The sequence below is a fragment of the Musca domestica genome, unplaced genomic scaffold (genome assembly GCF_030504385.1).
Source record: "Musca domestica strain aabys unplaced genomic scaffold, Musca_domestica.polishedcontigs.V.1.1 15, whole genome shotgun sequence".
Classification (NCBI taxonomy): domain Eukaryota; kingdom Metazoa; phylum Arthropoda; class Insecta; order Diptera; family Muscidae; genus Musca; species Musca domestica.
Genome location: NW_026712207.1, coordinates 9,877,730 through 10,166,087, shown reverse-complemented (window position 1 = coordinate 10,166,087; position 288,358 = coordinate 9,877,730). Strand labels below are relative to the sequence as shown.

The window sequence follows — 288,358 nt, the reverse complement described above, 5'->3', positions numbered from 1 at the left end:
GTCTTAGGTTGTAGTATCCGTTATGAACTTCAAACACCAAATTTGAAATAATTCCGGTGAATAATGTCGCTAAAATCATCAAAGTGCCGAATACCGGGAGGTACCGTTGCGTGGGGGCTATATGAAGACGTGGACTTGCACGGACAATTTTCTGTCATAGGCTGTAGCATCCGTTACGAACTTCAAATACCAATTTTGAAACCATTCCGGTGAATAATGTAGCTAAAATCATCATAAAACCGAATATCGGGAGGTATCGTTTTATGGGGGCTATACCAAAACGAGGACCTACATGGCCCATTTTCAATACCAAAAGTCCTGCAGACATAATACACATTTGAGGAAAATTTTATCTATCTACTTCCATTCGTTCGGAAGCTAGGGTGATTTCCACAGAGGGATAGACGGACGGACATCGCTAAATCGACATAGAATTTTATGCTGATTAAGAACTTTGTAGGGTCTAAAATTTCGAGGTATTGCAAACGGAATAACAAACTTAATATACCCTCCATACTATGGTGGATGACCAGCAATCATCATTTTCCGCCACAGCCGCAGCAGCAACGTCGTTGTCATTCCATCATCATCTGACTTACTGGTGGCCGTCGTCTCCACTAATTGCATGTTCTATCTCTATTATTACGTTTTTCCTTTCCACTTCCATTCTTTGTTTAGTTTATCCAGCCATCCATCCATTTCCATTCAAATCTATCAAAATGGATGGAATGTCGCAAATCCATTCAAAATAAAGTTAAAAGCTTAGGAGGCACTACAATTAGTGTTAGTTGGCGACAACGATGATGACGATAAAGATCATAAGGAGGAGGGGGAGGGGGAGGAGCAAAATGAGGATGACAAAGCCATATGATGTTCTAAGGCTGATGATAATGGGACGACAACGACGATGCTGCTGCTGTTTCGCCTCATGAATGAATAAATGAATGAGGGAATGAATGAATGGACGAATGACTGAATGAATGCTGAAGATGAAATAAATTTGCATTAAAATTAAAATGTAGGCATTTCAATCAAACCAAATTGTTTCGAGTTTCTTTTCTTTGCCTTGCCTTGCTTTGTCTTTTATTCAGTTGTTTTTTTCTCTTGTCTTTGGCTTTTGAATATTTGTTGTCAAACGAAATTCAATGCAATTTAGGTTTCTAAGAAAAACACGCGAGAGTATCTGACGACGAAATGGGATTCAGCAGCAGGTTAAATTTTTTGAAGTAAAATTTTAAATACCGATCTTAGTTGAGGTTGGAGAATAAAAAATCCACAACATTTGTTACAACAACACCAACAAGCATTGCAGAGCTTAAAATTCGCACAAAAGTTTAATCCCTTCTTACTAATGGCTATTATAAAGGGTAATGTTTAGGAAAGTTGGTTTCCTGTTTTTTTGTAATTTCAAAATCCATTAATTTAATTATGCCTTTGTTTTTCTCCTCGTTTTCTTTGAATTGGGAAATATGATATTCCCTAAAATAAAATTTCAAAGAAATTTAGTTTAGGCTTGCATTTCACAAGAAAGGTATTGTTTTAATAAATTAGTTCGAATGCACAAAACACCTTCAATTAAATTAAATTAAAAACAAAAAAAAACAACACCAAAAACAAATTTTGTATCCTAGAATAGATTTCATCTTTTGTTTTTTTAATTCCTTTTATAAATTGTATTAATTTGAATGACTAATGACTAAAATAAATTTAAGAAAATTAAATTTTTTCAAAATTCAAATTTCAAAATAAAAAAAAAACAAGTAAAAAAGCTGTAAGTTAGGCCGGGCCGAACTTTGAGTACCCTCCACCACCTGGTACAAATTTAGCAATTTTTAAAAAAGTTAAATCCGTTAAAAATTCTGTTAAAATCTTAAAAATCCTAAATGTCTGAATGGCACTATAAGACGACGTGGACCTGCATAGGCAACTTTTGTGATAAGTCATTACAATATTCAAATGCGAAGCTTGAAAAAAAAAACTGTTTATAATGTAGCTAAAATCATCAAAATACCGAATATAGGAAGGTATCATGGGTGTTATAAAACGTGGACCTGCACAGACAATTTTCTGGCATATATATACGAAGACGTGGACCTATTTGGCCCATTTTCTGTCTTATGCTGTAGTATTCATTACGAACTGCAAATACCAAATTTGAAACAATTCCGGTAAATAATGCCGCTAAAATCATCAAAATACCGAATATCGGGGGGTACCGTTATATGGGGGGTTATACGAAGATGTGGACCTCCATGGCCCATTTTCTGTCTTATGCTGTAGTGTCCATTACAAACTTCAAATATCTAATTTGAAACAATTCAGGTAAATAATGTCGCTAAAATCATCAAAAAACCCGAATATCGGGAGGTACCGTTACAAGGGGCTATACCAAAATGTGGACCTACATGGCCCATTTATACCAAATACCAAAACTCCTGCAGACATAATACACATTTGAGTAAATTTTTATCAACCTACTTCATTTAGTTCGAAAGCTAGAGTCATTTCCACAGACGGACGGACATTGCTAAATCGACATAGAATTTTATGCTGATCTGACGAACTTAATATACCCTCCATACTATGGTGGAGGGTATAAAAAAAAACATCTATCTGGCTGGAACTTCCCATACCCTAATATTTATTTCAAAGTTAGTTTAGGCATGAAAATGAACAATGGATCGGCAATTCTCTCAAGGTGTTCGATTATTTACATTTTGACTTCTGTTGAGATTATTCAAATTCAATTTATGGAGTAGGTTCTTTAGCCGTTTGAAAGCAAACAAAATTATCGTGTTCACATGCCAAAGAGGTCAGCTGAAAATGTGCACCTTCGGTTGGTAATCAGAACTCAAGCGCCGGCCATGGTGATGGTGTAGGCCAACATAACAGCCGATGGTCGCTCTTCACTCGTATTAATCAACTGTGACACCAGAATAAATGCTAATATTCGGCATCGCAAAAATATTCTGGAGGGTGTATTAAAGCCTTTGGCACGCAAACATTTTGGCCGCAGACCTTTGACATTCTAGCAGAACTCACCACCATCGCATTCAGCACGAACCACCCCAGAATGGTTACAAAATGAGATTCCTGGCTTCTTTTCCAGCGCACATTGGCCACGAAAATCTCCGGATGCCAATCCGTGAGACTTTTGTGTCTGGAGTAATTTGGAATGCAAGGTTGGCACTAAAAAATACCAAAGTGTCGATCACCTCAAGCAAGCGCTTCGCCGGGAATGGGCCAAAATACCGCAGAGCAACATTCGGGCAGCGTGTGACGCCGGTTTCATTGGCCGTTTGAAGGTCATAATTCGTGCCAAAGGTGACCAATTCGAATAAATTTAAACTTATTCTAAAATTTGATGCTATTTCCGAAATTTTTGCTTTCATTCAATAAAAGTAAAAAAAAAATTAAAACATATGGCGTTCGACTTTGTTGCAGTTTTTTTAATCTCAATCTGTATTGTGACGTACCAGGGTACCAGAAGAAATGCACCGATTTTAACCATCTTAATAACATATCTTGTGTTGATAGAAATATTGAGATGTGCCGAATCTGAATGAAATCGGATGTTAATTTCGCGTTTTATTAGCCTCATGGATATTCAAAATTTTGATCCTTTGTTGGAGAGGTATCATAAAGAATGGGCCGATATATTCCATCTTCATACCATCTTAATTTAAAGACGATCGGACTCTTACATCGCATTTTATATGAGTGATAAATGTTCAAAATGTTGACCCTCTGTGAGGGAGGTACTACAAGGAGTGGATCGATATTGTCCATATTCTCACCTGACCTAGCACTGAGGCAAACATTAGGATTTGCAAAGTTAAAAGAAATGTTTTTTTTTTGAAAATTTTGACCTTTTGTGGGGGAAGGATCTCCGAACTCGATCAAGTTTGATAATAATATTACGGTGTACCAAGTTTGGACCAAATCGGATACTCCCTTCGAGAGTTATCTTGCGCACCAGCCAGACAAACAGATGGACGGACATCGTTGGATCAACTCCGAATGACCTGAAACGGATTTTGTCCAAAGAGACCCAGGATGTAAAACTATTATTTCGATGAGGCACATTTTGGCCATTTCAAATGATATATATCCTCTACAGTCATATGACTGAGGGTATAAAAATCGATTTGTCTAGAAGTGATTTTTTTAAAAATATTTATTCGGTCTTCTTAAGGACTTTCATAAATCGAGCATAGTCTTTCCTGACCAAAAATGATGGATTTTGATTTCATGGAATTAAAAAAATCCATAAGGCCCTGTCGACCAGAAAATGTGGATATTTGAGAAATTTTCTTTAAGGACCTTGATGGATATTTTGACCACAATTTTGGGGTTTTCAAAAAAAGTCGTTAAGAACCTCCTCAACAAAAATCTTGGTCTTCCTGCACCAAAATCCTGGGCTTTAAAGAATAATTTTACAAAGTATTCCTCGATAAAAACTAGATTTTTTTGCAAATGAGCTTTAATGCCTCCGATACCCCCTTTAAAAAATCTATATTTACCCACCCATTAAATATGAATAAAAAACACAAACTGTTTACAACCCCCCAAAAAATAAAAAATTTTTATAAAATGCCCTTGTTGTAGATTAGCTAGAAATTGAGAGATTATTTAAAATGATTGAATGCTGTGCTATTTTTAGCTAACGATTCAGCCAGACCGTACGCATCAGATGGACAATCGCCAAACCAAAGCGTAATCGTGGATGGGATTCATTGAAATTATTTTACAACAACAAACACAAGTAGTCTTGCTCACACGTGCTCTGGAGATTTTTAATAAAGAAATTTTGATTTGAACAATATTTTGATTTTAACAGAAATACCACATTCCATGGACGAGGCGCCGGGGATTGCCGCCTGTTTTTAAATCAAAATTTTTTTTGTGTTAAATTTAATTATCACATGATTCGAAATAACACCGTTCGGGGTGTGTCTATTTTTTGAATTTGAATTCACTTCGAAAGTGTGCCAAGTATTTTTGAGTTTCAATTATTTTTGCGCATGCGTGGCTTGTTTTTTAATATATGTTAATTTTTTTCCATTATTTCGATTTTGTTGGGGTAGTCCCAAAAAATATGTGATTGATAAGTGAAATAATGAAAGGTTTTCTTATAAATGTGGTCTTATAGAATACAAAAAAGTATATTTACAGAAGAGTTGGAGGTCTTCTCATAGAAGAGTTGGAGATCTTCTCATAGAAGAGCTGGAGGTCTTCTCCATAGAAGAGCTGCAGGTCTTCTCCATAGAAGAGCTGGAGGTCTTCTCCATAGAAGAGCTGGAGGTCTTCTCCATAGAAGAGCTGGAGGTCTTCTCCATAGAAGAGCTGGAGGTCTTCTCCATAGAAGAGCTGGAGGTCTTCTCCATAGAAGAGCTGGAGGTCTTCTCCATAGAAGAGCTGGAGGTCTTCTCCATAGAAGAGCTGGAGGTCTTCTCCATAGAAGAGCTGGAGGTCTTCTCCATAGAAGAGCTGGAGGTCTTCTCCATAGAAGAGCTGGAGGTCTTCTCCATAGAAGAGCTGGAGGTCTTCTCCATAGAAGAGCTGGAGGTCTTCTCCATAGAAGAGCTGGAGGTCTTCTCCATAGAAGAGCTGGAGGTCTTCTCCATAGAAGAGCTGGAGGTCTTCTCCATAGAAGAGCTGGAGGTCTTCTCCATAGAAGAGCTGGAGGTCTTCTCCATAGAAGAGCTGGAGGTCTTCTCCATAGAAGAGCTGGAGGTCTTCTCCATAGAAGAGCTGGAGGTCTTCTCCATAGAAGAGCTGGAGGTCTTCTCCATAGAAGAGCTGGAGGTCTCTCCATAGAAGAGCTGGAGGTCTTCTCCATAGAAGAGCTGGAGGTCTTCTCCATAGAAGAGCTGGAGGTCTTCTCCATAGAAGAGCTGGAGGTCTTCTCCATAGAAGAGAAGAGCTGGAGGTCTTCTCCATAGAAGAGCTGGAGGTCTTCTCCCTAGAAGAGCTGGAGGTCTTCTCATAGAAGAGCTGGAGGTCTTCTCCATAGAAGAGCTTGGAGGTCTTCTCCATAGAAGAGCTGGAGGTCTTCTCCATAGAAGAGCTGGAGGTCTTCTCCATAGAAGAGCTGGAGGTCTTCTCCATAGAAGAGTGGAGGTCTTCTCCATAGAAAAGCTGGAGGTCTTCTCCATAGAAGAGCTGGAGGTCTCTCCATAGAAGAGCTGGAGGTCTTCTCCATAGAAGAGCTGGAGGTCTTCTCCATAGAAGAGCTGGAGGTCTTCTCCATAGAAGAGCTGGAGGTCTTCTCCATAGAAGAGCTGGATGTCTTCTCCATAAAAGAGCCGGAGGTCTTCTCATAGAAGAGAAGGTCTTCTCCATAGAAGAGCTGGAGGTCTTCTCCATAGAAGAGCTGGAGGTCTTCTCCATAGAAGAGCTGGAGGTCTTCTCCATAGAAGAGCTGGAGGTCTTCTCCATAGAAGAGCTGGAGGTCTTCTCCATAGAAGAGCTGGAGGTCTTCTCCATAGAAGAGCTGGAGGTCTTCTCCATAGAAGAGCTGGAGGTCTTCTCCATAGAAGAGCTGGAGGTCTTCTCCATAGAAGAGCTGGAGGTCTTCTCCATAGAAGAGCTGGAGGTCTTCTCCATAGAAGAGCTGGAGGTCTTCTCCATAGAAGAGCTGGAGGTCTTCTCCATAGAAGAGCTGGATGTCTTCTCCATAGAAGAGCTGGATGTCTTCTCCATAGAAGAGCTGGATGTCTTCTCCATAAAAGAGCCGGAGGTCTTCTCATAGAAGAGAAGGTCTTCTCCATAGAAGAGCCGGAGGTCTTCTCCATAGAAGAGCCGGAGGTCTTCTCATAGAAGAGAAGGTCTTCTCATAGAAGAGCCGAAGGTCTTCTCATAAAAGGCCTGAAGGTCTTCTCATAGAAGGCCTGAAGGTCTTCTCATAGAAGGCCTGAAGGTCTTCTCATAGAAGGCCTGAAGGTCTTCTCATAGAAGGCCTGAAGGTCTTCTCATAGAAGGCCTGAAGGTCTTCTCATAGAAGGCCTGAAGGTCTTCTCATAGAAGGCCTGAAGGTCTTCTCATAGAAGGCCTGAAGGTCTTCTCATAGAAGGCCTGAAGGTCTTCTCATAGATGACCTAGGTCTTCTCATAGATGACCTGGAGGTCTTCTCATAGATGACCTGGAGGTCTTCTCGTAGAACATCTGGAGGTTTTCTCATAGAAGGCCAAAAGGTCTCCTTATAGAAGAGAAGGTCAGAAGGTCTTCTCATAGAAGGCCAGAAGGTCTTCTCATAGAAGAGCTGGAGGTCTTCTCATAGAAGAGCTGGAGGTCTTCTCATAGAAGAGCTGGAGGTCTTCTCATAGAAGAGCTGGAGGTCTTCTCATAGAAGAGCTGGAGGTCTTCTCATAGAAGAGCTGGAGGTCTTCTCATAGAAGAGCTGGAGGTCTTCTCATAGAAGAGCTGGAGGTCTTCTCATAGAAGAGCTGGAGGTCTTCTCATAGAAGAGCTGGAGGTCTTCTCATAGAAGAGCAGGAGGTCTTCTCATAGAAGAGCTGGAGGTCTTCTCATAGAAGAGCTGGAGGTCTTCTCATAGAAGAGCTGGAGGTCTTCTCATAGAAGAGCTGGAGGTCTTCTCATAGAAGAGCTGGAGGTCTTCTCATAGAAGAGCTGGAGGTCTTCTCATAGAAGAGCTGGAGGTCTTCTCATAGAATGCCAGAAGGTCTTCTCATAGAATGCCAGAAGGTCTTCTCATAGAAGGCCAGAAGGTCTTCTCATAGATGAGAAGGTCAGTAGAGAAGGCCAGATGGTCTTCTCATAGAAGAGAAGGCCAGAAGGTCTTCTCATAGATGAGAAGGTCTTCCCATTGGAGAGAAGACAAGAAGGTCATCTCATAGAAGAAGATACCTGAAGGTCTTTTATAGGTATTACCCCATATTTTTCGTCATATTTTATAATTTTTTCTCATTTTTCCCACTATCGTCCTCCGTCTTGGCGCTGACTGTTCGCCGTGTTATGCTAAACGACGCTTATTAAAAAAATGTTTGAATGCTCCCCTTTGATGGAAATTAATTAGGCGATACTAATTTATGAAATTAGAGCCATATGCCGTCAGCCATAATGTGAAGCGCGGTGAGCGGCCAGGCCCGCCTGCCAGACATGTAAACGAGAGAAGTAATTGAGCTATGGTTCGTAGAGAAAAAGTAGACAGTGGAAGAATGATAAGACAGAATAGGGTACAAAATTTGGAAAAAGTGGAAGAATGATAAGACAGAATAGGGTACAAAATTTGGAAAAAGTGGAAGAATGATAAGACAGAATAGGGTACAAAATTTGGTATTATATTAGATACGAATGGAGTACGAAAGTAAGTACCATTTTGTACTTTTTGGTACCACGTTTTGTCCGAATTGGTAGTTCATTTCGCTGCTATTTTATATAATAAAAATTGTTTACCTTTTTGAAAATTTTACAGCAATCCTGTCAAAAAATTGATAGTTTTTAGAACAAATGTTGTAATTTTTGGGAGATACTTGGAGAATCTGATGAGGATTCCATCTTGACCTCTACAAGAATTTAGCAGCAAATTCCGTTCACACTCCAAAAATATATTAAATATTCACATTCATTTATAAATGTTACATATTGCATTATAGCCGTTCTCCACTGTACATGTCTATTGAGTGCTCACCTTAGACGGCCAAATAGTTCCCATGCCCCACTTTGGCTCTGAGTCAGGTTGTAGCTCTTGTTATTAAATTAACTCATTGACTTCTAATGTGGGATACTCTGTTTTTATTTGTCTCTGTCATAATTACAGGCCACTAATCCAATTAGATGGAAGGGTCTGCCTCCTGCCCCCCATGGCCCATCGGCGGCCCACACTCAATTTACTATCAGAAAATTAAGTAGAGGAGCCGAGCAGCGACAGCAACAAAAAGAAGAGCCCCCAAACAAATTTTAAATGGTCGTGCGTCAATCACTTTGGCGTTTTTTTTTTGCTATATGTGGTCCAGCAGCGGCAGCAGCCGAAGGCCCGGCAACAGTAGTCAAGGTGGGTATGTGGGGAGAGAGGGGGTGTTGGATATTGCTTTTTTTGCGTTATAAAACAAAAACACACAACATAAATATAAATAATTGAAGAAAAACGTGAGTTTTTTCCTCCACATTGTTGTTGTTTATTACCCCTCTAACAGCTGTGTGTGTGTGTGTGAAAATAAATATAAAAAAGTGCCAATGTGTGTGTGACTATAGGAATTTTTCAATTTGTTATAAATCAAAAAATTTATGTTATGTACGAAACCGAAACAAAAACACACAAGAGCAGAACGTTATAAACAAAAGTTATTGCCAATATTGGAAGTGCATAAAAAATGGTAATGGATACATATGCATGTGTATGTGTGTGTGAGTGTGTGTGTTTCAAATAACCATACATCTTTATTACAGCGTTAATAATTGAAAAGTTATGTTTAGGCCACGTTTTCTTTGACAGCCCAAACAAAAAAGATATTGACATTTGTTCTAAGAGAGGGAGGTGGATTGGGAATGGGGAAGCTGTTGGCCAAAGAAAAGGGAGCGATAAAAGAGGGGAGATGGTCAAAGACTAAAATGTTGTGCGTAATATTTTCTTTTTTAGAACTTTTTTTATTGACCACCAAAAAATTTAATCATTTTTATGGTTTATATCAGTTCGTGACGATTTGACAGTAAAGTTATGCGGTACTTCATTATTAGAAGTCATACGACGTAATCAAATGGATACAAAAACCTACAACCATTTTCGACATTGGACATATACATATTATCGATGGTTGATAAAACGGTGGAAAAATATTGTCAACGGTGGATAAATATTATCCACTTTGGATAAATATTATCCACGGTGGGTAAATATTATCCACGTATCTACTTTTAACCACGGTGGATAACTTTTATCCAGAGGTGGATAACTTTTATCCACAGTGGATAAATATTATCCACGATGGATAAAAATTATCACCGATGGATAACTATTATCCACGTTGGACAATTTTATTATCCACGGTGGATAAATATTATCCACGTTGGATAAATATTATCCACGTTGGATAAATATTATCCATGTTGGATAAATATTATCCACGTTGGATAAATATTATCCACGTTGGATAAATATTATCCACTTTGGATAAATATTATCCACGTTGGATAAATATTATCCACTTTGGATAAATATTATCCACGTACCCACTTTTATCCAGAGGTGGATAACTTTTATCCACAGTGGATAAATATTATCCACGATGGATAAAAATTATCACCGATGGATAACTATTATCCACGTTGGACAATTTTAATATCCATGGTGGATAAATATTATCCACGTTGGATAAATATTATCCACGTTGGATAAATATTATCCACGTATCCACTTTTATCCACGGTGGATAACTTTTATCCAAGCTGGATAACTTTTATCCACAGTGGATAAATATTATCCACGATGGATAAAAATTATCACCGATGGATAACTATTATCCACGTTGGACAATTTTATTATCCACGTTGGATAAATATTATCCACGTTGGATAAATATTATCCACGTTGGATAAATATTATCCACGTTGGATAAATATTATCCACGTTGGATAAATATTATCCACGTTGGATAAATATTATCCACGTTGGATAAATATTATCCACGTTGGATAAATATTATCCACGTTGGATAAATATTATCCACGTTGGATAAATATTATCCACTTTGGATAAATATTATCCACGTATCCACTTTTATCCAGAGGTGGATAACTTTTATCCACAGTGGATAAATATTATCCACGATGGATAAAAATTATCACCGATGGATAACTATTATCCACGTTGGACAATTTTATTATCCATGGTGGATAAATATTATCCACGTTGGACAATTTTATTATCCATGGTGGATAAATATTATCCACGTTGGATAAATATTATCCACGTTGGATAAATATTATCCACGTATCCACTTTTATCCACGGTGGATAACTTTTATCCAAGCTGGATAACTTTTATCCACATTGGATAAATATTATCCACGATGGATAAAAATTATCACCGATGGATAACTATTATCCACGTTGGACAATTTTATTATCCATGGTGGATAAATATTATCCACGTTGGATAAATATTATCCTTGTTGGATAAATATTATGCATAATGGATAAAAATTATCCACGGTGGATAAATAGTATCCACATTGGATAAATGTTATCCACAGTGGATAAATATTATCCACAGTGGATAAATATTATCCATGTTGGATAAATATTATCCACGTTGGATAAATATTATCCACGTTGGATAAATATTACCCACGTTGGATAAATATTATCCACGTTGGATAAATATTATCCACGTTGGATATATATTATCCACCGTGGATAAATATTATCCACGTTGGATAAATATTATCAACGTTGTGTCAATATTATCCACGGTGAGTAACTTTTATCCACGGTGGATAACTTTTATCCAAGCTGGATAACTTTTATCCACGGTGGATAAATATTATCCACGTTTGATAAATATTATCCACGGTGGATAAATATTATCCACATTGGATAAATATTATCCACGTTTGATAAATATTATTCACATTGGATAAATATTAACCACCGTGGATAAATATTATCCACGTTGGATAAATATTATCCACGTTGGATAAATATCATCCACGTTGGATAAATATTATCCATCGCAGTGGCCGAAAAATCCCATTCGGCAAATATGGAAAAATGAGCTCGGGGTAATGCCATTGAAATTCCAAAAAGTGTAAGAACTTACACCGCAACAGAAAGAAAATAGACTCAAAAGAGCTAAAGAGTTGCTTCGCTTGGCCGAAAGTGGAGAAGTGCCGAATTTGGTTTTCCCCGTCTCCGATGAGAAAACATTCCAACGAATGCCATCGTGTTTACTTGCCAAAGCCACCAGAATTCAAGCGCCAGCTATGGTGATGGTGTGGGCCGCTATGACAGCCGATGGTCGCTCTCCGCTCCGCTATTAATCGACCGTGGCATCAGAATACATGCCGAATATTAAAGCGAAAATATTCTGAAGAGTGTATTTAAGCCTTGGGCATGCCAGTATTTTGGCCGTAGACCTGGGACATTCCACCAGGACTCAGCCATTCATCGCACTCAGCACGCGCAACCCAAGAATGGTTAAAAAATGAGGTTCCTCGCTTCATTTCCTGCGCCCAATGGTCACCAAAATCTCCGGATACCAATCCGTTGCACCATTGTGTCTGGAGTGTTTTAGAAAGCAAGGTTAGCACCTAAAAATACCATAGTGTCGATCACCTCAAGCAAGTGCTTCCCCGGGAATTTGATAAAAGACCGCAGAGCAATATTCGGGCAGCGTGTGACGCCGGTTTCATTGGCCGTTTGAAGGCCATAATTGGTGCCAAAGGTGACCAATTCGAACAAATCTATGCTTATTTTAAAATTTGATTCTATTTCCGACATTTTTTGGTTTCATTCAATAAAATTAAAAAAAAAAATAACAAAACATTTAACTTAATTTAAAAATAATGGCGTTTGACTTTTTTATTATCCACGACGAATAAATTATCTGTTTTGCCAAAAATAGCCTAGGCGAATTAATTTTTTTTTTTTTTTTTTTTTTTTTTTGTATTAAATTTCAATTTTTTATTTTAAAATTTCAGAATCTTCCTCAATATATTTCTTTAAAATTAAATAAGTTTTAACAAGTTCAAGGTCTGCTAATTCCCCAAATTGTATTCGATTGTATTTTTAGACCAAAGTGACCAAGGCGTCTGTCAGTTCTCACAAACTTCCTTTGGACCCCCACCCCTTAAAAAACTGCTAAGAAAACAACGTCACTCCTTAAAATGCCAAGGCAATTCCTGACTAAGTTTCGCCAGGAAATTTAATGCCAGCGACGAGAATTGTGGATTTTGAACTTTGTAATAATTTCTGTTTTTTTTTTTGTTTTTTGAAATGGAAATATTTATTACCTCCACTGCATGTTGAGATATAAAAAAACAACAACAACACCAACAACAATGATTTTGAGCCAGTAATATCGATGATGGCTATGGCAATGATGCCACAGTCATTCCACTGGAAATAATATCCTCAATGGTAGTTGGAAACCAGAGGGGTAGCAGCAGGAGAGAGGTGGGCAGGAGCAACAGCAGGAATTCCAATCATGCGGTGAAACTTTTGACTTGTCAAAGCCCAGGCTGTGCTTCAGGGGACAGCGTTTGCATACAAAACAGCCCCACAGTCAGTTAGGCAGGCAGTCGTCTCCGTCATAAAGTTCAAATGATGACAAACGGAACTCTCATAAATACTCAATGGACTTGGTTAAGTAGATTCGTTGGCCGGGTCCCCAAACGACTGCAAATGTATTCGCCACACCGCTTTATGACACTTTGCGGCAAATTTATGTGAATGTAAATCATAAATAAAAGGAGGAAGGCAGCGAGGGAGGAGGAAGGAAGCAAGGGAGGGGGAAGAGGACACAATGTGTGGGTTTGGAATCCATACTTCTGGATGCTACAATGGATGCTCTGGGCTCTCTCTCTCTTCCTCTCTCTCCCCACCCATCCTCTCTCAGTTCCTCTCTGAAATCCTCCTGGGAAGTTAGTCATTACTCGTATTTGTGGCATTTGAACATTTGTTGCTCGCATAAAATCCACAAAAAAAAAAAATACAACAACATAAAATTACAATATTTCTTTGCAATTTAATATCGCAATCAGGCTGATAGGACCACTAATTCCACCTGAACAGGGCATCCAGCCATTGCGAATTGTTGGAGAGGTAGGGGGTCATGATTTTAATCAACAATTCAAATAAGGCCAAAAAATCCTCCAAAATCAAGCCGAGATGGCGATAAACAAGGAGTTCACCAAAATGAGATTAGGTTGGACCAACAGCCAGAAGAGGTGGGGATCACGATCTTTTGTTTATGGCCCACAACAAGGAACATGAATTGAATTTATGACTCCCCCTCTCCACAGCCAACATTTGCTTCATGCCATCCCTCCTCTCAAATAAAGGAATGTCATTACAATTCGTTTTATTCCAATTTTTAGCACCGCCAATGGGTTTCGACAGGTAAACAAAAAATATTTCAGTTCACTTTTTTATTGTCTTTTTTCATTTTCATCTACAGTTTTTCATGAAAAATGGAAATTGAGCACGTTTTACAAATGATGATGATGAGGATGTTGATGGCATTCCCAATTGGGAATGAATGTTGTCAAATGACAGTTAAATCAACAGGACGACAATAAAATTTATTTTAATAGCGAAAAAAAAAACAAATCTGTTCATTTAAATATTTGGAAAATACACATTTGAAAAAAAAAAACATAAAATCCAATTGTTAAAAACAAAAAAACTTTTAATTTAAAAAACATGCAGAAAATAGCTGCCAACAATTCGACACGTGCAACAGTCGATTCTAAACTGCTTTGGGGGAGAGGAAAATAACAAAAATATTCGAATAGTTTATTGCAACTATGTACACACATACATATGTATGCATACATGTGTGTAGGTGTTGTGAATTGCCGAAAAAACGCTTGCGGAACTCTAAATGTGAAAACTATTTAAATGGAAATTTTTTTCCGAAGGAAGAAAAAACTTAATTTTGGTATATCGTTCCTCATATATTGTGGTTCTCTCTAGGACCTTTGTATGTTGTGGGCAAAAAAGGAGACATGCCGGATAAATAGTAAAAATTTTAAAAATAAAAAAAAGCAAAACAAAATTACGTTCGGTCGGGTCGAACCTTTAATACCCTCCACCTTTGGGTAAAGGAAACATTTTTATATAAAAGTATCTGAATTGAAACGTGTTCCACTTTAAACTACAAATACCAGTAAGAACGTTTGGATAAGGCGGTTAAACTTTTCAAAAAACCATAAAGAGGGTGAGGACGTTATATGGGGGCCATTCCAAAACTGAAACCTCCATTGACAATTTTATACTTCAAGGATTGTCATCTACCAAAGATGACTAGAATTATCAAAATACCGAATATCGGTGTGTATCGTTATATGTGCGCTATAAGAAATGTGGACCTAAATATTCAATGTGCTGCCAACGGAGCTAAAACCTATTATGAACTATAAATACCGATTTTCATATCGTTTCAAATCATAAAAAACGACTATCGGGAGGTATCGTTATCTGAGAGCTATACCAAAACGTGGACCTACATATACACTGTTCCGTTGCAGCATCTAGAACCCATTACGAACTACAAGTACCAATTTTTAGACAGGTACTATTATGGGTGGCCTATACGAAAACGTGGACTTATATATAATGTTCCGCCACAGGAGCTAGATCCCATTACAAATACCAATTTTTAAACAAATCCGTGCAAAAAATGTGGCACAAATCATAAAAAAACCGACTATCGGGAAGTACCGTTATCTGGGGGCTATACCAAAACTTGGACCTATATACACTGTTTCGCCACAGCAGCTAGATAGAACCCATTACGAACTACAAATATCAATTTTAGATAAATCAATGAAAAAAATGTGGCAAAAATCATCAAAATACTGAGGTACTATTATGGGTGCCTATATGAAAACGTGGTCCTATAAATACCCTGTTCCGCCACCGGAGCTAGAACCCATTTCGAACAAAAAATACAAATTTTTAGATAAATCCGTGGAAAAATGTGGCAAAAATAATCAAAACACCAACTATCGGGAGGTACCGTTATCTGGGGACTATACCAAAACGTGAACCTACATATACCCTGTTCCGCCACCGGAGCTAGAACCCATTTCTAACTAAAAATACCAATTTTTAGACAAATCCATGAAAAAAAAAATTAGCAAAAATTGTCAAAATACTGAGGTTCTATTATGGGTGGCCTATATGAAAACGTGGTCCTATATTTTCCCCGTTCCGCCGCAGCAGCTAGAACCCATTACGAACTACAAATACCAATTTTTAGACAAATCGATGAAAAAATGTGGCAAAAATCATCAAAAAAACCCGACTATCGGGAGGTACCGTTATCAGAGGGCTATACCAAAACGTGGACCTACATATACCCTGTTCCGCCACCGGAGATAGAACTCAATACGAACTACAAATACCTATTTTTAGATAAATTTATGAAAAAAAAATGTGGCAAAAATCATCAAAATACTGAGGTACTATTATGGGGGGCCCATATGAAAACGTGGTCCTATATATGCCATGTTTCGCCACCGGAGCTAGAACCCATTACGAACTACAAATACACATTTCTGAACAAATCCGTGCGAAAATGCGGCAAAAATCATCAAAACACCGACTGTTGGTAGGCACCATTATTTGGGAGCTATACCAAAATGTGGACATATATACACCCTGTACTGCCGCAGCACCTAGAACCCATTACGAACTACAAATACCAATTTTTACACAAATCCGTGGAAAAATGTGGCAAAAATCCTTAAAATACCGACTATCGGGAGATACCGTTATCTGGGTGCTATACAAAAATGTGAACCTACCTACCATGTTCCGCCACCGGAGCTAGAACCCATTCCGAACTAAAAATACCAATCTTTAGACAAATCCGTGAAAAAATGTACCAAAAATCATCAAAACAGTGACTATGGGGAGGTACCGTTATCTAGGAGCTATACCAAAACGTGGACCTAGATATATACCATATTCCGCCACCGGAGCTAGAACCCATTTCGATTTAAAAATACCAATTTTTAGACAAATCCGTTAAAAATCTGGCGAAAATAATAAAAAAAATTAATATCGGGAGCCATATGACGGCTATTCCAAAATGTGAACCGATATATCTCATTTGCAATACCAACCATCCTACAAATTGTTCCGCCAAATTTTTAAGCTCAATGTCAAATAATGTGCACTGCATCGTAATTTCAACAGGACTTCGTTAAATTGACTTAGAATTTTATGCTGATTATGTATATACAGGGTAAGATGAAAAAACTTCAGACTGCTGTCATTTCTAAGCCACTCGTCCGACAACTGTTAAAATTATTCCACTGACAGCCCATTATATTGTTTAAGAGCGTACCGAAGCATTTTGGTGAGAATTTTCCAGAAAAAAAGTTATTCGGGATGGAATTCAAGCGCGATAGTGTGATTTCTTTATATTTGGCTGGAAAACCATAAGTGGCTATCGTTAGAGCACTCCAGCATTTAAGCGATACTGGTAGCGTAGCCCGACATATGTCAAGGAAGTGGACGGAAGAAAACAGCAACATCAGCAGAAAAGATTTGACGGTTCGAAATGTAAAGAAGCGACTTGATCGAAACCCGTGTCGCATTGGCCAAAATATGGCACGTGAGCTCTACATATCGCAATATTCTATTCGGCAAATATTGAAAAATGAGATCGGGGTAAAGCCATTGAAATTCCAAAAAGTGCAAGAACTTACACCGCAACGAAAAGAAAATAGAACTGCCTATGAGAAAACATTCGTTGTCCAGCCGTTTGTAAATAAACAAAATGATCCCGTTTACTTGCCAAAGAGGTCAGCTGAAAATGTGCCCCTTGGGTTGGCCACCAGAAATCAAGCGGCGGCCATGGTGATGGTGTGGGCCTCCATAAGAGCCGATGGTCGCTCTCCGCTCGTACTAATCGACCATGGGATCAGAATAAATTCCGAATATTATCGCGAAAACATTAAAGCCTTGGGCACGCAAAATATTTTGGCCGCAGACCTTGGACATTCTAACAGGTCTCAGAACGCGCCACCCAAGAATGATTACACAATGAGGTTCCTCGCTTCATTTCCACCAGCGCACAATGGCCCCCAAAATCTTAGGATACCAATCCGTTGGACTATTGTGTCTGGAGTATTTTGGAAAGTAAGGTTGGAACTAAAAAATACCAAAGTGTCGATCACTTCAAGCAAGCGCTTCGCCGGGAATGGGCCAAAATATAGCAGAGAAAAAGTGTTGCAGTTTTTTCATACCCTGTATATACCTAAAATTCACGTATTCCAAGGAATCTTAATTCAAAAAAATTTAGAAGATGGTCGAATATATTGCATTACTGTTTATCGAAGCTCTCCCGTAAGATAAAAAAATATCGTAGCACAGAAGATACATTTCCATCTTTTGTTTTTTTTTTTTAATCTCGATCTTATTTTGGTAAAATATTACCGTATGCCGCGATTGGACCGAATTGGATACTCCTTTCGTGTCCACCAATCATATAGACGGGTTCCATCAAAATAGATATATGGTCTATTTCCATTGCATGCATTTCGTAAATTTTGACCGTATTAAATGCCTTGGTAGTAGTTAATAAAAAAACGAGCAATTTATCATAGATCCATTTGTTATAGGAACCGCGCGATTCTAAGTATTTGGAAAGTTTCATTCAACAATAAAACAGAAGCTGTAATTTGGTACTTCACGATCTCCCGCAAAATTTGATAATTTGGGGTTCTAAAACGATTTCTTAGAAAATAATACTCCGCTTTCGTAAAATTATTATTACTAAAAATTTGAAAAATTTAATATACCTTTTGATTTTCAAAATATTCCACGTCCAGCAGTATTGTCATAATTTCACGATGACACATATATAACCCTTCAATACACAAATCCACATTCTCAAATTTCACCAACACAATTCATCCATTAGCCAAAAACATGGTGGTGTTAAAGTTTTTAACCCAAAAATATTGAATTAACATTATTTTATGGATTTTCAAAGTCCCGAGTGTCAAATGTCGATATTTTGGACGTGATTTTCGTTTGATAACATCAGCTGTTTTCGATTCCAATGTTCAATTCGAAAAAATATTTAATAAATTGTATCACACCTGTGCCATTATTTTAGCGAATAAAACTGTTGCTCGCTCGTCCATCTTGCCCTAATAGGCGCCCATTACACATTCTCCATTTCGGCCCCTGCAATTTCCAAAGCACTTGGGAGTAAATAATGAGCCGCCCAATAGCACAATTTTGGTTTAAATAGTTTCCATTTGCTTTAAATGGAATATTTTCACGTAATAGCTGAATTCGTTCGCTTGTAAGTTGCTTGGATGGTTGTTTCGAATATTTAAGCAAATATTTAGTTTTACTTCGGGTGTGTGCGTCTCCCGACCCGTCCCGCTGCCCGAAACTGAAACTGAAGATAATTACAGCTTTTTTGTTTGTGGTTACTTTTGTTGTTATTGCTACGGCAATGAATCCATTCAAAACGTGACTTTATTAAATGCAAACATAAGGATTTTCAAGCTATCGAATCTATCCCGCAACGAAAACTAAATTCAAGCGAAAACTAATACGAAACCACAAACGCAAAATTAGAGGGGCGACGATAAAGCAGTAGTTGAAGAAGACGAAGACGACGACAACGAATAAGACATAAACAAAACAAAGGCGAGTAAATATCGCCAATTAGTTTTAAACAATAGATGTGGTGGCCCATAAAACACTGGGAGAAATAGAAGAAGGTGGGGAGGGAAAAATTGTGCAGCTTAATTTTTTTGATACTTTTGAAATGAGGATTTTTGAAATATATGCGAATTGAAGAAAAAGGTAAAACAAGGATATTTAAGTTTTGCATAAGTGGTACTATAGGCGCAAAGGTGTCATAGAGGACACGTATTTAAACAAAATCTTCCTAGAAGAGTGGGAAACATTCAAAAAAAGTATTGAATTCTACTTAATATGTTATTAAGCGCGCCATCTATATATGGATATTGGGCAAACGGGAAAAGGGCTTACATGTAGGCAGAAAAAGACAGTAAATAATACCAGAGTAACTATTTTTACAAAATTGAAGGAAGTGTACGCTTATTTTAGTGAAATCATGAAATATGGTATGTTGTTGGATAAATGCTTAACATACAAAAGCTGGGTACGGAAAAGTAAACACCGAAAACCCGGCAGAACCTATAGTATTTCATATATTTCATGGGTGTCATTATTGGCGAGAAAATCAGAGATATCCCCAAAAGGTTCATAAATATTGTGCTATATATAAAATATACAACCAACGCCATCTATATTCAAATTTGTAAAATACAAAATTATCAAGCATACTTTGAGGCGATATGTCTGCAACTAGAACCAACATTTATTATTGAAACAAAAAATCAAACTTGGAAAAGTTTTGTAAAGTTTTGTGATGTTATAGTTAATGGCTTAAGCAAATAAATGTATTTTTATCGAATTATTGGATTCTACTTTAAATTATTTACCTCCGAGAGCTTTATCCAGAATAACAGAAACTTTTCAAATCTCTGATATATTTAATAATTTCTGAAATTCGCAAGAGTATACAGTTAATTTTGTAAACAAAAAATGTAATTCAAATTACACAACATCAAAATATCGTCATAAAGTTCGGTTGAGGGATATGTTACTTGACTTTGGATAAATCGACTGATTGACTTTTGGTATTGAAAAATTGAAAAGTTTTCAAAAATTCAAATTTTCTATCAAAAAACTGATTCATGTTATCTCTTGGCAAACATACTCTACAAAAAATGTATATCGACTTTGATTTGAGAGGCAAATAATCGAACATCGATTTTCAACGATAAAGAGGTCGACTTTTTAGGCAAAGGGAGGAGGTAGAGCTCTAAAATATTAATCCTTTTTACAACATCGCCATCTATATGTCATTATGTTTTATTGGCTTCTTTTGTGAACATTGCATACTTTTAGGATCGAACAAATAACAAACCAGATGGGTCTTAGAATAATTACCATTTTTGGGTTTAAAGGTCAGTAATTAAAACATTTTTAGACATGCACTTCATTGAGAGATTCTTGCTAGATTGGAAGCGTTAAATAAAGAAATTAGACTTATTTAGCACCTGTCTTCCGAATCTATATATTGATATTAATTTCTTACAACGACGACGTATATGTATCACTAAAAATGCCGGCTACTTTGTCAGCGAAAAGTCCACCTTAAAAATTTAGATTCGCGTTTTTTAGGACTCAAAAACTTCTTCTTCTTTAACCACATTATTTAATCAAAATTCTATTCAAAGAACTAAATTTTCAGAAATTCAAGGTTCTATATATTATTCAAGTTTTTACTTTTTCTTAAAGAATAAGAGAAAAATGCTTATCTTATACACCAAAAAGTCTTCAAAATCGTTGACTTTGAAGTTCATCGAGGAGAGTATTAGGAAAACGATTGCTTAATGGACCCATATCCAATTTTTCTGACGAAAACTATATCAGCGTCTCCATATGCAAACCCTAAAAACCAACAGAGATCTCAATATCAAACCAAAACAAATTTAGTACAATTTTAGTACACATATCCAAAACCAGATCCTTCTTTCAACCATAGACATAAACAGTGGGGCAAGCATATAAAGTTTCTGGATTCCAGCTCTGTACCATCACTCAAAACTAACATTAGTACCACTTAGTACTTTTGGCACAAATATAGGACGCATTTCCAAACCAGCGCCAAATTTGAAAACCTGGAAAACCACAGGTGGCTATCGTTAGAGCACTCCAGCATTTTAATGTGAATAAATCTCGTCTCTGTGTGTCCCGTACCATCGGTCGTTACCGTGGTACTGGTAGCGTAGCCCGACATATGCCAATGAAGTGGACGAAAGAAAACAGCAACATCAGCAGAAATGGTTCGAAAAGTAAAGAAACCCGCCGAATTTGGTTTTCTCCGTCTCCGATGAGAAAACATTCGTTGTCCAGCAGTTTGTAAACAAACAGAACAAAATGATCGTGTTTACTTGCCAAAGAGGTCAGCTGAAAATGTGCACTTTCGGTTGGCCACCAGAACTCAAGCGCCGGTCATGGTGTGGGCCGCCATAACAGCCGATGGTCGCTCTCCGCTCGTATAAATCGACCGTGGCATCAGAATAAATGTCGAATATTATCGCGAAAATATGCTGGAGGGTGTATTAAAGCCTTGGGCACGCAGACATTTTTACTGCAGACCTTGGACATTCCAACAGGACTCAGCACCATCGCACTCAGCACGCGCCACCCACAAAATGGTTACAAAATGAAGTTCCTCGCTTCATTTTCAGAGCACAATGGCCACCAAAATCTCCGGATAACAATCCGTTAGACTATTGTGTCTGGAGTATTTTGAAAAGCAAGGTGGGCACAAAAAAATACTAAAGTGTCAGGCAAGCGATTTGTCCGGAATAGGCCAAAAGAACGCAGAGCAACATTCGGACAGCGTGTGACGGCGGTTTTATTGGCCGTTTAAAGGCCATAATTCGTACCAAAGGTGACCATTTCGAACAAATCTAAACTCATTCTAAAATTTGATGTTATTTCCGGCATTTTTTGCTTTCATTGAATAAAATGTAAAAAAAAATGTAAAAACTTTGTCGTTTGACTTTGTTGAAGTTTTTTTTTTTATCTCACCCTATATAAAGGGTGTCCCAACTAGAATGCAATCGCGAAAATCGGAAATCGGTATCGTGAAATGAAAACCAGTTTTTTCTTGCCTAGAATTGAAGATATGAATGTGGAGGGCATGTGGTTCCACAACAAGAGGGCGCCACATATCACACAGCGAGAGAAAAAATTCAATTATTGTATCCACCATTTCCAGGTCGTATTTGGTGACAAGAATTGGTTTTGGTGGCCAGAATTGACCGGCCAGATCGTATGATTATTTTTTTTAGTTTTTTTTTTTTTCTTTGTTTTTTTTTTTTTTTTAAGTCGGTGGTTTACGCGACTGAGCCGACGACGACTTAAGCCTTAAAGGAGGAAATTGGACGTTGTATTAAAGAAATACCGCAGCATTTATGCAACGCGGTCATTGAAATTTTAAAAATTTATAATTTAAAAGTTCGCGTCTGTTCCACCAAAGTAACGGCGGCCATCTGCACATTTTCTTGTTCCATAAATAACCATTCTCCCGATTTTAGGATGTAATAAAAATTCACGATTTTTATACCCTCCACCTTGGAAAGGAGGGTATATTAACTTTGTCATTCCGTTTGTAACATCCTTAAATATTCGTATTTGACCCCATAAAGTATATATATTCATGATCCGCATAAAATTCTAAGTCGATTTAACGATGTCCGTCTGTCTGTCTGTCCGTCTGTCTGTCTGTTGAAATCACGATACAGCCCACATTATTTGACGTAGAGCGCCAAAATTTAGCAGAGCTATTTGCATTGTGTCTAGGATGGTTGGTATTGAAAATGAGATATATCGGTCCACGTTCTGGTATAGTCCCCATATAACGGTACCTCCCGATATTCGGTATTTTGATGATTTATGCCACATTTTTTCACGGATTTGTCTGGAAATTGGTATTTGGAAGTCATAACGGGTCCCTGAGCGTGTGGCAAAACATTGCATGTATAGGTCCACGTTGTGGTATAGCCCCCATATAAAGGTACCTCCCGATATTCGGTATTTTGATGATTTATGCCACATTTTTTCACGGATTTGTCTGGAAATTGGTATTTGTGGGTCATAATGGGTCCTAGTTCGTGTGGCGAAACATTGTAATAATAGGTCCACGTTTTGGTATAGCCCCCATATAACGGTACCTCGCGATATTCGGTAATTTGATGATTTTTGCCACATTTTTTCACGGATTTGTCTGAAAATTGGTATTTGTTGGTCATAAAGGGTTCCAGCTTCGGTGGCGAAACATTGCATGTATGGGTCCATGATTTGATATAGCCCCCATATAACGGTACCTCCCGATATTCGGCATTTTTATGGTTTTTGCCACATTTCTTCTAATGTTTCTTTTACCCTAAGGTGGAGGGTATTAAAAGTTTGGCCCGGCCGAACTTAATGTTTTTTACTTGTTTTATAATTTTTTTGTAAAAATCGCATTCTAGTTGGGACCTCCTTTAGTGGTACGTCTTATCATTTATATATGAAATGTTTTATTTACCTTTTCGTGCCCACGCGCCTAAAAGTATGCTGCTATTTTTATTTAATAGAGAAAGAAGGTGAGATGTCCCTTAACAATAGATGGCGTTCGCTAGAATTCAATTCCAAGAACATTGTTGAATCTTTTAAATCCTTCTAAGACGAATTCCTGGGAAATTTCTCTCCTACTCCAAGATCTGGGCCTTTGAGAATTTTCCAAGTGTAATAAATTCTACATATGCATACTTTTACACCTCGCCAAAGCGAAAAAAAATAACCACACCTATTAAGTGTCATCTATAGTTTCTTCTTCTTGGCTGCGCAGCTAAATAATTTGTTATTTAATCTTTTGTGTATTTGAATGGCCAGTCTGTCTGTCTGTCTGTCCGCCACCCGTCATTTTGGCTGGGTTTTTGTTTTATTTGTAACCTAAACCTTTACATTTGTTTGTTTTTTTATTCGTTCGCTGGCATTCACTTGTCGCAAAAATTCTTAACGATTTGTATACAAACGAAGAAGAGGAGGAAAAACTAACAATAACAAAAAAAAAAACAACAAGCGAAAACTATTTGAATCTGGAGGAGGAAGCGCTGAAGACAACAATGTGAACGACAAACAAATACCTCCAGCACGCTGCCAAATTGGAGGAAACCAGAAGCAAATAAGAATAAACAAGTAAAAAAGCTGTAAATTCGGCCGGGCCGAACTTTGAATACCCTCCACCATTTGGTACAAATTTGGTACAATTTTCAAAAAAAAAAAATCCGTTAAAAATTCTGTTAAAATCTTAAAAATACCGAATGTAGCCGTATAATAGGGTCTATACGACGACGTGGACCTGCATAGGCAACTTTTGTCACAAGCTATTACAATATTCAAATGCGAAACTTAAAAAAAAAATCTGTTTATAATGTAGCAAAAATCATCAAAATACGGAATATATGGAGGTACCATGGGGGTTATAAAACGTGGACCTACACAGACAATTTTCTGGCATAGGCTGAAGCATCCATTACGAACTCCAAATACCAAATTTGAAATAGTTCCGGCAAATAATGTCTCTAAAATCATCCAAATACCGAATATCGGGAGGTACCGTTATATGGGAGCTATACGATGACGTGGACCTGCACAGACAATTTTCTGTCATAGGCTGTAGTATCCATTACGAACTTCAAATGCCAAATTTCAAACAATTCCGGTAAATTATTTCGCTAAAATCGTCAAAATACCGAATATCGGGAGGTACCGTTATAAGGGGGCTATACGAAGACGTGGACCTGTACAGGCATATTTCTGTTATAGGGTGTAGTATCCATTACGAACTTAAAATGCCAAATTTTAAACAATTCCGGTAAATAATGTCGCTAAAATCATTAAAACACCGAGTATCAGGGGGTACCGTTATATGGGGGCTATACGAAGACGTGGACCTACATGGCCCATTTTCTGTCTTATGCTGTAGTATCTTGTACGAACTTTAAATGCCAAATTTCAAACTATTCCGGTGAATAATGTCGCTAAAATCATCAAAATATCGAATATCGAGATGTACCGTTATATGAAGCCTATACGAAGACGTGGACCTACATGGCCCATTTTCTGTCTTAAGTTGTAGTATCCATTACGAACTTCAATTGCCAAATATCAAACAATTCCGGTAAATAATGTCGCTAAAATTATCAAAATACCTAATATCGGGGGGTCCCGTTATATGGGAGCTATACAAAGACGTGGACCTACACAGACAATTTTCTGTCATAGGATGTAGTATCCATTACGAACTTCAAATGCCAAATTTCAAACAATTCCGGTGAATAATGTCGCTAAAATCATCAAAATACCGAATATCGGGGGGTTCCGTTATATGGGGCTACACGAAGACGTGGACCTACATGGCCCATTTTCTGTCTTATGCTGTAGTATCTATTACGAACTTCAAATGCCAAATTTCAAACAATTCCGGTGAATAATGTCGCTAAAATCATCAAAATACCGAATATCGGGGGGTTCCGTTATATGGGGCTATACGAAGACGTGGACCTACATGGCCCATTTTCTGTCTTATGCTGTAGTATCTATTACGAACTTCAAATGCCAAATTTCAAACAATTCCGGTGAATAATGTCGCTAAAATCATCAAAATACCGAATATCAGGGAGTACCGTTATGTGGGGGCTATACGAAGAGGTGGACCTACATGGTCCATTTTCTGTCTTATGCTGTAGTATCTTTTACGAACTTCAAATGCGAAATTTGAAAAAAATTCCGGTAAATAATGTCGCTAAAATCATCAAAATACCGAATATCGGGAGGTACCGTTATAAGGGTGCTATACGAAAACCTGGACCTACATGGCCGCTTTTTCTTTCATAGGCTGTAGTATCCATTACGAACTTCAAATATCAATTTTTAAACAATTCCGGTTTCAAAATCATCAAAATACCGAATATCGGTAGGTACCGTTTATGGGGGCTATACGAAGACGTGGACCTACATGGTCCATTTTCAATACCAAAAGTCTTGAAGACATAATACATATTTGAGTAGATTTTTATAAACTTACTTCATTTGGTTGGGAAGCTAGAGTGATTTCCACAGACGGACATTGCTAAATCGACATAGAATTCTATGCTGATCAAGAATATATAGACTTTGTGGGGTCTAAAATGTATATTTCGAGGTGTTACAAACGGAATGACAAACTTAATACACCCTCCATACTATGGTGGAGGGTATAAAAATATGCAAAATATGCCCAAAACAAAGGTAATTTAAACACTTAAATTCAATGTTCAGCTGGTCTTCACATTGAAAAAATGGAAAAAAAAAGAGGAAAAAATACAACAGCGAAATCAAACGGAATAGACACTCATTCAGTTAGACGCGGTATTCAGTCAGTCAGACACTCAGTTATTGCCTTGCTCTTGGTTTTCTGTCTATTTTTGTTGTTGTTTTTGTTGTCACTTTTTCATGTCTAAGTTAATTCAAAATTCTGTCTTGTGGGTTAAACCAGAACATTGAACAGAGACACTTGGAATAAATATCACCTACATTTAAATGAACCGCACACACAGGCACACACATATACATACACACACACAAACACATGTATATACATAGTGTATGTAAAATACTATTTTTGTACATAGAAACCAATCCGTTTGTCGTCATGTACCTCCATGATATATGTCTGTCGGCCTGTCTGTCCGTCTCTATGTGCGTACATATGTCTCAAAATAAATGGCCTGGAAACCCAGGTAAAAGATAAATGTCAGATCTGTGTTGACACTTTGCAATGGCAAAATATGCTTGGCTTTGCAAAACGAAAAGAAAAAACTGAAACTGAACTGAACTGAAACAAAAAAAAAACGCTGCATCAGAATTGAGCTAATGTCTCGACGTTCATGACTTGAGATTGGCACAAAAAAAGTGAGAAGTCATTTAAAAATGGAAATAGTTTCCAATTTGTGAGACAGATGAGATTGTCTCAGCCAATATCCCGCTGGGTTATTGTGACACGCTCTGAATGTTTCCTAGATGGCATGGAAGTGGAGGAAAAATATGAAGTGTTTGTGAAAATAAAGGCATAAAGCAGACAATTTTGGAAGAAAAGTTCAAATCAGACCAACTCCTGGATGCCAAAAGAAAATTAATATTAAAGAACGCCATCTATATTTGAAATTGTAATATCTTTAAATAGCCCCATGATGTTTGATCTTTATCGAATTTAACTTTCCGTTTGTAACCTCTCAATTTTCGTCTGTCTATCTGTTGAGTTTAACAGCCTGTTCCACGATGTCGAAAGAACACGTTCGCACAACTTTTACACGACAAACAGCTGATTTCCGTTCCACTAAAATCCATCAGAACGAAAATTTGCACGAAAATCAAAGCGAACGAAAACGTAAGCGTTTCAGTGTAATTTTGCGTTCCACTATCTTTTTTCTTTCGTACGCATGCGAACACAAATGTCAAAATCAGTCACTTGTGTGTTTGCTGTCGAATGATAAAAATTAAGGAAAATTGTTTTAACATAAACATTCCTTGATTGAAAATGGAAAGAAAAATGTAAGTAAAAATAATAAATGCAATTTAATCTGTGAACAACAAATATACATTTTTTTATTTTCTCAATTCCAGCACGAAAAAACTACACAGCTGCGGGCACTAGTTGAGTATATGGGGGAGAATCCTAAGTTCGGCAGAGGAGTGCCAATTTTTGGAAGCAGCAGGCAATCCCATGAAGACCACTGGAAGACACAAACCTAGAAAAAATCATTTTTTTATTATTTCAAAAATGTAAAAATACAATCATACTTACTGGTTGTTAGGTACTTCAAATAAATTCGAAGCATCTCTTAAATGCCTCCGTGGCACAATTTGAACCTCCTCCTCATCATCCATAAAAAATAGGGCTACAGAAATATACATTTTTTTCTTTTTTAAGAACACAAATAATCTGAACACAATCACTAGAAATTTTATTTTGTTTGTTTATTTACAATTTGTTTGTTTACAACTGAACTGTCAGTTGAGACAGAGCCACTGCTGCTTTTTCGCGTTTAAATTAGACATTTGGCGCTTTTTTTGCCTTATTTCGCGATTAATTTTGCCAAAAAATATTTTGCAACACTGAATCACGTAAGGCTATGCGAAAGAAAGAACGAAAGTTAGTGGAACGCATTCTTATGCGAAAGTGAGTGAGTAGCCTTCGTTCGCACAAATTTTCTTTCGAGATCGTGGAACAGGCTGTAAGTCTGTCTATCTGTTGAGATCCATACAGCCCAAATTATTTATAACAGAGCTTTGAAATTTGACACAATATTGTGTCAAGGATGTTTGATATCGAAAACAAGTTAAACCAGTCGGTATTGCCGGCAGCTTCATACATTGAGCCAATGTTCGGTTATTTAAATATATTTTGACTTGCGTTATGATTTTTCAAACTGTTTACCCTTCATAGGAAAGTTTCCGAAAGAGTGGGCCATTATTTTAAATTTCCTATCTGACATAAGTCTGATGAAAATATTAATAATAAAACGTATCACATTTGGATATTATATCGACTACTTCCTTCACTTTATATCAGACATTTGATAATTTTTCGAAAAGTTTGAGTTCTATGAGAGTTATAATTATTTAAAAGGTTGACCCGTTCGGGGGGAGGTACCAGAAGGAGTAGTCCGATATTGTCCATCTTCACAACAGGTCCTGTGTTGAAAGAAGTATTGGAATGTGTCGAATTTGAAAGTAATTGGATGCTCATTTCAAATTTTGACCCGTTGTGTGGTAGGTACTAGAAGAAATGGTCCGGTCAATCAGACCTTGTGTTGGTAGAAATTTTCACGTTTGCGAAACTTGAGGATAATCTAGTATTGGGATAAGAGGAAATTTGAATTTGCGTTTCACGACCTTCGTGGTCATACAAAATTTTGACTAATTGTGGGAGAGGTACCAAAAGGAGTAGTCCGTTATATCCCATCTTCACAGCAGATCTTTTGTTAACAAAAATATTGGAATGTGTGAAATTTGAAGACAATCGGACTCTTATTTTGCATTTTATAAGAATTATAATTATTCCAAATTTAGACCCTTTGTGGGGGAGGTGCTTGGTAGAGTGGCATCTGACTTAGCGCTGCAAAAATATGGGTATGTGCAAAGTTTGCACAAAATGGAATAATACTCTTTCTATGAAGTAAATTATTTTCTTTAAACAAATATCGACCATTTGTGGGGGAGGTACCTGAAAGAGTGGACCAAGTTTGCTCAAAATCGGATACTCCCTTCGATAGGACGGACGGACATCTCTAGATCGACTCCAAATATCCTGAAACGGATTTGGTCCAAGAGACCTAGGGTCTAAAATCATTATTTCTATGAGGCACGTTTTGGCCATATCCATATGGCTGAGGGTAAAATGAGTTATATCACTCCACGTTTTCCTATCGCGCCTATATAATCGGGTATCTCACGATATTCGGAATTTCGATTAGTTTAGTCACATATTTCTAGGGAAATATTTCAAATTAGGTATGAAGAGCTTGTAATGGGTCCTACCTCTGGTGGCAGAACCTTAGGCCATATAGCGGTACCCACCGATCTCTGGTATTTTGATTATCCTAGTCACCTTTTTCTATTAAAATGGAATATGTCGTCGGTCCACTCATTCTGGTACTTCGACATCGACATTTTCAATCGACATTTTCAATATCCATGAAGCTCATAAAACATGAAACTAACATCCGGTTTCATTCAGCCCTGGCACCTCTCAATATTTCTATCAAGATCTCTTACAAAAATGGTAGAGATCAGGACATTTCTTCTGGTACCTCCCCACTAAGGGTTAAAGTTTTGAAAAACCAAAACGATTTTAAATTCGAAATAAGCATCCGATTGTCTTCGTATTTCACACATCCCATTATTTCAATTAATACAAGATCTGCTGTGAAGATGAAATATAGCGGTACACTCCTACTGGTACCTCCTACCTCTATAAAGCCATTCAGACTTGGTAGATCTCAATATTTCCACTAACACAAGATCTGTTTTAAAGATGTTAGAGACCGGAGCATTCCGTTCGGTACCTGCCCCACCTAGGGTTCAAGATTTTGAAAAACAAACCCCTCAAAGAAAGCCAAATAAGCATGCGACTCTCTTCAAATTTCATACATATAAACATTTTTCCTAACGCAGAATCTGTTGTGAAGATGATATTTATCTGTGAACCCCTTCTGGTGCCTCACCCATAAAGGGACAAAATTATCAGTACTTATATCTGTCGGTAATAGGGAAACATTTCAGCGCTTTTTTAAAAAAAAAAATATGCATCTAAATATTTCTTTCAACCAGAGACCTGAGATGAATATGGGATTTATGATTTCGCATAAAATATGGATATAAATATTCGATTTTCTTGTAATTTTGCCCATACCAATATTTGTATCTGTATTAGATGAAGTATGAAAATGGTCAATTATATCTGGTACCTCACGCACATTTTAACATTTTCTAAAAATAATCACATATCTCATACTAAAAGTGAAGAAAGAAGTCGATATAGCTCAAACCTGACGCGTCGTAATATTTATATCATATTTATTTAGGCCATATCCGACCTGAACAATATTGGGCCATTCCTTCGGAACCTACTCCATAGAGGTCTTTTTCAATAATTCTAACACAAGTCATAATATATTTAAATATTCGAACATTGGCTGGGGGCATACATGTGTCGGCTAAAGCGACTGATACCTTTTAACTTGTTTTTAGAGTTTTTAAGACCATTTTGTCCTACAAGGTATTGGCGCCATCTACATGTCAAATTTTTAACAAATAAATGTTCTCTTTTTGCGTGTGGAATTAATTAAGAATAATTTTGTTAAGGTTACTTTTTTATTCCAAATAACATATTTTTCAATTATTTTTTTCGAAACACTGTGCCGTAGCGTAACAGGTATTCTTTTTTTATATTTTGTGGGTAATTAATTAACTTTTTGTATTTTGAGATTTTTTTTATTTATGTTTTTTTTTTGTTATTTTTATTGCCTCCAAGCTTATTTTTATTTTCTACTATCTCTTGGGATCATTCATTGGTGGTGGTAACAGCCTTTCGTGGTGGTAGTAGTAGTTTCAGAATTATTGTTTATTTATTTGAATAGATTTTTTTTAGCTTCGTACCTCAATTCATTGAACACAAAAATAATAACAACAACAACACCTATAACGTATCTACAACTCAAGCCGCTGCTGCTACTACTACTCCTCGAAAGACCTTTATCATTAGAAATGTTTATTTTATTACTTTTTACAAATAAGAAAAAAAATAGGCGGGGAATAGAGGTTATTGAGGCTTCTCTAAACACAGAAAAAAAATGAAAATACAAAAAAAAAACAACAACACAACAAAAATAAAAAAACTAATAACTTTTTTCAATTATCAATAAATCACAGAGGGTGGGGGGTAGGGTTGTTTCAGAGAAAAAATCAATAACTAATTAACTACCGCTTCAAAAAAAATGTTGTAGTTGAAGTTCGAGTAGCTCTCGTTTAGGCTGTTGACAACGGCACATTCCTTTGAAAGTGCCGTGAATCATAGAGGGCTTTTTGTTGTTGAAATAGCAAAGGCCATTCATCACCATCTCACCATAGCCATCTCAATGTCTCATAGCTCCTCTCATTGGGTCTGGGGTCTTAATCACTTTCTAAGAATGCGACAGCGAGCGACTGTAATCACCTAGGGTTATCTTTATTGCCCCTCCTTGCCAGCTCCGCCGCTATGACACGTCTATTTGCTGTCTCGTATTGACACAAGTGTGAAGAAAAGTTAAACAAATCATAGCCCGCTCACTGATAAGGCGGAAGTGGCAATAAAACTTAAATTTGTGTCTAAATCCTTTAATAAATAAATTATATTTTTGGAAAGCGTTTTTATGGCCATTAAGGCCAATAAAACTAATTATTTGTTTTAAGATTAATTTTTAAAGAATAATTTAATTTTAATTCAGTTTCAAAGAGGAATAGATGATTTAAATGAAAACCTGAATAATTGGGCGCCACTAATATTTGATTAGTGAATCTGTACTTCGTATTTGTTTTAAGTTTTAATTTTTAAGGACTTATTTAATTTTAATTAATGCAAAAATAGTTTAGAAGACGATTGGGTAATTTTAATGAAATTTTGAATGATTGGGCGCCACTAACGTTTGGTTAGGGAATCTTTACTTCGTATTTGTTTTAAGATTTATTTGTTTAAGACTCATTTCATTTTATCTCATGCGACAAAAATTTGAAAGAGTAATAAGTGATTTTAATAAAAACCTGAATGATTGGGCGCCACTAATGTTTGATAGGTGAATCCGTACTTCATACTGGAAAAGGTGTAAAACTCTATATGAAGGTGTTTTAAAATTAGCTGCCATTGAATATATTATTTAAATTTTACATAGAACCGAATGAAGTTTACAAAACCTCTGAATGCAAGGAGGCTATGAAAAATATATTGTATTATAAGTAATAAAAACCGCCATCTATACTTAAATTGTATCAAGTGTTTAATAAATAACTGCAATTGTTTATTTGACATTCTTTTATAGAAAAAAACCCTTTAAGGAAGGACCTAACATACAAATGTGTGTTTTTTAAGTGACGAACTTTCTTTTCCTATTTCAGTGGACAGTTTTCAAAATTACTAATTAATCAAGCATAGATGGCGTTCTACATTGAAAACAATATCTGTAATGCTTTTGAAAGACTTATGGGTCATAGAATGACATATTTACAATTGAAAAACTAGAGCAGATTTTTAAGATTCAAAATCGAAGCTCGACTACTTTTAGATAGCAATCTGCTGTCATGAGGTCCTTAAAAACTTCTCACAAAAAAAATCCACGATTTTTGGTCAGGAGGTCAGTGACAAAATATTCATATAAATCCACTATTCCTTGATTTTTTTTTTTTTTTTTTTTTTTTGTCTACGATTTTAGGCCAGAATGTCCTTAAAAATATTCTTAAAAATCTACAATTTCTATGAAGAGAAAAAAATATTCTTTAAAACAATTTCAATTTTTGACCCACCTGGTCTTGAAAAAAAATATTTTTTTTAAATCCACTATTTTTTGTTACGAGGTCCCTAAACAAAAATATGACTTTGTTTGGGAAGTACTTGAAACATATACTTCAGAATATTACTTTAAAATTTTGAGTTAGGAAGTTCTTTAAAACATATTCTTTAAAAGTATTAAAGAGGAGCTTGAAAACTATTCTTATAGTATAATATATAATATATATATATAATATATAAACCTGAAAATTCTCAATGTTTAGCCAGGACATTCTTAAAAAATCCATGTTTTTTTAGTAAGAAGGACCTCAAAAACTACTCTCAAAAAATCAACTTTACTTGGCAAGGATATTCGAAATTTTGACCCTTTGTGGGGGAGGTGCCGGAAGGAGTGGACCATATCGGTCCAATCTTCACAGCAGAGTTAGTGTTATTAGAAATAATGGTATGTGTGAAATTTGAAGATGGATGCTTATTTCAGATTTTATAATCGTTTTGGTTATTCAAAACTTTGTGGGAGGTACCAGAACAAATGGTCCGATATCTTCCATATTTATAACAAATCTTGTGTTGATGGAAATATTTAAATGTACCAAGTCTGAATGGAATCGGACGTTAATTTGGCATTTTGTAAGCTTCGTGGATATTCGAAATTTTTACCCTTACCCTTTGTGGGTACCAGAAGGAGTGGAATGATATATTCTATCTTCACAGCAGAATTACTGTTAGTAGAAATAATGGCATGTGTGAAATTTGAAGAGAACGGGATTCTTATTACGGGTTTTTAATCGTTTTGGTTATTCGAAATTTTGACCCTTTGTGTGGGAGGTACCAGAAGAAATTGTCCGATCTCTACCATCTTTTTAACACATCTTGTGTTGATGGAAATATTGAGATGTGCGAAGTCTGAATGGAATCGGATGTTAATTTCGCATTTTATGTGCTTCATGGATATTCAAAATTTTGACCCTTTGTGAGGGAAGTAGCAGAAGGAGTGGACCGATATATTCCATCTTCACATCACACCTTGGACTATTAAAAATATTGTGATTTGTGTAATTTGAAGAGAACAGGATGCTTATTTCGGATTTTATATTCGTTGAAAATCGGACTCCTACATAACATTTTATACGAGTTATAATTATTAAAAAAAATTTGACCCTTTGTGGGGGAGTTACTTGATGGAGTGGACCGATATTGTCCATTTTCATACCTGACCTAGTACTGACGCAAATATTAGGATTTGCAAAGTCTGAACAAAATCGAATGATCCTTTGTCTTTCTGTGCAGGAAATTATTTTCTTTGAAAATTTTGACATTTTGTGTTGGAGGTACCAGAAAGAGTAGACCCATATTACCCATCACAGAACTCAATCTAAGTTTGATAATAATGTTCCGATGTACCAAGTTTGGATCAAATCGGATACTCCCTTTGACAGTTATAGTGCGCACAAACCAGACAGACAAACGGGCGGACATCGCTAGATCAACATCGGCTAGATCCTGAAACGGATTTGGTACAAAGAGGCCTAGGGTCTTTCGATGAGGCACGTTTTGGCCGTATCAAATGATATTATACCCCCTCTAGCCATATGGCTGGGGTTATAAAAAGTAAGTAAAGCCAAGGAAGCAGCTAGGCGGGAACAATCATGTGTTTTCCACCATTGATTGTGGTTTTGAATTTTTGGGAGAGCAAAATCCAATGATAAATATTTGCACATGGTAGTTTTGCCATGACCCTGTCTCAGTTCCTTTAGTTCTTATATCGCATCTCGCTTTTTACGTCCCTCTAGTTCTATTAAAACTACACTATCTTTGACGATGTTTGTGAGACCCATTGTTTTGAGTAACTCTCTCTCTCTCTCCCTATAACTGATTGTGTGTGTTCTCTCACAAAGTAGCCACGAGCGCTGTACCACATTCTATTTGGAAAAAAATGGGAGATATGAAAGAATTTCTCTTCTTCCAACTTATTCCAAAAAAAATATCTCAAACTCTCCAAATATTCTTTCGAATTTTTTATAAACAATTTTCATGTAACCAATTAAAATTCTGCACAACTTTAATTTAATTTTCAAAAAAAAAATTGGTATTCACTTGTAGTTGAATTCATATTTACATTTGAATTCAAACAACAAAAAATAGATATAGAATAAATTCCCCTTTTTTGTTTTAATATTAGTTTTTAAATTGTCTATCTTGTTTAGGTTTTTTTTGAGAACTGAGAATAACAAACACACGCACACACACTCACATATTGTTACATGTAGGAATAAATCACTTTGGGTATGGAACAATGCCACAGCAGATATGATAGCCTGTGGAGATACTCAGAAAAATTTAAATTTTAATTATTAAAATATAAAAGCTACTTGTTTGTTGATTTAGTTATCGATGCGTTGTAGTTGTTGTTGGTATTTTCAATACGCAATAGAAGGCACAGTGTTGCGAACACAAAAAAAATTAAAAAAAAAAAAACTCAACTAAAATAAAATAAAGGGGTTGGATATTATTAATGACTTCTAGTCGGAGAGAAAAAACGTCGGATTTCAATGTTTTTAAGTAAGTTTCCAAAGCTGCAGAAATTGTGTAAAACGAGTGCCATCTATACTTCAGTCTAATTTTTAAATATCTAAATCGACATCTAAAACTGCCCTATGGAATGCCTAAAAGCCTCAGAGTCTATATCAACTTGTACTATTCTTCTAGGCAGTGATAATTTATACCCTAGGTCTCTTTGAACCAAATCCGTTTCAGGACATTTGGAGTCGATCTAGATATGTCAGTCCGTCCGTCTGTCTGTCTTTTTTGCCGGCTGGTATTTAAAACAACTCTCGAAGGGAGTATCCGATTTGGTCCAACCTTGGTACATCGTAATATTTTTGTCAAACTTAGATAGAATTAGTAGATGGACAATATCGGTCCACTCCTTCTGCAACCTCTCCCACAAAAGGTCGGAATTTTCAAAAAAAAAATTTACTGCAGAGAATGAAAAATGATGATCCGATTTTGCCCCAACTTTGCAAATACCAATATTTCCATCAGAGCTTTGTCAGGTACGAAAATTGACAATATCGATCCACTCCATAAAGTACCTCCGCCAAAAATTTAAATATTCATAAGGCTCATAAAACGCGAAATTAACAACCGATTCCATTCAGATTTGACACATCTCAATTTTTCCATCAACACTATATCTGTTATAAAGATGAAATATATCGGTCCACACCTTCTGGTATCAACCTCAAAAAGGTCCAAAGTCCTGAGTACCAAAACGATCATAAAATCCGAAATAACCCATTCTGTCTACTAACACAAGATCTGCTGCGAAGATGAAATATATATGGGTTCACTCCTTGTGGTACCTCCACCACAAAGAGCCAATTTTTTTAAATATTCGCAAGGCTTATAAAAAGCAAAATTAACATCCGATTCCGTTTAGACTTGGCACATCTCAATATTCCTATCAGCACAAGATATGTTGTAAAGATGGTAGATATCGTACCATTCCTTCTGGTACCTCTCCCACAAAGGGTCAAAGTTTTGAAAAACCAAAAAGATTGTAAAATCCAAAATAAGAATCCGGTTCTCTTCAAATTTCACATATCCCATTATTTTTACTAACACAAAGTCTGCTGTGAAGATGGGATTTATAGGTACACCACTTCTGGTAGATCCCCCACAAAGTGTCACCATTTGAATATCAATGAAGCTTATAAAACGCGAAATTAACATCCGATTCCATTCAGATTTGTCACATCTTCATATTTCTATCAGCACAACATTTGCTGTAAATATGGTAGAGATCGGACAATTTCTTCTAGTACCTCCCCCACAAAGGGTCAAAGTTTTGAATAACCAAAACGATTACAAAATCCGAAATAAGCATCCGGTTCACTTCAAATTTCACACATCCCATTATTTATATTAACACAAGATCTGCTGTGAAGATGGGATATATGGGTCCACTCCTTCTGGTACCTTTCCTACAAAAGGGTCAAATATTTGAATATCCATGAAGCTCATAAAACACGAAATTAACATCCAATTCCATTCAGACTTGGTACATCTCAATATTTCTATTAGCACAAGATCTGTTATAAAGATCTGTTATAGAGATCGGACTTCTTCCTGTACCTCCCCCACGTTGGGTTCAAGATTTTGAAAAACCAAAACGATTATAAAACGCGATATAAGCATCCGGTTCACTTCAAATTTCACACATTTCAATATTTCTTCTAGCACAAGATCTTCTGTTAAGATGGGATATATTGGTCCTCTCCTTCTGGTACCTCCCCCACAATGGGTCAAAATTTGAAATATCAGCGGCTCTCAAAAAACGCGAAATTAACAAACGATTCCATTGAGCAGTGGCACATCTCAAAATTTCTATCAGGACAAAATCTGTCCTGATCGAACAGATCGAACCATTTCTTCCCGTACCTCCCACAAGGGTTAAAATTTTGAATAATCAGAACGATTATAAAACGCGATATAAGCATCCGGTTATCTTCATATTTTACACATGCCATTATTTCTATGAATACAAGATCTGATGTGAAGATGAAGACATATCAATCCACTCCTTCTGGTGCCTCCTCCCCAGAACGTCAAAATTTCGAATATCCATGAAGCTCATAAAACGCCAAATTACCATCCAATTCAGTTCAGACTTGGAACATCTCAATATTTGATTTCGCATTACATTGGATATAAATATTCGATTTTTTTGTATTTTCCCCATACCTACATTTTCATCTTTATTAGATGTGGTACGAAAATGGAACACCTCGGTCGACTATATCTCGTACCTCACCCACAGTTTGACATTTTCTAAAAATTAACAAATTTTTTATATAAATTGAAGGAAGTAATTGATGTAGTCCAAACCTGGCACGTCTCAATATTTTTATCATATTTATTTTGGTCCGATACGAATTGGTCAAAATTGGTCCATTCCTTCGGGACCTACTCCATAGAGGGTCAACAATTTGAATAATCATAACAGAAGTCGAAATACATTTAAATAATCGAACATTAGCTGTGTGTATACGTCTGTCGGCATAACCGACTGATACTTTTTCATTTGTTTAACTCACATTTATCTATTTTACCCCAAAGGTAATTCTCAAACAGAAGCCCATTATTAAATATTAGCAATTTTATTCCTAATGCAAAAATCATGCATATTTCTATGAAACATCTATGAAATTAATAATTGAAAACATACAAACTGACACACATTATCATTTAAACAAAAATAAACTCATCTCAACTCAAAACTCCGCCAGATTACAAAAGATCAAAAACATAAGACATCAAAATAAGAGACAAGCACAAAAAAAACGTGCCCCACTCAATGTGAGGTCTATTAAATATGCCAATGGAAATTTAAATAATTTCTTCCTTTCCACCCTGCCTCAGACTTCTCTTTATCTTTGGCCACAAAAAAAACGAATTTGCATTTTTTTATTTTCTCGAAACAATATTTATATGAGTTTCACACTTTGGCACAAAAAATTGAAACCTCTGTAGAGGGAATATTTTATGCGGCATCACAGCTTAGACGAATCGGCAGAACGTCATAAAATTGTAAGCGTTTCGAGAGCGAGTTGAAGAATAAATAAAAATTATTTTTAATGGGAATTTTGGGAATGGGGAATTTGAATATGAAATGTTGTTCGGGTTTAAGTCCAGGCATGTCTTCTTGAGACAGGTTTGAGGAGGAATCACCATTAAAAATATATACATTGTAATCCCTTTAAACGGAATTGAGAATTTTGGGAATATCGAGTAACTACTAATGAGTCAACAAGTCATTGAAGATGGCTTGAGTTTTTATGTTACGAATTTTCGAAATTTTGAAACATGTCATTGTAATTCTGTAAGATGACCGAATTTCAGGTAAATTGTTTTCAAAAGAATGCTCAAAACTTTGAAATTTGTAAAATGTTGAGATTTTTTTTAAGAAGCTCTATTGCAAAATATTGCATATTGCAATTATTGCATCGGAAAAGATATATAAGATTATGGCATTAAGGCTCTAACAAAAATATTTTTATATAATAAAATGTTTATGTTTTAAAAAAAATCCCAATTTTCTTCTAAATTAAATTAAATTAAATTTTATAATTTGTAAAATATAAATAATTCACAAATTTGGAACATAAAATTTATTTGGTAGGACGTTTCAAAAAAAAAAAAATAAATAAATAAAAATTGTAGGAGTCAAAAGAATATTATTCAGATATCAATGACTTCTATCAGAAGGACCTTTAAATCAATATTCTTAGGAAATCCATCCATTAACCTGGAGGACCTTTAAAAATTCCACGAAAAAAATCATTGAAGAAAATCCACAACTTTTGGGGGCAAAAATTCGGCTAGAAAAAAATATTCTTAAAATAATCCACGAAATCTCCACGATCCACGAAAATTAAAAAAAAAATATTCGTAAAAATCCACTACAAAAAACCAATTCTCAAAAACCCCGCATTTTGTCCCTGAGGACATTGAAAAATATTTCTAATAATCGACGAGTATATCCGGCAGATTTTTTTTCAAAATATTTGTTCGGGAGGGCCCACCGACATGGCTTTGAAAAATATATTCTTAAAAAATGCACGGCTATTGTCCACGAAGGCCCTAAAGCTCCCCAAAAAAAACTTTTGGCCCAGTGTGAATTAATGAAAACTTTAAAATGGCCATAACTCCTTAAATATTGAGTTTTCGGCGTTTTTAGCAATTATTTGAAAAAATATTTTTGAACGACTCAACGACTTTTATTATTTTTTATTGAAATAATATTGTCTAAAAATCTTGAATTTTATATAGAAAGAACTTTAAAATTTCTATTCGAAAAATCAGAGGCTTTTTTGGGAGGATCTTTAAAAAATATTCTTAGAAAATCCAGACTTTTATCCTGTGGAGGACCTTGAAAAATATTCAGAAAAATGTTCAAAAAAATCACGACATTTGTAAGTATTTTTAAAAAAATCTACAACTTGTGGACGTTGAACTGTTATTCAAAAAACAATTCTTAAAAAAGTCCCAAAAGGCTTTTCCTAAAAAATCACGATTTTAGACCAGAAGGAACTCGAAAAAATATTCATAAAAAATCGACAATATTTATCCAGAATTTCTTTGTAAAAAGTAATCTTAGAACCTCCACCACTTTTGTTGGGGAGGACTGACTGTAAAAAATGTTCTTAAAAAATATTAAAAAAAAATATAGTTAGAAAAAATTCCGAGTTATTCCTAATAAAAATTACGATCCTTGAAAAAAAATATATTAGAAAAATGCACGATTTTTATCAGGAAGTTACATGAAAAGGACTTTTTTGCCGACAAAATTGATTTGAATATAACCTCTACCATGAGGTAAAGAAAACCTTTTAAAAAGAAGTATCGAGATTCCATTCCTGCCAGTGAAATCGATCGGTTGGTAAAAAGTCATCGTTCCTGCTACAAATATTGGTGATATCAGAAATCATGGACCTATTCCAGCTGTTTTCTGCCACATAAAACAGAACCCATTTCTGCATCATAATTTTAAACGATTCCGTTAGAAAATGTGGTTAAAGTAGTCAAAAAACCGAATACCGGGACGTCTGTTGATCCTTGAAAATATATTCTTTAAAAATCCACGTTTATTGATCTATTGATCCTTGAAAAAAATTTTTTTAAAAAGGTTTTTTTTTGGCCTGTTGATCCTTGAAAAAGATATTCTTTATAAATCCAAGTTCTATTGGCCTGTTGATCCTTGAAAAAATATTCTTTATAAATCCACGTTCTATTGGCCTGTTGATCCTTGAAAAAAATATTCTTTAAAAGTCCACGTTTAATTGGTCTGTTGATCCTTGAAAAAATATTCTTTAAAAATCCACGCTTTATTGGTCTGTTGATCCTTGAAAATATATTCTTTAAACATCCACGTTTTGTTGGTATGTTGGTCCACGGTCGGTCCTTAAAAATATTCTTTAAAACTTTACGTTTATTGCAATGTTGGTCCTTGAAAAATATTCTTCACAAATCCATGGTCGGTACTTAATAAAATATTCTTTACAAATCCACGTTTATTGATCTAATATGGAGGCTATACGGAAACGTGGATCTATATCGACAATGTTCTGCCGCAACTCTTAATACCAAATTTTAAACTACGCCGTTAAGAAGTGGGCCTTAAATGTAACAAAATATCGAATATGGGGAGATACAATTATATCGTTGACCGTTGACCGATATAGCCCATCTATTCAAAATCTTAGCTTCCTATCACATGCCATTTGGATTATATCGTGATTACAACACACGGACAGAGGGACGAACAAAGCTATATCGACTCAAAAATTTAATCTGATCTAGAATATATATCCTTTGTTGGGTCTAAAATGATTATTTCAATGAATTATAAATATAGAAATTACTAACTCAAATAAAGGATTTAGGATTCCTGGTCAAGAGGTCCCAAAAAAATATATAAAAACAGCAAACCTTGACTTTAAAAAATATTTTAAAAAATCCAGGGTTATTTTGCAAATAAATTTCGACACTTGGCCCAGTCATTAACAGCAAAACTTTCAAAAATGTACGATTCATAAAAAGAATTTTTTTAATGAATACCGAATTCATGGTCCTTAAAAAATATTTTTAAAAAATCCCAATTCGGGCCCTTAAAAGGTTTAAAAAATCCACAGCTTCGGAAAAAAATCCACTATACTTGGCAACGAAAGAATTTAAAAAATATTTGAAAGATCTTCAATTCTTGGCCAGGAACTTCTTAACAACATAAAAAAAAAAGTTTTTTTTGAAAAACATTTTTAAAAATGTAGGATTCATAGTCAAGACTTCCTTAAAAAAATTATTTATTTATATGGGGGGCTATACGACCCCCATATAAGTGTTTTCATTTGATATTTATTTTTCTGCGAATTTTTTTTAATATTTTCCGAATCGAAATTTAGGTCTGTTTGTACTTCGGTAACCGATTTTCCATTTATGATATCGAAAAAATTGCAAAACTATTGGATTCTTGCAGGTTATGGAACAGAGCATTTGATAGATTTCCAAAGCCGATTTAATCCATCAAACGAAAGTCGACTTACATATCCCTAAGGCAAATTTTTCTAAATTTGCTCTGTTCCAGAAGCTGCAAGAATTATTTGCGGGTTCTGGAACAAAGAAATTGTCTATCTTTAAAATCGGATTAAATTTGGCAGATGTCAAAAGTCGATTAAACGATCAAACGAAAGTCGACTTACATATCCCTAACGCACGGCTTTCCAAAATCTTGTATGCTTTCCATATTTTCTTTTCAACTTCTATTCCATAATTTTTTCGAGCTCTATTCAATCCTTCGGATATTTAGATATATCTTCCAAACAGTCAGCCTTTTTTTCAAGCACTCGAAAGCTATTAACATTTCACTGTTTTGTTTTCCTTCATTCCAAAAACTTGTTCTCCCCTTTGGTGTACAAAGTCCTGCTGCCATTGCTTGGAAAATCTAAACACGTACCATGGACTTAAGCTAATGGAGTTAATCTCTTTACAAAATGACTCATCAGCCGCTTCGTCAGCAGTTGACGCGCAATGTAAAACAAGTTTTTACAATTCTCATTAAATTCTTTGACGAGGGTATTTAAATTCCAGCGCCAGGCAAACGCCAACAAAAACTCCAACAAATTTAAATGAAAATTCCAATTTTGTTCATTCTAAACTTACCTCTTGGTTGTTGCTTTTTTAAACTGGCTTCAACTTTTTTGTTGTTGTTATTTTTGTTACTTCACTCTTCAATTGAGAGGGGGCTTGGGGCTTGCAGAGTTGTTGTTCTTTTTGTTTTGTGGTTAAATTGTCAAAGAACAATGTTGTCGAACAAGTATCCGCTGGATTGCCTGAGCAGCATAAAAAGATCAATTCGTTAAACACCGACCAAACGACCAACCGACCGGCCGCCAAGAAAATACAACAAGAATACCCGAATGCGGCGAGACAAGAAATGAAACAAAAAGAAAAAAGAATGGAGATTGGATTTTGGAAAATTTAGAAACAAAAAGCAATATTCAAAAAATAAATTCAAATCAATTGAAGTTTAACACATTTTTTTGTAATCAACAACAAAATTTTCAAATTGAAATTTGTACCGAAAATAAACACCAAAAAAAAAAAAATTTCACTCAACATTAGATATTTTTTGTTGTTGTTTTCTCCTTCTTTTTTGTTTTTGTTTGCTTTCTTGGAGATGTTTTTATTTTTTTTTTTTCTTGTTTCGTTTTGTTGATTTTAATTGCAAACCGAACACCAGGTCACCAGCGCTTCTTTTTTGGCGTTGAAACAAAGGAATTTCACAAACACGTGAGCGCACAATTCGCAATGAAAGTATTTCAAAAATAACAACAAGTACCACAGAAAAAAGGCCTATACTTTTTTGCGGAATTAGTTTCCTTTGGCATTTTTTTTTTTTTCTATTAAAAACACATTTAATTTTACCACTTTAGCAATCTTTTTTCAAGATCGCGTCTTGTCACTTTGAACCACAGCAATAGAACGGAGGAAAAAAAATAAAACACAAACGTTTCGAAATTCCAAAATACTGCGGTGATTCTTAGTTTTTATTTCTTAAGAAAACCGAACCGTACTCAATAAGAGCCCAAATTAGACTGATGTGGACCCGGTTCGTTTGTTGAAAAAAATAAACCAACGACGGCAATGTTCATCATGATGATGTTGTTGACGATGACGACGACGATGATCGTGCCTACAGCAATTCCAATTCACAACAATTCCAAAGGCATTCATTCTCTCTTTCCATTCAATATCACTCACCGTGGCGCCCAATGTGGTGTTTACTCGGCACAGTCAAAAGCGCGAGAGAGAGAGAGCAAAGGAGAGAAAACCAAACAACACCACATGGAACGAAAGTATTATTCGTATAGAGTTGGTCGGGTCGGCTTGTTTAACTAAAGGCGCAGCAGACAAAAACAACCACACTGAAATGATCTTGCAAACAATAATGGAAAGAGTCACACAGTCAGACAACAAGTCTGCCAGTCATACAGTCAGACAGCCAGCCGGTCGTTCAAGCAACAAGCAAACGAACTTAGTACGGCAACAATAAACACAAAAAAAAGGGAAGCCAAGCTATTTCTTTTGTTTTCTTTCAACTACAAACACAAATGCCGGCAAACCAAGACATGGAGAGACTCTTGAAAAAGTAACAACCACAAAACAACTCTTTTATTCTCACACTCCCCACACAGTGGTGTCTGGCATAATTCTCAGCTACTCTTTAAGGGAATTTCCTTAACAAACCAAAAAGAGAGAGAAAGAAGAAGAGCACTGTCATTAAGAGATACTTACATTAAAAATATAAAAAAGCGTTGCCATTTTTTGGGGGGATTTAAAGTAATGAGGGGAAAAAATATTTAAAAATTGGTCGCCACGAGTTGTTCTAGTTGCTCCTACTGGTATGCCTTTTCTAATTAATCTGCGGAAAGATTTTGTTGGGTAGTATCTATCATAGATGGAGAAAATAATGAGAATGGCATCTTTAAGAGAATTTTGAAATAGCTTTCCTACGTTGAATTTTAACTCATTTAATAATTTATCAAAATATCAATCGAAAACTCAAAGCTCAAAAATTATTTTATACAATTAAAAAAATATCAGTCGGTTTTGCCGGAAGATGTATACCCTCAGCCAATGTTAGAACATTTTAAATATGTTTTGATTTCTGTTATGATTACTCAAATTGTTGACCCTCTATGGTGTAGGTTCGGAAGGAATGGGTAAATTTTACCATTTCGGACCCACATGAATATGATATAAATATTGCGACGTGCCAGGTTTAGAATATATGGACAACTTCCTAAACTTTATATGAGATATGTCACAATTCTTAGAAAATGTTAAAATGTGAGTGAGGTACCAGATATAGTCGACCGAAGTACCAATTTCATACTCGTACTTGATCTGATACAGATAAAAATATTGGTAAATCGAAGATTTATATTCAATTTTATGCGAAATCATAAATTCCATATTCATCTCAGGTTTCTGGTTGTGAGTAATATTTAGATATAACAAATTGTAAAGAATCGCTGACTTGTTTCGCAATTTATGACAGATAAAATTATTGGAAATTGTGACTCTTTGTGGGTGAGGTACTAAAACGGCAGATGTATATTATCCTCACAACAGATCTTGTGTTAGCAAAAATGTTTGTATGTAGGAAATTTGAGGAGATGGATGGATAGATTTGGATGCTTATTTCGCTTTCTTTGAGAATTTTTTTTTTTTCAAAATTTTGAACCCTATGTGGGGGAGGTACCAGAAGAAATGGTGCGATCTCTACCATCTTTATAAAAGATCTTGTGTTGATGGAAATATTGAGATTTATCAAGTCAGAATGGAATCGGACTTTATTTTCACGGTTGACCCTTCGTGGTGGAGGTACCAGAAGGAGTGGACCGATATATCCCATCTTCACACCAAACTTTGAGTTAATAAAAACACTGCGATGTGTGTAATTTAAAGAGCACCGGATGCTTATTTCGGATTTTATGATCGTTTCGATTATTCAAAACTTTGACCCTTTGTGGGGGAGGTATCAGAAGGAAAGGTCCTATCTCTACCATCCTTATAACACATCTTGTGTCGATAGAAATATTTAGATGTACCAAGTCTAAATGGAATCGGATGTTAATTTCGCGTTTTATGAGCTTCATGGATATTCAAAATTTAACCCTTTGTGGGGGAGGTACCATAAGGAGTAGACCGATACAGGGTGAGATAAAAAAAAACAGCAACAAAGTCAAACGCCATAACTTTTACACTTTTTTTAAATGTCATTGAATGAAAGCAAAATATGTCGGAAATAGCATCAAATATTAGAATAAGTTTAGATTTGTTCGAATTGGTAACCTTTGGCACGAATTATGGCCTTCAAACAGCCAATGAAACCACCGTCACACGTTGCCCGAATGTTGCTCTGCGTTATTTTGTCAAGTAAACGCGATCATTTTGTTTGTTTACAAACTGCTGGACAACGAATGGTTTCTCATCGGAGACGGAGAAAACCAAATTCGGCAGTTTACCACTTTCGGGCAAGCGAAGCTACTCTTTAGCCCTTTTGAGTCTATTTTTATACCCTCCACCTTGGAAAGGAGGGTATATTAACTTTGTCATTCCGTTTGTAACATCCTTAAATATTCGTCGTAGACCCCATAAAGTATATATATTCATAATCAGCATAAAATTCTAAGTCGATTTAACGATGTCCGTCTGTCTGTCTGTCCGTCTGTCTGTCTGTCTGTTGAAATCACGATACAGCCCACATTATTTGACGTAGAGCGCCAAAATTTAGCAGATTTTGCTAAATGGTATTGTGTCTAGGATGGTTGGTATTGAAAATGAGATATATCGGTCCACGTTCTGGTATAGTCCCCATATAACGGTACCTCCCGATATTCGGTATTTTGATGATTTATGCCACATTATTTAACGGATTTGTCTGAAAATTGGTATTTGTAGGTCATAACGGGTCCCTATACGTGTGGCGAAACATTGTATGTATAGGTCCACGTTTTGGTATAGTCCCCATATAACGGTACCTCCCAATATCGGTATTTTGATGATTTTTGACTGATTTTTTCACGAATTTCACTGAAAATTTGGTAGTTGTAGATCATAATGGGTCCCAGTTCGTGTGGCGAGTCATTGTAATTATAGGTCCACGTTTTGGTATAGCCCCCATATAACGGTACCTCCCGATATTCGGTAATTTGATGATTTTTGCCACATTTTTTTCACGTATTTGTCTGAAAATTGGTATTTAAAGGTCATAATGGGTTCTAGCTCCGTTGGCGGAACCTTGCATGTGTAGGTCCACGATTTGGTAGAGCCCCCATATAACGGTACCTCCCGATATTCGGCATTTTAATGGTTTTTGCCACATTTCTTCTAATGTTTCCTTTACCCTAAGGTGGAGGGTACTAAAAGTTTGGCCCGGCCGAACTTAATGTTTTTTTACTTGTCTTTCTGTTGCGGTGTAAGTTCTTGAACTCATTTTTCAATATTTGCCGAATGGAATATTGCGATATGTTCAGCTCACGAGCCATTTTTCGGTCACTGCAATCAGTGACCATCCACTTCCTTGACGTCGGGCTACGCTAACAGTATCACGGTAACGAGCGATGGTACGAGACATAAAAGATTTATTCACATTTAAATGCTGGAGTCCCCTTACGATATCCACTTGTGGTTTTCCAGCCAAATATAAAGAAATCACACCATCACCCTTGAATTCCATTACGAATAACTTTTTTTCCGGAAAATTTTCACCAAAATACTTTTGTACGCTTGTAAACAATATAATGAGCTGTCACTGCAATAATTTTAACAGCTATCGAACGGTTGGCTTAGAAATGACAGCAGTCTGAAGTTGTTTGCAGTTTTTTCATCTCACCCTGTACAAGACGAAAATATATATATTTTTTTAATTCCAATGCTTCTTCCAGGGCAGAGGGAGAATGCGTCTTCTGATTGAAGAACACTGAAAACCAATGGGTTTTCTTATGGAGACCAACTTAGACTTCCTATAGAAGATTAATGGGTCTTCTCCAAAATGACCAATGGGCCGTCGTATGGAAGACCAAGATTTTCTTCTATAAAAGTTGTAGGTATTTTAATAGAAGATCAATTGGTTATTTTATAGAACATCTTTGATTCTTCTTGTAAAACGCTCAATGGGGCTTCTTTCAGATGATTAAATGGTACCCTTATAGATATATTTTAAGGAGCCCGATTGGACTTACTATCCAAGAACAATGGCTCTTGGCATAGGACACAAACGTGTCACGTAATAAGAGACCAATGGATTTTCTCATAACCCACCAAATAATTTTTTTATATCAGACCAATGGGTCTTCATAACCCATTCATAACCCATGGGCTTTCCTATAGAACAACAAAAAACTTCCTATGGAACAGCAATTTGTCTTTTTGTTTCTAATTTTTTCCTATTGACCCTACACCTCTTGAACGAAATCACCAGCTCCCTAAAACGAAACACACTACTTTCATAAGGTTCCCATGCATTTATGATTCATTCCGAGCATATTTGCAGCTTCTATGAATCGTTTAATTACAGAAAAAAAAATAAATAAACCAGAAAAAACAACAAACTGCATTTTTACATTTTGAATGCACCAAAAATGGAGGAAACCCCATTTGGATTCAGGGGAAAAAATTAAATTCTAAAAATAGTTATATTTTAAACTTAACTAGCAATCTCAAAAACTATGCAAATTAGACTGTGCGATTGGGGACGGGAGGTGTGTGTGTGTTTGTCATTCGTTTACATTTACTCTTATTTCCAGCATCATCATCATTATCATATGAGGCATTTTCAGGGAAATGGGAAAAATTCTGGTCTGGAATATTCTCCCTAGAAGTTATTTTAAAAATAACTCCTATGATAACCCCCGTGGTAAACATTAACATCGTTCTCCACTAATAAACAAACTTTGTTTTTATAAAAAAAAATAATAATGGGATTTAGCCTGACTATTTTGCAACAACAAACTACTATGGTATCACGAACAAACATGGCAACACTGTTCTAAATTGTCGTTCTCTAAGCCGAAAATAGGCCATCCTACCAGGGTTTCTTTCTAAAATTATGATAAGAAAACACACTCCTTACAATCTTCGGTTCAAATATGAGCAGATTTCGGATCGGTAATAGAAAATTTATCCAATTTTATCCTGGAGGTCTTATCCTGGAGGTCTTCTCAAAGAAGACCTGGAGGTCTTCTCAAAGAAGACCTTCTCATAGAAGACCTGGAGGTCTTCTCATAGAAGACCTGGAGGTCTTCTCATAGAAGACCTGGAGGTCTTCTCAAAGAAGGCCTGGAGATCTTCTCATAGAAGACCTGGAGGTCTTCTAATAGAAGAAATGTATTTGGACAGTAACAAAAGTGGAAGAACATAAATGTTTAACTCTCTGTCCGGCCCTGTTATAGCTTCCATGTTATTTACCTTAATTTACCCCATTTGTTTATTCAAAAATGTCTCTGGAATGACCCACATCGCTATGTGTACGAACTAAGCAGACATAATTTACTTTTAAGCTCTACTCACAGGTGGCTTGTTAATTGATGCATGGAACGAACTCACGTTCGGAAGAAAGCGAAGGGGAAATTAATTTGCATAGAAGAGTGCCAAAGCACACACACACACGCATACATATACTAAGTCATACACATCCCTATTTACATACACATACCTACGATAGTGTGAGTGTTAGAAAGCCAGCTGCCACTGCATGTGCTTTTAACACCCATAATCTCCGGAAGGATATGAGTTAAACAAACCTTTTTAAACGTGATTTCCCTTTTTCGCCAGTGTTTACACGTAGAGGAGATAAGCAAATAACCACCTCCCTCTCCTCGTAATGGTGGCATGCAACGTAAATAGAAAATGTTAATAATTGCGTTTAGTCTTTTAATTAAAAAAAAAACAGCTCAGGGTGGATATGGATGTTAAAACAAACAAAAAGGAAAACACTTGAAATTCTCACCAAAATATGTTGTTAAATTGAAGGGGAATTTAAAAGAGAGAGGAGAACCAAGACCTGTTGGTCTTCTATTAGAATACATATAAGCCTTATAGCAGATCAATATGCCTTCTTATAGAGGAGGATCAAATGTTCTCCTTATAGAAACAAAAATGTCTTCCTATAGAAGACCACTACATCTTCTCATGGAAGACCTGTAGGTCTTTTCATAGAAGAGCAGAAGGTCTTCGCCATAGAAGAGCAGAAGGTCTTCGCCATAGAAGAGCAGAAGGTCTTCTCCATAGAATGCCAGTAGAAGGTCTTCTCCATAGAAGACCAGTAGAAGGTCTTCTCCATAGAAAACCAGTAGAAGGTCTTCTCCATAGAAGACCAGTAGAAGGTCTTCTCCATAGAAGACCAGTAGAAGGTCTTCTCCATAGAAGACCAGTAGAAGGTCTTCTCCATAGAAAACCAGTAGAAGGTCTTCTCCATAGAAGACCAGTAGAAGGTCTTCTCATAGAAACCAGTAAAGTCTTCTCATAGAAGACCAGTAGAAGTTCTTCTCATTGAAGACCATAGGGTCTGCTCATAGGAGACCAGAGGGTCTTCTCATAGAAGACCAGAGGGTCTTCTCATAGAAGACCAGAGGGTCTTCTCATAGAAGACCAGAGGGTCTTCTCATAGAAGACCAGAGGGTCCTGACTTAGAGGTCTTCTCACAGAAGACCTGGATGTCTTCTCAAAGAAGACCTGGAGGTCTTCTTACAGAAGACCAGGAGGTCTTCTTACAGAAGACCAGGAGGTCTTCTCACAGAAGACCAGGAGGTCTTCTCACAGAAGACCTGGAGGTCTTCTCACAGAGGACCTGGAGGTCTTCTAACAGAGGACCTGGAGGTCATCTCACAGAAGACCTGGAGGTCATCTCACAGAAGACCTGGAGGTCTTCTTATAGAAGACCTGGAGGTCATCTCACAGAAGACCTGGAGGTCTTCTTATAGAAGACCTGGAGGTCATCTCACAGAAGACCTGGAGGTCTTCTCACAGAAGACCTGGAGGTCTTCTTATAGAAGACCTGGAGGTCTTCTCACAGAAGACCTGGAGGTCTTCTCACAGAAGACCTGGAGGTCTTCTCACAGAAGACCTGGAGGTCTTCTCACAGAGGACCTGGAGGTCTTCTCACAGAGGACCTGGAGGTCATCTCACAGAGGACCTGGAGGTCTTCTCACAGAGGACCTAGAGGTCATCTCACAGAAGACCTGGAGGTCTTCTCACAGAAGACCTGGAGGTCTTCTCACAGAAGACCTAGAGGTCTTCTCACAGAAGACCTAGAGGTCTTCTCACAGAAGACCTGGTGGTCTTCTCACAAAAGACCTGGAAGTCTTCTCGCAGAAGACCTGGAAGTCTTCTCGCAGAAGACCTGGAAGTCTTCTCACAGAAGACCTGGAAGTCTTCTCACAGAATACCTGGAGGTCTTCTCACAGAAGATATGGAGGTCTTCTCACAGAAGAGATGGAGGTCTTGTCATAGAAGACCTGGATGGCTTCTCATAGGAGATCTGGCGGACTTCTCATAGGAGATCTGGAGGACTTCTCACAGAATATCTGGAGGACTTCTCAAATGGGTCTCCTTATAGAAGAAGATCTATTGGTCTTCTCTAAGAGGACCTTTTGGTATTCCTTATGACAAACATATTCGAATTCTACTGCCATTCACAACTTGCAAATATTTTCACTCAGCTTCTTTGCATTTATTATTAAATGTACCACAATTCCACACACACTCAAATATTTATGAATAATTCTTCTAGGTTTGTGATTTCTCCTCCCTCCTCAAACGAATAGAAAACCCATTTAAGGAAGACTATAACACAAAACAACAACAACAAAATAAAAAACACTAAATATTCAAGTGTAAACATAAATCCGAATATGTGACATAAAATCATTGTGAAAGATGAATAAATATGTACATATGTTTGTGATATTATGTGTGGGTGTATGTGGGTGTGTGTCTGTGCGACAACTCCTATGAAAATATGTAAATTGATATTTCTTTTCAACATAAAACTGTGCAAATGTTAAGAGATGTGAACTGAAAAAAAAAACATTTATTCATATTTACCAAGGAGCATCAAACGCTTGTTTCCCATGAACTGCCATATCGAGGACATGGTCGAGGACACGAGACTTAAAATGCAAAAACATTTTGGATTTGCAATCGTCGGGTTTTTTGTAAGAATATATTTAAGGAATTTCAAAGGATAAAGGACATTCAGAGCTATTAACCTGGATTTCTTAGGGATTTTTTTTAAGAACCTTTAGTAGATTTTTTAAGAATATTTTTCAGAGGAGCAAGTCTTGAGTTTTTGGGAATAATTTTTCAATGGACCCAACACGGATTTTTAAGGATATTTTTGAAAGGACCAAACGTGGATATTTAATGTAATTTTTTTAAGAACCGCTGGTGGATTTTTAAGAATACTTTTCATAAGAAGTATTGAATTTTTGGGAATATTTTTAAGGACCAAACATGAACTTTAAAAATATTTTTCAAAGGACCAGATTAAAATATTTAAGTATATTTTCCTAAGGACCACTGCTGGATTTTGCGCAATATTTTTCCGAGAACCATTGGTGGATTTTGTCTGAAAATTTTGACAAGAACCCTACGTGGAATTTTAATGATATTTTCCGAAGAAACCAAAGGTGTATTTTTAGAAAAATTTTAAAGAATAGTGGTTTTTAAGATTTTTTTTTTCAAAGGACCAAACTTGAATTTTTAGTAGTAATTTTTCAAGGACAAAACATTGATTTTTAAGACCAGACTTTAAGTTAGAATGATGTTAAACTAAGGACCACTGGTAGACTTTAAGGACCAAATGTGGATTCAAAGGACCCAAGAACCAGGATATTTTCCAAAGGACCACTGGGTAATTTTTTAAGAATAATTTTCAAAGGATCAAACGTGGTTTTCGAAGGATATTCTTCAAAGAACCAAACGTGGGTTTTGAAGAATATTTTTCAAAGAATCAAATGTGGATATTTACCAATTTTTCCAAAGGACCACTGGTGGATTCTTAGGTATAGTTTGCAGAAGACCAAACGTGGTTTTTGAAGGATATTTTTCAAAGAATCAAACGTGGAGTTTTAGGAATATTCTTTAAAGGATTTTTAAGAATATTTTTCAAAGGACAATACCTGGATTTTTAAGGTTATTTAACTATGAACCACCTGTGGGCTTTTAAGAATATTTTTCAAAGGACCAAACATGGATTTTTGAGGATATTTTTCGAGGAGCCAAACGTAGATTTTTAAGAATATTTTTCCAAGACCACTGATGGTCTAAAGACCACTGATGGATTTTTCACAAAACTATTACAAAGGACCAAACATGGAGTTTTAAGAAAATATTTCAAAGATCCCAACCTGGATATATAAGAATATTTGTCCAATTCCGGATTTTTACAGAAAATTATTCCAAAGATCATTCCTGGTTTTTTAAAAATATTTTTCCAAAGACCATTTGAGCTATAGCCCTGGATTTTTTTAAGAATACTTTTCCAAGGACCATTTGAGCTATACTTCTAGATTTTTAAAGAACATTTTTTTCAATGGCGATTTGTGGGTACTTAAGAATAATTTTCCAAGGGTTTTAAAAAAATAAGAACCATTTGAGTTATAATCCTTGATTTTTCCAAAGGATATTCAAGCTATAAAAGTAGATTTTTAATAATATTTTGAGAGGACCAAACATGGATTTTTAGGAATATTTTCCAAGGACCAATTTTTTCCAAGGACTGATTGAGTTATACTCCTGGATTTTTAAAAAATATTTTTCTAAGGACGTTTTTGGATACCAAGGATTAAAACAATCAAGGACTATTTGGGCTATACTCCTTGATTTTTAGAAAATATTTTTTCGAGAAGCATTCGTGGGTTTTGAAGAAAAAAATTTCAAGGACTTTTGGTGGATTTTTAAGCATATATTTTCAAAGAACATTTGAGCTATAAACGTGGATGTTTAAGGATATTTTTTCAAGGACTAAATGTTGATATTAAAGAAAATTTTCCAACGGCCATTTGGGCTATAGTCCTTGATTTTTTTAAGAATATTTTTCCCAGAACCTATTGAGCTTTACTTCTGGACTTTTAGAGAATATCTATGTAAGGACGTTTTGTGAATATTCGGGAATTTAAAAAAAAAAAAACATTTTGTAACGACCATTGTCGGATTTTTTTCACACTTTCCTAAAGGTCGTTTGAGCTATAAAAGTGAATTTTTAAAGAATTTTTTCAAGGACCATTTAGCTACAAAAGTGGATTTTTTAAGAATATTTTTGAAAGGATCACACGTAGATTTTTAAGAATGTTTTCCTAAGACTATTTGGTCCTGTATTTTTAAAGAATATTTTTTCGAGGAGTATGGGGGGATTTGTTGTAAAAGTTGATTTTTAAGAATATTTTTCAAAGGTTCAAACGTGTGTAAGAAAATTTTGCAATGACCATTTGTTTTATTATTATTTTTAAGGACCATTCGTAGATTTTTTTAGAGAATATTTTTTCAAGGACGTTTTGTGGATATTTAATCTCCCAAGGATTTTTAAAAATATTTTTAATGTCCATTTGATCTATAATCCTTGATTTTTAGAGAATATTTTTCCAAGGAGCAGTCATGGATTTCTAAGAAAAATATTGCAAGGACCGTTGGTGATTCTTAGGCACATTTTTCCAAAGGACGTTTGAGCTATAAAAGTGGATGTTTAAGGATATTTTATAAAGAAGTAAATGTGGATTTTTAAGAAAATTTTCCAATGACTATAGTCCCTAATTTGTTAAAGATTATTGTTCCCAGGACCGATTGAGCTTTACTCCTAGACTTTAAAAGAATATTTTTTACAAGGACGTTTTGTGGATAATTATGATTTTTGGATACCATGGATTTTTCAAAGGACCATTTGAGCTACAATCCTTGATTTTCGAGGAGGATTCATGGTTTAAAAAAAAATATCAAGTACCATTGGTGAATTTTTAATTTTTCAGAGAACCAAACGTGAATTTTTAAGAATATTTTTCCAGGGGGCAAACGTGGATTTTTAAAAACATTTTCTAAGAATTTTTCCAAGGACCATTTGAGCTATAACCCTTGATTTTTAAAGATTTTTTAAGGACTATTGGTGAATTTTTAATTACATTTTTCCAAAGGACATTCTAGCTATAAAAGTTGATTTTAAGATTTTTTCCCAAGGATCATTCGTGGATTTTTATTGAGTATTTTTCAAGGACCATTTAGGCTATAGTACTGGATTTATTAAAGAATATTTTTGCCATGACCGATTGAGCTTTATTCCTAGACTTTAAGAGAATATTTTTCCGAGGACGTTTTGTGGTTAATTATAAGTTTTGAATACCAAAATATTTAAAATTTTTTTTTTTCAATGACCATTTGGGTTATAATCCTTGATTTTTAAAGAATATTTTTTTTCGAGAAGTATTCGTTGGTTCTTAAGGAAAACATTCAAGGGCTATAGGTGGATTTCTATGCACCTTTTTCCAAAGGACATTCGAGCTATAAAAGTGAATGTTTAAGGATATTTTTTTTAAGGGAGTAAAATTTGCATTTTTAATGAATTTTTGCAAGGACCAATTGGGGTATAGTCCTGGATTTTTTAAAAATTATTGATTGTGCTTGAGAATATTTTTTCGAGAAACATTCGTGGTTTTTTTCATTTAATCTTCCAAGGATTTTTGAAAACATTTTTTCAAAGACCATTTGTCATAAAAATCCTTGATTTTTAGAGAATATTTTTCCAAGGAGCATTCGTGGGTTTTTAAGAGAAATGGAATGGTGGATTTTTAGGCACATTTTTCCAAAAGACGTTTGAGCTATAAAAGTGATTGCTTAAGGATATTTTCAAAGGACTAAATATGGATTTTTAAGAACATTGACCATTTGGGCTATATTCCAGTATTTGTTATAGAATATTTTCCCAGGGCCAACTGAGCTTTACTCCTAGACTTTAAGAGAATATTTTTTACAAGGACGTTTTGTGGATTAATATGATTTTTGGATACCAAGGGTTTTTAAAATTTCAATTTTGTCAAGGGCCATTTGAGCTACAATTCTTGATTTTTAAATAATATTTTTTCGAGGAGGATTCATAGATTAAAAAAAATCAAGGACCATTGGTGAATTTTTAATTTTTCAGAGGACCAAATGCGCATTTTTAAGAATATTTTTCTAGGGACCAAACGTGGATTTTTAAAAACATTTTCTAAATATTTTTCCATGGACCATTTGAGCTATAACTCTTGATTTCAAGAGATTTTTTCAAGGACTATTGATGAATTTTAAGTACATTTTTCCAAAGGACATTCCAGCTATAAAAGTTCATTTTTAAGAATTTTATCCAAGGACCATTGGTGGATTTTTAAAGAGTATTTTTTAAGGACCATTTGGATAAAGTCCTGAATTTTTTAAAGAATATTTTTGTCATGACCGATCGAGCTTTTTCTTCTGGACTTTTAGAGAATATTTTTCCAAGGATGTTTTGTAGATTCGTAATAATAATATTCCAAGGATTTTTAACAATATTTTCTTAAATACCATTTGAGCTATAATTCTTGATTTTTAAAAAATATTTTTCCAAGAAGCATTCGTGGATTTTTAAGAAAACATTTTGAAGGACCATTGGTAGATTTGTATGCGCACTTTCCCAAAGGACATTCGAGCCATAAAAGTGGGTTTTAAAGAAATTTTTTTCAATGGCTGTTTAAAGAATATTTTTACAAGGACCATTTGGGGTAAAATCCTGGAATTTTAAGATTATTTTTTTCAAGGACCACTCATAGATTTTTAAGAACGATTTCCCAAAGGACATTCGAGCTATAAAAGTTAATTTTTTGAAATTCTTTTCCAATGACCGTAAAAACTTTGATTTTTAAAAATATTTTTGTAAGGGCTATTCTAGCTATAAAAATGGATTTTCAATGAATATCAAAAGCTTTAAGCTCCAACTCGTCCATGAATGTGTCATCTTTAAAATGAAAAAAAAACTGCAACTCTCATTATGGTATTTTCTTTGTTAACTTATTTTTTACTTTCATACCCCCACATACATCTACATACATACATACATATATGTCTCCATAGATTTGAGTCAGTCCGTATATACCTATTTGTCGATTTAACAAATCAAGATGCAGTAGCCATCCATACCCCACCAAATGGACAACAAGAAGCAAAATCCTATTCAAAATTCAAAAACATGCAACTGACAGGACACTCCAGTTGTGACGGCAGCAACAACTGACAAAGTCCAAAGCATCTCTACAATTGACTACACATTGTTCTATGTCCATTTTGGGAAATAACCAGTTCAGGTTGACAACAACAACAACAGCAACAACAACCATCAATTGGTCTTTATTAATAACAACAACAAGAACAACAACATGAAATCATTGCACATTTCTGTTAGCAACAAAAGAATGGCAAATGTGAATCCAAGAGGAGCCGTATGTCATCGGCCAGAGAGACAACGAGAGCCATTTATGGTTTTGTTTTAGTCATTCATTTAATCATTAATTGGAATTCAAAATTGAAAAAAAGAAGAGAAAGAGGGAGGAGAAGAAGAACTTGCATTTATCATGGCCATTAATTTTTGTGTAATGCTATTTTGGGTAGAAGATTTGTTGGGGAACTTTTGCAAAGGACCTTCACAACTAGACTTTTAACGAAAAAGTATTTTTCGAAGACAATGGGAGGCACAAATGTGGATTTTTAAGAATATGTTTCAAGGACCTAATGTGGAATTTTTATAATAAATTTTCAAAAACAAAATATGGAATTTTAAGGAAAATGTTTTCAAGGACCAAATGTGGATTTTTTATCAAAAAATTTTAGGAGGAAAACTTGATTTTTATCTAAAATATTTTTTTTTAAGGATCAAACGTATACTATTTCGAATATTGTTTTGGGGACCAAAGGTAGAGTTTTAAGTTCTTTTTTTAATTTCAAAACAAATGTTAACCTTTACAGGGTGAGATGAAAAAACTTCAACCAACTTCAGACTGCTGTCATTTCTAAACCACTCGCCCGACAGCTGTTAAAATTATTTCCAGCATTTAAATGTGAATAAAACGTTTGTGTCTCGTACCATCGCTCGTTACCGATTACGTGATACTGGTAGCGTAGCCCGACATATGTCAAGGAAGTGGACGGAAGAAAACAGCAACATCAGCAGAAATGGTTCGAAGAGTAAAGAAGCGACTTCGCAATCAAAACCTGCGTCGCAGTGGCCAAAAAATGGCTCGTGAACTGAACATATCGCCATATTCCATTCGGCAAATATTGAAAAATGGGCTCGGGGTAAAGCCATTGAAATGCGAAGAAGTGCAAGAACTTACACCGCAACGGAAATGAAATAGACTCAAAAGAGCTGAAGAGTTCGCTTGGCCGAAAGTGGTGAACTGCCGATTTTCGTTTTCTCCGATGAGAAAATATTCGTTGTCCAGCAGTTTGTAAACAAACAAAATGATCGTGTTTACTTGCCAAAGAAGTCAGCTGAAAATGTGCACCTTCGGTTGGCGGGTGACCAGAACTCAAACGCCGTCCATGGTGATGGTGTGGGCTGCCATAACAGCCAATGGCCCCTCTCCGCTCGTATTAATCGACCTTGGCATCAGAATAAATGCCGAACATTATCGCGAAAATATTCTGGAGGGTGTATTAAAGCCTTGGGCACGCAAACATTTTGGCCGCAGACCTTGGACTCAGCACCATCGCACTCAGCACGCCCCACCCACAAAATGGTTACAAAATTAGGTTCCTCGCTTCATTTCCAGCGCCACTAAAATCTCCGGATGCCAATCCGTTAGACTCTTGTGTCTGGATTATTTTGGAAAACAAGGTTGACACTAAAAAATACCAAAGTGTCGATCACCTCAAGCAAGCGCTTCACCGGGAATGGGTCAAAATACCGTGGAGCCACATTCGGACAGCGTGTGACGCCGGTTTCATTGGCCGTTTGAAGGCCATTATTCGTGCCAAAGTTGACCAATTCGGACAAGTCTAAAATTATTCTAAAATTTGATGCTATTTCCGATATTTTTTGATTTTATTCAATAAAATTAAAAAAATGTAAAAATTCTGGCGTTTGACTTTGTTGCAGTTTTTTTATCTCACCCTGTATCTGCGAGAAGTACTAAATTTGGCATTCGGTTAATAGATAGGGCGGGATTCCTGAAATTTGATATAGATGTCTCTGTTGGTATCTAGAGTTGCGATATGGAGGTGCTTTTGGAGTTGTGTACTGTAATTTACTATATTTGTAAAAAAGCATTAAGTGGTACTAAATTGGGTATTGGGTGAAGGGGTATAGCTGAAATACTGAAATTTGATATGGACGTCACTGTTGGTATCTGTGGTCAAGGTGTAGAGGTGGTTTCAGAAATATGTACTATTTTTTGTACGAAAAGTACTAAATAGTACTAAACTTGTTGTTGGGTGAAGGGGTATAGCTGGAATTCAGAAATTTGATGTTGAGGTCACTGCTGGTATATGGGATCGAGATATGGAGGGGGATTTGGAAACCTGACTATTATTGTACGAAAAGTACTAAATTAGGTTGGAATCCTCAAATTTGATATTGAGATCTCTGGAATTGAGATATGGAGGTTGTTTTTTTTTTGGAAATGTGTACTATAATTGTACGAAAAGTACTATTTGGTACTATATTAGGTATAGGATGAAGGGATTGGGCTGGAATCATCAAATTTAATATTGGTATCTGGAATTGAGATATGGAGGTGGTTTTGAAAATCTGACCGTTATTGTACGAAAAGTACTAAATAGTACCAAATTAGGTATTGGGTGAGAGGATAGGTCTGGAATCCTGAAATTTGATATGGATGTCACTGTTGGTGTCTGTGGTTGAGAGAAGGAGCTGGTTTTGGATATGCGTACTATACAATTATAAGTGCTGCCAAATTTTATTCAAATATACCTATTTAACCTTAGAGCCCAGTGGAAAGCCAAATTTCAGTGTTTTTTAATAAAAAAATTCTTTCTCCAAAACCTGGATCCTCTAGGGTCCATATTAATATTTCCTCATTAATTCTTAATGCTTTTGGTTCCAAAAACTCTATAACTTATCTTTATATTATCGAGTTTTTATTGGAAATCCTTCAAATCTCATTTGCTTCGGTATTAAAGCAAAGCACCCACCTCCCAAAAAAAAAAAAAAAATTAAAACCACATCCATAAAATCAGAAAAAAAATCTGCACGTGCTGCTGCTCCTCTTCGCTGCGTAATCATGTCTAAACGTATTAATTTATTACATTTTCCGCTTAAACAAATATTTTACAAATCCTAGTAAAACCCATCCCCTGATGCGGGCGGCATGTAGTTTCGCCCCAGCCGCCTTTGCCAGTGGCTTTTACACGAAATATTTCAAATTAAAGCAAATACCGCTTTATTGCGGTTCAGTTTTTTTGGTCATGTAATAATAAAATAAAATTGTCTTCATTACGCACAGAATTTAGTGTGGTTTTAGACGAAGGTTTGGAATTTCCAGGAACAATGAAATTTGCGGAAAAAATTTTGAGTTAAATTGCGTTTTATTTGATATTAAAGACCTTAAACAAGTTTTCTTTGAAGGTCAACATTTGTTGCGACAAATTAAAAAAAAATGCTTAAAACTCTCCTTTTCGTACCTAAAACAATAAGTACAGGGTGAGATAAAAAAACTGCCGTAAAGTCAAACGCCATAATTTTTAATTGTTTTTTTTTAATTTTAGAATAAGTCTAGATTTGTTTGAATTGGTCACATTTGGCACGAATTATGGCCTTCAAACGGCCAATGAAACCGTCACACGCTGTCCGAATGTTGCTCCACGGTATTTTGGCCCATTCCCGGTGAAGCGCTTGCTTGAGGTGATCGACAAAAGATTTATTTACATTTAAATGCTGGAGTGCTCTAACGATAGCCACTTGTGGTTTTCCAGCCAAATATAAAGAAATCACACTATCACGCTTCCAATTCCATCAGGAATAACTTTTTTTCTCGAAAATTCTCACCAAAATGATTTTGTACGCTTGTAAACAATATAAGAAGCTGTCACTGGAATAATTTTAACAGCTGTCGGACGAGTGGCTTAAAAATGACAGCAGTCTAAAGTTGCTGGCAGTTTTTTCATACATTATATAGAATAGTTTATTATATATAATATTTTGAATTCTGTAACAATACCTGGAAAAACACATTTACATTTTTCTTAAAAACAACTGCCGACCACGGATTTTCCTTACTTTCTTTATATCCTAAATTTGTGAAACTCCTCCCTTTAAACTGTGATATTTGACAGTGACATCTCTGCCATTTATGCGGAAATGTCATGAAAACAAAGCCAAAAGCAAAACCAAAGAAAATATCAACTTCCGCTTTTCCTAACCTATATATAACCTAGAGACATATATTTTTAGTCGATGGTGTCTTCTCTCACACTCCATTCTAACCTCCCCTCCCCCACTCTATGCTCCATATTTCACATATTTTACGAAAATTTCCAATTTGACAAGGAAGGAAAATGAAGACAAGCAGACAACGACATCACTTTCGATAGTCAAGTTTCTTTTGACGCTGCTGCTGCTGCTGCCGTTGCTGTTGCGGTTAATTTGTATCTCTGGATGGTGTCATTTTACAAAAAAGCGGTTTTAGTCACTTCATTCCCAAGTGTGAGGGCGGAGAATGGGGATGGAGTCTGGCCCCCAATGAATAAGCTGAGCTATGATGCTACACTGAAAATGAATTTATTGGTTTTGTCATAACACAAATGGCGAAAATATGCTAAATTCTTAATTGGCAATTTTTAAGTGATACTCAATATTGCCTAGCGGATTTGAAACTTAGGCAACTTTTTTGAATGGCAAAGATTTGTTAAATTGAAAATATTAAAAAAAAAAAAAACAAGTAAAATAGTATCTGTTGGTTTTACCGACAGATGTATACCCCCAGCCGTGAGTTATGATTATTCAAAGTGTTGACCCTTTATGGGGGGAGGTTCCGAAGCATTGATAACCCCTGAAAAACCCAGGTGGGTCTTTAGAAAAATATTCATAAAAATTTTGCGAGAGGATTCCATGTTCTCGTCTGTTTTCCAAAAAAAATTTCTAAAAAACACACATTTATAGTTTAGTTGATCCTTGAAAAATATTCTTAAAGAATCTACGTCTGTTGGTCCTTGAAAAATATTCCTAAAAAAACACGTTTGGCCCTTGACAAAATATCCTTAAAAATCCACGTCTGTTGATCCTTGAAAATATTCAAAAAATCCAAAAATTCTCTTTTGGTCCTCGGAAAAATATTTTTATGAATCTACGTTTTTTGATCCTTGAAAAATATTCTAAAAAAATTATCTTTTGATCCTTGGAAAAATATTTTTAAAATTCCACATTTGATCCTTGAAAATTCACGTTCGACCCTTGGAAAAAAATTCATAAGAATCCACATTTATTTATTAGAAAAATATTTTTAAAGATTCTTGGAAAAAAGTTCGTGTTTTAAAAAAATATTCCAAAATTTGGTCCTTGGAAAAATATTCTTAAAATTCCCAATTTATCCTCCCCCGAAAATTATTCATAAAAATCCACGTTTGACTCTTGGAAAAAAATTTCATAAAAATCCACGTTAGACTCTTGAAAAAAAATTTCATAAAAATCCACGTTTGACTCTTGGAAAAAAATTTCATAAAAATCCACGTTTGACTCTTGGAAAAAATTTCATAAAAATCCAGGTTTGACTGTTGGAAAAAAATTTCACAAAAATCCACGTTTGACTCTTGGAAAAAAGTTCATGAAAATCTACGTTTGAATCTTGGAAAAAATTTCATAAAAATCCACGTTTGACTCTTGGAAAAAAATTTCATAAAAATCCACGTTTGACTCTTGGAAAAAATTTCATAAAAATCCAGGTTTGACTGTTGGAAAAAAATTTCACAAAAATCCACGTTTGACTCTTGGAAAAAAGTTCATGAAAATCTACGTTTGAATCTTGGAAAAAATTTCATAAAAATCCACGTTTGACTCTTGGAAAAAACAACGACATCACTTTCGATAGTTAAGTTTCTTTTGTCGCTGCTGCTGCTGCTGCCGTTGCTGTTGCGGTTAATTTGTATCTCTGGATGGTGTCATTTTACAAAAAAGCGGTTTTAGTCACTTCATTCCCAAGTGTGAGGGCGGAGAATGGGGATGGAGTCTGGCCCCCAATGAATAAGCTGAGCTATGATGCTACACTGAAAATGAATTTATTGGTTTTGTCATAACACAAATGGCGAAAATATGCTAAATTCTTAATTGGCAATTTTTAAGTGATACTCAATATTGCCTAGCGGATTTGAAACTTAGGCAACTTTTTTGAATGGCAAAGATTTGTTAAATTGAAAATATTAAAAAAAAAAACAAGTAAAATAGTATCTGTTGGTTTTACCGACAGATGTATACCCCCAGCCGTGAGTTATGATTATTCAAAGTGTTGACCCTTTATGGGGGGAGGTTCCGAAGCATTGATAACCCCTGAAAAACCCAGGTGGGTCTTTAGAAAAATATTCATAAAAATTTTGCGAGAGGATTCCATGTTCTCGTCTGTTTTCCAAAAAAAAATTTCTAAAAAACACACATTTATAGTTTAGTTGATCCTTGAAAAATATTCTTAAAGAATCTACGTCTGTTGGTCCTTGAAAAATATTCCTAAAAAAACACGTTTGGCCATTGACAAAATATCCTTAAAAATCCACGTCTGTTGATCCTTGAAAATATTCAAAAAATCCAAAAATTCTCTTTTGGTCCTCGGAAAAATATTTTTATGAATCTACGTTTTTTGATCCTTGAAAAATATTCTAAAAAATTATCTTTTGATCCTTGGAAAAATATTTTTAAAATTCCACATTTGATCCTTGAAAATTCACGTTCGACCCTTGGAAAAAAATTCATAAGAATCCACATTTATTTATTAGAAAAATATTTTTAAAGATTCTTGGAAAAAAGTTCGTGTTTTAAAAAAATATTCCAAAATTTGGTCCTTGGAAAAATATTCTTAAAATTCCCAATTTATCCTCCCCCGAAAATTATTCATAAAAATCCACGTTTGACTCTTGGAAAAAATTTCATAAAAATCCACGTTAGACTCTTGAAAAAAAATTTCATAAAAATCCACGTTTGACTCTTGGAAAAAAATTTCATAAAAATCCACGTTTGACTCTTGGAAAAAATTTCATAAAAATCCAGGTTTGACTGTTGGAAAAGAATTTCACAAAAATCCACGTTTGACTCTTGGAAAAAAGTTCATGAAAATCTACGTTTGAATCTTGGAAAAAATTTCATAAAAATCCAGGTTTGACTCTTGGAAAAAAATTCATTAAAAATCCACGCTTGACTCTTGGAAAAAAATTCATAAAAAACACGTTTGACTCTTGGAAAAAAATTCATAAAAAATCTAAGTTTGACTCTTGGAAAAAAATTCATAAAAATCCACTTTTGGTCCTTGGCAAAATATTCCTAAGAATGCACGTTTGATCCTTGATAAAAATATTCATACAAGTCTGCATTTGATCTATGAAAAAATTTTCATAAAAATCGGTTTTTAGTCCCTGGAAAAATATTCCTCAAAATCCACTTTTGGTCCTTGGAAAAATATTCTTTAAAATCCAAGTTTTGTCCTTGGAAAAAATATTAAAATATTAATTAATAAGAAATGTAGTTGTTGGAAAAATACTCTTAAAAATTACTGAAAAATCCTGTTTGGTCCTTGAAAAAATATTCATAAAAATTTACGGGAGGATACCACGTTCCTCTGTTCTCCTAAAAATATCTTAAAAAAAAATTAAAATATCAAAAATCTTTAAAAATATTCTTAAAATACATGTTTATAAAACTTGAAAATCCAACATGATCCTTGATAAAAGATTTTTAAAAAATACACGTTGGAACTTGACAAAATATTCTTTAAATCCACGTTTGACTCTTGGAAAAAATTTCATAAAAATCCATGTTTGACTCTTGGAAAAATTTCATAAAAATCCACGTTTGACTCTTGAAATGCATTTCATAAAAATCCACGTTTGACACTTGGAAAAAATTTCATAAAAAACCCCCGTTTGACTCTTGGAACAAATTTCATAAAAATCCAGGTTTGACTCTTGGAAAAAATTTCATAAAAATCCAGGTTTGACTCTTGGAAAAAATTTCATAAAAATCCAGGTTTGACTCTTGGAAAAAATTCATAAAAATCCACGTTTGACTCTTGGAAAATAATTCATAAAAATCCACGTTTGAATCTTGGAAAAAATTTCATAAAAATCCACGTTTGGCTGTTGGAAAAAATTTCATAAGAATCCACATTTAATTCTTAGAAAAATATTTTTAAAGATTCTTGGAAAAAAGTTGGTCTTTTAAAAAATATTCTTAAAAATCCAAAATTTGATCCCTCGAAAAATTTTCTCCAAAAAATCCAAAATTTGGTCCTTGGAAAAATTTTCTTAAAATTTCCAATTTATCTTAAAAAATTATTCTTAAAAGTCCACGTTTGATTCTTGGAAAATTTTTCATAAAAATCCACGTTTGATCCTTGGAAAAATATTTTTAAAAATCCACTATTGGTCCTTGGCAAAATATTCCTAAGAATCCACGTTTGATCCCAGATAAAATATTCGTACAAGCCTACATTTGATCTATGAAAAAATATTTCATAAAAATCCGTTTTTAGTCCTTGGAAAAATATTCTTTAAAATCCGCTTTTGGTCCTTGGAAAAATATTCTTTAAAAACCAAGTTTTGTACTTGGAAAAAATATTTTTAAAAAATCCACGTTTAGTCTGTAAAAATGTTCTTAAAAAAATTTTGTACTTGGAAAAATACTCTTAAAAATTTATGAAAAATCCTGCTTGGTCCTTGAAAAAATATTCATAAAAATTTACGGGATGATGCCACGTTTCTCTGTTCTCGAAAAAATATCTTAAAACAATTAAAATATCAAAAATCCTTAAAAATATTCTCAAAATACATGTTTATGAAACTTGAAAAATCCAGCCAGATCCTTGATAAAAGATTTTAAAAGAATACACGTTGATCCTCGACAAAATATTCTTTAAATCCACGTTTTGTTCTTGGTAAAATATTTCTTAAAATCTTACTTTGGTCCTGGGAAAAATATTTATCAAAATTCACTTTTGGTCCTTGGTAAGATATTCTTAAAAATCCACCAATGATCCTTGGAAATATGTTCCTGAAAATCCAGGTTAGATCCTAGGAAAAATATTCCTAAAAATCCACGTCCATTGGTCCTCGAAAACGTATTTTTAAAAATTCACTTTCCTTGGAAAAAATTTGCACTTTGGTCCTTGACAAAATATTCTTAAAAATCTACTTTTGGTCCTTGACAAAATATTCTTAAAATTCCAATTCATTTGATCCTTGAGTAATATTCTTAATATCCACGTTTGACCCTTGAAAATTTTTTCATAAAAATCCACGCTTGGTTCTTAGGAAAATATTCCCAAGAATCCACATTTGGTCCTTGGAAAAATAATCTTAAAAATCCACCAATTATACTTGTAAAAACATTCCTAAAAATCCACCAATGATCCTTGGAAAAATACTTTTGCCCATTGAAAAATATTCTTGAAGAATTCACATTTGGTCCTTGGAAAAATATTCATAAAAATCCACTTTTGGTCCCCTGCAAAACTATTTTCAATAAATTCGGTTTTTGAGTCCTTGAAAAATTTATGTTTTCAGATTCTAGCTATTTTTAATAATTACCCTTTTTGAGTTCTTAAAAAATATTTTTAAAAAATCCAAGATTTTAGACCCACTGAAAAAATAGTTTAAAATATCCAAGTTTCCGAAAAAAATAATTTAGAAATCCACGTTTGGGGATTCTGGGGAAAAAAAATAACAAATCCAAGTTTCTGGGTCCTAGATTTATTTTTTGTACCCTACACCACAGTGTAGGGTAAAATATTCTTTCGTCCTTGGCAAGATATTCTTGAAACCCCATTCTAAAATTCACATTTGATCCACGCCAAAATTTTCTTAAAAATTCCCATTTGATGCTTGAAAAAATATGTTTAAGCATCTACTTTTGGTTCTTGGCAAAATATTCTTGAAAGACCAAATTTGGTCCTTGAAAAAATATTCTTAAAATCCTTGAAAATATATTGATCCTTGAAAAATATTCTTGAAAATCCACATTTGGTCATTGACAAAATATTCTTAAAAATCCAAGTGTTGGTCATTGAAAAAATATTCTTAAAATCCTTGAAAACATTTTGATCCTTGAAAAATATTCTTGAAAATCCACGTTAGGTCATTGACAAAATATTCTTGAAAATTCACGTTAGGTCATTGACAAAATATTCTTAAAAATCCACGGTTGATCCTTGAAAAAATATTCTTAAAAAATTCAGCTTTGGTCATTGGAAAAGTATTCTAAAAAATCCAAGTTAGATCCTTGCCAAAATATCCCCGATTGATTATTTAAAATGTTCCTCAAAAATCCTACTTTGGTCCCATAAAAAACGCATGAGGTCCTTAAAACCTATTCTTAACAGATGCACTTTGATCCTTGAAGAAAAAAAAATGTAAATTTTTTTTTTTGGTTCTTATTTTCTTTCATTGTATCTAAACACAAATCCAGATACATATGTGCTATGTATGTTTTTACACAGCTACACATCTAACCGCCGAGGTGTTTTCTTCCTATCGAAACATTTCACACCCAAACCGCACAGAATGACAATCGTTATTATATAAATGTGGTTTGTAATTTCATGTTTGCTTCGAAGCCGGATGGAGAGACGAGATGCTATTCCCAGTGCATATGCTCATCGGGGGGGAATAGGTTTTGAAGACAGCAAATGGATGTGGCTTCCGAATGACATCGGCAGAATGGAGAAGAAGAAATCTTGTTAAGTGGTGGTGAATATGTTGTTACATTTACAAATATGATATCACCCATTTAAATGTGAGTGCTGTAGATTTGCATTTAATTAAACGGAGATAAGAGATTTTCAAATAAACCATAAAATTTTGATATGCCATCTTTGTAGGTTATGCCAAACGTTTGGAAAGCATTCCATTGCCACACAGATGTCAATGAGAATTCGTTCATTTATTTTCTTCATTAAGACATCAATTGCAGTGGTGCAGTTATTGATATTAGGGATGCCAAATGAGATGGAAATTCTTAATTCCAAATAATTGTAAAAGTTAATTTTCAAATTCCAAATCGATTTTATGTTTTTCTTTTTTTTTCAAATTCTTTAAATATATATTTTACTATATACATACATATGTATTCCCATATATGTAAATAAAATTCCATTTTATAAATAGCTGCATAAATTTGGTTTTTTATTTAAAACTTTGTTCAACTTTTTTTCGTCTGTCTTAAAGCTTTTGTTCTGCAAGTCACAGACAGACGTGGCAGCAACAGTCAAACAATAATTTCTGTTAAAGAGAGACACCAAACAATTTAACAATTCTTCAAGTTTTTCACATTTCAACAGATGTCACAAATCAAGATGGCGGTTGAGAGCATAAAAGGACTAAGTCAAAAGTCAGAGTAAAAAAAAAACAGCATTATATTCTTAAAAAAATCCACTGTTGTGGGTCAAATGACCCTTGGAAAATGTTCTTGAATGGTGTACGTTTGTGGGTCAGATGACGATGTTTTTAGGGTGGTCAAAAAAAATATTTTCAATAAATCTACGATTTTGGTTCTCTGTAAAACTATTTTCAATATATTCCGTTTTTGTGTTTTTCAAAACATACTTTTAAAAAATTTACGTTTCTAGGTCCCAACTATTTTCAATAAATACATTTTTTGGTTCTTTGGGTATTTTCTTCGCAAATAAATTTTTCCAAAATTAAAAAAAAATCAAAAAATATTTTACAATGCACGTTTTTGAGATCCAAAAAAATATTTTAGAAAAAAATTAACAAATTCCGGTTTTGGAATCCATGATATTTTTATTTTTATACCCTCTGCCATATGGCTAGAGAGGGTATATATAATTTGATACGGCCAAAACGTGTCTCATCAAAATAACGGTTTAGACCCTAGGTCTCCTTGGACCAAATCCGTTTCAGGACATATGGAGTCGATCTAGCGATGTCCGTTTGGGTGGTGCGCACGATGGCTCTCGAAGGAAGTATCCAATTTGATCCAAACTTGGTACATCGTTATATTATTGTCAAACTTAGATCAAGTTCGGAGATGGGTGATATCGGTTCACTACTTCTGGTACCTCCCCCACAAAGGGTCAATGTTTTGAATAACCAAAGCGATCATAAAATCCGAAATGAGCATTCAGTTCTCTTCAAATTACACACATCACAATATTTTTATTAACCCAAGGTCTGGTGTGAGGAGATCAGTCAATCGAAAAATACCGTCCAAATGAAAACTGTTATGTGGGGGCTATACGAAGACGTGGATCTGCATAAGTAATTTGTTGTCAAAACTTGCAACACCTTTTGCGAACTTCAAACACGAAATTTGAAAAAAATCCGGTCTATAATGTCTCTAAAATCACCAAAACACCGAAATTTTTGTCACAGGCTGTAGTACCGATTCCGAACTTCAAATACGAAATTTGAAACAATTCCGATCTAAAATTTATTTAAAAATTGAAACAAATCCGGTTTATAATGTCTCTAAAAACAAAAAATAGGGAGGTATCGTTATATAAGGGCTATACGAAGGCGTGGACCTGCATATGTATTTTTTCGTCATAGGATGTTGTACCCATTAAGATCTTCAAATACGAAATTTGAAACAATTCCGGTAAATAATGTCGCTGGAATCATTAAAATACCGAATATCGGGAGGTATTTTTATATGGGAGCTAGACGAAAACGTGAACCGACATAGCCCATTTACGAACTTGTGCCCAACATTTTAGACTTCTATCTCAATTCAGTCGAAAGATAGCATGATTACAACAGACGGAAAGACAAACGGACATCGCTAAATCGATTTAGAATTTTACCCTGATCTAGAATATATTCTTTCTAGGGAATTAACGAAAGTAAATATACCCACCATAGAAAGTTGGAGGTTATAAAAATTGGTTCTTGAAAAATTATTCCTAAAAAGTCCACGTTTTGTCCTTGAAAAAGTATTTTTAAATGGTTAGCTTTTGTAGCCCTAGGTTTTTTTTGGTGAAATATTCTCAAACTTCCACGCTTTTTGGTCAAAGGGTCCTCAAAAGGTATTCTCAAAAGTTGAGGGTCAGATCAAAAAAAGTATGGTATCCTTGAAAAAATATTCTAAAAAATTCTCGCTTTGAATCAGATTAGTCCTGGAAAAAATATTCTTAAAAATCTTAATTTTTTGGTTTGTTAAAAAATTAAACAAAAGTATTCCACGTGTGTGGGCCTTACAGAAATATTCCCATATTTGTCCATGGCTATGGATTCCAACCTTGTAAGAGTTTGAATCTATAGCCCTGGAAGTTTTTAAAAATATTCTTAAAGGCCCACGCTTGTTGGTCAAAGGGTCCTTTAAAAGATATTCGTAAAAGTCCACATATGAGGGTCAGATGGTCCCTTCACATAAAAATATGGATCCTTGAAAAAATATTCTAAAATAATCCTCGATTTTGTGTCAGATGGTCTTGGGAAAAATATTCTAAAAAACCTTTTTTTGGGTTCTTAAAAAATTGACTAAAAATCCCCTTGTTTGTGGCCCTTAAAAAAGTATTCCCATATTCCTTATTTGTGGGTCAAAATGTCCATAAAATATTTTTAAAAAATCCATGGCTACTGGTCTATGAAACAATATTTTTTCAAAACTCCTCGTGTGGTCCCTAACAGATTTTCACAAAAATCCTCTTTTGGCCCTTGACAGATGTTCTTACCAAAAGAAAAGTTTTTTAAATTATTTTCATTAACTCATTTCCCCTCTCAACGTCGAAAATAATAACTTCAATACCTATTGTTCTGAGGCGTGACGTTATGTCAACGAAAGTTTGCTATGTCAATAACAAATAAAAGCAATGAGTATCACGCTTGCAAAGAAAAAGAAAAACCAACAACAAAAAAGCACCCAAAAAAGGAGACAAGACGTCAATGACACCGATTGAAAGTACCCAGTGGGAAAGGTGACTAAAACTTACTAGCAACTTTAGAAATATAACATTTCATCACAGATTGCTGTCAAATGTGATCCCTAGGACTTACCCTCAGGCAATGTTTGATTATTCAGATATATTTTGACTTCTGTTATGATTTTTCAAATTGTTGACCCTCTATGCAGTAGCTTCAGAAGGAATGGGCCAATATTGTCCATCTCGTATCGGACCTAAATAAATATTATATAAGTATTGCGACGTGCCAGGTTTGGACTATATTGGTTACTTCCTCCACTTTATATGAGATATGTGATTATTAGAAAATGTTAAAATGTGCATCAGTGCACCTAATCGACCGAAGCATTCCATTTTCATACCACATATAAAAACATTGTTATGGGCAAAATTACGAGTACAAGAAAATCGAACATTTATATCCAATTATATGAGAAATCATAGATTTAATGTCCATTCAAGTTTCAGAATGAGAAAAATATTTAGATATAGCAAGTTGTAAAGAATCGCGGATTTCTTTCGCAAGTAATGACACATAAAAGTATTGAAAATTGTGAGATACCAGAAGTTACCATCTTCACATCAGGTACAGGTGTGGGTACCATCTTCACAACAGATAATGTTTTAGCAAAAATGTTTGTATGTGCGAAATTTGAAGAGAACTGGATGGTTATTTCGTTGTCTTAGAGGGTTTTGTTTGTCAAAATCTTGAACCCAATGTGGGGGAGGTTCCGGAAGAAATGGTCCGATATCTACCATCTTTATAACAGATATTGTGTTGATGGAAATATTAAGATGTACCAAGTCTGAATGGAATCGGATGTTAATTTCGCGCTTTATGAGCTTCACGGATATTCAAAATGTTGACCCTTCGTGCGCTGATATATCCCATCTTTACAGCAAATCTGGTGTTGGTAAAAATAATGGGATGTGTGAAATATGAAGACAATTGGACTCTTGAAGACGAGTGGGCTCTTCTCTGTCGGAGAGGTACTTGATGAAGTGGACCGATATTGTTCAATTACGCATCTGACCTAGCACTGATGCAAATACCAGTATCTCTTTATGTGCAGCAAAATATTTTTTTAAAAGTTTTGACCTTTTGTGGGGAGTTATCAGAAAGAGTTGACCAATATTGCCCATCTCCGAACTCGATCTAAGTTTGATAATAATATTACGATGCACTCCCTTCGAGAATCATTGTGCGTATCAGCCAGCCAGACAGACAGACGGACATCGCTAGATCGACTCCAAAAGTTATGCAACGGATTTGGTTCAAAGAGACCCAGGGTCTATTGAGGAAAATGGCAGACTCCAACACGAAAACGAGCAAAACATACTTGCAGCATACTCCAGCTCGAGTACGAGCAGGTTTCACTCTCTACTCGAATTCAAGTTAGCATTTAAGAACTCTGCCAGATTATCGCAATACCGTAAAAGCCATCGCAACTGGCGACGAATACAAAATAGGCATGCATGTGTCGTATTTTTTGTTTAGCTTCCTTGGGTGGTTTTTAGTCGATTTTCGTTGTTTCCGAACCGATTATGATTTTTAACAAAAAGCTGAGGACTTTTGTCAAAACTCTCCTCTTAAAAAATCCGAACTTCTAATTGCCCAAGAACAACATAATCCAAAGGACATGGTCATGGCACCGGTTCACGAGAAGCTTCATAAACTGTCAGTTAAAATAGGTCCTGCAGCTCTACAAATCGGTCCATCGAAAGTAAATTTAACCCTTGCACACAATTTCGATTTTCATATCACTTTTCCGCTTTCTCCGGCCTTGTATCCATTTTTTAATTACCCTCCACTATTCTATGGAGGGTAATTAACATTGTCATTCCATTTGTAACTCCTCGAAATAGTAATGTCAGACCCAACATTCTTGATCAGAGTAAAATTCAAAGTCGATTTAGCGATGTCCGTCTGTCTGTTGTAATCTTTTGGAACGAATTGAGATTGAAGACTTCAATTTTGCACATATGCATATTTGGCCAGTAGGCATGTTAGGTTCGTAAATGGGCCATGTCGGTCTACGTGTTTGTATAGCCCACATATAACGATACCCTATATTCGATATTTGGATGATATTAGTGACATTATTCACCGGAATTGTTTTCAATTTCGTATTTGAGGTTCGTCATGAATACTTCCGCCTACGGCAGAAAATTACTTATGCAGATCCACGTCTTCGTATAGCTCTCATGTAACGATACCTCTCAATATTCAGTGTTTTGATGATTTTAGCGACATTATTCACCGGAATTGTTTTGAAGTTCGTAATGGATACTACAGCCTATGACAGAAAATTACTTATGTAGGTCTAGGTATTCGTATAGCTCACATATAACAGCACCTCCCTTTGTTCGGTATTTGTATTATTTTAGGCCCCTTTTTTACCGGAATTGTTTCAAATTTTGTATTTGAAGTTCGCAATAGGTCTTCGTATAGCCCCCATATATCGGTACCTTCCGATATTCGGTGTTTTGATGATTTTAGCGACATTATTCACCGGAAATGTTTCAAATTACGCATTTGGAGTTCGTAATGGAAACTACAGTCTGTGACAGAAAATTGTCTATGCAGGTCCAGGTCTTCGTATATGCCCCTTATACCAGTACCTCCCTATATTCAGTATTTTGACGAGTTTAGGTACAATATTCACCGAAATTGTTTTAGATGTCGCATTCACAGACATTTTTTGAGATGTCTGTGAAGTTCGTAATAGATGCTATAGCCTATGACAGAAAATTACATATGCAGGTCCACGTCTTCGTATAGCCCCCATATAACGGTACCTGCCGATATTTGGTATTTTGCTGATTTTAGCGACATTATTTACCGGAATTGTTTCGAATTTCGTATTCGTATGTTCGGAATCTGTACTATAGGGAGGTATTTTTCTACCTTTTTTTTCTTGGAATATTTTCAAGTTCCTTTCAAATGGCGGTGGGTAATCGAAATTCGGACCGGTCGAACTAAGCTGCTTTTTTACTTGTTTTGAAATGATTAGCACATTTTTTTCTATGTCGCAGCTCATCGCCTTGCTTTTGCAGGAAAATTTGGTAATTTTTCGGGTGGCCGGCTAGCGAGTATAAAGCTCGCTCCACGGCCATGTTATTCTCCCCGAAATTTCTGTCTGCCACCAGAACAACCAGAATTCGTAACTTCCCGAAACAGGTGATTAATAAGTTTGAATTTTTGGTCAATAACTTCATGCGTGGCGCCCAATTGTTTTCTTATTTCAAATTACATTTGTAAGGTTCTTCAAACTATGCAAATTGATGACCTCATGACTCCACAAACGATATTCTATCTCCAATGGACCATCTGCTAACTCCACATTTGTTCAAACAAACGGAAGACAAACCATGTTTCAAAGGTTACTTATCGCCTTTCTTTCAAAAAAAATTCAATGGTTTTTTAGGTTATGTCTCTATTTGTTCCAGCACACCAATTAACCAGTGAGTACTTTGAAAATTGTCGGTTAACATCACATGTTGTTGTTGTTGTTGTACTCGTTTGCTGTGTCAACAACATGCATTCGATCATTCATTCACTTACTCGAGTGAATGAATAGCAGAAGAACATATCTATCTGTCGGTCGGTAAATAGGAAAAAGAAACCCCATCTCCTTTACACCACACACACACACCCACACACAACAAACATAACCGAAAAGTCTGTTACAAACCAAACTTTTTCGAATTTGTTTATTGTTGTTGCCTTTGAGTTCTTTCCATCGCTTCCTTGTGTTTGTGCATACACATACATATGTATGTATGTATGTACGTATAATTGTGGCAAGTACTTAGAAGAAAAGATAAATTCCAATGAAAAAATTTCATCTAACCATTTTACAATGGCTTCGCAGGAAGTATTACTTTGGAAACTCCAACGCAACGCAAAGTAAATAATTGGAAAAGTAGGAAAGAAAAGAAAACTTGAAATGGCAAAAAGGAGCCAAAAGTGTTCGTCAACACTCGATGGCATAAACAGATGCACAGTAATATTTTGGAAGGAAGAGGTCCTTGGAGATTTGGTACGCACATACAACCATATTTGGTGCAGCTGTCATTAAAAAATTTCCTTTTTTAAATAGAAGACAATTGAGAGCTTTTCTGAAAATTGAAGATATTGGTGAGGAAGAACTTTATAAAGGACAAGCAAAAAAGAATGAGGTGGGGGCGAATTTTCAATACCCTATACCATGAGGGCCGAATTAAAAAAATGCCGAAAGCTCAAAAATTTTCCAGTAATTCTTAAAAAAACAGTAATGAAAGTCTTAAAGTCGGCCGAGGCCGACTTTATGATACCCTACACCACTTTGCCAATTTAGTAGAGCTCCGCATAACAATTAAAAAGTTTTTATGGGAGAATTCAATCATACACGCTATGATTATAATTAAAATTTAAGGTTCAAACGACTAAGGACTTTTGAATTCGGACTTGTATTGCCCATTTGGTGACCAATTTATTTGAAATCGGATAAAGATATATATGGGAGCTATATCCAAATCTGAACCGATCTCGACAAAATTTGACAAAGATATTTCTGAGCTGGGTTTGATATATTTCCCTGAATATCGTTGTTACGGAGTGCATCTTACGGCTGTGGGTAACAAATATAACAAATCGGATGAACATCATATATGCGAGCTATAGCTATATCTGACCCGATCTTCAAAAATCTTTTTCTTCAAATTTGACATACTAGCTTCTAGACTCTATTCGGTCGTAAGTGCCAAATTCCATCCCATTTGGACAAATATTAGACGTTTGGTGCACAATAAAAGGTAAATCGGACGAAGTTATATATGGGAGCTATATCCAAATCTGAACCGATTTTGATAAAATTTAGCAAACATATTTCTGAGCTGTATTTGATATATTTCCCCAAATATTGTTGCTACAGAGTGAATATTACGGCTTCGGAGGACAAAAATAACAAATCGGATGAACAATATATATGGGAGCTATAGCTATATTTGTACCGATTTAGATCAAATTTTTCATACTTATTTTCAGGCCTAATCTGGTTGTATGTGCAAAATTCCTTACTATTCGGGCTGATATTACACGCTTTGTGCACAATCAAAGTCAAATCGGACGAAGATATATATGGGAGCTATATCTAAATTTTGACCGATTATCTCCTATGTCAATAGTGTTCGTAATTGGGCCAAACAAATGATTTGTGCAAAATTTCATCTGGATCGGGCAATAAATGCGAACTGTACTTTGTTTACAAAAATACATGAACGGGCGGACGGACGGACATGCATAAATCGACTCAGAATGTGATTCTATGCAGGTCATCAAAAGGAACTATGGGTCTATCTCGTTTCCTTTTGCCTGTTACAAACAAATGCACAAAGACATAATACCCTGACCAAAACTGAATATGGTTTGGTACTGTTGTATGGGGGCTTCACGAACCAGAAGAAGGCATAAACGTGGCTTTCAAAATTTTCTGCTTGCACATCAGTCCGGCAAAGAGATCAGTAAAATGCAAACAAAATTTATATTTATGCCATCAGTCATATGGCTAGACCCCTCTCTATATATCATTTGTTACGGCCAAAACGTACCTCAACGAAATAACGGTTTTATATCCTAGGTTTTGGACCAATTCCGTTTCAGGACATTTGGAGTCAATCTAATGATGTCCATCCCTCCGTCTGTTTAGCTGGTGCGCACAATAACTCTCGAAGGGAGTAACCGATTTGGTCCAAACTAGGTACATCGTAATATTGTTATGTAACTAAGATTGAGTTCGGAAATGGGCAGTATAAGCCCACTTTCTCTGGTATCTCTCCCACAAAAGGTGAAAATGTTCAAAAAATTTTTTACTGCACAGACAGAAAAAGCATAATCCTATTTTGCTCCAACTTTGAAAATCCTAATATTTGCATCAGTGCTAGGTGAGGTGCGAAAATGGACAATATCGGTCCATCCATCAAGTACCTCTCCCACAAAGGGTCAAAATTTTGAATAATTATAACTCTCATAAAATGTGATGTAAGAGTCCGATCTCTTCGGTCTTCAAATTACACACATCAAAATATGTGTATTAATCCAAGCTCTGGTGTAAATATGGAATATATCGGTCAATTCCTTCTGGTATCTCCCCAACAAAGGGTGAAAATTTCGAATATCTATGAAGCTCATAAAACCCGAAATTAACATCAGATTCCATTCAGATTTGGCACATCTCAATATTTCCATCAACTCAAGATCTGCTGTGAAGATAATGGAGATCGGACCATTCCTTCTGGTATCGCCCCCACAAAGGGTAAAAATTTTGAATAACCAAAACGAGCATAAAATCCGAAACAGGCATCCAATTCTTATCATATTTCACACATCTCATTATTTCTACTAACACAAGATCTGTTATGGAGATGGAATATATCGGTCGACTCCTTCTGGTACCTCCCCTACAAAGGGTGAAAATTTCGAATATCTATAAAGCTCATAAAAGAGCAAAATTAACATCAGATTACATTCAGAGTTGGTACATCTCTGTTATAAGAATGGTAGAGATCGGACCATTCCATCTGGTACCTCCCCCACAAAAGGGTCAAAACGCGGCAAACAATATTCTCAAAGAAAACGATATAAGCATCCAACTCCCTGCAAATTTCACAAATACAAATATTTTTGCTAACATAAGATCTGCTTTGAAGATGATATATATCTGTCAACCTTTTCTGGTACCTTTTCTGGTATAAAAGGTCACAATTTCCAATAGTTTTACCTGTCATAACTTGCGAAAGAAGTTAGCGATTCTATACAACTTGCTATATTGAAATATTTCTCTCAACCGGAAACCTGAGATTAATATGGAATTTATGATTCCGCATAAAATTGGATATAAATTTTCGATTTTCCTGTAATTTTGCCCATACCAATATTTGTATCTGTATTAGTTGAAGTATGAAAATGGTATATTTCGGTCGACTATGATCACATCACAAAAATTATCAAATATCTCATATAAAGTGAAGGAAGTAACCAATGTAGTCCAAACCTGGCACGTCGCAATATGTATATCATACTTATTTAGGTCCGATAAGGAATGGACAATATTAGCCCATATCCTTCGTAACCTACTCCTTGGAGGGTCAACAATTGCAATTATCATAACAAAAGTCAAATTATATTTAAATAATCGAACATTGGCTGAGGGTATACATCTGTAGCAGATCTAATATAAAGCTTCCGTCTGGGTCGCCTGATATCTTTTAACTTGTTGTATAAATATTAATTTTTTTTTCAAATCACTTCAAATTAAAATTCTACCACCTTTAAAATTCAACCTAAAATCAAGTTACTCTCCCTAATTCTCCCACCCACAATTTCTCTCCCACTTAACACCAAATTGATTTTGAAATATTAATTAAAGTTAATGCCCTATTTGAAATCACTTAACGGAAAACAAACAACTAACCCCGCCTGCTCTATCGCAGCTAATAATTTGTCAATTAATTTTAAATGAAGATTTACAATAAGCAATAAAAGTTCTATTGGTTGGCTAGCTCTCCCCTGTCATTTTAGAGAGAGAGAGAGAGAGACGAAACATAACCAAAAAACGTTCACTTTCGAAGTCAACAATGGCCAGTGGTTGTAAATCTTATCGCAGCCATGTAACGCACCCTCAGGTAACACCTCCTACCACTACCACAATGCCACTGATATTTCTTTATCTTCTGGGAAAACTTTGTCTTTTGGGTTGTAGATAAAATGGGAAATTGGGTTGAGAGGCAAAAGTGAGGCAATAGGTTGTGATAATGGTTCAAATAGTTATCGCGGTTCGATAAAAGAAGACAGTTGGTTGGATAGGCAAAAATGTTTTTAAAGGGAATTTCAAAAATGTGTTATGAAAATAGTTGACTGGCACGTAATGGACAATCATTCGCCTCAATAAACAAGTTCGATCGAACTTAAATAATGATTTATTAAATTATATAAAAATAATAAAATGGTGATCAGAATAGACAAAACAGATAAAGCTAGAATCCTGAGTTTTTGCTTGATGGTCTTTTTTGACGCAAAGGAAAGTAGAAGAATAAAAAAAGTAGAAGTAGGAAAGTAGAAAAATAAAAAAAGTTAAAAGATGCGAAAAGTAACAAAAACAAATGTGCGGTATTTCGTTTGGTTTGGTTGAGGTATGCACGGGAGTCGGCAATGAAGTCCTTAGGTCCATTGTGTTCATCCTAGGAAAAATATACTTGTTAGTGATAGGAGGAGATAGAAAAAAAGAAAGAAGGGTTATTCCTAAATCAGACCTACTAAGTGACAGAAGATTGTTCTCGAGATTATCGCCCAGATGGTCAGATACCCTAAAACCGGTCTCTAAGTGCCATATTCTTCCAACTTAATCGGTGAGAGATTTTTTGGAAGCAGCTGACGGTGGTTGAACTGTCTTATCAATCAAATGCAATCTGCCTTGAACAAATGCATTGGCCGCTTCATTCCCCCAATAAAGGGTGAGATAAAAAAAAAACTGAAACAAAGTCAAACGCGATAACTGTTGCCTGCTTTAAATTTTAACGAATGAAAGCAAAAAATGTCGGAAATAGCATGAAATTTTAGTATAAGCTTGGATTTGTTCGAATTTGTCACCTTTGGTACGAATTATGGCCTTCAAAGTGCCAATGAAATCGGCGTCACACGCTGCCCGAATGTTGCTCTGTGGTATTTTGGTCCATTCCCGGCGAAGCGCTTGCTTGAGGTGATCGACACTTTGGTAGTGCCAACATTGCTTTCCAAAATACTCCAGACACATAGTTCAACGGATTGGTATCCGGAGATTGTGGTGGCCATTGTGCACTGGAAATGAAGCGAGGAACCTCATTTTGTAACCATAATTGGGTGGCGCGCTCTGAGTCCTGTTGCAATATCCAAGGTCTGCGGCCAAAATGTTTGCCTGTCCAAGGCTTTAATACACCCTCCACAATATTTTCGCCATAATATTCGGCATTTATTCTGATGCCACGGTCGATTAATACGAGCGAAGAGCGACCATCGGCTGTTATGGCGGCCCACACCATTACCATAGCTGGCGCTTGAGTTCTGGTGGCCAACCGAAGGTGCACATTTTCTGCTGACCTCTTTGACAAGTAAACACGATCATTTTGTTTGTTTACAAACTGCTGGGTAACGAATGGGTTCTCATCGGACACGGAGAAAACCAAATACGGCAGTTCACCATTTTCGGCCAACTCTTTAGCCCTTTTGAGTCTATTTTCTTTCTGTTGCGGTTTCAGTTCTTGCACTTTTTGGAATTTCAATGGCTTTATCCCGAGCTCATTTTTCAATTTTTGCCGAATGGAATATTGTGATATGTTCAGATCACGAGCCAATTTTCGGCCTCTGTGACGCGGCATTCGATAAAGTCGCTTCTCTACTTTTCGAACCATTTCTGCTGATGTGCTGTTTTCTTACGTCCATTTCCTTGACATCGGGCTACGCTAGCAGTATCACGTAATCGGTAACGAGCGATGGTATGAGACGCAAAAGATTTATTCACATTTAAATACTGGAGTTCTCTAACGATAGCCACTTGTGATTTTCCAGCCAAATATAAAGAAATTACACAATTACGCTTCCAATTCCATCGCGAATAACCTTTTTATCTGGAAAATTCTCACCAAAATGCTTTTGTACATATATTATAATGAGCGGTCACTGGAATAACTGGAAAAACAGCTGTAGGATGAGTGGCTTGGAAATGACAGCACTCTGAAGTTGGATGCAGTTTTTTCATCTCACCCTCTCTATATATATACCATCCATACATCCACATACCATCCCTTTACCCTCACAAATACAAAATTTACTCAAAGGTACCAAATTTTAACCATTGATTTTGAGCGATCGGGAAAAGCTTGAGATCTGAATTCTTTTGAAATTCTTAAGAATGACCTTCTTCTTTAAGAGCTCTTCTTATAGTCAACTAGCACCCGAGAAAATAGTTTTCACTTTTTTCCCATCATAGATCTTAATTAAATCGAAAGTATCTCCTTCCATTTCTATTTTTATCGTCTTTGTCGTCGATCGCCGTTCGTCGTTTATCATCATTTGCGAAATACTCATTTGTCTTCCTCACATGACAGTTGTAGTTATTTGTAATTCGATTATTCTTCTCATAGCGATTTTGCTAACATTTGACATTTTATTTGCTGTAGAAATTTAATTAAAAACTTACATGATTTCAATTTTCAATATTTAATGGCCTCCGATATGGGTGTACGCTGTTTTCGTCTAATATTTGCGTCTTAATTGAAAGCGAAGCGTTTCTCGGCTAGTTTGTGCAAAAAAAAAACGCGAATGACAAGAGAGCGACTGTTTTTTGCTGGCTTTGGAAAAGTTCAACAAGGAAAAAATTTGGGTCAAAATTACACTCAGAATTTTTTGCTCAATATTGCGGTGCGGGAAGTTTTATATCCAGTTGAAAGTTTGAAAAGAATATTTTCCTATCCCTTACATTATTTTATGGCGAGATGTTTTTGTATCCAATTTTTTTCAGGGATTCCACACGATTTTTCTTTCCGGAAAATTTTGAATGAGGATTAAGAGCGATCCCTGAGGATTTTCTGAGAAAACACCTTTAAGGAGTTGTCTATGAGTTGAAGTGGTTTGATACGTCTTCGGATAAGGGAATGTTCCTCAAAAGACGCTCTTCTAGCTGAACTTATAGCTACTCCGTTCTGGCTCGTCTGTAAAGACTCCCTGGTCTTCAGCTCGCCTATAGAAAGAGATAGAGAGAGAGAAAGACTCCTTGGCCTTTAGCTCGCCTATAAAGGGAGAGAGACTCACTGGCCTTCAGCTGGTCTATAGTGAGAGACTTACTGGCCTTCATCACTGGTCGTCCAGCTCGTCTATAAAGACATCGCTGGTCTTCAGCTCGTCTATAAAGACATCGCTGGTCTTCAGCTCGCCTATAGAGACATCGCTGGCTCGCCTATAGAAAGACAAGCTGGCCGTCCAGCTCGACTATAGAGAGACAAGCTGGCCGTCCAGCTCGCCTATAGAGAGACAAGCTGGCCGTCCAGCTCGCCTATAGAGAGACAAGCTGGCCGTCCAGCTCGCCTATAGAGAGACAAGCTGGCCGTCCAGCTCGCCTATAGAGAGGCAAGCTGGCCGTCCAGCTCGCCTATAGAGAGACAAGCTGGCCGTCCAGCTCGCCTATAGAGAGACAAGCTGGCCGTCCAGCTCGCCTATAGAGAGACAAGCTGGGCTCCAGCTCGCCTATAGTGACAAGCTGGCCGTCCAGCTCGTCTATAGAGAGACAAGCTGGCCGTCCAGCTCGCCTATAGAGAGACAAGCTGGCCGTCCAGCTCGCCTATAGAGAGACAAGCTGGCCGTCCAGCTCGCCTATAGAGAGACAAGCTGGCCGTCCAGCTCGCCTATAGAGAGACAAGCTGGCCGTCCAGCTCGCCTATAGAGAGACAAGCTGGCCGTCCAGCTCGCCTATAGAGAGACAAGCTGGCCGTCCAGCTCGTCTATAGAGACAAGCTGGCCGTCCAGCTCGTCTATAGAGACATCGTCGGTTGTCCAGCTCGTCTATAGAGACAGGCTGGGCTCCAGGTCGCCTATAGAGACAGGCTGGACTCCAGCTCGCCTATAGAGACAAGCTGGGCTCCAGCTGGCCTATAGAGACTCCCTGGACTTCAGCTCGTCTATAAACACTACCTGGCCTTCACCTCGTCTATGGGGACTCTCTGACCTTCAGCTCGCCTATAGAGCCCGTGGCCGTCCAACTCGCTTATAGAGACTCCCTGGCCATCCAGCTCGCCTATGGAGATTCCCTGGCCGTCCAGCTCGCCTATAGAGACTCACTAGCCGTCCACCTTGCCTATAGAGAGTTTCTGGCCTCCAGCTCATCTATAGAGACTCCCTAGCCGTCCACCTCGCCTATAGAGACTCTCTGGCTTGCAGCTCGTCTATAGAGACTCATTGGCCTCCAGCTCGTCTATAGAGACTTATTGGCCTCCAGCTCGTCTATAGAGACTCTCTGGCCTCCAGCTCGTCTATCGAGACTCTCTGGCCTCCAGCTCGCCTATAGAGACTCCTTGGCCGTCCAGCTCGCCTATAGAGACTCCCTGGCCGTCCAGCTCGTCTACAGAGACTCATTGGCCGCCCAGCTCGTCTATAGAGACTCCCCCGCCTCCAGCTGACCTTCAGCTCGCCTATAAAGACTACCTGGTCTCCAACTCGCCAGTAGAGACTCCCCCGGCCTTCAGCCTGGTCTATAAAGCCTCCCTGGCCTTCAGCTTTTTATAGAGACACCCTGGTATTCAGGTAGACTATAAAGGCGGTCTATCTTCTGCTCGTCTATAGAGACTGCCTGGTTTTCAGTATATCACTCGGCATATATTCCTCAATAGCTCTTCAATTATTTTGATGTCAAAGGGTTACGATTATTTTTCTTTGATTGTAATAAAAAAATCTATTTTGAGTAGCATCGTAACGCTTTTCAAAACAATTAAACGCTAGACATCAACTTTGAGGGTTATGTGTTCAGAAAAATAAAAAACTATAATTACCACTGGGTGAGGGTGATGTTTTGTTTGATTTGTTTTTATTTTCGAACTGCCTTTTTGATGTTCCCCCCCAGGCCATTCAGCCACAAATGAGCAACCGATGCTGATTGTCTTCTAACTTTGTCACCATGCTGCAATGTCAGTTGACACACTAAAAGCTGGTAGGGTTTAGGGGGAGGGGGTAGGTTACAGCAAATACAAATAATTTAATTAGTGGTCTTCAATAGCAGATGCCAATAGAGATGCCACGAGATCTAAAGGCAGCACAAATAGAAAAAGCGACAAGGGGTAAGACGACCGAATTATGACCGAGAAGTCAAGTGATGTTAATTAATAGAGAATTTGAAAAGTAAAAAATAATAATTTATCATTCCAAAGTGTCTTTAGAGTTTAGAATAAAACCGCGTTTCTTTTGTCTCCACAGAGACACGGAGATGTGTATGGAGGTGGCCTCCCCAAAATGGTTATGATGCACACTGTAATCGGATAATAAATGATTCAGGCTACCATGATTACGTAGCCGCCTGGCAGCATCAAAGCCCAACTTATGCCAAATTATGAAACAAAAATTCTCAAACAACAACAAATTCCGCTAATTAAATTTCATGCCCTTTGATGATAATGCTATGACTTTTTAGGGGGTCGCACAGCTATTTTTAATGTTTCCTCAAGAACCACACAGACAAACCACACACACACACAGACACACATCAAATTACAAATGACAGTGCTTAATTACAGCCGCAGTTCATTGGGTCGGCCAGTCATAGCCTACATAATTCGACAACCATTCATTTGTTTCGATGTGTCCATCGCATGCATTCGCCAATTAATTAATGTTGCCGAAATTTCAATTTTCATGACGGCGGTGTTAATTTCTAATGCCATGCCACGCCAAGTTTAGGTGGGTGATTCAATTAAAGATTCTTAATAGACATGTCCGAAACATTTACACGCGCATTAAATGCTTGGGAAAAGTTGAAACCTCAAATAATGGATTCAGCGGTAATTATGGGAAATTTCAAAATGTCGCACGAAGGTATCAATACCTTTTTTAAGAGCTTTCGAGGGGTCCTTAGAGGTTAGCAAGCCATTGTAGAGGTCTTTTTTAGAAAGAAGGCCTCAAGAGGTTCCTTCTAACCTCGTTTGCTAGTTTATAAAGAAAGACTCCATTTAGCTGGTCTATAGAGACACTCATCTGTTCGCCTGGAGAGACTCCCATCAGTTCGTCTATAGAGACCGTCTTCTGATCGTCTAAGAGACCGCCGTCAGCTCGGTCTATAGGAACACCCTTCACCATTGAAGAGGTCTTTTGTAGAAAGAAGGCATCATGAGATTCCTTATATCCTCGTTTGCTAGTTTAAAAGGAAAAACTCAATTTAGCTGGTCTATAGAGACCCACATCTGTTCGGCTGGAGAGACACTCATCAGCTCTTCTATAGATATCTCCTTTTGATCTTCTAAGAGATTGCCGTCAAGTGGCCTTTAGAAACACCCTTCAGCTAGTTTTGAAGCCAACCTTTAGCTCGGTCTATAGAGACCTTCTCCAGCTCGGTATAGAGATGCCACCTTCAGTTGGTCTATAGAAACCGGCTTCACTTGCTCTTTAGAGGTCAGTTTCAGTTTGTCTATAGAGATTGTCTATGGGGACCGGCTTCGGCTCGTCTATAGAGACCGCCTTCAGTTCGTCTTTTGAGACTCCCCATTTAACTCGTCTGTAGAGACCGCTTTCAGCTCCTAAGGAGACTGCCTTCAGCTCTTCGGCAGAAACAACCTTCAGCTATTTTATAGTTTGAATTCAGCTTTTCTATACAGACCGTCTTCAGCTTATCTATTTAGACCGCCCTCAGGTCGACTATAAAGACCGGTGTCAGCTTGTTTATATAGACTCTCTTCACCTCGTCTATAGAGACTCTCCCTTTAGCTGGTCCGTAAAAACCATCCCTTCAGCTATAGAGGCTCTCCCTTTAGCTCGTCTATAGAGGCCGCCTTCAACTATCTATCTATAAAGACCGTCTTCGGCTTGGCTATGGAAACCACCATCAGTTGGTCTATAGAAATCGCCTTCAGCTCATCTATAGACTCTCCCTACAGCTGGTCGGTAAAAACCTTCTCTTCAGCTATAGAGACTCTCTCTTTAACTTGTCTATAGAGGCCGCTCTCTAAGCTCGTCCAGAGAGGCTGACTTCAGCTTGTCTATAAAGACCGTCTTCAGCTTGTCTATGGAGACCACCCTCAGCTCGCCAACAAAGACCGTCTCAGCTGGTCTATAGATATCGACTTCAGCTCATCTATAGAGACTTTCGATTCAGGTGGTCTGTAGAGACCTTCACTTCAGCTATACTCTCCCTTCAGCTCTTCTGTTGAAACAACCTTCCGCTATTCTATATAGGTTGCCCTCTGCTTTTCTATATAGACCACCTTCAGCTTGTCTATGGAGACCGTCCTCAGCTCGCCAACAAAAACCGCATGCAGCTGGTCTACAGAAATCGACCTCACCTCGTCTATAGAGACTTTCCTTTCAGGTGGTCTGTAGAGACCTTCTTCACCTTCCTTCAACTATAGAGGCTCTCTCTTTAGCTTGTCTGTAGATACCAGCTTTTCTGAAGAAACTGACTTCAGCTATTCTACAGAGGCTGTCTTCAGCTCGTCTATAGATGCTCTCCCATTAGCCCTAGAGACCGCCTTCAGCTCTCTAAGAAGACTGCCTTCATCTCATCTATAGAGACCGCCTTCAGCTCTCTTAGGAGACTGCCTTCGTCTCGTCTATAGAGATTTCCTTCAGCTCGTCTATAGAGATTTCCTTCAGCTCGTCTATAGAGATTTCCTTCAGCTCGTCTATAGAGATTTCTTTCGGCTCGTCTATATCTTCATCATCTTCAGCTTGTCTATGGAACCGGCCTCAGCTCGACTATAAAGACCACCCTCAGCTTGTCTGTAGAGACTCTCGATTCAGTCCGTCTGGATATATTTCCCTCATCTCGTCTATGAGAACTTCTTTTAGCGATTCTATAAAAACTATCTTCTTGCTGTCCAAAAGACTCTCTTCTGCTTATCTGCAAAACTTCACCATAAATATTTTAACAAAATTCAATTCAAAATTTAAATAAATAATAATTTAAAATAATCGTCTTCTTTAAATAAAATTCCTGGAAAATATGGCAAAACAATTAACCAGCCAATTATAGATTTTCGTGGCCACAATAATATATGACATTATCGACACTCAAGTATCTTATCACACACACCGCTTGTGTGTGTAATTAATTGGATTTAAAAATAAAACAAATCAAAATCACATGTGATTTATAATATTTTGAAAAGTGTGTCTGACTAATCCTTCATACGGCGGACAGTCAGTCAATGAGTGGCACTTCATAAGGTAGCCAATAGAAAAAACGTGATTTATTGTCTTTCTGGAAGAAATAAAAAAATGTTATCTGTTTTTGGCTTCCATTCGAGATATCAATGAATATTTATTTGCAAATAATTACAAAATATATTCATGGACAAATTTTGAGGATAAACTTTATTTTAGTTGCCATAGTGTTGTCGTAAGTTTTCATAAACTTTTATAAAAGTAAATAATTTTTTTCTTTGCAACACAAATTTAATTCTTCTTCTTTTATTAATATTCAGTAGATGGCATCGTTTAGAGAAGTTTAGTTTCGAAAGAAAAAAAAAAACGTTACAGAACATAACATTGTTCAATATTCATAGCATGTTCACATGGAGAAATGGCTTTGCAGTTGAGATTCAAGTTCATAATGTGAAGCATACTTTTAGGCTCTTAAAAAAAAAACAGCAAATGATGTGCCTTGCCATTTCGAGAAATTTACAACAGATTCCATGGAAAATAAAATATTTTCATGAAAGCCACATATTATCATCAATAAAAGGTGAGGGGCAAGAAGTACAATACCAATATAAGGTACTTCATGTTTGGAAGACATGTGTACAACATTAAAGATATAAAAGGCTTTATATTTAGCTATGAAAGGTCTGAAGATAAAATTAAAGCTAAAAAAGCCGATGTAGAAAAAAATCGGCAGAAGTCTCTCTGACATGAGGAAGATATTCTTACCAAAGAAGAGATTACCCGGCTCTATAAAGCGCCCGAGATAAAAATTCTTGATATAAAAAGGATGGGAGAGGAGGGGTCTTAATTCTTATTCTATGAAAATGCGAAATTAAAACTTTTATGAAGAAATATTGCTCACATCATATTGTCATAGAACAAGAATCTAGTCCAAGGTCTTCATAGTATCGAAGTAATGAGGAAAGCCCAATAAGGGGCCTCAGAAGATATTGAACAGATTGGCTTTTTATATTGTATTATATAAAACAATGAAAATAATGAAAACAAGAAAAAAATCTGAATACCTAATTTTTGGTCAGAGAATCCTTGGACAATTTTTTTCAAGATCAACGATTTTTGTTCAGGTTTTTATTGAACTAAATTTTCTAAAAATATACAATGCTTGGAAGTATGCTAATTTTTAAAACTATTTAAAAATAAAACAAGTTAAAAAAACAGTAAGTTCGGCCGGGCCGAACTTTGAATGCGTGGAGGAATGAAGTGGAATGAATTTGGTAATTTTCAAAAAATAAAATCCTTAAAAAATTCTGTTAATATTTTAAAAATACCGAATATAGCCGTTTTATTGGGGTCTATACGACGTGGACCTATAAAGGCATTGCTTGTCATAAGCCATTACCATATTCAAATTCGATAACTTGATAACATGGTGCATAATGTAGCTAAAATCATCAAAATAACGTATATAGGGAGTTGCCATTATATCGGAGCTGTGTGAAGACCTGGACCAGCCAGAAAATTTTCTGTCAGAGGCTGTAGCATCCATTACGAAATTAAATACGATATCTCAAACAATATCGGTGAGTATTGTACCTAAAATCGTCAAAATACCGAATATAGGGAGGTACTGATATATGGGGCCTATACGAAGACGTGGACCTGCACAGACAATTTTCTATCATAGACTGTAGTATACATTGCGAACTTTAAATACCAAATTTAAAACAATTCCGGTGAATAATGTCGCTAAAATCGTCAAAATACCGAATATCGGGAGGTACCGTTATATGAGGGCTATACGAAGACGTGGGCCTGCACAGACAAATTTCTGTGTTAGGCTGTAATACCCATTTCGATCTTCAATTACCAAATTTGAAACAATACCGGTGAATAATGTTGCTTAAATCATCAGAATACCGAAAATCGGGTGGTACCATTATATGGGGGCTATACCAAAACGTGGACCTACATTGCCCATTTTTAATACCAAAAGTCCTGCAGACGTAATATACATTTGAGTAAAATTTGATCAACCTACTTCATTTCGTTCGGAAGCTGAGTGATTTCCACAGATGGACGGACAACGCTAAATTGACATAGAATTGTAGGCTGATCAAGAATATATATATTTTGTGGGGTCTAAAATGTATACTTCGAGGTGTTACAAACGGAATGACAAACTTAATACAACCTCTCTACTATGGCTGTATCAAATGATATATACCTTCCGTAGCCATATGGCTGAGGGTATAATGATAAGTGAATTTTTGATGTTTTAAAAAAAAACATTTCTTGAAAAAAATTTGTTAAAAGTTTACGATTAATTGTCGTTGAAAAATTCTTAAAAAACAAATACTTTTGGGCATTTTGTGTCCCTTAAACATTTTTTAGAATTTCATGATTTATTATCAGGAACAAATTCTAATTAAATGCACGATTTTTGAAAAAAAAAATGAAAAAATACAGATTTTTGGTCAGGATGTCCTTAAATAATATATTAAAAAATCACAATTTTTGGTTAGAGAATTCTTGGACAATTTTTATTCAAGATCAGCGATTTTTGTTCAGGTTTTTATTAAACTAAATTTTCTAAAAATATACAATGTTTGGAAGTATGCAAATTTTTAAAAACTATTTGAAAATAAAAAAAAAATTCTTCGAAAAAATATGTAAAATCTGTTCCTTGTTTGGTGAGGAGTTCCTTGAAAAACTTTTAAAAAATTTAAATTTTTTTTAAAAAATCCCAACATTTTTCTTCTTTAACAATTTTTAAAAAATCCAACTTATTTGGTGTGTTTGGCCTTAAAAATTTATTGTTACAAATCTACAATTTCGGGAAAGAATGGCTTTAAAAATTTTAAAAAATCCCTAAATTTTCGCAAGAATACCTTCGAATTTTTTTTTAATCCTAAATTTTTCGACAGTAGGTCCTAAATTTTAATTTTTTACAGGAAATCCACGATTTTTGGTCAAAAGGTCCTTCAACAAATTTCCTTAAAATTCACAATTCAATAATGTTTTTAATAATACACTTTTTTCATTGAATAAATTTTCTTTAAAATTAAAAAGTTTCGGTCCTTAACAATATACTTAAAGATCCACAGTTTTTATCCGGGTGTCCTTGAATAATTATTCTTAAGAATCCGAGAATCTTGGTCAAGAATTTTATTCAGGGAAAACTAGCAAATATTTTTTAAAACCCACAAATTTGGTCTTTGAATTTTATTATTATTTATTTATTATTATTATTATTTATTTATTTATTTTTTTTTTTGAAAAATCCACAATTTTCTTAGGGTAATCCAAAAATAACGACCTCTTGTGAGGAAGGTACTTGAAAGAATGGACTAATAAACTCCATTCTTTATATAGGACAAAAATTTCGAAAAATTTTGGATATATTTTAGAACTGAGCATTTTATCTATGGAAGATCTGGGTAAATTCATATATGTGCTGAAGAAGACTTATTAAAATCGGCCAAAGGCCTCAATTTTTGTAGAAACCCCGTCGAATGTCAGTTTTTTATGAAATGTATTCTTTTTACATTACTCATCCGAACTTTGAGATTATGTTTTTATTGAGAATAAAAATCAATCATTTTGAAATAAAATGCATAAAAAGAATAAGAAAACAATGTACTTACATTCAAAATTGTCTCCTTTGCAAGAAGTTTCATTTATTTAAACGTTTCTTGAACTTATCTAAATGATGTTTGGCTATTTTGTGTGGTAATGTATTTGGACGTACTAAATTTAAATTTAAGGCTGTATTGTATTCCTTTAGCAAAGATTCTTCTTGTTCATGGGGTTCCAAATATGCTGTCAGACCACCAATGAGCTAAAAACATATATACTTTATTACTAAAAGATTTTTTAAACAAAAAAAATAATCTTACCAATTCCTCTTTACAATCGAGAAATCTCAATGCTGATACATGATCCGACCAAACTCGGCGACGCCATTTGTTATCATATTTCTGTGCCAGTGGGACCATTACCAGAGAGCTAAAGAGTTCATCGCCATAACTGGCGGCTTGAAAGTGATCCAAAAACAAAACATAGAGATTTTCAAATTTACATTTTCCTGGAAGAAAATAAATTTTTTTTTTTCAATTTTTTTGTTTATGAAGAAAGTATTTGTTTGTAATTACCATGATATTCTGCATCGAATTGAAATTCCACCTTTTCACAGTCTTTATAAAACTTCAGCAAATGTTGCCTTAAAAGTTGATTGACTTCTTTGTCGAGGAACTGAGAATCCGGGCCCATAAATGCAATCATTAGATACATTATTTTTTCGGTGGGTGAAACGATTTGTATGTGCTCGTTGCATTCCTCCAATTGGGTAACAAAGTTTAAGGTCATCTGAAGAATTTCACGTTCTAGAAAAAGAGGACAGGTTCAATAAAAATTAATTTAACAGTTACAACGATGGCATTTGGAGCAATGCCATATTGAGATGTCCTTTCCGTAAAAGAGTAAAGAATATTTTTAATATTTACCCGAAAAGTCCGCTGCCGTTTTCTGTTTCACATTCTCAACATAATGCTGTAGAATAACTTTCAATTGGAAATATGGCCAATCCGTTGGCAAAATGGGTACTTGACTAAAAGGCAGCGACAGAGTCAATTCGCTGGGGGGCTGTAGATATAACAAAGAACACAATCATAAATGTAATACATACAAAAGACCTCTCATACTTACCACCACAATATAACGCGTGTAAACCAGTTCCAAACATTTTGTACGCCATTTGTTAAGGGTCTCCAGCTCCACAGAAATATATTTAGGATTAAAGATGACCCTTTCAAAAAGTTCTTCCACTTCGGGTATATGTTCGGCCGTTAAGCAACACAAATAGTTATAGACGATTTGCACCATTTCGGCGGGTTTGAAATACTCATTGAACCCCTCGAAGCACAGTAATTTAAATAGCAGTTTAATTTCCATTTTGGCAAAGAAATTCGTTGCCAAATAGCTATTGCATTTTGTGCTGAGACCACGTAGTAGCTCCACCATTGGTTCGAGAATTTTCGGATCAAATAGAGCATTGAAAATTTGTTTTTCACTCCGTTCCAAAAGCAGTTCCATTAGACGCCAGATTGCGGTTATAACATAAATCGGATAGGTTTGTGTTATGACCAATTGTGGGCCATAGGAGTTCATTATTACTGACCCAACATTGGGTAATGGATTGTGGACATTTCGACGATCAACGGATTTGCGTAGCACAATTGAGGAGGAACTAAAAGAAAAATAATAAAATCAGGTTTTGGAGAAATTGCAAAAGGAACTTTCATCCATAGAATATATGACCTAGGCCTTATATCAACGGAAGATCCGTATATGTAAATGTGGGTGGCGTCTAGGTATTTTACTCCGTCCATAAAATGCCTGGGAATAGTCCTTAAAACACCCACAGACCTCTAAAGGGTCTCCTATCCATAAAAGATCCGTAGGGAGTTTTCCATCCATAGAAAACAACTAATGGACCTTCTATACATAATAGACTTTTAAAGGACCCTTTTTGCATAGACGACCCTAATTTCGTCTATCCATAGCAGACTTCTTGGGGGTCTCTTGTTAATGCAAAAGGAAAAGGTATCTTACTCCATTCATAAAAAGTCTTAACATGGTCAATAGAAGACCATAGAAAATCTATGAAAAACACACAAATGATTTTCATCTGTAAAAGGCCTCCAGAGAGCATTTTTTATAGCAATCTCCCAGAGGAGTCCCCAAAAAGCCTTCTAAGACCTTTAAAGGATCTTCTATCCATAAAAGATCCGTAGGGAGTTTTCTATCCATAGAAAGCACCTAATGGATCTTCTGTACATAGACTCTTAGAGGGCTTTTTTTTTTTTTTTTTTTCATTCATAGCAGACACAAAACCCCTAGGATCTTCTATACATAGCAGCCCCCTTGGGGGTCTCTCATTCATGCAAAATTAAAAGGTATTTTACTCCGTCCATAAAATGCCTTAAAATGGCCCATATAAGACCCATAAAACGCCCACACAGGATTTTCATCTGTAAAAGGCATCCAGAGATCATTTTTTCAATAGCAATCTCCCAGAGAAGACCCAAGAAGGCCTTGTACCATTGGCAGACCTCTAAAGGGTCTTCTATCCAAAAAAGATCCGTCTCATGAAAGACCCCTTGAGGGTATTCTATCCATAGAAAAACCTTAGAAAATGTTCTGTGGATAGATGATCTTTTATCCAAGGTGGATTCCAGGTCATTCATACATTGAACTCCTCTAGAAGATCGTCTATCTCTAAAGGACCCCCAAAAACGTCTCAGAAGTACCCTAAGGGGTCATTCTATTTTTAGGAGAGTCACCTATACACCGAAAAGATATAGAAGGTCTCCCATCTCTAGAAGATTCCCAGAGTTTATCCTATCCATGGAAAACTTCTACGGGGTATTTTATCCATAGAAGAGGCATTCAATCACCATGGAAGACTTATACAGGGTATTCCACCAATAGAATACTCCAAGGGGTATTTTATCCATAGAAGACCCCTAGAGAGTCTTCTATCTATAGAAATATCCTTTAATCCATATAAGACCCCTTTGAAGGTATTCTATTTCCGATAGAGGTCTGATAACAATAGACGACTCCTCCAGATAATTCTAATCATAGAAGTCTTGGAAAATATTCTTTTACAGTTGGAAGACCTTATAAATGCCTTCTAGGTATGGAATTCCTCTTTAATGTCCCTAGTCTATCCGGGTATTGGAGTTCATGGTTCTCTTGCTACAAATTAATCGAACATTTGAAGGTTTGAAGCTTTTTTCTTAAAAAAGACCTTTTGAGAGTCTTCTAAATTAAACAGACCCTGTGAATATCGTCCATTTTAGATGATGTTTTAAAAGTCTTCTAGGTATTAAATTCGTCTTATTCATCGGTCCGGTTATTGGTGTGGTGGTGGTTGCCACAAAATAACTCTTGAACATTTTCTATTTGTAAAATAACTTATAAAGGTCCTCCACCTACAGAAGACATTTTAAGTGCTTCTATCTTTAAAAAATAGTATCTCACTTTCCCAACACATTTTAAAGGTATTTTGTGTTTGGAAGATATTTCGGGGATCTTCTGTCCTAGACCGGGGTCTGAGAGTCTTCTGTCGACAGAAAATCTAAAAAGACCTTAAAAATCTGCTATGTCTATTCAAGTACTTAAAATTAAATTCGAACTACAGAAGATCTTTAAGGGTTATTTCTCTATCAAAGGTCGCTAAAAAACTTGTAAAAAATCCTCTGTCTATTAAAGGCATTTAAAATACCTTGTGCCTCTGGAAGATTTGTCATAAGTGTTCATTTTGAAAAATATTGTACTGCCATATATGTGGTGATGCATCATTCATACCTTATTGTATTGATGAACTTTACAAAACTATCCGACTTGATAAATTCACACAAATATTTGCCAATGAAATTCTGAAAACGTGCCGTATCCGTGTGTCGTATATACCATGTAACAGCATTCAGACAGGAACTTAGCAAAGTGGCTTGGGAAAACTGCAAATCAAAATTAAAACAAAAATCAATCAAAATTTTTCGACGGATTAATTATATGGGAATTCAAATAATTATTATTTATTAATCAAATATTAATTATTTAGTAATCAAATCAAAACTCAAAAAATAACATTTACTTACCTCTTTCACACCAAAACGCATTGCCTTGTGGAACCAATTGCAGCTGCAATCATGCAATATGTCACCCAACAGGGCCGTTACTTCGCAGCCCACCGGACCATTGATGCTGGCAATTGTTGCCAGTAGAGCCGCTGCGTGTTGTCGTATCAAAAAGGGTCCGCCCTCTTCATAAGTTACATGATTGTAGTGCCAATCGAGCATGTAACGAAAGGCGGTTACAAATTTTCTTTGGAATAAAAAACGGGGGAAAAAATTAAAACAATGCGATTTTTTGCTGTATATCGTCTGGGATATATGATAAAATATGCTTAATCATCTTTTCAATATTGCTGAATTCTATATAAAGCTTAGATGTTAATGAAATCGAAATTTAAGTTATTGTGGATTTTAGTGCGGAAACATAACCAATAAAGTTAAACAAATTAAAAAAAATTAAATATGAAATCATTTACAATCGGTTTGATCGCTTTAATAATGATATCTTATATCATTCAGAATGAAGGTGTAAGTGTTGGTGTAAATTACGAAATCCGATATAAAAAGAGATACAAAAAAACTAATAAAAAATACAATATGAATGCAAATATAACTAAAAACTCGGAATGAAAAAAATAAAAGATATGAGTTTTAAGAATGAAAGGACTAAGAGGATATACTAAAAATATCTGTAAATGGTACTCAAGTGATTTAAAATACCCATTTTCTAGTAGGAACTTTTCCTACCTGCTTGAGAACAAAATAATTTATTATTTAGTCTAGTGTCAGAAAATGTCCACATGACCTGATAGAACAAAGATAGAACAGTGTTGGCATGTTTGTTCGGGATACCGTAGTATTTTGTTGCAAAATAGTTAGGCTTAATCCCATTATTGTTGTTTTTATAAAAACAACGTTTGTTTATTAGTGGAAAAAGATGACAGTGTTTAAAAGGGGTTAAGACAGGGAATACCTAGGTTTCGGTTTTCCCTTGTTTTTTCTCTAGGATATATTCCCCAGGAGGTTAATTTTTAAGCAACGCGAGGCGAGGGAGTTCTGTTCGTATTATGAAATTTTCCAATAGCATCTACAGTCCCTCCAATATGAGATCAGATTAAGAAATTTATGAAGGATTTGCCAAACCCTCAACGACGTACTATATCATTGAAGGACCCATAGAATATTTTGTATACTTTGAGAACCTAAGAATGTTACTCTGGGTATATGATGGGCCATTTGGTAAATGATAATTAATAACGAACTTTTGACCCTTCAAATTTTGGACGGTCATTGATTTTTCTAAGATGTTTAGCATTAAATGATTACGTCCTGATTTTCGGGTTTTGGGGGGTTCCTGCTCCAAGTTCCCAACAAATCAACTGTAAATTGTTTTTTCATGTCCTCAGTGGATAGTTGGATGCAGGTCTACGTTTTAGTATAGTACCCATTCGTTCTTTATAACTTCATTACTCAAATTACCACGAATCAAATTACCACTACAAGAAAATTCAGTTCTGATTGATAGGCCTTTTCACTTTTATATCGCTCCAACTCCCTCTCTCTCGCTTCCTCAAGTTCACAAAGTTATTTCCATACATACTTAGGCGCAGGGTGTCTATCCACTAAGTATGGAATTCCATGTACGACAGACATATCTTGTTGATTATCTAACGTTTTCCTCGACATCCTCAAACAGTCCTATGACAGGGCTTGTTCTGGTTTAATCCTCAACATAGATGGTGGATATGGCGTTCAATTTTTTTTTTTTTTTTTTTTTTTTTTTTTGTGGTTGAAACCCTTTTTTGGGTTGGTCGGCAGCAGGACAACTTTCTCTAGTGATGGGAAGCATTAATGCCTCAAGAGTATTCGAATTTGGCGACAAAATCGGCCTTTATAATTCTCCTTTATTGGCGTGGCTTCAGCAGCAAACTTTTGGAAAGACCAATGATCAGTAGGAGCTTTGAATGAAGTTCGCAAAATCGGCCATCGAAAATTGTGGTAATGCCTCCTTATCGAGAAGAATCTGATACGACGTCTTCATTTATTGTTCTTGTTCAAAGTCAACGTTTAGACGTTCTGGGATCAGAGGATTAGATCACCGAGGCTGTTTAAAATCATTCACTAGTCCCGGTGACTTTACTGGGTAGTTTGGTCAAGAAATCGAGGTGTATGGCTGAAGCTGTGATGTCTCTGGAAAATTTTTTTTAAAAGGGACTCAGAATTTAGACTAGTTATCTTCCCGTGATTGAGGAAATTGCGGAATTTGGAAGTTATGAATCTGGTCAAATGCAGCCGTATTGGTCTGACTCTGTAGTGAATCCCAGTCCTTTCAAAATCAAGTTTTTGTTTGGAAAATAAAGCGGTCCACAGCTATTAACTGGCCGGATATCCTAAGTCAGTTATCAATGTATAACCCATGTAAGTTTAGATCAAACGAGATAGGAACATGAAACTTAAAACTCCCACCTCTCCTTCCGAGGCGATCTTTCCTCTATGGTTGTAAAGATAAAAACATTGTGTAAAAAGTATTAGGCTTTAATTCTCTAAGAAAATCGAACATGAATTTAAAGAAAATTAGGTTAAGGCTGCAACTTTTAGGTTAAACATTTTAGGTTAAATATCTTGAACTGTTTTTTTAGACTCTAATCATTTTAATGTTCTCATCATTTTAATGTGATAGTAATTCTATGTTCCTCTTATTTCATATTAATTGAGCAATTACTGAGAAATCGTAAACTATATTTCTTTGCAGTTTGAAGTTCCTGAACACTTTAAAAAGCATGCCAAAAAACTGCATAAGCGTTGTCAGAACCAAACGAATACCTCCGATGGTAAGTATATTGTGTGTAAGATATATTGTATTGGGGGTGATTCCTTCGGACCGATTCAAAACAGTTTCTAACAAATTGGGACCAAAACGAAGATAAGTATTTAAATCGAATATGTTTTTGAATCGTTTTAGGGGATTTATCCACATGCTTCTATTTGCTATGATTCTTATAATTTTTAATTGATATTCCCCTTTATCATACATTTCTACTTTTTAGATGTCATTCGAGCAAGTTTTAGCGGCACATTACCCCAAGATGACAATTTCGCATGTTATATACACTGTATATTCGATATGATAGGAGTTGTAAGTTTGAAATAATTTCCTTAATTATTGTTCTACGCACATGCTAAAGTTTTTGTTACGTTAACTGTTTTCTATGTACAGATAGACGAGAAAAATGTGATGCGTTTGGAGAGCTTGACACAAGTATTACCGGAAGAATTGCATCCAATGATTACAACATTAGTAGAATCATGCGGCACGAAAGGCAAGTAATTGTTTTTATTTTTTTTTTAATAAAGCTTGTAATTATAAGCGTTTCTCTTTCCTCTCCTCCCACATTTAGATGGCGATGACAAGTGCAAAATAGCTTACAATACATTGAAATGTTATGTGGACGTTAATCCCATAATGCTGAGTGAAAAACTACATTTTATTTTGGATTAAATGAATTTGTAACATACCTATGTAAAGTATTATTCTCCACGCGCAATAGTAGTAGACATCTTAGACAGCGTAACGCCTCGATTTGAACTTTAATAAGATTGCCCTGTGGAGATCAAAGAAATACAATTTGTAATTGTTTATGCATTTGTGAATGGATTACCTTTTTATCTTCTCGATTGAATAAATAATTTTCCAAAATATCAATTAATTTGAATTTGATTAATTTCACAGCAATGCTTAGATTACAGGAAATTAAAATTCTCATGAGTTTAAGGCATAGATATTGGGGATAATTGTAGAAAGGGGGTGTCTGAAGACAGGTGTCTGGAAAAATAACATTTAATTATAAAGTCTGAGTTTTAAATTTGTAAGGTCGAGGCAACTTACCAACTTTCTCCAAACCCGGTAAAAAGTTCTCAAACAAGCAATGCATTAAATCATCATTGTTGACTATTTGTAAGGCCACCTCCTTGCCGGATCTGGCCAGACGTATAAGCAATTTTAAACAAGACGACACAGTGCCATTTTCTGGTTTCACCACATTCAGAATAAAACTGAAAATGAGTTAAACTATAATAATTTTGATATTTTTTAAATTGTTTATAACTCACTAAATTCTCTGCAGAATATTTGTTCTCAAAAGACAATCAACTAAATCGGTTTCAGCCAATTGAAAATCACTCATGGATGTTTTACTTTCCTCTTCGTTTTCCTCAACATTGGCATTGACCGTATGGGCAGCACCCTTGAATGACAACTGCATTTGTTGCATTTGCTTTTGTAAATGTTCAATAGTTTTCATTTCGTCATCATCGCCAAGGGTTTCCAAATTTAATACTTCCAAAGAAGGTTGCCATTGGCAGCCTGGATTATCATAAAAGAAATCCAGTAAAGTCTAAAAGAGAATACAAATTAAGGGGATTAAGCCAATTTAAAATATCTTAAACTCACCTCATCTGTTTCATTATAAAACAAATAGGCCAATGCCTTGCCCACAATTTCCAGCATTGCGGGGGTATTGTCATCGAAACCAAATCTCAGCAGGAAGAATATTTTACTAATGGGCAAATCTAGCACTTGATCATAAAAACCCTGCTGATAGATACTCAATATGCCGGCAATGGCACTAAAGGCCGTCACCCGCTGCTGCATGACATTTGAACGGGCCAACCTAAATAGTTCTTGCAACGTATAACCAGGACGATGAGGTTCATCACCATGCATATACAATTCACGATCATCTTTTTCCACAGCACCATTAGTTTTGTCACTAATCTCATCCATGGTATAGGGCAGCAGTACTCCCTTCCAATCGAAACGTGCTTCGAATTTCTGCCCCGGCTTTAGTTTAGCCGATTGCAATGGTATATCCCGCATCCATTCTAATTTATCTTTTTCCACAACATCAAAATGTATCCATTGTTCGGCCGCGGAGCGTTGTAGAATTTCAACGGCTGGATTGGTTGGTGGCAATGACTCGACCTCTAGTTCAAGAGTAACAGTTTTAGGAGACGTTGTTTGATTCAAAGGCACTGCTGGAGGGGACTTTTGAGCATTTGGGGACATTATTTGTTGGGCCTTCTCCTGACGTTTCTTGGCCAACAGAGCAACAATTGCAGGATCTAGTAGCAGATGCAAAAAATAATATTTAGAGAAAATTATAATTATTTTAGGAGATTTTCTTACCAATTGACTCCATCAGCTTCTTCCGTTCAGCCAGTATCTCCTCTTCTTTCATTTTACACAACAAATTGAGATTTTCATTGTGAATTTCATTGGCGGTCTTGGTGTCCTCAACAATGACACTTGTCTTGCCATACAATTCATTCAAATCACTACGCTTTTCCAATGCAACAACTTCATCAACTTCCATTGGTTGTGGTTTCTCTGAGGGTTTCTTATTACATGTCTGGGCAAAAATACTTTTTCCCTTTTTCTGGGCAACATTTCCTAGCGATATTTTTTGAATTTTGGGAAATGCTGCAGTTTCCACTTCCGGGGAATAATTCACCACTTTAGGAGCATCAAAAGACTTCTCTACAATATCACCCATAACAATATCGGTTATGGTTTTACTAGCCTCACTGTCGGCAACATCTCCAACAATTTTTTTGTGTATTTCCTCGAGGATGAGATTGGAATTCAGTTCGGTTGTGGGAGCTGGTTGTAGTGCATTGTCTGCAGGTGGTTTTGTTTGTGCTTGCTGCCGGGCTTTGGCAAACAGGGATTGCTTGGGGGCTAAGGAGATATATTATTAAAAATTTTAATTAATTACTCTCGTAATTTCACCATTCGCCAACTCACGTTTGTCGATCTTAACAATTTGGGCTGCCGGCTGTAGCTGAGGATTTTTGGCTTTTTGCGCCAAAAATTCCTCTTGCATGCGCAAGATATCTTCCTCAGTTTCGCCGGGTTTGGGTCGTTTAATCATTTCGGGACGATGGAAACAGACTAGTTGAGGCCAGATTCAAGACGTTCCCAATGAAACAAATAAAAAGGCCAAAAAAGATTGAACAGAGTGCAAAATCCCCCGAGTAACACTGTTGTTTACGAATGAGACAGGAGGAAACCGCAATCAGCCGGACACATTCATTAAACGAATCGCGGGGCTAGTTTGACATTCTCAGCTGGCGTTTGTGGGGCTTCTTAATAAATATGTGTGGCAATTTCGTCATTTCCACAGTAGGCTCCATCTAAAACGCACACATTTTTCAGTTTTTCTTTTCTATACTTTTCTTTACTGTCTTTTTTACAATGTTGCCATTATCATGTTATTGATGTTCACAATTACCGGTAACAAACTAAAAAGGCCTCAATAACCCGTTATTTACAAATGTTATAAAATAAATTTGCGAAAGTGTCATAGGGCTCACACAATCGGTAAACGACAGCCGAAGGGATCTACAACCGTTAAGTGCGTTTTCGATCTGTAGATCACTATTATACAGAAATGTCCGTTACAACGTTGAAATTTGTATTACAATGATTGCATTTAATATTTGTCCCGCAAAATCGATTTTATTTAGGATAATTTTTAAAATCTATCATGGTGGGACACAAATAAAATTGCGTATATTTGTGAAAGCATTCTCAATATTAAAAAGTGAAATCAAATGGCTCTTTTGATCGAAAAATACACAGGGTGATTCAATCAGCTTTTGAGTTTGTTTTCGATCTACAGAACTCTATTGTGCATAATTCCTTTGTTGATTTGGCGCCTATGCCCAATTCATCTTATTTTCACGGTATCTTTATGGAGTAGAATCCTTCAACAGGATACACAGCTAATTTCCTGTTTGTCCCCACCAAACCAAGTGACCCTTCTTGTCACAAACCACTCTGGCCCACAAAAAGTAATATGAGGACACACAGGTGCGTCGGAATCTAAAAGCAAAACCCCTATTTTTTCAGCTTTATTGCCAAAGCTGTTGTTGGTGTCCCGATAATGTCTCTGATGTTAAAATAATCTGCGACGAAGGAAGGAAAACCCAAGTTTTAATGTGATTCGATATATATATGTAACGTCTTCATTCTATTATGATTTTGAGATATCTTGTGCCTTTAAAAGTTGCTTATATATAGAAATTTTCTATAAGATGTTTGAAATTTGTTCCACCATTAAAAAAACTAGAAACATAATTTAAAAATGTTGTATTTGTCCATAATAAAAGTTTATAGAAATGCTGATATTTTAATGTGGCCTTGCCAACGTTGCCATGCACTTGGTCAATGAATTCTGCGCTATCAGTGTATCCTTATGCGGTAAAACGGCAATTTCAAAGAACTGATCAATGCCTTCCTTGAACAACGCAATTGCCTCTTCAACCTTCTCGTCCTGCATGTTATGGGCAGCTTCACGATACAGTTCCTCGACTTTTATCATTCTGGCTACACTCTCTTTTAGAGAGACATTTTTGCGACAGCGAACACAACGGACATCTTTGCTCAGATCCTTGGGGAATTGTAAAACATTGTTGCAATTTGCAGTTGGGCACCTGAAACAATAAAGAAAATGTATTATTTCTTATAATTGAAACTAAATTAAACAACATTAGAAACGAAGCTTAAAAATATTCAATACTTATTTTATTTTTTATTATTATTATTTTTATGAATACTGTCCTTATTAGCAATGCTATTGTTTTTGTTATTATTGTTATATTATGGTATGATTATTTTTACATCTCAATACTCACCAAAACCTAACATTCTTATCCAATTTCTGTATAGTTGGCCAATTCTCCTGGCAGGCCATGCAATTACAATCGAATAAATAGCGGGCCCGCAATGCTCTTTGCCGCTCCTTCAGATTGGCCTTTATAAATACTGGTCCATAATTTTCAGCAACTACCTCATTGGGTCGATGCAATTTCGTTGCAGCCAAGACAAGTTTTTTACCCACAAAGTAACGGGCCACCGATGGCCAACATTCATGATTGAAATAGGCAGCTGTACCATATAGACCAGCACCAATGTATACCACTTTGGATCCCTCAAATAGATGTTTATCGGTTGTTACGGTTTGATAGATTTCATGGGCATTATATTGCAGGACTTCTAACAAACCCAGCAAAGCTGTGGCTACTTGCAATTCGACGGCTGTGGGATTTACACCTTCAGTTTTGCGTCGTCCAAAATAATTGCTTTTCTGTAGAGTCCTCAGCAGAAAAGCAGACATTAGGGAGCGTTGTAACAAATCGTCGGCTTGTCGTGAATCTTCATGGGTACAGAGATTCTGATAGAGTTGGGAGGCAACTTGCAGTGCACTTTCGATGTCTTTGGCCTGGGTAAAAACGCGCAGGGCAATGTAACATAAGATTGACATGCCAGAACCTTAAAAATGGAATAAATTGGATACTTCAAATTCCACATATCGCATATAAAATAATGGACCTGTGTCTCTATGACGATATAAATGTGAATGTGAACGAAAAACACCATTTCAAATGACTTCGAATTTTTGAGTTTTTTTTCTGAAATTCTACATTGAATGCTATTTTTCAATCACATTCTCTTTCATACTGCCATAAAAAACTGTTTTAAAATTAAAACTGCTATTTTAAATTAAATAAATTATTTTTGTAATTTTTTCAGATGAGTTTCCAACATTTCAAAACCGAGCTCAAAGAAGAAATTTGTTTCAGTTGAAAAATGTTGCATTTTATTCAATTTGGAAGTTCTACAAGAACTCACCAATATAAAGATCCATAAACTGGCATTCATAACGATGATAGGTGCTACAGGCCTCGTTCATACATTGTGTTGAGCAAAATGCCATACCGGAACAAGTTTGGCATGGAATTGGTACGGAAAGCCTAAAAGAGGAATAATAAAAATATAAATACAGTAATATAAAGGTAATATACGGGGTGAGATAAAAAAAACTGCTACAAAGTCAAACGCCATAATTTTTACATTTTTTAATTGAATTGAATGAAAGCAAGCTTGAATTCTGGTGGCCAACCGACGGTGCACATTTTCAGCTGACCTCTTTGGCAAGTAAACACGATCATTTTGTTTGTTTATAAACTGCTGGACAACGAATGTTTTCTCATCGGAGACGGAGAAAACCAAATTCGCCAGTTCACCACTTTCGGCCTAGCGAAGAATCTCTTTAGCTCTTTTGAGTTAATTTTCTTTCTGTTGCAATGTAAGTTCTTACAGTTTTTGGAATTTCAAGGGCTTTACCCCGAGCTCATTTTTCAATATTTGCCGAATGGTATATTGCGATATGTTCAGCTCACGTGCCATTTTTCGGCCACTGCGACGCTGGTTTCGATCAAGTCGCTTCTTTACTTTTCGAACATTTTCTGCTGATGTTGCTGTTTTCTTCCGTCCAATTCCGTGACATGTCGGGCTACGCTACCAATATCACGTAATCGATAACGAGCGATGGTACGAGACATAAAAGATTTATTCACATTTAAATGCTGGAGTGCTCTAACGATAGCCACTTGTGGTTTTCCAGCCAAATATAAAGAAATCACACTATCACGCTTCCAATTCCATCACGAATAACTTTTTTTCTGGGAAACTCCCACCAAAATGCTTTGGTGGGTGGGTGGCTTAAACCGCCTGGGTGGCTTAAACCGAAATTTTCAAGAGAACTTAATCGGCTATGCTCAGAAATAATTTTGGTCTATTTGTTAGTTTCCAATCTTGGATTTTTGAAACAAAGTTCAAGCAAAACTCAACATTAAATTTGTAAAGAAAATATGCTGGACAAAAACGGGACGTATTAAGAGAAATTTTACGGCTATGCTCAGGTTTGTAGTTGAGAGTTTTTAAAGATCTTACTCCAGGCTTTGTTTAGATCTGTAATCGTTAATAATTTAGGGTATCTTTATATAGTAGAATCCTTCAAAAGAACCCGCAGCTAATTTCTAATTTTTTTGCCAATCATCAAATCAAGGGACCCTTCTCGTCAAAAATCAGTCGGGGCCACAAAAAATTATGTTATGTTTCAAGCAATGCCCATATCTACTATAGCGGATGCCTATGGAAAATATATTAGTATATGTTAGGTTTGCAGTAGTGGAATTATATCGAACATTCTAGACATTCCAGAAAAAGAATTTCAAAAGAAAATATGATGCTTATGACCTAAAAATATTGAATTTTAAAGAAAATGTTGCAACCGATCATCATCACTATTGTCGTGGATTTTGGAAGAAAATGTATCATGGCTTAAACTCAGCTTTCTAATTGACATTAATGTGGATTTTTTATTCTTGCATTAATAAAAGCAATCCAAGAAGTATTTGGTTCTCCAAAATTGAGAATTTTCTGAAGATACGATTTTAGTTATATCCAGGTTATTGTAACCTTCTTAAACAAGAAGACCTATTAATTCATAACTATCATTCTAGATCCAATCTCTTACTTGGCAAAACAATGATGACAATGACTGCCAAAGAATGCTGGCAGCAGACAGGCCGCCACGGGATCTTCACTTAGCACCACATCTCCAGTTTTCACCTCATTATTGGCGACAATGAAGCGGCCCTTCTCTTTGGTCTCAGCCAATTTGACAAGACTGGATGCACCCTTCAGATCTTGATTTTCACCATGTGTCAAGGTGGGAGGTTGTAGGGCCGCCTTCTTTTTCACAACACGAATGTGTGGCAGTTCCTTGCGACAGGCATCGATTAAAGCATTTCCCCCACCCGAAAGATTTTCGGCAACTTTAAGAGATATTTCAGCGCGCTTGATTTCACCCATTGCTAAAGGGGAGAGATAGATGGTGAAGAATTGTTAAAAATAATTGTAAAAAATATTTTGTAATTTCCATACTCACTTGCATAGGCTTTGGCCATTTTCACATAATAATCCACACTGTTCTTGGTTTCCAGACCATTGGCTGTAGCCAACTTTAGATCATTTATGGCTGCTTCTCCTTCCCCCAATGCAGTCAAAATCAGGGCTCGGCATCTCAGGGCTAAGGCCAATGTGAGGCCTTCATCTATTTGCATATCAACACCTAGGAGAATAGAAAATGCAGTCATTATAAGATTTCTTTAAAACGCATAGAAAATATAGACAAGTCTTTAGGAAGTCAGCTATCAATGTTGCAGAATGCTCTAAGGGAACATCCAGTTCTTAGACACGACGTTTATGGGTAATTCCTTTGGGATTTTTGGACACGATTATAAATTCATGTTGGATCTTATGGCTCTTGGACTCTATTACACAGGGTACAAATAAAAAGTAAGTTTTGAGTTTCATGATTTTGAAAATATTTTGTATTTATTTACAAAATGTTTTTTAAGACTAAAAGTTGGACCAATATTTGAAAGAAAATCCAAGTATTTCGTTCAATATTAAATACATGGAGATAATTTGTTGCATATAATTTTAAAAAGTTCTGACAGGAAGCGGGCATTGCCTCAGGGCTGTATTTCTGTAGTTTGACGAAGCTGTTCTACCTCCTTATTGTACCATGCTATTACATAATAACGAATTACTTCTGACAAAAATATATCCTGAAATCGATTATAGCCTCGTCATTTCGTATGCAGAGTTTACCTGGTCAAGATTTTGTCAGAAGACTCGAAGAGCGTGGAACGTCATAACCTCACATTTAACCAAATGCGAATGTCTCAAAAAATGTCCAAGCTAGATTTTTGAAGAAAGTTATTCCAGAATGTAATCTGGTATTTGAAAAATTTTGATCCAAACTATGCTATAGACATTTTTGAAGCAATTTATTTCGGGTCGTATTCCAGACTAAAATTATGGATTTTTTTTAATAAATTATTTCAATTCCAATCAAGAATTTAGAAACAAATATTTCCCAATATGCTCGGCTCTAATTTATGTTGTCTGTGCTATGCACAGGCCTATATTGATGGGCTATGAAGCAAGTTTCCCTAGGTCATACCCTAGTTGCTGGCTTTTAAATTCTGGATTTTTTAACGACAGCTTTTGAGTTGTATTTTTTTATGTCAAATTTTTAAATAATTGTTAAAAAAAAATTAAATATAATATTCCAATCAAAATCGTGGATATTCATAAAATCTATTTTTATCCTAATCCTAAGATTTTTAACAAAAAATTTTACCCCATGCTCAGGTGTATGAATTTTCACTAAAATGTAAACCTACATTTTTCTCCCACCGAAACTACAGAAACCTGTTGATTCGAATCGCAAACAAAAAAAATATATTCTTCACATTTATACTTTTCTCTAACTCACCTTTGGCGGGGGCACGCATCACAGCCAAATTGGCCAATGCCAAGGCATGTTGCAGTTCTTCGATTTTCTGTGACGATGTCCACATTAAATGGTACTTATCGGCCTGCAGCCGGCGTTGTGACGAGAATACAGCATCTTTCATCTTAAATACAGGCACAACATTTTCCAAAACACCCAAAACGGGATCACATATTTCACGATCACTGAATATCGACAAAATACGTGCCTCATTCGATTTCAGGCTACCGAAATAGTTTTTCAACCATTTTTCGCCACATGATTGTTTCACTTCCAAATAGAATTCATTGAAGAAACCCTTTTTGTCTGACTGCACGGTGCGGGCACTACAGATTTGCTGATACATATTATCGGAGTTATCCATTTTTTAAGTGAATTTTCTTTAAGAATTTTTCTTTTTTTCCGAAAATATATCTATTTCAGTTTTGTTGTATTGAATAACCACCAAATTTCGATGTCGATGTTTGCTCCCCAACGTATTGATGTAAAATGAGAAACATTTTCCAATTGTGTGTTTTCTTTTCTGTGGATGCTAAAAATAAAATTCTCACTTTTCTTCTCTCGAACAGTACCCAAATTGAAAATACCCGATTAAAACACATATGTGGAAAATTGTGAATGAAAATGTTGAAATGAAAATGTTTAGTTCAGGTTGGTCCGTTGAAAAATAAACATTATTTTGAAAAAAATGAAAGAAAGTCTTTCAGGAAAGAGATTTCTTGAGGAATAGAAATTAGTAACGGATTAAAAAATAATAATCCTTAATTCTTAAAGAAACCATAGGCGGTTTTTAAAGAAAAGTATTTATTGGACTTTAAAAAAAAAATCTGAGTTTTAAAATTCCAACATATTTGGCTTAGCCATATGGCTATGGGTATGTATATATCATTATATACGGCCAAAACCGGTCCAATATCGGTCCACTCCTTCTGGTGTCTCCCCCACAAAATGTCAAAATTGTCAAAGAAAATAATACACAGAAAGAGAAAGGATAATCCGATTTTGCTCCAACTTTGCAAATCTTAATATTTGCATCAGTGCTAGGTCAGGTGCGAAAATGGACAATATACGTTCACTCCAACATGTACCTCCCACACAAAGGGTCAACATTTTGAGTACCCATGAAGTTCATAAAACGGGAAATTAACATCGGATTCCCTTCAGACTTGGTACATCTCAATATTTCCATCAACACAAGATCTTTTAACAAGATGGTAGAGATCGGACCATTCCTTCTGGTACCTCCCCCACAAAGGGTCAAATTTTTGAATAACCAAAACGATCATAAAATCCGTAATAAGCATCCGATTCTCTTCAAATTACATACATCACAATATTTTTAATAACTCGAAGTCTGGTGTGAAGATTGGATATATCGGTTCACTCCTTCTGATACCTCCCCTACAATGGGTCAAAATTTTGAGTACCCATGAAGTTCATAAAACGGGAAATTAACATCTGATTTCCTTCAAACTTGGTACATTTCAATATTTCCATCAACACAATATCTGTTATAAAGATGGTAGAGATCGGACCATTCCTTGTGGTACCTGCCCCACAAAGCATCAATGTTTTGAATAAAAAACGATCATGAAATCCGAAATAAGCATTAAGTTCTCTTCAAATTACACACATCGCAATATTCTTTTTAACCCAAGGTCTGGTACATTTCAATATTTCCATCAACACAAGATCTGTGATAAAAATGGTAGAGATCGGACCATTTCTTCTTCATAAAATCCGAAATAAGCATCTTCAAATTACACACATCACAATATTCTTTTTAACCCAAGGTCTGGTGTGAAGACGTGATATATCGGTCCACTCCTTCTGGTACCTCCCCCACACATGGTTCAAGATTTTGAAAAACAAAGCGCTCAAAGAAAAAACATCCAACTCTCTTCAAATTTCACACATCCAAATATTTTTGCTAACACAAGATCTGTTGTGAAGATGATATATATCTGCCAACCCCTTCTGGTACCTCACCCATAAAGAATCACAATTTCCAATATTTATATCTGTCAAACTTGCGAAATAATTCGGCGGTTCTTTACAACTTGATATATCTAAATATTTCTCTTAACCAAAAATCTAATATGAATATGGAACTTGTCGGAATTTATGATTTCGCATAAAATTGAATATAAATGTTCGATTTTCTTCAAATTCGTCACATACTAAAATTTTTATCTGTATTAGATGAAGTATGAAAATGGAATACTTGTAATATTTATATCAGTCTTAGGTCAGATACGAATTGGTCAATATTGGCCAACTGCTTCGGAACCGCCCCCATAAAGGGTCAACAGTTTGAATAATCATAACTCAAGGCTGGGGGTATACATATGTCGGCAAAACCAACTGATACTATTTTACTTGTTTTATTTTTCAAACATAGATCCCATCGTCATCTACAAGTTTGCCAAAAGCACTCCCCTGCCAAGCAGACCAACCTTCTTTGACAAACCCTTCCTTTTTTTCTTTATCTCCTTCTGACCAAAAAAATATTTTTTTTCCTAGGATGAACACAATGGAGCGAAGAACTCCAATTGAAGCAGTTGCCGAGTAGCATGTAGCCACGCATTCTTAAACCAAACCAAGCCCAAATTTGTATTCCATATTCATACCCCAGATCTCCACCAATAAAAAACTCCACAATTAGTTTTCAAACACAAAACAGTTTTTTTATTATTGTTTTTATTATGGTAAAGTTTATTTGGATTTTAAAGAGAAAAAAATTCAATTTTCAATTTTGTATTTTGAAACAATTTACGTTTACATAAAAGGCATTTATAAATGGTTCACACGTTTTTTGTTGTTGTTATCATTATCGAATAAGAAACATTTTTTTATTGAAAAACAAATCCAAGAGTAAATGCTTTTATAAAAAGTAAAATAGTTTAATGTTTTGTTATTTGGTTTTCACAATATTTTTTGTTTTGTTTGGATAGATATTTGTTTTTGATAGTTATAGAAATATTATGCATTTTGTTTTTGGACAAAATATATGTGTGTATTATGTATGTAATTCAATATTTGGTAATTTTCAATAACTGTTTGAATAGATTTTCAAATTTGAGGTTTGGTTAAATATTGTTAAAGAAATTTGGGGCCATATATATAGCTTGGTATATATTGTTGTTTTTTAATTATTAACTTTTGTGTTTGGTTTTTTTCTTTTGTTAAGATTTATTTATAATAATAATATCGTTGAGTTTCTTTTGTTTGTGTTTTTTTAGTTATTTTTTTAGATTTTCAATTTGTCTCTCTTTTTAACTTTTCTTTTTTGTTTTCAACAAAAAAAGAAGTTGAAACATAGATTTTACTTTCAGCCTCATAAAAATGCCTCCTAACAAAAATTTGGAAATTTTGTTAGAACTACAATAAACAAATGTGAGAAAAAAATACTCGTTTACTTTTTTTTAATTATAAAATTGTTTCTATATTTTGTTTATAGGTATTGTTTTTTTAATGTTAATTCTTTTTTCTTTACATGTTTTAGCCCAGTATTGAAAATATTTTAAAAAATATAATTATTATTTTTTTTTTTTTTTTTTGTAAAAAACGGACTGTAATTCAATGTTTGTGTCAGTGTTTTTTTTTTCTTAGAGAGGGGAGTGGCATTTTCTGGTTTTTTTATATAATTTACAAATAAATAAAATAAAAAAATAACAATTATTAAATACATAGCATTTTCAATAAATATATACGGGGTTTTTGATAATTGTATGTTATTTACGCTTCTTGTTATTCTTTCAATTTATTTTTAGTTCTTTTGCAATTAAAAAACAAAAAAGTTTTATTTGAATTTGTTTGTGTTTTTTTTTTTTTATTTTATTTTCTTCTATTATATGTAAAATATATATTAGCAATAGTATCACTTAGGAAAGTTTTTCTTCTCTCTTGTTTTTATTTTTTTATCAATCTTCTTGTCTTTGCTATTTTTTTTAGATTTTTTCGTTTTTCTTTTTTGTTGGGCAATCATTGAGTAATTTCATTTATAGCTTTTTTTCCTATGCATTGATTTCCTGTTTTCTTTCTTTCTTCTTGCATCGTTTGGAAACATTACTATGAAATACAATACAAAAAATAGAATAAATTAAACTATATTAAGGCTAAGTTAATTTTACGAGTAGATTACAAAGTAGAATAGAAATAGGCATAGCTAGAGACATAGAAAGTTTTGTTTTTGCTTTTTTCTTTTCTTGTTGTTTTCTTTTCTTTCATATAGAGTAATTATCATAAAAATAATAATAATTATAGTAGTTGTGGTAACAGAAGAGACTAATTAAGGAATCGAGGATATTTTTTAGACTTAATAAAAAGAGAGCAAGCACAGCTGCTGATTTCTTCTCGGATTTTTGTTCAGAATTTCTTGTTGTTGTTGTTGTGGTTTTACATGCTACTGCCGCCGCTGCCGCCATAATACAATGCACTACGTCTGCAACAGCTGCTGCTGCTGGTCCTTGGCAAACAAATCATGTCATATTAACACCCAAACATCTGCTTGAATACTCATAGACAACATAACTAATGGAGACTGCAGGTAAAACTTTAATGAAATTCGGTGTAATGCCACGGTAGAGACCACAAATGCCTTCGGTACGCAAGATTTTACGGAAAACACCCATCATGTTGTCATCATTTGCGGCACCGGCCTGTTTCAATGGTATAGCACCCATGGGCGGACTTTGTTTGGATTTTGCAACGACTGAAATCAAAGAGAGAGAGAGAAGGACAAAATTAGTACAAAGTTCAGGTAAAACAAATAAAGTGGTATCAGTCGGTTTTGCCGACAGATGTATAGCCCCTAGCCTTGAGTTATGATTTTTCAAACTGTTGACCCTTTATGTGGGGAAGTTTCGAAGCAATTGACCAATATTGACCCATTCGTATATAACCTAAAACTCATATAAATATTACAACGAGCCAGTTTGGGACTATATCGACTACTTCCTGTACTCTATATGATATATCTGCAATTTTGTGACCTCTGACGGTGAGGTACCAGATTTAACCAACAACATCAGCAAAATATTTGGATGTGTGAAATTTGAAGAGAATTGGATGTTTATTTCGCTTTCTTTGAGCGTTTTGTTTTCAAAATCTTGAACCCTATTTGGGGGTGGTACCCGAAGAAATGGTCCGATCTCTACCATCTTTATAACAGATCTGGTGATGATGGAGATATTGAGATGTACCAAGTCTGAATAGAATCGGATGTTAATTTCGCGTTTTATGAGGTTCATGAATACCCGAAATGTTGACCCTTTGTGGGGGAGGTATCAGAAGGAGGGGGCTGATGTATCCAAAATTCACACCAGACCTTGGGTTAAAAAAAATATCGTGATTTGTGTAATTTGAAGATTTTTGATTATTCGAAACTTTTACCCTTTGTGGGTGAGGTACCAGAAAGAATGTTCCGATCTCTACCATCTTTATAACAGACCTTGTGTTGATGGAAAGATTGAGATGTGCCAAGTCTCAATGGAATCGGATGTTAATTTCGCGTTTTATGAGCTTCATAAATATTCAAAAATTTTACCCTTTGTGTGGGAGGTACCGAAAGGAGTGGACCGATGTATCCCATCTTCACACCAGACTTCGGGTTATTAAAAATATTGCGATGTGTGTAGTTTGAAGACAACCGGACTCTTACATCACATTTTATAAAAGTTATAATTATTCAAAATTTTCACCCTTTGTGTTGGAGGTACATGATGGAGTGGACCGACCATTTTCGCACCTAACCTAGCTCTGATGCAAATATTAGGATTCGCAAAGTTGGAACAAAATCGGATCATCCGTTCTCTTTCTGTGAAGTAAATTAGTTTCTTTGAAAATGTTGACATTTTGTGGGGGAGGTACCACCAGGAGTGGACCGATATTGCCCATCTCCAAACTCGATGTAAAATAAATAATAATATTACGATGTACCAAGTTTGGATCAAATCGGATACTCCCTTCGAGAGTTACGGACGGACCGACATTGCTAGATCGAGTCCAAATGTCCTGAAACGGATTTGGTCCAAAGAGACCTGGGGTCTAAAATCGTTATTTCGATGAGGCACGTTTTGGCCGTATCAAATGATATAAACACTCCCTCTCTCACTATATGGCTGAGGGTATAAAAATTTCTATTCAAATTTCCAATCCTAGACCATTAAAGAAATTCGTCCACTCCCATTCTTTCCCTTCTTTCAAAATTGTTTTTCTTGGTTTTTTTTTTCTCACCTTGCGCTTGTAGTCGTGTCCTCACCAACGCCAACGGATACGAACACACCTGACCCAGCGTACTCGAGGCACTGCCACACGCCAACAATACCAAAAAGCTTGGCTGTTCCGTATTATGACTACTCAGATATTTCTTCTTCAACGTTTCGTAGACAGCCAAATCAATGCCAGCATATGGAATAATGCCCAACATATTTGGAATGTAACCGCGATAAAAGCTGCGTACACCTTCGTGTACATAGATCTTTTTCGCCGCATCCACAATACCCGTATATTGGCCAGTTTTGCGCAGGGCCAGGCGTGTCTTTAATACTTCCATGGGATAGATGACAGTCTGTGAGATGCCACCGGCTGCGGCACCGGCTATGAATCGCTCCCCAATTGTCATTTGTCGTTTGTCATCGCCGCGTATCAGTCGTTTGATTTTCTCGTAGGCGGCGAATTTCAGTGCGGATTCGGGGGCAATTTTCAAAACGTTGATGCCATTGCCGCGCCACATACTTCGTAGGCCGCCCTCTCTTAGCATATATCTTAAACTATCTGAGATTCCTGTCTTTTGTGTTTGAACCTAGAAGGAAAAGAGAGAGAATGGAATTAATATCGCCTTCGAAAGATAGGAAGTGCTAATATTTACCTGCAAAAACACTTTTATTCTATCTAGGGGTGCAGTACATGTCCGTGATACAGCGCCAGCCACACCGCCAGCTGCCAAATGACGCCACCACATGCCACTTTGTAATTCTGTTGGTGTAAAATCATCAGGTACGTTCATGTCCTCACCAATATCGAGGTACTAAAATTAAAAAAAGAAAAAATTATAAATAATTTTTTAAATTCTCAAAACATAAAATACTTTTTGTGTGAACTAAAATTTACATATTTCAAATAAACATTAAAGCATACATACAGGCTCATCTTCATCTTGAAGTAATTGAAGCATCTTGGTGGTTTGTTTTCAAAATAATAAAATAGATAGATGGCAAAACTAAACGAAAAACTTCTCAAACAACAACAACAGACAAATAAACAACTAATTTTGGTGATATTTGAGAGTGAGAGCCAGCCACCAGCTGGGGGGGAGATAGTTGCAATTTCTGATGCTGCTGCTCTAGGTGAATGCCACGCGCAAGCAATTTAAAACACCGCCTATCCTCACCACCACTTGCGCTATTGTCTCGATTTATTCACAAGCCACAACAATTGTTGAAATTTTAAGATTTTTATCGCAAAAAATTGAAAAAGGGAAAATTATTACAACCAAAAAATCACGTAATACGACATTATATGCAATGAGTTGGCTGGTTGCTTTGCGTTGTTGGCTGCTCGTTCGCTTGGTTTGAGTTGATTGGCTTGCGCGCTTAACTAATAACAGCACAACATCAGAGCACCACCGCACCACGAATTGTTATGCACACAATAATAATGCATGGCTAAATTCAAACTGAAAATTGCCAGTCCAAAATGAAATTAACGAAAAAATTAACAACAACAGCAACAAAAACACGGAGGAAAACGAAATCTGTTAAAAGGAGAGAGCCAAAATAATCATGAACACCATGTGAGAGCATAACCCAACAGCATCAAAGAGCACAACATTATCACAAAATTTTTGGGAGAAAGAGAAACTCTTCCTTTGCATAGGTAAATCTCTTGCTTTAGTATCTCTTCCTTTTGCACAATACAGTTAAGAGAGCAACTGGCAGCCAAGTGTTGTGCTACAAAGTAATTGTACAACAATGCATGAATTGATGAATGAATGTCGTGAAGAGGAAAATTAACGTTGATGAACGACGCACGTTGCAAAATAAAAGGGGAAATTGCAATGGAATTCGTTAACCCAAAACAAAATAAAAGAAAACTTTCCCTTCAATGGGAAAGTTGGAGGAATATGAGAGATGAAAAAAAAAAAAAAAAAAAAAAAAAAATGTCACACATCTCATTGCTTAAATTTCATTGCCAAAAGAGACCATAAAAAAGAGATGTAATGAACGGATGTAATTAATTAAAAAATAAAATAAAACATGTTATAACATTTTTGTATTTCCTCATTGAATGAGGCAAAGATGGCAAAAATTATAAAAGAGATATTTTTAAGAGAACTTTTAAATAAATTTCCTGTGTTGAATTTGTATTTATTTAATCATTTTTGACAAATATATAATCAAAATAAGCGCAAAAAATATTTGATTAAAACATTTGTTGAACATTATTCGTAGTCTGTTTTACTCATGACTCTCATCTATGAAAAAATTGGCATAAAAATGTTTCTCTTGGTAAAGAGAGTAAAATCTAACAGAGAGATCATAATGGAAAATGGCTCGTAGAACAGGAATGTGGGAGATGAAAATCCTCAACGAGAAATGTCATATCACATTATTTAAATTTCATTACTAAAAGAGACCCGAGAAAGAGATTTCGCGCAATGCAATAAATAAAAAAAATCTAGCATGTTATAAAATAAGTATTTCGTTATTGAAGGATAGTTTGGTGGCAACTTAAAAATTGTTTCTCTTGCTAATTTCAAGAGTAAAAATGAACAAAAAGTGAAAGAGCATGGTCCAATATGGCTCCTAAAATCAGGAACGTGTAAAAAAATTCCCCATTAGAAATGTCACATCGCATTGTCAAAAGAGACCAGAGAAAGATATGGCATAAAAAATTATATGCACATTCTATTAATGCACTTTACCGTTCTATGGAAAATATTGTGTTTTGAAAAAGTATAGCATGCTATAATACTTATATTTTTATGCCCTCCACCATAGTAACACCTCGAAATGTACATTTTAGACCCCACCAAGTATAGATATTCTTGATCAGTATAAAATTCTATGTAGATTTAGCGATGCCCGTCTGTGGAAATCACTTTAGCTTCCGAACAAAAATATAAAATAAAATTTTACTCAAATGTATATTATGTCTGCTGGACTCTTACATATATACATTTTCTTGTACATTTTTTCTGCAATTTTTTTTTTCATTTATAAAAAATAAAAATTAATAAAAAAATTAAAAAATAAAATTTTTCCTAAAAAAAATACACCTAATGTTCCACTCAAAGAAAGTCTAAGGCAATTCATATATAGTATTTCATCAGCCATTTACTGGTCGGGTCGTTTACTTTTTTTCTACGCATTAACACACAACTACAGAGTAGGTGAGAGAGAGAGAGAGCAAGAAAGAGGGGTGAGTTTGTTCTTTGTAAATTAATCTACATATGTTTAAGATTTCAATTGTCAAGCAAACATAGAGAGAAAGAGGCATTAAAAGCAAAGCTGATTTCAAAATAAGGTTTTCAGGTTATTTTCGAAAACCAGGATTGTTGTTTGTTTTTTGAAAACAATTGAAAAGTTTATTTCCACAAGTTTTCACGTGATATGGCAGAGACACTTTTATAAAGTCTTCCAAATTCCAGACGGTAATTAAAAATTAAATTATATATTTTCAAGATAAGTCAAAAATAAACAGTTGGAATAAGGAATCTTATCAACAAAGCTTTTGTGTCAAACAACAACAAACAACAAATCATTGAAACACAAGCATTTGTTTGCACTTAAAAAATATAATAGAGAAAAAGAAAATAATGAAATTATAACAATTATATATGTCTTCCGTTATATATGTATATATACATATGATGTCTTCTGTATATTTGTCACTTGCGAGTTTGCCAATTTTTTTTTAAATTACGTTAATTACGTATTAGCATTTTTGCTTGGGAATGTTCATTGGCTATGTTGTTGTCTTTCATGTAGTCAAATCTATACATATCTCCTGTAGCCAAAACAGATCGATGGCATATGCCGGGGAAAATTAAATAGGAAAAGTGGAAAAACAATGACGTTAACTATTTTTAGACATAGGTGTAGATAGATAAATGCTCTATATATGTGCGAAGGTATGTGTGTATGTATTGGTATGTGCAAAAAATGACATGTTTACACTATTTGACAATTCAGACATTTAGAAAATTGTATTTGCCATTAGGCAAAAACAGATATAAATTTAAAAAATACGTGGACATATTTGTTTTAAATTTTTAAAATTTAAAAAAAATGTAAAATTTAAAAAAGAAATAAAATTTTAAAAGAAAAAAAAATTACAAAATATGTGGATACATTTGTTTTGAATTTTTTTAGAATCTTTCAAATTAAAAAAATAGTATTTAAAAATAAAAAAAATTTTAATTTAATTAATTTTAACTTAATTTAATTTTAACTTAAAAAAAAATAATTGGTAAAATTTAAAAAAAAAATGTAAAATATTACCAAAGTGTCAGAGATGACCAATTCGAACAAATCTAAATTTATTCTAAAATTTGATGCTATTTCCGATATTTTTTGAAAAAAAAAAAAATGTAAAAATTATGGCGGCAAATTTTGAAATTTGTTGCAGTTTGTTGTCCATTATTTTGGGTTATTGAAATGTTTTTGTAAACTTGTGTAGAAGCACATAAAAATTGGCCAGAGTTGGGTAGATATTAGCAAATATTTGCCTCGACAAGACATTCTTTGTTAATATTATTGTTGTTGTATCTGTCTGTTTGTTATAACATTGACATTGCACTTTAAATGTTGCGTAGACGCTTTTCAATGCCAATACAAATTGTTGCTTTTGTTCTCACAAAAACTCAAAAAAAGAAAATTTTGCACAAAACACAAAAAAACTTTTCCTCTTCCCCATTCATTTCCATTTTAGCAAAAAATTTCTAATGGACTTTTAACGCCTATACGCTTTTTTGTTCAAAGTGATTTTAGCGAACAAATAAATACAAATTACTGTTTATTCAAAAAGTCATGTTACCCGTCCGCAGACATCACGAGAAAAATGTCGTAGACCCCGGACCCCGGCCATAAAAATCGAAAACAATTTTATTAACACCACCCCACAAAAAAGAAAATGAAATAACAATCATAAAACACACAAGCCCACAAACAATTAAATAAAAGCTTTTTTGTATATTTTTTTGCCAATTACTAGTTTGTGGCATTGAATAGGGAATTCTGAAATGTAGCAAAAAAAACTTGACCAGTATTATCTGGAATTTTCTCAATTTTTTTTGTTTGTTCGATTAGTTTTTTCCAATCAATCAATTGATATGTGAAGGAAAACAATAGAATCTAATGGGAAAATAATTCCCATGAAAATAATAATAAAAAATGCTTCTTCAATTGGAATTTGAATGCAAATGGGTCTCATTGGAATTAGAAATACCAAGAATCCAATAAAATGAAAAATATGTCAGAAATATTGGTAGTAGTTCCCTTAAACAGATTTGCATATAGACTCTATATTATAGAGCAAAACCTTATTCTCTTAAAATTAAATTGCATTATGGCCTGTTAATTTCTCTCTCCTTTTCTTATATTAGGGATTAATATACATAAAAATATAAACCCATTGGATTATTGCAGTTTTAAAAATATTCCAAGCAAATACATTTACATTTCTATAAAAATGTTTAAAAAATGCTGGACGTAAAGGTGAGCCGTAGAAACTAATCAAAATAATGTGGCATGCTCTTAACATACTAGGCGCTCTCTTTGCATATAATAACAGTAAAAGTAGAAATTACCTCAAAAACCACTTACAAAAAAGAAAAACTAGATATGTTTTCCATAGTTTAATATTTGTTTAGTATTTATAACAAGTTTCTTTGGTTTGTTATCAAATTAAAGAATAACTTTTCATTTCCTCTATTGGTGGTTTCATGCTGTACTCTTTACATATTTGTGACTCTCTCTTGGCAAATAATAATAGCAAGAGTATAAAAAATTACATCAAAAACCACTCATTCTATATTTTAATGTTTTTTACTTAATATGACAAGCTTAATTTAATAGTTATCAAATTAAAAAATAACTTTTCATTTCCTCTAATGGTGGGTTCATGCTGTACTCTTCACATACTTCTGACTCTCTCTTTGCTAATAATAACAGCAAGAGTAGAAATTATCTCAAAAACCATTCATAAATAAGAAAAAGAGAATATATTTCTCATATTTTTATATTATGAAGTATTTATAACAAGTTTTATTTAATTATTTGTTATTAAATTAAGAATAACTATTTATTTCCTTGTATTCCTCATCAAACAAAAAAAGAGAGCCAGAACATGTTCTCTTATGACCAACAGTTTCTTTGATGCAAAGCAAAACAAAGGAAAAAATCATTTTTTATGACTGAAAAAAGGTAAATAAACTAGAAACTTCAGAAATTAAATTTTTTTCATTCTAATTTTTATCAATTTGAAAATTAATTGCCACTTATCCCCACTTAAATGGAAAGATAACCCAAAGAGAGCCAAACAAATGTTATTTCATAAGAACCAAAAGTAAAGGAAATGAAAACTAGTCATAACTGCAAAAGTTAAATAAATAATTGAGGTATTTTGTTTACAAAAAATTAATGTTTATTTGTTTTAATAAATTATTTACTTTTGTTGAACAAATTACTATTACATTCTCCACAATTTTCTGCATTTAATTTCAAAGAGAGATTCCACAAATAATAACATTAATTTATTTTACAACAAATTCTTCTAATATTAAATCCGTTTAGGTTACAACAAAAACAACAACATTTAATGATAATTTCTTGCAATTTAATTTATAAAAAATTGTTTATATTTGCTTAACAAAACTATTCCCTTTTTTGCAATTGTCATGCAAAGAGAAAAAGAGAACCGTTGCAAAAACCCCACAGAGAAAACCATCAAAGAGAGAGCAATACAGAGCCCAAAAAAACCAGTTGTGAAAACGTTGGCATTTTTTCAACACTTGGCAACAGAAAATGACTAACAAAAATTCAAAGTAAAAAAAAAAACGAAAACGAAATCCGTGTTTTTGATAATGGCCTCAATTGGTTTTTTTGCCAACATATTTATGCAATAATGTTCGTTCCAAAAACGCTACGCTGCACAGACGAGTTTCTTTTTTTGGTAAGTGGATGGCTGAGTGGCGGAAAGGAATGTGGAACTGCAAACAAGTGAATTGGTTGTTGTGATTTTGAAAAAAAAAAACAAAAAACTTGTACAATGACTTTATTTATTAAAAAGAGAGAGAGAGATAACACTTTGAGCCATGGCAGCAAAAAATGCCATGACGTTTGTTTTTGTTTTCCCCACACAAATAAGGTGGTGACGTTTGAGATTATGATGCTGCTGCTGCCCACTGCTATTTTGAATGAGTCTTGGAAGGCAAAAATAAGTATTGCGTCAATGGCTTATTCACACACGCATATGTGTGTGCATTATTAACACAAGTCAAAGAGAGCCAAGTGTATAAAGGTTGTTGTTTACGCAGACAAGCCCCCCAAACAAATAATAAAAAAAAACACCACAAAAAATTATTTAAACAACCATTAACGCATGTGTGTTGAGGGGGGTGGGGTAATAAATTCCTCATTGGAGGCCATTATGAGTTTTATGAATGAAAACCAAAACCAAATTTGTAATTGGCCCCCTCTCTCTATTCACACACACACACAACGACTCTCACATGTATCGAAATCCACATTTCAAAATCTCCATTGTGAATCATAACTCGGTCGGGGTTTTTTTCTTTCTGTGAAGCGATAAAAATTGTGGCCCCTTAGCAACAGTTGAAAACCACAAAATAATGAATGCCTAGTTCAAAAGTCCAACTTTGTTGGCGTTTACTGGTTGCTATCATTAAAACGCGCCAAACTGCTACCCAGACAAACATAGAATTTTATGTGACAGTCACAAGCCCTCTACGCTTGAATAAAACTTATGGGGTATGTGCTAACACTTTTTTGTTGTCACAATGGGTCAATGGTAACAGTGGAATGTGGTTTTGAGGAAAATGTTGGTTTTTTAATAATTGATATTTGTTCAGATGGAAATATTTGGTTATTACCTGAAATAAAATATGCCTTTCTCAATTCGTATTCAGATTATTAAAGTTATTTGTTATTTGTAAATTATTCATTTAGAAATGATATACATTTTAAAAAGTCACAAATAACATATGGAACCCTTGGGCATGAGACCATCGACAATATGTAAACAAAAAATTAAAATATGTGCGTTGTTAATGTTTACAGATTGCGGTGCCAATGACGTATACGTATTGTCATACTTCAATACTCATACGTCAGCAAACAGAATATGTAAACAAGGGGACTTTAATGCTTTAAAACCCCAAATACATTATCAACAGATGTAAACACTCATGTTTTAACCGTTATAATGTTAAACTCTCACTACATTCCCCTGTTGCCCTCATTTGTTATTAAGTCCCATTGTATGAACACTTCTCTTCTCTCTTTTCTATTCTATGTAAAATTTTTCTCTCCATTATTTTAATTTAAAAAAAACGAATGACATAAATTGCAATAATCATAAATTTTTAATGTGCCACGTTTAATGGAGACTCCACTGTTTCAGACGCTAAAACGTCTCATCTGTTGCTATGGGCAAATTTTTGCCAGACTGACTTTTTTGCCACCCAGCAATCATGCCTACACAAATAAAAAGCGCTCCACCAACAACAATCATATAATTCACAGTTTTATTGGCTCGCCCACAAATACACATGCATCGCCACAATCGACAACGAGAAATGTATAAAAGAGCAAATCAGCACTTAAACCTCAGAGAGCACACACATATAAATTAAGAGCATCCAATTAACGGTGCCGTAATGCATATATTTTTATCTTCTCTAAAGGGAACAAGATCTAACTAGAATTCTCTAGAAAAGAGTAATTCACGAAGAGAAAGAAGGGTAAAGCACTTAAAACCCCTACAATGAGTAAGTTCTTTTTTTGCCATAATAAAACATGATAAGGGAATTCAGTAGAAAAAAAGAAAAAATCCTTTGGTGGAGAAAAAAACCACAATTTCAACAAATGTAAAAAAGTCATTGAATTCTCACAAATGACGTGAATCATTTCCGTTTATTGGCTTTTTGAGAAAAAAAATAATAACCAGTTTCCCTTTTTTGATTTTTATTTAACCCAGTTAAAAGTTGTTGAATGCTTGGCTGGGGGGATTTTGGTATTTTTTGTGGGTAATTATGACAAAAAATGCCAAGGTAAAAATGGAATGGATATTCGAAAATACAAAAATATGGTAATTTTTAAAAACTGAAGGTTCTTTGGAAACAGACAAGAAACTTGTAAACAAAAATGCTTCAATAAAATAATGAAATTAATTCTAAAAAAAAGACTTGTATTGAAAATATTTTAAATGTAAATAAATAAACGAAGATTTTTCGAAGCAAAAAAACAGAAAAAAAATTGGTAAAATTACAATTTTTTTGTAAAATAAAATTTTTTTGTAAAATCTTATAATTTTACTTAAAGCTGAAATTAAATTTTTGGGAAAATTTTATTTTTTTTTAAATTTTTTTTATTTATTTCCGATTTTTTTTGCTAATGATGATAATAATTTTAAGCAAAAAATCTAAATTTTTAGGTAAGAAAAATTATTGGATATTGGAATATTTTTTATTTATTATTTTTAATTTTTTTTTTCGATTTGTTGGAATAATGTTTATTTTGCAAATTTTTCAAAATGCCATTGCATTTCACAAAGCCTGTTGTATTTTATTTTTTTTTTTTTTTTGGTTATTCATTTGAAATTTTTTTAATTTGAATACTTTTTTTAATATTTTTTTTTACATACCCGCTTCATCATTTCTCGGAATATAACAATAAAATCCTCCAGCACATCGCCGGCCACAGCCATTTGTTGAATATTGTAATATTCATTTGGCGTTTGGTATTGATTGTTACTTCGCAACATTATGGCATCAATTTGTGATGAGGAGGGAGGGAGAGTCTTTAGATTTTATAATATTTACACAAAATAGTCACTTTGTGACTATAATAATATTATTTTGTTTATTTTTGGATCAATTGCTTATAAAGCAATTGTTTTGTTTTTTAAATTAAAATCACAGTTTATTTCTGATTAAGGCTTAATTAAATCCAAAACGTTCCGATATGATTTTGGCTTAGTAAAACTTTCACTTGGTTTAGTTTTTTTATTTTTGGCAAAACAAATTATTGTTGTGTAGTTGTAACAAATTGTTGTTGTTATAATTCCGAATTTTAAGAAAACAACAACAGAAAAAATTCATTCACAAAATCAAAAATGTGGGACGGTCAGTTATAGGCACACGATAGTAAAAAAACGTAAAGAATGCGGAATATTTGTCTAGAGAATCGGATAGAAATTCAAATAAGTTAAACTGAATTTTCCTTCTCAGATTTGGGGTATTGCAGTAATAGTTTTGTTACTGCTCTCTCTTATGTAACAACATCCGCCACCGTCTTGTATTCCTTAAAGAGCTGAGGAGAAGACAACACGTCCTACACGCGAAACAGCTGCTGTGAGACTGAATTCAAAATGAATTGGCCACTTGATTGTTATTAAAAAGTCTAGAGGAACACAATCAGTCTCGCACACACACACGCTCACATTTGTCACACACACATATGCAAACACATATCTTGTGAATACAAAATTTCCAAAGGCCCAAAGTGCAGGCAGGCAGACAGAGCAGACCAAGTCAAGTCACAATTAAATAACACACATGGAACCCACATAACGTAGAGGGGGAGAGAGGTAAAGACAAAGCAGCTGATAACTACACTAAACAACAGTTAAACATCGATTTAGGATAACGTTTTAAATATTTTTACTATTTTCCAAATTGCTGTTACCTGCAAGTCTTAATTTTTCTTAAAAGATAAAATCTAACTATTTATCAAATGGCCTTGAACATTATTTAATGATTTTAGGTAAATTCTTGTCTAGCATGAAAGGAAATCAGAACAATCAATAAATTCCCAGTCCTCAATTGCCATCAATGCATATTTTTGTTTGTTTCTTGTTTTAATTTCAGCTAAAAATCCTATATTAATTACATAGTGGCAACAGTGACTACATACTTACAAAAGAGCCTGCTAAATCCTTACTTTATCATGAGTATGTGATACAAATAAGTGTTTTTAGATTTAATAATCAAACATGTAAACTGCCGCCGTTACCGTAGGCAACACTGCGTTACGGCACAGTAACGGTAAGTTATTTTGTTTTATTTTGGGACAACTAGGGATACATAGGTCGACTTTCGATTAAACGACTTTTTGTATTGGCAATTCCAAGAATTAACTAGGATTGGCAAAAATTGAATTTTCGTAAGCTATTTGAATTTTTTTCATTTTTATTCGAGCCAAATAATATGCAAGAGTTTAAGTTTTTATACAGTCCACCATATCATCCTGTTTGTAACTCCTCCAAACATTCGTCGTTAATTAAAGTACATATGTTTGAGATGATCAATATACAGTTACCGTAGGTAACAGTACGCTAGGACACAGTAACGGCAAGTTGTTTTGTTTTGTGACAACTAGGGATATATAGGTCGACTTTCGATTAATTGACCTTTTGTATTGGCAATACCAAGAATCAACTAGGATTTGCAAACGTTGAATTTTATTTTTATTTGAGCCAAATAATATGCAAGAGTTTAAGTTTTTATACAGTCCACCATATCATCCTGTTTTTAGCACCTCCAAACAATCGTCGTAGATTAAAGCACATATATTCGAGATCAGTATACAATTCTAAGTCGATTTATGTTCTGTTTCAGAACCAGAATGACAACAAAAAATGCTACTGCTAGCAATGGAATTTGCATAATCAACAATTATGATTTATTCATATAAGATTAACAAGACCAAATAACTTAATTTTATCTTGATGAAGAAATGGATAACTAGGGATATATAGATCGATTTTCGATTCATTGGCTTATAGTATGGTGGCAGATGGTTTGTGTCTATAATATCCAGAATAACAGTTCATAACAGTACCATGTTAATATAAAAAAAAACACATTTACAGAAAAAAATGACAAACAAAAGTTTAAAAAAATCCTAAAATTGGGTTTCAAAATTCTATTCCATAGACTCTCCCGATTAATTGCATACTGCCTTAGTGGTTTGAATCGCATAACATTGCTAAATATGTTGATACGATATCATAACAGAAGTATTTTCACAGGGTTGCCATATTTTGACTCTGACTTGTCCCATTGTTATACTTCTGTCTTTATTTTCACAACATGTAGGTTACACAAGATACGAAAAAGACCAATTCGCGTTGCCATCTTCGCAAATTAATTTCCTCCATTATTCGTTATTTAATAAAGGATCACTCGACAAAAATGCGTTCCATCGCCATAGAATTCCTTTCAGATATTCATATGATTAATATTGCATGGACATTTTTATATAGAAAAACTTTTGGCCACCCTCTATAAATAAGGAGAAAGTATTCTATGATAGAATTGAATTTATAAAAATTAGTCCCTTAATTTTCAAATCACCCAAAAAATCGTAGACTTGTGTTGTTGTTATCACACACAGCCAATACAACGACAATAATCAATGAGCGCAACTACATCTCCACAATTTCGTACAACAAATGAACTGATAACAACACACAAACAAAAGCAGCAATGACGGCGGTTCTTTTTCTTGACGATAGTCCACAAAAAGGAGCTTTTTCCGACAAGTTTTATTAATTTTTATTGTTGTTATTTACTTTTGTAAGGCAGGCAGGCAAGCGACCAAAGTTCTCTTTAGCTATTGACTTGTGGGGTTGGATTGGTTGTTGTCGTCGTCTGTCGTTCTATATCAGTTTTACATTGAATTATAAACAGACGGACACACACGAACACACAAACAAATGTTAAATGATTGGTGGCGGTCTGCATTCATCAACAAGTGTTTCTTCACATTAAAATAAAATCAAAAAAAAAATAAAAATGGAATCAGGAAAACCCAAACAACATATTTTTGTTTTGTTGTATTAGTTGTTGTTGCTGTTTTAATTTATTTTTTATTTAAGTTACAGTGACCTGTTGTTGTTAGTTAAGGTCAGTGTTTTGTTTTTTGCTGTCATGTATTGGGTTATGCTCTTTCTCTCTCAGTCAAGAATAGCCACCCAACCCAATGCAGAAAAATATATGAGAAATACCATCACCTCTCCATCCACACCAATGTCAAATTGGATTACAAGATTTGAGCGTTACATTGTCAAGGTCCAGGTTTTGTTTTTGTGTCGTTGCTTGGTTGTTAATTCAATAAAATATATGCCTCGGGCACAGAGAGAAGGCGTTAAGGCCATATAGGCAATTCTCTTTTAAACAATGAGAGTTATTAATAAGAAATTTGTGTAGATGTAGCGAAGGGAGTTATATGATTCACCAAATACCAAAAATAGTGAATCAAAATCTGCATTTTCATTATTCCCATGCATTTTTTTATCAATTCCACCATGAGATAGCTTTATTAAAATAAAATCTTATCACAAGGCATGTGAATAAAAACGTATCTAATTCACAAAAACGTTTTTAAAGAACTCAAAATAATCTCGAAACTTGTAATTTATGAAATATACGTAAATAAATAAATATTTGCACACATCATCAGTGAATGTGCAAAATTATTTCGCACGATCTAATCAAAAGAAAGGGGGCGCGTGACATTTTTTTGATAATAGCTTTCGTGACAAAAATGTAGAAAAAAAAAACTCCACTTATCAACCACCACCTCCCAAAACCCCTTTGATAAGAAGAAACCTCTCCCCTCTGGTGAAATTAAGTCTTTGGAATTCATATATTTTATTTAATCTGCACACTACGGCATGCAGGGCAAAACGAGCAGAATTTATGTGCAGATTTTAATCGCAAACTGATGTCTGCTGGCCAGTGTTATTTGTGGAAAAATTATTGTTCGAGTAGTCAAGGAGAGTCAAGAGGCCAAATTTCTGGCAGAAACTGGTTTGAAAGCTAACCAAGTAACAGGCAAGAGAAGAGAAAGAAAAAAAACAATAAACAACAAGAACAAGTAAACACCATCTAAAAATAGAACTTCTATAAATATACGGTTTTTTAAAGATTCATTTTATGTAGAGTAGACCTATTAAATATGTATACGCCTTTTTTAGATACAAAAACTCAATCAGACTAGGCATATATATCTGAGGCATATATATCGGATTTCTATTCCCAGGGGTCGAATTTTTCTCAAGAGATCAGATGCAGATGCAGTAATGAATAATTGAGGAGAAATTATTTGCAAATATGGCAATGCTAATGGGCATTTTCGCACCTTGTGTAACCTATTTGTTGAGAAAACAAAGACAAGACAGAGTCAAAATATGGCAAACTTTTATTTGTCATTTTTTTCTATAAATGTGATTTTCATATTAACATGGTCCAGTCATGAGCTGCACAAACCATTTGCTCAGAATGCATTTTGTCTAGTCTTTACCATTTTAGGTCTTTGGATTTACTCAACATAGATTACACAAGGTACGAAAAAGACCCATTCGCGTTGCCATCTTCACTAATTATTTTTCCTCAATTATTCATGATTTCAGGAATTATCTCTCGAGGAAAATGCTTTCCGTGGAATTGTATGATTGTCTATATCGATGCACGTTTTCCCATATAACCGTACCACCGATATTCGATATTTTGGATAATTTTAGTCACATTTTTCACGAATTTATTTTAAATTTGTTATTTAGAGTTTGTCGTGGGTTTTTTCTACTGTGTTACAACACGTGGCTCAATAAGAAAGGTTTTTCAACTTCAAAGAAAATAGAAAAATGCAACTCTGTGCTGGAGTATTATTGTGTCAAATAGACGTTCAAAAAAGTTGGTTTTGTTTATTTTCAATTTTTTTTAACAAAGTTCTTATATTGGGAAAAACCCGCGAAACAAGGTTATTCCAAAAGATTGAACCTAAAATAGTTGAACAGTACAGTTTTATCACAAAATTGTACAATTTATTACCCATTTAGACGAAATTTTGCAACCAAATTTGAAATAATTCCAAACTATGTCATTTTTTACTCAAAACAATGCACACACATACACAAAATGTGTACATGTTTTGACAGAATAAGTTCACCAAAAGAAAAAAAATTGTATTTGGGGGGGGGGGGGGGGGGGTAGCTTTGTTCTACCTTCTGAATTTATGCCATGCTTATATAGTTATACAACTGTCAACACTTCTTTAGGCGGAGTGCAAAATAGATAATATTTAATTAATTTAATAACCCAATTAATTGCATTGGCATGTGTATACAATTACTTATGGATCGAGGGCATTTAATCAAAGCAATGGGTGTGCGATATAACCCCAATTAATACTTAAATTGGTCTATTAGAGCCATAAAGAGTCACAGTCAAGTAGATAATTAATTAGAAAACAAATTTAATAACTTTTTCAAACCTATCAATCAATTGCAAAATTTTTCTATATTCTCAATGATAATGAGAGTATCTTATATAACCTACATATTTTTTTCTACGCAGCATTTAATATTTAAAGTTTGCGATTGTTAACTTTGCAAAAAATCAAATTTGAGATGAATATCACCAACGATTGTTTTTTTTTTTGCGATTCTATAGAATATAGAAAAGCGCAACGACTTAGTTGGCAACAGTCCAACCTAGAAACGAAACGAAACAAAATTTAAAAATAGCAGAGTGAATGTGCTTCGTTTTTTTTTCTTTTCGATTCAACATTTGTTATTTGCTTCAGAAACCAACAACTTTATCGGTGTTCTTATTCACAAAAAAAAAAAAAAAAAATAACTGAAACAAGCAAAAAACAAAAAGGTTGCAAATGGCCGATAAAGCAATGAGACATGGCAAGGTAGAAACAGGCCGCCACTGTTTCTTTTGGGACATTCAACCGAAAACCCAAATTGTTTACAGGTTCGTTGATAACCCACGAGCAGGCAATAGTAAATTCAAGAAAAATAATGAATTTTATTTCAAAATGTATATTATGCATATGACTGCTAGGTTTCTTTTTGCAAAACGACCTGTTTTCAATTTTTGAAAATATGCCAAGAAAAAAAAACACACTTCTATTAAATTCACAGCGTTTAGACACACCCCATATGTCGTTGATATGAAGACTTCTTATCAACACTGCACATTCCAAAAATATCGAATATCGGGGATATGTTTATATGGAAGCTATAATAAAACGTGGACTTATAAAGACAATCAACCCAATCATTAATATCCGGGCGGAATACCATTCCCACGAAAACCATTTTCCTTAAGAGGTAATTTCTGTAATCGTCAATAATTAAGGACAAATAAATAGTGATGATGGCAACGCGAATGGGACTTTTTCGTAACTTGTGTAACCTATGTTGCATAAATTGGTGCCGAATTTGAAGTGTTTTTTTGTTATGCAATTCCAACCAACTAATTTTCAATTTTAGAATTTGAATATATGTGTCGGATTTTGATTAGTCTATATGCATATTGCCTTATCGATTTAAATCAGTTAACATTGGTAACTATGTTGTTATGATATCATAACAACAGAGGTATTTTCACAGTGTTGCCATATTTTGAATCTGTCTTGTCCCATTTTTATAGTTCTACGTCTTTGGCTATTGTTTTATTTGGGACATTCAACCGAAAAAAAACCAAATTGTTTACAGGTTCGATGATAAGCCACGAGCAGGCAAAGGTACTTTTTTTTTGGTAAATTCAAGAAAAAATAAAGAATTTTATTTCAAAATTTGCTAGGTTTTTTTTTATTTTTTTACAATTTTTGAAAATATGCCAAGAAATAATACAAAATGAAACACACTTCTATTAAATTCACAACGTTTAGACACACCCCATATGTCGTTGATATGGCGGCTTCTTATCAACACTGCACATTCCAATATAATTTGAAATTGTACTTTTATGTTACCTATCGATATATCAAAATAATATATCACAATCAAATTTCTGCAGAAAAACAAATGTTAATAAAGCGATATGAAGCAAAGTTCACAAATAACCGGCGAGTGAGTACATCCCGTCATTATATAATAATAGAACAGACATATGATAACTTTATCAAGGACCTATGTACCACAGTCTATTATTATTGCACATGGAGAGGCCAGAGTAAAGGCTAGTTTACACACATTACGAATTCTAAATACGAAATTTTGAAACAACTCCGGTGAATAATGTCCCTAAAATCGTCCAAATATCGAATATCGGGGATACCGTTGTATGTGGCCTATACGATATCGTGGACCTATATAGCCAATTCTCTTTCAGGGAGTAAAGCCCTTAGAAATAACTCCTTTGTGGATTTTCTGACAATTTCTTTGAGAACTTTGGCTACAATCATCAAAATACCGAATGTTGAGGATACCGTTATATGTGGGCTATACAATATCGTGAACCAATATAGCCTATCATCGAACCTGAACTGCCTATAGACAAAAGACTAATCTGGGCAAAATTTTAGCTTCCTATCTTTATTCGTTTTACCTCTAGCGTAATTACAACAGACTGACGGACGAACAGGTCTTAGAATTTTACGGTGATCAAAAATATATATGCTTTGTTATGTCTAAAATTATTATTTTTATGAGTTACAAACGGAATGACAAACTTAATATACCCTCCATACTATGTATGGTAGAGGGTACAAAAAATCGATCAAGAAACGTTGGGATATTGACTTGTTAGGATTGTATTTTCAAACTTCTATGTTGCTCCAAAGACTAGTCCAAATCCGACACATATGTTAGAATCCTAAAATTGAAAATTAGTGGGTTTACGTTGCTTAATTTTTATAAAAAAGAAAAGTGCTTCAAACTTGCTATCAATTTATGCAACATAGGTTACACAAGGTACGAGAAAGACCCACTCGCGTTGCCATCTTCACTAATTATTTTTTCCTCAATTATTCATGATTGCAGTAATTAACTCTCGAGAAAAATGCTTTTCGTGGGAATGGAATTCAGCCCGGCTAGTAATGATTGGGCGATTGTTTTTATAGATCCACATTACGATATAGCCATACCCCCAATATTCGATATTTTGGATAATTTTAATCACATGTTTTCACGAAATTATTTTAAATTTGGTATTTAGAGTTTGTTATGGGTTTTACATCCTGCGCCACAACATTGTCTAAAATGGTCCACGTTTTCGTATAGCCCCATCTAACGGTGTATCCCGATATTCCGTACTTTAATGATTAAAGTCACATTTTCCAAAGGATTTCTATAGAAGCCGGTATTTGAAGTTTAAAGGATTTAAAGGATTCTACCACCGGTGGTTAAACATTATATATTTTGGTCCATGGTTTCCATATAAGAGTACCGCCAGATATTCGGTATTTTGTTGACTATTTTCTCTATTCTTTCATGAAAAAATAATTTTCCTATTTTCTAACCTTCTTTCATTAGGAGGACTACCTCAATTTTTAGGATTTTAAAAACCGTAACTGCGTTCTCCAACCGATCTCGTTGATGTTTCCAGTTTAAATATTGGATCCAGATACCTTTATTTAAAGTAGGTTTCCTTACTACATGGTAAAGGGTATTGAAAATTCGGCCTGGCCGAAATAAACATTTTTTTATTGGTTGAAGTTCAGGACGGTTTCTTTGGTCCATTAGGTTACTATTTTTATCGGATTGTAAACATAAATATTTGGTTTTATTTCAGTGAACCATAAAAAGATGTTGCAGTTTGTGTTCCTTCATTCTTGGGATATTTTTAGAAAGACAAAGAAAGGTGGTTATTTTTATTTTTGGAAAAGCTTTTGCACATATTTACTCTTTGTAAAAGAGTTTAAACTTGTTTGTATACTGAAACTACAATTGTAATTCGTTATAAAACACCCAGACCCTGAAAATTATTCGTGAAATAAAAAATAATTTATTAGGAGCGAGAGAGAGAAACAGAAAGGGACAGACGGCAAGATCAATTCTCTACCTTTTTTCCACAAATTACAGTTAATTTCTCAAATTGAAGTTTTTAGTATTCATTACTAATTTAGATTATTTCTATTGGAAGGTGATCATGCCCAATCCAAAAAATATCATCTATAAAACTTTTTAAAAATTGCAAATAATTTTATACTCAGTATTTTTTATTATATATTCATGTCAATACGATATATTTAACGTCATCACTTCGAAGTGCCTATCTTATAAGGGGATATTTGGAAGCGCATATAGAAAATTGGCATGAGTCTTGTGATATTTAAAAGGAAATTTATAGGTGCATATATATTACATTTTTATAATATTTTAATATTTTTTATATTATTAAATATATATATACTGAATTTCCACATATATAAATAACAATTGAAAAAAATTATTTTTTATATATAAATATATTACTAAAGCCATAACATATTAATTTGTTTATTTATTTAATTTACGATCCAACCACGTGATTAAATATTCCGCAGAATCCAAAAAAAAACGTAAAATAAAAGAAAATCTGATGAAATTATTTGACATAATGAAAACAGAACGAACGAAGCTATCTACCTCCATTTTCTGTTTATTCTAAATCTTATAATATTTTTCCATTCATCTATATAAACACACCTACTAAAAATCATGCATATATTAACAAATACCTAGCAACAAATAATCAAATCAAATGGGAACAAGACTGTTGTTGTTTTGTTATTCTAATTTCAATAAAACAAAACATGGGCCATTGGTGTTTGTTATAAATAAAAATAAAAAAATAAACTGGAATATTTCTTGACCAATACAATGTCTTGGAGGACTACTCTTGGTAACAGTGTGGTGTCGTGGTGACTCTTGGTAACAAAGTTGCTTTTAAGATTTTTTTGAAGAGTAAATTCAATCAAACAAATATGGGAAGGAAACAGGTGATACACAATTGGCAATGCGGGTTAGTAACAATAATATTTTTATCAAACATGCCGAAGTATTTATATTCATTTGTCAAAAAGAACCATAAGAATGTATTTTTGAAATATCTGTGCCAAATCATGTCATAATTGTGGTAGGTTGGATCATATTTAACAAATTTAAGTATGGGACAATAAATACAAGTAATTTGTATAATAAAAAGACGGACGGAGGACATGCCTATGACGGCTTGGAAATTGATTCTGTATAGATCATCCTTTTGCCTGTTACAAGAAATGTTAGCCCAATCATATATTCACAAATTATATGTCGATGGAACGCATTTTTTCGAGAGATTATTCCTTGACACATAACTAATTGAGGAGAAATAATTTACGAAGATGGCAACGCTAATGGGTCTTTTTCGTACCTAGTGTATCCTATCTGTTTTGCAAATTTAAATTTTGTTTTGTTTTTTAAGAATTAAAACATCTTAAGGAAACTAATTTACAGTATTGGGATTCGAAAATATGTGTTGAATGTTGATGAGTCCGAGGAGTAACATAGAAGTTTCTTCTCATCGCTTTTTAACACGTATAAAACTGGATAAAAATCAAGAAAAATTCGTTAAGTTCGACCAGGCCGAACTTTCAGTACCCTCCATCATGAAGTAAAGAAAATATTTATAAATACAAATATCCACTTTAAACTACAAATACCAATGAGATTTTTTAGGGAGTGCAACTAAGTTTAAAAATACCATAAAGTTGGTGGAACCGGGCACAATACCAAAACGGAAACCAGAAACGGAAATGAAGTGTTATCTATTGCCAGCATTGAGGGTCAATTTTGAAACAATTCCGTGCAAAAATCATCAAAGTACCGAATACCAGGAATTACCATTATATTGAGACCATGGAAAATATGGACAACATTCTGAGCCATTATGAACTACGAATACCGAATTTTAGGCAAATGTAGACAATTTTGTAGGTTATGTAGACAATTTTGTACAATAGGGCGTAAAAACTACCAGATATAAATACCCAATTTGAAGCAATTTCCTGAAAAATAATGTGGCTGATGTGGTGAAAATACCGAATATAGGAGGTGCTCTACATGGTTCCTGGTGCAAAACGTAAACCTATATAGACAATGTTCTGCCACCGGTGCTAGAACCCATTAGGAACTACATAAACCGAATTGTAAAATACCGAATATCCGAAAGTACTGTTATATAGGACCTATAGGAAAACGTGGATCTTTAGAGACAATGTTGTGACATATGAGGTAAAACCCATTACAAACTCTAAATACCAAATTTGAAACTGTTTCGTAGGAAAATGCGGCTAAATGGATTGAAATACCGAATTTTAGAAGGTACTATGAGAGGAAAAGTTGGACCTATATGTACAATGTTCCACCATCGGAGCTAGAACCCTTTACGAACTACAAATAATTTTAGTAAATATGACTACATTCGTCAAAATTCGGATTATACCGTTATATGGGGCTATAGTAAAAATTGAACCTATATAGTTAATGCTCTTCCACCGGATCCAGAACACATTAAGAACTAAAATGCTAAAATTAAAACAATTTCGTGACAAAAAAAATGCTAAAATCGTGAAAATTCCGAATATCGAGAGATACAGTTATATAGGGACTATACGAAAACGTGGATCTCCATTGCCAATTGTCTGTCAGAGAAGGCGGTGCTTATTATAAACTTAAAAAAACCAAGTTGGAGATAATTTTGATGAAAAATATAGCTCGAATCATACAAATATCGAATATTGGGATTTACCTTTATTAGGAGGCTATACAAAGACATGGATATGTAAATGCAATTTTCTGTCATAAAATGAAGCCAAAGACCTAAAATGGTAAAGACTAGACAAAATGCATTCTGAGCAAATGGTTTGTGGCTATACTACCTTGAATAACAGCTCATGACAGAGGCATGTTAATATAAAAAACACGATTATAGGAAAGAATGACAAATAAAAGTTTGGATAATCCAAAATATTGGTTTCAAAATTCTATTCCATATACCTTCCCAAATAATTGCATACTGCCTTAGCGGTTGGAATAAAAATGTTATTTTAAAAACTTACGATCGCATTTCATATTTTTAACACTTTTTCATGGAAATAAAAAAAAATATAAAATTCAGTTAATTTTCGCTTATTAGTGTAGTATAGGGGCCTATATCAAATCGTGGACCTACATGACCTCCGTTTCGAATTTTATATTTTATACACTTTCCAGAAGACAATTTTTCATAGAAATTAAAAAAAATAAAATTAATAAATTCAGTTACTTTTGGCTTGTTAGTACCCGAAGAACGAATATCAATTTTTCATAGAAATTAAAAAAAAAAAACTAAAATTCATAAATTCAGTTAGAAGCCGGCCAATACTGACGTCAATCAGATATTAAAACTCGAAACCAGTTTTTGAAGTCTAGTCGTTTTTATTGCAAAACGTCTGCAAATGCCAACTTTTTTTTTAAAAAAATACATATTTTTTAAATACTTCTGCTCAAATACCCTCTTCTATTTCATCGATGAAAAAAATCCCCATAAAAAATGTCAAAATAAACCGAACAAAAATTAAAACGCAAAAAACGTGAGGAGACTTCTGATAGCTATATGAGATTCACTTGTAGCCTTATACAGCTACCATAATCCCGTTTTAAAGCCTTAATGCTTGGCAACAAGTCAAGATTTAAATTTACATGCAAGCACATTCATACATATCTAAAATACATAGGCATCAATATTTAAAGAAGAAAAAGTAGATGACCTTTGAAAGACATGGGACGGTAAAAAAAAAAAACAAGAAGACCAGACGTAAAACCAAATACATTAAGCCTCGACACGTCTGTGCGCTTGATTCACTTTGGAGAGAGAAAAAACATCAACAACAAAACAAGTCCACAGAGTTTGTTTGTCTCAAATTTGATGGTATACACGCGCGTCTATCCTCAGAAACCTTATAAATTCAAAGCATACCCATACAGATATAATAAAATAACGACCTCTCGACTGTATGCTTGTGTTAGTTTTTGTTTTGGGGGCTCGTTTTGAATAGCTCATTTTGTTTGGTCGCTCGATTTGGGGCTAAACATCAGCTGGGGCTAGGCAAAACGAAACAAACGCAACAACGAGAAGCGGAAAACTTTCATGCAAAATAAAAAGCTTACAAGTTTCAATTGGGAAAACACACACACACCCAAAGTGTGTGTGAATGAAAATACACACGCACACCCAACGACAAAAATTATATGTAATCTCACACACGTGTGTACATAAATAAGAAAATTTATTATGCCATATCCATACGTACATACATATGTACAATATTTATTTATGTCATCAACGTCTTCTTATTCACACAATGTGCCCAACACTATACACATAATAATTCAAAACCAGAATTTATAAACCATTTCGTGTCTGTGTTCCACATAATAGACGAGGTGATAAGCCAGCCGAGCAGCAACAAGCGTAACTGGGGAAAACTGCAGGGAAAATAAAAATAAAACACGACAAAAGAAAAAGGAAATACTAGTTGTCAATGTTACATTTCTACACATAATGGTGGCATGACACTTTACATTCGGCCGTAAGGTCGTCAGGCAACCGGAGCAACAGGTATGTTGTAAAACATATGTTATTTGGTATATTAACATGAACAATTATTTATGGAGATTTGAAAGTGAAATTTTGGCTATTTTGCATTGGGAGACCTTCGAAGAGAATGTTGTGGGATCTGACAGCAAAAATTCACACACCATTGACGAATCTTAATCGATTTAGCCCCCTTAAATTGGACGGATGCATTTTTATAAGTTTGCATGTGACCTCTCTTATCAAATATTATTGTTATAAAGTGCATGTTACGAGAGAAGGCTGAAAAAAATCGGATGAAACACACAATATCTACAACTCATTCTATTGGGACCAAACTAGACAGACTGCATTGTAATCGGAAATATGTAACTCCAGCTGGACCTAATTTGACAATATTTTTCAAAAAATTTTTTGGGCTGTGTATCCTATATTTGTACTGAATATCAATTAAATAGAAAAATTATTACGGCTTTAGGAGATTTAAATGTTAAATCGGATGAAATCTATAAGTAATTATACCCTCAGCCATATGGCCTAGAGAGGGTATATATCATTTGATATGACCGAAACGTGCCTATTCGAAATAACTGTTTTAGACCTTAGGTCTCTTTGGACCAAATCCGATTCAGGACATTTGGAGTCGATCTAGCGATGTCCGTCCGTCTGTCCGGCTGCTGCGCACTATAACTCTCGAAGGGATATGATCCAAACTTGGTACATCGTAATATTATTCTCAAACTTAAATCGAGTTCGGAGATGGGCAATATCAGTCCAATCCTTGTGGTACCTCCCCCACAAAATTTCAACAATTTCAAAGAAAATAATTTCCAGCACAGAAAGAGAAAGGATAATCCGATTTTTCTTTAACTTTGCAAATCCTAATATTTGCATCAGTTCTAGGTTAGGTGCGAAAATGGACAATATCGGTCCACTCCATCCAGTACCTCCCCCACAAAGGGTCAAAATTTTGAATAATTATAACCCTTATAAAATATGATGTAAGTGTCCGATTGTCTTCAAATTACACACATCCCAATATTTTTATTAACCCAAGGTCTGGTGTGAAAATGGGATATATCGGTCCATCCTTGTGGTACCTCCCCCACAAAGGGTCAAAGTTTTGAATATTCATGAAGCTCATAAAACACGAAATTAATATCCTATTCCATTCAGACTTAGTACATCTCAATATTTCCATTAGCATAAGATCTGTTATAAAGATGGTAGAGATGGGACCATTTCTTCTGGGTCAAAATTTTGTAAAATCCGGAATAAGCATCCGGTGCTCTTCAAATTACACTCATCACAATATTTCTACCGACACAGGATCTGCTGTAAAGATGGAATATATCGGCCCACGCCTTCTGGTACCTCCCCCACAAAGGGTCAAAATTTCGAATATCAGTGAAGCTCAAAAAAAGCGATATTAACATCCGATTCCATTCATACTTGAGCCATCTCAATATTTCCATCAACTTAAGATCTGTTATAAAAATGGTACAGATCGGACCATTTCTTCTGATAACTCGCCAACAAAGGGTTCAAGATTTTGAAAAACAAAACGATCAAAGAAAACCAAACAGGCATCCAACTCTCTTCGAATTTCACACATAGAAACATTTTTTGCTAACACAAAATCTGTTGTGAAGATGATATATCTGTGAACCCCTTCTGGTACCTCACCCACAAAGAGTCACATTTTTAAATACTTTAATCTGCCATATCTCGCGTAAGCAGTCAGCGATTCTTTATAACTTGCTATATCTAAATATTTCTCATACTTGAAATTAGAAATCTGATATGAATATGTTTTTTTTTATCGAAATTTATAATTTCGCATAAAATTGGATATAAATTTTCGATTTCCTTCAAATTTTGCACATACCAATATTTTTATCTGTATTAGATGAAGCATGAAAATGGAATACTTCTGGCACCTCACTCACATTTTAATATTTTCTAAAAATCATCATATGTCTCATATAAAGTGAAAGAAACAAGCAATATAGTCAGAACTTGGTACATCGCAATATTTATATCATATTATTTATGTTCGATACGATGAGGGTATACATCTGTTGGCAAAAACGTCCGATATATTTTATTTATTTATTTATTTATTTATTTTTTTTTTTTTTGAAAAGTTGGTTTTAGCTTTGGCTTGGTGTTGGAACCAAATGTTAGCAATGTTTTTTTTTTTTTGTCACTTCATTGATACTCAAAATTTTGACCCTTTGTGGAGGAGGTACCAGAAGGAGTGGACCGATAAATTCCATCTTCACACCACACCATGGGTTAGTAAATTTTGTTTATGGAAATATTGAGATATGCCAAGTCTGAATGAAATCGGATGTTAATTTCGTGTTTTATGAGCTTCATGATTATTCAAAATGTTGACCTTTTGTGGGAGGAGTGGAGCGATATATTCCATCTTCACACCATACCTTGGGTTGGTAAAAATATTGTGATGTATGTATTTTGAAGACACTTACGTCACGTTCTAAAAGAGTTATACTTATTCAACATTTTGACCCTTTGTGGGGGAGGTACTTGATGGAGTGGATCGATATTGTTTATTTTCGCACCCGACCTATTGTCACCGTACCAAACAGTGACTCGTTTTGGGTGCATCGGTTTTCAATGTATGCCTGCTTGTTATTTACAAACGGACTCGGTGGTGCTCCTCTTCTTCCAAAATTCTAAAGCAATTTTCGCACACATTCAACAACATTACCAAAATTTTCAAAGTAATGCCGCAATATTTCCCACAAAATAAGCAGAAGTTGAAAAAAAGTTGGATTTTGGATATAGACTTAAAATTTTAGGTCGTCCGCAACTTCAAAACCTCGCCGTTACAACAGAAATAGATTAGAACCCTTTTCACATTACATAAAATATCAGAATGGATATAAGCGGGTGCAAAACATAACAGTCATTATCTGAGATATTCACCGCGATTATAATGAGATTTTTGAAAAACGCACATTTTGAAGAAATATTTTAAAATTTTTGACATATCAATGTTCCCAAGCGTTGAGGCATCTGCCTGAATTCTTCTACCATGAAGCAGGCCATAAATATGTTTGAATTGTTTTCAAATTTATGGTACTCCAAAATCTCTTTCAAAAAGGTAGATCGCTTATATATTGACAATTTTGTTCATCCTTTGCAGGTTAATAATCAGCCTCTAAAAATTGGTGAGTCAATCATTTAACCACCTAACACTTATGTGAGTCATGAGAGGAATATTTATTATCCCACAAGTGCCCATATCACCTTCCTTGAAAAAAAGAAGGCTCGCCCGAACACCCATTTGTCCAGTCACAAAGTTCATTGGTTCACAATTAGCAATACGAAATAAAAACAAAACTAGATAACAAGGTTAATATTCGGCAAAAATATTTGAACATTGATCCTCGATAGGAAATTGTGTTTGTGTGCGTTTTGTTTTGCCATTAGAAACGTCACAATTTGCGTTGTAGACACAAAAGAAATGAAAAACAAAATCAAAAAAAAAAAGTAACCAAAGCACATGACTTGGTGGAAAATAAATTGTATTAGCATTGAAGAAAATAAAAGAAATAATAAACAAAAAAAAACAGCCATCCCACACACAAAAAGTATTCATACATATTTGCAAATTCCACGCCATTACTTTTAGCAAACATTATTTTTTCTTGTGGCTTTTTTTCGTTAATTTGCTACAATTGAATGGTTTATTCACCAATTTTTTTTTGGCAAATAGACATGGTATGTGAGAATGATGATTTTGTTTTTATAATTTATTTGAACATTACATTTATTGTGTATGAACAAGTCAAATAGCAACAGTGGGTTTTGCCGACAGATGTATACCCCCAGCGTTGACTTATGATTATTCTAACTGCTGACCCTTTATGTGAGAGGTTCCGAAGCAGTTCGTCAATAAAGACCAATTTGTATCTGATCTAAGACTGATATAAATATTAGAACGTGCCATATTTGGACCAACGTACCATATTATATGAGAGATGTGCAAATTTTTGGAATATGTGCAAATATGCGTGAGGAAACATATATAGCGGACCGAAGCATTCCATTTTCATACTTCATCTAATACAAATAAAAACATTGGTATGTGCACAATTTTGATGGAAATTGAACATTTATATTCAATTTCAATCATAAATTTCGATCGATATTGCATTGGGTTAATAAAAATATTGTAATGTGTGTCATTTGAAGAGAAGCGGTTGCTTATTTCGGATTTTATGATCGTTTTTGTTATTCAAAACTTTGACCTTTTGTGGGAGTGGCTCCAGAAGGAAAGGTCCGATCTCTACCATCCCTATAACACATCCTTTGTTTATGAAAATATTGAGATGTGCCAAGTCTGAATGGAATCGGATGTTAATTTCGTGTTTTATAAGCTTCATGAATATTCAAAATTTTGACCCTTTGTGGGGGAGTTACCAGAAGGAGTGGACCGATAATTTCCATTTTCACACCAGACCTTGGGCTAATAAAAATGTTGTGATGGGTGTAATTTGAATAGTTTCGAATGTTTATTTCGGGTTTTATGATCGTTTTGGTTATTCAAAATGTTAACCCTTTGTGGGGGAGATACCAGAAAGAATGGTCCAATCTCTACCATCTTTATAAGAGAACTTGTATTGATGGAAGTATTGAGATATGCCAAGTCCGAATGGAATCGGACGTTAATTTCGCGTTTTATGAGCTTCATAAATAATCAAAATTTTGGCCCTTTGTGGTACCAGAGTGGACCTATATATTCCATCTTAACACCAGACCTTGGGTTTAAAAAAATATTGGGATGTGTGAATTTTGAAGACAATCGGATTCTTATATCGCATTTTATAAGGGTTGAAATTATTCAACATTTTGACCCCTTGTGGGGGAGGACCGACATTGTCCATTTTCGCCCCTGACCTAGCACTGATGCAAATATTAGGATTTGCAAAGTTGGAGCAAAATCGGATTATCGTTTCTCTTTCTGTGCAGTAAATTATTTTCCATGAAAATTATGACATTTTATGGGGGCGGTACCAGCAGGAGTGGACCGATATTGCTCATCTCCAAACTCGATTTAAGTTTGAGAATAATATTACGATGTACCAAGTTTGGATCAAATCGGATACTCCCTTCGAGAGTTATCGTGCGCACCAGCCAAACTGACAGACGGACGTGTGGACGGACATCGATAGATTGACTCCAAATGTTCTGAAACGGTTTTGGTCCAAAGAGACCTAGGGTCTAAAACCGTTATTTGGATGCGGCACGTTTTTCCCGTATCAAATGATATATACCCTCTCTAGCCATATGGCTAAGGGTATAAAAAATAAGTAAAAAATTCTCATTAATTATTTTTCTGAATATATAACCCTCATAATGTTAATCATGAAATTTGGAAATCTTCATAAGATAGAAGTCCAAAGATTTTTCAGGTGTCTTCTATTGATAGGAGAAATTCAAATGTTCTCCCATAAATGTAGGAGCTTAAAAAGTCTCGTATAATTAAAAGACATCCGAAAAGGACGCCAACCTCCAAATCTGATCGGATTTAAGGATATTTTAGAATTATTCTACCTTTATTTGACTTTTTGACTCGGCTGGGAAACTTTCTGAATTCAGATCCATCAATCGGGGTTATGACGACGATTATGGAGAAATTATATGATCCTAGAGCAGGGACGATGTGACCCTAGAAATTAACGTTATTCATCAGAGCTGGTGATTCCATTGTTGTCCAGTGAAATGTGGCACTCTCTCCAAGCACTTTGCAGAACAAGGATCTGCCAGCGCTGATTCACTCTTGTAATTTCCCAGTACTGATACCTACTCATAAGTCTCCTGTCGACGAGGGAGGCCTTAAAGTTCTTCTGGTCTTCTGTGCATATACAAAAAATTTGAAATCTTTTTTTTAGGCTAAAGGCGTTTGAAGACTTCTATTTATATAGATAACCTAAGTGGTACCAATACAGAAGCCTCAGAGGTCTTTTATTCATATTAAGGGCCTTACCCATATTGAAGGCCTAATATTCGTTTACAAAACACTGGAAGAAGGTCTTCAACTTCTAAATTTTATCGGATTTATGGATATGCTAGAATAATTCTACCTTTAGCAAAATATTGGAAATAATTAACTTTGAAATAATCAATTATTTCGAATATGGACATTTTATATATAGATAGAAGATAGGCGACGATATCCTTCAACATTTTAAGTATCTTTTTCACCAAGTCTTCTCTATACAGAAGACATTCAAAACATTTGGAACGTAATCAAATAATTAGTTTTCCATTGATACAAACTATTTATTTATATCAATTTAGTAATTGAAAACCTTACAAATGCAAGTCTCCACTGTGTAAACATCAAATATTTAATTGCACAAATAATGCAAAAAAGAAGAATAAAAACAAAACAATAACCAAGCAAGTGCACTACAAATACAATTCGGAGTGACGGCAAACAAAAGTTCATTAAACCATAAAAATGCAAGAATATAACAACAAAGCATGGACGTCGTATGTAATAGGTCTGCAGTAATTTGTATCAATGATGATAATTATTGCATGGGAGTTGGTTACTATTATGAAACATCAATGACTATGGAGTACGATGTAGTAGTGAGGGCATTTTAACTATTCCAATTAACTATAAAGCAGCCATCTAACTAATAAATTTAACACTGGACAAACAGTGCTTAAATTTTAAACTACATTTTCATTTAAACAAAACTAATGTCAATACCTTTAAAAAACTTTCCTGACTTAATCATAAGTAGTTTTTAGCAAAATACTTTTATATGAAATATTTGAAGTATTAAAATTTCAAGGAATATATAAAAAATATATAAGAAAATATTAAAACAATATTCAATATTGAATGTGTATGTACACACAAAAGTTAAAAACGTACGAAAGCATTTTAAAATCTAGATAATTTTCTTTAAAGAAAAAAATATACGCCAATAAAACAATGGAGGTAATTGGAAGGAAAAATAAAGCATCATTCAGTACTTACAGTAGAATGCCGCCAAAATTTAATCAAATCATGTATATCGGAAGAGGGTGCCAACAATAGAAAATCTCTCCATTCATTATAGCTAATATTTAAGCTACCGTCCTGATCCATTCTATAAACAAAAAACATTAAAATAATTATTAATGCCATTTCGAAATTATTAATGCCAACCTAGAGAGTAAATGTTTGGCTTCTTCCATATCTACTTCGATTCCTAAGTCCATAAACGCCGATATCAACTCCTCCAAATCGACTTTGCCTGCAACACAAGTAAGCATTTAGTTTGAATATTTCATTTGTAGGCCATTGGTCTACATACCATCTCGATTTTTGTCCAAGTGAGAAAATTGCAAACGTAAATTTTTCTCATGTTCTCGAACGTAATGTACAAATTCAGCGAGACCCACATCGCCGCTTTGTGTTTTATCTGAGTGCTCCAGGAATTTCTAAATTGAACAAAAGAAAAAAAAGAACAAAAATAAATTAAATTCAAAAATTCAAAAAAAATAAAACAAAAATGGGAAATTTTTCAAAATAATTGTGTAACCCTTGAATTCGCATCGTTATAAAGAAAGAGACCCTTTACATCTTATTACGAAATATTGTGCCGTGTCAAGATTCGGCAATATTGTTTCGTATAAGATATCTCTTTTTTTTTGGCCAGCAGGCGTCCTCCAAAAGACTTTTGTTGATGGAAATTTTTACTTTAACCTTTCCGAATAGGAGAATCATCTAGAGATGCTAGAGATTATCTGAATATCAAATTCTCATAAGGATTTAACACCTTGCAATGATTTCAAAATGAGAATTCTTCAAAAGACTGATGAAAATGTGTTCTATAGGAATAAGGCTGTTCAAGAAACTTCTATAAAAGATCTCCCAGAGGCCTTTTATTAATGGAAAACTTTTAAAATGTATTGTCTAAATATAAGATGGAATGGAAATTTTTCAAAATTAACCATATATATCTATATATCTGTTGGGGCAACCCACATTAACAATATGGCATCTCATGTTGCAACATCCTATACGGCAACGCCCATATAATAGGACGCCGTGCTACCGCCATTTTAGCTTGCTCAGTCTTGTTTTGTCTGTCACTCGAGTCTGACTCACTACATCGTAACTTCTTCATTCTTTTTAAATTAGTAGCTGTGAACGCTCATCATCCAATAAATCTTTACACCTTTAGTATTAACAAACATTGGCTTTTATTTCAACCATAAAAGCACAACAAAAGTGGCGACGAGGATAGTGGAAATTGATCAATAATTGCACTCACAACAATCCGCAAAAATGTCTCAAGACATAATTCTACAATTGTTAACAGAGCAACAAAAAGCAATGTCGCAACAAACGCAACTGCTAAAGCATATGGCTGATCTTCTTCAAGCACAAGGAGCACCAAATTCACCACACTCACCACAAACATCAAATTCATCCAAAGCAGCACTAATGGAATCACAAGCACAGTCAATGACAGCATTCGTATACGAGCCAGAGAGCGGTCTGATATTTCAAGCGTGGTACAACAGGTTTGTGCATGTTTTCGAAAAAGAAGCAAGCTCACTCGAAGAACATGACAAAGTGGCCTTGTTATGGAGAAAAATGTCGAACCAAGTACATGAAAGATTTGCCAACTACGTATTACCAGCAAAACCTGAAGACATGACTCTAAAGGATACAGTAGAGAAACTCAAGAAACTCTTTGGTAAAACAGAAACACAAGTCTCACAAAGATACAAATGCCTTCAGCTAGCAAAATGCGACAGCGAAGATTTCAGAGAATACGCAAGCAGAGTAAACCTACAATGCGAACTATTCAAAATGAAAGAACTGAAAATCGACCAATTCAAATGTCTCATTTTCGTCTTAGGACTCAAGTCAGCAAAGGACAGCGACATAAGACTTCGCTTACTAAAGGTACTGGATGATGAAAACACTACAATGAACCTAGATCAACTAGTAGACGAAACACAACGAATTCTAGATCTCAAATCGGACAACATTCTCATTGAGCAATCAAAAATCGTCTGTTCACTCAACAAGCACGCAAAAGACTTTAAGAAGCACAAAACACCCAATTCACCCTGTTGGTATTGCGGAGACCTTCACTACGTCAAATTTTGTCCTTTCCAGAAACATAAATGCACAACATGCAATCAAGTGGGTCATAAAAATAACTTTTGCAACATCGCTAAGACTGGTAAGAATTTCAAATCATCGTCTGAAAACAACCAGAACGAATTCAAGAAATACAGCAATTCAAGGAAATCATTCAAAACTAAGGCAGTTTTCAAAACACACAACATTAATTTCCGCGACTTAAGGAAATACACAACTGTCCTAATCAACAACAATCCTGTAAAACTTCAAATTGATACTGCATCAGACATATCAATTGTATCTATCAACACATGGAAAGCTATAGGTAAGCCTGAAGCCTACGAAACTTTTGACAACGCTAGCGACGCAAACGCAAACTCAATCAAGCTCCTAGCAGAATTTCAATGTGACGTCACAATCGACAAAACATCAAAAACATTAAAATGTTATATAACAGATATAGAAAAACTCAATATCATGGGAATCGATTGGATTCAAGCATTCAATCTATGGCAGAAACCAATAACCTCATGGTGTCATCAAATAAACTTCGTTGATGAAATAGCAGAATTGAAAACGAATTATCAATCAGTTTTTGATAACAGTACCCCAGGTCTGTGCAAAACAAAAGTCAACATACAATTATTGCCAAACACAAAAGAAATATTCGTTCCCAAACGACCAGTTCCTTTCGCAGCAAGAAAGGAAATTGAAACAGAACTCCTCAGATTAGAAAACGCAGGAATAATCACACCAAATCCCAATGCACCAGAAGGTAAGTCTCCAGCAGAATCCTTCATCGGAAGAAAAATGAGAACGGTCTTCGACGTTCTAAGGAAGCAACAATCGCCTGAGTATAACGTCAATCACAAAATGGAACAGCAGTACAATACCAAACACGGTACCAAAAACAGAGAGTTTAGCAACGGAGAATTGGTCTATGCCAGAAACTTCAAAGGAAACAAAAGTTACTGGACAACAGGCGAAATAGTCGAGCGTAAAGGGAAAGTCATTTACAACACTCTAATCGACGTTGGGGACAGGAAAATTCTAGTACGAGCTCATACTGATCAACTTCGACATAGAGAATCGGTAGAGTCAAGCAGTCAAGAACGACAAAAACTACCATTGGACGTACTACTTGAAGAATTCGAAATCGCTTTGCCTAACCATCAAGAACATTTTGCAACTCCAACAGGTTCACCAAACTGGACACCTCAAAGAATAACAAGTCGCAGACAACCAGTCGAACCTATTTCAAGATCACCTTCTCATCTTAAGGAGGGAGATGTTGGGGCAACCCACATTAACAATATGGCATCTCATGTTGCAACATCCTATACGGCAACGCCCATATAATAGGACGCCGTGCTACCGCCATTTTAGCTTGCTCAGTCTTGTTTTGTCTGTCACTCGAGTCTGACTCACTACATCGTAACTTCTTCATTCTTTTTAAATTAGTAGCTGTGAACGCTCATCATCCAATAAATCTTTACACCTTTAGTATTAACAAACATTGGCTTTTATTTCAAACTATAAAAGTACAACAATATCATACCCTACACCACTATATATTTTTAGTATAGCTTCGTAACAAAAGAATTTATTTAAAGAAGATCATAACACCTATCAACATTTGGCTTTAAAGCAGTTATATTTTGGTTACAGAGGGAACTAATATATGGGAGGCATATCCAATTCTGAATCGATTTTCAGTAAATTTGACGGAGGTAATTTAATATTTTACACCAAACAACCTTGCTAGAGTGCATGAGAAGGATTATATTAAAAAATATATATCGGAGCTGAGTTCCACAAAATGGAAAAGTATGTCCCGAAATTAACTCAATTTGGACTGATATTAGCCATTATTTACACAATAAACCTTAAATCGGATTAAAGATATTTAGGAGCTAAATCCAAATCTTAGCCGATCTCGAAAATTTTGGCAAAGGTATTTCCAAGCTCTATAAGATATCTGGTACCAAATATCATTGTTGTCGAATGGATATTACGAATTTGAGGGACTTAAACTCCAAATCGGATAAAATATATATATGGAAGCTTTAGCTATATCTGAACCTATTTTCACCTTCTAGACTGAATTCGGTTGGATGTGCCAAAATACAGGTAGTTTGGACTGATATTGGCCATTTGGTGCACAATAAATCCGAAATCGGATGAATATACATATGACAGCTATATCCAAATATGAACCGATCTCGATAAAATTTGGCAAAAGTAATCCTGAGCTGTATTTGATATATTATTCCAAATTTCGTTGTTATAGAGTGCATATTATGGCTGTGGAGGACAAAATTAAGTAATCGGATAAACAATATATATGGGAGCTATAGCTATATCAGAAACGATTTTGGGCTGATATTACACGTTTGGTGCAGAATAAAAGGAAAATTGTACGAAGATATATGTGGGAGCTACTCCTAAATTATGACCGATTATTTTCAATTTCAACAGGGTTCGTCGTCAAGTGAATTGGGCAATAAATGCGACCTGTACTCTTTTTACAAAAATACATGGACAGGCGGACGGACATGCATAAATGCAGCAGGATTTGATGGCCGAAGGACAGTCCTTTTGACTCGTGGTTATGACGACAATTATGGGGATATTATGATTCTAGAGCAGGGATGATGTGACCCTAGAAATCGACATTATCCATCAGAGCTGGCGATTCTATTGTTGTCCAGTGAAATGTGGTACTCTCTCCATTCTCTGTGGAGAAAAAGGATCTGCCAGCGATGATTCCATCTTGTCATTACCTAGTTCTGATGCCAATGCCTTTGAAAACTTCTATTCACATAGATAACCTAAGTGGTACCAATACAGAAGCCTCAGAGGTCTTTTATTCATATTGAAGGCCTAATATTCGTTCAGAAAACCTTAGAAGACTCCGAATTTTATAGAAAAACACAGGCCCTTTTTTTATGATTATGGGGAAATTATGTGATCCTAGAGCAGGGACGATGTGACCCTTAGAAATCGACGATATTCATCAGAGCTGGCGATTCCATTGTTGTCCAGTGAAATGTGGCACTCTCTCCATACACTGTGGAGAACAATGATCTGCCAGCGATGATTCCATCTTGTCATTACCTAGTACTGATACCAATGCCTAAAGCTTCTTCCAGTCCTCTGTACGTATACAGAAACCTTCTTTTTATGCTTAAGGCCTATGAAGACTTATGTGCATATAGATAACCCAAGTGGTACAATTTTCACATAGAAGGCCTCGGAAGTTTTCAACCAATACAGAAGCCTAGGAGGCCTTTTATTCATATTGAAGGCCTTGCCCATATTGGAGGCCTTGCCCATATTGAAGGCCTTACCAATATTGAAGGCCTAATATTCGTTTAGAAGTCTTTTGAAGCCTCCGAATTTTATAGAAAGAAAACAGGCATTTTGTGTGTAGGGTCTCAGAAGTCTTCTTTTGTAGTTAGAACCTCGAGAAAATGGAAGAGACATGTTTTTGATAGAATGTTGTGATAGAAACGACGTTGTTTTTGTAGTTTCCTTACAAAACTTTAGGTGAAAATTTGTATATAGCTGTGGACAACTCTATATGACTTCGAATTCCTTGGGAATAAATGTGGTGTAAGGTGGTGTCGTAGAAGATGCATCAGCATGAGGCAATGTATTCCCCTTTAGGAAAAAATATCGAAATATGGCCACTCACTGAATAAAATCTCTTGTGGATCACATTTTAAAAACACTGAAACACAACTTCCTGCTTGATTCGGTTCCGTCAAGGTCCATAAGAGTCGGATAAAATATGAATTGAAAAAAGTAGGCATTTCTAATAAAAGTTCCAGTTGTGAACTGGTTTCTCTTTTCAAACAAAATTAAAACCAAAAGATTTTGTCCCCTCATAGGAGGAAACCTCAAGAGAACAACTTACGAAATCTATAGGAATTGTTCATACCTGAATTTCGAGAAACATAGATTCTTTCAGGGAATACTTTACTTTTAAAGGAAAAATGGACGGAAACTTATGGTTCAATAGCTACTTGGAATCGTTTTAAATGTTTTATCTTTGCATAAAATATTTTCTTAAATGTTCATCAACGTTCTTCTAGTTTATGTAGACAAGAAGATTCTTGTCATATGTTTTGTTCGTCATCGTACATTATTCATGGGAAAACGTGTCTAGACACACAGCCCATAAATTCAGTCAATCACCATGAACACGACAGCACCATGGCTGATGGCATATCACTTGGACTACATTTTTAGGCAGGTGTATTGTATCCTGTTTACATACTTTCTTCATATCATTCATTGCAACAACCTATTTCTTCTACACTTACCTCAGCATACACGCTTGATAGACCAAATTCTCGCAATGCCTCCGACAGATCATGTATATCGATGCGACCGTTGCCATCTCGATCGAGTTGCTTGAATAGATTGCCCAAACGCTCCTCATCCTCGTGTGGCAATTCGGTTGGCAGTTGGGCGTGTGTTGCGGCACCGGATAGGAAATTTTGCAACGTTGTGTTGGGAACATTGAGGTGAGTGGCACCACCACCACCACTGCCGCTTTGGGGGAACTGTAAATTGTTGGATGATGAATGATGATTATAGGCAGAACTATGATAGGTGGTGTTATGATTGTTGTGGTGCAAATGCTGTTGTTGTTGTTGCTGCTGCTGTGACTGCTGCTGTTGCTGATGATCAGCAGCAACTGAATTTGTATTTAGCACACTCTGTATGGGTATCAATTTATGATGGGATTGTGCAGCTGCTGTGGCGGCATGTGCTGAAGCATTCTTAGCAAAATTGGCTGATGTTGTATTTGAATTCGTATAAGCCGATTTTACAGGCGCAGCAGAGCTAGCTGATGACGATGGCTGTGACTGTGACAATGAGGAAGCGCCAACATTGGACAATGATGAACTGGATGATGACGATAGGGATGAAGACGATGGCGTGGACGAGGACGACGAGGAACCTACACTGCCGGTGGAATTCGACGAACCCTTCAACTGTTCAATTTCATTAACATTTGCACTTTTGTTGCTGCGCTCTTGCGTATTGACCATTCTAAAATCTTTTTCTAATATCGTTCTCTCTCCTTTGGGGGGTGTGGTGTGGATGTGTGTTCTATGTTTTTGAGGGGTGCTATGGATCGATCTGTTGTCTGTTGCTATGTGGGATTATTGAATAAAAAACCCTCGATTTTATTCAATAGATAAGATAATTTTATTCTAATAAGTTAGTTCAATATTCTTTGGTTTTTCTGAGAAATCTTTTGTGCACTTGGTTTTGGGTCGGGTGGCGGTGATGAAAAACAGATTCTCTGACTCGCTGCTCCAAACTGTGATTATCTTCTTCCTTTATTTCTCTATTCTCACGTCTATGGTAACATTTTCGTTATATTTCCCATCATTTATCCATGGCAAAAAGACTATGCAAAATAAACGTGGCGCGTCCAATAGTCCTGCTAGTAGGGCGTTGAATATTTCGTTTTTTATTTTCTGTTTTGCTTTCAAAATTTGCTGTCAGTAGTGTGCTGCTGCCTTCCGTTCAATTGCGTTTACTGCTGACACGGTAAGTTTCTCGGTGTTCTCGCGGTGTGTATGAGTGTTTGTGTATTGGATGCAAAATCTAAAAGTACACATTGAAAAAATTGTTTACATTAGCATTTTTTAAGATTATTCATAGAAGACTACATATTTTGTTTCTAAACAATACCGAAATTCGTTGGATATGTGCTTTTGTAAAATTGTGTACCTCCATATGTACATATGCTTGTACATACGATTGTGGTTATTATACAAAATTGAATTCATTTGAAATATTTAACCTTTTCTTTTGTTGTTAAAGTAGCGGAAAGGTCTGACGGCATATGTTTTTTTGAAAAGGTTGAATTTGTGGCGATCAAATTTGCGGAAGCTCGACAAAAAACATACTTTTTTTGCTCTTTGCATGAGTTTTCAAATATTTTGAGTAGTTATTTTAAAGATGGAAAATCAAATGAATTTCATTTCATTTCATTTATTTACCTTACAAAGAAATATAAATAAGCCCACAGGGCCCATAACTTATATTATCTATCTACAATACCCTAACATAATACAAATTCAATGATTATTTCAAACTTAACAAATAACATATTAAACCTAATAATTTATCTTAATAATTCACGAGAAGCTCGAACCCTACACCTCGATTCACCATCACCAACTAAACAATAGTCTAGTAGAGCAGTGAAAAAGTGTAGCAGAAACGAGCTAAAAATAAGAGATAACTATTTTATTACTCACAAAACAGAGTATAAATAGTAACTCACATTATACCCTACAAATAAAATTAAGAAGATAATATAGTGGCTCCCCAGCCCAAACAAAAAAGAAAAGCAAAAAGAAAAACCCATAATAAACCGACGCAACCACTACAAAAACATAGCCTACATATTTAGGCGAAGGTATTCAATTACTTTAACCCTAAACAGATAATTGGTATGGGCAAAAGTACGTAAGGCCAAAGGAAGCTGATTCCACAATCTCACCGCCCTAACCACAAATGATCTCTCACCAATGGAGGACGAAAACCTTGGACACAACAATTGAGGATTTCGAGATGATCTACAAAACAAACTCGGTCAATTTCTTGGACCGTATATATACTCCTCAGCCATGTGGCTAGAGAGGGTATATATACGGCCCAAACGTGCCTCATCGGAATAACTGTTTATGACCCAAGGTGTCTTTGGACCATTCAACAAAATTTTGAATAATTATAATTCTTATAAAATGTGATGTGTCCGCTTGTCTTCAAATTACACACATAACAATTTTTCTCCAAACTAATCGGTCCACTCTTTCTGGTACCTTCCCCACAAAAGGATCAAAATTTTTAGTACCTACGCAGCTCATAAAACGGTAAATTAACATTCGATTTCATTCAGACTTGGCACAACTCAATCTTTCCATTAACACAAAATTTTTTATAAAGATGGTAGAGATCGGACCATTCCTTCTGGTACCTCCCCTACAAAGGGTCAACGTTATAAATAACAATAATGATAATAAATTCCGAAATAAGCCTCCGGTTCTATTTAAATTACACACAACACAATATTTTTATTAACCTAAGGTCTGGTGTGAAGATGGAATATATCGGACCACTACATCTAGTGCCTACCCCACGAAGGGTCAAAATTTTGAATATCCATTAAGCTCAAATTGAGTTCCGATTCCATTCAGACTTGGCATATCTCAATATTTTTATCAACGCAAGATCTGTTATAAAGATGGTAGAGATCAGGCTACTCCTTCTGGTACCTCCCCCACAAAGGGTTACATTTTTAAGTGACCAAAACGATCATAAAATCCGAAATAAACATCCGGTTCTCTTCCAATAACACAAATCACAATGTTTTTATTTACCCAAGGTCTGGTGTGTACCTCCACAAAGGGTCAAAAATTTGAGTATCCATGAAGCTGATAAAACGGGAAATTAATATCCGATTCCATTTAGACTTGGCACATTTTAATATTTCCATCAACACAAGATCTGTTATAAAGATGGTAGAGATCGAACATTTTTTCTGGTACTTCCCCACATAGGGTTTAAGATTTTAAAGCATTAAAATGGAATACTTCCCCTATATCTGTTACCACATGCATATTCGCATCGATATGGTCCAAATCAGTCTTAAGTCAGATACGAATTGGTCAATATTGGCCCACTGCTTCGGAACATCCCCCATAAATGGTCAACAGTTTGAATAATCATAACTCAAGGCTCGGTGTAACCTCCTGATACTATTTTACTTGGAAATATCTAAATCAGCGAGAGTGTGTTTTTTATAGACACGATTAATAGAATAATAACAAAGTTTGTGGTTTTCATAGAGTATTAGACAATATTATTAAAAATAAATTTGAAAACATTTTATTTTGAATACCCTTAGGTTTAAAAACAATTTAATAAAAATAACAATTTTTTGGTTATTTTTATGGTGATCTGCAACAAGGTTAGGCATTTTTAGGGGCACCAAAACATCGCCTCTATTCAGAGCTACCCACAATATCTTGTAACACGCACTGATGGCTTGAAAGCAGGAAATATTATTCTATAAAAAAACAATTTTGCATCTACGCAATCTTGCGAGATTCGAATTCGGCACTAAAACTCAAGTTCTTTAAGAGATTTTTCCGCTTTGGGCATATTTTACCATAAAAATAGGACTAGGGCAGGACCGATTATGCTCAAGGTAAACTGAAGGCCGTAAATCATGGATAAAACTTGTTCAGAATAGAAAATCGCAGTAATGTCAGCAGTATTTTGTCAAGGGTGAGCTGATGAGCATCATTGCTTCTGCCAACATGATTATAGGCAAAGTACCATATACAATAAGGGCATGAAGCTATTATCCTGCAATTTTTTGCAGGCTATTAGGGGACAAAGCTAGCAATAGAGAGGACTGCCAAATGGATTCATTCAACTTTCCAAGGACGAAGTAATTGCGACATCAATTATCTAATAATACTATCTGCATAAATGCAATACAATTTTCTTGGTAAAGTGCCAGATTTTTTTTTAAATGGCCTTGAGAATTATAGACAAAATTTCGAAGCTAATCTTAGCATTATCTATTATCTATCCTATCCTTAACACAATTAGGATTGAATTCCCATAAAATAGTGATAATCTCTGCACCTCACTACATAATTTGAAGGCACGAGAATGCAATGGATAACCATAAACCGGAAATTGGTAAAAATTAGTATTCAGCGCACATCGCAGCCCGTTGCTCCTTTGCCGTGAACATTTCATTAAATAACAAGTTTGGGGAAAAGTTTTAATGTTCCAATGAATCAACAGATATATTTTGGAATCACAATTGCTAAGGTACTTTTGTTTCAGACCAAAGACGCAAATACATCCATGAACAATATTTATCCTTAATTTTTTACAACTTTAAATTTCTAAATTGACCAGTAAATTATAGACGATTTGCCTTTAATTTGCCAATTGATGAACCAAATAAATCTCAAGACTGCCGCATTGCCCTCTTTAAGTTTGATACCCAAAAGATTTATTCAATTACGGTAACTTCAACGGTGGTAAACAACCTTCAGCCAATGGAAAAATATCAATTGACATCTTTTTTAAGAAGCTGTGAAATTTTTAAACAAACATTAACTTCAAACCATCTTCTGTCAGTGGTAAAAACTCTTCAAATACAAGAAATGACATCATTATCACTCTTGTGCTTTTGTCGTGAGGCAGGTAGGGAAACTATGACGAAGTCAAAATTGATTTTTTCCATACCACAAAGAATAAGGTTGAAGGTTGCACACGCGCTTCCGTGAACCTTGAAAAGTCTTAACACTGTATTATGGGTTCTTGACACAAGGGACGTAGGATTCACAGAAAAGGGGACAAGAAAAAAGCCACAATTACCAGCTGATTTGTCCGCAAAATCAATTTGCAGCCGTCCAAAAGGAAACACCTTTTTTTTGGTTGAAGGACCTCAACTAAACTCGTAAATGAAAACGAAAGCACTTTAATTTTTTTGCAAAATGTTTGTTGTACAAAATATGAAATGTTGTTGCAAATCTTACCGAATAAGCCGAATAGGAAAACGATTTTTTTCTTTTATACGCTGGAGACTGTTGTCTTTGCTTTTGCTAACTTTTCTTTTTTTCCCCTTTGCAACCAATGGTCTCTTTTCTATACGACAGCTATGCTTTTGCCAAATTGGCAATTTTTCATTCTATATTCACCAAACAACTGACACTTTATTTTCCCAGGAATTTTTCTTTTAGTTTTCTTGCGAAAAAATCGTACAATTTGTGTACACTTTCACGCACTTTCTTTTCGTGTATTAAACCACCGTAAAATTAAATTTCTAGTGGTTTTTGTTTTTTCATCCAGGGCTCTGTAGATCGACTTTTGACTCAAAGGTCTTGGAGGCAATAATTCGATTTATTGTTATCGAAGGAAAGGAGAATGTGTCAGTTTCCCATAATTTAGAGACGCGTTTGGTGAACATTTTATGTCATCTTCCGGATCGGCAAGCGATGTAACGACCTTAGATTATTCGGTTGTGGGGCTGTGTTAAAGCTCATGTCTATGCAGAAGAACCCTCTTCAATTGACGCTTTGGAAGACAACGTTGAAATATGTCGTGATCAACATTTGAATGAATTAAGCTCAAACATTGAGTTACATGGAACAACTCTAGTTTAGTAAAAACTCTTCGATTGTTTCGTAAGTGGATCCAAATCTAGTCGGGGTCTTGAACCCGGACTCTCGGGTAAAAACTCTGGGATCCTGGGTCCGTAACCCAAGAAAAAAATTGTTTCTCGGAATCAGGGTAAAAACACCTACCAGTGGAAAAAATTAAAAAAAAAATTGAAGAGTTTTTACTTAACTAGAGTTAATCCAATTATTTGACTCATATTAAAATTTCATGTATTTTCTGAATTTTATGTTTTTTTAGAATTTTCCTATATCTCCTTTTTACATAATATGAATACTTGAAACAAAGGAACTAGTTACAATAAAACAATAGAGAACTAAACGATTGAAAGAGATAAACTAATTCCGATAGTTTCTTCCAAAGAATAATTCCTTTGAACAAATTGATATTTGGAACGAGGCAACTCTGCTTTTTGAGTAGATTCAGAGGAATACTTCGACCGCAGAGGATTGTTTACAAGTGATTGTTGACATGACTTTAGCTCACCGAGCTCTCTTTACATGGTTCATTTTTCTGGTATTTTTGATACTTGTCTGTCTGCGACTCGATCCTCGCACCCATTGGAATTGGTTCCTTGTCTTTATTCCACTATGGGTGTTCGATGGTATTCTCATTATATATGTCATCATAAAAATCGTTAGAAAGTGGCGGAATCTTAAGCGTTTAAAGGAGCTACTGGTTAACTATCAATGGTACATAGGTGGAGTGCTGCTTAAGATTGCATCTCAGCTTATGATTTGCCTGACACTGGAATATCCCGAATTGGAAATCTCAATTTTTGTTACAATGATACCCATATGGATACTGTTGTCAGCGTCAGTGGTTTATGTGTTTGGACGATTGCATAAAATCGAGTCCTGGTGACGACATCAAGATCAGAAGGAGAACAATGACGAATGTACTGAACGCCTGTTTAGCTTGTAAAAAGGAATGATATTCTTGTATAAATAATTTGCTGTAAGTAAATAATAGCCTTAAGCCTCTCACTCTCCTCTTAAAATAAAAATCTCGATTAAAATAATTTCCACTGTTATATTTTTGTTGAGTTTTTTTTAGAAACCATATTTGCTTTGTGTTGCCCTTCTGTTTTGACGATTTGCCGCCCACATTGCTTGGAGTTCCGCCTCATTGGCTTTTGCCTTGTGGGCAAGATACGTGATTTGATGTTTACGTCGCGTACCAGCTACGGGTTCCTCGTCAACCAAAACTCCTGTGGGCTGGTACGTTGTGGACGAAGCCAGTGCAGTCCGCATCCATTCATCTTTGTTTGGCAGAATTTGTTCACTATTCAAATCCACAATATTAATTGGTTCATTCCTGCGTCTTTTGGCACTGCTTCCAACCAGGGCCTGTGTTGCCTCCGAGTCCAATTGACTTTCATGATAACGTTTTCTTGCAGCTTCCAATTCTTGCTGATTTCTATGCACCTCCTCCTGTTCTTGTGTCGCCTTTGTTTCACATTCTTTGAGATATTTGTTTGTAACCTCTGCCATCTTGGCTGCTTTCTTGGCCACTAACATTGATATTTCATTTACACTAACATCGGGAAGTTTAATATCATCATCCGTTTGAAGGGAAAAGAAATCACTGCCACTGGCTGTGGTCCGATCATCATCCTCCTCTTCGTCTTCTTCTGTGGCAATGGTAGGGGTTTTTGTTTTGGATTGGGGATTTATTTTCTTCATTGCATTGTCCCCGTCAATGCCCTCGGTGTTATGGGCTGGCCTGCGATATTTAACAGTATCAGGAATTAGCGATGATGAGGGTTTCGATACAGCAGGTCTCGATTCATTCGTAGCAACATTTGTGCTTTCCTTAGAAAAGGTTCTCTCAGATTTGGCCTGTGGTAATATACTTAAGAGACCACAGCCTTTAGCTTTGCCCTTACCTTCATTACTTGCTGTGTGTTTCGATTTTTCTTTCATTTCGGAGTTGACATCGTCAAAGTCTTTGAGAGAGGGTATTGAAATTTTCACGGGTCCTTTGGCAGGTGCAGGTTTAACTTCTGAACTTACAAAATTATCCTTTTTGTGCAAAAACTCATCATCTTCTTCTTCGATTGTCTCCTGTTGGTGACCTAATGTCTTGGGAGTCGGCAGCACCGAAAATGTTGACAAGCTACCTACAAGCTCTTGTATTGATGACTCTTGCTTCGGCTTGGGAAGTGATAATGAAAATGTGGATGTTTTCAATTGGTCTTCAGAGTGATCTAAATAGTCTTCATCATCGTCACTGATATGGCCATTAGTTGTAAACTTTGGAACAACCTCAGCTGCAACTGGATTTGAGGGTTTACTGGAAGATGGGACTTCTTTCGCTGTGACTGTGGGCTTAATCTCCTCGTTGTTTTCTTCGTCGTAATCTGACTCATCGCTACTATTGTCATAGGCAACCAGGGACATTGTGGAATATATGGGGTATAAATTAAAACGTATTTAATCAGGGTTAAATAAGATAAATCAAACTCAAGCAGTTCGTCCACAAACAAGACGTAAAAATGTTTTTATTCTTCTTCTTATTTTGAAAAGCTATTCACAAAGAATGGTTACCTTGTCATATAATGTCAAAAATGCGTCTTACGGTATTTGACACTTGTTCATTTGTGTCTGCAATGAACAAACAGCTGTTTTTTTTGGAAGAAAATGTTGTTTACAGAACCCTATGATTTGAATTTTTCGATCTTATGGAACACTTATGAAGGCTTTTTCGATCTTATGGAACCCTTCATTTGGCATTCTTGTGTGGACTTGAGTTGCGTCGGTACGCATTTTTTCTCTAAAATCAAGAAATCTTTCCATTGTTGACTCCAGCATAGCTCGTACTTTGCCAAAATGTCGAAAATGTTACCGCGTCAATGTGGTCGTGGTGGTGTTGCAAACTGTGGTCTGCCGCCCAGTAATTCCCTGGGCGATAAGGAATTGCGTGATCAGCTCCAACAAGAAATTGAAAATAAATCAAAACTTTGCTCAAATCCCACTTATGAATGTACCATACCACGCATAGATGGCTACGAGTATTGTATGCGACATATTCTACGGGATCCAAAGGGAAATTTTCGCCAATGTACATATACGTATAGTAACAATAGAAAATGCACAAATGCTTTGCCCAAACATGATCTGAAGAAAGATCCCAATATGACAACGCTTTGCTTCGAGCACAACAGGCAGGTTCAGTTGCAGAAGACACATGCCTCGGTGGGGAAATTAAAACAAGTGGAGACGAATGAAGCGCTGCTCAACAGTCTGGCTCACCACTTACATGTGGAGGAGACACCCGAAAAGAATGAAACAAATTGTGAACAGGATGAGGAAATTGATGTGGTATCACCGCATGTTACACCGTTTGGTAAGTAAATAATTTTTCCCTGGGGTTTTTTTGTTATGTTTATTGTTTATTTTTTTCGTTTTGCAGTGTGTCATGATCAGCTTAATTCAATTGGAGATATTGTCACCACAATGCGTAAACGCAGACGCATTTTGGACTACGCCTCGGACAGCTCTTCGGATGAAGAAGTCATTTGTATGAGCAACACATCTCGTGGCCATGAATGTTATGAATCCGACAATGAAAGCGTGGATTCTCAAGACGAGGACCTTCTCAAACATGCCGGTGTATATACTCGACAAGAGGCCATACGTATTTCGGAAGCAAAACTTACCAAACTCCAGGGTCTCTATATTGACCAGATTAATCGCCTACATCATATGTTGCGTGAAAAAAGACGACGTTATTTGAATGCCATTCGCAGGGAGCGTGAACATTTGTGTAGCATACACGAACAATTGAAAGAAACTCCCCGAGAACGGGCTCTGTATGAACAATTGAAGGCCTTGAATTCCTATCACAGACGTCATGGAGTGGAGGCGGTACTTTATAAGAAATTCAAAGAGAAACGTAGCCGTGCCGGTGATGCCTCATCTAAAGCTTCATTTACCAAATGCGTTTTTACCGAGGGTGGGGTTAAATGTGGGGACCGTGCCCTACTGCACACACGATATTGCCGCAAACATATCCTGGAGGATAAAAAACAGATTTTGTTCAAGGCATGTGAAGTGAAAAAATCCGGTGTTGTGTGTCAAGAACCCATACCGTGTATTTTCGACGATGCCACTTGTGTGCTGCACTTGACACTGCCTCAACAGAGGCAATATATTCAGAGGGTAATATTTTAAGAGCAATTTTTGTTGTAAATTCGTTAATTAAATTAGCAATTTAATTTTTTTAGAAATATGAATCGGAAACCGAAGATGAGGAAGTTGAAGTTAAAAAGGAAACGTTGCCAAATCCTGCTGCCGATGTCAAAACGGAAGTGGCAGGAGGCGATGCCGTTGCTGAAGGGAGTGCAGATGTTCAAAATGTAGCTGTTAAATAAGTTTTGCTTGTAAGAATATGTCTTAGACTTTGTAAAAACCTAGAGTTTCGCAAAAAGATGCGAATTATCAATAAATTAGTTCTTGGAGACATGATATTGCATTCAAATGTATTTAAGGCCGGTCAGTAAGACCGCCTGACAACTGCATCATGCTATCAAAATACATAATTGTGAAGTTTTGACCCTTTGTGGGGGCGGTGCCAGAAGGAGTAAACCGATATACACCACACCTTGTAATGTGTATTATTTGAAGACAATCGGAAACTTACATCACATTTTAGAAGAGTTAAAATTAATTAAAATTTTGACCCTATGTGTACTTGATTGAGTGGACCGATATTGTCAATTTTCGGACCTTACCTAGCAATGATGCAAATATTAGGATTCGCAAAGTTGGAGGATGTTGGCGGATTATACTTTCTCCTGCTGCGCACTAAAATATTTTTTTTTTTGGAAAATTTCGACATTATGTGTGGGAGGTACTTATACCTTATTTTATTTTGATTTTTAATAATTTGTTTTCGGTTTTTATATTCTTGAGCAAAGAACACACCTAATGTTACGTTTGACAGTTTTCATTTGTTTACAAACAAAAGCCATATGATTGAACCCCCAATACGCCTTCCCCAGGGAATAGGCAAAATAGAAATAATTCCCAAACCATCTCTGCGAGCAGCAATCCAAGTATGTCCGACAAAAAGCTTTCCATATTGTTACTGACTGGACCTCCAGGAGTTGGCAAAACCACTTTGGTACGCAAAGTTTGTCAGGAACTATTGGAAACGCATCGGATTAACTGCAATGGATTTTACACTGAGGAGGTGCGAGATTCAAATCGGCAGCGTATTGGATTCGACGTTATTACAATAGCCGAAAAGAAGACAGCTAAATTAGCAAGGTATCCCTCAGGATGATATAAATGAACGCTTCTAAACAATTTAATTACTTCACCATATAGAGTGGATGCCAATATCAAAGGTCCCTATGTGGGAAAATATGGTGTATTTGTTAAGGATTTTGAAGATACTACCCTGCCACTTTTGCGACAATCCCAAACTCTACAATTACTGGTTATGGATGAAATTGGTAAAATGGAATTGAAAAGCAAACGATTTGAATGTTCTGTCTACAACTGTCTGGAGGTTGGCAGCACAATTCTTGCAACGGTACCCTTTGAAATGAGACAACCTTTGCCACTGGTGGAAAAACTTAAAACGCACCCGAAAGCCAAAACAATTGTGGTAACTAAAGAAAATCGCAATAATCTTCAAAAGGAGATCATTGAGGCATTGCTAGACATGATTATAAAGAAGTAATAGTAGTAAAGATTTATAGATATTTTACAAATCTAAAAAATACATTTCTTTTTAATAACTTAATTTTATTCAGAATCCAACAAAATTTCCATTATTGCTACGCTGTTGTATTCATTGTGTGTTCTGTACTTAAAGACGTATAGGTTTTGGAATCCCTTTGGGATCTTTTACGAGCCCGTTTTGGTGATTTTTCGTGATCCATTTCATTGTAGGTTTGCTCCGTTGCCCGCCATACCATCTCTTGTCGCTGCACCAAATCCGGGTATCGTTGTTCAAATTGATGATCCGGTGGTAACAGTAACTCCCACTTCTTTTCCGAATTTACTTTGGCAACTGACATTAGCACCTCGGTGGCCTCTTCAGGTGGTAGCTGGGTAGCATAAATCACCTGCGGCCTATACAAATATTTTGTACGAGAGAAACGGAATAGCTACAGGGAGATATTATTATACTTCTTTGTATGATATTGTCAGTGTCCATACTCACCACATAGTCACGTGCCCTTATCATCAGATCAGATTTTACGCCATTGGCATTTGACAACATTTCAGTGGGATATAGAATTTCCGATTGTGGCACCCAGTTGCCATGTATTAAAATGCCCACCTGGGGCAAATTTCTCAAAAGCTTTTCCACCGTCATGGTGGGATCTACACCCTCCAATAATATAGACATTATATCGTCGAATGCTAACATTTTGGCATCCTTCAGTATAACCTTTAGCTGGTCTATTAGCGGCATTGACTTCAATTTGGCTTTTGATATAACACGTGCCGGCAAAACGGCATCGATACCTTGATCCTGTCCAGCAGCCGGTAAAAGTTTTTCAACATATTTTGGAGTTTCCAAACCCAACGACTGACTGCTCTGACGATTTGTTGCAAATAATTTCTGACGCTCCAACTCCGCCGTTGGCGAGGTCCTCGAATGCCAATATGTTTCACACCATGGCTCATCCACGCTTTTCTTCAGGAAAGTATCGTATCCCTGACGTTCTTTTACCTTTTTGGTTCCTGCCCGGGCAAATTTCACTGTAACCTGTTGCAATTCCTCATCATCGTCCTCTTCGTTGAGTGCCTTTTGCTCTGCCTTGTTGCGTTTATCTTCCTTGTCGAAATATGAAAATGATGGTCTCAGTTGTAGAATTGAAGTCAAAGGCGAGAAATGAATTTCCTTATCGGCATATATTCCAACAATATACTTGCTAACATCATCCAGTGATGTTGAGCTCACAAAGGCCTGTTTATCCATAATGCCTCGCTTAAATGTGGGCCTCTCCCCCTTGGCTTGTGTCTTACCATCGGCAGCCAGTGCCATTTGTTCTCCCTTAAAACGATCATAGAATATTGATTCGGTATCCAGAGCAAAGTCAACTTTGACTTCCTTGTTAATCGGTTTCACACAGCAATTGACCACGGCGGCATTTTCAAAGTTGGAGACTTGAGTTTTCGTAGGATATTGGAAGAGAAACAAATTGTCTTGTAGATTCTTGGACAAAAACACCGGTATCTGTATAGTAATGAATAGGCGTAAACAATTATCTCAGTACAGAATGTATTAAATGCATTACCTCTTCAATTATTTCATCGTCATCGGCATTGAGAGAAGCCATCCTTACTTTTTAAAAATAAACAAAACCAAGCAGTCTTCGAAAAATGTGTTTTTATGCCGTTGTTGTTTCATGTGTGTGTGGTTCAAAAAACTATTCTGTGAAATGAACATCCCGAACTAGTTGCAATGTTTGCATTGATATGAAGAAAATGTAAAGCAGAAAAGGGGACTGGTTCCTAAGAAGCCAAGCAAAAAAACATCATGGTGTAATTGTTAAGGTATGCCTTTTTTGATATAATATTCCACTGCAAGACAATGAAAAGACATTTTTTGCCTAATAATAGAAAAATTCACTATTATACTTAACAAAGCGTCAATGGCGATGGTGTGGAAACGTTTTTCCCTGTTAACGGCGACACCATATTAGATAATATAGTCGTATATTTCTTGTTTCAAAATGCTGTTTGGTTTCAATTTGAAAGGAATGCTGATTTTTCCACGGTTTTCTGGCAATTGTTTGAAGTGTTGAGGGACTAGAAGGTATAGTCATTTCAAATAAGTATTCCCATCTCTGCATTATCTGTAATTTACCATGCCAAAGTTCACTGCGTAGAAAACGGGCTTCCATCCCTGATTGATGAGTATACAGTGAATTTATAAACATATATTTTGACAATGAGATGTTGTTAAATGAAAAAATTTGAAAAAAATTGTAAACATATGATTGCATGACATTAACTTCTTATGCTAGGAACACAATTGGAGCGAACGACGAATTTTTTCGCGGCGTATGTTCGTCGTCAAAAATAAAACACATATGTGTATATGGAAGTGCACACAATCACGGCACCGGCGAAAATTTCGTCGGTCGCCGCGAACTCAATTAGCTTTATTTCTATTTCATACGCCGGCGACCGGCGAACAAAACAGTACAAGGTGGCCATACTTGTACGAATTTTATGTGTTTTAGTAAATAAAGTTACTTTTTACTTTAAAATTTGTTATGATCACTCTACTATCTGTTACTCGTATAAAAAAAAAACATAATTAATTTGTTTATTTATTTGTGTACTTGCGCCTGAGTGAAGATGGATATCAGTGAATTTATAATAGAGAAGATGGACATAAGTGAAATTATAATAGAGAACGTAAAGAATTATGTGTTCTTGTATAATTCATTGTAGTCAACAAATGAGCAAAAAGTAAACAACTTCATCAGCTGTTTTATAATTTCGTCGGTATTGTGTTCCATACGACGAATTTTCGCGGCTCATTTTGTCGCCGCGTAGGGCGAAATTCGTCGTTCGCTCCAATTGTGTTCCTAGCATTACTTCAACCATTAAACAAATTCAGAAAATGTATATATTTGAAATGAAATAAATTTATTGAAAATTAATTATTTTGACTACATTTTTCGTCATATAACTCTGACACTGCGGTTGTTGTTATGATTGTTGTACAACAACACTTGTGCACTATTATTCTACCATGTCCATTTTCTTAGCAATTTTCATCGTTTCCAAAAATATTTCCGAAGGACCACAAAGTAAATGTTAACGGTGTATACGATATACGCCGTAGTTTAAAGCAGCATTACGCTCAACTGCTACGCTCCCAGCTGTCAAACACAATTCCTTTCACACGTCAACAAAATCACTTTTTTTCTAGTTTGACAAGCTGATTTTCTACGAATTTGTGTGTGAAAAAAAGAGAATTGCCCATCGCAAAGAAAGAAATTCAATATTGCAAAAAACTATATCCTAAAAGGATCATGAAACATTAATCTCATATAAGTGAAACTTTAAATTAATACGAAAGTAATTTTGTGTAAAAAATACCTGATTTTTGGTGTTTTTTCGTGACAAATAATTTTTTTAATGACTTCGTCTAAAACACGTACAACTGTTGTTGCAACTTCGTCGCCAAGAGGAGGAGATTGTGAAACAGTGTCGAGAAGTTATCAGGCCCAAGTTTTAGGCATCACAATATTCGCTGTTGTTGGTATTGTTGTTTTCATAAAATACGTGTGCACGAAATATTTTGCCCAATTGGAATTGGAGCATCCCCAGCCGCATCAGTACACGGAGTTTTAATAAAAATTTCGGTTGATTGGTGATTTGATTTTTTTGCGAAACTTAACACTCTCCTCCCTTCCCCTACTACTGACGTAATACAAATACAGGAAATGGCTAGCCCAAGGACAAGACGCGTTCTGCAAGAGCTTAAACCCCAAGATGATAATTCGGTAAGTTGAAGTTGGACGTTTTTTTAAGTAAAATATCCATAATGGCTAATGGTCAAGGTCATATGCAGCAACACGCACACATATTTTGTAAGATGTTTTATTTCATGCCAATAGCTTAAATGCTTGAGTGGCCATCAGCAAATGGAGATGTTTCTCAAGCATTTCCTGAAATAAAATATACAACCATTTAAAATAACTCTTTGCAACATTAAATATTTCTGATAAGAAATCTAAGACAAAGAGCTATTCTTTTCATCGCCCTTCTGATAACAATTCTTTTGGTAAAAATTATAAATAAAAAGTTCGGAAATGCATTAAGAGGACAACGAAGTGTATACTTATTTCAAATAGTCTATACTCTTTTGTACTAATCTGCTTAAAAATTAGAGCTTTGAGAGGGAATAATGTAGACCCTTTAAAGTATCCTTATAGACTCAAAATAACCATCCATTCTATTTGGTAACAACTTTCAGAGATAAATATGATCAGGTAAAAAGCCTAAGCCATTCTGTAACACCATACCGATTGCTGCAACACATCTTTCCCACAGTATTCGTGTTTACAATCCAGCCAAGAACTGTCGGCAATGCGTTCTGATATTTTATGCTCCATTTCCATATTAAATTATTATTTTCTTTTACTTTCTCCAGAAATGTTTTGAATGCGGCACCCACAATCCCCAGTGGGTTTCCGTTACCTATGGCATTTGGATATGCCTGGAGTGTTCGGGTAAACATCGTGGTCTCGGTGTGCATTTATCATTCGTACGTTCCGTAACAATGGACAAATGGAAAGACATTGAATTGGAAAAAATGAAAGTTGGTGGCAATCGCAATGCCCGTGAATTTCTGGAAGATCAAGATGATTGGAATGATCGTGCTCCAATTAGTCAAAAGTATAACTCCAAGGCGGCTGCTTTGTATCGCGATAAAATTTCAACACTAGCCCAAGGCAAGACATGGGACATGAATGAGGCGAAAAAACGTTTAGCTTCGTCGGGTGGTTCGTCGACCAACTCTTATGCGGCTTCATCAAACATGTCCAGTTCGAGCAGTAACAATTCACATTCCAGAAATAGCGGCAATTATCAACAGGCTTCCAGTGCTGGTTATCAAAATGGAGGTGGTAGTTACAACAATGGCGATAATAGTTATCAACAATTCAATAGCCAAGAATTTAAGGACCAAAAGGAGGAATTCTTTTCGCGTAAACAAATGGAGAATGCCACAAGACCTGAGTAAGTGAAGGTACAATTTAATACCATTGTAGAAAATACAATGTATGTTTTGAATATTTTTAGCAATCTACCTCCCAGCCAGGGTGGTAAATATAGTGGATTTGGCTATTCTCGTGAACCACCACCGAAAACCCAATCTCAAGAGCTTATCGATAATACATTGTCATCTTTGGCTTCGGTAAGTTGCATCGTGTTCAGGGTGAGATAAAAAACTGCAACAAAGTCATACGCCATAATTTTTACATTTTTTTTTCACTTTTAATGAATGGAAGCAAAAATGTCGGAAATAGCATTAATTATTAAAATAAGTCTAGATTTGTTCGAATTGGTCATCTTTGGCACGAATTATGGCCTTCAAACGGACAATGAAACCGTCACACGCTGCCCGAATGTTGCCCTGCGGTATTTTGGCCCATTCCCTGCGAAGCGCTTGCTTGAGGTGATCGACACTTTGGTAATTTTTAGGTTTCCCAAATACTCCAGACATAATAGTCCAACGGATTGGTATCCAGAGATTTTGGTGGTCATTATGTGCTGGGTATGAAACGAGGAGCCTAATTTTTTAACCATTCTTGGGTGGCGCGTGCTGAGTGCGATGTTGCAGAGTCTTGTTGAAATGTCCAAAGTCTGCGGCCAAAATATTTGCATGCCCATGGCTTTAATACACTCTCCAAAATATTTTTGCTATAATATTCGGCATTTATTCTGATACCATGGTCGATTAATACGAACGGAGAGCGACCATCTGCTGTTATGGGGGCCCATACCATCACCATGGCCGGCGCTGGAGTTCTGGTGGCCAACCGAAGGTGCACATTTTTAGCTGACCTCTATGGAAAGTAAACACGATCATTTTGTTTGTTTATAAACTGCTGGACAACGAAGGTTTTCTCATCGAAAACGGAGAAAATCAAATTCGGCAATTCACCACTTTCGGCCAAGCGAAGCAACTCTTTAGCTCTTTTGAGTCTATTTTGGAATTTCAATGACTTTACCCCGAGCTCATTTTTCAATATTTGCCGAATGGAATATTACGATATATTCAGCTCAAGAGCCATTTTTTGGCCACTGCGACGTGGGTTTCGCTCAAGTCGCTTCTTTAATTTTCCAACCATTTCTGCTGATGTTGCTGTTTTCTTCCATCCACTTCCTTGAATACCAGTATCACGGTAACGGGCGATGGTACGAGACACATAAGATTTATTCATATTTAAATGCTGGAGTGCTCTAACGATAGCCACTTGTGGTTTTCCAGCCAAATATAAAGAAATCACGCTTGAATTCCATCACGAATAACTTTTTTTCTGGAAAATTATCAGCAAAAAGCTTTTGTACGCTTGTAAACAATATAATGAGCTGTCACTGGAATAATTCTAAAAGCTTTCGGACGAGTAGCTTAGAAATGACAGCAGTGTGAAGTTGGTTGCAGTTTTTTTTTTCATCTCACCCTGTAATCCCCAAGGAATCATATGATAATTTTACATTATTTCTCCATTGTTTGCAGGGTTGGAGTTTATTATCCGCGGGAGCATCCAAGTTTGCCATTATTGCAAAAGAGAAAGCAGCTGTAACTGCCAGCATAGCATCGTCAAAGGTTAGTTTGTCAAACACTTTCAACTTATGATCCAAAGTCTAGAAGCCTATGTTAAACATTTATAATTTGTAGTCTTATTTGAATTTAGTTTTTTTTTTTTGGTTTTTGTGGCCAAGTTTTTTATTTTCATTATTAATTTTTTGGTTTTTATTATTTTTTAATATAATTTTCCCATATTTTTTTGTTTGTAATGTAGATTAAAGAAGGTGGTATATTAGATTCTGTTACCGATGTAGCTGCCAAGGTAGGTTTTTTGCATGCTAAATAAATACCATTACCCTTAGGCTATGCTCTTAATATTAAACATGATTTTAATTATTTTAATTTTTCTTTTAGGTAACTGACATTGGCAAACGTGGTTGGAATAACTTATCTGGCAGCAATTTTGCCTCACCAACCGGCGACCATGGCGGCTATGGGGATTTCAACAATGACAATTCCTATCAACGTTCACATTCTGTTGGTGGCAATCTTTCATCTGGCATGGGTAACCAATCGAATACCAACGATGATTGGGGTTGGCAGGATAGTCCGCAAAAACAAATGCCATCCTCAAAATCGTATAACAATCAATTCAGCAGTAATTCTGGCGGTGCTGGCCACCAAAATATTTCTTCATCCAATCGTAATTATAACGACAACGATGATGATTGGTCCGGCTTTGATAGCTATCAAGATTCTTCGACGTCTTATCAAAATTCAACAACAGCAACAACGACAAGTAAAAATATGAAGTTGTCAACAGCATCAACAACAACCACACAAAAGCTGAGCGAAGGTTTCGATTGTTTGGATGTAAAAAGTGCAAAACCCAAGCCAGCAACATCAACCAATAACAAATCTGCTGAAGATGATGCCTGGAATTTACTAATGAATTAAAGTCTCCCCAAATGGAGTTCTTTGTATTTTTTGTATTGCTTATACGTTTTGTTTTTTTGTCTTTAGTTTAACTTACTGACCATTATTATTATATTTTTTGATATTATTTTTTCGGGGACCCACACACACGAGGGAAGGGTTTTATAAAAGAAAAAGTAATTTCATGAAAAGTACATGCATAGTGAGAGAGTCCGAGAGAGAGAGAGAGAATTTATCTCCTCTTTGACCATGTACTCATTTTTTCTTTTATGACATATTTCCGTGTCTTGGTTCCCGAGGCTCTCATTGTTTTGACTTTGTAAACGTTGTAATGATTGCTAGCAAATTTTTTATTAAAAAAGAAACCCCCTGAATGGTTATTTCCAAGAGTCAACACAATTAAAGAAATATATATATTATGTGAATGTAACGAACCTAAATACAATTATTGAGTATACATGAATGATTACCAGAACAACTTGGTTTGGAATTCTATTTACATTTTGGTTCTTGACAGAATATTGCTGGAGGATGGAATGGTGCTACGTGGCTTTCGTTTTTACCATTTGTTTACTACTTTGCAGAGATAATCGAGACGAGGAGGTCTTTTAAACTGCTCACATTATTTGGAAAACGCCACAAGTTGTCGTAGCAATCCAATTTTTGTTTCTGCAATGGGATGTATGTGATAGTTTTCGGACGAGTAGAAATTATCACTTCATGGCTGGCGTCAACTGTATATGTGAAATGTTGCGGCGGAAGGCAGAAACAACGAATAAGACGAGAAAAAATTGTACCAAGTGTAGAGAAAGAATATCTGAGAGAAATAAAGATGCGTTAATGAATGTTAGTTTCAATGGTTAAAATATAGCTTTACCGAAATTCAAATGGTACTTGGGTAAGGACCCAAAAATCTGGAGAAGTTTTTTGCATAAAGAGATAAAGAGTTGCTTCGCTTGGCCGAAAGTGGTAAACTGCCTAATTTGGTTTTCTCCGTCTCCGATGAGAAAACATTCGTTGTCCAGCAGTTTGTGAACAAACAAAATGATCGTGTTTACTTGCCAAAGAGGTCAGCTGAAAATGGGATCCTTCGGTTGGCCACCAGAACTCAAACGCCGGCCATGCTGATGGTGTGGGCCGCCATAACAGTCGATGGTCGCTCTCCGCTCCGATATTAATTTTGCGATATTTTGCGTCTAAAAGACGAATGTTATCGCGAAAACATTTTGGCTGCAGACCTTAGACATTCCAATAGAACTCAGCACCATCGCACTCAGCACGCGCCACCCAAGAATGGTTACAAAATGAGGTTCCTCGCTTCATTTCCAGATACCTTTCATTTCCGGATTCCAATCCGTTGGACTATTGTGTCTGGAGTATTTTGGAAAGCAAGGTTGACACTAAAACATACCAAAGTGTCGATCACCTCTAGCCAGCGCTTCGCCGGAAATGGGCCAAAATACCGCAGAGCAACATTCGTGCAGCCTGTGACGGCGATTTCATTGGCCGTTTGAAGGCCATAACACGTGCCAAAGGTGACCAATTCGAACAAATCTAAACTTATTCTAAAATTTGATACTATTTCTAACATCAAACCGTTGTCGTCATCGTCACAAAATGAAGTCGAGGCGACAATAACGGTATTAAGTTTGTCGTAAGAATATCTGTCGCCTTAAAAAAATTGTAACGACATTGTATTTTTAGTCGACGTTGATATTTTAACCATTTTGTATTTGATATTTGACCATGAAAATAACAACAACAAAACAATTTGGAAATATTGAAGTCATTTCCGACACTGGTCTATTAAGATCCTAGCGCTAAAAACCTCAATGCTGTGGCCAATGGGAACAACTCTAGTTTAATAAAAATTCTTCGATTTTTTCGACATTTTTTTTCAGAGGTAGTTATTTTTTACTCTGATTCCGGGAAACTGAATTCCTAGATCCACTTACCCGATATAGGCAATATAGGTATCGTTTGAAAACTTATACCTATCCAACAAATGGTCACATGACCACCGAACAACTGTTAAATTTAGAAAACTTTAGTTCGCGTAGCCAGTTGAACATACCCAGAAGAGAATATCTCTGAATCCAGAAAAGGTATTAGCATAAATTTTATGATTTTGAAAAGGTAAGAGTGTTGATAAAAAATTTGGATCTAAAAAATCGATAATTTGACTTTAACTTCCGAACCGCTTTAAATAACCCCATCAAGTGACCACTTGTTGGATAGGAGTTCTCATAAGCAGTTTTGTCTATTTCACCTTGTATATATACTTTGTGGGGTCTAAAATGTATATTTCGAGGTGATACAAATGGTATGACAAACTTTGTATACCCTCCACCATAGTATGGTGGACATCCGATAGTTAGCAGTTTCTAAAATGTCCTGTCTGTGTCCCCAGCATATTCCTAAGCAGAAAACAGTGAGCAAAAAATAGGAAGTTGAACTTTAATACATCCCCCATATTACCCCCCTAAATCGTAGCTATAATAAAAACACTCATTTCATCTATGTTAGTTTTGAATTTTATTATTATTATTATTTTATAATGCATATAAGTTAAATTTTAATATATAAAATTACAACAATTCTGTTCTAAATTAGATGAAAAAAATAAAACAATATGTATAATTAAACATATTTAGATTTTAATACGTGTTTGGAAGTAGTATATAGTAAAGTTTACACCCTAAGAATAATACAGATTGGAGAAATGCATTCCAAAACAAATGGCAATTGGTAGGTAGGTTTATTAAATAAAAGCATATTTAGAAAAATATTAAAAATATTTGGACACAATCTGGGATAATACAAGATAGACGACATAGGCACACTTTGGCAATTACATACACATGCACATACATACACACACAGACACATACACGCAGAGTCACAATCAAATAAATTAAATAAAATCATAAATTAGAATTGTTATTTCGTTTGTTCTTGAAGAATATGTTTTGTTTTTCGTTAACTGGAAATATGAAAATTAACTTTTAGTACTAGTTTCCTTTTTTTCTTTTGTTTTTTTACTTTGTTTGAAAGAGATTAAATGTGCGTTACTTTAATTTTGTGCTAAAAGTTACAAAATGTACGCTCGCCACTCTACACACAATACGGCCACCCTAAATCCAACCACCGGTTAGCTTGTGGAACATCTCCTCGTTTAGCGTCTGGTTGTTCTCCTTCGAACGCATCGTCATAAAGATATATCCACCGATAAATTCATGCACCACTTTGCAATCGGCCGAGAGACAAGAGAAGACCACATTTTCGTCATGGAATTGAATCATCATACACTTGATGCCCCAATTGACATTCCAGGCTTTCATTGTATTGTAGCGCCAGGTTTTGATATGATCGCCCGTGTTAAGGTCCATGCGCATAATACGATTGTGAGCAACACCCAACAGCTCCTCCTTCTTGTGGCCATCGAATTTAATCACGAACAAAGATACGCCAAAGTTGGGCAGAGATTGCCATGCCTGTATGTATTTCATTTTGGCCTCGATAAGCGTTAGCTTTGTAACATTGGCATGGGCTTCTAAGATTTTGATGGCAGCTTTTCCCGACAGTTTTCTCAACATTTTGGGCGACAGATAGTCCTGTGAATCAATTGACCGGGGATCAACATTAACGGCTGCCTTCTGGTTTGGTTTTTGCAAATTCAACAATGTTCTTATGTTGCTGACCTCAGCATCATACGTACTGTCGGCCAGCGAGCGGCCCTTGGCCGCCAGACGACATGCCGCCATCCATTTGGCATATTGGTCCTCCGTCTCACATCTAATCCACACTTCTGTGTTTGGTCCATTTCCACCCTCGGGCGGCACCTCGAGGCGTATGGCAAACTTTTGTTGCGATAAATTGACATCGGGAGTAACTTCACAACCCCTTAAATTAATTGTTATAACCGGTGCTCCGCGGCGAGAGTCCTCGGCAGTTTTGTACAAATGCAAATGCAAGTCACGATAGGCAAAGAAATACCTCTTGTAGCCCTTCATGGTAAATTTTCGAGGTTTCAGAAATCTCAAATAGTCGGAAAGTTCTGGTATCTGGGTAATATTGCAATCATGGCTAGAATTTGGACCCTCGAGTGTTATTTGCAATTCGTTTAAGGCCGAATCGATGTCATCGTCTGTTCCATTCTCGGCAAATGTAGAGTCTAATCCCGAATCTTGATACGACTGGAATTCATTCAATTGATTTATTTGGAATTGTAAAGCAGCAAACATTAAACTTTGCTCTTCGGAACAGTCCAACTCCTCATTCAGTATGGACCATTTGGCTTGTTCGTACAGCTGATTGATGCGTACCAAATCATATTTTGGATTCAAATCGAAGAATGTGTAATACTTGAAACGTAGACACAAGGTGTCATACTCCCGTATGCCCTGTTCCATAATGGATAGCGAAGAATCCAACCAACCCACATTCATTCGAGCCTTTTCAACCAATGTTTTCGGTCGGACTAGACGAGATCTTACATCGGGACTAGGACAACGGGGAGAGGCTGCCAAGTTCTCTTGATAATCTCCCAGACTCGATGATGAATCATAATTACTGCTTGCATTTTTCCATGTTCCCGTGGGCGAGGACATTACCGGTGTTCCCGGAGCTGTGCCGCCTTTCCTTGGTGTTGTATTATATGGCGATACCGGAGCACACAACAAGTTACCATTCTGTGTTCGATCCAAACTACCACTACTGCCTCCTTTGTAGGCCGAATTGATGGGAATAAAGGAATTCGTATCTGCAGCCGGTTGCAAATAGCATGGCCCATTTGGATCAGGTATGGCCACCTTCTTCTGTGGATATTTGCCATAATTCTTTTTCAAATGTTCCTGTTCCAGTGGTTTGCAAAAGGACAATTCCTCGGGATGTCGTATATCCAAGTCCTTGCACAGATTCACAACAGCTGTAAAGGTTTTAATGGAGAAATCGACCCTACAATCAAGGTAACGCAAATCCGGAAGTTGAACACGTAGTATCTTATGCATAGGCGTAAAATGTAACAATGCATCCGCTTGCACGCCCACTTGATCCAATGTCGACCTTGTGCGTGTTAGCCACATATTTTTCTCCGGCCACCAAAGAGCATGATCCGACCAATCTTTGGGGTTCTCAGGATCAACTAATTGCAACATTATGCCACCGATATGCTGATCGCCCCTGACCCTTAAATGTTTCTCCACTTGGAGGTCAGTTATGAAAAACCTAAGATTCCATGTATTTTCCCCTACATGAATCATCTTCGTTGTTTTTTTGTTTACACCCAATTTGAGAAAATGATTTTTTTGCACCGCACAAGTGAAACGAACACCATGAATATTCGATTATGGATTTTCTACGGATGATGAATAGATTTTTCCTTGGTCTCTTTGTTTTTCTCCCTTTTTTGTGGATTTTCTTGGCCTTAGTGATTCCTGCGATACATTATATCACTTATATGACGCGACGAGCTAAGGTGTGTGTGTGTGTTTTGTTCACAAAGCAGACGTCACAAAACGTCAAACAAGTACGTATGTTGGGAACGACTAGAAAAAGAAGAAGCATGTATGTCGGTTGTTTCGGTTGTTAATTCTGAAATCCACACAGGGTCCAGGGAGTGTATGCTTGAAAATTTGAAATGAAAAATAAGTAAGTTTTTCGCCAGAGCCTCTTTAGCGAAAACAGGGGCCACCATGTGTGGGCGAGGTTGACATTTGGAAAGGAGAGGCTTTGTGTACAAATTAAATATTGTATTCGCTTCACTTTCCCATATAACCCCCATCTAAAAAAATATTAAAACAGTAAAAATTCTAAATACTACAACTACGGCTATATATGCTAAATATATACAAAAGTACATGGTACCATGGTACAATGAATTCAAGGTAGGGCAGAACAACCATATGATTTCAATTTTTTTTATTTTTCTGGCTTAATATGTCAACTTCATATGTTTATGTGTGTGTATTTTTTCAATAATAAAAAAATTGTTCAGGAAATATTCAAATTTGGGTGTTTTCAAAATGCTTATTGCAACGTATACCTCGACAAAATCTACAGTTTTTGTCGCGAAATAAACCATAAGAGATATATAGAACATGATTTTGAAAAGAAATTTTGACCTTTCATTCATTTTTCGCGGTTTGAAATTATTTATTCAAAATAAATGCAACAAGTTGTTTGATTTTTTATTGTTTTGATAGTAATTCTGACATTACAAGCCAAACAGGTAGACCTCTATACTTGCAATTTTTTCAAAGTTGACCTACCTTCTCTTCATTGTACCATGCATGGTACCATGAATTCAAGGTAGGGCAGAACAACCATATGATTTCAATTTTTTTTATTTTTCTGGCTTAATATGTCAACTTCATATGTTTATGTGTGTGTATTTTTTCAATAATAAAAAAATTGTTCAGGAAATATTCAAATTTGGGTGTTTTCAAAATGCTTATTGCAACGTATACCTCGACAAAATCTACAGTTTTTGTCGCGAAATAAACCATAAGAGATATATAGAACATGATTTTGAAAAGAAATTTTGACCTTTCATTCATTTTTCGCGGTTTGAAATTATTTATTCAAAATAAATGCAACAAGTTGTTTGATTTTTTATTGTTTTGATAGTAATTCTGACATTACAAGCCAAACAGGTAGACCTCTATACTTGCAATTTTTTCAAAGTTGACCTACCTTCTCTTCATTGTACCATGCAAAAGTACAAAAAAAAATTCGCTTCAAACCATTGTTACGTTTCATATATTCCTGATCATCTGCTCAATTGTGACTTATTTAAAAGATTTAAAAAAAAAAGTTCAAAAAGCCAACAGAGAGCCACTAATCATGATGTACGTAAACGCAACTCGAAAGACAAGCAGCAAAAGCTCAATAGACACGATAAACTAAACCAAATATCAGACAGACGTGAACGGAACAACCAAACCAAACGTATCAATCGGACAAATACAGGCTAATGAGTGGCAAAAGAAGATATTATTATACGTTAGACATTTTAATGTATTAAAAAAAGCGCAAAGCGAGGCTTCTAACGTGCGTCTTGTTTTTGTATCAAATGAAAACAAATCAAGTGGCTTGTATTATTAAAAAAGACGTTACGCCTTAAAGCACTTTTCGGACCAAAATAATGTTCTGTCAATAGATCTGGTTAGTTTAATAACACAATCGGATCTAGATTTAACATTAATAAGATCATTAAAAGTAGATTTACCACCGCAACGTTTTCTAATTTCTACAAAGTCATACTCGATGCCATCATTGACACAGTGTTTAGGTTTAGTCCCTTCATATTCCAGCAATAGAGACGTCATTGTTTCCAATGATTGCTGAAGCATAAAAGGTATGTTGCCGCACTCAACAAATTGCAAAAAAAAATATGGATCTATAAGCTATTGCGCACGCCTCATTTCTATCATTATTTATTAAATTGTTCGTGCAAAGCTCTACAATTGGTACTATACCAGCAAATAATTTTTTGGTCGCCTCTACCATTACTTGCTCGGTTTCCGAAAATATATCACTGTCGAGAGCGGCAAGCACGTTTCTATTGAAAATAGCTGCCGCTCTATCCATTGGCTTATTTTCGTATGAATACGATTTGTAGTAGCTTGTTGCAAAATGAGTTTTTTGCAATTGCGAACAAGATCTATTAGTAGCATTTAAATCGTTTTTAGACTCAAAAATTTTGAAAATTAATGCGGGAGAAGCGACATCTATCTGTTTGCCCAACCTGCTTTTAATAAAAACTTGATTGTCCAAAAAGTAATTTAATAAATTAGTTAGCAAGTGGGGAATATCGAACATACAATGTAAAGTATCTTCTGAATTTGGAGGAAAGCACAGACGATTTGGTCCAATGTAGCCGCGATATTGCTGGAAGAATTGGACATGTACAGAATGTCTATCGCAAATTAGTGAAACTATTTTCAATGATAGTCCATTTAGGCCAACGAGTACTTCTCGAAGTACACCTTCCAGTACCGAAATGCTATATTCCCGTGTTAGTAAAAATCCTAATAGTATCCTCCACTCGTTACATAACCCACTAAGCTGCAGTCCTAAAGAATATGTAACGACATTACTGTCCTAGTCAGTAACTTTTAATGAATCAAATTGAATTGCACACGTACGTTCCTGTTCAGTCATCCCTTCAATAATTGTGTGCACATTTTCTTTAACATCATCGTCAAATCCCACGAGAGTTGGTTTCGTTTGCCAACTTAGAACACTTTCGGTACTGGGGAGAACAAATTTAAACTTATCTATCATGTATTCATAATTTTCTTTTGATAGAAGTTGAAGGTGTTGAGAAACTCAACTTTTTCTTCAAGTGCCGCCACCTTTGCAAGTAAAAAAAAGTTCATTTTCTCTTTGCAAACAGAAATCTTTTTTTATACTTGATTCTTCTTCTATAATACTGCTTACACTACTTATATTATTATTAGTTTCTAAATTTTCTACATTTACTTCACATTTGAACTCATCAATATCTAACCTCTCATTAGAAACGATACCCTCAACATTGTTTCCAAAATTAACACCTATAAATTATATAAATTGTTAGGTGTTCATAACAGTTAGTACAGTTAGTGATAAATAAGAAACATGCAACGGTATACATTATTGTTAAATATAGGTGTTATATATACAATTATACATCATATGAAATATTCATAGCGTCGCACAGAGCGATGAAATCACAAATTTAATTGAAAAATAAAATTGATTAATTGAAAAATAAAATTCGTCTTTTGGAATAAATACTTTTAAAAATTTCAAAGTCATACCAAAGACCTTAAATGGTAAAGACTAGACAAATTGCATTGTGAGCAAATGGTTTGTGTCTACAATACAAGAGTAACAGCTCATTACAGAGGTAGGCATGTTAATATTGTTAATATATCATAACAACAGACGTATTTTTACAGGGTTATTCATATTGTCTCTGTCTTGTCCTATCTTTGGCCATACGTTGTTTAGTTTTACAGTGATAAAGTTTAGAAATATTTCACTTCATCACAAGAAGAAGTATTTTATATAGTATTTTTATTTTATTATTTTAATTATTGGGACGTATCATATAATTAATTTCTATACCCCCAACCATATGTATATCCTATATGATCCTACCTTTAAGACCTTAAAACATAACTTTAAATGCAAATATTTTTTGATAACCTTTCAGACATTCCTTGGCAAAGCGTTGCTTATGTTGGTTGCTAGTAGTATTTTATAATTCAGTCAGAATTTAGAATAGATAGAAGAGCTAGTTATGCAACACTCTGTAAAAAGAACCTACCTTCATCAGGTATCAATGTGGGCAAACACAAAACTGGTATCGCATAAGATGAAAGCTGTACCGGATATGTTTTTCTAGAAAACATATTCTGTTTGAAATGCCTCCCGCATATTCGAGACGTCTTTTTTGTTGATATTCCATGTCTTTCTAATAAGGAAAGAAATTAAAAAAGAAGAAAAATAACAGTTACAGATTTCGATAGATATTTAGATTCAGATGTTTGATAAACAAATAATACTACAACAAATAGGATTTTTAAAAGAATATTTTTTCAACACCCAAAGTCATTGAACAATTATTAAAAGAATTTTAAAAGCAGCAAAAACAGATTTATAAAACTACTGAAATACAGCCCTGAGTCTATGACTGCTTTCTGTGAGTATTATTCAAAATTGGATGCAAAAAAAAAAAGATAAATAAAAAATAAAGCAAATATGCGCTTTACGTATTTCCACCCTTAAGCCAGTCAAATAAGTGCTTTATATATTCCCACCTTAAGATATGTATATGTTTTTAGGACATGACTTCCGGAACTTAAAGATTATTTATTATTTTTGTAAAATCTGCCACTCGTCATACGAAAATATTTTAGGTATGAGAATAGATTTTATTTAAAGTATTGCCAGATTAAATTTAGCAAATAAGTTTACCTTTATTGTTTTGCCATGGTAATAATCCAAATTCCAAAAATTTACATTTTTTGTTTTGTTTACATTTTACGTTTCTTGTCATAGTTAAATTCCATTAGATGTAGTTTTGCCTTCCTTCTATTGAATATTCCATGGCATTGAAAGAAAGCTTATTACTGCTAAAGGAGCCATTAGACGACATATTTTCTTACATATGATCTGTCACTCTTTGTTGAGCAAGTCGATCAGTCGACCTAAGAATCCCTTATTACTCGCAGAGAGGTTTTTATGGAATAAAATTGTGCAGGTTGGTTTGTTTCTCTCTTCATCTAAAAATAAGTGTCAGACAGAGCTTGAGGGAGAAAAATAAACATTTTCCCAACAACTGCGTCATCGTGTAAATTAAATTTTTAATTAATTGAATACACCACCGAAGAGCAAACATCGATCGAACAGACGGCAGACGACAATCAAAAAACCACCCAGTGTCCGACATAGGAAAAGAAGAAAAATAGAGTAAGGAAAGAACCAACATCAATCAAGAACACATAATTTCATGGTGGTGGAACTAATAGTGAAATATGATTGAAATGATATTGGCAAGCAAACAACGGGACGGAGGAGGAGAATGTGTAAATTAAAAAGGGCGATATTCAGTGGTGTGCTGTGCGCGTTGAATTATGAATTAATTGTGTTGTGTGGATGCTTTGATCTGGATTTTATGTACTTTCATTTTTGCCATTATCCAATTCCAATCCGGTATTCATGGCATTTGCCATTTGTGTTTGCCTGCTTGTTTTGTGTAGTGAGTGAAACTGATCAGTCAGTGCTGTAGAAATTTGCGGATTTCATTCGAACGTTGTTTTGAGCAACAGCATTGAGAAATAGCGTGTGCGTTGCTGATTTTCCATGGAGAGAAGATAACCTTGGAGTAGTACAAGAGGCCATAGCCCCCCCAACCAATAAATAATCTAGACTACTATTGTATGCACTTTGTGCTTTAGTCCCCCTTTGGAATTGGTATCAAAGTGGAGCAGCCGTTTGTGGGAGTAATAATCCATTACAACAAATACTCAATTGTGTTGTAAACATACATTTTTATTTGTTCTCGTTGTTGTACCTACGTTGTACAGGAGATGATAAGTTTTGCTCGAATTGCGAAAACATTCTAAGTGAAGTAGTGTTCCGTTCCGTTCCACCCAGCCAGCCAGCCAGCTGCGCAATCATCATACATACTAGTTTAGTAAGATATACACTGAAAATTACGTCATCATTCTTCTTATTTTTCTCTTTTTTTTTAAGATATTGGCAATCAAAACAACAAATGTGTTTTTGTTTATTTTAGATACTGCGAACGAACGGGGTATAGCTCATCGAAATGATTCACGTTGGTGAGAATACATGGAATCTGAGGATCTTCATTACGGATCTACAGGTGGAAAAGCACCTCAGGGTCAAGGGAGATCAGCATATTGGTGGCATAATGCTGCAACTGGCCGACAATGAGAATCCCAAAGATTGGTCGGATCACGCCCTGTGGTGGCCGGAGAAGAACATTTGGTTGACGCGAACACGATCGACCTTGGATCAGGTGGGTGTACAAGCTGACACGTTGCTGCATTTTACACCCATGCACAAGGTACTGCGTGTCCAGCTACCCGATCTGCGATACCTCGATTGTCGTGTGGATTATTCGGCAAAAACCTTTGCTGCCGTTGTTAATCTGTGCAAAGACTTGGATATACGTCACCCAGAGGAGTTGTCGTTTTGTAAACCCCTAGAGGCCGAGCATTTGAAGAAAAACTTTGGCAAATTTCCTCCCAAAAAGGTGCCCATCGTTGAACCCAATGGCACGGTGTATTTACAGCCAGCTCCAGACACGAATTCCTTTATACCGCTAAACTCCGCATATCGTGGTAGCAATGGTAGCCTGGATCGTACACAGAATGGTAATTTCCTGTGTGCCCCAGTCTCACCGTATGGCACAACACCGCGTAGAACAGCTGGCACAGCACCCGGTACACCCATAGGTTCGCCAACTGGAACCTGGAAAGCTAGCAGCAATGGCTATGCAACATATGATTCTGGTTCAAGCCTAGGAGATTTCCAAGAGAATTTGGCCGCCTCTCCACGCTGTCCCAGTCCAGATGTAAGATCACGTTTGGTGCGTCCAAAAACTTTGATTGAAAAGGCTCGAATGAATGTCGGCTGGTTAGACTCCTCCCTTTCTATTATGGAGCAGGGGATACGCGAATACGACACCCTGTGTCTACGCTACAAATACTACACTTTCTTCGATCTAAATCCCAAATACGATCAGGTGCGTATCAATCAATTATATGAACAGGCAAAGTGGTCGATCCTGAACGAAGAAATCGATTGCACCGATGAGGAGAGTCTAATGTTTGCGGCCTTGCAATTCCAAATCAATCAACAAAATGAAACCTATCAGGGCATGGATTCTTCGCGGCTTGACTCATCGCATGCCGGCAATGGTGCGGGAACAGATGATGACATTGATTCGGCCCTAAATGAATTGCAAATCTCTTTGGAGGGTGGCCAGACAAGTACGGATGCCAATATTACAAAGATACCTGAGCTATCGGACTATTTGAGTTTTTTGAAGCCTCGAAAGTTCACGCTGAAGGGTTACAAAAGATATTACTTTACATACCGAGATCTGCACTTGCATCTCTACAAAAGTGCAGAAGAATCAAGACGTGCAGCTCCGGCAATTACCATAAATCTGAAAGGGTGTGAGGTGACACCAGACATTGTTTTGTCACAGGGTAAGTTTTCCATACGTCTAGAGGTGCCACCCGAGGGCGGTAATGGTCCCAACAGTGAAGTTTGGATACGTTGTGAAAATGAGGATCAGTATGTCAAATGGATGGCTGCTTGCCGTTTGGCATCGAAGGGACGCTCCTTGGCCGACAGTTCGTACGAAAGCGAGGTTTCGAATATCAAAACTCTATTGAATTTACAAAAACCTGCTCACGGAGTGGCGGTCAACATTGACCCTCGTTCCATCGATGCCAACGAATACCTGTCACCAAGAATGCTGCGAAAGCTTTCGAGCAAGGCCGCTCATCGTATACTCGAAGCACATGCAAACGTGAGTCAACTTTCGCTGATCGACTCAAAGTTGAAATACATACAGGCCTGGCAATCGTTGCCCAACTTTGGTGTGTCATTTTTCGTTATCAAATTCGATGGTCATAAGAAGGAAGAACTCTTGGGTGTTGCCCACAATCGCATTATGCGCATGGACTTGAACACAGGCGATCACATCAAGACCTGGCGCTACAATACTATGAAAGCATGGAATGTTAATTGGGGCATCAAGTGCATGATGATTCAATTCCACGATGAGAATGTCGTCTTCTCGGTACAATCGGCCGACTGTAAGGTGGTGCACGAATTTATTGGCGGTTACATATTCATGTCGATGCGTTCTAAGGAAAACAACCAGACACTCAACGAGGAAATGTTCCACAAGCTAACCGGCGGCTGGGTTTAAAGCAAGCAATACGTTTGTCATCTAGTTTTATGCGGTCTCCAAATGGGGAGAGCCAAAATAGTAAATTCTAAATGTGCCAAGCACAACTAATGCATGTTGATGATACTAATCAATGTCCGGTTTCAATATTCTTCAGTTATTATTATCTTAACCAAATAACTTTGTATACCTACCAATTTACTACCTAACTACCTACCTACTACATATATATTGTGTACTAATTATTATGAAACTACCTACAATACTACTTCAGACTACCATCAAATATTAAGATCCGTAAAGTTCTAATCAAATGAAACCCAAGATTTTTTTTTAATTTAAAATATTTTATCATATAAAATATATGTATGTATGTTATGTAAAAAATAAATCAATTAATGTTTTACAATGAATTTTTCTATGTAAGTAATGATTTTGAAAACTAACTCAAAAGCATACATGTGTGTGTGTGAATTTGAAACATTTTTTTATTGCGATTCTAATAAATTATTGTAAATCATATTATGTTGGGTTTTTATTTTGGAGGGTATTTTAAAGGAGAATTACAGGGTGAGATGAAAAAAACTGCAACCAACTTCAGACTGCTGTCATTTCTAAGCCACTCGTCCGGCAGCTGTTGAAATTATTCCAGGTACAGCTCATTATATTGTTTAAAAGCATACAAAAGCATTTTGGTGAGAATTTTCCAGAAAAAAGTTATTCGTGATGGAATTGGAAGCGTGACAGGGTGATTTCTTTATATTTAGCTGAAAAACCGCAAGTGGCTATCGTTAGAGCACTCCAGCATTTAAAAGTGAATAAATCTTTTGGTTCTGGTACCATCGCTCGTTACCGATTACGTGATACTGGTAGCGTAGCCCGACGTCAAGGAAGTGGATGAAAAAAAGCAGCAACATCAGCAGAAATGTTTCGAAAAGTAAGAAGCGACTTGATCGAAACCAGATAGCAGTGGTCAAAAAGTGGCTCGTGAGCTGTGAACATATCGCAATATTCCATTCGGCAAATACTGAAAAATGAGCTTGGGGTGGTAAAGCAATTGAAATTGCAAAAAGTGCAAGAACTTACACCGCAACAGAAAGAAAATAGACTCAAAATAGCTAAAGAGTTGCTTGGTCGCTTGGCCGAAAATAGTGAACTTTCGAATTTGGTTTTCTCCGTCTCCGATGAGAAAACATTTCTTGTGCAGCAGTTTGTAAACAAACAAAATGATCGTGTTTACTTGCCAAAGAGATTAGATAAAAATGTGCACCACCTTTGGTTGGCCACCAGAACTCAAGCGCCGGTCATGGTGATGGTGTGGGCCGCCATAACAGCCGATTGTCACTCTCCGCTTGTATTAATCGAGCGTGGCATCAGAATAAATGCCGAATATTGTCGCGAAAATATTCTGGTGGTGTATTAAAGCCTTGGGCACGCAAACATTTTGACCGGAGACCTTGGACATTCCAACAGGACTCAGCACCATCGCATTGAGCACGCACCACCCAAGAGGTTCCCCGCTTCATTTCCAGCAGCGCACAATGGCCACCAAAATCTCCGGATATCAATCCGTTGTACTATTGTGTCTGGAGTATTTTGGAAAGCATGGCTGGTACTAAGAAATACCAAAGTGTCGATCACCTCAAGCAAGCGCTTCGCTGGGAATGGGCCAAAATACCGCAGTGCAACATTCGGGCAGCGTGTGACGGTTTCAATGGCCGTTTGAAGGTTATAATTCGTGCCAAAGATGAGCAATTCACAACGAATCTAGACTTATTGTAAAATTTAATACTATTTCCGACATTTTTGCTTTCATTCAATAAAATTTAAAAGAATGTAAAAAATATAGCGTTTGCCTTTGTTGCAGTTTTTTTTATCTCACCCTGTATGTTTAAATACTTTTTTGTGCATCTACCTATATTGTTCTACCATGGGCCATACTCATTTAAAATTATAGTATCCAACTTTATATATTTCTGTAGTTTACCTTGTCAAATTTAACTTAATTAGAAACAGGTTCCCATCTCTGATACAATGGATTTATGAATATACCTTTTGACAATGAGATGTAGTCAAAGGTATGATTTTGAATAAATTTTAATTCTATAATTATTGAAAATAAATGCTCGAAAAAGTTAGGATTTAATTTTTTTATCGTACACACCTAATGTGATGTGAAAAATTCCTTGATAGCTGACGCCGACGATATGGTTTGGCTCTGAGCTTTAATCATCAGCTGTTAGAAATTGTTCATCAGAATCACAAAATAAATATAATTTTACACTCAATTATGTATTTTCTTAGCCTATAAAATTTTGTTATTAAATTTTTAAGATATTTATTGTAGTTTAGTCGTTTTGGGTAAAACTGAATGAATTTGCAAATGAACAAAAGGTGTGAAACTAGTTCCCATAGTTCTATTCGGTGAACATTATTTTGAATTAAATCCTTACCGCAACGGACAGCCACAGACAAAAAATAAACAAACTTCTTTTTACCAAGAACTAATTAAATTAATTCAATTAAAATTTATTTTTTTAAACAAATGACAACACGGAAACCTTGGCGAAAAAATCTATATGAAAATTATGAATACGAAGATAACTATACAGACCCAACATTCCTCAAAGATTTACGGACAAATCTCAATGTTCGTTTTTATACGTTGGGCGAGGTGATAAGAGGCGTTACAGTACTAACTAACCAAATATCGTGTATCACCGGATTCCTGATAATATTCTATGTTTTGTACAGTGAAAAGGTCTCACCCACCGCTATTTTGGGACCATCATTTGTATTGACTGTGGCCGGGTATGTTTGTTTCCGTTGGAGAATATTAACCCTGTCAATGGTCCTGGAAGACTCGAAGACTTTAATGACAGTGCTGCTATTTGGTTTCCTCTTGGCTCCCGTACTACATACCCTAACAGATGCGGTATCAACGGACACCATATTCTCCATGACATTTATTGTGTTTCTGTTCAATGTGTTGTTCTGTGATTATGGCCTGTCCGTGGCCATGGTCTCGAAAGCAATATCGGTGAATGCTGCCATCTTTGGTTCAATTTGTTTGGCTTCTCGTCTATCGACATCATATCATGCATTTGTTTTACTCGTCGAGGCGGCTATATTCTTTGTCCTCTATCCGATTGTGACACGAGAATATTGGCGTTGCTACTTTTTGCTGCCCATATTTGTGGCATGTTGCTATTGCTTGTGGACAATTTCGATAAATGTTTTGTGGATTTATGTTTCGGTAACTGGATTCGTGAACCTTGTATGTCCCTGCATTTTTGTAATACAACAACGACACAAACATAACATACATGGACCATGGGACGAGGCTATTGTTGAAGAAACCACCGACGATAATATAGATATAAAATTATAGCATTATATGTTCCAACCATACGGCTGCCACTGATCAATTGCGATTCCAACGAAAAAAGACTGCATTTGTAATTAATAGAACTTTTTGAGTATTGTATAAAATGAAGATAATATTCGTATTTTTATTGAATGATGTATATATGTATGTATGATTCTTATTTGTAAACTAGTACAAATATTTAGAGAATTAATAAAGATTAAGATATGTTGTTATAAATTTTATAAATGGCGGTATTTTTTAGTAATGCTCAGTAATTTAGGGGAACTTTCATAGGTTACAAGGAGTTGAACTTATAAATAACGACTTTTATAAACCACCGAAGTAGTCAGGGATTCTCGGCCCTCTGAGTCTCTCCGAAATGGCTAATATGCGACTTGTACTTTTTTTTACAAAAATACATGGACAAACGGACGGACGGACATGCATAAATCGACTCAAAATGTGATTCTATGCAGATCATCAAAATCGTACTATGGGTCTATCTCGTTTCCTTTTGTCTGTTACGAACAAATGTACAAAGACATAATAACCTGTCCACCTGGTGGTGTAGGTTATAAACATAGTGACCAAGTAAGGGCTCTGCCGGAGGGATATAGGGGAGGTTTCGGAGCAGTTGGCCAATATTGACCAATTTGTATCTGACATAAGACTGATATAAATATTACAAAATGCCAGATAAGAACCATATCGACTACTTCCTATACTTTATATGAGTTATGTGCAAATTTGTAGAAAATGTGGAAATATGCCTGAGGTGCCAAATATAGCGGACAGAAGTACTCCATTTTCATACTTCATCTAATAAAAATATTGATATGTACAAAATTTGAAGGAAATCGAACATTTATATCCAATTGTATGCGAAATCATAAAATCCAAAAAATGACATATTTATATCAGATTTTTGGTTTTGTTCTTCAAAATCTTGAACCCTATGTGGGGGAGGTACCAGAAGAAATGTTCCGATCTCTACCATCTTTATAACAGATCTTGTGTTGATGCAAATATTGAGATGTTCCAAGTCTGAATGGAATCGAATGTTACACTTTGTGGGGGAGGTACTAGAAGGATTGGATCGATATAGCCTATCTTCACACCAGTCCTTTGGTTAATAAAAATATGGTGGTATATGTAATTTGAGGAAAATCGGATACTTATTTCGAGTTTTGTGAACGTTTCAATTATTCAAGATATTGGGCCTTTGTGGGGAAGGTACCAGAAGGAATGGTCCGATCTTTACCATTTTTTTAACAGATCTTCTGTTGATGGAAATATTGGGATTTGCCAAGTCTGAATGGAATCGGATGTTAATTCGCGTTTTATGAGCTCCATGTATACTCAAAACTTTTAGCCTTTGTGGTGGAGGTACCAGAAAGAGTAGACTGATGTATTCCATCTTCACACCTTGGGTTAATAAAAATATTGTGATGTGTGTAATTTGGAGAGAATTAGATGCTATTTTTGGATTTTATGATTGTGTTGGTTATTCAAAACGTTGAGCCTTTGTGGGGGAGGTACCAAAAGGAATGGTCGAATCTCTATCATCTTCATAACAAATCTTGCATTAATGGAAATATTAAGATGTGCCAAGTCTGAATGGAATCGAATGTTAATTTTCTGTTTTATGAGCTTCATGAGTATTCCAAATTTTGAGCCTTTGTGGTGGAGGTACCAGAAGGAGTGGACCAATATATTCCATCTTCACATCAGACCTTGGTTTAATAAAAATATTGTGATGTGTGTAATTTGAAGAGAACCATATGCTTATTTCGGATTTTATGATCGTTTTTATTATTCAAAACTTTGACCTTTGTGGGGGAGGTACCAGAAGGAGTGGACCGATATATTCTAACTTAACACCAGACCTTGGGTTACTAAAAATATTTTGATGTGTGTAATTTGAAGACAATCGGACTCTTACAACATATATTTGTGCACCTGACCTAGCACTAATACAAATGTTAGGATTTGCAAGGTTGGAGCAAAATCGGATTATCCTTTCTCTTTTTGTGCAGAAAATATACATTTTTTTTGAAAATTTCGACCTTTTGTGGGGATGGTACCAGAAGGAGTGAGCCGACATTGCTCATCTCCGAACTCGAAATAAGTTTGATAATAATATTACGATGTACTAAGTTTGTATCAAATCGGATACTCCCTCTGAGAGTTTTCGTATGCACCAGCCAGCCAGACGGACATCACTAGATCGACTCCAAATGTGCCGACACGGATTTGATCATCCTTTCTCTTTCTGTGCAGAAAATATTTTTTTGAAAATTATGACCGTTTGTGGGGGTGGTACCAGAAGGAGTGGACCGACATTGCTCATCTCCGAACTCGAAATAAGTTTGATAATAATATTACGATGTACTAAGTTTGTATCAAATCGGATACTCCCTCTGAGAGTTTTCGTATGCACCAGCCAGCCAGACGGACATCACTAGATCGACTCCAAATGTGCCGACACGGATTTAGTCCAAAGATACCTAGGGTCTAAAACAGCTATTTCGACAAGGCACGTTTTGGCCCAATCAAATGATATATACCCTCTGAAGCCACATGGCTGAGGGTTATAAAAAGAAACATTTAGAGTAGTCATGTATAGAAGTTTTTTGAACCGTCCATGGCCCTGTCGGCTTGGTTTCTGTACAAATTGAAAATAAATTAAATAAATAAATAAAATTTATTTTACCCTACATAATCAACGACAATCTCTCTGAAATTGACCTAACAAATCTACGAAATTCCCTTTCAAAACTGGCACAAATTCCATCTAAGATTTATCTAAACTCAACGACAATAGGTCTTGCAAAAAAGATAACCAATACCAATATTCTTACATATTGCGCCTACTGCAATATGTGGTGCCTCCGAAAAAACGCCTCAACGAAAATCAACTTTGAATTTATATTTTTTAGTTTGTTTTTTTTTTATTTTATTTTCTACAAAAAGCGTCTTTTTGTTTTGTGTTTTTTTCATTAACAAAATCTGTGAACGAAATATCTGTATGTATATAGATATATATATTTAACTAAACTTAAAGCAAAACTGGAATACTTGAAAAGTATAGGAAAAACAAAACAGAAAAGAACGGAGTGAAGAATATATAGGGAAAAACAAAGAGGAAGGAAACATATATTTTTAAGAAACATAATCTTAGGGAAATATTAAATACATCGTTTTTTATTTATATTATATATATATAAATAAGTTCATTTGTTACTTTTGACTTACAACAGAATACTTAAGATGAATTCTAATTAAAATATATATATATATGTATAATTTAATTTAATAAACACACAGCTCTCGCACTTTTTTTGTTGGGAAAGTAATGTTGATGTGGTTTTCTTTTATTTATTCTGTATTTTTTTTTTGTTTTTGGATAAAACACACACCTTACATTAAACTTAAGTTCATTTAAGTCATTTTATTCGTTATTATAATTATGTTTTTCTTTTTGTGAAAAAAAAAAACAAAACTTAATTATACTAATTCTATATGATATTTGTTCTTGTACAAAAAAACAGAATTTTGGTTATATTATCGTTTTTTTTTTAATTTAATAAATTTCATTGTTATTGGTTTTTGTTTTAACTATAAATAACTAGAGTCAACAAATTATGGTTTTCGTTTTGTTTGTTAAATTTCTTGTTTTTTTAATTTATACTACGCAAACTTTACAATTTTGTTATTGTTGTTTTTTTTTTGGTAATAAAAAAATCTTGCTTAATAAATGTTATTGGTCAATTCAATATTTGTTTTTTGTTTTTGTTTTTGTTAGTTTCAGTAAATACATTTCTATTTGGGGGGAGGGAGGGGGGACAACATTTGATGACAAGATTATAGAATGAAGGAAGAAATGGTGGTTGGTTGGGTGTATTGATATATGTGTGTATGCATGTATGTATGGATGTAGCTATGGATTCACAAAGCCACTTCATCTCCATGTTTAAGAGAGGCCTTATTAAGCTCGACTTGTTCATGATTTTGTTGTTCAGCCCTGAGCTTTAAATCACGACGCCTTTGAGCTGTAACGGTGGTGGTTGCAATTTGTCCCTGATGTCCATGGGGTGATGATTTTGAGGAGGACGACGAGGACAAAGACGAAGACATGGGCGGCGACGATGATAATGCTGCTGCTGCTGCAGTTCCAACAGATGGTGTTGTTGTTGTTGTTTGTGCAGTTTTAAGTCTGTTTTCATAAATATCACGCGTTGTGGTCGGTGACAACAAGTCTTTGTGGGGCAGCGTAAAATAGTTATCTTTGTTTTCAGGCTTCTGATGATGTTCGCAATCATCCTCATCATCATGATCGACGCGCTGATCATCATTTTTTAATGGCTTTTCTTTTGTTTTATTACTATTATTACTATTATTAGCTACTAAACTGGATGAAGATGGCGATGAAAAAGAGCTCTGCTGATGTTGATGCTGCTGATGACTTTTGTGATTACTTTTATGCAGGTGATGATTGTGATTATGTGCCGATATATTCTGTTTCAGTTGTGTTTGTTGTTTTAAGTTCAGTGAATTCTGTCAAACTACTTCGCCATTTGTTTGATTTGTGGAGTTACCACCGGTGGGCATGCCACCAGAATTATTGCCGCCGCCACCACCACTGCTATTGGCAACGGGATCCAACAGAGAACCCGACTCTACATCGTTGGCATTGCGCGTTGAATTTCTTTGGCGGCACATATACGGTGAACCCGTCGGTGAGGGTAATTGGTTCTAAAACAAAAAACACAATTTTCATTTAAAAATGTTTAAAATTTACTCAAAAACAACCCATACTCACCAATTTATTGTTATTTTGACAGCAAGTTGCCTTAACGCAACCATTGTCTGTTGATGGTGGACAATCTAGGGCACAACAATCTGAACCACTCATATTTAGACTAGATGTACCATCGGACATAATACAACCGCCGCCATCGACTTCAACGAATTCCGGCTGTATTGTTGTCGAGTGTATGCCTTCGTTGTGGAAGAACTCTTTGACTTTTTCGGCTATTTTCATGTACTCCGAAAGATTGTGACACCTGAAAATAAATGTAAAATTTGGTAAGTAACTCAATTTTTATGCTATTTCTTCATATTTACCTAATGTGTGCTGATGCAATGATGCGATCACCAGCCAATTGCCACACATGAAATTCATGGACTGCTAAAACGCCATCAACTTTTTCCAATAAACGTTTTTGTATGGCATCAACCTGAAATGTATAAAGGTAAAACATGAAAATTAAATAAAAATAAGTGGAGACAGTCTTAAACGAAGTTGTCGGATACATTGAAAAAAAAAAAAAAAAATATTGAAAACTTCAATTTTACTTTGGCGACTTTTCTCGTCTAATACCCTCCCAGAAAACAGGTTCAGAAAACATTTTTAGGCAAAAGTTTCTGGATTCAAACCACTATTCCACTTTAAACTATAAACTCCAGTAAGATCGGTAGGAGAAAGGTTGGAGCTGTTATTTGGGGGACCATACTAAAAGTTCGTGACCAGAATGACTAGGACCAATATGGACATTGTTTGTAGAACCCATGATGAAGTACAAATACCAAATTTCACAGAAATCTATTAGAAAATGTGGCTAAAATCTTCAAAATACCGAATATCCGAGGGAACCGTTATATGTGTGCTATAGAAAAACCTGGACCAAGATATTTAATGTTCTGCCACCAAAGCTAGAACCCATTACGAGCTACAAATACCAATTTTTAAACGTATCCGTAGAAAAATGTGGCTAAAAACAACAAAATACCGAATATCAGGAGAAAGCGTTATATGAAGGCTATACGAAAACGTGGATTTATGTATGCAATATTCCGCCACCAGAGCTAGAACCCATAACGAACTATAAATACCAATTTTTAGACAAATCCGTTGAAAAATGTGGCTAAAACCAACAAAGTACCGAATATCGGGAGGAAGCGTTATATGTGCGCTATAGAAAAAACTGGACCAAGATATTCAATGTTCTGCTACCGAAGCTGGAACCCATTACGGGCTACAAATACCAATTGTTAGACAACTTCGTGGAAAAATGTGGCAAAAAAAAACATCAAAATATCAAATATCTTGAGGTACCGGGGCTATACGAAAACGTGCACCTATATGTACAATTTTCCGCCACTAGAGCTAGAACCCATAACGAACTGCAAATACCAATTTTTAACAAATCCGTGGAAAAATGTGGCTAAAACCAACAAAATACCGAATATCGGGAGGAAGCGTTATATGGGGGCTATACGATGACGTGGACCTGCACAGACAATTTTCTTTCGTAGGCTGTAGTATCTATTACGAACTTCAAATACCAAATTTGAAACAATTCCGGTGAATATGTCGCTAAAATCATCCAAATACCGAATATCGGGAAGGTACCGTTATATAGGGGCTATACGAAAACGTGGACCTGCAAAGACAATTTTCCGTCTTAGGCTGTAGTATTCATTACAAACTTCAAATACCAAATTTGAAACAATTCCGGTGAATAATGTCGCTAAAATCTTCAAAATACCGAATATCAGGAGAAATCGTTATATGGGGGCTATACGAAAACGTGGACCTGGCCACTGCAATATCAGGTATTTGATCTCAAGGTGGCGTGATAGCGTTCTTGACTACTGTAGACTGTGGACATTTGGAGTCGGTCTAGCGATGTCCGTCCGTCTGTCTGCCTGGCTGGTGCGCACGATAACTCTCGAAGGGAATATCCGATTTGATCCAAACTTAGTACATCGTAATATTATTGTCAAACTTAGATCGAGTTCGAAGATGGGCTAATCGAACCACTCTTTCCATATCACAATGTTTTTATTAACCCATGGTCTAGTGTGAAAATGGGATACATCGGTCCACTCCTAGTATCTCCCCCACATAGGGTCAAAATTTTGAATACCCATGAAGCTCATAAAACACGAAATTAACATCCGATTCCATTCAGACTTGGCACATCTCAATAATTCCATCAGCATAAGATCTATTATAAAGATGGTAAAGATCGGACCATTCCTTCTGGTTCCTACCCCACAAACGGTCAACGTTTTAAATAACCAAAACGATCATAAAATCCAAAATGAGCATCCGGTTCTCTTCAAATTACACACATCACAATATTTTTATTAACCCAAGGTCTGTAGTGAGGATGGAATATATCGGTCCACTCCTTCTAGTATCTCCCCAACAACGTGTCAACATTTTGAAGTTTCATGAATCTTAAAAACGGGAAATTAACACCCGATTCCAGTCAGACTTGGCACATCTCAATATTTCCATCAACACAAGAACTGTTAAAAAGATGGTAGAGATCGGACCATTTCTTCTCGTACTTCCTTACAAAGGGTCAAAGTTTTGAATAACCAAACGATCATAAAATCCGAAATAAGCATCCGGTTCTCTTCTAATTAGAGACATCAGAATATTATTTTTAACCCAAGATCTGGAGTGAAAATAGGATATATCGGTCCACTCCTTCTTTTACCTCCCCCACAAGGGTCACAAGTTTGAATATCCATAAAGCTCAAAAAACACGAAATTAACATCCGATTCCATTCAGACATAGCACAACTCAATATTTCCATCAACACAAGATCTGTTATAAAGATGGTAGAGATCGGACCATTTCTTCTCGTACTTCCTTACAAAGGGTCAAAGTTTTGGATAACAAAACAATCACAAAATACGAAATAAGCATCCGGTTCTCATCAAATTACACAAATCACAATGTTTTTATTAACCCAAGGTCTAGTGAGAACATGGGATTTTTTGGTCCACTTCTTCTGGTACCTTCCCCACAAACGGTCAAAATTTTGAATATCCGTGAAACTCATAAAACACGAAATTACACCCGATTCCATTAAGACTTGGCAAATCTTAATATTTCTTTGAACGCAACAGTTCCTAAGGTTCGAGTTCCCTTAACAATTGTTAAGTTTAGCCAGGACAATAACCCCCGTTTTTAAAAACCTCATCTTAACTTTTTTGTGGAAATTTAAAAAACATATCCCCGTATCATTTTTCTTGCCAAGATTTGAATTGAAATATTATTATTATTATTTTTATTATTTACCTGAATATGTGTTGGCACTGTTTGTAACAGAATTAAGGCGGATTCACGCAATAAAGGCCAGACGGAGTGCAAAATCAAACACACCAAGACAATAGATAAGGCTGGATCCATATAATAACGATATTTCCATTCTGTTTTCCAAACGACCTGAAATGTTGACACAATACAATGATGTTAAATACAACGTTTGTGGCATTTTATGGCAAAAAGGGGAGATTAACCTACCAATGCACTGATAACAACAATAATGCTACCCAAAGCATCACTCAACACATGTAAGAATGCACCGCGCATATTCATTTGGCCAGGATCATGACTGTGACCATGGCTGGATTTTTTCATTTGTTTTTCCTTCTGCAAGAAAAAACATAATAGTTTTGTTAGATTTTTCTTGAAATCTAGGCGGGAAAGAGTGTGGGGGAGAAATACCTGTTTTTCATAAGCAAAATCTTCATTGCCCTCACCATCATCAACATTGGCTAGTTCGGTTAGTCTACTGTGATTGCGTCTCAAACCACCACCATGTGAATGGCCATGGTGTCCACCATGTTCTAAAATATTGAATACGTTACAAATTACCAGGAGTTACGGGAGAAAAATAAATTTAAAATGGCATACCATAAAGTAAACAGAGTCCTATCACATTAACTAGTAAACCTAAGGCGCCCACAACAACCAACAATTTAGGCTCGTGTATCGTTTCTTCTTCAATAAATCTAAAAATCAAAAAAACAATTAATTGCATACAAAATTATTAAAAACGTTAATCTTACACACCTTTTACAAGCTTCTATGGTAATACTGAAACATAATGCCACCAAAAAGACAGCATTCACCAGGGCACCCAAAACTTCAGCTCGCGCCCAGCCGAATGTGTTTTTTGACCATTTCTTTGGTGACATCTGCAGGGGGAAAAATAGATTTTTAGACCATAATGGTTATAGGGGTCCTTCCGAAATGTATTGGACGACTCACCTTAATGGATAAAAATGATATTACTAAGGCGGCTATATCACCCAACATGTGAAAACTGTCAGCTACCAATGCCATCGAATTTGTCACATAACCAACAATGATTTCCACAAAGAAAAAGAAGCCGGTCAACATCATCATTGACAGCAGGCGGCATTTTTTACCTGAGTATTTGGCCATTTTTGCAAATCTAAAGAAACGGAAAGAAAATAACATATTAGATAAAGTTCATGATGCAATTTTGAAAAAATAATAGGAAATCTTTGCAAGGTATAAAGGATACGACTTAGGTCTTGCATATGTATGACGATACGAAAGCGAAGTAGGAAGGACACCCCATAATCTTGAATGTTTTATTTTTTCATTTCGAATTCACTTTTATATCGTCTTACAGAAGCAGGGACTTAATCAGAATTTTCACCAACGAAACCATGAGTATAAATCGCCAATTTTCAGCGGTATTGATATAAGTTTTGTTGTAATAGATTGGTTGATTTAATCAAAATCTCTAATGGTCTGAGTGCAAAGATTTCCAAAACAGAGCAAAAAGTAACTACCAAAGTTTTCATCAATCCCTGGATTGTGTTAACATAAGGTCCTCTTTTAACATCTTCAGTTTCGTCTATTATTTAACCATGAATCGTCTTACAAATGAACGGACGACCTACCCAAACATAGAATTTTTGGTCAATGGGCTCTTTGAAAGTTGGTCGTCGAAGAATCCGTTTTTTTTTATCAAAAAAAGGGGTGCAGTTACAAAGCTGATTTTTAGCTTAATGGGTGCGTAAATGAGCACAATTGTCGATCAAGATGTTAAGCCAGAAGCATTGCAAAAGCTATGAAATTCATCCAGAAAAAGTCACACTTTGATGCGATTTATGGGCTGGTGACATTTTTTTGTTGTACTTCTTTAAAGATGCTGCGGATCGTAAGGCAACTGTGAATGGTGAGCGCTATCGGGAAATGATATCCAATTTTTTATACCCTCAGACATGTGTCTAAAGGGGGTATTTGTCATTTGATACGACCAAAATGTGCCTCATCGAAATAATGGTTTAAGAACCTAGATCTCTCTACTTGGACCAAATCCGTTTCAGGACATTTGGAGTCGATCTAGCGATCGAGGGAGTATCCGATTTGATCCAAACTTGGTACAGCGTAATAATAAATAATATTAGTAATAAACTTAGAGTTCGGAGATGGTCAATATCCACTCCTTCGGGTACCTCCCCCACAAAATGTCAACATTTTTAAAGAAAATAATTTTGTGCACAGGAAGAGAAAGGATAATATGATTTTGCTCCAACTTTGCACATCCGAATATTTGCACTAGTGCTAGGTTAGGTGAGAAAATGGACAATATCGGTCCACTCCATCTAGTACCTCCCCCACAAAGGGTCAACATTTTAAATATTTATAACTCTAATAAAATGTGGAGTAAGTGTCCGATTATCTTCAAATTACACACATCAGAATATTTTCATTAATCCAAGGTCAGGTGTGAAGATGGAATATTTCGGTCCACTCCTTCTGGTACCTCCCCCACAAAGGGTCAAATTTTTTTTTTTTTTCATAAAACGCGAAATTAACATCCAATTGCATTCGGACTTTGCACATTTAAATATTTCTATCAACACAAGATCTGTTATGAAGATGGTAGAGACCGGACATTTCCTTCTGGTACCTCTCCCACAAAGGGTAAAATTTTTGAATAACCAAAAGGATTATTTAATCGTATGAGATGAAGTATAAAAATTGAATATTTTGGTCGATTATATCTGGTATCTCTCGCACATTTTAACATTTTCAAAAATTATCACATATCTCATATATTTAGTCCAAACCTGTCACGTCGCAACATTTATATCATATTGGTCAATATTGACCCATTCCTTCGGAACCTACACCATAGAGTGTCAACAATTTGAATAATCATAACAAAAGTCAAAATATATTTAAATAATTGAACATTGGCTGAGGGTATACAAACACCTGTCGGCAGAAACGACTGATACTTTTTAACTTATTTAATCTTTTCTATAGCTTTAAGAGATATATTAATTATCCCAGAATTTTGATATAATTTAGGATTTTTCTCATGGCGGAGGGCACATACAATTCGGGCCGGTCGAATTTAACACCTGTATTATCTCTCATTTTTACACATGTTGTTAATAATTATATGTACATATGTAGAACGTTATCAAATCATAAGATAAACGTGCATAAATATGTGTATACATCTAAGTATATAAAATTTGCAATCAAATTTATTAGCTTACTATCTATCATATCCTATACAGACCATGTTTTCTACCAATGACGATGGTTCCTTGTATATTGACGTTAATTTGCTCTCTCTCTGTGTAGTAGATAAGAGATAAAACCATAATTTGCTTTGACACTAGGGTGGCATGAAGGCAAGCATGTGATGACAATGTAAATGGTGGACAGCGTGGACAGCAATTGTTAATTTTTAATTATTTTCACATAATTTCTATAATTGAGCGGTAAAAAGTGGAACGTATTTGGCTGTTGAAAGAGCTGATTTTTTCTTTTTTTTGTAGGAATCTTCTGGTCTCAGACTCTCAAAAAAGAAAATGTGTTTAATATTTTTTATTAATATAAAGGAAATACGATTTTGTTCATCCTTTCAATTTATATAATGAAATTTATCAAAACGAATCACAACAAACATACAAAAAAAGCTCCATAGTTTTGTTGTCCAATACAGATCAAAAAACTCTTCTAAGGTTACGACCACGACGACTTATTACAGGCTAGGAGGAACTTATATGGAAACAAAATATAATTGAACAACACCTGCTGCTGATGGTGCTCTTGGGGCAGCAAGAAAATGCAAACTAAGCGTCCCAAAAAGAAAACAAAACAAAAGGTAAGGAAATGACAATAACCACAACAACAAATAACAACAATATAAATAAAATAGAATAAAAAAGAAAACAAAATTGAAATGCTAAAAGGCATTTTAATTGTTTCGGAAACTAGAATATATTTTATACATGAGTGCAATAGCGAGAGGCGGGGGAGGGTGTGCTTTGGGCATTTATGCATTTGTTAGGATGTACAACAAAATAGAAATCGTAATAATGTTGTTTTGTTCTTTGTTGTTGGTAGTAACGACAAAGCATTTCCATGGGGAGGCAGCAGGAAACAACACAAAATTCAACAATTTTTTAGTGGAATATCAAGAAATTAATTGATTTCTATTGAATATCAAGAAATAAAGTAGAAAACAGACATAAACGTCTAGAAAGAATAGCTTTCCGTATGCTCCACTTATGGGGGAACTATGCATGAAGTATAAAAAGAATAAAAAAGGGTACTATTATTTCCAGTAGATTCCTACAAAAAATGTTATGAAAGTAAACCCGCGTTTTTTTTGAAAGAGAGTGAGAGAGAGAGGGGGAAAGAAAATGTAAAATGTTCAGCATTATTCTGTAGATATTGGTTTTCAATAAAATTATCGTGACTCCCAAATTAATAACAGGGTTTGATTGTAATCTTCTATCGTAATAGATAAATATATGTATGTACAAATGCATTGCCAACAGTTTCCCCCTTAAATAAATGACAAGAAACACACACCCGCTAGTTCCCATGCAAGAGAGTGAGTGTACTCTCTGGCGGCAAAATTGTTTGTTTCTCAGTTTGCTTAGTTTGATTTCTATGTGGTAAGACCCAGGTACAAGCGACTGTAAGTTTTAATCGAATTAGTAATAAGATTTAAAATTTGATTTGCACATAGAATCAATTAGAAATGGAAAAAAGGGATGAGGAAAAAAACATGGGATGGGTGTAGAGAATATTGAGTTTGTCACTTATTTATTAAAAAATATTTAATTTAATTTACAAAGAATAGAGACAGGATAATTATATCACTTGATATACAAATAAGTCAATCATAGGTACAAGTGATATGGGTTGGCATCTTTTTTACCACATGCAACAGAGTGACAGGTAAAATACAATACACACCACATATCTCATAGAAAGTAGTCGATATATTCGAAATCTGGCACGTTGTAATATATGTTCAATATTGACCAACTGCTTCTGAACCTCCACCATAAAGGATCAGCAATTAGAACAATCATAACTCATGGCTAGGCGGAGTACATATGTCGGCAAATCCGACTGATACTTTTTAACTTATTTTTTGTAAACACTTTTTCATTGTGGTTTATTTAATGACATGTTTTGATTTGTTGACGAGGTTGTTTTAGTTATTTTTCCAGTTGTGGAGAGAGTGACAGAGAGCAAGAGAGGGAACTCACAAATGTTGTTCTTTTTTAAATGACACCAAAACATCACTTCATGAAGTTAGCATGGCAGTTGTTTTCCAAAGTTAGATTCAACAAAAATAATAAATAAATTATTATAAACTTACTTAGTTACCAGCAATTCCACTACACTGTCATACACAAATTTGTAGGTTCATATATATTTTTTCACTTTTTCTGTATATTTTTTTATTTATTTTCGTTATTGATTTATTTCAATTAATTGCCCATTAATTAGATGCGTCGCCACCTTTAAACCCCAATGCGAACACAACTCAATTGGAATGAACTCTCTTTGGTTTCAGTGTTTCGCTTTTATTTTTTGATAACAAGAAGAACAACAAGAAAAGAGTTTCTCATTGTCAGCGCCGCAACAACACCACAAAAACGACTTGAGTTGACTTTTTGTTTGTTGGTTTTGCACTTGTCACACTTAAAATATTTAATAATATTAGTAATCGCAACAATAGCAGTCATTCACAGAGAGACAAACAACCGCTTACGGGGAGCAATATTGCTCCCCGCCGCCTTATGCTAAAAGCGGCGCGCACACATCATATCACGTTTTTTTGTTTATGCCGACAGCACCACACAACAAAACCAAGCAGGCATTGGCAAGAGTCACCACAATGCGGCGGCAGCAACCGATTGTGTTTATTTATCAATTTTTGTTTAATTTTTTCCTCTTTGTGCCATGCCTTCCTCCTTGGCCTCTCATCAGAATATTGTATTTGCTGTTATTTATTTATCGTCGGTGTTTCTTTTTTTGAGAAAATTTCTCTGTGATTTATTTTTTCATTTTATTGTTAATACATTTACAACAATTTTATACAAAATTGTAATTGTTAATATCTCCACATATATATTTTTACACATACATACATATGTATATCTTGATGATGCATCAATAGCAATGTGTATATTTCTTTTAATATCGACAAATAGTTGGTATGTCTGAATGTGAATATAAATGCATTTATATAAACAATGTATTTGAGTATAAAAAGTATTTGAAATAAATATAATTCTGACGAAAGCTTCTCAGATTAGTTGTCCATACAAATTATATAGTCATGATTGATTAGTTAAGGACAATGACAAAAATAGTTGTTGCCAATGGACAAGGGATTAGGTTGTTGGTATTTCAAAATAGAAAAGGAGAAAAGTTTTGAAATTAAACCTATTGGGATGTTTGTAGAAGCATCGAAACTCTCCTATAGCTCTCGAATCAGGTACCATAAAATCGAAAGTCAGGCTGGCAACCAAGGCACAACGATATAAACTACTATACAGGGCGAGAGGAAAAAAACTGCAACCAACTTCTGACTGTTGTCATTTCTAAGCCACTCGTCCGACAGCTGTTAAAATTATTCCAGTGACAGCTCATTTACAAGAGTACAAAAGCATTTTGCATTTTCCAGAAAAAAGGTTATTCGTGATGGAATTCAAGCGTGATAGCGTGATTTCTTTATATTTGGCTGGAAAACCGCAAGTGGCTATCGTTAGAGCACCCCAGCATTTAAATCGGAATGAATCTTTTGTGTCTCGTACCATCGCTCATTACCGTGATACTGGTAGCGTAGCTCGACGTCAAGGAAGTGGACGGAAGAAAACATCAACATCAGCAGAAATGGTTCGAAAAGTAAAGAGGCGACATGATTAAAGTCACGAGCCAAAAATGGCTCGTGAGCTGAACATATCGCAATATTCCATTCGAAAAATATTGAAAAATGAGCTCGGGGTAAAGCCATTGAAATTCCAAAAAGTGCAAGAACTTACACCGCAACGGAAAGAAAGACTCAAAAGAGCTAAAGAGTTGCTTCGCTTGGCCAAAAGTGGTGAACTGCCGAATTTGGTTTTCTCCGATGAGGAAACATTCGTTGTCCAGCTGTTTGACAACTAACAAAATGATCATGTTTACTTGCCAGAGAGGTCAGCTGAAAAAGTGCACCACCTTCGGTTGGCCACCAGAACTCAAGCGCTGGCCATGGTGTTGGTGTGGGCCGCCATAACAGCCGATGGTCGTTCTCCGCTCGGATTAAAATATTCTGGAGTGAGGCACGCAAACATTTTGGTCGCAGACCTTGGAAATTCCAACAGGACTCAGCACCATCGCACTCAGCACGCGCCACCCAAGAATGGTTACAAAATGAGTTTCCTCGCTTCATTTCCAGCGCACAATGGCCACCAAAATCTCCGGATACCAATCCGTTGGACTATTGTGCCTCGAGTATTTTGAAAAGCAAGGTTGGCACTAAAAAATACCAAAGTGTCGATCACCTCAAGCAGCGTTTCGCCGGGAATTGACCAAAATATCGCAGAGCAACATTCGGGCAGCGTGTGACGATTTCATTGGCCGTTTGAAGGCCATAATTCGTGCCAAAGGTGACCAACTCGAACAAATCTAAACTTATTCTAAAATTTTAAGCTATTTCCGAAATTTTTTGCCTTCATTCAATGAAATTTAAAAAAATTTAAAAATTATGGATTTTGACTTTGTTTCGGATTTTTTTATCTCACACTGTGCAGCAGTCGGTAAAACTGACTGATCAACAGATTTTTTTAGAAATTGGTTTAGTTCACGGTTCGGTTCGGTTCGGTTTGCAACCCTAATTTTCTATCGAATTTTCTCTGTATTTATTTTTTATTCTTGCCTCGTGTAATCAAGGCTAGATAGCACATTTTAATCCATATAATGACTAATAGCATGTTCACACGATAAATTGAATGACGTTGTTTGCTCTCAAAATCACGTACACGAATTAACCCGTTCATACGGCACGATTCGTAATTCATAGTAAAATATCTCCTTTTTTCAAAAATTTTGTTTGTTTAATTTAAATGGGAATTTATAGGAAAATACATTAAATTCACACTAATATGAATAGAAGAATTATTGTTTTCCTCCCAAAGATTTATTATATCATTAATTTTACAATTTTCATTCATGTTTTCAACTTTTTGTGTAAATGTTGACATTTTGGACATATTTTAGTATTTTTCTATTTTCAAATTCTGCTGGAGAGACACTTGTTAAACTTTTTTTCTGCCGACACAAACATTTTGAAAATATTGCATCTTTTGTTTCCAGTTTTCTGTGGAAATTTCAACTCGTGGACAAAATGCGCACCTCGGATGAGAGAGAAAACAAAATGTACTTTCGTTTGAATGTACATACGCCATTCAACATTGTTGTTTTCATTCATAATTTTCAGTCTTCCAAAAAATTTTAAAATTTCATTAAATTTTCCTATTTTTAATTTTTAAATGTCATAATTTATTTTTTCGATAAATGCTCTCGTTTGTTAGGGATGGGACATATTTTTTCGTTGTTCTGAGAGTGATTTGATTTGAACAACGTACAAATATGAGTGTTCGCTCAGGAAATTTTGTGTGAAGAATTAGATAGTTTTTTCATAGTTAAGGGCCAAACAACGAATAGAGAGCGAATCAAGTGCAGTGGAAACGCCACATAACTATCAGGAAATATCATTTCGGAAAAGAAATACTTCCGTCATTTATTCTATCGTTTCGATTTGATTCGTAATTCACCTCAACTAAGCTAATTCCATTATAAATAAATTTTCTCAAATTATTCTACTTAAAACTGTTAACAGTTATTATTTTATAATTTGTTCGACATTCCCCGATAACCTATCTCCCTTTGACAACGGGCACGTTCTCGAATCCAAAGTAAATAATGATGACTTGAAATTCGATATCGATTTGAAATAGGGTGTCGTGTTAAACACAAATACTAACAAAGGCCTAGTTAATGTTTGCTGCTGCTATCGTTAGGCCCTTGCGATTGATTGATTACTCAAAAAAAAAAAATCAATAGCAATGTTCTGCTATTAGTAATAATTTTTAAAATCGGGTCATTAACAGATTGCAACATTTTGTCAATAATTACTTTGCTAACCCGTCGAAGTGGGGTGTTCTACAAATTCTAAAAATGAATTTTAATAAATTAAGAGAGAAAACAAAGAAAGTTCGACCCACCAAAGTAATCTCTAAGTAGATGACATAGTTTTAGGCTAAGTGAGACGACATCGCTGCTGTTGTATCTATTTTGTTGTTGTCGTTGTTTTGTGTTAAAACAATAAATCTGCATGAATACATATTTGCTTAACCCAGTTAAAAATAGGAGCAAATATGCAACAACGAAGCTTAGGTGATGTTGTTGTTGGCGGTGATAGTAGTGGCGGTGGTGATGGTGCTGGTGTACTATACGTTGTACATACATAATTATGGAGAAGGCAGACCTTGAAAAGTAAAGCAAAAAGCGGACAAAATCTCCCCCCTCTTGCCTACCTTTTGCCTTAAGGTTTTATATTTGGAACACAACACCCTCCAGCTGCTTCCCCGGCAATTCTCCGATGTAGAAAGTAATTACCTATAACATCTAAGTTATTTTAGTTAATAAATGTGGTTGGGGATCTTGGTCGTCTGAGGTCCAGTCATCCCCCCTCTCACAACAGAGCAAATAAATAAAACATTTTTCCTCCCAGACAGACACATCCTCAAAAGAAAACTGTTGACAAATCACGTTCTCAGGAGGCTACGTGAGATAATGAAATGGAATGGAAAAAAAAGGCTACTATCGTTTTGGGTAAGGGTACGGGGCGAGGAGGAGGTTTTCTTTTGTTCGAGATGCTGTTGCAGTAGTAGTCGTAGCCGTAGAAATATTTTGATAAGATAAACAACGAACCATGTTATCACAAATTTTAAACATAACATTCTCGAGACACACAGCATTTGCATTGTAAATACATAAATGTCACAACAACAACAACGCCAAGGTATTTCGGACACATTCCATTAAGTGTACCAAGGCCATGTATGTTTGTTTGACTGAAATAAATGTGAAATTTAATATTTTAAGTTTAAAAAGATTAAAAAATATATATAAAAAAGATATGTAAAAATTGGGATTAGGTTATATCAAATATCAACATTTATATAATTATACCCTCAGCCATATGGCTAAAGAGGATATATACGGCCAAAACGTACCTTATCGAAATAACGGTTTTAGACCCTGGGACTCTTTGAACCAAATCCGTTTCAGAACATTTGGAGTCCATCTAAGGGTGTCCGTCTTTCCGTCTGTCTGGCTGGTGTGCACGATAACTCTCGAAGGGAGTATCCGATTTGATGCAAATATGGTAAATCGTAATATTATTCTCCAACATAGATCGAGTTCCGAGATTTCGAAATAAGCATCCGGTTCTCTGCAATTTTCACACATGCCATTATTTTTACTAACACAGGATCTGCTGTGAAAATGAGATATATCGGCACACTCCTTCTAGTACCTCCCTCACAAAAGATCGAAATTTTCAAAAAAAAAAAAATATTTTACTGCACAAAAAGAGGAAAGATACTCCGATTTTGCTCTAACTTTGCAAATCCTAATATTTGCATCAGAGCTAGGTGAGGTGCAAAAATGGACAATATCGGTCCACTCCATCAGGTACCTCCCCCACAAAGGGTCAAAATTTTGAATAATTATAACTCTTATAAAATGTGATGTAAGTGTCCGATTTTCTTCAATTCTCACACATGCCATTATTTTTACTAACACAAGATCTGCTGTGAAAATGGGATACAACGGCACACTCCTACTGGTACCACCACCACAAAAAGGTCGAAATTTTCAAAAAAAAAAAAATATATTTTACTGCACAGAAAGAGAAAAGATACTCCGATTTTGCTCCAACTTTGCAAATCCAAACATTTCCATCAGTGCCAGGTCAGCTGCGAAAACGGACAATATCGGTACACTCCATCAAGTACCTCCCCCACAAAGGGTGAACATTTTGAATAATTTTAACTTTCATAAAATGGGACGTAAATTTCCGATTGTCTTCAAATTACACATATCACAATATTTTCATTAAACCACGGTCTAGTGTGAGGATGGAATGTATCGGTCCACTCCTTGTGGTACCTCCCCGACAAAGAGTCAACATTTTGAATATCCATGGAGCTCATAAAACGCAATATTAACATCCGATTCCTTTCAGACTTGGTACATCTAAATATTTCCATCAACACAATATCTGTTATAAAGATGATAGATATCGGACCATTCCTTATGGGAGGTACAAAGGGTTAAAATTTTGAATAACCAAAACGATAATAAACTCTGAAATAAGCATCCGGTTCTCTTCAAATTACACAAATCACAATATTTTCATTAACCCAAGGACTGGTATGAAAATTGAATAAATCGGTCCACTCCTTCTGGCACCTCTCCCACAAAGGGTTAAAATTTTAAAAATTCAAGAAGCTCTTAAATCGCCAAATTAACATTCGATTCAATTCAGACTTGGTACATCTCAATATTTCCATCAACACAAGATCTGTTCATAACATGGTAGAGATACGACCATTCCTTCTGGTACCTCCCCCACAAAAGGTCAAAGATTAAAACAACAAAAACGAACATAAAATCCGAAATAAGCATCCGGTTCTCTTCACATTTCACACATCCCATTATTTCTTCTAACCCAAGATCTGCGGTGAAGACGGAATGGATTCACTCCATCTGGTACCTCCGCCACAAAGGGTCACAAATTTTGAATATCCATGAAGTTCATAAAACACGAAGTTAACATCCAAATCCCATTCGAACTTAGCACATCTCAATTTTTCTATCGGCACAAGATCTGTTATAAAAATTGAAGAGATCGGACCATTCCTTCTGGTACGAAACGAACATAAAATCCGAAATAAGAATCCGATTCTCTTCAAATCACACAAATCTCATTATTTCTAAAAACAAATCGCTAAACGTTCAAAAGAAGCGATATAAGCATCAAAATCTCTTCAAATTTCACACATCCAAATATTTTTGCTAAAGCAAGATCTGTTGTGAAGATATCATGTATCTGCCAACTCCTTCTGATACCTCACAATTTAAAATACTTTTATTTGTCATAATTTGTGAAACAAGTCGGCCATTCTTTACAATTTGCTATAACTAAATATTTCTCTTAACCAGAAATCTGATATGAATAGGTAGCTTATCGAAATTTCGCATAAAATTGAATATAAATGTTCGATTTCCTTAAAATTTTGCACATATCAATATTTTTATCTGTATTAGATGGTGTATGAAACTGGAATACTTCGGTTCGATACATCTGTTGTCTCACGCATATTTCCAGATTTTCCCAAAATATTCGCATATCTCCTATAAAGTATGGGAAGTAGTCGTTATAGTCCAAATCTGTCACGTTGTTATATTTTTATCAGTCTTAGGTCAGATAGGATTTGGCCAATATTGGCCAACTGCTTCGGAACCTCCCCCACAAAAAGGGTTAATAGTTTGAATAATCACAATTCAAGGCTGGGGGCATACATGTGTTGACGACTGATATTATTTAACTTGTTTTTATCACAAGTGGAAAATTTCCGCTAAGAATATTTGCTATGCCGTCTGTTGGTTATAATTTCAATACATTGTTGATATTTGAAATTCCAGCTAATTTCGAAAACGTAATAACGCCTCAAATCAATTTTTGTCCCGTTTTTACCTCCCGCTCCCGATATTGACGCTTTTTTCAAATGTTGAATATAGGCTACATACATTGTTTCACACAAACAACTCGTCTGTCTAAACTATTAAGTTTAAGGTTATTGATCGAATTTTGCATTCATTATTTTTTGATACATTACTAACAGTGTCGTCGTTCGTTATCGCCGTCCAACGGAGTGATGGTGGCGGGAGTGGTGGTGCTGACGATGTCAGTATTAGATGCCACCTTGTATTATAATTGGCTATACACACATTGTGTGTCCATTTATATACAACAGTAATAACAAATTGTAGCAACAATATTTATTTTAACCATATTTTATAAGAAGGAACATACATGCCAGCTCTCTAGCGAACACCGAACGTCACATATTTGTAATCGACAACGACAACGACAATTTCAAATCAATTAATGTTGGCGATGGTGGCATTGAAGGTTAAACACGTGCATAGAATGGTATGAGTTTTTTCTGCCTGCCTGCCTGTCTATTGGAAATATTCATCAGATACATACATATGAACATGTATATATACATATATATTTATAAAAAAGGCAACATACCCATGAACATTTCAGAGGTTTTTTTTTCTCGTTTTGTAACAGAGGAAATGGAAATAAATGTTAAATGCATTTAGGTAGAACTAGAAATAGGTATATTTCTAAGAGGAAATGTCTTGATTTTGAAGAAGTATGTATATAGCTACATTAACGTAGGGGTATAAATAGATTTTTTGTTCATCTATTTTTACGTACGTATGCGTATTCAAAATCAACACATTTGTTATTAATTTTTTAATTGTTACCTTTTTTATTTTTTTTTATTAATTTATTATTATTATTAATTTTTTAATTATTTTAATTATTATTTATTTTTTATTTTAATTTATTTATTTTATTTTAATTATTTTATATTATTATATTATATTATTATATTATTATATATATATTATATTATATTATATTATATTATATTATATATTATATTATATTATATTATATTATATTATATTATATTATATTATATTATATTATATTATATTATATTATATTATATTATATTATATTATATTATATTATATTAATTATATTATATTATATTATATTATATTATATTATATTATATTATATTATATTATATTATATTATATTATATTATATTATATTATATTATATTATATTATATTATATTATATTATATTATATATATTATATTATATTATATTAATTATATTATATTATATTATATTATATTATATATATATATATATATATTATATATTTTATATTTTATATATTTAACTTTTGTATTAATTATGATTTTTTTATTAATTTTACAACAGAGGATTTATTAAGCTATTTCAGATGATCTTCTTCGATAACGAGAATTTTCATGACTTTTGAAAAATATTTTGAAGATCATCTTCAGCTTCTTTAAAGTTGGCAATTTTTGCTGTATAAAATAAGCTCACTTAAAATATATAAAAACAAGTAACATAGCATCAGTCGGTTTTGCCGACAGATGTATAACCCCAGCCTTGTGTTATGTGCTCTGTTCCAGAACCTGCAAGAATCTACTATTTTTGAATTGAAGGGAAAATCGGTTGTCATAGTAAAAATGTTTACATTCTTTCAGTTCTGGAACAGACCAATGATTATTCAAACTGTTGACCCTTTATGGGGGAGGTTCCCAAGCAGTTGGACACTATTGCCCAATTCGTATCTGATGTAAGACTGATAAAAATATTACAACGTGCCAGATTTGGACTATATCAACTACTTCTTATACTTTATATGAGATATGTGCAAATTTTTGGAGAATGTGGAAAATATGCGTAAGGTAACAGGTAAAGTGGCCCGAAGTATTCCATTTTCATACTACATCTAATACAGATAAAAATATTGATATGTGCAAAATTTGAAGGAAATCGAACATTTATATCCAATTTTATGCCAAATCATAAATCTCGATAAATTCCGTGTTCATATCAGATTTCTGGTATAGAGAAATATTTAGATATAGCAAGTAGTAAAGAATCACCGACATGTTTCGCAAGTAATGGCATATAGAAGTGAAAATTGGTGCTAGAAGAAATGGTCCGATCTATACCATCTTTATAACAGATTTTGTGTTTATGGAAATATTGATATGTATCAAGTCTGAGCTTCATGGACAATTCAAAATTTTTACCCTTTGTGGGAGAGGTACCAGAAGGAGTTGACCGATATATCCCAATTTCACACCAGACCTTGGCTTTATCAAAATATATTTGAAGAGAATCAGATGCTTATTCCGGCTTTTATGATCGTTTTGGTTATTCAAAATGTTGACCCTTTGTGGCGGAGGTACCAGAAGGAATAATCCGATCTCTACCATCCTGATAACAGATCTTATGTTGATGGAAATATTGAGTTGTGCTATGTCTGAATGGAATCGGATGTTAATTTCGTGTTTTATGAGCTTCATGGACAATTCAAAATTTTGAACCTTTGTGGGGGAGATACCAGAAGGAGTGGACCGATATATCCCAATTTCACACCAGACCTTAGCTTAATCAAAATATTGTGATGTGTGTAATTTGTAGAGAATCGGATGCTTATTTTGCATTTTGTGATCGTTTTGGTTATTCAAAACTTTGACCCTCTGTGGGGGAGCTACCAAAAGAAAGCGTCCGATCTATACCATCTTTATAACAGATCTTGTGTTGATGGAAATATTGAGCTGTGTGCTATGTCTGAATGGAATCGGATGTTAATTTCGTGTTTTATGAGCCTTATAGATATTCAAACTTGTGACCCTTGTGGGGGAGGTACCAGAAGGAGTGAACCGATATATTCCATCTTAACACCAGATCTGGAGTTAATAAAAATATTGGGATGTGTGAAATTTAAAGACAATCGGACTCTTACATCACATTTTATTTGACTTATAATTATTCAAAACTTGTACCCTTTGTGGGGATGGACCGATATTATCCATTTTTTCACCTGACGTAGAACTGACGCAAATATTAGGATTTGCCAAGTTGGAGTGATATCGGATTATTGCTTATCTTTCTGTGCAGAAAAAAAATTATTTTATTTTATTTATTTTTGAAAATTTCGAACATTGGTGGGAGAGGTAAAAGAAGGAGTGGACCGATTTTGTCCATCTTAACAACAGACCTTGGGTTAATATAAATATTGGGATGTGTGAAATTTGAAGACAGTCGGACTCTTACATCACATTTTATAAGAGTTGTAGTTATTCAAAATTTTGACTTTTTGTGGGAGAGGTACTTGATGGCGTAGACCGCTATTGTCCATTTTCGCACCTGACGTAGCAGTGATAGAAATATTAGGATTTGCAAAGTTGGAGCAAAATAGGATAATCGTATCTCTTTCTGTGCAAAAAAATATGTTTTGAAAATTTCGACCTTTCTGGGAGAGGTACCAGAAGGGGTGGACCGATATTACCCATCTCCGAACACGATGTAAGTTTCATAATAATATTACGATGTACCAAGTTTGAACAAAATCGGATACCCCCTTCGAGAGTTATCGTTCGCACCAGCCAGACAGACGGACGAACATCGAGAGTTATCGTGCGCACCAGCCAGACAGACGGACGAACATCGCTAGATCGACTCCAAATGTCCTGTAACGGATTTTGTCTCAAAGAGACCTAGAGTCTAACCTCGTTATTTCGATGAGGCACATTTTGGCAGTATCAAATGATATATTCCCTGTCTATCCATATGGCTGAGGGTATAAAAATTGTCTATATCAGGAGAGGGAGGCAAAAAAGGGGACAAAAATTAATTTGAAACGTTATTAAGTTTTCGAAATTACCTGGAAATTAAAATATTAACAAAGTATTGAAATTATAACCAGCAGACTGCATAGCAAATATTCTTATCGGAAATTTTCCACTTGTGATAAAAAAAAATATGTATTTTATATGCCCATGTGCCTCTTAGGAAAAAAACACACACACGTAGAATTGGGTTAAAATTCGAATTAATAAAGAATTAAATCAAGTTAGCCAAGTTTTTGCTGAAATAATTAAAAATATTCTCTGCTGGAGAACAAAACAACCCAGTCATTGATAAATCCCTACTCTTTGGAATTTCATTTCAATACCACGACGCCATAAGCTACCGCGTCGACAACCAACCACCAGTCAGTTAGTCATCCATAAATAAAATTGGTCGCACAACAACCATCAGCTACAGCAAAAGCTATGAGAGGTCGTTGACAATATTATTCATGACGTCTCTTCTCAAATAGGTAGTTTGGACATGACATTGTCCTCACACTTTTCGATTGGGAATGATTAGAAAATCTTCGAAATAAAAAAACTTTCGTTATCTTGACAAGGTATTTTCTAAGTGAAAATTTTATGCATATCTTATCACGTTTCATCAACAGAAGGCAGATCTTCATTTCAAATCAGAAACACACTTTATAGTTCAATATGACAGCTTTGATGTTGTTACCAGGCGATTTTTCTCTCCATTTAACTGTTATATGACATTTGTCGGGAAGGTGGGTTAGGTTTAAGTTCTTAAATTGACAAATGTCAGTTGCTGCAAGCATAGAGCTTTTCCCGCCCAAAAATAGCGATTAAATATTTTCCATTCAAAAAAGGGATACAAAATTAAAAAGTATGAGACGGGTTTGCCGACTAATGGATGGAGGTCTGAATCTAACAGTACGAATACTGGTACTTCAGAAAGAAAGAAAGAAAGTCTTATCTTCAGAATTTCATTTCCTAGGAACTACAGGGTGAGATGAAAAAAACTGCAACCAACTTCAGACTGTTATCATTTCTAAGCCTCTCGTCCGACAGCTGTTACAATTATTCCAGTGATAGGTCATTATATTGTTTACAAGCGTAGAAAAGCATTTTGGTGAGAATTTTCCAGAAAAGAAAAAGTTATTCGCGATGGAATTCAGGCGTGATAGTATAATTTCTTTATAATTGGCTGGAAAACCACAAGTGGCTATCGTTAGGGCACTTCAGCATTTAAATGTGAATTAATCTTTTGTGTCTCTTACCATCGCTCGTTATCGTCGTGATACTGGTAGTGTAGCCCCACGTCAAGAAAGTGGACGGAAGAAAACAGCAACATCAGCGGAAATGGTTGGAAAAGAAAAAGAAGCGACTTGGTTGAAACCCGCGTCGCAGTGACCGAAATTGGCTCGTGAGCTGAACATATCGCAATATTCCATTCGTTAAATATTGAAGAATAAGTTCGGGGTTAAGCCATTGAAATTCCAAAAAGTACAAGAACTTACACCGTAACGGAAAGAAAATAGACTCAAAAGAGCTAAAGAGTTGCTTCTCTTGCCCGAAAGTGGTGAACTGCCGAATTTGGTTTTCGCCGTCTCCGATGAAAAAACATTCGTTGTCCAGCAGTTTGTAAACAAACAAAATGATCGTGTTTACTTTCCTAAAAGATCAGCTTTAAATGTGCACCTTCGGTTGGCCACCAGAACTCAAGCGCCGGCCATTGTGTTGGTGTGGGCCGCCATAACAGCCGATGGTCGCTCTCCGCTCGTATTAATCAACCATGGCATCTGGAGGGTGTATTAAAGCCTAGGGCACGCAAACATTTTGGCCGCAGATCTTGGACAATCCAACAGGACTCGCAATTAGCACGCGCGCCACTCAAGAATGGTTACAATGGCTATGAGGTTCCTCGCTTCATTTCCAGCGCACAATGGCCAACAAAATCTCCGGATACCAATCCGTTGGACCATTGTGTCTGGAGTATTTTGGAAAGCAAGATTGCCACTAGAAAATACTAAAGTGTCGATCACCTCAAGCAAGCGCTTCGCCGGAAATGGGCCAAAATACCGCAGAGCAACATTCGGGAAGCGTGTGACGGTTTCATTGGCCGTTTGAAGGCCACAATTCGTGCCAAAGGTTACCAATTCGAACAAATCTAAAATTATTATAAAATTTGATAGTATTTTCGACATTTTTTGCTTTCATTCAATGAAATTTAAAAAAAAATTAAAATGATGGCGTTTAACTTTGTTGCAGTGTTTTTAACTGTCACCTCACGCATATTTCCACATTTTCCAAAACTTCGCACATATCTCATATAAAGTGTGGGAAGTAGTTGATATAGTCCATATCTGGCACTTGGTAATATTTACATCAGTCTTAGGTCAGATACGAATTGGTCACTATTGGCATTGCTTCGGAACCTCTCCCATAAAGGGTCAACAGTTTGAATAAACATAACTCAAGGCATTTACTTATTTTTTTTAATATTTTGTAGTATTTATTAACACATTTTTATGTGAATATTATGTTTCGACTAAATAGCATTCCAAACCAATCTGGGGCAATGACAACATACCACATGATCCTCTAAATCTTTTAAATACCTTCAAAGCCCACCCAACGGACTCCCTTATAACATGTCTCGCACGTGTGTTTCAGAGTTTTGATAATTTTAAAGATTACCCAGAAAATGTATTCCAAGAAAAATTTCACCTTGATAAGGCCCGAAAATATGTCATCCACTTCAAAAAACGAACATTGGGTCTTTCACATTTGACTTATATTTTGTTTGAAAATTTTAACTGGTTTTAATTAAAGCCTTTACATGCCCTCTCCACACTAAATGACAGCTGTCAATTAAAATTCTAGTAGTGTATTGAAAATTATTTCTTGACAGTACTCAGCTAATTGAAGATGCCGCCGACATAATTTGATCCACAAAATCGTCATGTTAACTTCAAAGTTCCAAATGTTTTAGGGGGTTATGTTCACTGACAACTGAATTCAATTCTATTCTGTCGTTTTTCTCTCCGTGTAATTATTGCAATATAAGTTTTGTAATTTTGTGGCTACGTATGCGGAAAGTTGTTATTGTTGTGAGGGCTTAAAAGTTTACCTCACCCAAAACCCCCAAGTTTTTTTTTTTTTTGAATTCGTATACTTTGATTGAAATTAACAAAAAAAATACAACAATAATGCAAATATTCAGTATACGAGTGTGCTGTTTTATTAACAACTACTGTCTCGTTTAACATTTCAACAAAAAACATTTTTAAGCCGTCAATGCGTGATGTGAATATTTTATTTAACCAATATATAAAATTAACCTGCCAGCACAACCTCCCAATCCCATCCCACTCCACACTTTTTCAATATTGTTTCGATTATTTTTTTGGATTTTAATATTGTATTGTACATAGGTATTTATATACTACAAATGTAGTTAGTGCCTATAATGTCGTGAGACAGGTAAATAGAGTATTTATACCCTTCACTGTACGGTGTGGGCAAGTGTTCGGAATATGGCCAGGGGGAAAATATAGGTTGAATATTACCAGAACAGTGTTTGGCTTGTTTGTTCGGGATACCATAGTATTTTGTTGTTGCAAAATTCTATTGAGATTACGATCTCGTCACTTGGGTAAAAAATGTTTTTTTTTGTCATAGAAGTTATTTTTAAAATAACTTCTGGGGAGAGACAAGACAAAAAACAAGGGCACTGATGAGGATTGGTGGCTCTTTCCGAAACCTAGGTATTCCCTGCCTTACCCCCTGGTAAACATTACCATCGTTCTCCACTAATAAACAAACGTTGTTTTTATAAAAACAACAATAAAGGGATTAAAGTTGAATATTACTTTTGATCATCATCCTAAGGTCACTTTCTGATTTCATTTATTCACTTATATCAAACTAAATTCCTAGCCTAGCAACAGCTAAAATGTGTCTGTAACTTATAATGCGGTTTACTCCATTGAGTAGTGGTCCTTCATATTCTAAGGGTATAAATGTGTTCGTTCTTTAATTGCATCCCTCCAAGTTTATAACCAAATATATTGTGGTAGAATTTAAATTTAACAAGTAAAATAGTATCAGTCGGATTTATATCGAAGCAGTTGCTCAACATTGACCAATTCGTATCTGTCCTAAGACTGGTATAAATATTACAACGTGCCAGATTTGGACTATATCGACTACTTCCTATACTTTATAAAAGATATGATAAAATATGGAAAAATGCGCGTGGTACCAAAAATAGCAGACCGAAGTATACCATTTTCCTAATTCATCTAAAACAGATAAGAAATATTGTTATGTTGGAAATTTGAAGGAAATCGAACATTTATATCCAATTTTATGCGAGATCATAAATTCCGATAAATTACATATTTAATTCAGATTTCGGATCAAGAGAAATATTTACATATAGGAAGTCGTAAAGAATCGCTGACTTTTTTGCAAGTTATGACAGTTATAAATATTGGAAATTGTGACCCTTTGTGGGTGTGGTACCAGAAGGTGTTGGCAGATATACACTGGTGGCCAAAACTAAAGCAACTTAAATCGCAAAGACAATAAATGTCCTGTAACTTTTACAAAAATGAACAAATCGTAATTATTTTTCCAGTTTTAAATGAGGGGTTTAATTCACTTTCAAGAAACTAAAATAAAAATACAAAAATAAGTTTGAACGAAAAATAATATGTGGAAAACTAAAATGACCCAATTTTTGCTTGGTCAAAACTAAAGCAACTTTTGATTTTTTATATTAAAATAATTAAATTTTGGCTAGTAGTCGATAGCATAACCATTATTTTTGATAGCAGCTGCACACCTACGAGGCATTGAATCTATAACACGCTCAATTTGATCCTTGGGTGTGCTTTCCCAGGCACCCCGAATTCTTTAGAAAATGTTGTGCTTATTTATTTCCGAATCTCTCTTGATCTTCCTATCTACGATACTCCAAAGGCTTTCTAAGGAGTTTAGGTCAGGTGATTGTGCCGGCCATAACAAAACATGAATTTTTGACTCCCGCAACCAATATTTGACAAGTTTTGATACAAGTTTGGGATCATTGTCATGCTGAAACACACAAATCGGCCCAATATTTTACTCAGCGTAAGGGAACAACGTGATGTCCAACACATCTTTGTAAACAAACGGATCCACAACTTCCTTTATTTTATGGATAGACCCAAGTCCATAGAAAGAAAAATAGCGCCACGCCATTTTTGACCCTCCCCCATGCTTCACTGTACCTTTGCAACACTGCGGCTTGAGTCCTTCATTTTTTGGTCTTCTCACCGTAAAATTTTTCACGTCTGAGCCTTTAATATTAAACGTAGACTCATCCCAGAAATAATGTTTTTTCCATTGAGCTTGATTCCACTTAATATTATCGTTTCCGAAAGCCTTTTTGATTTTTTCAGATATAAATGGTTTTTTGATGTCTTACGGGCACGCAGACCAGCTGCCACTACTCGTCTACGCACTGATCTCGAGCTTATATCCAATGATTGCTCTCTCACCAATCCTGTTGAACTCTTAAATAGTTGTTTTTTATTTCTCTCACAATTTGTGGATCAGTATGGGCTGAAGTTCTTCACGGCCTTCATCCGTTATGGACTGTTACTACTGATCCAGTTTCAAAAAACCGACTTAGTGCACAGACATAATTATGAAATCACATAAATATTTATGAAATATTTCTCGGAAATCATTTTCTGTGATATGTTGTTTTGATAATCACTGATAATTTGCTGTTTTATTCAGGTACAGTATTTGCTTCTAGCCATTTTAAAATTTTTTTTGGCAGTACTTAAAAAACGAAAAGAAAAACACATACTGTTGTAAAAAACTTCTCAAAAAGGATTTATGACAAGCACAATTGTCGAAGGAAGCAAAAAGCGATAAATATCACAGTAAAAACCACTGAAATTGCAGCGGTTATATGAATGTACAACAGAGTTGCTTTTGTTTTGTCCAAGCCAAAATAAAAATGAATTTTGGTTTTATGTTTTAGGTTTTTAAAAAGTGAATAAAGTACCTAATTTAAAACAAGAAAAACTTTCTCATTTTCTTAATTTTTGAAAAAGTTACAGGGCATTCATTCTCCTTGTAATTTCAGTTGCTTTAGTTTTGGCCACCAGTGTATATCATCTTCACAACATATCTTGCTTTAGCAAAAAATATTTGAATGCGTGAAATTAGAAGAGAGTTGGATGCTTATCTCGCTTTCTTTGAGCCTTTTATTTTTCAAAAATCTTGTACCTAATGTGGGGGAGGTACCAGAAAGAATGGTCCGATCTCCACCATTTTTATAACAGATCTTGTGTTAATAAAAATATTGAGATGTACCAAGTTTGAGTGGAATCGGATACCAAGTTTGAGTGGAATCGGAGTGGAATTTTGTCTTTTATAAGCATCATGGATATTTTGACCCTTTGAGGGGGAGGTACCAGAAAGAGTGGACCTATATATTCCATCTTCACAGCATATCTTGTATTAGTAGAAATAATGGGATGTGTGAAATTTGAAAAGAACTGGATGCTTATTTAGCATTTTATGATCGTTTTGGTTATTCAAAATGTTAACCCTTAGTGGGGGACTTACCTGAAGGAATGGTCCTATCTCTAGCACCTCTATAAAAGATCTTGTGTTGATGAAAATATTGAGATGTACCAAGTCTGAGTGGAATCGGATATTAATTTCGCGTTGTATGAGCTTAATTGACAATTTGGCCTTTGTGGGGGAGGTACCAGAAGCAGTGGACCTTTATATCCCATCTTCACACCAGACCTTTGGTTAATAAAAATATTGTGATGTGTGAAATTAAAAGATAACCGGATTCTCATTTTGGATTTTATAATCGTTTTGGTTATTCAAAATGTTAAACCTTTGTGTGGGGAGGTACCAGAAGGAGTAGTCCGATCTCTAGCATCTTTATAACAGATCTTGTGTTGATGGAAATATTGCGATGTGCTAAGTAGGAATGGAATCGGATGTTAATTTCTCATTTTATGAGCTTTATTGATAATCAAAATTTTGACCCTTTGTGGGGGAGGTACCAGTGGACCGATATATTCCATCTTCGCAGCAGATCTTTTGTTAATAGAAATAATGAGATGTGTGTAATTTGAAGACAATCGGACACTTACATCACATTTTATAAGAGTTATTTTTATTAAAAATGTTGACCCTTTATGGGGGAGGTACTTGATGAAGTGAAAGCGGAATAGGAGTATGCTTTCTTCTTCTGTGCAGTAAAATATTTTCTTTGAAAATTTCGACCCTTTGTGGGGGAGGTACTTAATGGAGTACACCGATATTGTCCATTTTCGCACCTGTCCTAGCAGTGATGCATATATTAGGATATGCAAAGTTGGAGCAAAATCAGGTTATCCTTTCTCTTTCTGGGCAGTAAATTATTTTCTTTGAAAAGGGGGACATTTTGTAGGAGGTACCAGAAGTAGTGGATCGATATTGTCCATCTCCGAACTCGATCTTAGTTTGACAATAATATTACGATGTACCAAGTAGCTAGATCGACTCCAAATGTCTTGAAACGGATTTAATCCAAAGAGACCTACGGTCTAAAACCGTTATTTCAATGAGGCACGTTTTGGCCGTATCAAATAAGCCTTCTCTAGCCATATGGGTGAGGGTATAAAAATGTCTATTTTTATCGTAACTCAATCACTGCAAATGCAAAAGGGAGGTATGCAATCGTTAAATAATAGTTTTAATGATTAATAGCAGCACTTAACAAGGTTCTATGTTTCCAGTTAAATGCCTCAGTTATGAATGATTCATCGGATATAAAAATACAATACATGATTGAATTCTGCGGAAGAAAACAATACCTAATAAGCGTAAGAAACTTTCAAATATTTACATGTGATTGGTGGGAAGTATTTTCATTAAAAAATCTTATACACTCTTTTAAATGTTACACCCTTTCAAGAGAATTAAAAAAGTCACATTAATATTTAAACAAACAGGGAAGTACCAAACTCAAAATCATTAACAAAAAAGAAAATCAAAAACCAATTATGAATCATTCCAATTAAACGATACATTCGACAGACAATGTCAATCCCACTGAACAATAAACAAGATTTGACTTGACTTTACCTGGGTAATTTTCGTTCGAGCAAAGGCGATGACAACACCAACAATAAACAGCAATGCTGTCTGTTTGCATTCATACCTGCTGCTGCTGTGTGCAGCAGACATGCCAAATCAAGTAAACAAATGCAAACAACACCCTATTTGTAATCGGTGTTTAAAGAATGTCATCATTAACACGATAATGAGGATTTATATCTTATTTTTATCGCTCTTATCGGTCAGCTAAGACAAATGCCTGATTTTTTTAATAAACCGGTTTTTATGTGGAAGCAAATAATGCAATTTTTCCCAAGTCAAGCAAACACAAGTGGAAGAAAATGGGGAACTGGCCGTTTTTAGAAAAATTAAAAAAGAAAACAAATCCAAGAAAAATTCCAAGCCCGCTTGAATTTTGGGAAGGGGTGCATATAAATCTGTTAATCAGATTCGTATCCTCCGCTGTGAAATAACGATCGCTTTGATCGAGTATGCGATTGATTATCGCTTCTGTGTAGTTTGGGAAGTGAGTGCTGGCTACCAAATTAGGAGCATCTAGACCGGAATATGTTCACGGTTTGAATAACAAGGAGAGGCTTTTAGCAATCCTATAGATGATGATGGGAGAACAACGTTGCAGTTTTTATCTCCCACCTACCAAATAGCCTATATCTCCTGTTTAATAAGATGGAATATCTCCATAGTATGTGTTCAATCGTCCCTACATTTTGTTCATTCTCACTTAGCCTACAATAGTCGACACGTCTGTTATCCAATTTTCAGATCTGATACTGCAGTGGTCAGTCAATGTATTTATCCTGTTAATTTTAAGAAGGTCGCTGGTTCTTTTTCTCCAGATTACATCGGTCACATAGCCTCAGATGCCTTGCAACCAGCTTCCAAGTGCCATATCATGATCGCTTCTTTGATGAGAGCCTGTTTGAAGCAATTAACATAGCTTTCATGCAATCAAAACACATATTGTCAAAATACCGAATATCGATGGGTATCGGTATATGTGCGCTATAGGAAAACGAGGACATAAATATTCACTGTTCTGGCACCAGATTTGGGATACATTCTGAACTACAACTACCAATTTTTAGGCAAATCCACGGAAGAATGTGGCAAAAATCATAAAAATACCGAATATCTGGAGGTACCGTTACATGGGGCTATACAAAAACGTGGACCTATACATGCAATGTTTCGGTACAGGAGTTAGAACCCATTATGAACTACATATACCAATTTTTAAAACAAATCCGTAAAAAATGTTGCAAGAATCATCAAAATACCGAATATCGGGAGGTAACATTATATGGCGGCTATACCTAAACGTGGACCGATATATCTCGTTTTGCAAAACCCGGATACAGCCCTTCGTCAAATATTGTGGGCTGTATCCGGAATATTTGGAGATACCGTTACATGGGGGCTATAAAAAAAACGTGGACCTATACATACAATGTTTCGCCAACGGAACTAGAACCCATTATGACCCATAAATACCCATTTTTAGACAAATCCGTGGGAAAATATGGGGAAAATAATCAAAATACCGAATATCCGGAGGTACCGTTATGTGGCGGCTATACCAAACCGTGGACCGACTTATCTTGTTTTCAATACCAACCATCCTAGACACAACACAAATTGTTCTGCCAAATTTTGAAGTTCTATGTCAAATAATGTGGAGTTCAAGACCCGGACTAGACCAGGATTCACTTACCCGATATAGACAATATGGGAACCAGAAAAGGTATTAGCACAAATTGTAGCATTTCGGAAAGGTAAGAGTATCAGCTATAATTTGCCATCCGTTTTGTTGACCCCCATAATGGTCCCTTTTTCGACTTTTTGGGGATTTTATAAAAAATGGGGTCCAAATAATAAATAATTTGACCATAACTTCCCAACCGCTTATAAATAACCCATTCCACCCATAGACACTTGTTGGATAGGTATGTTCAAATGATACCTATATTGTCTATATCGGGTAAGTGGATCCGGGCGTGGGACTTTCGGGTCAAAAATCTGGGTTCCTAGGTCCGTCTCCCAAAAAAAACATAGTTTCGGACCGGAAACTAGACTTTTCCAAAAAATATATCAATGATTTAAGTTTCATCGCCCCTTCATCTTCAATTTCAATAGTTTAATCATTGTTACTTCAACTCCATTCATAACTTACTCAATTCACATTGGCGGCCTTTTACGCAAAAGTTGTCGAGCCCGATAAAACAAACCAATTAATTGTCGTCATTCAATTGTGAAGTTCTCAAATTTCTTCTTTTTGGTTCAAAAATAATTATTTTCAATGGAGAAACGTTTGCCCTGGGGTTAAAATCTAAATTATTCAATAATTAAACGATAACATTTAACGGTTTTCTATTAACAAATGCAACAACGACCGACCTATTTGTTTCGTTTCGTTTCGATATGTGTGCATGATGATGGTCGCAGCACTGCAACGTGTATGTATATGTGCTTATAACAACAACAACAAAAAGATTGATTCCACAATGCCAATCAGCTGTTTCGTTCGTATGGTGGATGGGGGGGACGACGAAACGATACAAAATACACTGTAACGATGTCAACGAGACGAGAACAGAACAGAACGGCGGGTATGTATGTACCTGTTGGTGGGGTGTCGCGAGGGGGGATGTAGAGAATGAAATGTTGACGATGAGAGGAGTATGACTCGAAAAAATCAAGATATAGGTATTTCCCAAAAACAACAGTAACGGGGAGTGGTCAACGGCAGGCGGAGTACAATGGATATTTGTTTAAGAAAATATTATTCTTCAGTATTATTCTTAATAATGGTTCCGAGTGCAAAACAAAAAAACAGCAAGTGACCACACAGCACACGAAACGAAACTTCATTTCTTTGCACATTTTTCTTTTTCTACATGAAATGAATACCTGACGACACGAGTAGTAATCATCCAGAACTTTTGTTAAGCCCGAAAGGTAATTAACCTCCAATTCAACTCCGAAAGATGGAAAAAATGTAGGTATATTATTACAAAGGCATTAAGGCCATTTTTATCCACATGAATTTATATTTGCTTGCTTTTTCTCATTGTTAATTCACAAAAACGCACACACACACAAATAATATTTACCTTTTTTTTGCTATTTTATTGTGAAGAAATTTTGTTTATCAACTTGGCTTTTGTAATATATGTATATACTTTGGTATTTCTTTTATTTATTTATTACATATATTTTACACTAAACGCATACTTATATCGTGCTTTCAACTCTTTTACACATTTCTTATCATTATGTTTTGTAACAACACATAACTTTGCGGTTTTTTCTCGTTATATTTAATTAACTTTTATTTTCTCGAATATTTTTTTTATTAATACCTTTCGTCGTTTCTTCTTTTGTTGTATTTTTTCAGCAAGTACAACGTAAAACGCGTCCGACCGCCACGAATTTCCAATTATTAATATTAAAAAAATATAATTCCAAATGAAACATCAAATTTGGTCTGACACACAATTGATAGTTCTATCGATATTTTGTTTCTTTTTTAAAGGAAGTCGATAGATAGCTACTATCGATGATGTCAGTGCGCACAATTATTACCATGTTCATACGGGAGTTATTTTGTACGTCTGGGATCCCCATTTAATTTCTCGAATACGGTGGAATTTTCTCTGTTCCAGTACTGTAAGAATGTAATGCTATGATCTCATTGCACTTTTAATCATGTTGTTCGCTAATTCATAGTAAAATATCTCTTTTTTTTTCAAAAATTTTGTTTGTTGGTTTTAATGGGAGTTTATACAAAAATACATGAAATTCTCACTAATATGAATAGAAGAAATTATTATTTTTCTCCAAAAGATTTATTATATTATTAATTTTACCATTTTCATTCATGTTTTCAACTTTTTGTGTAAATGATGACATTTTGAACATATTCTTGTATTTTTCCATTTTTAAATACTGCTGGAGAGACACTTGTCAAACATTTTTCTGTCGATACAAACATTTTTAAAAGTATTGATTCTTGTTTGTTAAGGATGACACACATTCATGGCAGAAGAATACAGGTAGATGCATCAACGCTTGGAAGCATTGATATGTCAAAAAAAATTTAAATGTTTTTTCAAATATAAGTAGATTTTTATATGTTTTCTTATACTACGTCATTCGGAGCCTACTATAATTCGCGTTTTTCAAAAGTTTTTACAAATTTAAATAATTTTTCATTCAACATTTTCAATTCCACAATTGGTTTGACAGTTCATTGTCCCAGCAGCTGTGTCGACGCGTCTACCTATATTCTTCTACCATGCACACATTTCATCTTTGTTCTGAGAGTGATTTGAATGGAACAAAGAACAAACATCTTTGTTCGCTCAGCAAATTTTGTGTGGGGAATTAAGTAGATTAATTAATGGTGGAACAAGGAATCACGTGCAAAGTGAACTTAGCATTACCTCTCTATGGTACCATGATAGTTTCAAAGTATTTCAATTTTTATCGAAAACAATGCACACATATACAAATTGTGAATGTTTGACAGAATGGGGGCACTGAAAGAAAAAAATTGTATTTACCTTCTGTAATTATGTCATGGTACCATGGCAGAAGAATACAGGTGGATGCATCAACGCTTGGGAGCATTGATATGTCAAAAAAATTTAAATGTTTTTTTCAAATATAGGTAGATTTTTATATGTTTTCTTATACGATATGATTCGGAGGTTATTCTAATTTGTGTTTTTCAACAATTTTTACAAATATAAATAAATTTTCCTTCAACATTTTTATTCTTCAACCATGGTTGGTACGATACCCTTCTTTCTTTCAGGCAAACTTTTTACAAGTGTAGTCCCAATTCATGCTCTATTCTTGTTATCAATTTGCTAGGCGTAGCACAAAGTACATGCACCAAGAAGAAGCATTTGTTTTGGCGGAAAATAATTTGACTAAGGAACGATGTGAAGAGAGGAACATAAAACAGAACTGAACGCAAAAGATCACTTTGAAACCCCACACAGATAAATATAAAAATTTAATTTTAATAAAATAATAAATGCTGCCTATTTGTTGATTGCCTTATATCGAAGAACAATGGATGATCCTGTCTTTAAGCAAAAATATCAGAAATACAAGCTAAGAGTAAAGTTATGGGAAAAAGATTTCAAGAAGAAACATGGAAGAGTGCCTTCAAAGGTTTGTTACCTATATTCACGGTAATACTTTGTTCCAGTATTAAATAATTTTGTATATATTTCTCTCAGTATGATATCCGGGAAGCCTCTCAGGAGATAAGAGATTCTTACAAAATGTACTACAAATTGAAAACATCGTTTTTGGAAGACACCCTCAACGATGTTTTATCGGATGATGGTTTTGATGTTCTAGAAATGTCACAGATGTCACAAACCAATGGTGATCTCGACGTCAGCCTAACGGAGGAAAGCATCAATGGTGGACCCAAGTTGCCCTTGGATATAAGTGCCATTGTGGACACGCAACCTGTGGATAACCATGAAAACTGCAACGGTTTCTCCAATGTCCAGGAAATACCAAATGGTTCAGCCGTCTTTAATGAGCCCCGTGTGCTAAAGGAGTTTGAGGCCGTGGAAGAGTTGGATTTAAACAAAAAGGCTTGGGGTGCAAAGGTATCTATGAAACCGGAAAAGCCTGAATTAAAAGACGAAAAGAAAGATACTCCTCGACGGAGTCTTAAGCCAAATTTTAGTGCAAAGCTTTTGAACAATTCTTCCTTCTCCAAAAGGAATCCCAGAAAATCAGTTTCAAAATCAAATCTTGATAGTTCGTTAAGAAGCAACAACTCCACGTTAAGTGACACTTTAAATTCTACTAAAGATGTCCTGCCTGATTTGGAAACAATTTTACTGCAAAAGGCCAAGGAGCAGCAGGCCCAGAATAATATCAATGCAAATCCCCTTTTGGCAGTTGACAAGAACAGGGACAACATTAAAACCCAAGTAGACGAAGGATGGCTTGAGCGAAATGCCCAGCAAAATGGAATTGCTGGCAAAACCAGAAGAAGCACAATAAAGATTGAGCAGAACAACAATTTACCAACTCCTCCACGGAAAAGCATCTATGGATTATCTAATATTGATGTTAGTAAATTGCAAACAACTGTTGCTACGGCAGACAGTCAAGACGAACCAAACAAAACGCAATTGAAGAACTTGGAAACGCCGCCTGTTATTGGTTGTGCAGATGAAAAACCCCATTTCCAAGAAAAACCCGTCGAGAAAAATAGGAAAGTTGACAAAAAGGTTTCTAACGATTCAGACTCGGATTCGGTTGTGGGAGACAGTGAGGAGGAAGTTGAACCCCCGGAATATCGACATATTGTAAAACGTAGAAGAATCGTACCCTCAACCTCTCCAAAAGCGGAAGTAACAGCCCCGACCGAGGCTCCCAAGAAAAAAACCACAGATATTGTAAAGGATGAAATTAAACCTCAAGGAACTACAGAACCCTTAGAACATTCTGATGAGGGTGAAGACTTTGATGCTGCCTCGGATGAGGATGAAGAGTATAAACAACCAGAAGTCAGCCGGCGAAAACGAGCAGTGGCTAAACGCAAGACCGCAGCGAAACCCAAGAAGTCATCACCAAAAGAAAAACCCAAACCAAAAGCTAAAACTGCTACAGCCAAGACCAGAGGGGCAAAGAAGGCTACCAAAGAACAACTAAAGCAGCAGCAGCAGGAGGAGGAGTTGGAGAAGGAGGAAACTCCACTTGATCCGGTGGACCTGAAATATGCTCTTGCCCTAGAAAGTGGTGATATCACATCTGTGCCACGTATCAAACAAACTGATCTAGACAAAGCAGATCACTTGGCTCAGGAATATATTAATAAAATGGTTCCCTTAGGTGGTGTTAGTAATAAGCCAATACCCGTTACCGTGGCCGATGAAAAGAGAGCGGCAGCTAAGCGCAAGCTAGAAGAAAAGATAGCCAGTGGCAAGCTAAATGAGAACTTTGTTACGATCAATATACAAAAGAAAACTTTCGTACGTGGCAAAAAGACCATCAACTATTCGAAATATAAGAAAAAGTTGTGGAAGGATAAGAAACGTGTGGCTGCATTAACGGGACCCAATATGGATATGGGCGGCTGTGATGGTGGCACATTGAAATGTTTCACCTGTGGTCAAGCTGGACATTTTGCTCAAAATTGCAAAGTTAAGGGGGACTCCTTGCTGCCCTTGACTGCTCAGCTGGAGGAAGATCCATCACCGTTTCCCACATTGGAGGAAGCTGAACGTATGGCAAGTCAATCGGCATTGGCGGTACATAGCAGAAATATATCCAAATTGCCACAGGCAGCCAATGCGGCAATATATAAAAACGATGGCCTTGCGGAGGAGGACAGTGGTGATGCAGAAGGTGATGGGGAGGAGGTATGTAAACATTGTTTAAATATTTTCAATGACCGTGATAATAGCCTTTATTTTTTAGGAAGAAGTTGCCACGGATGAAAACAGCGATGACGATGGGGACAATGATCCTGCTGCTGAAGACGTTCTCATGGAGACTGATGATGAATTGGAGGGTTTTGATATGGACAATGCCATCAATGCAAAGGAAAAAAACATTTCACCCATAAAAAAATATGTTGGCCATAAAATTCCTGAATCATTTCTTAAGGCTGCTGGCCTGGATGTAAATGACGCAACAGACTCGGGCTCGTCGGCAAATGTACCAGCTAAAATGGGTGATGTTAGTCCCATTTATGATCTCAATCCTGATGGTAGTGTCAAAGAAGTCACACCCGAGGTATTGGAAGTCTTGCGTATGTTTGGCCACACAAACTTTCGCAAGGGCCAGGATCGCGCAGTTATGCGTATACTTTCGGGAATGTCCACATTGGTCACCCTATCCACGGGCAGTGGTAAATCTCTGTGTTATCAATTGCCGGCCTATATGTTTTCCAAACAAAAGAAAGCCATTACATTGGTTATTTCACCTTTGGTCTCTCTGATGGAGGATCAGGTCACGGGGGTGCCGCATTTTTTGAGGGCCCATTGTTTGCACACGAATCAGACACCACAGCAGAGAATGAAAACTATGCAGCTCATTGCAGATGGGGAGATTGATGTGCTGCTTGTATCCCCAGAGGCCGTGGTCTCGGGGGAACGATCTACTGGATTTGGTTCAATTTTGCGGCAATTACCACCAATTGCATTTGCCTGTATCGATGAGGCCCATTGTGTCTCCCAATGGAGTCATAATTTCCGTCCCAGCTATTTGATGATCTGCAAGGTATTGAAGAAAAATCTGGGGGTAAAGTGTGTTTTGGGTCTCACGGCCACCGCCACTTTGCCCACACGTCTAAGTATTATCAATCATTTGGGTATATTGGATGGTGAGAAGGGCATCATCAGCGACATACCATTGCCCGACAATTTAATACTTTCCGTGTCCAAGGATGAAAATCGTGATACGGCACTACTGCAATTGCTACTAAGTAAACGTTTCGAAAGCTGTCAATCGATTATTATCTACTGCACCAGACGAGATGAATGTGAACGTGTAGCGGGTTTCTTGCGTACATGTTTGCAGGATCGCAAAATTGCAGAGCCGGAAAAGAAAAACAAACGGAAACGTGTCAATTGGCATGCGGAGCCGTATCATGCCGGTATGGCTGCCTCGCGACGACGGACAATACAAAATGCCTTTATGAACAATGAGTTGCGTATTGTTGTGGCCACCATTGCCTTTGGTATGGGTATTAATAAGCCCGACATTAGAGCCGTTATTCACTATAATATGCCACGTAACTTTGAAAGTTATGTCCAAGAGGTGGGTCGTGCTGGTCGCGACAATAAAGAGTCACATTGTCATTTGTTTTTGGATGCCAATGGTGGGGACAAGAGCGAATTGAAGCGTCATATCTATGCGAATTCATTGGATCGTCATGTTATACGCAAATTGTTGCAGAGAATTTTCGTGCCTTGTTCGTGTGATAAGAATCTTAAGGAGTGAGTATGAGCGAAGATATGTAGACTATAATGATCGGACAATAGTTGATTTTTATGCCCCACACATAGTGGCAAGCGAGATAGACCCATACGTACTTTTGAGGATCTTCATAGAATCACTTTCTGAGTCGATTTATGCATGTCAGTCCGTCTGTCCATGTATTCTTGTGAACAAAATGCAGTTCGCATTTATTATCCGATTGAGATGAAATTTTCCAAACAATATTTGTTTGGCCTAAGGACGAACCCTATTGAAATTGGTGATAATCGGATCAGATTTAGATATTGCCCCCATATATATCTTCAACCGATTTCGGGTTAATTGTGCACCAAATGTCCAATATAAGTCCAGTTGACCTGAATTTTGGCACATCCGACCAGATTCAGTCTAGAAGCAACTACATTACATATGGTGAAATTCGGTGCAGATATACCTATAGCTCCCATACATAAATTTCATACGATTTGGTGTTTAAGTCCCCCACATTCATAATATGCACTCCACAACAATGATCTTTGGTACCAGATTTCAGATACAGCCCAGAAATACCTCTGCCAAATTTTATCAAAATCGATTCAAATTTGGATATAGCTCCCATATATATCTTCAACCGATTTCGGGTTATTTGTTCACCTAATGGCTTATATCAGTCTAAATGACCAGAATTTTGGCACATCCGACAGAATTTAGTTTAGAAGCAAGAACATCGAATTCGGGGAAAATCGGTTCAGATACAGCTATAGCTCTCATATATAGGTCTCATCCGATTTGGTGTTTAAGTCCCCCACATTCGTAATATGAACCGCACAAGAATGATATTTGGTACCAGATATCAGATACAGCCCAGAAATACCTCTGCCAAATTTTATCAAAATCGGTTCAGATTTGGATATAGCTCCCACATATATCTTCAACCGTTTTCGGGTTAATTGTGCACCAAATGGTCAATATCTGTCCAAAAGTCCTGAATTTTAGCACATCAGTTTAGAAGCCAGAACATCGAATTTGGTGAAAATCGGTTCAGATATAGCTATAGCTCCCATATATATGTTTCATCCGATTTGGTGTTTAAGTGCCTCACATTCGTAATATGCACTCGATAACAATTATGTTTGGTACCAGATATCTTATAGAGCTCGGAAATACCTCTTCCAAATTTTATCAAGATCGGTTCAGATTTGGATTTAGCTGTTTTTTATCTTTTTTAATTCTATTTTTTAAATTCCATTTTTTTTAATTTTCTAGTGGTGTCCCCATAAAGCCTTTAGCAACATCCTCAAAAAATTCCCAATCGGATGATGGCAATGTGGATGCCTCGAATTTTGGCAATATGCATGGTGAAACAGATGTCGATGTACCAAAACCCCGCCACCACATTTGTCCAGGTCATGAAATTGGATTTTCCATTGACCAGACCGTAGAGGCATTGGATATTCCAGCTGAAAACATCTCGACATTGCTGTGTTACATGGAATTGGACAATCGTTGGTCTATGCATGTGCTCAGCAGTGCCTATATTAAGGCCAAAATTATATCCTATGGTGGACCCAAGTACCTCAAGTAAGTTATAAATTGAAGACATTCCTTAGAAGTCAGCTAATTTATTTGCCGTAGGCATGCAGCAAAGGAGTGTCCCCCCTTGGCCATGGCCATTGCCTTGGAAATTAAAAATGGCAACTTTAAAGAAGATGCCAATATCATAGAATTCTCGGTGGTGGATATAGCAGCAGCAATTGGTTGGAACAGTGGTGTGGTGAAATATCAATTGAAAAATCTAGAATGGGTGCAAGGTAGGGTGTTTTTGTGGATTTCGATTCAAATTATTTCGTTAAATTGTTTATCTTTCCCAAAGTTAATGGCTATCCAAAACGATCTCCCATAACTGTAAGTTTCTATGATTTGGGTTTCCGTTTAAAGGCACCCGGAGACTTTACAATCGAAGAAATTGATGATGCCTTGGATATTTTGTATAATAGATGTGTGAAACAGGAAAGGACCCAGCTAATTCAGGTATGTGTTTGAGGTATATAAATTTCCAAGGAATAATCTAATTTCCCCCCACTTCAGTTGCAATATGTTTTCCAAGGCTTATCTTCGGTGGCCTACAACAGTCATGTGCCGTGCTGCAGTGAAAACTTCTCACACGACAGATCCGATCAGCTGAAGGCCATTATACGTGACTATTTCCGCAATGATTATCCCAAAGATTTGAAATTGGAAGTAGAGGTAATTATGTCTGTTTTAATTGTTGTCAATTTTATAACAAATCGTTTCATTTTCAGGAATCAAATGTCTCGGATGGTGACATAGAGTCGGATGTTATTGCCCTTATCAACATGTATCCGGAAAATAATTTCACTGGGCGCAATGTGGCCCGTATATTCCATGGCATTTCAAGTCCCAATTATCCAGCTGTTATGTGGGCCCGTTGTAAATTTTGGCGCGCCCATTCAAAGACTGATTTTAATCGTATTGTACAATTGGCCAATAGTGTTATTGTCAAGAGGCGCATGTAAAGGGAGTTGCTTTAACAAACAAGTCATTATTTAGTTTTGTTCCTTCGCCGTGTCCTCGTCATATGTGTAGCTTATTTGAGATTTTATGTGTGAGCGTGTGATTTTTTAATTGTTATTTTATGTTAAACGAACGTTTTTTAAGCCAAGTTCCTAGGAATTATCCAAGGCTTTGGTCGCAATTGTACATGTATTTATTCGTAATAAAAAAATTATATTCATATTGTACAATTGTATGTGATATGATTTTGTCGCAGCATTCCTGATTCCTGTTGCAAAAGAGGCCAAAAATAGCTGAAGAGATGGTAACATCATGGAGTAGTTGGACATTTTGAGAACCATATATATCAACAACTTGAACTTCCAATCGCAAGCAGATATTGAGAAATTACAGGTGCCGTTAATAATTTCAAACTGGAATTCAATAATTCTTTAAAAACAAGACAATTCTAATAATTTACGGAATAGTTGCAAAAAGAGGTCATCTGAGCTAAAAAAAAGTTCTGTGATGGTTTGGATGACAGCGGCAGATAAAAAAGATAATAGGACATGTCCAGTGTTACGACTCTTGACTGCAGCAGCATTAAAAGGGATGGAACGCGTAATTCATATGAGCTACCTAGACCTTGCTATTAGCTTAGACTTACAGATTAAAGTAGGAGGTGTGCTTTACCCACTGCCCCATATATTAAATAAATATTGTGTATTATGAGGATACGCCTAGCCTCAACGAAAATGCCAAGTTCAAAATTGAATTTTTGCTTCCAGGATGTGAACAATGATCTAGCTTTTTCGTAGAATTGAGAAAATGTAATAATGGATCCAAATTTGTGTGGATTTAAAATGTAAAACAGAACTGTAAATTGCCAGCTTTTCAGTCCACATTTTTATGCTAACGATAACCCTAAATATTCAAGAATTGTATTCTGTGAGGATAGCTAAGCAATGTCAAATTAGAAATTCACTTCGTGCCTTCAACGGATTTCGTGGGAGACAGTTAGAGTTTGAGATATCGAAAGAAATAAATAATTTTATCCGTCTCAAAATGTCAGCACCTGGCACCAGAAGAGTCGATGGGCCGGTATTTATTTCGTTTTAAATATGAAATGATTGTACCAACATCTAGTGTATCTTCAGATATTCTGGTTAATATCAGAGCTGAGGTTTGCCCGTATTTACTTGTGAGAAAAGCGCAGAACAAGGGGGCGGGTAAATTTTGTGTATGACGAAAACTAAAAGAGTGCCTGGAAGGAGTAGACTCTGCTCTGTTTCCAGCGAAATTTGCTTCTGCCCGAAAACGAGCAAAGCAAGCTACTTTTATTTGAGCGACGCTGGAAAAAAGAATATTCTCGATTTGTTTTCTATTCCCAGGGGTGCTCCCTCCCAAGCTGGATCGATTTTTACCCTTTATTGAAATTCGAGCAAGTATTTCGGTGGTCGCGAGAAAGTGGAAAAACGGATTTGTCTTTTTATACCCTACACCACATAGCATTTGTTTGTAACATGAAGAAGGAAGCGAGATAGATCCATAGTTAATTTTGGGGATCTTCACAGAATCACTTTCTGTGTCGATTTATACATGTCAGTCCGCCCGTCCATGTATTCTTGTGTACAAAATTCAGGTCGCATTTATTATCCGATTGAGATGAAATTTTCCAAACAATAATTGTTTGGTCCAAGGACTAACCCTATTGAAATTGGTGATAGTCGGATCAGATTAAGATATAGCTCCCATATATCTTCAAGTCCAAATGACCTGAATTTTGGTACATCGCACAGAAGTACATTGGGGGGTTCAAATCCCTCACATGCGTAATATGTACTCCACAAGGATGATATTTGGTACCGGACATCACATACTGCTCGAAAATACGTGTGAAAATTTTATCGGGATCGGTTCAGATTTGGATATAGCACCCATATATATTTTTATTCGATATCAGGGTTATTGTGCACCAAATAGCTAATATCAGACCGAGTTGGTTAAATTTTTAGCAATTCCGACTGAATTCTTCCTAGAAACCAGTACTTCAAATTTGGTGACAATCGCTTCAGATATAGCAATAGCTCTCATATATAAGTTTTATGCGATTTGGTCTTTAAGTCCCTCACCTTCGTAATATAGACTCCTATTTATATATATGAACCTAGAAAAGATGCTATTTTTGCTGTTCAGATCAAATTGTGACAGTTTTCAAAAATTGGCAGCTCTCCGAGAAATCATTTTCTTATTACTGACCTTGTTTCCAAAAACGAGTGTTCTATCTTTCGAAATGAAAAGTAACGTGAATTTCGGCGATGGTCTGATGTATCTTCAGCTCCAGCAAATCGTTAGAAAAGAAAGAGGTACATCACTGCTAGATCTCTCACCTAATATGCCTTCGTTGATTCTGAGCCCCTCTACCAAAATACCAAATAAAGATTTATTTTCATATCAACAATTGTTTTTTTTTCGTATGTTTTATTAGATTTGAAAAAAAAAAGAACACTGAAATCTTTGTCCTGATGATTTCAATAATTTTCCGAAAACAAAACACAAAATCAAAATTTAGACGTTGCTAAGTTGTGTTCCTTTTTTTCGTTTGTTTGGATTTTGACGAAAGAAACCAAACAAAAACAAAACATGATGATCATTCGATATAAAACTATTACAAATTAGATGTCTAAACAATTCAAATAACACTATGATGGCATGATGATAATGTCTTGTAGGTCTTGTAGATCATACATTGTATTTGTATGAGTTATGGTTCAAAGCTAAATTAAAGGAGAAAGGGAGGGAAGAACGAAAACGTAAAGTACAATTACAGGCATAACGTTAGGTAGTTAGAAGTTATAGACCATTTGTTGTTGTTTGTGGTTCTGTTTTTTTTTTTTTGGGCACTATGAAACTAAACTTTATTAAAAAATACAATATGTATACATGCATGCGCGTGTGTTCTGTTCTTTTTTCTTTTTATTTCGGCATTACTCAAAACGATAATCATCTGAGGCAGGAGGAATCATCTACATTAGGATCAAAGCAACATCTTGGGGCTTCATACTGGGACACCGCCAGTTGTACAAATAGTATTGCAAATTTCCGTCGCCGGGCCCAAATTTCAATGGCCTCAAGAATGTGTTGTTCTCCATCAAATCGAGGGCATTATAGACATCCATTTGTATGTTTTTGGCTGAGATAAGGGCATCATTGATCAGCTCCAACCAGGGGGTTTTGGTGGAAATATTATAGAACGAATAGGCTCCACGCAGGGTTTTGTGCACCGGATGATGCATCACAGACGAGGGCAAACAATAGAAACTTGTTAGATCGGTTATATTGCCTTTGTCATCCTCGACAATGAAGCAATCGATAATGCCCTCCTTGGGTGTGAACCAATGACGGAACTCCTCCTTGCTGAACACAGGACACAGACTGAACTTTTTCATGTATTCATCGAATAGCTTAAGAGCTTTGTCCATATCTTTGGGTTCGATGCGGCGATAACCTTTAGTCTTGGGTTGATCGGGTAGTTTGTACAATTTTATTGTACGCTGCATTGTCATGTTTCGGGCCAAATGCGAGAACTTGACCTCGATAAGTTTCTTTGGATTCAAGGAACGATGCCAGTAGCGACACGTCGCCACCGGTTTGGGCAGAACCACACCAGCCGTATAGGCAGCCTGGAAGATGCCCGTCAAGTTGACACGCCTCGTTATTTCCCTAATTAATACTGGGGCCACACGCTTGCTACGCAGCTTCTTGTGGACACACAAGAAATTGATTTCCACCACCTTAATAACCTTATCATAAGCTCTCAGATTACTGGGTATGGCCGAGATGAATCCCACCAGGCGGCCCGATTTCACAACACGCACTCCCAGATGCCAGTCACGTTTCCAGCCAGGCGATTGCAGAGACCATTTGAGAAATTCGGGTTGATAGTCAAAGCGAAACATGGCATCGTCATCCTCCACATAGTTCTCATTAAGCAGTGTATACAATTCGGTTAGATCGCTACTGTTATTCAAGTCCAAGGTGTCCCATTTGAAACCTTCGGGTAGGGCATACGGATCCGGCCGTATTTCTGAAATATCCTTGTCTGGTTCAATGCATTCATTTGTCGTAATCTCTTCGTAGAGTTTAGGCACTGGTTGGGTTGACCAAAAGGCAAATTTTGTCTGGCGACTTTGGCCAGAGACGACATCGGAAACGGCCTGCAGCAGGTCTTGTCTGTTGAGCAGATCTGAAAAATTAAACAAAGAGAATTTGTTATTATTTTTATAAAAAATGAAAGAGATTTTGGAAAACATTCTGAAAATCAAAGTGGAAATAAAACCAAGAAAACTATTAATTAAAAGGGGGCCAAGTTCTTTTTATAGCCCACACCACCAGGTGGTCAGGGTATTATGTCTTTGAAGAAGGAAACGTGATAGACCCATAGTTACTTTTGAGGATTTTCATAGAAACACTTTCTGAGTCCATTTATGCATGTCAATCCGTCGTCCGTCTGTCCATTAATTCCTGTAAACAAAATGCCGGTCGCATTTATTATCCGATTGAGATGAAATTTTCCAAACAATACTTGTTTGGCCCAAGGTCGAACCCTATTGAAATTGGTGATAATCGGATCAGATTTAGATATAGCTCCCATATATCTTCAACCGATTTCGGGTGAACCAAATGGTCAATTTAAGTCCAAATGACCTGAATTTTGGTATATCCCACCGAATTCAGTCTAGAAGCAAGTACATCAAATTTGGAGAAAATCGGTTCAGATATAGCTATAGCTCCCATGTATATGTTTCATCCGATTTGGTGTTTAGGGTCCCTCAGAAGCGTAATATGCATTCGACAACAATGGTATTTAGTACCAGATATCAGATACAGCCCAGAAATACTTCTGCCAAATTTGATCAAGATCGGTTCAGATTAAGATATAGCTCCCATGTATATCTTCATGCGATATCAGGTTTACTGTGCTCCAAATGGCCAATATCAGCCCCAATGGACTGAATTTTTGCTATTCCGACTGAATTCAGTCTAAAAGCAAGTATATCAAATTTGGAGAAAATCGGTTCAGATATAGCTATAGCTCCCATATATATGTTTCATTCGATTTGGGGCTTAAAGTCCCCCACATTCGTAACATGCATTCGACAGCAATGATATTTGGTACCAGTTATCAGATACAGCCCAGAAATACCTCTACCAAATTTGATCAAGATCGGTTCAGATTTGGATATAGCCTCCATGTATATCTCTATCCGATATCAGGTTTATTGTGCTCCAAATGGCTAATATCAGTCCAAATGGACTGAATTTTGTTACATCCGACCGAATTCAATCTAGAAGCAGATACATCAAATTTGGAGAGAATCGGTTCAGATCTAGCTATAGCTCCCATATATATACTCAACCGATTTCGGGTTAATTGTGCTCCAAATAGCCAATATCAGCCCAAATGGGCTGAATTTTGGTACATGCCACCGAATTCTGTCTAGAAGCAAGTACATCAAAAAGTCGCTTCAGATATAGCTATAGCTCCCATATATGTTGTTCATCCGATTTGTTGTTTAGGGGCCATTTCAAAATGATTCTACTATTATTGAAAATAAGGCAATGTAATATTTTCTTTTTGTCTCAAAGGACAATTTACAACTGCTTCAATGCTGAAGACACTCTACTATGAGGGGGTGGGTGTTAGAAAAAGAAAAATAACCACCCTTAGATAATCAAAATGGTGGGTATGGCAGCTGAAGCACGCAATAAAGAAAGCCTACTTTTGTATACCGCCCGCATGAACATAAAAACTATTTAAGGATTCTTATGTCTTTCTTTTTTGTTTTAGAAATATCAATAAGTTGAACGTCCGTCCCCATTCACAGCCACGCCCTTTGACCCATTATTCCACTTAAAAAAAAAGTTTTTAAATTATTTTTCCAACTCACTCAAATCGGCAGCTAAATTTACAATTGCAGGAGGTTTCTTTTTCTCGGTATCATTATCGCTAGCTGCCGCTTCCTTAATGCCCACCAAGTTTTTATTTGCACCATCATCGCCGCTTACATTTTCCGACTTTTTGCTGTTTGCACTGACGACATCGCCTTCCGTGGATTTCTTTTCTAGCGTCGTATCCTTATTTTCATTTGTTTCGATTTCTTTATTGGGCATTTTTCAACACAAATATACTATACTTAATAAAATTCGTGAATTGTTATTTTTTTTGTTCGTTCTAGGTATATTTAGTTGCTTCTTTTTATTTGCATGTATGTATTTAGGTTAGGTTTTTTTTCGGTCTTTGGTCCAAACAGAGTTGCCAGGCTGGGGGTTATTTGTCTGTTTGTTTTTATCGGTTAGTAGGGATCTGTAAATCTAAATTCGTTTCAACGGACAAAACAGGATTGCCAAAAGCAAGACAATTGAATTGATATGATAGCTGTGTTCCAGCATTTGATGAAGTGTAAAGCTATTTTTACATTTGGTACAGTGGTCTTTAAAGATTAAATTGACGTAAATTTATGCAAATTATCAAAAAAAAATTTATGATTGATTGGAAAATTTTCAAAAAATGTGTACAAATTATTGGGTCTGTTATTTTTTAACTTTTTTGTTTTCCATGAAACTTATTTTCTGGCCTAATTTGATCGTATGTGCAAAATTCCATACTATTTGGGCCGATATTACACGTTTGGTGCACAAAAAAGCAATTCAAAAGAAGATATATATGGGAGCTATATTTAAATTTCGACCGATTATGTCCAATTTCAATACCGTTCGTCCTTGGGTCAAACAAATTATATGTGGAAAATTTCATCTGGATCGGGCAATAAATGTGACCTCTACTTTGTTTACAAATATATACGGACAGACGGACCGACATGCATAAATCGAATGTTATTCTAGGCAGATCATCAAAAGGAACTATGGGTCTATCACGTTTCCTTCTCCATGTTACAAACAAATGCACAAAGACATAATACCCTGACCGCCTTGTGGTATACCCTGCACATTAAAGGTGGGAATACATATAGCACTTATTTGGCTGGCTTAAGAGTCTAAATACATAAGAAGCTTGAAGTCATGGCTAGGCATATTTTGTGACATTTCACAAATGGATTACAGAGCCGCACTGAAATCCTGCGTCGTTGTCCATTATAATTTGACATTAAAATGCCTAGCCATGACTTCAAGCTTGTTATGTACTTGCACCTTAAGTCATCGACTGGCTTCTTCGGAAATGAACAAAGGAGCCTCCAAATGATGATTTGATTTGATGATTTTAGCAACATTATTCACCGGAATCGTTTCAAATTTCGTATTAGGAGATCTTAATGGTTACTACAACATTTGAAAAAAAATTCTTATGCAGATCCACGTTTTCGTATTGCCCTCATATAACGGTACCTGCGGATATTCGTATTTTCATGATTTCGGCGACATTATTTAGCGGAATTATTTAAAATTTCATATTTAAAGTTCGTAATGGGTACTACAGCCTATGACAAAAATGTTTGTATGCAGGTCAACGTCTTCGTATAGCCTCCATATAGAGGTACCTCCCGATATTCGGTATTTTCATGATTTCAGCGACATTATTTACCGGAATTATTTCAAATTTCATATTTGAAGTTCGTAAATAAAGGGAAAATCGGTTATCGTAGTAGAAACTTTTACATTCTTGCTGTTCTGGATTTCAATTATTTCAACTTTGGTTGCAAAATGAATGGATATTTTCGTTGATTGTTGTGTCCCACGATTTTAGATTGAATATTATGGAAAACCGCAAAATTCCATTCTTGTATCGCGGGTTTTCCCCAATATATGAATTTTGTTAAAAAAATAAATAAATAAACAAAACCAACTGTTGCATATTTAAAAGTCTAGCACAGAGTTGTATTTTTTCTAGTTTCTTTGATGTTGAGAAACCTTTCTAATTTAGCCATGCTTTGCCTTATTAATTTTTACATTTTACTTTTTCATAGACAAAAAGGCATTGATAGCTTTTGTAATACTTCTGACTGATCTTCAGCCTAAAATCGACAATTTACACACTCATTGAGCCAAAAATTGGGCTGACCATAAAATAGAATAAAAGCATGGTTAGTTTACTTGACAGAACAGGCATCTTGATAATGAAATTCAATAATATGCAAGCGTTTTTTGTTGTAAGAGGAAATTACGCTGAGCTTCATTAAATAATAGCTATAAAATCACCCTTAACACATCACATTTTACATTTTTTGAACGAACACGAACACAGTTATCATGAATTTATCGAAATCGGTTTGTTTACATCGAACTCTATCGATAACGGTGCTTTATGGAAATGAGATACAATAAAGATAACACACCAGATAACGCAGTATTTATTGACATTGCACTTACTAAATTTTATTTTAATTTAGTTGTTTTGTGATAACAAACATTCCCCCTTTAACTTAGAAACCAATTACTTAGTTTAGTGGCAAAGGTATAAGGAGATTAGCACATACCCCCAACTGCTAGCGTATAAAAATACAATTTGCAAGTTTTGGAATTTCAAGTACTTTGTACTTTGAACTTAAAATAATTGACAAAACATTTATCCATCGTTTTTTTTTTTAGCTTTTTAGGTAAAAAGTTTTGAAAAATGTCTCTCTCCCGGCCAGTATATTCCTTTTTTGGTTTCTATTTGGAACAATTGTTCAATCATCCAGTACGCACAAAATCCATTACAGCGTAAGTAGTAATTATTTTATGCACCACCGGCTTTAAAGAATATTTTTATATTTTATAATTGTATATTTTATATAAATTACCCTGTTTAGCTCTGCTCTTGCTGCATCGGCCAATTACACCTCACAATGCATGGCCGGCAAGGGAAAAGTTAATCAACAAAGTGTTTTGTCATATGCCTTGTTTGGGTAAGTTCCATGTCGCCTGATTGCCCGATATCTGAAACAATGTAATTTGATTTATTGTTTCTTTATAGTTTAATCTTCGGTGGCAGTGTACCGCATTACTTCTATAAGACAGTTGAACGTTTGTTCCACGAAGATGTCAAATTCAGGAAATTTTTCCAATTCCTTTCGGAACGTTTGGTATATGCCCCAATCTATCAGGCATTGTCGTTGTATTTCCTTGCACGTTTTGAGGTATTTCCAACGTTTGAATTGGATATGATAAAAAAATCATTTTAATTTTTTCATTTACTTTCAGATGAAATCTCACAATGTTGCAATGTCAAATTTAATGAAATTATATTGGCCACTGTTGAAGGCCAATTGGCAATATCTTTCTTTGGCAGTTTTTCTAAATATTTACTATGTTCCTCCCATGGTAAGTGGGGTTTTTCCACACTATCTCTTATTTTTGAAAGCCGTTTATGATGCCCCAATAATTCATCTTGTTTTTTTATCTTTTAGTTCCGCACCGTCACAATGAGTTTGGTTTCGTTTATATGGGTTGTTTACATCGCACACAAACGTCGCCGCTTCCAAGAAAAACAAGAAGCTGCCGCCAAAGCCAAGTGAATTTCACAAAATTGTTGCATTTTTGAGAGCATATTTGGAGTGGGTTAATGCATATGTCCAACGATGGTTCGGTCACAAACTGTAATTAAGATGGTTACACCAATTTTAAATGTAATCAAAATATTTTATTAATACTTCCTTTATTGTAAACATGCAGGAGAATCAAATTCAATTGTTTTCTAACAATACATTTTTTATATACTAAAACAAGCAGAGTTTTCAATTTTATACTACCTACAGTATTTTATCTGCAGTTCAACACCAAAGTCCCAGGAGTCCCAAAATATTACATGTTTCCTTGTACTTACATTTTTTATTTAAATATGTCCCTAACGTATGGTCGGTGCTACATTGTTTTGTTTTGAAGACGAAAAATTAAATTTTTTTGAAGTTCATGCTTCAAAACATATCAAAACGCAGGCTTCCCGAGGTTCTATCTCTTTATTTAACATAACACAAAGCTAAACACAAATGTTACGACTGTAATTGCTTTTTGTTAATTTGCTTGCAATGCACATTCTAATGTTTAATAAAAATTTCAACTATAAAAACGCGTCATATGTAATAACGGCCTTATATCGTGAACTAGCCAAAAAGTCAATTAAACCTCATTCAAATGAACTTTGGCAACCCTTTAATATTTCGTTAATTTCCCTTTTCATAGTTGCACTAATACTGCGTTTACATATGATATGATTAAAGAACAGAAAGAAAGTATACTCAAAAGAGGTAGAGTAGCTTCGCTTGGCAGAAAGTGGTGATCAACCGAATTAGGGTTTTCTCTAAACACAAATGTTATATCTGTAAACGAACTTTGGCAACCCTTTAATATTTCGTTAATTTCCCTTTTCATAGTTGCACTAATACTGCGTTTACATATGATATGATTAAAGATCAAAGAAAATATACTCAAAAGAGGTAGAGTAGCTGCGCTTGGCAGAAAGTGGTGAGCAATCGAATTAGGTTTTCTCCCATGAGAAAACATTCGTTGCCCAGCAACTGCTAAACAAACAAAATGATCGTGTTTACTTGCCAAAGAGGTCAGCTGAAAATGTGCACCTTCGGTTAGCCACCAGAACTCAAGCGCTCAAGACCGCCATAACAGCCGATGGTCGCTCTCCGATCGTATTAATCGTCCGTGGCATCAGAATAAATGCCGAATATTATCGCGCAGACCTTGGACATTCCAAAAGGACTCAGCACCATTGCACTCAGCACGCGCTCCACCCAAGACTGGTTACAAAATGAGGTTCCTCCCTTCATTTCCAGCGCACAATGACCACCAAAATCTCCGAATACCAATCCGTTCGACTATTGTGTATGGAGTATTTTGGAAAGCAAGGTAGGCACTAAAAAATACCAAAATGTCGATCACCTCAAGCAAGCGCTTCGCCGGGAATGGGCCAAAACACCGCAGAGCAACATTCAGGCAGCGTGTGTCGCCGATTTCATTGGCCGATTGAAGGCCATAATTCGTGCCAAAAATCTAAACTTATTCTAAAATTTGATGCTATTTCCGACATTTTTTGCTTTCATTCAATAAAATTTGAATAAAATAGTTAAAAGTTATGGTTTTTGACTTTGTTGCAGTTTTTTATCTCACCTTGTATGTTGTTAGGGATATCGTACAGTTTTTTTGAAACCAAGCTCTTGTAATTGGGACAATTCTCGGTTTATAAGAAAAAGGGGTAAGAGGAACGGAATAGATAAATCAAAAAAAATTGTTCGTACTGGCTATTCCGCTTGTGTCTTTATTTTAAAATATTGTTAATTTTTTTTGTAATTGGTCTAATATTTAGGTTAATCTGGATAAAGATTTGTATATAAACGTACTTGTCATTTTGCCTGATAATAACGATAGAAAACCTTTAATCGATAGCTATTCCAAAAAAAGCTGCAATATCGATAGTATCTATATTGCTATCGATATTCTGCCAGCTCTAGTTGTGTCTGTGTTCGTGGGTACGTATGTTGACGGAGGAAAATTTTCTAATTTGCTAAAAATTAATGGCAAAAACTTTAAAAACATATTGAAAACTTATTGCAAAACCTCAAATAGCTAGTGCAAACAAAATTTTTGGCAAATGCAATTGAATTGCAATGAAAATTCCAAGTGAAATTTGGCTTTAAAAAATGTATATGTACATGCATTTTTCTCTTAATATAAAAAAGTGAATGTATGTGTGTATGTATTAAAAATGTACCAACGACAACGACGACGACGATGAGGAGAAGAAATAAAGCAAGCTATCATCCATTAGAAATTTTTTTTGCGACGTTAACGCCGTCGTTTGTGAAAAGAGGTTTTTTTTTTTCTGCACTACTACAACACTGTGTGTGCTTGCATAAAAAAAAATTGGTGATTTTGAAATACAATTTTTATTGGGTTTGCTCCGGTTGAAATTGAAAAAAATGCGAGATGAAAAAACAATGTAGAAAATTTGACAAAAAATAAAATGTGTATGGCTTATGCAGGGAAATGGATGGATGGATGAATGACTGACTTGTTGGCTGGCCAGTTAGTTGCTTGTTCTGGGAGGGGCATTATTATTTTTTCAAATTCTGCAATAATCAATAAATGCAAGCAAAGTTGGTGTAAAGAGGTGCTACATATCTGCGTATGTATGTGCTGCGCTGCTGCGTATATGTGATATTGTGCCTACATAGATGGGGGGAGTACATATATTTTAATTGTGAGAAAGAACCAAAAAAAAGAGTAAGTGGGGTTTCAAATGGTGGGGGTCCTGTTATTAGAGAGAGAGAAGATCACACCGTATGCCGCCACAAACGACACCGTCGTCGTCGTCGCCGCCACCGACGAGAGTGTGTATTTGCCGTGTGAATGGATGATTGTAGTGGAATTTGTATATTATGATGGCTTGCTGCTGCTTTTGTTAAGCCGAAAGCCGGCAATTTTTTTTCTCGTGTGTGTGCGGCTGTGTTGTGTTTTATTTTTGTGTATTGAATGTTGTGTGTGGTTGGGTTTGCTGGCTGGTTGGTTGGTGGGCATCAAATCGCAAATCTGCTCAGAGGTGTAACAACGTCCCAGTAAAAAATTGGATCATCCAACGATTAATCGTAGGACGCTCCTTTTCGAGCAATGGAGTACTCCTTAAATCTCCGACTCTCTTGCATTTTATACTCTTTTTTAACATTGCATGTCCTAGGAGGCGAGCACTCCTTTTGAGCTCCCATTGGATGACAGACGGAGTACTCGTTTTCATCTCGGAAAGGAGGACAAAGGGAGTAATCTTTGTTATCTCCTGAAAGAGCATAGACGGAGTACTCGTTTTCATATCGGAAAGGAGGACAAAGGGAGTAATCTTTGTTATCTCCTGAAAAAGCATATAGGGAGTACTCCTTTTGATCTCGGAAAGGAGAATCAAGGGAGTAATCTTTGTTATCTCCTGAAAGAGTAAAAGAAAGTAAAGAAGTAAAAGAAAAGAGTAAAATAAAGAATATATATTTTATCATTTATTTTTAACGAAAAAAAAAACAAATAATTCATTTTTGTACTATAATTTCTTATAATTAAAAAAACATATTAAATACTTTATTTATTTAGATTTTAGGCTGTAGGTTTGCCGGTAAAATGTTGCCTTACATTTGCGAAAGGCCAACTTAAAAGATTTTTCAAATTCAGGATAAGTTTCGTAGGTGTCTCTGAGTGATTCTGCAAAAATAAAGGAAAAATAAACATCATGTACATATTATTTAAAACACGTTATAAAATCAAGCTATTACCGAAATAAAAAAGTTAAACAACCGATATTTGTTTATGGCTGTCTTATTTTTAGCTCCATCCCAATTTACCCGAAGCAAAATATTGTCACCAATCATTGCATGTAACGCCTTTTCTATTTTGTCTTTGCCAAATTTTAGTTTCATATATGATATCTGAAAATAATTAAAGATAAATATAATTAGCTTTTAGTACCAAATTCACTTAAATTATGCATTAAAAACTCTGGCTTACCACTTCTGATTCAGGCTCGTTATTAACTAATTGTTCTGCCGAATTTAATTCCTCTAGTGAATTTATTGGAAAAATTTTGAGATCCTTGCTAGTTGGGCGTATGTGTTTAACGACCTGTTCTAACAAAATTGTCTGTTTACACATAATTTTCTTTAAAGCTTCGACTTCAGTTTGAAGGAGATCAATTTTGTTTTCCAATTTTTTATTGGTGTTTTTTGTTTCATTGTTTGTTTCTAGAAATGAACATAAAATCAAATAATTACTATGATAAAAAATATAAAAAGAGCTATGAGTTAACATTACCTGCGACATTATTCGGTGTGCTTTGTACAGTTTCATCCGTAAAAACTGATTGAGTTTGGAATATGTTCGCATTAAAATTCATGGTTCTTAAGGTAGAAAAATAGTTTGAAATATAGTTTAAATATTAGTATTTACTAAATTTGACAGTGGTGTAGAATAGGAATAAATACAAAATATTCCCCATCAGGTACGCAAAATATCTTGCAATATATGTCACGCATGTTAATTTTCTCTCGGTGGATATTTAGTGTTTTCGCCTTACAAATTCCTAAACACTTTTTAGAGTCCACTGGGTACTGAAACAAGCTTACTGCATCTGTAAATGCGTTACCGACTACGTATTCTTCGCCGCTATCTACCAAGAAACCATATACTTTAATTGGAACCATACTCATAGTGAAGCAAAAATTGTCAGGAGATTTTCCGGATAAGAAATATGTGTCGAACTTGTATCTCATAAACAAGTTGTTTCTGTGTTTTTGCCCAAGTGGTAAGAATTTAGGATCATTTGTTTTCAAAAGCAAATGCCGCTCCATGCATCGATTATTTAGCTGTTGGCTAATGTATGATGGTTTCCGACAATCTTTTTTTAAGGTTTGCAAAAAGTTCTCATATTTATATGATGAAAAATTTTCTACATTTCCAAAGTTTTCCACGCATTTCGCCAAATGTAGTAAATTGTGCACGTTATAACTGATCTTATCACTTCCATATATCAAGGCAAAATCGGCAACAAAAGCTTCCATTAGTTGTTGAACGCATTGCAAATTCTTATGACAATTTGAAGGACACGAAACCATCCGATATGCTGTATGTAATAGTAAAAAGTGTGTATATAAATCCTCATGCAATATGTTTTTAAAAATAATTATTCCCGTGTAAAGCACAACTTGCCGGAATTCCTTTGCCTTCCACCTGCATACCTCGTCAAATAGTCTACCTTTTCGAGCAAACTCCTTTGGGGTATACTTCGCAATATACAATATTTTGCGATTTAATTCATTTATTTCCGCTACATTTAACTTTGATTTTGTATGCTTGTTTTGTAAAATTAAACGCAACATCTTTTTAAACACTCCAAGGTCAATCAAATGCATAGTGTCAAGCGGAAATTGTGTGACCATCTTAATGTTGCATAATTCCAAAGGGTGAGTTTCGCTACGAAATTGCTGTATGTGATATGCTTGACTTTTTCGTGCTAGGAAAGCTTCATCAGTCCTGGCATTTCCGGGTACTATAGCATAATTTAGTCTCTTATTTTTATATGAAGCTTCTTGCTCACATTTCGAACATCCTTGCGCAGAAGTGTGTCCCACTGTACCGGTTAAAAAAGCCCTTGCAGGTGTGTCACAAACAAAAAGTCTAATTTTGGGTGTAAAGTATTTATCACCAATTTTAAAACCTTCATTTTTCAAATAGATGTATTCCTCCACAAATCTTTTTAAGAAATCCTTTACATCCGGAGGTTTTGATTTACCAATATAAGTAGCAATTAAAAATGGTTGTGAGTTTTTGAACTCTGAGAAAGAACATAAGATTGGCCATAATGACGTTGATGAGCTTTTATAAAGCGGCATTCCATCCACAAATACATCAAGAAGTAATTCGGACTTTGCATTCAACAGCAAGTATTGGCCATGCATCATCAGCGCTTTTTCTAATCCAAAATGAAAATATTCACCTGGTGGCATTTGTGATATTGACGGGCTCTCATTAGGGCAATAAGAGTTTTCTGCATATAACGCTTTCAACAATGTTTCCTTGCATAGTGCAACATTAATACCTTCACTTTTTAAAATGCTAAGAAGCGAATTACAGCATTCGTTGGAAACGCGATTATTTATTACCCACGAAGCAAGCTTCCGATCAATACAATCTTTTTTTTCACTGCTGAAACTCGTATCATTTGGATTCATTTCGTCATGAATATTAAAGTTTTCCGATTGGCTACCCTCATTTGATGACTGATTAATTTCTATAGGTGCCGAAAGTTCCTGATCAGTAAGAGTCTGCCGAGTACAATTTGAGAAATTTTCAATTTCTTTTTTTACAAGCCGTCTAAGATGACGTTTAGAAACAAAATTATCACACATTATTTTACCAATTGATTTTTTTAATTACACTTTTTTAATTTTTTTAATTACACTTTATTTACACTTACAACACGTGTTTCACTTCAGACGGACACAAGAAAACTGAGCAAATGGACGGACAACCATAAAGAAATAATCGAACATGACGAAAGCAACAGTTAAACAACAGTTACATCAAACAAAAAAAAACATGCCAAAAATGCTTTGATGCATCCCTTATTGATCCATTTGGAGCATAAGGCGAGACATCAATTTTTTTCCAACTTCGTGGAATTTTTTGGCAAAACAAAATTCATACATTGCTCGCTTATTACTCCAAATGGATGAAGAAATCATTACTCCTCTATTGCTCGGTTGAGGATTACTCCAAATATTTTTTACTGGGGTTATTGCAATTTTAATTGATGACATTTATTTTTTTTTTGTTTGTTCGTTGTTGTGTTTTTTTTTGTTGTGTTTGGCTGCCAGACATGAAGCCCATTGTGTGGTGCAGTTTTGATGCGTCTCTGTAGAGTTGAATTTGAAACAAAAAATACTTTATATCAACACCAAGTTAGATAACACAATTCCTAAATGCAATGTAAACGTGGCAATGTTCCTTTTGGTCAAAAATACATTATTTGATGTGTGTGTTCCAGATGGTGATTTTACAAGGAAAAGTATTAAGAATGTTACCGAAAAGGGGAGAGGGGACAAGTAGTAATTTTTGTCTTTAATAATTCATGGCGAAAGTGATCTGAATTGGGGCTACTCATGAATGGCCTGTATGGACACATGCATTTTTATACCCCACGTCACACTCTAGTACAGGGAATTATGTCTGCGGAATTCTTTATAACACGCAAAAGCACACGAGAGAGATCTGTTTTCGGTCCGTAGAACTATTGGAATTGAAAATAGGCCATATAAGTCTACGTTTTCGTATAGCCTCCATATAACTGTACCGGCAAACTTGCAGAAGTTTCTCCTCGTCGTAATGAGATAAAAAAACTACGACAAAGTGAACGCCATAATTTTTACATTTTTTTTAATTTAATTGAATGAAAGCAAAAATTGTCGGAAATAGCATCAAATTTTGAGATTTAGTTCAGATTTGTTCGAATTTTGTCACCTTTGGCACGAATTATGGCCTTCAAACGGCCAATGAAACCGGCGTCCCACGCTGCCCGAATGTTGCTATGCGGTATTTTGGCCCATTCCCGTCGAAGCGTTTGCTTGAGGTAATCGCCACCTTGGTAGTTTTTAGTGCCAACCTTGCTTTCGAAAATACTCCAGATACAATAGTCCAACGATTTGGTATCCGGGAGATTTTGGTGGCCATTGTGAGCTGGAAATGAAGCGAGGAACCTCATTTCGTAACAATTCTTGGGTGGCGCGTGCTGAGTGTGAGTTTCGCGATAATATTCGGCATTTATTCTGATGCCACGGTCGTTTAAAACGAGCGGAGTGCGACCATCGGCTGTTATGGCGGCCCACACCATCACCATGGCCGGGGCTTGACTTCTAGTGGTCAACCGAAGGTGCACATTTTCATCTGACCTCTCTTTGGCAAGTAAACACGATAATTTTGTTTGTTTACGAACTGCTGGACAACGAATATTTTCTTATCGGAGAAACCCCTAATTCGGCAGTTCACCACTTTCGGCCAAGCAACTCTTTAGCTCTTTTGAGTCTATTTTCTTCCTGTTGCCGTGTAAGTGTGGCTTAGAAAGAACAGCAGTCTGAAGTTGTTTGCAGTTTTTTTTCTCATCTCACCCTGTACAACTGTATCTCCATATATTTGTAATTTTTATGATTTGTGTTGCAATTTTCACCGGAATTGTTTCACATTTGGTATTTGGAGTTCTTAATGGCTACTATATCCTATAATAGAAAATTGTATACACAGGTCCGCATCTTGCCCTCATTCTATCCTGTGAAAGAGTCGACACATTTTGCAAAAAATGAGAGGTCCCTTAGGAATCTTTGTAAAAAATAATATTTTGACTTTTCAACATCAAAACTGGAGTGCAAATTGGGTTTAAGGGAGTTCGCTGAACAAAAAAAAATAATAGTTTCATTGGATGGCTTGCTGAAGTCTTCTTCTCCGCGTCGTAATGCTAGTAGTAGTAGGAGTAGTCATGTATAGGAGTTCTTGGAACCATCAATCAATTGTTAATTTTATTCATTTTTTGTTAATTTGTTTTAGTGTTTAATTTTAAGTAATTCTTTTAGGATTAAGGATATTATAATAATTTTAGAGTAGTCATGTATAGAAGTTTTTTGAACCGTCCATGGCCCTGTTGGCTAGGTTTCTGTACTAATTGAAAATAAATAAAAATAAAATAAAATAAATAAAATAGGTTTTGAATCAACAGTTCAAAATGTGCCAATTTTATTGTTATTACCAGAAATTCATGTTTTTGATGCCAAATTTAAATACATTTTTTTAATATTTAATTTGTTTTTCTTCTCCTTCCAGCTTTTGTAACTAAATCTCCGTTTTGACATCACTTTTCATCATAAACTGAAATAATAACAAAAACACCATCGAAACGAATACAAAAAACAAACAAAACAAAGAAAAAACAAACAAAACAAAATAAATCAAAAAACCAATTACCAACAACAACAACAACAAAACTACAAACCCGAGAATTTAAAAACAACTTTAGCTCAAAACCAAAAACCTAACCACATTGGCGCGTTTTTTGGAGGACATTTTGAGGAAGTGTGGCTGGCAAAAAAAAAACAACAAAAAAACAAATCTGCTCCATAATTTACATTTAAAGAAAGAAAATCAAATAGAAACTATATAGTAAAGAAACAATATCCTATTTTTCAATTACAATAACAACAACAACAATAAACTACAAAACACGTGCGGACTGAAATTGGAGAGTGGGAAGAAGCTGGAAAGCGGTGTAGAGGCAGAGGCAAGAAGGCCGAAGCACGGACGGACGCAAGGAAGGAAGAAGCTGAAGCCAAGCTTAGCTTGAAAAACAATATTCGCAAAAAGAGAAACAAAAAACCATTCTGAAACTAAAAACCAAACTGGGAAAAAATAAAAAAACAAAAACACTTAGTGAAATTTTAGCAATAAAATTAAGAACAAAATAAAACGTGAAAATACTCAGAATTTCAAAGAAATTCGAAATATTCAATAAAAAAAATAATAATAACAACAACAAACAACCAAGCAGAGAAACTCATCTGTCCACAGCAAGAAAAAGCAACCCCACAAAAACAAACAAAGCAAACCTACTCTTGGCCCAGAGCTGAGCCTAAGGAGCTGAGAAGGAATTTGAAAGATTTGCAGAGACTATTGCTTGCCAAAATCAAAGAAAACTGAATAATAGGGAAGAAGCCCCCACCCCGCCCTGGAAAAGGCCAAAACGAAAAGTCAACAAAAACCAGCCATAAACGGAGTATTAAGCAACAAACACAGCAAGAACAGAAAACTATTATTGGTTCAGAATCTAAATAGCAAAAGCAGCAGCAGCAACAAAAACAACAACAGCAGCAACATCATCAGCCTTAACCTACCACAATACATTCAAATATCTTAAAATTTCCGCAACTCGAATATTTAAAAAAAAGAAAGAAACCAAATTCCCGTTTTATTTTCGATTAATTCCTTATTTCAAGCTTTCAAAACATAGCTTTAGTTTAGTTTTTACAACTTCTTTTCCTTCAACAACCCCCAACCCCCCATCATCGTCATCATCAAAATACGCTTTAATTTTGTTTTACAAAAAATAAACCCCCCCAACAACACAACTCTTGCAAAAAGAAATAAAAACAACCACGCCCACAAATTCAATAAAAAAAAACAGCAACAATATAAAAAAAATAAATAATTGTAACAAAAACAAAAAGGCAACAGCAACAACTACCAACAACTGAAAAGAAAGTTTTAAAGTACAAATAAAACGAAAAAGTTAAATTTAAAACGCAACATAGAAAAACAAAAACAAACTCTAAACTAAACAACAAACAAAAAATACTGAATTTAAAAAAAAAAAACACTTAAAACAAAAAAAGAAAAAAAATAATTAAGATTTTTATTATTGTACAAAGTATTAAGAAAACAAACACATATTTAGTTTAAGAAGAAGAAGAGGTGTAAGAGGCCTGAAACAAAGCCAAGCAAAAAAACTGGAAAAGCCATCTTAAATAGCCAAAAAGAAAAGGGAAAGTGGTCAAGAATAACCCCAGGGCTTTTTAAGCCTGCCACCTAGAGAAGTGAGTGGTGGTGGCCTGGAAAATAAACACTTTATAAAGCAACAAACAAACCAACAACAACAGAATAACGGAAACAATAATTAAAACTATTTAATTTCTAAAAATAAAAACAACATTAATCAAATTAAATTAAAAACTAAGACATTTTTACATTTAATTATTTTTTTCGTATTAAAAAACCAAAACAGAAAAACAAAAATTCCAAACTTAAAGAACAAAAAAAAGTCATAATATTATTAAAAAAATAAATAAAATAAAAATCTCGTCTGTGTGGAGCCTAAAAAAATATTAGTGATCTCGAATTCAAACATCAAAAAACGAACGGGAAAGAAAACCTTTTCAAAAAAGGCATCATCCCAAACACAGAAATCAAGTGAAAGGAAAAAGGGAATCCCCTCTTCAAAACTACAGCTCCAACAGGGCAGCATTAACGTCATTAATAAACATCAACATCATCATCGTCATCGTCATTAAACAACAGCAACAAAACTCATAGAGAGCCTAACAAAAGATAACTCAAGAGGGAGGGAGATTTAGGCTCTCTCCTCTCAACACCCACTCACACTCACTCTCTCTCTCTCTCTGCAACGCATATAAGAGTACCTAAGGTGAATTCATATAAAGTCTTAAGGAGCAACAACACAACTCTAAAAAAAATCAACCAACAAATTCAAAGAAAAGATTAAAACATCTCTGTGATAATTATTGTAAATTTATAAACTTATTAATTAAAGGAATCTTTAGAAATGCAAATTTAAACCAACAACAAAATCCTCTTATTAATAATATTAAAAAACAAAAATACAACAACAAAACTACACAAATGAAGCTAAATTTATATTAAAGATAAAAAAACAACAACAAATACAAAAATAAACTGCAACAAAAAAATAAATTTAGTCTAAAAAAACGATTAAAAAACATAGTCTTATAAGGAGCAAAACAAAAAAAAAAAAAAAAAAAACAAGAAAAACTTAAAAAAAGATAATGAAACATTGAAACAAATTCGTGATATCTTAAAGGACTTCGATACATATACTATAGTATATATTATATATTAAAACAAAAACAAAAAAAATCCAAATAATTGTAATAAGGAAAATAAAAACAAAAAATAAATTTAAAAAAAAAAACACAAAAATCTATATTAAAACTATAAGTTATAAGCTTATAAGAAAAACAAAATATAAAAAAAACCAATACCAGCATCTTATATAGATTTAAAAAGCAAAAAAAAACCAAAAGTCTTAAGGTAATAAAAGACTTTATAAAAAAAATTATTCAAAACGTATATAATTGTATTCAAAAAAACAAAACAAGTTCTTATAGTTATAAAAATAAAATAAAAAAGTAATAATAATGGAAACATAAAAAAACATACAACAACAACTCCTTAAGTGTTTGTTTTAAACACAGGACCACGCCAAAAAATACTACTAAAAAAAAAAAAACAAAAATATGAAATCTAATATTTAAAAAAAAAACGCAAACAAACAAACAATACTTCTCAAATTCTCAAATTTTTCAAGTATTTTTAAAACTTGCATCTGATCCCAAAGATTTTTTTTAAATAAATAATCTGTGTATTAATTTCAAAAATTAATCAAAATCTAAAAAAAAACACACAATCCAAAACCACAACCCTTTAACAAGCAATAAACAAAGTTAAAAATTAAAAAAAAAACATTAAATTAATAAAAAAAGAAAACATTAAAAAATAAATCGTGCATTTCTCCCCCGTCGTGTTACTTCCTCAACAAGAACAACAACAAAAAAAGTAATTTACAAAAATTAAAAAAAAAAAAAAACAACAAATCAGTGCCTCTCAATTAAGAAAAGAAAAAAAAACGCATCAAGCCCAGAATTGAATTCAACAACTTAGAAGAAACCAATTTTGTATCATTTTGTTCACATAATACCCTGCCCAAAACAAACCCCAACCCCCACCTCCCTTGCACACAAAAAACCGCTCAAATTGCGATCCGCGGCCCTCTGACCATACCATTAGTTTTCTTTCATCTTTTGGTTTTCACACCACCGCTCTGCATAGTATTCTTCGTTCAGTGTTATTTTTTTTCAAATCATTTTTTTAAAACTGGTCACAATGAATACTCAATCAAAAGGATATCGTGGTGAAGGTAAGTTTTATTACTTCAAATTATTTTTATTATAAGTATTCTTTACATATTATTTATTATACTTATTTTTACGGTCCAAAATTTCGCATAGACCTCTCCATATCTGAAATTTTGATAATTTATTAAGCTTTCACACGTATTTTTATACCCTCAGTCATATGGCTAGAGAGGGTAAATATCATTTGATACGGCCAAAACGTGCCGCATGGAAATAATGGTTTTAGATTCTTGGTCTCTTTGGACCAACTCCGTTTCAGGACATTTGGTGTCGATCTAGCGATGTCCGTCCCTCTGTCTGTCTGGCTGGTGCGCACACAATAACTCTCGAAGGGAGTATCCGATTTGATCCAAACTTGGTACATCGTCAAATTATTGTCAAACTTAGATCGAGTTCGGAGATGGGCATTATCGGCCCACTCCTTCCAGTACCTCCCACACTAAATGGCAACTTTTTCAAAAAAAAGTAATAATAATAATAATAAATTGCTGCACAGAAAGAGAAAGGATAATCTGATTTTGCTCCAACTTTGCAAATCCTATTATTACCATCAATGCTACCTCAGGTGCGAAAATGGACAATATCGGTGCACTCTATCAAGTACATCCGACACAAAGGGTCCAAATTTTGAATATCCATGAAGTTCTCAAAACACGAAAATAACATACGATTCCATTCAGACTTGGCACATCTCAATATTCCCATTAACACAAGATCTGTTATAAAGATGGTAGAGATCGGACTTTACCTTCTGGTACCACCCGCACAAAGGGTTAAAATTTTGAATAACCAAAACGATCAAAAATTCGAAGTAAGCATCCGGTTCTCTTCAGATTTCACTTTTACTAACACAAGATCTGCTGTGAAGATGGGATATATCGGTCCACCCCTTCTGGTACCTTCCACACAAAGGCTAAAAATTTTGAATATCCATAAAGCTCATAAAACGTGAAATGAGCATCCGAGTCCATTCAAACTTGGTATATCTCAATATTTTTCTCAACACTAGATCTGTTATAAAGGTGGTAAAGTTCGGACCATTTCTTCTGGTATCGCACCACATAGTGTTCAATTGGATATACATGTTTGATTTTCTTGTCATTTTGTCCATACCATTATTTTTATCTGTATTAGATGAAGTATGAAAATACTTTGGTCCGTTACAAACTGTTACCTCACGCATATTTCCACATTTTCCAAAAATTCGCCCATATTTCATATAAAGTATAGGAAATAGTCGATATAGTCCGAATCTGGCACGTTGTAATATTTATATTAGACTTAGGTCAGATACGAATTGGTAAATATTGTCCAACTGCTTCGGAACCTCCCCCATAGAGTTTGAATAATCATAACTCAAGGCTGGGGCTATACATCTGTCGGCAAAAACCGATTATACTATTAATCTTCTGTTTTAAAATTTGGTAATGCAAATTCATCGAGGAGTTACCAACAGAATGACAAACTTAATATACCCCGCATACAACACTGGAGGCCATAAAATGCAATACTGTGAAGCATTCCACATACTGATGTATAGATATTTTACGCTTTCCTTTCCGAAGATCCGAAGATTTTTTGGTACATCTCTGTGTACATAATCCTTCCTAGAATGCACGAGTATCGTTAACGTATTTCTTGTTATGACAATTCTTTGAATTCTTAATTTTTTCCATTTCATATTTGATCCATTGGCGTCTCCTGATAGAGGAGAGTCTTTTTTTGCTGACTTCTGATCCTCATCAGATGATCTCATTTCCTTCAAAATTCCTTTTTTTCGAGCTGGGCTCTATGATCCATGCTAACTTCAGTGTGGGTGGCCCAGGGCAAGCGTGACTTAAAGTCTAGTTCCCTTCGAAATTTCCCAAGAACGTGAGGTTCATCCTGATTGCTTGTCTGGCATTGTGTCGTCCTTCCCCACAATTACTTTGCTCGGTGTCTTTGGCCGCCATCGTTTTTGGTTACATTGAAGTAATTGTAAGTAGACCCATGCCTTTTGCTGGAATAAGACAACTAATCGCCGAGGTGCCTAGATATGAAAGAGGTTCCGTTTTAATAAGCCAACTGAAATTCTTGAGCGCTGGTGCGATCGGGGTTGCATAAAACTATTGCATTTTAAAATTGGTTGGTTCACCAAATCCTGGTGAAGACAACGGTTATGCTCTATCCTTTTTTGGAAAAAGGTATTCACAAAACTGATAAAATAGAGCATTTGTGTAAAGAGAAGTGTTATTCTTTGTAGACCTAAATGTATGATTAATTTTGGATGAGCTCTGCTAATCAGATTCTTCCTTTGTGCTCAATAAGAATTGAGACGAAAGCAGCATCCTATATGTAGTTGTCTTGTCTATTCAGTTGACGTTCTTGAGCTGCCTGATAGAATTCCTTTGTAGAGTTACATTTTTATAGCGTTGAGTCGCCCCCTATAAATCGTGCTGGTTCTTCCTGACACACGCGTGGCTGGGGAAGTTTTATCCAACAAGTATTCATTTGCATTAGTCCTATATAGATCTTTTTAATGCTGGATGAAAATTTTTATTTTCATCGCTTGGCCCAACACGCATAAATCTTTTTATACCCTCCACCTTGGAAAGGAGGGTATATTAAAATTGTCATATCGTTTGTAACACCTCTAAATATTCATGGTATATCCCATGTCGATTACCCTAAGTCGATCCGTCTAACCACTTGAAATCACTTCCACATAATTTGATCTTTGGGTTCTAGCTCCGGCGGCCGCCATATAACGGCACCTCCCCATATTCGGTACTTTGATGATGAATTTTCCCACATTATTCCAAGGATTTGTCTAAAAATTGCTATTTGTTGGTCATGATGGGTTCTAGCTCCGGTGGCGAGGTGTGGTGTGTGTATTATGGTTGCACGTTTTTGTATGGCCTCTGTATAACGTACCTCCCGCTTTTGGGTATATTATTGATTTTTTGCACATTTTTCCACGAATTTGTCTAAAAATTGGTATTTGTGGTTCATAATGAGTTCTAGCTCTGGTGGCAGAACATTGAAAAATTTCTCTAGCTCACATAAAATAATCCTAGTCATTGAAAATTTTCTCTAGCGCACATAAAATAATCCTAGTCACATTTACCCACGAAATTGTTTCAAATTTGGTATTTAAGAAGACTTGGTAGATGACAATTATTGAAGAAAAAATTTCGATAGACTTTCCCGTTTTGGTATGGCCCCCATATAACGACCTCACCCACCGGTTTTTTTTTTTTGAAAAGTTTAATAGCATTATCCAAACGGTCTTACAACCCGTGTCGAACCATTGTCCTTATTGGTCCATGATTTCTATATAACGATATCGACATCCACCTATATTCGGTATTTTGATGATCCTAGCCACATTTTTCTACAGGGGTTTAAATGTGGTATTTAGGACTCGCAATGGATAGCAATCCTTATAGTAGAAGATTGTTTTCGTTTCGTTATGGTCCAACCACTTAAATGTATTTTAAAACTTTAATTGTATTTTTCTACTGATCTCACTGGAAAATCGGTTATCCTGGTAAAACAGATTTGCATTCCTGCAGTTCTGAAACAAAGCAAAGCAAAGTTCGGCCGGAATTTGGAAATTAAAAAAAATCGCAAAAAATTCTGTTAAAATATTAAAAATACCGAATATAGCCGTTATATTGGGGTCTATACGAAGATGTGGACTTGGCAACTTTTGTCATAAGCTTTTAGAATATTCAAATACGAAATTAAAAAAAAAAATTTTGTGTGTAGCTAAAATCATCAAAATACCGAATATAGGGATGTACTGATATATTGGGCCTATACAAAGGCCTGGACCTGCAACTTCCAATTGTAATTCCCATTACGAACTCTAAATATTAAATTGGAACAATTCAGGTGAAAAATGTCGTTAAAATCATCAAAATACCGAATATGTACATCCCAATTATATGGAGGCTGTACGAAAACACAGTACCCATTACGAATTCAGAACGAAATTTGAAACAATTCCGGTGAATTATGTCAGTGCGTAAAGTGCTTGGAAAGAACTTCTAGTATGGATCTTTAAACAATTCCATTGAAAAATGTAGCTAAAATCGTCAAAATATAGGGAGGTACCGTTATATGGGGGATATACGATATCGTAAACATATAAGGAGAATTCTCTTTCAGGAGGTAAAGTACTCAAAAGGAACTCCTTATGAAGATTTTCAGACAATTCCATTGGAAATAATGATGAAAATACCGAATATCGGGGGTTACGGTTTTATAGGTGCTACACGATGTCGTGAAGGTATATAAACAATTCTCTTCCAAGGGAACTCCTTCTGTTTATTTTCAGACAATTTCAGTGAAAAATGTGGCTAAAATCATCGAAATACCGAATATTGGGGGGTACTGTTGTATGGAGGCTATACGATATCGTGGACCTATATAAAGAATTCTCTTATAGAGGATAAAGTACTCAGAAAGAACTCCTTGTGTTGTTTTTCAGACAAAATCATAAAAATACCGAATATCGGGGGGTACCGTTGTATAGGGGCCACACGATATCGTGGATCTATATAAGCAATTCTTTTCGAGAGGGTAAAGCATTCAGAAAGAACTCCTTGTGTGGATTTTCAGAAAATTCCATTGGAAATTGTTTTTCAGTGAAAAATGTGGCTAAAATCATCAAAATACCGAGGGTGGGGGGGTACGGTTGTATGGGGGCTATACAATAACGTGGACCGATATAGCCCAACGTTGAACTTGACCTGCCTGCAGACCTGTTTTCTATCTTTATTCGTTTTGACACTAGCGTGATTACAACAGATGGACTGACGGGGCTAAATCATCTTAAAATTTTACTCTGATCAAGAATGCAGATTTGTAGACTTGTGTACCCCCATACACCTTTAATATTTCACTCGTAAAATATATTGGAAACTCCTTGCCAGATATTTTTGTATGGGCACCTTTGAGAAGCTACGCGGTACCCTCCGATGTACCGTGTTTTCATCTGAGACAACTGCAATTTGAAATTTCTAATTCTTAGGAAACTTGTAAAAACAATAACTTTAGGTACACAATTCTCAACCTCGCATTTCCCATATTAGAAGTTATGATCTTATGATGTAGAAGCTTTATAAAGGTATTTTACCAAGTGTGCCTTGTCAACAAAGTCAATTATATTTTTGGAAAAACAAATTTCCCTTCAATGCCTCACTTTTCTGTTTTATTTGTTTCGAAGAAGAACACATTCTAAAATTTTCGTGTTTGTCTTTTTTTAACGCGCGTCTTTTTGTCAACAGTTGTTTATATAAAATTTTGAAATATCTAATTTAAAATTAAGGTATTCCATCCATGATCTCTAGTAGCTGAAATTTTCTAAAGTGTGTTCCCATTTAACCTGCTTCTTTTCAGAAATCTATGATAATCTTCCCTGTGATGGATGGATGAACATGAATGCCATGCGTAATATGAATATTTCGAATAATTTCCCACCAATCGGAACATTTTCCTTGGAAACTGCTTTGGGTACACCTCAAACTCCGCAACCACCACCGCAACATCATCAGTCGCATCAACAGCAGCAGCAGCAAAATCATCATCAGCAGCAGCAGCAACATCATCATCAATCGCAGGCAGGACCACCGCCATTGTCTCAACACCCACCCATTGGCATTTTCGATGCCAATGAGGTTCCCGAAATCATTCAAAATCCGGCCACCGTTGGTGTATTCCAATCGAACAGTGTTTTGAGCAATGGTGGTAGTTCCAGTTTTGGCCAATCCAATTCTTCATCGTCGGCTGCCAATGATCCAAGTCAGACAACTCGTGAGACTGGTATAATAGAGAAGTTATTGGTGGGTATTGCGGATCTTAATCTCCAAATATAGAGCAATAGCAAATAATTTTGAATCTCTTTTCTTTAGCATTCGTATGGTTTTATACAGTGTTGCGAGCGCCAGGCTCGTCTATTCTTTCATTTTTCGCAATTCAGTGGCAATATTGACCATTTGAAAATCGGTGATCCGGTCGAATTTGAAATGACCTATGATCGTCGTACTGGTAAACCAATTGCTAGTCAAGTTTCTAAAATTGCACCCGAAGTGGTAAGTGGCTAAGTGGTTTCTTTTGCCTTCAACGCTTGTTCTTCAACATGTCTTTGTTTTCTTTTCGTCCCATTTAAGGTTCTTTCGGAGGAGCGTGTCACTGGAACTGTTACCACAGAATTACGCACCGATAACAACAACATTTTGAATTCAAGCGAAACAACTGGTCGCATCAGTTATGAAAATCGTGGAGAGTGCTTTTTCTTGCCCTATACCAAAGACGATGTTGAGGGTAATGTCAATTTGAGGGCTGGTGACAAAGTTAGCTTTCAGATTGCTACCAACCAAAGGTGGGAAGGAGAAGGACTCTTGATCATATTTTGGAAGATCTTAATGATTGTTATAAAATTTCTTGCAGAGGAAATTTGGGTGCTTGTCACATTCGCTTGGAGAATCCAGCTCAACCGGTCAAGTATCGTGGCGTTGTTTGTTCCATGAAGGAGTCGTTCGGCTTTATTGAACGTGCCGATGTTGTCAAGGAGATTTTCTTTCATTTCTCTGAAGCCGAAGGTAATGTTGAATTACGTCCAGGAGATGATGTGGAATTTACCATTCAGACACGTACCGTAAGTGATCCCTGATGTTGTGCTGAAATACAAAAATATCTGAAATGAGTTTTCTTAAATTTCATAGGGTCGAGAATTTGCCTGTAACATAACGCGCTTGCCACCCGGCTCGGTCATTTTTGAAGATGTTGACACCACCATTTACAAGGGCCAAGTTTTGAAGCCATTGGATCGCAACAATCCTACGCGTCAAACCAATGATCCCTTGCCGGGTCGCATACGTTACAGGGCTCCAGATTATTCTGAGGTTGAAGTACCATTTGGTGACAAGGATCAGGTATTTAAAAAAGGACTCTTCGTTTCCAAATATCGCTTTAACTAAAATGTTTGTTTGTGTTTTTCAGAAGGGTGATTTTACTTTGCGCCATGGCGATTGGGTACAATTCCTATTGGCCACCGATCGTCGCGATCAATTGCAACGCGCCACATCCATTTCTCTGTTGGACGAAACATTTAAGGTTTCCGGCGAGAAGCGTGAACAGGGTGTTATTTCTGGCTTGAAAGACGGATTTGGTTTCATACGAAGTGTCGAACGTAATGTTCGTATATTTTTCCATTATACTGAAATTCTGGACACGGTATGTTTATAAAATTGATTCTATAACCAGTTTATTATATCCTCAGCCTAAGGAGGCTATATATCATTTGATACGGCCAAAACTTGCCTTATGGAAATAACGATTTTAGACCCTAGGTCGTCTCTTTGGACCAAATTTGTTTCAGGGCATTTAGAGTCGATCTAGCGATGTCCTTCCGACTGCGAAATAACGGTTTTAGACCCTAGATCTTTTTGGATCAAATCCATTTCAGGACATTTGAAGGCGATCTAGCGATGTCCGTCCGTATGTCTGTCTGGCTGGTGCGCACCATAACTCTTGAAGGGAATATCCGATTTGATCCAAACTTGGTACATCGCAATATTATTGTTAAACATAGATCAAGTTCGGAAATGGGCAATTTCGGTCCACTCCTTCTGGTACCGCCCACACAAAATGTCAAAATTTTCACAATTTTTCCTTTTAAAGCAAGAAAGGTTAATCCCCATTTTGTGCAAAATTTACAAACCCCAATATTAGTATCAGTTCTAGGTCAGGTGCGAAATTGGAAAATATCGGTCGACTCCTTCTGGTAGCTCCCACACAAAATGGCAATATTTTCAAAGAAAATAATTTCTTGCACAGAAAGAGAAAGGATAATCCGATTTGGCTCCAACTTTGCAAATCCTAATATTTGCATCAGTGCTAGGTCGGGTTCGAAAATGGACAATATCGGTCCACTCCATCAAGTACCTCCCCCACAAAGGGTCAATATTTTGAATAATTATAAATTTTATAAAACGTGGTGTAAGTGTCCGATTGTCCTCAAATTACACACATCGCAATATTTTTATTAACACAAGGTATGGTGTGAAGATGGAATATATCGGTCCACTCCTTCTGGTAGCTACCCCCACAAAGGGTCAAATTTTTGAATAATCATGAAGCTCATAGAACACGAAATTAACATTCGATTCCATTCAGAATTGGTACATCTCAATATTTCCAGCATCACAGGATCTGCTATAAAGGTGGTAGAGATCGGACCATTCTTTTTGGTACCTCCCCCCAAAGGCTCAAAGTTTTGAATAACCAAAACGATCATAAAATTCGAAATAAGCATTCAGTTCTCTTCAAATTACACACATCAGAATATTTTTATTATCCCAAGGTCTGGTGTGAAGATGGGATAAATCGGTCCACTCCTTCTGGTACCTCCCCCACAAAGGGTCAAATTTTTGAATAATCAGGAAGCTCATAGAACACGAAATTAACATCCGATTCCATTCAAACTTGGCACATCTCAATATTTCCAACATCACAAGATCTGCTATAAAGGTGGTAGAGATCGGACCATTCCTTTTGGTACCTCCCCCACAAAGGCTCAAAGTTTTGAATAACCAAAAACGATCATAAAATCCGAAATAAGCCACCAGTTTGCTTCAAATTACACACACCCCAATATTTTTATTAACCCAAGGTCTGTGGTGAAGATGGGATATATCGATCCACTCCTTCTGGTACCTCCTCCACAAAGAGTCAAAATTTTGAACATTCATGAAGCTCATAAAACACGAAATTTTAAATCCGATTCCATTCAGACTTGGTACATCTCAATTTTTACACCAACACAAGATCTGTTGTAGAAATGGTAGGAATCGGACCATTTCTTCTGGTACCTCCCCCATAAAGAGTCAACAATTAAATAATCACAACTCAAGGCTGGGGCTATACAGCTGTCGGCAAAACCGACTGATACTATTTTACTTGTTTTTTAATTGAAAATTATATTTCCTAGAGCCGCGAAATTATGGTCAACGATGAGGTTGAATTTACAGTGGTTCAGGAACAAGGTGTTCCCTACAATGCATCACGTTTACATGCTATACGCATTAAGCATTTACCACCCGGTACTGTGCAATTTGAAACTTTAGTGGCTAACAATATAGAGGGTAAGGAATAGCACGAATTTAGTTAGTCATAAAAGCAAATCTCAAGCGAAACCCTTCAATTTTAGGTTATGTTACCCGTGAGGCTCCCAAGAGTCCAGTGAAATCTCAAGACCGCGTTGAAGGCGGTGTTATTACCTATGACCATGGTGAACTTAAAAAGACTATTATGTATTTCCTTAAAGACTGCGAAAAACCACCTAGAATTGGAGACCGTGTACGTTTTGATATATACTTGGTAGGTTTGGGTTTTTGAGAGGTTATTTGCCTTGTTTCGAAACTAATGCAGTTTTCTCCTTCCATCTGTCCAGGTAAAAAGAAATAAAGAATTGATTGCTGTGAATGTTCAAAATTTGCATACACTGCAACCCGGCATGCAAACAGCGGCGGGGGTTATTCAGCAACAACAACAACAGCAGCCACTGCAACAACAGCCGGCGTCACAATTAAATCCGCAATTATTGCAACAACAATTGGCAACTAATACAACGAATCCACAACAACCAGCACCACCAGCAGCCGCTGTTGCAGCTCTACACCATCATCATCATCCACATCTTATTCTAAATCAAAATAATGATCCAGCCATCATCAACCAGCACACAAATGGAATCATGGCAGGCATTGGCGGAGGAGGCGGTGGCATGATAATACCCACTCAAAATGGTTATTTGTCCATGGCGGCCACCAACAATCATCAGATGCTTCAAACCCCCAAAATTGAAGATTACACCAAAATGGAGAATAACAATATGGCTGGCACCGAAACCGGCCAGCCAGTCTATAGGGGTTTTATTGCCGTTATCAAGGAGAATTTCGGTTTCATCGAAACACTGTCACATGACGAAGAGGTGTTCTTCCATTTCAGTAACTATGTGGGCAATCCCAATTGGTTGGAATTGGGTCAAGAGGTTGAGTATACCTTGTCGCCGAACGGCAACACTTCGGTATCGGGTAATTGCTTGCCCGCAGAAAATGTACGCACCCTGGCCAAGGGCTCCATACCACAGCCGGCTGTAAAGGAGGGAGTTCATAATGGTGTCGTTGCACGTCCACTGCGTTGCATTAATCCCGATCAACAGGAATACGCTGGGCTAATTGAGGTGTTGGATGAGACCAGAACCCAGGTGTTGTCGCAACACGAATTCGGCATTACCAGTTTGGTTAACAAACGTGACTTGTTGCAAGCCGGCGATTTGGTCACCTTCAAGATCGATGAAGCTGGACGCGCTGCCGAAATTACCGCTGTACGCCAAAAGAAACGTGCCACAGTCGATTCGATTAAGGGCCAATTTGGTTTCCTTAACTACGAAATAGAAGATGGTAAAAAACTTTTCTTCCACATGTCCGAGGTACAGGGCAATGCTGTGTCTTTACATCCCGGTGATACAGTGGAGTTTTCTGTGGTTACAAATCAGGTGGGTGTTGTTTTTGATTGTGTGTGAAATTCCGTTAATTAATAAATTTGTTATCCTTACAGCGCAATGGCAAATCGTCGGCATGCAATGTTTTGAAAATCAACGATCGCCCAGATCGTTTGATTTCGCGTCTCAAGTTGACCGATGACACATTGCCCCGTTTGATTGTAATTCGTGCACCCAAAGGACCCCAGCCAAAAGGTTTTCTGCCACAGGCACGTTTACCACGCATTCCAGGTGAGTTGAACATGTTTGAAATATAATACTTTTGTCTGGCCACAGAATAAATGGAGCGGCATATTTTGGCTTCAAATATGAGGTCTTCTATGGTCTATAGAAGGTTGAAGACCTTGAGGTCTCCTATTGGCTATAGAAGACCTTCAGGTCTTATATTGCTTATAGAAGGCCTTGAGGTCTTCTACTGTCTATAGAAGACCTGGAGGTCTTCTATTGTCTATAGAAGACCTTGAGGTCTTCTATTTTCTGTGGAAGACCTTGAGGTCTTCTATTTTCTGTGGAAGACCTTGAGGTCTTCTATCGTCTATGGAAGACCTTAGGGTCTTCTATTGTCTATAGAAGACTTGAGGGTCTTCTATTGTCTATAGAAGGCCTGAGGGTCTTCTATTGTCTATAGAAGACCTGGGGGTCTATAGAAGACCTTGAGGTCTTCTATTTTCTATAGAAGACCTTGAGGTCCTCTATTGTCTATAGAAGACCTTGAGGTCTCCTATTGTCTATAGAAGACCTTGAGGTCTTATATTGCTTATAGAAGGCCTTGAGGTCTTCTATTGTCTATAGAAGACCTTGATGTCTAGAGGGTGAGATAAAAAAAAAAACTGCAACAAAGTCAAACGACATAATTTTTAAAATATAGGGTGAGATAAAAATTCTGCAAAGTCAAACGCCGTGATGTTTAAAATTGTTATATAAATTTTATTGAATTAAAGCAAAAAAAATGTCGGAAATAGCATCGAAATTTAGAATAAGTTTAGATTTGTTCGAATTGGTCATCTTTGGCACAAATTATGGCCTTCAAACGGCCAATGAAACCGTCACTAATATTCTCTAATATTGTTCTGTGGTATTTTGGCTCATTCCCGGCGAAGCGCTTGCTTGAGGTGATCGACACACTTTTTAGTGCCAACCTTGCTTTCCAAAATCCTCCTGACACAATAGTCCAACGGATTGGTATCCGGGAGGTTTTGGTGGCCATTGTGCGCTGGAAATGAAGCGAGCAACCAAATTTTGTAACCATTCTTGGGTGGCGTGTGCTGAGTCCTTTGGGAATGTCCAAGGTCTGCGGCCAAAATGTTTGCGTGCCCAAGGCTTTAATACACCCTCCAGAATATTTTCGCGATAATATTCGGTATTTATTCTGATACCACGGCCGATAAATTTGAGCGGAGGGAGACCATCAGTTGTTATGGCGGCCCACACCATTACCATGACCGGCGCTTGAGTTCTGGTGGTGGTTCTGTTGGAATGTCCAAGGTCTGTGGCCAAAATGTTGGCGTGCCCAAGGCTTTAATACACCCTCCATTTTATTTCGGCATTAACTCTGATGCCACGGTCGATTAAAACGAGCGTAGAGCGACCATCGGCTGTTATGGTGGCCCACACCATCACCATGGCCGGCGCTTGAGTTCTGGTGGTCAAGCGACACACATTTTCAGGACGACCTCTTTGACCTTAGCTTAACACGCTCATTTTGTTTGTTTCCCAACTGCTGGACAACGAATGTTTTCTCATCGGAGACGAAGAAATCCCTAATTCGGCAGTTCACCACTTTCGGCCAGGCTTTATCTCTTTTGAGTCTATTTTCTTTCGGTTGCGGTGTAAGTTGTTGCCCTTTTTGGAATTTCAATGACTTTACCCCCAGCTCATTTTTCAATATTTGCCGAATGGGAAATTGCGATATGTTCAGCTCACGAGCCATTTTTTCGGCCATTGCGACGCCGGTTTCGATCAAGTCGCTTCTTTACTTTTCGTACCATTTCTGCTGATGTTGCTGTTTTCTTACGTCCACTTCCTTGACCACTTGTTGGGCTATGCTACCAGTATCACGTAATCAGTAACGAGTGATGGTACGAGACACAAAGACGAGATTTATTCACATTTAAATGCTGGACATTTTTATTTTTTCAGTAGGCAGGTCTACGTTTTCATATAGCCCTCATATAACGGTACATCCCTATATTCGGTATTTTGATGATTTTAGCGACATTCACCGGAATTGTTTCAAATTTGGCATTTGAAGTTCGAAATGGATACTACAGCCTAAGACAAAATTATCTGTGCAGGTCCACGTTTTCGTATAAGCCCCCATATAACGGTACCTTCCTATATTCGGTATTTTGATGATTCTAGCGACATTATTAACCGGAATTGTTTAAGATTTTGTATTTGAAGTTCGTAATGGATATTACAGCCTAAGACAGAAAATTGTCTGTGCAAGTCGGTATTTTGATGATTTTAGCGTCATTATTCACCGGATTTGTTTCAAATTACCTATTTAGAGCTCGTAATGGGAACTACAGTCTGTGACAGAAAATTGTCTATGCAGGTCCAGGTCTTCGTATAGACCCCACATACCGGTGCCTTCCTATATTCGGTATTTTGACGAGTTTAGGTACAATACCCACAGAAATTGTTTGAGACGCGTATTTGAAGTTCGTAATGGATGCTACAGCCTATGGCAGAAAATTGTCTATGCTAGTTTAGGTCTTCGCACAGCTCTGATATAACGCTACCTCCGTATATACCATATTTTGACGATTTTAGCTACATTATTCACCGTTTATTTCAAGTTTCGAATTTGAATATGGTAATGGCTAATGGCATACAATGCCCATGTAGGTCCACGTCGTATAGACACCAATATAATTGCTATATTCGGTATTTTTAAAATTTCAACAGAATTTTTTAAAGATTTTATTTCCAAATTCGTTCCAAATGGTGGAGGGTATTCAAAGTTCGGCACGGCCGAGCTTACTGTTTTTTTAACTTGTTTTATCTCACCCTGTAGATGGCGTTCTTTACAAGAATTCTTTTGATATTTTACATTAAATCCTTAAATCCTTTTTTTATTTTTGGTTTTAATTTCAGGCATAATCTTGGAATAAATTATTGACCGCGTAACAAAATCGAAGGATTCAACGACTGAAGACATGTTCCCCACAATTTTTATTTAAAACAAAACAACAAAAAAAAAAAAATATTAAGCCATCATTACAAAAAAAAAAAACAAGAAAATACACTGCTATACTCTATATATAAATATTAAAAGAAAAACAAAATGAATCACTGCTAAACATAATACAAGTATAAAATAAAGGAATCTTATCATATATCCTATCCAATTATTATATACTATTTAAAGAAAGCAACATAACTAAGAAAAAGAAGACAAAACGATGGAAAGAAGAAAGAAGCAGAAAATACGGAGGAAACAAGAACAAAAATGGAAATTGTTGTGTGTCTCACACTTATTTCCAATATGAGATGAAGTTAAAAAAACAAAATAAAAGCAACAAAAAAAGATTATAAAGTAACAGAAGATGAAGAGAAGAGAAAACAAAAATAGAAATAATGCAAAACAAACAAAAATAATTATGAATAGAATTTGAGTATTTATTAAAACAAAAATATATATGCGTAATTCAACAAAAATACAATAAACCAAGAACAAAAGAAAAAAAAAATATATAAAAAAAAAATCACATATACATATACAAAAAAAATTGAAAAAAAAGAATAATAATAAAACAGAAATATCGTAACGAAACAACAACCATTATCTTTATTCTTAAATGCAAAAACCCCACATATACAACATATACAACCAAACACACACACACACACACACATACTCACTCACACATACACAAACCTCTCCAAGACACCTATACAACATAACTAAGAAAAAAAAACAAGAAAAAACAAATTAACAAAACTTATGAACATCGATCGATATGATACCATACGATACAATTTTACTATATATGAGAATTATAACAACAACAACAACAAAAACTATATACATGAAGAAACAAAAAGAAAAAATTATATACATAGAAGTAACAAAAAAAAAAAAAAAAAAGAAAACAAATACATATGCTATTTATTTTTGCTTTATAATTATCTTCAAAAGACAAAGACAAACCTTTGACGCTCTATTCCAACACCAACGACCGATGTGTATTTTCGTTACAAAAATCAACTGCAGGCCATTTAAAAATTTTTATAATCAAAATGAAGCAAAAAAAAAAAATATTTTATTTTCAGTGAAAATAGATTTTTGGATACAATTTTGTTAAAGGAGTTAAAAACCAAGAAGCTCAATACCATATATACGCTTGTGTGGGGTATAAAAACGGTGACAAAGAGTGCACACAACTCTTAAACATTTTTTCATCGATCCACTCTTGATTTAGAGAAATTTGCCTCACATTCAGCGAAATGTATTAATTAAAGTATTAAAATGCAGATATAGGAAATTGAGGAGTCGTCGATTCAAAGGCCAAAAATAAATCTCCAATGATGAAAACAAGATAATAGTCTTGAACGTACTTAAGTGATATTGTGTGAGATTTAAAATTCCTGGAAAACAACTCGCGAATTCATTCAGCTCAAAGGCATGTTCGGCAGAGCAGATATATGAGGCCAAACAACCTTCCAAAAAGGCAATTCTAAAATTTAAAAGGAAGAACAAATTTAAAAATTTGAAGGAAACATTTAAGAGCGAAACTAGATAAAAAACGTAAACTGTAAGGAAAAGTCAAAAGTAGGGTGGGACCGACTATATGATACCCTACCCCGTTATGCATATTTAGTAGAGCTCACGTAACAAAATAATTTATTTGAATTAGATCATAGCACCTATCAACATTTGGCTTTAGAGCCGTTATAATTTGGTTTCAGAGGGCACCAATAAATGGGAGGCATATCCAAGTCTGAATCGATTTTCACTAAATTTGACAGAGACATTTTTATATTTTATACCCAATATCGCTGCTATAGAGTGCATGATATCACTTCGAGAAGTATTATTTTAAAAAAAATATATAACGGAGCCGAGTTCCACGAAATGGAAACTTATGTCCCGAAATTCACTCCATTTGAGCTGATATTAGCCATTATTTGTACAATAAATCTGAAATCGGATTGAATATATATATGGCAGCTATATCCAAATCTTAGCCCATCTCGATAAAAAATTGGGAAAGGTATTTCCGAGCTATCTGGTACCAAATATCATTGTTGTCGAATGCATATTACGAAAGTAAGGGACTTAAACATCAAATCGGATGAAACATATAGTATGTGGGAGCTATAGCTATATCTGAACCAATATTCACCAAATTTTACGTACTCGTTTCTAAACTGAATTCGGTCGGATGTGGCAAAATTCAGGTCAGTTGGACTAATATTGGTCATTTAGTGCACAATTAATCCGAAATCGGTCAAATATATATTTGGGAGCTATGTCTAAATTTGAACCGATCTTGAAAGAGGTATTTCTGTGGGAGCTATATCTAAATTGCAACCGAATCTCACCAATTTCAAAAGGGTTCGTCCATGGGCCAAACAAATATAATTTGGAAAATTTCATCTCAATCGGATATAAATGCGACTTGCATTTTGTTAACAAGAATACATGGACAGATGAACGGACATGCATAAATCGACACATAATGTGATTCTGTGTAGATCATCAAAAGGGACTATGGGTCTATTTCGTTTCCTTTGCATGTTACAAACAAATTCACAAATAAATAATACCCAGACCATCTTGTGGTGTAGTCTATGTCGTTTCAGGGGAATAAGTGAAAATATTTAAGTCACTCAAGTCTAAAATGTTAAAAGTATCGAGAACTGAAGGATGTTTGACAGTTAAAAACTGTCCCAGAATGAAATATGAGTTTAAATTACGTGATGGCATCGAAAAAATACGGAACAAATCAAGTTTTCTTTAAATAAGATGAAATGTGTTTTCGAAGTCGAGTAGGTTGACCGGCTAAACCTGCATGTTGACTAACTTTCCGTTGGCGCAGAAGTAATCCTGCTATCAGAAAATGCTATAAATTTTACGATTGGCTCCGAATGTCTTAATTACAGCCAAAAAACATTGGGATGTCTTTCAAGTACATATGCATGTACAAGATGGCGCAAAAATAAACTTCCGATGTTTTTTGGTTGTAATGAAATATTCGGGGCCAAGCGAGAAATTATAACATTTAGGAGGGTTACTTTTGCGCCACCTTGTATATGTTTTCCGTGTGTCTGACTGGTGTTCACGATAAATCTCGAAGAAAGTATCCGATTCCGTCGTAATATTTTCATCAAACATAGATCGAATTCAGATTGGCAATATCGGCCACTCCTCCTACGACAAGAGATCAACTTTAAAAAAACAAAAAAGAAGAGATCAAATGATACCAAAATGATGTTTTTTAGATATGTTGGAGCTCTAATGAAAAATTCGGGTCCAGTTTTTATGTATTACCTTGTGCATTTGTTTGTAACAGGCAAAAGAAAACAAGATAGACCCATAGAATCACAGTATGAGTCGAAACATTTGTTTGGGTCAAGGATGAACCCTATTGAAATCGGTCAAACTTTAGATATAGATCCCATTATATATCTTCGTCCGATTTGCCTTTTATTGTGCATCAAACGTGTAATATTAACCCAAATGGGATGGAATTTTTCACATGCAACTAAATAAGGCCTGAAAATAAGTGAGCCAAATTTTATCGAAATCGGTTCAGATATAGCTAGAGCTCCCACATATATTGTTTATCCGATTTGTTATTTTAGTCCTCAGCTGCCGTAATAAGTATTCTGTAACAACGATATTTGGGGAAATACATCAAATACAGTTCAGAAATACCCTTGTCAAATTTTATCGAGATCTTCAACCGATCTCGGGTTAATTGTGCACCAAATTGCCAATATCTGTCCAAATGACCTGAATTTTGGCACATCCAACCGAAATCTGTCTAGTAGCAAGTACATCAAATTTGGAGAAAATCGGTTCAAATATAGCTATAGCAATATTATTTGATATCAAAGATTAAAATGTCTATGTCAAATTAAATGAAAATCGATTTAGACTTGGATATACCCATGGTACAATGAATTCAAGGTAGGGCAGAACTACCATATGATTTCAATTTTTTTATTTTTCTGGCTTAATATGTCAACTTTATTTGCTTATGTGTGTGTCTTCTTTTCAATAATAAAAAATTGTTCACAAAATATTCAAATTCGGGTGTTTTTAAAATGCTTATTGCAACGTATGCATCGACAAAGTCTACAGTTTTAGTCGCGAAATAAACCATAAGAGATATATAGAATATGATTTTGAAAAGAAATGTTGACCTTTTATTCAGTTTTCGCGGTTTTAAATTATTTATTCAAAATCAATGCAACAAGTTGTTTGCTTTTTTATTGTTTTTATAGCAATTCTGACATTACAAGCCAAACAGGTAGACCTCTATACTTGCAATTTTTTCAAAGTTGACCTACCTTCTCTTCATTGTACCATGGATATACCTACCATATATTAGTTCCCTATGAAACCAAGGTATAACTGATCTATATCCAAAGGTTGATAGGTGGTATGGTCTACTTATTTTGTTAAAGAAGCTCTACTAAATATGCATAGTGGTGTAGGGTATCATAGAGTCGGCGCCGCCCGACTTTAAGGTTTCTTTACTGGTATTTGTATTGCCTTCATTGTTGTTTTTTTTAAACGAAGATACACCCACGTTGGTGGTGGAATTGACCCCCCCCCCAATAACACAATACAAACTAATAGCAGGATCTTGGAATGAAAGGATGTTTCAACCACAGCAGTTAACTACAATGCAACCATGATAACTGATGACAACAAGAAAAATAGAACCCAATTTATGCAAATACAACACTTTTTACTGAAACAGCAGAAAAAATGGCAGCAATAAATGAAACTTGAAAAACAGAAAATACACTACCAAAAAAAAAAAAAACAAAAAGAGAAATAGGATAACATTTTCGCTTACTACTAATATTCTACTACATGAACATGAACAACAAATGAAAGGAACAATACAAAAATAATAAATATATAGTAACAAGAAAATATATAGTTTTTAACAACAACAGCAACCGCAACAACAAAAAAGGCAACAGAAACAAAAAGACAACTAAGTAAAGAACTAAAAACCAAAGCAAAATGAAAACAAAACAAAACATGTATGAAACACAACAAAACTCATTTCGCCAATCAATACAAATGCATTTTTTCATACTCACTCACTCTACCATACAAACCATACAAAAACAAAAACATACATTGCAACAAAATATTTAAAACTTATATAAAAACACTTTCATAGTTATAAATATAAGTATAAGGAACTTTTAAATATATTTCAAATATTCTTTGGATTTTTTTCTCTAAAGAAATTCCAATTTTTTTTTTCATTTCAAAAAATACCACCAAAAATTTTGAATTAAAATTCCTTTAACATTCTAATTGGGATCAGAAATTTCATAAAAAATGTGTAGCAACAAATTTTTTTCCAACTCTTCTTCATTCGTTATTAATAAAAAAAATGGCCATGTTTTTCCTTTCTATTTTGAAATAATAATAACAATAAGAAACATCAACAAATAACTTAAATGCAATTAAAAAAAAAAACAACAGACAACAAGAAATAAAATCTATATTAACAAAAACAAAATAAATAAATAAAGATGAAAAGCAAAGAATGATAGAATAACCTTAAAAACAGCAACAATATATACTGCTTGAAGAAACACAAAAAAACAAAAGTATAAAACAACAACTGAATACCAGACAAGTTTAAAACGGAAAAACATACAACAACAAAGCAACAAACAAGAAAGAATGAATAAAACACAACAACAAGAACAACAATTGCGATCTTATAACATATAAGTAAAAAATATTAAAAAAATAAATATTAATAAAAATATAATTTAATTATTAAAGTGTTTGATTTAAGGCGATTACAGGGTGAGATGAAACCAAAAAAAAAAAAAAACATTAAGTTCGACCGGGCCGAACTTTTAATATCTTCCACATAAGGCTTAGGGAAACATTAGAACCCATTATGACCCACAAATACCAATTGTTAGATATATTCGTGGGAAATGTGCAGAAACCATCAAAATACCAAAATATCGTTATATGGGGGCTATACCAAAACGTGGACATATACATACAATGTTCCGCCACCGGAGCTAGATCACATTATGACCTACAAATACAAATTTTCAGACAAATCCGTTAAAAAATGTGGCAGAAATTAACAAAATACCGAATATCGGAAGGTACCGTTATATGGGGGCTATAACATAGCGTGGACATATAGATACAATCTTACGCCACCGGAGCTAGATCCCACTATGACCAACAAATTTTTATTTTTAGACAAATCCATGAAAAAATGTGGCAAAAATCATCCAAATACCGAATATCAGGAGGTACCGTTATATGGGGGCTATACCAAAGCGTGGACCTATACATACAATTTTTCGGCGCACGAACTAGGACCCATTATTTAGAATAAGTTTAGATTTGTTTGAATTGGTCACCTTTAGCACGAATTATGGCCTTTAAACGGCCAATGAAACCGTCACACGCTGCCCGAATGTTGCTCTGCGGTATTTTGGCCCATTCCCGCCGAAGCGCTTGCTTGAGGTGATCGACACTTTGGTATTTTTTAGTGCCAACCTTGCTTTCCAAAATATTCCAGACACAATAGTCCAACGGATTGGTATCCGGAGATTTCGAGTGCTGAGTCCTGTTGGAATGTCCAAGGTCTGCGGCCAAAATGTTTGCGTGCCCAAGGCTGTACATCATTACCATGGCCGGCCCACATCATTACGATGGCCGGCGCTTGAGTTCTGGTAGCCAACCGAAGGTGCACATTTTCAGCTGACCTCTTTGGCAAGTAAACACGATCATTTTGTTCGTTTACAAACTGCTGGCCAACGAATGTTTTCTCATCGGAGAAAACCAAATTCGGCAGTTCACCACTTTCGGTCAAGCGAAGCAACTCTTTAGTTCTTTTCAGGCTATTTTCTTTTTGTTGCGGTGTAAGTTCTTGCACTTTTTGGAATTTCAAGGGCTTTACCCCGAGCTCATGTTTCAATATCTGCCGAATGGAATATTGCGATATGTTCAGCTGCGATATGGCTTAGACATTTTTTGTTTTCCATTAACATTTTTCCAAGTAGTTTTAGAGGAGTGTTTTCAGAGAGAGAGAGAGAGAGAGAGAGGAGTGAGTTTTGTTATGAGCAAGTGCCCGCTACTTCGTCATCGAAAAGTCCACCCTAAAATTTTAGAGTCGTTCCAATTTTTCTGTCCAATACTATTTCAACGTCTCCATATGTAAACCCTAGTACTAAGTGGTACAATACCCAATTTAGTACCACTTAGTACTTTTCGAACACATATAGGATATAAATGCATTTCCAAACAATATCCATATCTCAACCTCTGATATCAACAGTGACCTTAAAATCAATTTTCAGGTCATTTATTTCCCCCATTACCAAATTTTGTACGATTTTGTAAATTTAGTACGTATTTTTAAAATCACCTCCATGTGTCAACCACAGTCATCCACTGAGACATCTACATCAAATTTCAGGATTTCAGTTCTATTTTTTCACCCAATACTAAACATAGTACCATTAATTACTTTTCATACAATTATAGTACACATTTCCAAATATAGTACCACTCAGAACCTTTCGTACAATTATGGTACAAATTTCCGAAACCGCCTTCATATACCCAGGCAGGCAACACATGAACATCGACCCTAATACCAAATTTCAGATTTCAATCAATCATTCAATCTGTTCACTTAAATCCAAATTGTACTCAATTTTGTGCTTTTCGTACAATTATGGTACGAATTTCCAAAACCACCTCCATATCTCAATTTCAGATACCAACAGAGACTTCATTATAAAATTTCAGGATTCTAGCCCTTATCCTTCTCCCAATACCCAATTTGGTACCACCTGGTACTTTTCGTACAATTATAGTACATATGTTCAAAGCCACCTTGAGATTTCAATTCCAGATACCAACAGAGTGCTCAATATTAAATTTGAGGATTCCAGCCCCATCCCTTCACCCAATACTGACATGAGTACTTTTTAATCGAATCGAATTTTCGAAGAACTATAGCACGCATTTTCAAACTTACCTTCAATTTTCAATCTCAGATACTAACAGTTATCTAAATATCAAATTTCAGAATTATATCTCTATCCCTTCGCCCAATACTAAATTTAGTACCATTTAGTACTTTTCGTACAATTATAGTACAAATTTCCGAAACCACCTCCATATGCCCAGGCTACACATGAACAGCGACTCTAATTCCAAATTTCAGATTTCAATCACATGGCTTATCGGTAGAAAGCGACGATACAATTATAGAGCCGCAAGACTTGCCAGGTTAGCGAGACCACGATTATTATCCTGACTCAATCTGTGTGGCGGAATGGCTGCTATCTGGAAACGCCATTATGTATTAATTCTAGGGTCAGCCCATTTGTCGCCTTCCAAGTTTTCCGTTCGTTACGTTCTGTTTGTGGTTATAGAGCTTCAAGATCGAAGTGCATTTTTTGGATCAGATTTATTTTTTGTCTTCCATACTTAACTCGTTTATGAAGGGGTTAAGATCGACCGTGTCAGAGCCTCAATACCATGCCAATGATTTCGTAACTAAACAGAATAATCGTTACGGAGGCCAAATATTAACGAAGCTCCGTTGGAATAAAGTCGGTACCCCGACTGCAACCTGTAACACAGACGTTTGACTAATTTGGGGGCGTCGAAAAAAGAAGTCTAAGAATCACGGAGATATTTAATCCGAAAATTGTCCCCAAAACCGCTGAATATTCGCCAATGTTTTTTTTTTAATTCGATTTTAAGTCTCTTATGTCTAAGACTCACTCCGATATTCAATCCAAGAATCCTTTTCAAACCCGCTGATTATTCTCTACTGTCTATTTAATTTGATTTTAAACCATTGGGCGCCACACGAAGTTTAAAAAGGGATCCATGCAAAATTTTGTCCAACAATTGAGCTCTTTGACCTCAAAACGTTATGTTCGAGACTTGAGCAAACCACGGTTATCGATTGGCATAGCAAGGAGTTCCTTGACAAGTTCGTAGACATTGGGTTTGAAAAAAAAAAAAACAAGTAAAAAAAGCAGCTAAGTTCGGGTGGGTCGAATTTTAATAGCCTCAACCATTTGAAAGGAACTGGAACAGTATTGAAAATTAACGAAAAATACCGTTATACCTCTATACGGGGGCTCCACGAAGACGTGGACCTGCACAAGTAATTTCTTGTCATAGGCTGTAGTACGCAAACATGAAATTTGAAACTATTCCGGCGAATAATGTCGCGAAAATCAGCAAAATACCGAAAATCGGTATGTATCGTTGTATGGAGGCTATACGAGGACGTGACTTGCCTACGAAATTCTTAGGCTGTAGTACCCATTACAAACTTCGAACCCGAAATTTAAAACAAATCCGGTGAATAATGTAGCTAAAATCATCAAAATACCGAACATCGGGAGGTACGGTTATATGGGGACTCTAAGAAGACGTCGACCTGCATGGACATTTTTTTTGTCATACTTTGAAGTACCCATTACAAACTTCGAATACGAAATTTGAAACAATTCGGGTGAATAAAGTCGCTAAAATCATCAAAATACCGATTAAAGGGAAGTACCGCTATGTGGGGGCTATACGAAGACGTGGACCTGCATGGACACTTTTTTGTCATGCATTGTAGTACGCATTAGGAACTTCAACTACGAAGTTTGAAACAATTCGGGTGAATAAATTCGCTAAAATCATTAAAATACCGAATGTCGGGAGGTACCGTTATATGGGGGCTACGCGAAGAAGTGGACCTGCATAAGAAATTTTAAGACATAGGCTGTAGTACTAATAACACACCTCGAATACGAAATTTGAAACGATTCGGGTGAATAATGTCGCTAAAATCATCAAAATAGCGAATGTCGGGAGGAACCGTTATATGGGAGCTATACGAAAACGTGTACCGACGTGGCCGATTTACCAACTTAACCTGCCTATTGGCAAAATACACATGTGTGCAAAATTTTAGCCTTCTATCTCAATTTCTTCGAAAGATAGCATAATTACAACAGACAGACGGACATATGGACCGACAAACACACGGATGATTTAGCAATCATCTTAGAAATTTACGCTGATCCAGAAGATGGGTTATCATGAATATTTTGAGGATTTATAAACGGAATGACAAAGCTACTATACCCTCCATTGAATGGTGAAGGGTATAATAAAAGACAACACCATACCTAAAGGATATAAGAAGGATTTTCCCCCTTTATTGCTTATAACCCCTAAATAAAGTGTAAAAAAATAATTTTTTTTTTTTAATTTTTATGGAATATATATTTATTTGTATCTGTTTTGTTGTTGGTTTTCACTTAAAAGAATAATTGCATTTGCTTATATAAGTAATTTAATGTAGTTTCGATATATATTTTCTTGTTGTTTTGTTTGTGTTCTTTTGAATTCTTCAGAAGCTGTTTTTTTATTTTTGGTTTTTATTTTTTTCGATTCGATTGTTTGTTTTGCTCTTTTTTTTTGTTGTATTTCTCATTACCTTTTAACTTTGTTATTTTTTTTATTTTCTTATTTTGTTGTTTTTTTTTTAATTGCATTTCATCTGCAATTCGAATAAGAGTAAATAGTGTGTGATTGTTTTTGTGAGTGTGTCTGTGTTGACTTATTAAAAATAAGTTTTGGTTTTTCTTTATTTCTTTCTTTCATTAATTAATTAATTAATAATAATCGTAATCATAATTAATTAATATATTTATATTACGAACTATAGTCCAGTACCACCTGGGTTATTCTTTTGTGTGGTGATGTTGATGATGCTGATGAGGAGGAGACAGACAGATCACTATAACTAACGGATGATGATGCTGATGGTTATGATGGCTATAATGCTCATGACTATGGTAATACAGAATTTTCATAAATATAAGTAAATGTTTTTGTTGTTGTTCTTTGTATTTGTTTGCTTGTTTTAGAATAGTAGTTATTATGATCGACAATATATATATGTATGTAGGTATGTAGTATATAAATGAGTGTATATATAAGTAAATATGTTTGGGTCTTTCATTTAAATATTTTTTCTTTTTTTACGGGTTTGGATAATGTGGATAAGTGGATGTCGTAAAATTGCTGGCTAAAGGTGAAAGTACATAAAATGCTTTTCTGACTGCCTTCTTCTTAGAGGAACGAAGGACTTTTAGGTTGACTTAGTTCAATTTGAGCCATAGGCTCCTTTGTTCTTTTCCGATGACTTAAGCCAGTCAGAAAAGCATTTTATGCATACTCACCTTAAAGGTTAGTGTTCCCATCATGTTAGAGTTGTGTAGTGTTTTTTATATTTATAGAGCATACTTTTAGGCGCTATCCACAAATGCTTAAACTAAACTGCAATGTTTTCGAGTATTGTGTGCATTATAAAAAACCAGTAAGGAAAGGTCAAAAGTCGGGCAAAGTCGACTATATGATGCCCTACACCACTATGCATATTTAGTAGAGCTCCCGTAACAAAACAATTTATTTGAAGTAGATCATACACTACTATCAACCTTTGGCTTTAGAGCACTTATAACTTGGTTTCAGAGGGAACTACTATATATGGTAGATATATTCAATTCTGAATCGATTTTCAAAAAATTTTACGGAGAAATCATATTGCTATAGAAGGATTATATTAAAACAAGTTAAAAGAATTTGGAAATTTTCAAAAAATAAAATCCGTTAAAATACCGTATATAGCCGTTATATTGTATACGACGTGGATCTACATAGGCTTTGTTTGGCATAAGCCATTATCATATTCAAACTCGAAACTTGAAATAAACGGTGAATAATGTCGCTAAAATCATCAAAATACCGTATATAGACGAAGACCTGTATAAACAATTTTCTGTCACAGGCTGTAGCATCCATTACGAACTTCAAATACGACATCTCAAACAATTTCGGTGAGTATTGTATATGGGGCCTATACGAAGACCTGGGCCTGCACAGTTAATTTTCTGTCTTAGCTGTAGTACCCATTTCGAACTTCAAATACCAAATTTGAAACAATTCAGGTGAACAATGTCGCTAAAATCATCAAAATACCGAATATATGGAGGTACCGTTAAATAGGGGCTATATGACGGACATCGCTAAATCGACTTAAAATTTTAGGCTGATCAAGAAAATATATATACTTTGATGAGACTGACATGAGTATTTCGAGGAGTTAATGCATATTACGAATGTCAGGGACTTGGAGATGTGAGGGACTTAGAGACTAAATCTGATGAAACATATATATGGGAGCTATATCTGAACCGATTTTCTCCAAATTTGATGTACTTGCCTCTAGACTGAATTCGGTCGGGTGTGCAAAAATTCAGGTCATTTGGACTAATATTGGCCATTTTGTGCACAATTAAACCGAAATCGGTTGAACACATGTATGGGGGCTATACCTAATATAATTTGAAGGGATTCTCACAAATATAATTTGAAAAAATTTCATCTCAATCAGATAATGAATACGACCTGTATTTTATTGAAAAGAATACAGGGACAGACGGAGGGACGGACTGACATGCATAAATCGACTCAGAAAGTGATTCTATGAAGAGTTGGTGGTGGTTTTGCAAATATGTACTATAATTTTATGAAAAGTACCAAGTGGTACTAAATTTGGTATTGGGTGAAGAAAAAGGGCTGAAATCCTCAAATTTTATGCTGAAGTTTTTGTTGGTATCTGGAATTGAGGGTGAAGGCATAGAGTTGAAATCCTGAAATTTGATATAAATGTTACTGTTAGTATCTGAGGTTGAGATTTACAGGTGGTTTTGTGGTATTTAAAGGTACTAAATTTGGTATTGAGGTCTCTGTTAGTATCTGTAATTAAGATATAGAGGTGGTTTTAGAATTGTGTACTATAATTGTACGAAAAGTACCAAGGGTACTAAGTTGGATTTTGGGTGAAGGCATAGAGCTGAGATATCTGTTGACATCTGAAATTGAGATGTGGAGGTGGTTTCGGAAATTGAACAAAAAGTACAAAATAGTACCAAATATGGTATAGATTGAAAAAATACAGCTAAAATTCTGAAATTTGATTAGATGTTACTGTTGGTATCTGATGTTGAGATTTGGAGGTAGTTTCGGGTGGTATGCTAGTAATATATAATGTACCTATACAACATTTTTACTATAAATGTATGAGTTTACATCACTTCAAAACGATTCTGTTTCGTTTAAAATTTGTGTGGGCCGCCTAAAAGTATTCTATAAAATGAGGAAAAAATCACTTTACATATGACACTAGCATGAAGTGCAAACTAGCCTTAAATGATGACAAGTGCGTATACCACTGACATAGCCGGGGGAGGCATAAGGGGCTTTAAGGTGAGAAAATATTTTCGTTTTCGTAAAAGAACAAAGGAGTGAGAGGAGATTGACTTAGTACAATTTCGGCCCATAAGTTTTTTGTTCTTTTAAGAACAAGTGAGACAGTGACGTTCTCCGATAAAAAGGGTAAAAAGAATCCTCTTATGCATTCTCACCTTTAGGTTTAAACAAACCTCAATTCTTTTTTAAAAATTTCAGGATTGACAAATGTTACAATTTGAAATTTCCACTTCAAAAAATTTTTTTACGAAAAAATGTAATTTGCAACCATGGTAAAAATGCCCCTTAAAAATTCTTTGTAACTCCTTCTGGCTGCATCAGCAAATTTTTGGCATTAAGGGTAGAAGGGGGTAACTCTAAATAAATTAGTATTTTTTGGTTTTATTTTGTTGGTGTCCAAAAAGTACACTTTCCAAAATATATTAGGATATTATTTTATAACTACATCCAAAGTGAAAAAAATCCAATTCGAATCCAGTTACATAAAATAATATCCTAACAATTTTAGGTAAGCTTATGTGTGGTGTTTGTTTATACTTATGATTTTTTTTGTTGCTTTTTTAATATATGCATGTATATGTAAGTTGTAGTCAGTGATAGTTAGTTGTGATGATTAAATACTTCTTTTTTTTTGTTTTGTAATACTTGTTGTGGTTAATGATTTTTGTTTTTTTTTTTGCATTTGGTATTAAAAATAATTTAGTAAAAAATAAATATTTTCTTTTAAAAAATTCTGCATATCGAAGAGGATGTTTTTTTTTTTAATATTTTAATTTAATGGAGGTTTTGGCATATTGGCAATGTAGATTATGGAGAAATTTTTGAATGTTGTTGGATAAAAAATGCACAAAAATACGAAATTGTTGAAAGCATTGTCGAAATCACATTTGAATATTCAGGTTTGGTACTAATATGCCAATATGTAATAATTATCAATATTTTGGGCGCCTCAGTGTATGCAAAACGCTACTGGAAGATACGTTTTAAATTGAAAAGTAGATGGCGTTCGTAAGTATGCATAGATCATATTTGTTTTATGGAAATTTTTTAAATTTTGTATTTGTAGTTCGGAATTGATACTACAGCCTATGACAAAAATTTGCGTATGCAGGTCCTTGCCTTTGTAGTGCTCCCATATAAAGGTGTTTTTTTAAACGGTATTGTTTAAAAGTTTGTCCAGTTCCTTCCAAATGTTGGAGGGTATTAAAAGTTCGGCCCGGTCGAACTTAGGTTAGATGACGAAAGAGAGAAATTCTATGGACCATACTATCACCTTGTACAAAGATTTCAAGCATTTTCCTGCTATTAAAATCTCAGCCTTTATAATCCTAGCCAGGTTAGTATTTGGGAAACATTTACCAAATTGGCGCCCAATGCACTTTAACAATACAAAGAGTCGGTCATATTCAAAAGCTCCTCCTAAAAATCAGAAACAGTTCTTAGTTGCGAATAGGGACACCTTAGTTGATTTCCGATTATCAAAACTTTTGGTATTGAAACGCTTAAAATTAGAAATCCTCCTAAAATCCTTAAATCCTTAAATTATATGGACCGTACTATCAATTTAAATAAAGATCCCATGCCTTGTTCTGCTCTTCAAATCTCAGCCTTTATTATTCTCGCCAGATTAGTATTTGGGAAACATTTTTCAAATTGGCGCCCAACGCAACTTTAATAATACCACAAGTTGGTCATATTAAAAAGTTTTTCCTCAAAATCACAAACAGCTCTTAATTGCGAATAGGGACACCTTAGTTGATTTCCGATTAAGAAAACTCTTGGTATTGATATGCTTAAGATCGCATGCCTTTTTCTGCTCTTCAAATCTCAGCCTTTATTATTCTCGCCAGTTTAGTATTTGGGAAACATTTATCAAATTGGCGCCCAACGCAACTTTAATAACATAAGAAGTTGGTCAAATTCAAAAGCTCCGTCTACAAAAAAGAAGCAGTTCTTAATCGCGACTTTCGATTAAGATAACTTTTGGTATTGAAACCCTTAAAAGTAGAAATCGACTTTGATTTAAAAAGACAAAATAAACAAGTAAAAAGGCAGTAAGTTCCGGGCCGGGTCGAACTTAGAATAGCCTCCACCATTTGCAACGAATTTGGACATTCTCAAAGAAATAAAATAAGTTAAAAATTCTGCTGAATTCCTAAAAATATAGTCGATATATTGGTGTCTATACGAAGGCGTGGACCTGCATAGGCAATTTTTGTCATAAGCCTTTACATAATTCAAAAAAATAGGTGAGTAATGAGCTAAAATCAATAAAATACCGAATATAGGGTGGTATTGATATATCGAGGCTATACGAAGACCTGGACCTTCATAGACAATTTTCTGTAATATGCTGTAGTATCCATTACGAACTTCAAATACCAAATTTAAAACAATTCCAGGGAAATATTGTACCTAAAATCGTCAAAATACCGAATATAGGGGGTTTCTGGTATATGGGGCCTATACGAAGACGTGGGCCTGCATATATAATTTTCTGTCACAGAGTGTAGTTCCCATTACGAACTCTAAATACGTAATTTGAAACAACTTCGGTGAATAATGTCGCTAAAATCATTAAAATATCGAATATCGGGAGGTACCAAGACCTGGGCCTGCATACGCAATTTTTTGTCAAAGGCTGTAATAGCCATTACTAATTGTAAATACGAAATTTGAAACAACTCCAGTAAATAATGATCCTAAAATCGGCAAAATATCGAGTATCTGGGGGTACCATTGTATGTGGGCTATACGATATCGTGGACCTGTATAGACATTTCTCTTCCAGGTGGTAAAGTGCTGAGAAGGGACTTCTAGCATGGATTTTTAGACAATTCCATTGAAAAATGTAGATAAAATCATCAAAATACCGAATATCGGTGGCACCATTATATGGGGGCTATACGATATCGTGGACCTATATAGAAAATTCTCTTTAGGGGTTAAAGTACTCACAGAGAACTCCTTATATAGAATTTCAGACAATGTCATTGAAAAATGTGGCTACAATCATTACAACACCGAATATAGGAAGGTACCATTATATGGGGGATATACGATATAGTAGATATATATAGACAATACTCTTCCAGGGGGTAATGTACTCAGAAGGAACTCCTTTTGTGGGTTATCAGACAATTTCATAGAAAAATTTGGCTAAAATCATCAAAATGCCGAATATCGGGGGTTACTGTTATATGGGGGCTATGCGATATCGCGGACCTATATAGCTCATCTTCGAACTTGACCTGCTTGCAGACAAGAGACTGATCTGTGCAAAATTTTAGCTTCCTATCTTTATTCCTTTTGACTCTACCGTGATTAGAACAGACGGACGGACAGCGCTAAATCGTCTTAGAATTTTTAGCTGATCAAGAATATATATACTTTGTTGGGTCTAAAATCATTATTCCGTTGAGTTACAGACGGATTGACGAACCTAATATACCCTCCATACTATGTATGGTTCAGGGTATAAAAATCGATTTTTTGGTAATAAAATAAAATCGAAATATCGAAAAGTCGAGTCTTTTTCTTGTTTAAGACAAAAATCGAAAAATTCGAGCTATTATGGCATTTCTCATATTTCTAATATTTTTGTGCATTTTTTAAATCCGTTTTTAATTTAAAAAATGTGAATGACATGAATTTGATAAAATTTCGAATGATACTGCATTTACAGAAGACATGTTTTAATCAAAAAGGGTTAATACTGACTGTATCGAAGACATGTTTGATAAATGTTTGTATTTAAAATTCAATATTGTGTATACTATGGAAGAAGTTGGAAACGTTAATGCCCAACATCGATTATAGATTTTTAAAAAATATTTTCGAGTCTGTTATAAAAAAAATAATAGACTTAATTTTTTCATATAGGTGTGGAGGTCACACGTAGGGTCTTCAAACTATTTTCTTTCAATAGAAAAAATATGGATGCATGAGCTGGATTGGACAAAGGTTTTAATCAAGTCTCTTAGAAATTGAAACCGGTTAATTTCCTGTAAAAATATACTAAAGTTAGGGGCTTGGGTTTTCTTAATGTTTAGATAAGGTTTAGAGGTTTTGAAATATGAGTGGTTATAAATGATGTTTGGTTTTTAACATATAAGTAGGATAATATTATACATACAATTGTCCTTCTTGATTTCGATAACCTAAAAATATCAAATTTTATAAAAATCCATAAATCAAGTTGGGAATTTCCGTTTTTTATTTTGTGTTGTTACGCAATTTGTGATTATTTGATTTCATTTGTTTTATTGTTTCTTTTTCTGCAATTTTTCAAATATTCTTATTTTGGTAGACATTTATGTTTTTTTTTTTCGTTTTACTATTTCAAAATTTTCAATCACACATCTTATAGATAGATAAGCAAGTTGTCAGTTTTTAACTTGTTTGTTGTTGTTTCTTAAATTTTTATAAAAATTTAATTAAACATGAGTTGATTGCTTTCCTTTGCCTTTTGAAAAAAATTATGGAGGAGAGAGAAGTGGTGGGTGCCCGGTGTTCTTTCTATATTTATAGATATTGAGAGACTTTTTATTATTGAATACAATTTTTTTCGCTATACAAATATATGGGGGATTTTTCTTTTAAAATTAAAATTTTGGTTTCGTTTGAGTGAAGCAAAGCTATAGTTTTGAGAAACAAAGAGAGAGAGAGACAGAGAGAGAATGCACTTTTACTGAACAAATTTATAATATGATCGGCCTACATATTAATGTGAAAATATACAAGTCTCATAATGTCTTGTCGACTTCAAACTGTGGCTCACCTATAAAAATCCGTCTAGCCTAGAGGAAATTTAAGAGATATTTTGCCTAGAGCCCCTTAGGCTATTAAAGAATTAAAGCTCCGAAATGTGAGAAAAGTGCGGATTTTACTCTTTATCCTAATTTGAGCGGGAGTACTCCTGTGAGATAAAAAGAGAAACCGAGTATACTCCATTTTTTATGCCACTCGAATAAGAGCAAGTGTTCTTTACCCATCAAATGACACTAAAATTTGCTTAAAATCGAGCAGATTCTACTCATGACAAGTACTCATTTCGATTTTCTTGTACCATTGTTTTATTTGTATGTATGTGTATTTTCTCAACTCACAGCTGCAAACGAAATATAACGGAATACGTTGAAAAATTGCCGCAATCTCTACTGGCAAATCATTTCGTAGCGTTGTTGTTTTTGTACTTAAAATTTACCAGCCACTTGCCTCCGTTGTTTTTTGATCTCTAAAGGGTCTATTATTTGTATTTAATTTATAGAGGGCCTATCGGAACTCTTTCATTTGTGAAACACCCCTTAGGAGCTCTTCAATCTGTGGAAAATGTCTATGAAAGACCTCTGGAAGTTTTTCTCTCGATATACAATACCTCTGTAAGTTCTTTCTAAAAAAGCTAGATGATCTATTGGAAGACTTCTAGGAGGTCTTCTTTTTAAGGTGGAGCTCTAGAGGATCTTCGGCACAATGAAGACATATAGATGGTCTTCTTTTTATAGAAGTTCTCTGAAAGGTTTATAAACAACAGAAGTCCCCGGGAAGAACTTACATCTATAGAATATCTCTGATTTAGTTTTCTTTCACACTGAGCACTGAAAGAAATTCTGACTTTAGGAGACCTCTGGTAGGTTATTAAATTATATGCCATTATATGTTTGCTTTCGATTAGAAACTTTGAATATCCTCCTCCATTTGGAACGAATTTGAAAATTAAAAAAGTCTCTTAAAAAATCTGTTAAAATCGTAAACAAACCGGTGAATATTGTAGCTAAAATCACCAAAATAACAAATATAGGGAGGTTTAGGGAGGTAGCGTACGAAGACGTGGACCTGCATAGACAATTTTCTGTCATAGGCTGTAGTACCTATTAGGAACTTCAAATACGAAATTTACAACAATTTCGGTAGATAATGTCGCTAAAATCGACAAAATACCGAATATCGGGAGGTACCGCTATATGGATGCTATACGAAGACGTAGACCTGCACAGCCAGTTTTCTGTCACAGGCTGTAGTACTTATTAGGAATTCTAAATACGATATTTGAAACAATTCCGGTAAATAATGTCGCTAAAATGATCAAAATACCGAATATCGGGAGGTACCGTTATTTCGGGGCTATACGAAGACCTGGACCTGCATAGACAATTTTCTGTCACAGGCTGTAATACCTATTAAGAACTTCAAATGCGAAATTTCAAACAGTTTCGGTAAATATTGTTGGTAATATCATCAAAATACCGAATATGGGGAGGTACCATTTTATGGAGGCTATAGCAAGACGTGAACGTGCGTACTAAATTTTTGTCATAGGCTGTAGTACTCCTTACGAAGTCTAAATACGAAATTTGAAACTACTCCGGTGAATAATGTCGCTAAAATCGTTAAAATATCGAATATCAAGGGGTACGGTTGTATGTGGGCTATACGATATCCTGGACCTATATAGACAATACTCTTCCAAGGGGTAAATTACTCGGAAGAAACTCCTTTTGTGGATTTCCAGACAAGTTCATTGAAAAATTTGGCAACAATTATCTGTGCAAAATTGTAACTTCCATGTACAGGTTGAGATGAAAAAACCGCAACCAACTTCAGACTGCTGTCATTTCTAAGCCACCCGTCCGACAGCTGTTAAAATTATTCCAGTGACAGCTCATTATATGTTTACAAGCGTACAAAAGCATTTTGGTGAGAATTTTCCAGAAAAAAAAGTTATTCGTGATGGAATTGGAAGCGTGATAGTGCCTGATTTCTTTATATTTGGCTGGAAAACCACAAGTGGCTATCGTTAGAGCACTCCAGCATTTAAATGTGAATAAATCTTTTGTGTCTCGTACCATCAGCAGAAATGGTCCGAAAAGTAAAGAAGCGACTTGAATAGAAGCCGATGGTCGCTCTCCGCTCGTATTAATCGACCGTGGCATCCGAATAAATGCCGAATATTATCGCAAAAATATTCTGGAGGATGTATTAAAGCCTTGGGCACACACACATTTTGGCCGCAGACCTTGGACATTCCAACAGGACTCAGCACCATCGCACTCAATACGCGCCACCCAAGAATGGTTACAAAATGAGGTTGCTTGCTTCATTTCCAAAATCTCCGGATACTAATCCGTTGGACTATTGTGTCTGGAGTATTTTGGAAATCAAGGTTGGCACTAAAAAATACCAAAGTGTCGATCACCTCAAGCAAAAATACCGCAGAGCAACATTCGGGCAGCGTGTGATGGTTTCATTGTCCGTTTGAAGGCCATAATTCGTACCAAAGGTGATTAATTCGAACAAATCTAGGCCTATTCTAAAATTGGATTCTTTTTCCAACATTTTTTGCTTCCATTCAATAAAATTTAAAAAAATGTAAAAAATATGGCGTTTAAATTTGTTGCATTCTATCATTTGACATCTCACTCTCTCTCTCTTTCCCTCTCATTTCAATGTTCTCAACTCAAATTAATTCTCAGCTTTGCCCCGTGCAAGTCCTAATGCTTATATTATAATTTAGCAAATACATATTTATATTCAAAAAATATTAATTAAATAAATTAATAATTTAAAAAAAAACCTGTAAATAACAATAATATGCAGAATATTAGGCCAATTATAATCAAAAAAAGAAAATATTATAACATTTACAATTACACAGTGCTACAAAAGTTTCGAGGAAAAATTGTATATCTCTCTCTAAAGTGTTGTGAATATACCCTAATATACACATATGTATTCATGTCAATACTAGAAAATTACATAAAAATTGTAATAATTGTATTTTTTTTGAAAAAACAATTTTGCGAAAGTGGGGTTAGGTACTATTTTTAAAAGTATTTGTTGACTTATTTTCAATAAAGTCGTTACATGTATCCGAAAAAAATGTATGTCCTTATGGTTTTAGAAAGACATGCTTGCTTTTGTTTTCTAATTTCCAATATCATTCCTAAAAAAATTCGTTCAACATAACCTCACTATTTTGTAGTCGCTTTAAAGTCCATAATAATAATTTTACCAATTTTTTCTTTGGGTAGGGTAGCACAGTGTCACTTAGGTTAGGTTTTGCATTGTTCAAGGACTAAATAAAAGTCCTTTTGGGATTTACAAAAAATATATAAATTTTGAATAAACAATAGTCGCTTGTTTCTTATTGTTTCATCTTAAGTTTGTAGATATTTCTTTGTTTTTTTTTTGTGTGTTTTTCTTTTCTTTTTTTGTATTCTACTTTTGCTTCTTCTTTTTTTTTTTCTTTAGGGAATTTCCCAAAAAGGAAATGGAAAAAGAAAATGAATGATTCTCTCACTTAAACACTATTTTTTGCAACAAATTCTCGCAGAATATCACAAGCCATTTCAATATTATTCCGTGATATACCCAAGGCCGTAATGGCGTTCTCCTTCGAATAGCCCTCGTTCATGAGGCGAGCTATGTACTCCAGGTTGATGTTCTCATAGGGCACAGTGCAATCGCCCGCCCCCACCACCTTTTGATTGATGGAGATATTTTCGTAAAGTAAAGGCTGATGATGATGGTGGTTGTGATGGAGATTGGGGGTTTTCGTTTCCAGGCTGGCGGAACGATCATTGCTTGAGATTTTCACATCATTGCGTATGTTGTTGTTGCAATTGGAAGAGTTAGCTGCTGCCGAAGAGGATGATGATGACGAAGTGGTGGTGGTGCTGCTGCTGCTGCCATTGCTGGTGGTTATCTGGTTATAGTTGCCAATTATTGTTGACCTCGCCTCCAAGGGCCGTGTATCAATGACACCCATAATTGTCTCAGCTGGTCCCACAATATCATCATCGAGTAGACTCATATTTGTGGTGGCCGTTGTGGACAGTGTCGTTGAAATGAGTGGTGTTGTTCCGGCCAGGCGTTGTGACCTCATCTCCTCAACCAAGGTGTCCACATGACTACTGTTGTGTGGCGGTATGGGTGGTGCTGTGGTCTTGGGTACACAAATC

At 35.5% G+C, this 288,358-nt stretch overlaps 20 protein-coding genes and 2 long non-coding RNA genes across 36 annotated transcripts in view; 11 read left to right on the top strand and 11 right to left on the bottom strand.

Annotated features, from left to right (window-relative positions):
• Nucleotides 1-44,014, bottom strand: part of LOC101888630 (bumetanide-sensitive sodium-(potassium)-chloride cotransporter) — a 189,206-nt gene extending 145,192 nt beyond the window's left edge. For both annotated transcript variants that reach the window (XM_020034704.2, XM_059119650.1), the window contains exons 1-2: nucleotides 43,874-44,014; nucleotides 43,109-43,278 (exon numbers count right to left, since the gene is read on the bottom strand). The gene's annotated coding sequence lies outside the window, so the exon portion shown is untranslated. The remainder of the gene's footprint in view (nucleotides 1-43,108; nucleotides 43,279-43,873) is intronic.
• Nucleotides 27,610-28,298, top strand: LOC131801237 (uncharacterized). Its single transcript, XR_009341748.1, has 2 exons — nucleotides 27,610-27,897; nucleotides 27,970-28,298. It is a non-coding gene; the product is annotated as an uncharacterized LOC131801237 (long non-coding RNA).
• Nucleotides 44,015-90,593: 46,579 nt separating the features above from the next.
• Nucleotides 90,594-100,789, bottom strand: LOC101889676 (RNA polymerase II-associated protein 1). Its single transcript, XM_011298323.3, has 14 exons — nucleotides 100,397-100,789; nucleotides 99,779-100,330; nucleotides 99,044-99,714; nucleotides 98,704-98,987; nucleotides 98,480-98,646; nucleotides 98,253-98,416; nucleotides 98,110-98,195; nucleotides 94,618-94,843; nucleotides 94,325-94,476; nucleotides 91,658-92,198; nucleotides 91,456-91,594; nucleotides 91,105-91,335; nucleotides 90,850-91,037; nucleotides 90,594-90,791 (listed from the first exon to the last, which is right to left on the bottom strand). The coding sequence occupies exons 1-14, from the start codon at nucleotides 100,521-100,523 to the stop codon at nucleotides 90,627-90,629; spliced, it is 3,693 nt and encodes a 1,230-aa protein (XP_011296625.2). The 5' UTR covers nucleotides 100,524-100,789; the 3' UTR covers nucleotides 90,594-90,626.
• On the top strand, nucleotides 94,964-98,296 carry LOC101888462 (general odorant-binding protein 69a). Its single transcript, XM_005177641.4, has 5 exons — nucleotides 94,964-95,121; nucleotides 97,346-97,424; nucleotides 97,641-97,729; nucleotides 97,811-97,913; nucleotides 97,992-98,296. The coding sequence occupies exons 1-5, from the start codon at nucleotides 95,056-95,058 to the stop codon at nucleotides 98,090-98,092; spliced, it is 438 nt and encodes a 145-aa protein (XP_005177698.2). The 5' UTR covers nucleotides 94,964-95,055; the 3' UTR covers nucleotides 98,093-98,296.
• Nucleotides 100,790-101,728: 939 nt separating the features above from the next.
• Nucleotides 101,729-107,298, bottom strand: LOC101889518 (SET and MYND domain-containing protein 4). Its single transcript, XM_005177647.4, has 6 exons — nucleotides 106,788-107,298; nucleotides 105,390-105,572; nucleotides 104,976-105,315; nucleotides 103,286-103,407; nucleotides 102,289-102,925; nucleotides 101,729-102,087 (listed from the first exon to the last, which is right to left on the bottom strand). The coding sequence occupies exons 1-6, from the start codon at nucleotides 107,167-107,169 to the stop codon at nucleotides 101,784-101,786; spliced, it is 1,968 nt and encodes a 655-aa protein (XP_005177704.2). The 5' UTR covers nucleotides 107,170-107,298; the 3' UTR covers nucleotides 101,729-101,783.
• A 2,468-nt stretch (nucleotides 107,299-109,766) lies between these two features.
• On the bottom strand, nucleotides 109,767-155,413 carry LOC101887665 (mitochondrial adenyl nucleotide antiporter SLC25A25). Of its 3 annotated transcripts, XM_005177636.4 has the most exons (8): nucleotides 155,119-155,413; nucleotides 149,851-151,150; nucleotides 143,736-143,862; nucleotides 143,588-143,675; nucleotides 143,417-143,528; nucleotides 113,677-113,835; nucleotides 113,043-113,610; nucleotides 109,767-111,519 (listed from the first exon to the last, which is right to left on the bottom strand). In XM_005177636.4, the coding sequence occupies exons 2-8, from the start codon at nucleotides 150,583-150,585 to the stop codon at nucleotides 111,287-111,289; spliced, it is 2,022 nt and encodes a 673-aa protein (XP_005177693.2). In that variant the 5' UTR covers nucleotides 150,586-151,150; nucleotides 155,119-155,413; the 3' UTR covers nucleotides 109,767-111,286. The 3 variants fall into 3 exon arrangements, with proteins under 3 accessions (XP_005177693.2, XP_011296623.2, XP_011296624.2); XM_011298321.3 differs by lacking the exons at nucleotides 143,417-143,528; nucleotides 143,588-143,675; nucleotides 143,736-143,862; nucleotides 149,851-151,150; nucleotides 155,119-155,413 and adding an exon at nucleotides 122,694-123,422; XM_011298322.3 differs by lacking the exons at nucleotides 143,417-143,528; nucleotides 143,588-143,675; nucleotides 143,736-143,862; nucleotides 149,851-151,150; nucleotides 155,119-155,413 and adding an exon at nucleotides 113,950-114,510.
• Nucleotides 155,414-156,155: 742 nt separating this feature from the next.
• LOC101887939 (transmembrane protein 60) lies at nucleotides 156,156-156,779 on the top strand. Its single transcript, XM_005177638.4, has one exon. It carries the CDS (start codon nucleotides 156,230-156,232, stop codon nucleotides 156,620-156,622), a length of 393 nt encoding a protein of 130 aa, XP_005177695.1. The 5' UTR covers nucleotides 156,156-156,229; the 3' UTR covers nucleotides 156,623-156,779.
• On the bottom strand, nucleotides 156,746-158,271 carry LOC101888111 (uncharacterized). The gene has a single exon (XM_005177639.4). The coding sequence runs from the start codon at nucleotides 158,158-158,160 to the stop codon at nucleotides 156,811-156,813; it is 1,350 nt and encodes a 449-aa protein (XP_005177696.2). The 5' UTR covers nucleotides 158,161-158,271; the 3' UTR covers nucleotides 156,746-156,810.
• A 202-nt stretch (nucleotides 158,272-158,473) lies between these two features.
• LOC101888288 (KAT8 regulatory NSL complex subunit 2) lies at nucleotides 158,474-160,227 on the top strand. Its single transcript, XM_020034703.2, has 3 exons — nucleotides 158,474-159,106; nucleotides 159,173-159,921; nucleotides 159,987-160,227. The coding sequence occupies exons 1-3, from the start codon at nucleotides 158,590-158,592 to the stop codon at nucleotides 160,131-160,133; spliced, it is 1,413 nt and encodes a 470-aa protein (XP_019890262.2). The 5' UTR covers nucleotides 158,474-158,589; the 3' UTR covers nucleotides 160,134-160,227.
• A 539-nt stretch (nucleotides 160,228-160,766) lies between these two features.
• LOC101887492 (cancer-related nucleoside-triphosphatase homolog) lies at nucleotides 160,767-161,524 on the top strand. The gene is made up of 2 exons (XM_005177635.4): nucleotides 160,767-161,031; nucleotides 161,092-161,524. Exons 1-2 carry the CDS (start codon nucleotides 160,820-160,822, stop codon nucleotides 161,447-161,449), a joined length of 570 nt encoding a protein of 189 aa, XP_005177692.2. The 5' UTR covers nucleotides 160,767-160,819; the 3' UTR covers nucleotides 161,450-161,524.
• On the bottom strand, nucleotides 161,498-163,173 carry LOC101889343 (DNA-directed RNA polymerase III subunit RPC5). The gene is made up of 3 exons (XM_005177646.4): nucleotides 163,020-163,173; nucleotides 161,936-162,958; nucleotides 161,498-161,879 (listed from the first exon to the last, which is right to left on the bottom strand). The coding sequence occupies exons 1-3, from the start codon at nucleotides 163,059-163,061 to the stop codon at nucleotides 161,547-161,549; spliced, it is 1,398 nt and encodes a 465-aa protein (XP_005177703.2). The 5' UTR covers nucleotides 163,062-163,173; the 3' UTR covers nucleotides 161,498-161,546.
• A 1,480-nt stretch (nucleotides 163,174-164,653) lies between these two features.
• LOC101887210 (ADP-ribosylation factor GTPase-activating protein 1) lies at nucleotides 164,654-169,412 on the top strand. Of its 2 annotated transcripts, XM_005177633.4 has the most exons (6): nucleotides 164,654-165,245; nucleotides 165,896-166,482; nucleotides 166,546-166,660; nucleotides 167,987-168,076; nucleotides 168,273-168,320; nucleotides 168,413-169,412. In XM_005177633.4, the coding sequence occupies exons 1-6, from the start codon at nucleotides 165,186-165,188 to the stop codon at nucleotides 168,953-168,955; spliced, it is 1,443 nt and encodes a 480-aa protein (XP_005177690.2). In that variant the 5' UTR covers nucleotides 164,654-165,185; the 3' UTR covers nucleotides 168,956-169,412. The 2 variants fall into 2 exon arrangements, with proteins under 2 accessions (XP_005177690.2, XP_005177691.2); XM_005177634.4 differs by lacking the exon at nucleotides 168,273-168,320.
• A 2,459-nt stretch (nucleotides 169,413-171,871) lies between these two features.
• LOC101901676 (unc-112-related protein) lies at nucleotides 171,872-174,446 on the bottom strand. Its single transcript, XM_005177632.4, has one exon. It carries the CDS (start codon nucleotides 174,193-174,195, stop codon nucleotides 172,069-172,071), a length of 2,127 nt encoding a protein of 708 aa, XP_005177689.1. The 5' UTR covers nucleotides 174,196-174,446; the 3' UTR covers nucleotides 171,872-172,068.
• Nucleotides 174,447-179,047: 4,601 nt separating this feature from the next.
• On the top strand, nucleotides 179,048-182,900 carry LOC101901293 (unc-112-related protein). Of its 5 annotated transcripts, none has more exons than XM_005177630.4 (3): nucleotides 179,460-179,928; nucleotides 180,013-180,122; nucleotides 180,225-182,900. In XM_005177630.4, exon 3 carries the CDS (start codon nucleotides 180,258-180,260, stop codon nucleotides 182,397-182,399), a length of 2,142 nt encoding a protein of 713 aa, XP_005177687.2. In that variant the 5' UTR covers nucleotides 179,460-179,928; nucleotides 180,013-180,122; nucleotides 180,225-180,257; the 3' UTR covers nucleotides 182,400-182,900. The 5 variants fall into 5 exon arrangements, with proteins under 5 accessions (XP_011296619.2, XP_005177688.2, XP_005177687.2 ...); XM_059119648.1 differs by having other exon boundaries at nucleotides 180,182-182,900; XM_011298317.3 differs by lacking the exons at nucleotides 179,460-179,928; nucleotides 180,013-180,122 and adding an exon at nucleotides 179,048-179,186.
• Nucleotides 182,901-184,814: 1,914 nt separating this feature from the next.
• Nucleotides 184,815-185,994, top strand: LOC101889166 (phosphatidylinositol N-acetylglucosaminyltransferase subunit C). Its single transcript, XM_005177645.4, has one exon. The coding sequence runs from the start codon at nucleotides 184,924-184,926 to the stop codon at nucleotides 185,767-185,769; it is 846 nt and encodes a 281-aa protein (XP_005177702.2). The 5' UTR covers nucleotides 184,815-184,923; the 3' UTR covers nucleotides 185,770-185,994.
• A 2,967-nt stretch (nucleotides 185,995-188,961) lies between these two features.
• On the bottom strand, nucleotides 188,962-222,056 carry LOC101901129 (proton-coupled zinc antiporter SLC30A1). 4 transcript variants are annotated; one of them, XM_020034700.2, is made up of 10 exons: nucleotides 221,938-222,056; nucleotides 194,826-195,012; nucleotides 194,628-194,752; nucleotides 194,469-194,566; nucleotides 194,280-194,401; nucleotides 194,076-194,204; nucleotides 193,851-193,997; nucleotides 190,876-190,988; nucleotides 190,571-190,814; nucleotides 188,962-190,503 (listed from the first exon to the last, which is right to left on the bottom strand). In XM_020034700.2, exons 2-10 carry the CDS (start codon nucleotides 195,000-195,002, stop codon nucleotides 190,309-190,311), a joined length of 1,350 nt encoding a protein of 449 aa, XP_019890259.2. In that variant the 5' UTR covers nucleotides 195,003-195,012; nucleotides 221,938-222,056; the 3' UTR covers nucleotides 188,962-190,308. The 4 variants fall into 4 exon arrangements, with proteins under 4 accessions (XP_019890259.2, XP_011296617.2, XP_011296618.2 ...); XM_011298315.3 differs by having other exon boundaries at nucleotides 221,689-222,028; XM_011298316.3 differs by lacking the exon at nucleotides 221,938-222,056 and adding an exon at nucleotides 199,234-199,439.
• Nucleotides 222,057-223,511: 1,455 nt separating this feature from the next.
• LOC101888987 (uncharacterized) lies at nucleotides 223,512-230,304 on the top strand. Its single transcript, XM_005177644.4, has 8 exons — nucleotides 223,512-223,759; nucleotides 223,828-225,978; nucleotides 226,037-227,559; nucleotides 228,806-229,120; nucleotides 229,175-229,350; nucleotides 229,413-229,570; nucleotides 229,628-229,786; nucleotides 229,843-230,304. The coding sequence occupies exons 1-8, from the start codon at nucleotides 223,658-223,660 to the stop codon at nucleotides 230,074-230,076; spliced, it is 4,818 nt and encodes a 1,605-aa protein (XP_005177701.2). The 5' UTR covers nucleotides 223,512-223,657; the 3' UTR covers nucleotides 230,077-230,304.
• A 2,629-nt stretch (nucleotides 230,305-232,933) lies between these two features.
• On the bottom strand, nucleotides 232,934-236,400 carry LOC101900950 (glycylpeptide N-tetradecanoyltransferase). Its single transcript, XM_005177628.4, has 2 exons — nucleotides 236,005-236,400; nucleotides 232,934-234,299 (listed from the first exon to the last, which is right to left on the bottom strand). Exons 1-2 carry the CDS (start codon nucleotides 236,225-236,227, stop codon nucleotides 233,080-233,082), a joined length of 1,443 nt encoding a protein of 480 aa, XP_005177685.2. The 5' UTR covers nucleotides 236,228-236,400; the 3' UTR covers nucleotides 232,934-233,079.
• Nucleotides 236,401-238,385: 1,985 nt separating this feature from the next.
• Nucleotides 238,386-239,778, top strand: LOC101900647 (peroxisomal membrane protein 2). Of its 3 annotated transcripts, none has more exons than XM_059119862.1 (6): nucleotides 238,386-238,526; nucleotides 238,661-238,774; nucleotides 238,864-238,959; nucleotides 239,028-239,190; nucleotides 239,255-239,374; nucleotides 239,461-239,778. In XM_059119862.1, exons 2-6 carry the CDS (start codon nucleotides 238,686-238,688, stop codon nucleotides 239,566-239,568), a joined length of 576 nt encoding a protein of 191 aa, XP_058975845.1. In that variant the 5' UTR covers nucleotides 238,386-238,526; nucleotides 238,661-238,685; the 3' UTR covers nucleotides 239,569-239,778. The 3 variants fall into 3 exon arrangements, with proteins under 3 accessions (XP_058975845.1, XP_019890258.1, XP_058975844.1); XM_020034699.2 differs by having other exon boundaries at nucleotides 238,387-238,526; nucleotides 238,669-238,774; XM_059119861.1 differs by having other exon boundaries at nucleotides 238,389-238,598.
• A 3,546-nt stretch (nucleotides 239,779-243,324) lies between these two features.
• Nucleotides 243,325-246,320, bottom strand: LOC131801236 (uncharacterized). Of its 2 annotated transcripts, none has more exons than XR_009341746.1 (4): nucleotides 245,949-246,320; nucleotides 243,848-243,933; nucleotides 243,545-243,777; nucleotides 243,325-243,465 (listed from the first exon to the last, which is right to left on the bottom strand). It is a non-coding gene; the product is annotated as an uncharacterized LOC131801236 (long non-coding RNA). The 2 variants fall into 2 exon arrangements; XR_009341747.1 differs by having other exon boundaries at nucleotides 246,009-246,320.
• A 4,771-nt stretch (nucleotides 246,321-251,091) lies between these two features.
• On the top strand, nucleotides 251,092-266,547 carry LOC101900470 (cold shock domain-containing protein E1). Its single transcript, XM_005177625.4, has 12 exons — nucleotides 251,092-252,302; nucleotides 257,686-258,128; nucleotides 258,198-258,377; nucleotides 258,456-258,667; nucleotides 258,736-258,943; nucleotides 259,011-259,220; nucleotides 259,288-259,521; nucleotides 261,278-261,431; nucleotides 261,497-261,666; nucleotides 261,740-262,846; nucleotides 262,909-263,083; nucleotides 265,952-266,547. Exons 1-12 carry the CDS (start codon nucleotides 252,269-252,271, stop codon nucleotides 265,966-265,968), a joined length of 3,144 nt encoding a protein of 1,047 aa, XP_005177682.2. The 5' UTR covers nucleotides 251,092-252,268; the 3' UTR covers nucleotides 265,969-266,547.
• A 20,740-nt stretch (nucleotides 266,548-287,287) lies between these two features.
• Nucleotides 287,288-288,358, bottom strand: part of LOC101900304 (E3 ubiquitin-protein ligase CBL-B) — a 17,582-nt gene continuing 16,511 nt past the window's right edge. The window contains exon 7 of the mRNA XM_059119643.1: nucleotides 287,288-288,358. This exon is cut by the window's right edge and continues 803 nt beyond it. Within this exon, the coding sequence (XP_058975626.1) occupies nucleotides 287,698-288,358 (661 nt within the window). The 3' untranslated portion in view covers nucleotides 287,288-287,697.

What these genes read in the sequence shown, in the direction of transcription:
- LOC101900950 (XM_005177628.4), bottom strand. Translation starts at nt 236,227, where the DNA reads ATGCCCAATAAAGAAATCGAAACAAATGAAAATAAGGATACGACGCTA. An exon ending in AAATTTAGCTGCCGATTTGA is followed by an intron (nt 234,300 to 236,004) that starts GTGAGTTGGAAA and finishes TTAATTTTTCAG; the next exon opens with ATCTGCTCAACAGACAAGAC.
- LOC101901129 (XM_059119645.1), bottom strand. An exon ending in AGGACTCTGTTTACTTTATG is followed by an intron (nt 194,402 to 194,468) that starts GTATGCCATTTT and finishes TCAATATTTTAG; the next exon opens with AACATGGTGGACACCATGGC. An exon ending in GTCAAAATAACAATAAATTG is followed by an intron (nt 190,504 to 190,570) that starts GTGAGTATGGGT and finishes TTTTTGTTTTAG; the next exon opens with AACCAATTACCCTCACCGAC.
- LOC101888111 (XM_005177639.4), bottom strand. Translation starts at nt 158,160, where the DNA reads ATGTCCCTGGTTGCCTATGACAATAGTAGCGATGAGTCAGATTACGAC.
- LOC101888288 (XM_020034703.2), top strand. Translation starts at nt 158,590, where the DNA reads ATGTCGAAAATGTTACCGCGTCAATGTGGTCGTGGTGGTGTTGCAAAC. An exon ending in ACCGCATGTTACACCGTTTG is followed by an intron (nt 159,107 to 159,172) that starts GTAAGTAAATAA and finishes TTCGTTTTGCAG; the next exon opens with TGTGTCATGATCAGCTTAAT. An exon ending in AGAGGCAATATATTCAGAGG is followed by an intron (nt 159,922 to 159,986) that starts GTAATATTTTAA and finishes TAATTTTTTTAG; the next exon opens with AAATATGAATCGGAAACCGA.
- LOC101889518 (XM_005177647.4), bottom strand. Translation starts at nt 107,169, where the DNA reads ATGGATAACTCCGATAATATGTATCAGCAAATCTGTAGTGCCCGCACC. An exon ending in GTTTATGGATCTTTATATTG is followed by an intron (nt 102,926 to 103,285) that starts GTGAGTTCTTGT and finishes TCCATTTTTAAG; the next exon opens with GTTCTGGCATGTCAATCTTA. An exon ending in GATAAGAATGTTAGGTTTTG is followed by an intron (nt 102,088 to 102,288) that starts GTGAGTATTGAG and finishes TTATTGTTTCAG; the next exon opens with GTGCCCAACTGCAAATTGCA.
- LOC101889343 (XM_005177646.4), bottom strand. Translation starts at nt 163,061, where the DNA reads ATGGCTTCTCTCAATGCCGATGACGATGAAATAATTGAAGAG. An exon ending in ACGATGAAATAATTGAAGAG is followed by an intron (nt 162,959 to 163,019) that starts GTAATGCATTTA and finishes ATTACTATACAG; the next exon opens with ATACCGGTGTTTTTGTCCAA. An exon ending in TAAGGGCACGTGACTATGTG is followed by an intron (nt 161,880 to 161,935) that starts GTGAGTATGGAC and finishes ATCTCCCTGTAG; the next exon opens with CTATTCCGTTTCTCTCGTAC.
- LOC101900647 (XM_059119862.1), top strand. Translation starts at nt 238,686, where the DNA reads ATGTCTCTCTCCCGGCCAGTATATTCCTTTTTTGGTTTCTATTTGGAA. An exon ending in TTGTCATATGCCTTGTTTGG is followed by an intron (nt 238,960 to 239,027) that starts GTAAGTTCCATG and finishes GTTTCTTTATAG; the next exon opens with TTTAATCTTCGGTGGCAGTG. An exon ending in TTTACTATGTTCCTCCCATG is followed by an intron (nt 239,375 to 239,460) that starts GTAAGTGGGGTT and finishes TTTATCTTTTAG; the next exon opens with TTCCGCACCGTCACAATGAG.
- LOC101887939 (XM_005177638.4), top strand. Translation starts at nt 156,230, where the DNA reads ATGACTTTAGCTCACCGAGCTCTCTTTACATGGTTCATTTTTCTGGTA.
- LOC101887492 (XM_005177635.4), top strand. Translation starts at nt 160,820, where the DNA reads ATGTCCGACAAAAAGCTTTCCATATTGTTACTGACTGGACCTCCAGGA. An exon ending in AAGACAGCTAAATTAGCAAG is followed by an intron (nt 161,032 to 161,091) that starts GTATCCCTCAGG and finishes TTCACCATATAG; the next exon opens with AGTGGATGCCAATATCAAAG.
- LOC101901676 (XM_005177632.4), bottom strand. Translation starts at nt 174,195, where the DNA reads ATGATTCATGTAGGGGAAAATACATGGAATCTTAGGTTTTTCATAACT.
- LOC101889166 (XM_005177645.4), top strand. Translation starts at nt 184,924, where the DNA reads ATGACAACACGGAAACCTTGGCGAAAAAATCTATATGAAAATTATGAA.
- LOC101887210 (XM_005177633.4), top strand. Translation starts at nt 165,186, where the DNA reads ATGGCTAGCCCAAGGACAAGACGCGTTCTGCAAGAGCTTAAACCCCAA. An exon ending in CATTGTCATCTTTGGCTTCG is followed by an intron (nt 166,661 to 167,986) that starts GTAAGTTGCATC and finishes CATTGTTTGCAG; the next exon opens with GGTTGGAGTTTATTATCCGC. An exon ending in TTACCGATGTAGCTGCCAAG is followed by an intron (nt 168,321 to 168,412) that starts GTAGGTTTTTTG and finishes TTTTTCTTTTAG; the next exon opens with GTAACTGACATTGGCAAACG.
- LOC101887665 (XM_005177636.4), bottom strand. Translation starts at nt 150,585, where the DNA reads ATGGTCAATACGCAAGAGCGCAGCAACAAAAGTGCAAATGTTAATGAA. An exon ending in AATTTTGGCGGCATTCTACT is followed by an intron (nt 113,836 to 143,416) that starts GTAAGTACTGAA and finishes TTTTAATTTTAG; the next exon opens with TACCTCGATATTGGTGAGGA. An exon ending in GAATAAAAGTGTTTTTGCAG is followed by an intron (nt 113,611 to 113,676) that starts GTAAATATTAGC and finishes TTTTCCTTCTAG; the next exon opens with GTTCAAACACAAAAGACAGG.
- LOC101900470 (XM_005177625.4), top strand. Translation starts at nt 252,269, where the DNA reads ATGAATACTCAATCAAAAGGATATCGTGGTGAAG. An exon ending in TTACCATTCAGACACGTACC is followed by an intron (nt 258,944 to 259,010) that starts GTAAGTGATCCC and finishes TAAATTTCATAG; the next exon opens with GGTCGAGAATTTGCCTGTAA. An exon ending in AGTGGCTAACAATATAGAGG is followed by an intron (nt 261,432 to 261,496) that starts GTAAGGAATAGC and finishes CTTCAATTTTAG; the next exon opens with GTTATGTTACCCGTGAGGCT.
- LOC101901293 (XM_011298317.3), top strand. Translation starts at nt 180,258, where the DNA reads ATGATTCACGTTGGTGAGAATACATGGAATCTGAGGATCTTCATTACG.
- LOC101888987 (XM_005177644.4), top strand. Translation starts at nt 223,658, where the DNA reads ATGGATGATCCTGTCTTTAAGCAAAAATATCAGAAATACAAGCTAAGA. An exon ending in CAGAAGGTGATGGGGAGGAG is followed by an intron (nt 225,979 to 226,036) that starts GTATGTAAACAT and finishes TTTATTTTTTAG; the next exon opens with GAAGAAGTTGCCACGGATGA. An exon ending in AAAGGACCCAGCTAATTCAG is followed by an intron (nt 229,571 to 229,627) that starts GTATGTGTTTGA and finishes CCCCCACTTCAG; the next exon opens with TTGCAATATGTTTTCCAAGG.
- LOC101888462 (XM_005177641.4), top strand. Translation starts at nt 95,056, where the DNA reads ATGAAATCATTTACAATCGGTTTGATCGCTTTAATAATGATATCTTAT. An exon ending in CCAAACGAATACCTCCGATG is followed by an intron (nt 97,425 to 97,640) that starts GTAAGTATATTG and finishes TCTACTTTTTAG; the next exon opens with ATGTCATTCGAGCAAGTTTT. An exon ending in AGAATCATGCGGCACGAAAG is followed by an intron (nt 97,914 to 97,991) that starts GCAAGTAATTGT and finishes TCCCACATTTAG; the next exon opens with ATGGCGATGACAAGTGCAAA.
- LOC101889676 (XM_011298323.3), bottom strand. Translation starts at nt 100,523, where the DNA reads ATGATTAAACGACCCAAACCCGGCGAAACTGAGGAAGATATCTTGCGC. An exon ending in AACGGCAGCGGACTTTTCGG is followed by an intron (nt 91,336 to 91,455) that starts GTAAATATTAAA and finishes CTCTTTTTCTAG; the next exon opens with AACGTGAAATTCTTCAGATG. An exon ending in TCGATTGTAAAGAGGAATTG is followed by an intron (nt 90,792 to 90,849) that starts GTAAGATTATTT and finishes ATATGTTTTTAG; the next exon opens with CTCATTGGTGGTCTGACAGC.